The sequence below is a fragment of the Lacerta agilis genome, chromosome 5, assembly GCF_009819535.1.
Source record: "Lacerta agilis isolate rLacAgi1 chromosome 5, rLacAgi1.pri, whole genome shotgun sequence".
NCBI lineage: Eukaryota > Metazoa > Chordata > Lepidosauria > Squamata > Lacertidae > Lacerta > Lacerta agilis.
In genome coordinates, this window is record NC_046316.1 from 93,825,732 (window position 1) to 94,114,089 (window position 288,358).

General features: G+C 47.5%; 2 protein-coding genes across 7 annotated transcripts in view; one reads left to right on the plus strand and one right to left on the minus strand.

Moving 5' to 3' along the window:
* Window positions 1-16,432: 16,432 nt before the first annotated feature.
* Window positions 16,433-145,701, plus strand: TP63 (tumor protein p63). 6 transcript variants are annotated; one of them, XM_033150924.1, is made up of 13 exons: window positions 16,433-16,569; window positions 17,010-17,142; window positions 73,825-74,079; window positions 115,345-115,531; window positions 116,589-116,704; window positions 118,784-118,893; window positions 120,174-120,310; window positions 122,389-122,471; window positions 124,406-124,548; window positions 139,576-139,733; window positions 141,051-141,195; window positions 142,889-142,982; window positions 143,761-144,057. In XM_033150924.1, exons 1-13 carry the CDS (start codon window positions 16,442-16,444, stop codon window positions 144,055-144,057), a joined length of 1,986 nt encoding a protein of 661 aa, XP_033006815.1. In that variant the 5' UTR covers window positions 16,433-16,441. The 6 variants fall into 6 exon arrangements, with proteins under 6 accessions (XP_033006815.1, XP_033006816.1, XP_033006812.1 ...); XM_033150925.1 differs by having other exon boundaries at window positions 16,442-16,569; window positions 120,174-120,298; XM_033150921.1 differs by having other exon boundaries at window positions 16,447-16,569; window positions 120,117-120,298; window positions 143,761-145,701.
* A 26,230-nt stretch (window positions 145,702-171,931) lies between these two features.
* The window catches only part of P3H2 (prolyl 3-hydroxylase 2), a 119,156-nt gene continuing 2,729 nt past the window's right edge, over window positions 171,932-288,358 (minus strand). Inside the window, exons 2-15 of the mRNA XM_033150926.1 lie at window positions 222,061-222,207; window positions 219,394-219,583; window positions 208,370-208,501; window positions 198,713-198,855; window positions 197,584-197,673; window positions 195,877-195,917; window positions 192,994-193,088; window positions 183,498-183,625; window positions 182,742-182,837; window positions 180,392-180,542; window positions 178,721-178,838; window positions 177,230-177,305; window positions 174,607-174,747; window positions 171,932-172,049 (exon numbers count right to left, since the gene is read on the minus strand). Coding sequence (XP_033006817.1) covers window positions 171,957-172,049; window positions 174,607-174,747; window positions 177,230-177,305; window positions 178,721-178,838; window positions 180,392-180,542; window positions 182,742-182,837; window positions 183,498-183,625; window positions 192,994-193,088; window positions 195,877-195,917; window positions 197,584-197,673; window positions 198,713-198,855; window positions 208,370-208,501; window positions 219,394-219,583; window positions 222,061-222,207 — 1,641 coding nt within the window. The 3' untranslated portion in view covers window positions 171,932-171,956. The remainder of the gene's footprint in view (window positions 172,050-174,606; window positions 174,748-177,229; window positions 177,306-178,720; window positions 178,839-180,391; window positions 180,543-182,741; window positions 182,838-183,497; window positions 183,626-192,993; window positions 193,089-195,876; window positions 195,918-197,583; window positions 197,674-198,712; window positions 198,856-208,369; window positions 208,502-219,393; window positions 219,584-222,060; window positions 222,208-288,358) is intronic.

A 288,358-nucleotide genomic window follows, 5' to 3' on the forward strand; every position in this document is an offset into this window, starting at 1 on the left:
CCTTCCCCCACCCCGGGGAATGATGTCACCTCAGCCGGCCGTCACTCTTGCTACTCTCACCGCGCCTGAATTTGGGGAATGTCTGCCTTGACTGACCTGAGATAGCAACCCTTTGACACCTGCTCTCTCCGAAGCGCTGCAACCCTTAGTCCTCTCACCAGGCTGACCATCTCCAGGACCTCAAGATTTGGCGCAAGGGGCGGGGGGAAGGGGGGGGAGAAATAGAGACATGGGAGGTGGGCCTGCCAAATGTTTTGAGATCAGCCTGATGCCGGCGCTTTTCGGCGAGGTCCCGACTCCTGGGCTTGACCCCAGACAATTGAAAAGGTCCGATCTGTGACTCCTGTAAGAAGTGGTTATGCATTTGATCTTGGCGTTGCGCCACGCCTGCAGGGGGGGGGCACAGACCCATCTCTACATCTGGACACATGACAGGACATTAGGGTGGCCATATTTCAAAAAGTGAGAACCAGGACACAAAAGTGGCCGTTTCTGAGCTATTTTGGGCTATTTTTTTAAGGGAAATCGGCAATAACGACACTGCCTGCATTGTGTCCCGTGTGTCCGGATTCTCCTGGACATTTTGCCCATTTCTGCCCAGATTTATAGCAACCTTACATGATATATGTGATAAAGGTAAGGTAAAGAGACCCCTGACCATTAGGTCCAGTCGCGGACGACTCGGGGGTTGCAGCGCTCATCTCACTTTATTGGCCGAGGGAGCCAGCATACAGCTTCCAGGTCATGTGGCCAGCATGACTAAGCCGCTTCTGGCGAACCAGAGCAGAGCACGGAAACGCCGTTTACCTTCCCACCGGACCAGTACCTATTTATCTACTTGCACTTTGACCTGCTTTCGAACTGCTAGGTGGGCAGGAGCAGGGACAGAGCAACGGGAGCTCACCCCGTGGCAGGGATTCGAACCGCCAACTTTCCAATCGGCAAGCCCTAGGCTCTGTGGTTTAACCCACAGATATATGTGATATAAATAGGATAAAGGTCCTTAAAGGTCTTTTCTCTCGCATTCTTTTCTTTTCTCCTTTGCTTTTTTCTCTTTTGATTTTTAAAATATTCTTGTCCTGTAAACTAGTTTGATTCTTACTGTATTTTATGGCGAAAAGTATCAATAAAAATATTTAAAGGACCTGCAAGGAAGGTGTCTACAATCTGCTCTGATCCAGCAAAAGGAGAGGATATAAATGCACATGCAGAGATGCTTTTTTTCTGAACTGAAAATGGTATAGAGGGGTGGCTAGAGTCTTCCATGGTGGTAGCTTATCCATAGTCTCTGAGCCATATCCCCTCCAGGGTTTTTGTATTCCCCCCAGTCCCCCCCTGTGTGTGTGTGTGTGTGTGTGTGTGTGTGTGTGTGTATATATATATATATATATATATAAAAGTTTCCAATTTCTTTTTTGGTCATCGCCTCCTTGGTTCCATTATTATTCACCAAATTTAACAGGGAATGGTTTTCTTTTTAATGGTTTAAAATAGTCAAAATAAAATAATAAAAAATAAAAAATTCCTTCCAGTAGCACCTTAGAGACCAACTAAGTTAGTTCTTGGTATGAGCTTTCGTGTGCATGCACACTTCTTCAGATACACTGAAACAGAAGTCACCAGACCCTTTTATATAGTGAGAGAGTGAGGAGGGGTATTACTCAGAAGGGTTGTGGGAATGGGTGATCAGCTGATAGGTGTGGAAAACCTGTTGACGACTGTTAACGACTGCAATTGGTCTTACAGGAAAAAGCAAGGGGTGAGATGGCTAAAGATAGCTTTGTCATGTATAATGAGATAAGAATCCAATGTCTTTGTTCAGACCAGGTCTCTCCGTGGTTTTGAGTTTGGTAATGAGTTGCAATTCAGCAACTAATACCTGTAACTGGTTTATAATAGTTTACAGTAGATGATGGGAAAGACTTCGGAGAGGCAGCCTTGAAAACTGCATTTCTTACCATGCTCACTTTGCCGTTTTGAACATGCTTACTTTCGACACATGGCCCCCACCTGGCGAGGGTTGGCTGTAGGGGGGGGGGGGGGGGCTCAGCCGGAAAAGGCTTAACCACCCTCTTCTGCTGATGGATGGGAGTCTAGCATCAGGTTAAAGCCCACCGGCTCGCTCAGAATTTGGGGAGCACTGATCGGATGTCCCCAAAGTTTTGGAATTTGGGAAGCTGCTTCTGAACTCTTTCTCTGTGCCTGTTTCTATACTGTGCCCTAATTTTTGAAACTACGACTTTATTCATCACCTATATATTTGCCCCAGGATTTGTTGGGTTGAAAGCTGGCTTAGAAGCATGATGAGAAACAAATACTGGTCAGTTATGTTCCATGTCCCCTTTGCATAAGATGTCCTGCTAAATCAAATCCAAGGCCCATCTCAGCCTTTGGCATCTTGGCACCACCAGGTGCTGCTGAACTACAACTCCCACCAGTACCAGGCAGCGTGGGGTTTTTTGGAATCTCTCTTTTTTCACCATATCATTTTTATTAGTTTTATAACAATGCAATAACAAAATCCATCATGTTATCATTTCAACTCTTATCATTTTGGCTTTTTGAGGCCATGACTTCCTTCAAACCGTCCTTATGATATCCTAACATTCATCACTAATAACTTCACAAATTAATCACTGCTTTAAATGATCACACTTAAACTTATCACTAAAATTTCATATTGCAATGACCTTCCTTCTTTAATCTACAAAGCTTCTCGCAATCCTACCAACGCATTCAATTCAGTGCAATTGCCCTTCAAATAATCTGCAAATTTAGTCAAATCTTTAATGAACTTCTGGTCCCGCTGTTCTCAGATTCTTCCCGTCATTTTATCCAGTTCCACATACTCCGTTAATTTCACTATCCATTCTTCCTTTATCGGTGTGGTGTTTTTTTGTTTTGTTTTTTTGGAATCCCAGGCTATTGTCTCCATTACAGATCAGAGTCCAGGTATTTGAGATGCAGGATGCAAAGTGCAAATACGTGGTTCAGAATTTCACCCCGGCAAATGCGCTTCGCTTCTTGGGGTATGTTGCAAAGCACACCGGGGGGGGGGGGGAGAGAGAGAGAGAGAGAGAGAGAGAGAAAGAGAGAGAGAAAGAAAGAGAAAGAAAGAAAGAAAGAAAGAAAGAAAGAAAGAAAGAAAGAAAGAAAGAAAGAAAGAAAATTACAAACTACCAGACAGAAGAATGTAAAGTATTGCACAAGGATATTTTTGGGGACCATTTTGCAAGTTTGATATTTGAAGTTCGGACAGAATTCACGTTGTGGTGCCAAGACTCTACTGACAAATGGAGTTGTCTTAAACACAGCCAGAAAGAGAGATCCCCTCAAAGTGAAAGCCTGCCGCACACAAAATTCACTCGCCATTTAAAAGAAATATAGATTTTTTAAAAAATAAAAAAGGTTCACACTTCGAGGTGCAGATTCCCCATGCAAACCGCAGCAACTCTTCTCTCCCCCGCTAGACAAACACACAAATGCATTCAGAAACAGCCTCCAACACAACCTATTCTCCATTTACCAGGGACAGTCCCTGTTAAATCACACTCATGGTTTGTGGGTTTGGGGTATGCCCTGTTAAAATGTTTCCATTTCTCAAGTTTCAGCCTTTTCCCAGGGTCTTTAGAAGCTAAGGCTGTGCCTGCGCATCTGCACCCCTTTCCCTGGTAGTAAGTGCCACTGAGCTCAATGGGGCTTTCTTCCAAGTAGAACTATACAGGATTACACTGCAAATCTTCCCATGAATGTGATCTTGCCGCTCTCAAACGGCCCTGGGCAGAGTTCTCTTGGCCCCTGTATTCTGAGTTCTGGTAACTTCCAGATTAGATTACTGCAATGCGCTCCTCGTGGGGCTGCTCTCGAAGACGACTCGGAAATTTCAGTCGGTCCAAAACTGCAGCAGCTGGATCACTGGCTGGGGTTCAACTAAGACCTCGTGGAACCCTTTCTTGAAAAAAAGCAGGTTTAGATAATAAAAAGGCAGGCTAATAAAAAGAAGTCCCATCACCTCCTGGCAAATAGAAGGGGAAGAAATGGAGGCAGGGAGAGATTTTACTTTCTTGGGCTCCATGATCACTGCAGATGGTGACAGCAGTCACAAAATTAAAGGACGCTTGCTTCTTGGGAGGAAAGCAATGACAAACCTAGACAACATCTTAAAAAGCAGAGACATCACCTTGCCAACAAAGGTCTGTATAGTTAAAGTTATGGTTTTCCCAGTAGTGATGTACGGAAGTGAGAGCTGGACCATCAAGAAGGCTGATCGCTGAAGAATGGATGCTTTTGAATTATGGTGCTGGAGGAGACTCTTGAGAGCCCCATGGACTGCAAGAAGATAAAACTTATCCACCCTTAAAGAAATCAGCCCTGAGTGCTCACTGGAAGGACAGATCCTGAAGCTGAGGCTCCAATACTTTGGCCACCTCATGAGAAGAGAAGACTCCCTGGAAAAGACCCTGATGCTGGGAAAGATGGAGGGCACAAGGAGAAGGGGACGACAAAGGATGAGATGGTTGGACAGTGTTCTCGAAGCTACCAACATGAGTTTGGCCAAACTGTGAGAGGCAGTGAAGGATAGGCGTGCCTGGCGTGCTCTGGTCCATGGGGTCACGAAGAGTCGGACACAACTGAACAACAACAACAACAACAACAATAAAAAGAAGTAAAGAACAAACATCGGGAAAGGAGGGCTGGGAAGTCAAGAAGAAACTTTGAATGTTAAAAAAAAGGTATATGATGATGAATGCTGCGAAATATTGTTGGAGACTTAACAAAAGTGATATTGGGGGGGGAGAGAAAAAGGCTGCACTAGTTTGTTTTTGAGCCCAATTCAAGGTTCTCAAATCGATGTTTAAAGCAGTGTTTTTCAAGCTTTTTTGGGCAAAGGCACACTTGTTTTATGAAAAAAACCACGAGGTACACCACCATTAGAAAAGGTTAACTCTGTGCCTATATTGACTATATATAAAGTAATTCTCTTGAATAGGAATCAAATAAACACAATTTTTCCCACGGCACACCAGGCAACATCTCGTGGCACACTAGTGTGCCGCGGAACAGTGGTTGAAAAACACTGGTTTAAAGCACTCAGTGACAGGCCCCAAATATCTGACGGACCGCCTCCTTTCCTACAGACCCTCTCGGGCGCTGAGATCCACAGAGGAGACCCTCCAACCTCAGGGGCTTGGGGTGATGGTGACGCAGGGAAGTGGCGGAGGAAGGGGGTGTGGTGTGTGTGTGTGTGTGTGTGTGTGTGTGTGTGTGCGGTCCACCCCGGGTGTCATCACGGGGGGGGGGGGTGTGTGACAAAATGAGGGTTGCTTTTTTTTGAAGGGATCACGAAACTTTTTAGGAGTGATGTGGTGGCTTAGGCTCCTGGAGGGCAGCTGAGGGGGAGGCAGTGGAGAGGCTCCAAGCGGCAGAGAGGCTCGCCCCCACCCCATGGGCAGCTCGTCCTGCTCCTGGCTGCAGGATACGCCCCTGCACCAGGGACCCGAGTGGCTGCCTACGCAGGGGGCAGGGCCTGCTCTGTGGTGGCCCCCAAGCTGTGAGACTCCCTCTGCACAGATGTATGCCTGGCGCCTGCATTGTCCAGCTTTTGGAGGATGTTGAAGACGCAGCTCTCTTGACAACTGAAATGCATATTTTTCAGTCCCACCTCATCTCTGTGATTGGAAGCTGTTTAAAAGTGATTTTAATTATGTTATTTAAAAGTTGTAACCTGCCTTGGGGCCTTGGGGCCTGGATAAGTAGCAATAAACTTTATTCGTTGCATTTATATGCTACCTCTCTCTCCAAAGAGCTCAAGGTTTAATCCTCACAACAACAGCCCTGTGAGGTAGCTTAGGCTTAGAGGGAGTGACTGCCCCCCCCCCAGGTCACCCAGTGAGAGCTTCATGGCTGAGAGGGGAGATTCGAACCCTGGTCTCCCAGCTCCTGGTCCGACACACTGAGCAGCCCACCACTTCATGTCACCTGCCCCGAATCTTCAAATTTTGGCTTTTATTGGATTCCCAAGAGTTCAAATACAAGAGCGCTCTCTCCTCCTGGGGATTCCAGCAATGGAAAAGATTAAAACAGAAAACCTCCAAGCCCCTTGGAGCTCAACGTTTGTCGTTGGGAGAGCAGAATGCCAATACTAAATCAAATTAAAATCTGTTTCCTCCCAGCGCAAATATGGAAGGGTGGGCTCCAAGCCTGCTTTTAAAGTCCTAGACTCCTTTGTCCTGGATGGCGGTAGGATGGCGGAGTCAGGGGTATGTGGGGAATAAATGGGACCCTGCAGAATTAGGGGAATTCCAGATGACGGGATGCCTTGCTTGAAACTGGTTGGCCCATCCAGAAAAATCCTCTCCCTCCCTCCCTCCTTCTCCCCTCGCACAGCTGCGTGCTTCGTTTCATAGCCTGGCTGCTGTCTACAAATCACCCGCGTGTTAAAATGCGGCAGAGGGGAATTCCAGCACACTGGGCGCTGCCAAGACCCTCAAGCTCTGACGTGCCTTCACCCCCCCCCTTTTCCCACCTTCTGTCAAGGGCTAAAAATACAAGAACAGAGTCCAGTGTCCGGCTGGCAATCGTGGCCGAATGGACAAACACCGTCTCCCTGAGCAGCTTTCCTGACCCTGGTTCTGCCTGGAGCAGCAGTGGAACAAGAGGCCAGCTTCAAACTGGGAGCAGTGCCGTGCAGTGGTTAGATTAATAATAATAATAATAATAATAATAATAATAATATATTTATACCCTGCCCATCTGGCTGGGTTTCCCCAGCCACTCTGGGCGGCTTCCAACAGAATATTAAAAACACGATAATGTAGAATGTCGGGACTCGGACATGGGAGAGAGAAGCGGGTTCGAATCCCCACTCAACCTCGAAGCTCTCACTGAGTGAATGTGGAAGGTAGATAAATGCAATAAATAAAAATTACAACCATTTTGCTGCCATTTAACCATTTAACTGCAGTCCTGCCAACACAGAACTCTTTTGCAATCTTCTTCTTCTTTGGCGATCCCTCGTAGCCGAGTAAGATTGTCTTCCATAAACACTGTTTTAACAATGAGTCCGTAAGTGACTGTGGAGGCCAATTCTGGATCCACACGTCCTTCCACATTGGTTTCTGGGTGGGAGTTGATCCCGGTGTGGATCTGCCAAGCGTGCCTTGCTCTTGGCACGTTTCTCCCTTGCGTTCTGAGTTCGAGTGTCTTCAAAGCCCATATGACACCTTTGGTAAAGGCTGTTCTCCAACTGGAGCGCTCGCAGGCCAGTGTTTCCCATTTGTCAATGTTTATACTACATTTCTTTAGATCTGCCTTGATAGAGTCTTTCAACCTCTTTTGTTGACCACCAACATTACACTTTCCATTTAAAAAACAAAATAAACAATTCCTTCCAGTAGCACCTTAGAGAATAACTAAGTTTGTTCTTGGTATGAGCTTTCGTGTGCATGCACACTTCTTCAGATACACTGAAACGGAAGTCACCAGACCCTTATATATAGTGAGAGAGTGGGGAGGGGTATTACTCAGAAGGGTGGTGGGAATGGGTGATCAGCTGATAGGTGTGGTAAACATGTAGACGACTGTTAACGACTGCAATTGGTCTTACAGGGAAAGGCAAGGGGCATAGCTGTCAAGTTTCGGATTTGAAAATAAGGGATCAGCAGTCTCACCCATCCTGGGGACAGTCACATGTCAGTGGTGGGCGGAGCCAGAAGCAAAAGTGGGCGGAGCAACATTGAACGTGTTGGCAGCCAGGAAAAGCAAGCGGGCTCGGGCTCGGAGCGGAGCAAAGAGGAGGGCAGCCAGCAAAGAGGAGGGCAGCCATGTGCTCCGCGCGATGGAGCCCCATTGTCTTCTTGTCTGATCCCATCAAAACAGGACAGGAAGCATCAGCTGCTCAAAGGCAGCCAGGCTCCGCCCTCCAGCTAACCCTATTGGCCGGCTGATGGGCTCGGCGGCAACGGATAGGGGCTGATGCAGGGGGAGGAATACACCCCCCTGTAAGCACGGGAAACGGCTCCCACTTGCTTTGAGAGCTGAGGCTTTTCTCTCCAAGTAGGCAAGGTCTTCCCACCCAGTCCCTGGCCAGCAGGGGAGGAGCTGCTTCCATTAAAAACGGGAAATTTAAGGGAAATAAAAAATAAGGGAGAGCAGCAGGAAACTGCTTGAAATAAGGGAGAATCCCGGGGGAAACGGGATACTTGACAGCACTGGCAAGGGGTGAGATGGCTAAAGATAGCTTTGTCATGTATAATGAGATAAGAATCCAATGTCTTTGTTCAGACCAGGTCTCTCCATGGTTTTAAGTTTGATAATTAGTTGCAATTCAGCAATTTCTCTTTCCAGTCTATTTCTGAAATTCCTTTGTATTAAGACAGCTACTTTGAGATCTTGTATAGAATGTCCTGGGAGATTGAAGTGTTTTAAGTTGGGAATAGGGTAGTTGCTTTGGAAGATGATCATCAGGCATCCACACAACATGACCAGTCCAACGAAGTTGATGTTGAAGAATCATTGCTTCAACACTGGTGATCTTTGCTTCCTCCAATACACTGATATTAGTTCGCCTGTCTTCCCAAGTGATGTGTAATTTTTTTTGGAGACTCCGTTGATGGAATCTTTCAAGGAGTTGGAGATGGCGTTTATAAGTGGTCCATGTTTCAGAAGGATATAGTAAGGTTGGTAGTACAATAGCTTTGTAAACAAGCATTTTGGTTTCCCTGCGAATGTCCCGGTCCTCAAACACTCTGCACTTCAATTGGGAGAAAGCTGCATTCACACAGCTCAGGAGATGCTGGATTTTGGCATCAATGTCGGCCCTTGTGGAAAGATAACTGCCCAGGTAGGAGAAGTGATTGACAACTCCTAGGGGCCAAGGAATCTTTGCCCCCACCCCGAAATAAAATATTTGAGGGGGCCAGCCCCACCCCACCCAGTTGATGTAGCCAATGCCATTCAAACGGTGCACATGCACCGCGTCTGGTGACTAATTATGTGTGGAAGGAGCCAATTTTCCATGCTCTGACATCCCCCCACCCCCCGAGCGGAGCTTGGGCGAGGAAGCTAATGGGGAATTCTAAGCCAGCAAACAGTTTAAATGAATTCGGTATATGTAAATAAACTCCTGTGGAAGAGAAGTGAAGGCAGTATATCTATTGCCCCAACAAGCAAACAGGAAAGTTTAGTAAGTTTATTTCCATTATACATGTGGAAAAACTGAGGTCGGTTTATAAATGGTTACATCTGGGGGGGTTTGGGGTGGGGGGGTAGAAAAGGAAGCAAGGCATTTTACGTATTTTTAAGCAGCTGTTTAGACAAGGTTTGTTTGCTGTTTAATAATGATGATGATGATGATGATAATAATAATAATAATAATAATACCTGCAGTGCCTATTATTTGGAACACATTTGCAATCGCCTCCTACTGTCTTGTTGCATTGAGTAGGCCTTTGGCACACCTTTTCTATATAATGTTTTTAGTGTGTTTAGCTGTATGTTTTAGTAGTTCTCATATAGCCATAGATATAGTAGTTCATATATAGTTTAAATTCTAATTAAATAATTAGCGGGGGAAAGGGGTTTATTGGTTTGTGTCTTTTTTCTTGTTCTTGTTATCTATTTTGGGGTTGTTATTCTGCATTTTTATGTCCCGAGCCGCCCCGGGACAGATGAAGGGTGGTGTACAAATTTATTAATAAAAATAATAAATAATTTGAGTTTAATTGCTTTTTAGTGATTGTTCCCTGCTGTGGTTTAGCTACTTCAGCTTTATTTGTAAAGCCTCCTTGAGTCTCTGTCCGGAGAAAAAGTGGGTGGTGATAATAATAATAATAATAATAATAATAATAATAATAATAATAATAAATTAATAGTTCTTTGGATTTAGGAGTGGTCCCTAAATGCACCCTCCAGCAACGCAAGAATTTCAGCTAAAGCATCTCTAACAGATGGCCACCCAACCTCTGCATAAAAACCTCCAGGGAAGGAGATTCCACCACCTTTTGAGGTCATGCATTCCACTGCTGTTGCCCTCGGGGGGGGGGGAGGCTCTTCCCAATATTTAGCTGGAATCTCCTTTCCCGTAGCTAGGAGGTCCTGAAAACTTACAATCATAGAATCCTAGAGTTGGAAGAGACCCCAAGGGCCATCCAGTCCAACCCCCTGCCAAGCAGGAAACACCATCAAAGCATTCCTGACAGATGGCTGTCAAGTCTCCGCTTAAAGACCTCCAAAGAAGGAGACTCCACCACACTCCTTGGCAGCAAATTCCATTGCCGAACAGCTCTTACTGTCAGGAAGTTCTTCCTAATGTTTAGTTGGAATCTTCTTTCTTGTAGTTTGAATCCATTGCCCCGTGTCCGCTTCTCTGGAGCAGCAGAAAACAACCTTTCTCCCTCCTCTATATGACATCCTTTGATATATTTGAACATGGCTATCATGTCACCCCTTAACCTTCTCTTCTCCAGGCTAAACATACCCAGCTCCCTAAGCCGTTCCTCATAAGGCATCGTTTCCAGGCCTTGGACCATTTTGGTTGCCCTCCTCTGGACACGTTCCAGCTTGTCAGTATCCTTCTTGAACTGTGGTGCCCAGAACTGGACACAGTATTCCAGGTGAGGTCTGACCAGAGCGGAATACAGTGGTACTATTACTTCCCTTGATCTAGACGCTATACTCCTATTGATGCAGCCCAGAATTCCATTGGCTTTTTTAGCCAACTTCCTCCCTGCAAGAGGGAACTCTGAACAAGCTTCATGGTGCCTTCTTTGCAAGACTTCCCACGAACACATCTGCATTCCCCCATAGCTTAGGTCAGCATTCTCCAGCATGATAATAATAATAATAATAATAATAATAATAATAATAATAATAATTTAATTTTATTATTTATATGCCGTCCATCTGGCAAGGTTTCCCCAGCCACTCTGGGCAGCTTCCAACAAAATATTGAATATCTCCACCTCCCCTCCGTGGGTCCTTTGAATGTTTTAATCAACTGTATATTGTAGCTCATCCCAATTATAGTCACCCAAAATGTCCGATGTTATTCAAAGCCTGCCAAAGACTTCGTGTTTACAGTGTTCTTTCAAATGCAATCTGTATTTATCCCATTCTCTACTGAAGTTTTTAGTCCTCCTGATTCCTGATTTTCCCGGTCAGTCGAACCATCTCTAGTACAGTGGTGCCCCGCTAGACGAATGCCTCGCTAGACGAAAAACTCGCTAGACGAAGGCATTCATCTAGCGGAAGGCTGCCCCGCAAGACGAATTTGTCTATGGGGCTGCCTTGCAAGACGAAAATTTTTCGTTTTTTTTTTTGTCTAGCGAAAACGCGGCTTGCATTGCTGCTTCGCTAGACGGAAAACTCGCTAGACGAAAATTTTCGCAGGATGAATTATTTTCGTCTAGCGGGGCACCACTGTAGTTTCATCTGCAAATCCGCTTCCCCAGCCACTCTGGGCAGCTCCCAACAGATTAAAAGCACAATAAAACATTCAACATTGAAAACTTCCCTAAACAGGGCTGCCTTCAGATGTCTTCTAAAAGTCAGATAGTTGTTTCTTTCCTTGACATCTGGTGGGAGGGTGTTCCACAGGACGGGCGCCACCACCGAGAAGGCCCTCTGCCTGCTTCCCTGTAACCTCGCTTCTCGCAGGGAGGGAACCTCCAGAAGGATCTCAGGAGATGGACCCCGCTGTCCGGGCTGAATGATGGGGGTGGAGATGCTCCTTCAGGTTCTCCAACTACAGTTCCCAGGAATCTTTGGGGTGGGGAGGCATGGGGAGAGCTAAGATTGTGAGAGGGCAGCCAGGGCGCTTCAAACTTCTCGTAATGGATGTGGGTTGGTCTGGGAATCTGTCTGGGAAAAGATGGAGGAGGAAGGAAGACGCAGCCCCGAGGAAATAGAGTTTTTTAATTCCCATAAACTAATAAGGCCACATTCACATGCACTTTGTTGTTGTTGTTCAGTCGTTCAGTCGTGTCCGACTCTTCGTGACCCCATGGACCAGAGTACGCCAGGCACGCCTATCCTTCACTGCCTCTCGCAGTTTGGCCAAACTCATGTTAGTAGCTTCAAGAACACTGTTCAACCATCTCATCCTCTGTCGTCCCCTTCTCCTTGTGCCCTCCATCTTTCCCAACATCAGGGTCTTTTCCAGGGAGTCTTCTCTTCTCATGAGGTGGCCAAAGTACTGGAGCCTCGACTTCAGGATCTGTCCTTCTAGTGAGCACTCAGGGCTGATTTCTTTGAGAATGGATAGGTTTGATCTTCTTGCAGTCCATGGGACTCTCAAGAGTCTCCTCCAGCACCATAATTCAAAAGCATCAATTCTTCGGCGATCAGCCTTCTTTATGGTCCAGCTCTCACTTCCATACATTACTACTGGGAAAACCATAGCTTTAACTATACGGACCTTTGTCGGCAAGGTGATGTCTTTGCTTTTTAAGATGCTGTCTAGGTTTGTCATTGCTTTTCTCCCAAGAAGCAGGCGTCTTCTAATTTCGTGACTGCTGTCACCATCTGCAGTGATCATGGAACCCAAGAAAATGAAATCTCTCACTGCCTCCATTTCTTCCCCTTCTATTTGCCAGGAGGTGATGGGACCAGTGGCCATGATCTTAGTTTTTTTGATGTTGAGCTTCAGACCATATTTTGCGCTCTCTTCTTTCACCCTCATTAAAAGGTTCTTCAATTCTTCCTCACTTTCTGCCATCAAGGTAGTATCATCAGCATATCTGAGGTTGTTGATATTTTTTCCGGCAATCTTAATTCCGGTTGGGGATTCATCCAGTCCAGCCTTTCGCATGATGTATTCTGCATATAAGTTAAATAAGCAGGGAGACAATATACAGCCTTGTCGTACTCCTTTCCCAATTTTGAACCAATCAGTTGTTCCATATCCAGTTCTAACTGTAGCTTCTTGTCCCACATAGAGATTTCTCAGGAGGCAAATGAGGTGATCCGGCACTCCCATTTCTTTAAGAACTTGCCATAGTTTGCTGTGGTGCACTTAAAGCGCTATAATACCACTTTAAACAGCAATGTTTCCTTAAACTTTTCTGTTTTACATTTTAGAATATTCATTTAAACAACCTTACAATATCAACGACTTCCCTTCTTCTCTTTCCATGGTTCATTTTGCATATCGTAAATCCCCACATATTTTACATAAACTAAACCGTTCAGTATTCCGTCATTGCATCCATCAGAACTTATTTACAATGTTGAATTGATCTTTTTTATTATTCATCATTTTTATTGGTTTTACAAACATACAATATATTATACAATTTATTACTTATTATTCAGTCTAATATCTTGGCTCTTATAGCCATGGCTTCCCTCAATCCTTCCTTATGGTTTCGAAATTATTTCTCTTTTCATTTTTATACCTCTCAAGTCTATCATTGCTTTAATATTCATATTTAACATCATCATTACTTATTTCATTTTACAACAATATTTCTTCTTAAAAAACTACAACGCCTCTTGTAATCCTATTAACGTTTTTAATTATGTTGAATTGATCTTAATGCTGCCAATGTTTTCAAGTGTACACAATTCCGCCCCATATATTCAGTAAGCATTTTCCCCAATCTTCTTTAAACGTATGTTCTTCCTGTTCTCTTAGTCTATGAGTTAGGTCTGCAATCTGCGCTTATTCCATCAGTTTTAGTTGCCATTCTTCTTTGGTTGGGACCTCGCTTGTTTTCCATTTGGGGGCTAACAAAACACAGTAGTGGCATACATAATCTTTTTTTGACACCTGGGGATTTCCATCTGAATTATCGCCAACAAAAAGGACTCTGTTTTTTTTTTTTTTTATAAAAGAACTTTTAAACATTTCCCCCCGATTCATTATCAATTATTTCCAAATACTCTTTTACCCTTTTACAAGTCCACCACATATCATACGTGGAATAATGCCTTCTTACGAATTATCCTGGGAACTGTAGTTTGCTAAGGGTGCTGAGAGTTGTGCGGAACCCCCCCTATTCCCCCCTGAGAGATGCAGTTCCCACGGTGGTTTAACAATCAGTCCCTCTTTGCAGAGAATGAGAGTAGCTATTGTACTACCGACCTTACTGAATGCTTGTGAAACATGGACCACTTATAAAGGCCATCTCCAACTCCTCGAAAGATTCTCTCAATGGTATCTCTGAAAAAATTTGCACATGACCTGGGAAGACAGGCGAACTAATACCAGTGTGTACTGGAAGAAGCAAAGATCACCAGTGTTGAAGCAATGGTTCTCCAACGTCAACTTTGTTTCCCTGGTCATGTTGTGCGGATGCCTGATGATTGTCTTCCAAAGCAACTACTCTATTCCCAATTTAAAAATGGAAAGTGTAATGCTGGTGGTCAACAAAATAGATTTAAAGACTCCCTCAAGGCAATTTTTTTTAAAAAAATGTAGTATAAACACCGACAACTGGGAAACACTGGCCTGCGAGCGCTCCAGTTGGAGAAAAGCCTTCACCAAAGGTGTCAGGGCTTTAAAGACACTCGAACTCAGGATGCAAGGGAGAAACGTGCTAAGAGCAAGGCACGCTTGGCAAATCCACACCGTGATCAACTCCTGCATGGACACCAATGTGGAAGGATGTGTGGATCCAGAATTGGTCTCCACAGTCACTTACGGATTCACTTTTAAAACCGTGTTTATGGAAGACAATCTTACTCGGCTACGAGGGATCGCCAAAGAAGAAGATAAATGTAATCAATCCATCAATTTCATTCTCTCCCTGCCCCCCGCCCCCAGGAGAAGCCCACACAACTTAAGCAAATGTCATGCTGGGAGGTGCATTGAAATCCAATGACCTCTGGCAGGATTGGGGTGCTGGAGCCTGCAGGAAGAAGCTGACCTGTAGATGAACCGAAGAGAGGTTGCAAAGGGGCTGGCTTAAAATCGCACACGGCTCTCCTTATTTCTGCACATGCCCTCCTCTTACTCTGGGCCTGTGAGCCTCTTTGCAAAATTTTACAGGCACCTGCAAAACAGGATGCAGCTAAAGGCTGTCCGGGAACCGAGAGAAAAGAGCCGCACTTTATTGTTGGGGTGGGAGATGAAGGTCAGGTTTACGTGTAAGCTAAACAAGCTATAGTTTAGGGCCCCACACTCTTGGGAGGAAAAAAAACTGGATGTGTGCATTTCCAAAACATAAGACAAAAAACAAATAAAATAAAACCTACATCCAGCAACAGTGTTTTGTGTTGTGTAGGCTCCTGTGATGTAAGTCATTATTTGATGTAGTTCGTTTATCTGATGTAGTGTAATTATGACCCAATTATTTCTTTTACATAATGAATTGATGATGATAAATCTTGTTAGACTAAATTTTTAGAATATATTTTAGATTGTATTTCTGGTCGATTCTATGTTTTAATATGTGTGCGCTGGTCGTTGACCGGAATAAATTTGGTTTGATCTAGGAGGTCCTGCACTGATGAAGCAGTTGGGAGGACTGAAAGTCCCCATGCCCACTAGGACTCCTCCTCTCTGAGGTCTTTCCCATGCGGTCTTAGTGGCCAACGGAGCCGCTTGGCCGCCCGGAGAGGCAAACGCGGGGCACCCCGGGGGGGGGCTGGGGGGCGCGGTGCGTCCGTCCGTGCAGGCGCTGCTGCTCCCGCGGCAACCTTACCAGTCGCCGAGCGAGGCTTTTTTACCGGGCGGCGGGGCTCAGCTGCCGAGTGTCACCCCCCTCCAGGCTGGAACACAGGGCATACTGCCCCCCAACGCCCCCACCTTGTTCCACCCCTGCGCGATCTCAGGCTGTGTCTGTGCACAAGCAGCCTCTGCTCTGCCCATTTCATTTTTCTGCGTGTTCTGTGGAACCAGGAGGGAGGGGAGCTGGATGCAGCAGTAGGGGGAGATTCCCTAAACGGCCTCGGTCCAGTATACTTGAAGGAGCGTCTCCACCCCCATCGTTCTGCCCGGACACTGAGGTCCAACGCCAAGGGCCTTCTGGCGGTTCCCTCCCTGCGAGAAGCGAGGTTACAGGGAACCAGTCAGAGGGCCTTCTCGGTGGTGGCGCCCGCCCTGTGGAACGCCCTCCCAGCAGAGGTCAAAGAGATAAACAACTACCTAACATTTAGAAAATACCTGGAGGCAGCCCTGTTTAGGGAAGTATTTAACCTGTGATATTTTAATGTATTTTAATATCTGTTGGAGGCCGCCCAGAGTGGCTGGGGGGACACAGCCAGATGGGCGGGGTACAAATAATATTTATTATTATTATTATTATTATTATTATTATTATTATTATTATTATTATTATTATTATTATCATCATCATCCCTGGCTTCTTTGCCTCTTGGCCTGCCTGCCCTCCAGCCTCCGAGTCTGAATGGCTCTCTGCCACAGCCTCTTCCTGCTCACGAAACCCTGTTGTTAAATTGGAATATATATATATCTGATTTGTACCTTTTGTGTAGGTTTATGGACACCCCAGGCCATTTCTCCTGGACGGAGAGTTATTACCGCTCCACCATGCCTCAAGGCTCGCAGGCAAGAGAATATGGCCGTCCGGAAGTTTTCCAGCAAATCTGGGATATCCTCGATCATCAGTGAGTAGCAAGATGGATGAATTGGACGGGGGGGGGGGCGGTCTGGTGTGGGGTGTGTGTTGTGTTCTACTTGTTGAATTGGAAGGGCCTTGGAGTCCCACCCAGCAGTTGCTCAATATGCCGAATGTCAGAGGCAGCCAGTCTATTTCACCATTGAGCCTAATAGTGTCTGCTCTGACCGGCAGCACCTTAACTGAAGGTGCTTGGGTCGAATCTCAGTGGTGGAGCACACCTGCCTTGCATCTCCAAGTACCAGACCCTCCATGTGTCACTATTTTCTGGGGACAGTCCTGGATTTACTGAAGCTGTCTCAGTTTCTGGTTTGAGGACGCTGGGCGAGATGGGCCTTTGGCCTGATCCAGCAACCAGACTCTCCTTGTGTGCTCTTCCATCTTTGATGTCCAGTGAAACGCTTTTCAGACCCCTCCCCTATTCTGCAGGCCGATCTGCTCGGTTCAGCCCATCGACTTGAATTTCCTGGAGGAGCAAACGGAAAATGGCCCCGCGAACAAAATTGAGATCAGCATGGATTGCATTCGGATGCAGGATTCGGAGATCAGAGACCCAATGTGGGTGAGTAGCCAATGTCAGGATGCTGCGGTTAGGATGCTGGGCTAGGACCCGGGACGCTTGGGCCAATCACTGACGCTTATCTTAACCCGCCTCACGGGGTTGTTGTGAAAATGAGTGGTGTCTGTGTGTTAAGTGGGGGGGGGGGAGAGAACCACACACTCTGCTTTGAACTCTTGGGAGGAAAGGTGGGGTATAAATGAACAAGTAGCCCAGGGCATATGTGGAAAGAAAGCTTGGGGTTTTTTAAAGTACCAGTTTACCATAGAAGGTAAACTACGGTCAAAGTGGTAGTTAAAAGGTAAAGGTAAAGGGACCCCTGACCAGGGGCGGAGCAAGGGGGCGGGGGGGGCAGGCCGCTCCGCGTACCACCCTGGGGGGGTGACACTTGGGGCAGCGCCCCACCCCCGCGATCGGCGCCGCCGGTGCGCGGCAACTTTTAAGGCTGCAGCGTGCGAATAGCAGCACAGCGTATGTGCTGCTGTTTGCGTGCTGCAGCCTTCAAACATGCCACCGTGAGCGGCTGGCACCCCTTCCGTGCGGTGGCACGGCGTTTTAAGGCTGCAGCGCACAAACAGCAGCTTGCGCTGCAGCCTTAAAATTTGCTGCGCTGTCACACGGTCGGGAGGGGTGCCGACCACTCGCTCCCGCCATCTTGGGTGGTCTGCGCATGTCCGCACATGCACAGTCCACCTGGGATGCTGCATGCGCGCCGTGACATCAGGGCGTGCGCACGCTAGGGAGCAGTGCCCTGCCCCCAGGGGGGTGCCCCCACGTTTGCCGCCCCAGGCTCACTACGCCCCTGCCCCAACCGTTAGGTCCAGTCGCAGACGACTCTGGGGTTGCGGCGCTCATCTCGCTTTACTGGCCGAGGGAGCCGGCGTACAGCTTCCGGGTCATGCGGCCAGCATGACTAAGCCGCTTCTGGCGAACCAGAGCAGCACACGGAAACACCGTTTACCTTCCCACCGGAGCGGTACCTATTTATCTACTTGCACTTTGACATGTTTTTGAACTGCTAGGTGGGCAGGAGCAGGGACCGAGCAACGGGAGCTCACCCCGTCGCGGGGCTTCAAACCGCCGATCTACTGATCGGCAAGCCCTAGGCTCTGTGGTTTAGACCACAGCGCCACCCGCGTCCCACTAAAGTGGTGGTTGCATGAAAAATATTGTATGTGTGGATGTGCAGTGCTTGCTCCCTGCTCAAATGTTTTGGCAAGCTGTACTTGATCCTCCATTATTTTTTGGCTTTTAATTGTCTGCGGCCTCTTTGAATGGGAGGGGTCTTTTTATCGTGCCTCTCAAAAATAGGATTGCCCTTTGGATCTTCCTTCGTTTTCTTTTCTGCTGCTTTTAACACATGTGTTTCTTGGTTGTAAGTCACGGTGAGTTCCCTTAGTGAAAAAAGTGATTCTAAAACTTAATAAAGCGAGAACAGCCCCATGGCGGAGTTCTGTGCATCGCAGAAGCTTGCACGTGTCCTTTCGAACTCGGCTCCTAATCAAGAGGATCCCCACCGCCTTTTTAAATCTCAGCCTCAATGCCATTGCACTTGCTTTCCCCAAAGGAGAGCTGTCTTGTTGCCCCAAACCCAAAGTCCTTCTTAGGCTTGCAGGAGAGGACGACCTTTCCCCTTGATCCCCCTGCATTGCCGTGGGTTGGACTAGATGACCCTCGGGTCCCTTCCGACACCTTTCCTCTCCTTTTTCTGAGAGGAGCGTTTGCTCAGCGCCTGGGAGATGTGCTCTTCCCCCGGCTCTGTGCCCTGGGCGGGCTGCCGCCTGCTGCCGCCGCCGTCCTCCTCCTGGGAGCGTGGGGCCTTCTCCTTCCAGGCTGCTGCCTCCGAGGCACGCCGCTTTTGCGATTCAGAGCAACTCTGGCGTGTGGCTCTAATCTGCTGTTGACTCAAGGCCCGCCGCTAAGTGCTCTCTGCCCCCGTTTTCCCTGCAGAAATATGCTGCTCTCCCGGCCCGCTGGCTCACGCCCCCTGCACCCATCCATCCATTTCATTCAGTCGCTCATTCATTCATTCACAAAAGGCTTTTGGCGGCCACCGCGGTCTTGTTCCCCCTCCCGGGACTCTGTGCAAACAGTTTGTTCTGGAAACAGGGGAAAGTTTCTCTCTCTCTTTCTCTCTCTCTGCCCCCGCTCCCACTCCCCTCTTTTTTTATTTATTTATTTAATAAATTGTCAAACATCACTTGACAGGTGGCAGCCCAGCCTGGCGGAGGAGTCTGCTGTTTGCTTTGCAATTCCCCAGGAAGGCAGCGAGAGGAACCTGTCGCCCCAGGCGAGGTGTTTTGCTGTGTTTAATCAGAAATGCAGCCCTCGTCTCGGCCCTTTCTCCCCCTCCTGCTTTCCTTCTGCATCGCCCCAGGCCAGGCGGACGCCCAGCACCTGCCACCGGTCTCACCCTGCGCCGGTGCCGCTTCAGAAGAGGCAGCGGCCTCTCTCTCTCTCTGTGTGTGTGTAAAAAACTCTGCCAGGGCAAGGGAGGGTTGGGGAATGGGGGCAGGAAAAAAATATAAAGGAATGTGGAGGTGCAAAACCTTAAGGGACAGAGCTGGCGGTAAGAAGACAATGGGATAGCTCAGTCGGTGGGAGATTGAGACTCTTAATCTCGGCGTCATGGGTTCGAGCCCCGCATTGGGCAAAATGATTCCTGCATTGCAGGGGGTTGGTCTAGATGACCCTCGGGGTCCCTTCCAACTCTACAATTCTGTGATGACGATGATGAATTATTGTTTATACCCCGCCCATCTGGCCAGGTTTCCACAGCCACTCTGGGTGGTTTCCAACAGAATTGATGATGATGATGATGATGATGATGATGATAAAATGATCAGACATAAAAAACTTCCTTAAACAGTTACAGGTGGGTAGCCGTGTTGGTCTGCCGTAGTCGAAACAAAATAGAAAATTCTTTCCAGTAGCACCTTAGAGACCAACTGAGTTTGTTCTTGGTATGAGCTTTTGTGTGCATGCATGTATCTGAAGAAGTGTGCATGCACACGAAAGCTCATACCAAGAACAAACTCAGTTGGTCTCTAAGGTGCTACTGGAAAGAATTTTCTATTTTGTTCCTTAAACAGGGCTGCCTTCAGATGTCTTCTAAAACTCAGATAGTTCTTTATCTCCTTGACATGAGGGTGGGTGCCACTACCAAGAAGGCCCTCTGCCTGGTTCCCTGCAACTTCACTTCTCGCAGTGAGGGAACCAGCAGAAGACCCTCGGAGTTGGACCTCAGTGTCTGGGCTGAGCAATGGGGTTGGAGACACTTCTTCAGGTATACTATGCTATGATTCCACGGAGGGGAGGGCTGTCGAAGGCAACCAGCCACGATGGCTTTGCTCCCGTGCTGGAGAACCTAAGAAGAATTTGCTGGCTCAGGCCAATGGCCCATCCAGTCCAGCAACCTGTTATCACAATGGCCAAACAGTTGCCAGTGGGAAACCTGCAAGCAGGATTCGAACACAAGAGCAACTCTCCCCTCCTGTGGCTTCCAGCAGCTGGCATTCAGAAGCATCGCTGCCTCCAGCCATGGAGACAGAGGACCACCATCCTGGCTAAGTGCCAGCCACCAATAGCCCTCTCCTCCTCCAGGAATTTGTCCAATCCTCTTGGAAAGGCAATGTAGAGAGATCTACATTGGCTCCCAGTACGTTTCCGAGCACAATTCAAAGTGTTGGTGCTGAAAGCCCTAAGTGGTCTCATCCCAGTATACCCGAAGGAGCGTCTCCACCCCCATTATTCAGCCTGGACACTGAGATCCAGCGCTGAGGGCCTTCTGGCGGTTCCCTCCCTGCGAGAAGCAAAGCTACAGGGAACCAGGCAGAGGGCCTTCTCGGTAGTGGCGCCCGCCCTGTGGAACGCCCTCCCATCACAGGTCAAGGAGATAAACAACTACCTGTCATTCAGAAAATACCTGAAGGCAGCCCTTTTTAGGGAAGTTTTTAATGTGCGATATTTTTGTATTTGATTTCTGTTGGAAGCCGCCCAGAGTGGCTGGGGAAATCCAGCCAGATGGGCGGGGTACAAATAATAAATATTATTATTATTATTATTATTATTATTATTATTATTATTATTATTATTATTATCATCATCCAGGCAGCAATGCTTTTGCTCACCAGTTGCTTGCTGGCTTGTGCTTGCAGGCTTCCCACTGGGGCATCTGGACGTTGGCCGGATCCAGTAGGCAGTTCTGATGTTCTTGGATGTCCCAGGATGTTGGTGGTGGTGACTGAGACGTCAGAAGCTGCCTTCTGCTGACCAAGAACATTGGTTTGTAGGAATGTTCAGGGATGCAGGAGAGGGTATATTGTTTAAGATATCCTATTCCAAGTTGTGTTAACAAGTTCAACAATATCAGCGGAGTTTACACCCCCCCCCCTTTAAACACACACAGCGGATGCTTGCTCAGCTTCATGAAAACCTCTATAATAATACTGTCCTGGTATTTCCCCTCTTATTCCCCCTTAAAAGATAAGACACGACACAGTGTTCCTATAAAAGTATAAAATGAGTTTACTTACAGACATCTGTTCACAACAGGATCCCAGAAGGCAGACTTAGCTTAAGTGGGTTTTCCCTAATAGAGAGCAAGTCGCCTCCATTGCTGTGGGCGGAATAAAATGGATGGCCACAGCTCCGATTGGGCTTGGGGGTGTTGTTGGGGAGATTCTCATGTATCGAGTGGTGATGGACAGCCAGCAGCCTATATAAGGGTCAGCCTCGTGACTGACCGTCCTCTTGGCTGCATGCTGCGGATCACCCGCCCTCCCTCCCCATTTTCGTTTAGGCCTCTGTGTGGACCTTGCTATGCCTGTCATGCGGTCGTCTGCTTTGGGGCAGGGGCCTGGTAGGAATTTTGCCAGTTGGTCGATTGGCTGTTGCCATCTGGTTTTTGCCTACCAGTGTGGTGTAGTGGTTAAGGGCGGTGGACTCGTAATCTGGGGAACTGGGTTCGTGTCTCTGCTCCTCCACATGCAGCTGCTGGGTGACCTTAGGCTAGTCACACTTCTCTGAAGTCTCTCAGCCCCACTCACCTCACAGAGTGTTTGTTGTGGAGGAGGAAGGGAAAGGAGAATGTGAGCCGCTTGGAGACTCCTTCGGGTAGTGATAAAGCGGGGTATCAAATCCAAACTCTTCTACTGATTAGCAATTAGTCACAACTTGTAAGGTTGGTGGTTAGGCATTGGTCATCATCTGTGATTGGAGGGGCGGTAGTCCCCCCAAATGGTGATGGTGTGCTGGGAATTCCGTTAAAGGAAGCCAGGGGCTCATATGCTAGTCCGAAACCCCGGTAGGGGTCAGGGCCCACGTGAGAGCCCCTGGGACCCACTGGGGAAGGGGAGGGTTCTGCGTACCAACCCCCAGATCTCTCCCCAGATGGTATTTCCCACTGCTGACACGTGGTCAGCTCTGTCCCGTCGGGCAGCTAGTCTGGACCGATGCCAACGCAACCACTCACATTGATTTGTAATTTAATAAAGTGGTGGCCTAAATTCTGCCAAAAACCCAAACAAAAATTATGTCTCGTGTCTGAATTATTTGGTGGGTGGCGGCGTTGGGGACCTCCACACACAAGTAAAAGTTACATGCACTTGGATACTATCCCATAGGGGAGATAGTTCCTTTGTCCTCTCTTGGCTGGAGAGCATCTTAGCTAAGCAGATGTTGCTTGCTTGAAGATCGAAGTCAAAAGAGGAAGATGGCGTCTGGCCCCAGTGCTTTTGTTTTACCTGCACAGGTGAGGCCACGCCCACCTCCAGTCACATGCAGAGGAAGTCTGTCCTAGCCCAGGAGAAACAGGAAGATCTGACTGGCTGGACCAGACATCCCCTTCTATGTCCACTCTAGGGACGTTGTACTTGTGTGCATGCACACGAAAGCTCATACCAAGAACAAACTTAGTTGGTCTCTAAGGTGCTACTGGAAGGAATTTTTGATTTTATTTTGTTTTGACTATGGCAGACCAACACGGCTACCTACCTGTAACTTGACTGCTCCCGTGTTTCACATCCCATGTGGTTTGCTTAGCTCCCTATTGCCTGCACTGCTGCCCAGGGTGTTCCTGGTAGGAGGACTTTCCAGCCCTAACTGAAGGTGCCGGGAATTGAACCTGGAGCTCTCTGCATGCAAAGCAGGTATTTCCCCCTTGCTTCCGTCTTCCCTGGTGTTGCCTGATAGCAGTGGGTGTCTGAAGCCTCTCCCAGTCCTGTGACCTGAGATCATTTCCCTGGAGGCTCAGCTTATGCTCTCCCTGGGACACAGGAAGCTCCCATCACCCTGCCCAATGCCACCTTTGCAACAAGGGCTAAGAGCATGTGACTCCTAATCTCAGGGTTGTGGCTTCCAACAGAGCACCTCTGAGCATATGCAGAGGTGGTTTTTTTTTTTCCAGGTAAAAAGGAACATTGCCAGATGCTTCATACCAAGTCAGACCAGTTGGTGCTTGAAGGTGCTGGGGAGTTGAGCCTTCTGAATACCAAGCAGATACTCTGCTGCCACTGGCTGGTGGCTTTTCCCTTGCCCTCCTCCAGCCATAAACTGGGGAGTCCTGCATTCGAATCTCGCTTCCTCCTCAAAGTGACTTGAGGGAAGCCATGCACGCCCGGCCTCCATTCCCCTCTGAAATGCAAGGATAAAGTGCTCTTGTTGTTGTTCAATCAAGTGGCATTTAAATATTATGAGATATAAACAAATATGGATAATAATATGGAATAATAAAAATAAACACTTTAGTGTGTTGCAGCAGAGGAAGTGTCTTTTGACATGACAAATTGTGTGCTAAGCTTAAATGTGCACTGCAGCTACAAAGTCTGGCAAAATAGTTGACTCCTTTAAGGCAGGTAGGTAGCCATGTTGGTCTGCCATAGTCAAAACAAAATAATTTTTTTTAAAGAATCCTTCCAGTAGCACCTTAGAGACCAACTAAGTTTGTTCTTGGTATGAGCATGCACACGAAAGCTCATACCAAGAACAAACTTAGTTGGTCTCTTAAGGTGCTACTGGAAGGAATTTTTTTTTTTTTTTTCCTTCAAGGCAGTCTCCCCCAACTCGGCGCCCTCCAAAGTTTCAGATTACACTGAGAAGTGAAATGAAGGCCATCTTCTAAGATCTGAAGGGCTGCGCCCGTGGAGGATGGAACAAGCTGGCTTCCTGGACTGAACATTAGGAAAACCTTTCTGATGGGAAGAGCTGTTTTGATAGTGGAACGGATCCCCCCCCCCCAGGAGATGGCGGACTCTCTTCCGTTAGGGGCTTCCAAACAGAGGTTGGATGGCCACCTGTCGTGGATGCTTTAGCTGAGATTCCTGCATTGCAGGAAGTTGGACTGGATGACCCTTGGGGGTCCCTCCCAACTCTATGATTCTGCTGTTTTGGGGAGTGGAAGCTCTGCTTTGCCCTTTAACTCTGCAGCATATGGAAAAGCCCTTTCTTTCACCTCCCCTGGAACTTCCTAGATCCATATTCCCCAGAGTTTTCGCATTAGGATAGAGGAAGAAAAAACATCTGCACGCCCCAAAGTGAGGGGTTCATGACTGCATGCCTTTGAGCAGCCCTTGCTAAGCTAGCCTTGAACCCTGAGCTCCCAGGAAGCGGTTAGCCAAGCACTTCATTGTGAGGTCTCTGAGTTGGGAGCAAGAGGGAAGGAAACTCAATTCTGTCTCTCCCCCAGCCATCCTTTCACTAGGGATTTTTTTTTGGGGGTGGGGGGAGGCCTTTCTCTCCCTACCTGCTCATCTTCCCTGCTGCCCTGGGGCGGTCTAGCCTGGTTCAACCAGTTTGACAAAATGCCTTCTTGTGGTGGAAAAAAAAGAAAAAAAGAAAATCTGTCTCCTCCTCCTCCTCCAGATCCCTTCTGATGTAGCTTTGCTGTTTTGATCAAATATATGCATTTTGAAAGCTTTTCTCCTTAAAAGGAGATTGGGGGGTTTTCTTCCCCCCTCATTTTTTAAAGGCTCTTTGTCCTGTCATGGGGAGGAAGGCTGGATCCTGAGCGAAGGGGAACTTTCTGCCATTCTCACTCTTGCTTAACTCCACCCCCCCTCCCCTCACTCCCTTGCAAAGACTCCTGGGGTGCAATTCACGAGGAGACAGAGGAGGGACCCACTGAAGTGAATGGATATGGCACCATCCACCACCCTGAGCGAAACATAAGTGTAAAACCACGTTAAGAGCCAGCGTGGTGTAGTGGTTAAGAGCGGTAGACTCGTTATCTGGGGAACCGGGTTCGCATCTCCGCTCCTCCACATGCAGCTGCTGGGTGACTTTGGGCTAGTCACACTTCTCTGAAGTCTCTCAGCCCCACTCACCTCACAGAGTGTTTGTTGTGGGGAAGGAAGGGAAAGGAGAATGTTAGCCGCTTTGAGACTCCTTCGGGTAGTGAAAAGCGGGATATCAAATCCAAACTCTTCTTCTTCTTCTTCTTCTTCTGGGGCCTGTGATAAGCAGCTTCATTTTCTGAGAGAGTCATGGAATTGAAGAGTTGGAAGTGACCCCAAGTGTCATCTAATTCAGCCCCCCTCGCCATCTTTTGCTTCTCCTCCTCACAATTGCATGCAGCACAGTGTCCGAAGGGCGTTGAGAATGCCACGTTTCAGCATCAATGTTCCCTGTTGAGGTCCCCAAGCCACCCCCAAAAAAATTCACACTTCAGACGTAATTTTTGTTTGGGTTTTTGGCAATAATTCAGGCCACAACTTTATTAAAATACAAATTATGTGAGTGGTTGCGTAGGCATTGGTTCAGACTAGCTGTCCACCGGGACTTTCGGTCAGCGATGGGAGAATGCCAACTGGGGAGAGTTAAGGAGGCCGGAGGCAGAGCCCTCCCTCTCCCCAGAGGTCCCAGGGGCTCTTGCATGGCCCTGTCCCCCTACCGGGGTTTCAGACAAAAGCAGCGGGAAACTATATTGCTCCAGTTATGGGAATCAAGAAAAAAAGTATAAAATACTCAGCCGTGACTAATCCCTAAAACGAGGTAAAGGTATAATGAAGATATAACCCAAACTTGACTGAACACAACTCCAAAAAAATGGGGTGAGGGCCCCTAAACAACTAAGTGGAATTAGACAAATATATATATATATATATATATATATATATATATATATATATATATATATATATATATATATATACTACTCAAATGAAAACCCTCATAACTGAAACCCTAACGAGATGTCGGCTCTTCCTCGTTTCACTGGATAAGAAGTCAGTTTCCTCAGAGGGAAATCAGAAAGTTACTAAGATCAAGTTATGAGGGTTTTCATTTGAGTAGTGTATATATATATATATATATATATATATATATATATATATATATATATATATATATATATGTGTGTGTGTGTGTGTGTGTGTGTGTGTGTGTGTGTGTGTGTGTCTAATTCCACTTAGTTGTTTAGGGGCCCTCATCCCATTTTTTGGAGTTGTGTTCATATCTTTATTATACCTTTACCTCGTTTTAGGGATTAGTCACGGCTGAGTATTTTATACTTTTTTCCTTGGTTATTATACCCCGTGATTGTCTTTCTGTTTTTTCGCCAGTTATGGGAATGGCTGTCCCATGGAAGATGAAGGTGGGGGATCCGGTCTCCTCTCACTCTCCTCTTTTCCAGGCTAAATATACCCAACTGCCTCAACTGTTCCCCATAAGGCTTCTGGGTTTCCAAGATCCTTAATTGTCACTGTCACCCTCCTCTGCACACATAACAATCTCCTTCTTAAACTGGGGTGCCCAGAACCTATGGGAGAAAATGTCTGGTAGAAAATGCTGGCTTTGAGGCCAACTTCTTCCCTCCAGGGCAATTGGATGGGAAGGCGTTGGATAAAGGAGAAGCTATGATCCCTGAGAGCTGGACCATAAAGAAGGGTGATCGCCGAAGAATTGATGCTTTTGAATTCTGGTGCTGGAGGAGACTCTTGAGAGTCCCATGGACTGCAAGAAGATCAAACCTATCCTAGTCCAAACCTTCTAGTGCTCACTAGAAGGACAGATCCTGAAGCTGAGGCTCCAGTACTTTGGCCACCTCATGAGAAGAGAAGACTCCCTAGAAAAGACCCTGATGTTGGGAAAGATGGAGGGCACAAGGAGAAGGGGACGACAGAGGACGAGGTGGTTGGACAGCGTTCACGAAGCTACTAACATGAGTTTGGCCAAACTGCGAGAGGCAGTGAAGGATAGGTGTGCCTGGCGTGCTCTGGTCCATGGGGTCACGAAGAGTCGGACACGACTGAACAACTGAACAACTGAACAACAACAACAACAACATGATCCCTGAACAGCTGATGCATGTCTCTAAAAGAGGATCCGTTGGTGGGTGGTAGAGGAGATGCTTTGTGGACTCTCCTTCCTTGGAGGTTTTTAAGCAGAGGTTGGATGGCCATCTGTCACGGGTGCTTTTAGTTGAGTTTCCCGCATTGCAAGTTTCTGGACTAGGTCGTCCCTTCCAACTCTACAATTCTATGATTTTATATGATGCAATCTTTATATGATATAACCTTTAATTATATAAAAATCATATCATCTTTAGTTAATTACTTAATTAATTAATTTCTGTACTGCCCTTCTTCTGAAGATCAGAAGGCAGTCTGCAGTATAAAATCATAGAATTGTAGATCTGGAAGAGATGCCAAGGGCTTTTAAAGTACCAGTTTATCATAGAAGGTAAAGCAGGGTCATAGTGGTAGTTAAAAGGTAAAGGTAAAGGGACCCCTGACCGTTAGGTCCAGTCGGGGACAACTCTGGGGTTGCAGCGTTCATCTCGCTTTCCTGACCAAAGTGGTACCTCAAGTTACATACGCTTCAGGTTAAGAACTCCGCTAACCCAGAAATAATGCTTCAGGTTAAGAATCAAAGAATCCCAGAGTTGGAAGAGACCACAAGGGCCATCCAGTCCAACCCCATGCCAATCAAAGCATTCCTGACAGATGGCTGTCAAGCCTCCGCTTAAAGACCTCCAAAGAAGGAGACTCCACCACACTGTGATCAGTCGTGTGTTATCACGCTTGTCAGTAAGGGAGCTGCCTTATGCAGAATTGGACCACGTAGCTCAAAATCGTCCACACTAGCTAGCAGAGGGTCTCCTGCGTTTCGAGCAAGCGGTCTCTCCCAGCCCTTCCTGGAGATCTAGTACTCTAGTCCTTGTCTCTTTCCGACCAGCTTTCCCACAACGCAGAAACCCGTCCCTGCAGAATGAAAAGGGGCATGTGAATAGAGCTGCTTTCTCCTCACACTTCCTCTATCCGATCCTGGGATGTGAAGCAACCTTCCCCGCGATGCTACTTAGCACTTGGCTCCACATCTTCAAAGTGCTGCATAAACATTTAATTAAAAATGATCTTGATCTTAAAGCAACGCGCTCCGGGCGCTTTTGGCCTCAGGTGCTTGGAAGGAGAGCAAAGTCGGAGTTGCACAGCGGCCGCGCAGGAAGCCTCCGTTGCACCCCCGCAGAGTCCCGAGTGCTCGAAACAGTTTCTCTTCCACCGCTTAATTTCCTCTGAGGCCTCTCTGATGCTGAGCCTTGGCGAGGAAACGCCTCCAGCTCTGTGTGGCTGCCCCAATGGCTTTGGAGAGCTCCTAGGTGTAGGAGCCCAGAAGGAAAGGCTGCCTCTCCAATGCTGCAGTCATGGAACTGTAGAATTGTAGAATTGGATGGGGACCCCAAAGGCCATCTAGTCCAACCCCCCTGCAACGCTGAAGGATCCCTGACAGATGGCCACCCAAACTCTGCTTAGAAACCTCCAGTGAAGGGGAGCCCACCAACCCATCCTACACAGAGACAGCATGCGGATTAGGTGGCCCCGGGGGCAAAACTGGCGAGAGTTGTCCGCATGCCAGATCCGTCACATCCGCAGAACTCAGTTCTCAGGATTGATCCTGCTGCATTCAGTGCAATTTGCTGCATCTCATTCTTCTTTGGTGATCCCTCGTAGCTGAGTAAGAATGTTTTACATGATTATGGTTTTAAAATTCAGTCCACAAGTGACTGTGGAGGCCAATTCTGGATCCACACGTCCTTCCACAGTGGAGGCACAGGTTTCCGGGCAGGAGATGATCCTGGTGAGGGTTTGCCAAGTGTGCCTCCCTCTTAGCACCTTAGCGTCCTGAGTTCAAGCATCTTCAAAGTCCATGACATGTTTGGTAAAGGCTGTTCTCCAATTAGAGCGCTCACAGGCCAAGGTTTCCCAATTGTCGGTGTTTATACTACATTTAATTTTTAATTAAATGTTTATTGGACCATAAAGAAGCTGGACCATAAAGAAGGCTGATTGCCGAAGAATTGATGCTTTTGAATTATGGTGCTGGAGGAGACTCTTGAGAGTCCCATGGACTGCAAGAAGATCAAACCTATCCATCCTTCAAGAAATCAGGCCTGAGTGCTCACTGGAAGGACAGATCCTGAAGTTGAGGCTCCAGTACTTTGGCCACCTCATGAGAAGAGAAGACTCCCTGGAAAAGACCCTGATGTTGGGGAAGATGGAGGGCACAAGGAGAAGGGGACGACAGAGGATGAGATGGTTGGACAGTGTTCTCGAAGCGACTAACATGAGTTTGGCCAAACTGCGAGAGGCAGTGGAGGATAGGGGTGCCTGGCGTGCTCTGGTCCATGGGGTCATGAAAAGTCGGACACGACTGAACGACTGAACAACAACAACATACTACATTTTTAAATATTTGTCTTGAGAGAGTCTTTGAACCTCTTTTGTTGACCGCCAGCATTACGCTTTCCATTTTTAAGTTTGGAATAGAGTAGTTGCTTTGGAAGACGATCATCAGGCATCCGCACAACATGACCAGTCCAATTTGCCATATAAGCGAGAGAAGACCACTGCTAGGTTTCCAGGGTGTGGTCTGTAAGACTCATGAGACCTCCACCTTCCTCGGATTAGTATCTGGATGAGAGGCTGTCTGGCAACCACATACATATCTGTGGTTTTATGCCCTGGGTTTTATGTTGGAAGAAATCATAGAGCAAGTAGAGTTGGACGGAACCATGAGAGGAATCATTCGCCCAGCAAGGGACTCGAACCCAGGACCCTGAAATTAAGAGTCTCATGCTCTACTGACTGAGCTATGGTGGTGTTTAAATGTAAGAAGACGAATACAATGGGAGAGGAAAGCCCATGTGGGTTGAGGCCACAGGTTGGTGCACTTGGCTTGCATTCAGAAGGTCCCAAGTTCAAATCCTGGCACCTCCAGCGAAGAGGATTTAGATTGCACATGCTGGAAAGATCTTTGGGAAGCCACTGGCAACCAGTGGGCAGTATAAGGGCAGGCGAGATCAATGGCAGCTAACGTTTTTGGTGAAGGAGTCACAATTTCATCCAAAAGCGGTCAAGAGCCACTCTTTCCAGGGAGCCAAAATGTGACTTTGGCATTGAGTCCAAACACAAAAATTACTCTGAACCATTTTTTTCAAAAAATGAAAGTATTTTTTAGTTTCTAAAAATTCCAGGGCAGCACTGGGCACCCGCCATGAATCTATTATACATTTTGACACATCTTAAGAAATCATAAGCAAATTGTAATACGGAAAGATGGACTTGTTATTGCCTACTAGGGAAGAATGGCTGTTGGAATTTGGCTGAGATGGCAAAGTTGGCGTGCTTAATTAGAGAAAAAATCACTGTCAACATTTGTTAATGATTGGAAACCCCTTTTGGAATTTCTGCTCGATAAGGAAAGTGAACTTGTTTTTATAAAGCTTTGAAGACTGAAAACAAGTTTGGTTTGTAGAAAGTAGAAGAGTTGAATGTTATTAGCAAGTAAGAATTTTACACAATTTTTTAAAGTGGATAGACGGAGAATTGGAAGTTTTTATTCTTTCCTCTTCTTTAATTTTTATGTTAAAAACATGCTTGATATTTGAGTTACAGGTAGGTAGCCGTGTTGGTCTGCCATGTTGTTGTTGTTCAGTCGTTCAGTCGTGTCTGACTCTTCGTGACCCCACGGACCAGAGCACGCCAGGCACTCCTGTCTTTCACTGCCTCCTGCAGTTTGGCCAAATTCATGTTAGTAGCTTCGAGAACACTGTCCAACCATCTCATCCTCTGTCGTCCCCTTCTCCTTGTGCCCTCCATCTTTCCCAACATCAGGGTCTTTTCCAGAGAGTCTTCTCTTCTCATGAGGTGGCCAAAGTACTGGAGCCTCTGCTTCAGGATCTGCCCTTCCAGTGAGCACTCAGGGCTGATTTCTTTAAGGATGGATAGGTTTGTTCTTCTTGCAGTCCATGGGACTCTCAAGAGTCTCCTCCAGCACCAGAATTCAAAAGCATCAATTCTTCGGCAATCAGTCTTCTTTATGGTCCAGCTCTCACTTCCGTACATTACTACTGGGAAAACCATAGCTTTAACTATACAGACCTTTGTCGGCAAGGTGATGTCTCTGCTTTTTAAGATGCTGTCTAGGTTTGTCATTGCTTTCCTCCCAAGAAGCAGGCGTCTTCTAATTTCGTGACTGCTGTCACTATCTGCAGTGATCATGGAGCCCAAGAAAGTAAAATCTCTCCCTACCTCCATTTCTTCCCCTTCTATTTGCCAGGAGGTGATGGGACCAGTGGCCATGATCTTAGTTTTTTTGATGTTGAGCTTCAGACCATATTTTGCGCTCTCTTCTTTCACCCTCATTAAAAGGTTCTTTAATTCCTCCTCACTTTCTGCCATCAAGGTTGTGTCATCTGCATATCTGAGGTTGTTGATATTTCTTCCGGCGATCTTAATTCCGGCTTGGGATTCATCCAGTCCAGCCTTTCGCATGATGAATTCTGCATATAAGTTAAATAAGCAGGGAGACAATATACAGCCTTGTCGTACTCCTTTCTGTGGTCTGCCATAGTCGAAACAAAATTTTAAAAAATTCCTTCCAGTAGCACCTTAGAGACCAACTAAGTTTGTTATTGGTATGAGCTTTTGTGTGCATGCACACTTCTTCAGGTCTTTGATGTTTATTTCTGTATACTGCCTGTATACTGCTTTAATAAAGAAAAAAGAAAAAAAGAGGAGGAAAAATTAAATCATAAGCAAATTGTCCATAATGGTTCCTGAGATCAAGCAGCAGGGTTTGGTTTGGTTTTGGTCTCTGTTTGGATACTATGCTAATTTTCCCACTAATTTCAATTCTACATTGATATGGCTGGAATGGAGTTAGGATTGTGAAGGTTTGAGGCTGCTAGTGTGTTGATGTCTCTGTGCGTTATAGCCAGCAAGTTGCCATGTCTGGTTAATTTATGTTGCAGTTCCCTGCTGTGGAAGGTTAAAATCCCAACTTGCAATTTCTCCATTTCAGCCCCGTTCAGTTCATGCCCCGTGAGGTCTTGCAGGAATGAGAAAGAGCCCACATCTCCTTCAGTCGGCTCTTCCATAGCAAACACGGCAATATTATGTGGCATTTCTTGCATGTCATACAGGTGTGGAATTCAAGTATTTCCTGGAAGCGAAGGAAATTTTTGACGTGGGTGGTCTTGGGAGTTTGGCAGTAGGGGGAGCAAAAAGGAAAGTGCAGAGGGATTTTGTGAAATGGAAAAGGGGGGCGGGGAGCTGACATAAACCACCAGCAGCCTGGCAATTTGCAGGAAAGCAAGACTTCTAAAAAACAAGCCACCAGGAGCTGTTGAGAAAAGGAAGGGCAAAATTTAATATCTCCCCAAATTATTTGAGGGGCAGGTGTTTGCATGCCGGGGCAGAAGGGGTCACTTTGCCACAGCTCCACGATCTCAGATGTGGCACTTGCCAACCTGGTGCCCTCCAGATGTTTTGGACTACAGGCACCCAGCAGCCCCACCCAGACCGGCTGCAGAGGGACAGTGTGCTGCTCAAATGCAGTGGCAAAAGCAAGACTGACTGCAGCAGAGATCAAAACAAAGTGAAATAAAAAAAATCCTTCCAGTAGCACCTTGTTGTTGTTGTTCAGTCGTTCAGTCGTGTCCGACTCTTCGTGACCCCATGGACCAGAGCACGCCAGGCACGCCTATCCTTCACTGCCTCCCACAGTTTGGTCAGACTCATGTTGGTGGCTTCGAGAACACTGTCCAACCATCTCATGCTCTGTCGTCCCCTTCTCCTTGTGCCCTCCATCTTTCCCAACATCAGGGTCTTTTCTAGGGAGTCTTCTTTTCTCATGAGGTGGCCAAAGTACTGGAGTCTCAACTTCAGGATCTGTCCTTCCAGTGAGCACTCAGGGCTGATTTCCTTAAGAATGGATAGGTTTGTTCTTCTTGCAGTCCATGGGACTCTCAAGAGTCTCCTCCAGCACCATAATTCAAAAGCATCCATTCTTCGGCGATCAGCCTTCTTGATGGTCCAGCTCTCACTTCCGTACATCACTACTGGAAAAACCATAGCTTTAACTATACGGACCTTTGTCGGCAAAGTGATGTCTTTGCTTTTTAAGATGCTGTCTAGGTTTGTCATTGCTTTTCTCCCAAGAAGCAGGCGTCTTCTAATTTCGTGACTGCTGTCACCATCTGCAGTGATCATGGAGCCCAAGAAAGTGAAATCTCTCCCTGCCTCCATTTCTTCCCCTTCTATTTGCCAGGAGGTGATGGGACCAGTGGCCATGATCTTAGGTTTTTTTTATGTTGAGCTTCAGACCATATTTTGCGCTCTCCTCTTTCACCCTCATTAAAAGCACCTTAGAGACCAACTAAGTTTGTTCTTGGTATGAGCTTTCGTGTGCATGCACACTTCTTCAGATACACTGCAGCAGAGATGCTTGCTTTCAACACCAAATCAAAAGGAATTATTGGGAATACACAGGGCCCTCTTAAGCATATCCGGCGCTGTGTTTCAAAGATCCCTCTGGCGCCCACCCCACCCCACCCCCGGTTCCCAGAGTTGCTGACCTTTTTACAGCGCTGCCGGCAGCTTTGCGGGGCTGGAGGAGGCGGACAGTGGCTGGAGGGCGGCTCCTCCGGCGGGGAAGAGGTGGAGGCTCTGGGCACGGTGCTGTTTTGCCGCGGTGGGCGAGGGCAGTGAGCTGATGCTAGGAGGCGCCGCGTCCAGCCTCTGCCTCTTCCCAGGTGCCCTCCAGAACTCGGTGTGAACTTGGTGCCCTGGTGCCCCGCGCCACTTGCCTCTATGGGCAAGACGCCCCTGGGAACACACCAACAATTTGCCCTGGAAATCCTGCTCTGACCTGTGGTCTGAACTGACTGGCAGTGTGACGTAGTGGTTCCAGTGTCGTACTACGGCCTGGGAAACCTGGTTTCTAATCTCCACTCAGCTTTGAAGCTCACTGAGTGTGACCCTAGGCCAGTCACAGTCTCTTGGGACATTCTGCATGCCAAGCAAATGCCCTACTCCTGAGCGGTGGCCTGTCTTGTTTGCAGTTGGCATGCATTGGGTGCCTGTTATTTCTAGGGTCTGGTTTAGTGACGCATCAAGCTGTGTTTTCGTTTTGGCACCTACAAAATCTGCTATCAGGAGTGCCCCACGATTAACGGTGCCAAGGAAAGGCCATAGACTCGAGGAAGCTCATGTTAATTGCTTCTCCAGGGTACAAACCTGCCTTCTATAGACACCCAGTGATGTCTCACTGCACTTAAGAGCATTGCTCAACACATTCCAGCATAGCTGTGGCCTGGGATGAAATTCACCTCTTGCAGGACAAGAAATCAGACTTCCCATACCCCAACCCATACAGTGGTACCTTGGTTCTCAAACGTAATCCGTTCCGGAAGTCCGTTCCAAAACCAAAGCGTTCCAAAACCAAGGCGCGCTTTCCCATAGAAAGCAATGCAAAATGGATTAATCCATTCCAAACTTTTAAAAACAAACCCTAAAACAGCAACTTAACATGAGTTTTACTATCTAAGGAGACCATTGATCCATAAAAATGAAAGCAATAAACAATGTATTGCAGTCACACAATCCATCTATCAATCAGTAGCTGAACTGGGTTCCACACAGTCACAAAAACAAAACAAAAAGAGCCCCAAAAATGCAAAATAAACAGCCAAAACAGACAGACCTCAGCGTAACATTCAAAACGGAAGCATAACACTCAAAACGGAGCATGTTTGGCTTCTGAAAAACGTCCGCAAACTGGAACACTTACTTCTGGGTTTGCAGTGTTTGGGTTCCAGATTGTTTGAGTACCAAGGCGTTTGAGAACCAAGGTACCACTGTATAAATAAGAATCCAATAAGACTGGGTTCATCATGCGAAAGGCTGGACTGGATGAATCCCAAACCGGAAATAAGATTGCCGGAAAAAATATCAACAACCTCAGATATGCTGATGATACTACCTTGATGGCAGAAAGTGAGGAGGAATTAAAGAACCTTTTAATGAGGGTGAAAGAGGCCTAAGTGTCACCCCCCTCCCCTGGAACCCGGGGCGGCCCACCCCCTTCGCTCCGCCCCTGCCCCCCTGGTCACATGGACATGCCCACTGTCCCCGGATCCCTTTAACAGAATACCCCAGCGTTTGGAGGGGCAGGCGGGGGGGGGGAATACAACCTCCCCTCCGTCCAAAACAAGGGATTGCCCCAATGCCCAAGCAGTTGTGACAAATGGCTACAAGGTAGGCAAAACCACTGGGTCAGTGCCAATTAGCCCAGTGGGCAAATTCCTCCCCGGCCCCTTAAAGGACGGCGACCACCGTAGCCACGGCAAAGTCACTGACTATCAGCGTAAGCCATGGGTGGGTGGGATTGGGGGGGATCCCGGCGCAGGAACAAACAGGCTGGCTGATTAAATGGGCAAGGGGCGGATCCGATGGAAGCCCACCGCCGGCTCCCTTGGCTCCGCCCCCTGGCACAGCCCACGTCCCAGCCTGCATCCCCATTCGCCAAAGCCGGTTGCAGGCTAAGATCCTGCTCCTGATAGGTGGCAGGGACTGGTGCCAAGAGAGGTGACCAGACTTGACACACGAAGACTCGCACTTGCTTGGTCAAAGCACCAGATCCCACCTTAGAGCTTCCGGGGCTCACTCCGATAAGCGCCGCCTTTTCCGTTAACGGGGTTTGCCTGTATCTGCGCCCGCTGGGAAAGCCCCGGGTTCAGGGAGACCACGAGACTGGGGATCCCACGGCCAGACCTTTGATGTGTGCGATGCCGAAGTGGGTAGAAAATTCAGCTTCCAAGCCGAAGGAGATTAAAGTATCTCAGCCGTGGGTGGGGGACCAGAATTTGTGAAATTAACCTAATTAGGGGTGGGGAGCTTTCTTTACTTTTCTGTTTTTAGAAAAGCAGGGGAAAATAGGCGAGATGAGTTCTTAATTAAAACAGTTTGCTTACAGTAGTAACTTCAGATTTCTTGGGGGATTTTTTTTTGGGGGGGGGAGCATGGGAAGGACCAATTCCCTCGCCCGCCCCCCTCCACAGGGAAGTCGTTCGTCTGCCAAAAGTGTTAATTTTTTAATTTATTTGTTGCATTTCTGAACTCAAGGTTGTCCTCCTCAATGATTCCCCACTACAACAACCCTGCGAGGTTGGTAAAGGCTGAGAGAAGGCAGTGACTGGCCCCCAAGGTCACACCCTGGGAACTTCTTGGCTGAGTGTGGATGTGAACCCTGGGCTGGCCAGGTTCCTAGTCCAGCACTCTAACCGCTACACCACACAGCTGCCAAGGGTGAAAGGCTAGCTGGGTCTCTCTTTCAATGCCCGCTCCCATGGCCAACTCTACCCTCTCTGGCCATGTGCACCCGAGTAAGCCTTCCTCTTGGCCCCGTGCTGGCTTTTCATTAGCTCAGCAGCAGAGCACAAGGGAGGGCTGCCGATCACACCCTGCCTGAAACCTCGGAGAGTTGCTGCCAGTCAGTGCATGCAATATGGAGCTAGTTGAGCCAATAGTCTGACTTATTATATATTGACCAAGAAGGATGATAATGAGGGGCGGGATATAGAAACGGAATGTCCTTATTTAAATATTGGGAAGAACTTTCTGACCCTAAGAGCTGTTCGACTGTGGAATGGAATCCTTTGAAAGGTGATGGTTGTTGTTGTTCAGTCGTTCAGTCGTGTCCGACTCTTCGTGACCCCATGGACCAGAGCACGCCAGGCACGCCTATCCTTCACTGCCTCCCGCAGTTTGGCCAAACTCATGTTAGTAGCTTCGAGAACACTGTCCAACCATCTCATCCTCTGTCGTCCCCTTCTCCTTGTGCCCTCCATCTTTCCCAACATCAGGGTCTTTTCTAGGGAGTCTTCTCTTCTCATGAGGTGGCCAAAGTACTGGAGCCTCAACTTCAGGATCTGTCCTTCTAGTGAGCACTCAGGGCTGATTTCTTTGAGAATGGATAGGTTTGATCTTCTTGCAGTCCATGGGACTCTCAAGAGTCTCCTCCAGCACCATAATTCAAAAGCATCAATTCTTCGGCGATCAGCCTTCTTTATGGTCCAGCTCTCACTTCCGTACATTACTACTGGGAAAACCATAGCTTTAACTATACGGACCTTTGTCGGCAAGGTGATGTCTTTGCTTTTTAAGATGTTGTCTAGGTTTGTCATTGCTTTTCTCCCAAGAAGCAGGCGTCTTCTAATTTCGTGACTGCTGTCACCATCTGCAGTGATCATGGAACCCAAGAAAGTGAAATCTCTCACTGCCTCCATTTCTTCCCCTTCTATTTGCCAGGAGGTGATGGGACCAGTGGCCATGATCTTAGTTTTTTTGATGTTGAGCTTCAGACCATATTTAGCGCTCTCCTCTTTCACCCTCTGGTGATGGAGGTGATGGACTCTCATTTTATTCCCCCCCCCAATAAATTTTATTAGATTTTATACAAATATTGAAGATAAAGTGGAACCTCGGCTCCTGAATGCCTTGGGAGCCAAATGTTCCGGCTCCCGAATGAACAAAAAACGGAAGTAATTGTTCCGGTTTTCGAACGTTCTTTGGAAGCTGAACACCCGGCACAGCTTCCGCAGCTTCTGATTGGCTGCAGGAAACTGATGGAGCCAATCAGAATCCGCGCCTTGGTTCCCGAACTGTTTCAGGAATCGAACAGACTCCCGGAACGGATTAAGTTCGGGAGCCAAGGTTCCACTGTATCTCCTTTTGTTTGAAAAAGACGACAAGATTAATGAATTGAAAAACATTAATCTAAGTAAAATAAAAACTAATTTGGGAGCCGACTCTATCACATTATACCACTCATTTTTCTGATTTGCGGTGTTGCTTTTGGGGCCCGGTTAAGATCCCGCTGTGACCCAGTCATGAGTCCCAACGCCGCAAATTGAAGACCAGGGATGGGAAACCTGAGGACTTTCAGATGGTGCTAGATCCCCCCACAACCCCAGGCACCATGGCCAGTGGTCAGAGAGGATGGAACATGATGCCCAGCAACCTCTGAAGACCACAAGTTGGCTTTCCCTGGGGTAGACACTGCAAGAGTGCATTTGTTTTTATTCGTTGGTTGGTTGGTACCCATCTGTCTCAGGAGGCAATGGAAGAGTGTGCCTTCGGGGTTGAAGTCAAACCATTGGAGTGTTACAGCACCTGTTGTGGCCGTAGAGACCGATAGGGGAGAGACATGTTTTGTTGCAGCTGGGGCAGATCACACCCACAGCATGGAAGATGGCAGGAACACCGGGGATGTGCTCTATGGAGACCAGGCCCGTTGGCAGACCAACTCTGCATTACAAAGATGTCTGCAAACATGATGTGAAAGCTGGCAGCATTAACCCTGCCATGTGGGAATCTCTTGCAGGCGACCACATAGCCTGGAGACAGACAGCCAAGTCGTGTGTCCACAGCAGTGACCTGAGGGGGAGAAATACACATTTCTTTTCTCTTTACTCCTAGAACTCCATTCAAAAAACAACTGGCAGGCCTGCACATTTCTGTTTCTTTGCATTTCCCATTTGCCCAGTCTTATGTTCAGTTCCCCACCATTCCCGAAGCTTATATTTCGTTTTTAAAAGCCTCGTGAAAATTCAGCCTTTTAAGGCGAATTTCTCCTAATACGCACATTTCCGTGTGTAATCTTTCCTAACATGCACGTTGTCCCCAAGCGATTTCCCTCATATTTTTGTTTGTGTTCTTTTCAAGAATATATACTTTTAATATACATTTTTGTACGTGCTGCTTGACTGGAGAACTGCATTGCAAGATTCTGAGGAGTGCAGACTTCGAAGGGTAGCTGTGCTTTGCTTCGTATTACTGTTCCAGAAAGTGAAAATTAGGGAGGCTTGCCTTCAAATACAAACTGGATTAAAGTGCTCCTCTACCTGTTGAAAGCAGCACAAACATTGGGGTCACTCGTGTGATATATAACCCCCAGATCCACGCCCCTCCTAGAAGCCTGGCCAAAACGCTGTTGCTTTTTCAAAACGGGTTTCTTGAATGTTGCAGCTCTTAGTATGAGACACGTGATAAACAAGCATAAAGGAATTAAAGAGCAGAAGAAGTTGGCAGGGGAGAGATGAGAGGTGGGGCGGCTTCTTTCAGTAGCCGTTGTCTGCGGCTATCGGGCCAAGTTAAAGTTAAAAGTTGCTAATAACTCCTCTGATCTATCAGCTGTGCACTTCCTGTCTGTAATCTGTAATGCATGCAAGATAAGGGAAATTTGGCAAGAAAAAAAGAGCAGGTTTTGCATCTCTGCTTGGTTATGTAAGTTCAATTTCGGACTGCCATCTGTTGCTTTCCTTCTGTTCTTAAAGATGAATTTTTTAAAAATAGGCAAAACAAAATAAAAAATAAAAAAAATCCTTCCAGTAGCACCTTGTGTTGTTCAGTCGTTCAGTCGTTCAGTCGTGTCCGCCTCTTTGTGACCCCATGGACCAGAGCACGCCAGGCACGCCTATCCTTCACTGCCTCCCGCAGTTTGGTCAGACTCATGTTGGTAGCTTCAAGAACACTGTCCAAGCATCTCATCCTCTGTCGTCCCCTTCTCCTTGTGCCCTCCATCTTTCCCAACATCAGGGTCTTTCCCAGAGAGTCTTCTCTTCTCATGAGGTGGCCAAAGTACCATAGAGACCAACTAACTTAGTTATAGGTATGAGCTTTCGTGTGCATGCACACTTCTTCAGAGACACGGAAACAGAAGTCACCAGACCCTTATATAAAGTGAGAGAGTGGGGAGGGGTATTACTCAGAAGGGTGGTGGGAGATGGGGGATTGGCTGATAGGTGTGGAAAACCTGTTGTGGACTGTTAACGACTACAATTGGTCTTACAGGAAAAAGCATGCACATGAAAGCTCATACCAAGAACAGACTTACCGGTAGTTGGTCTCTAAGGTGCTACTGGAAGGATTTTTGTTGTTGTTGTTTTGACTATGGCAGACCAACACGGCTACCTACCTGTAACTTAAAAAAATAGGGTTTGGGAACCAAGCCTTGTGAGGAACAGGTCATAGAATCAAAGATTCATAGAATCTTAGAGTTGGAAGGGACCCAAGAATCATCTGGCCCAACCCCCTGCAATGCAGGAATCTCAGCACCCATGACAGATGGCCATGGAGTTGGGTGTGTTGAACCTGGAGAAAAAGGAGAAGGAGAAGGAGAAGAGGAGGAGGAGGAGGGGGAGGGGGAGGAGGAGGAGAAGGAGAAGGAGAAGGAGAAGGAGAAGAAGAAGAGTTTGGATTTAATATCCCACTTTATCACTACCCGAAGGAGTCTCCAAGCGGCTCACATTCTCCTTTCCCTTCCTCCTCCACAACAAACACTCTGTGAGGTGAGTGGGGCTGAGAGACTTCAGAGAAGTGTGACTAGCCCAAGGTCACCCAGCAGCTGCATGTGGAGGAGTGGGGACGCGAACCCGGTTCACCAGATTACTAGTCCACTGCTCTTAACCACTACACCACACCGGCTCTCAGAAGAGACTGAGAGGAGATATGACAGCCATTTCTGAAGTCCTGTCACATGGAGGACGGAGCAAGCTTGCTTTCTCCTGCTCCGAAGGGCAGGACCCGAAGCAATGGATTTCAATTATAGGAAAATTAGATTCCAACTAAACATCAGGAAGAACTTTCTGAGTTTAAGAGCTGTCCAGCAGTGGAAGGGACTTCCTTGGAAGGTGGTGGACTCTCCTTCCTTGGCGGTATTTAAGCAGAGGTTGGATGGCCATCTTCCTAGTGAATCTTTAGCTGTGAGTCCTGCATTGCAGGGGGCTGGACTAGATGACCCTTAGGGTCCCTTCCAACTTTACAATTCTATGATTCAGTGTTTCTTTGATTGGGTATTGTCTAGTTGTTTTTTTTGGGGGGGCAGGCTCTGTACTGGTGGTGATGCCATTTTCAGCTTGCTCTCCCCCTTTACTTGACCCCCACTGCTGCCCTCTAGGTTTTTATTATTCACAGCCCCTATTTTTAGGGTCAAACTCTCAGAAGGTGGCTTGCAAAATTAGAAGTGAGCTTAAAAGCAATTACATTACAAGAAAACATTGCAGCGCAAAAAAGCAGCGTTGAAAGCTCCACAAAACCGCCTTCGGTTTAAAATGGAGGAAGCCATCTGGCAGATGTGTGCTCCTTGGGATCCTAGATCAGAAAGAGATTTAATCTCTTTAACCACACACCCTGATAGTGGTCAGGCAGACGCGTGGGAAAGCTTCAAGCAGGATGCAAAGGCAGCGGTGCTCTTCCGCATTGACTCTCCAGTATTCACAGGTAGACTGCTTCTGGACATGGAGTCCCCATGTCCACGTAAATAGCCACTGATAAACCTATTCAGTGTCAATTTTTATGCAGTCCCCCTTATAAAGCCGACAGAGCCATGTCCTGTACCAACGAATTGCATCATTTTCAGGTGTATGACATGCCCAGGGGTATTTTTCCTTGTCTGTCTCCTGTAAAGGTTTTGCAGTCTCCTGCTGGAGGAAGGCGCAGGTTTCAGACTTGCCTTTGCGTTCCTGATCTGGACTCCTGGGTTCAGCGTGTGCTCTGGTGCTGCTCAGAGAGGCAAGGAAACCTGCCGATCCCTAAATTGCTAATGCTGCAATTATTAACGCTGTAATTATATTCCGGAGCGTGCAGTCCCAGATGTGGACAACATGAAATCGCTGCATTAAAAAAAAGGAAACGAAAAGCCTCCATCGCTTTATGCTCCAGCATAGGTGGACAAGTGGCGCTCCCTCCCCATGACTGTTTCTGGTTTCCCCAACTTCTGAAAGAGAGAAAGGGGGTTATCCAATTGTGCGGTCACAATGAGAATGGATGCTGCCCATAGCTGCTCTTCCTGATGAAAAAAATCTTTTCTTTGTTGTTTTGAAAAACTTCTGCAATCCCTAGCAGAAGCTCCTTCCTGTAAGCTTCCTTGTGCCGTTTGGCTTTATGGTATCCTGACCTACCCCAAGGGCTCAGGGTGAGTGATTTCTCTGCAGACATGAAAGGAGGCAGATCTTCTTGCGCCTGGGGGTTATTAAACCTTGCAGCCAAAGCTTGCTTTTTATGTTTTATGGATTTTTAAAACAAGTCAACAAAATAGTCCAAAATTTATTTTGTTGTTCAGTTGTTCAGTCGTGTCCGACTCTTCATGACCCCATGGACCAGAGCACGCCAGGCACGCCTATCCTTCACTGCCTCCCGCAGTTTGGTCAGACTCATGTTGGTAGCTTCGAGAACACCGTCCAACCATCTCATCCTCTGTCGTCCCCTTCTCCTTGTGCCCTCCATCTTTCCCAACATCAGGGTCTTTTCCAGGGAGTCTTCTCTTCTCATGAGGTGGCCAAAGTACTGGAGCCTCAGCTTCAGGATCTGCCCTTCCAGTGAGTACTCAGGGCTGATTTCTTTAAGGATGGATAAGTTTGATCTTTTTGCAGTCTCAAGAGTCTCCTCCAGCACCATAATTCAAAAGCATCAATTCTTCGGCAATTAGTCTTCTTCAAAATCGATTTCTTCAAAATCGATACATATTGCCAAAAAAGGGGAAAAATGAATTCAAACATAACTAATTCAAATATGACTTCCAATCATCCCATTGTGATTCCTAAGTTACATTTACGACTGTGAACTTTCCTTTATCTCTCCTAAGTTGTTTCAGTTGTATTAATTTTGTAAAATTCTCTTATTTCATACAGAAATCAATCTAGGCCTGCCAAAGAATTTAGATTTTTACAATGTTCTTTTAGGTATACTCTGTGATTGTCCCACTCTCTATTAAATATTTGATCTGTGTCATCTTGGAATCTTGCAGCCAAAGCTTGCTGTTCAGTTCTGGGGCTAAACCTTCGGCTGTTCAGACAAGGAACACCAGGTTCTGCTCATCTTCTGCTTGCTTTCTTCCCACAGAGGACTCTGGCTGGCCACCGTGAGAGCTGGACTGGGCGGGCCCAGCGGCTGGGATCTTAGCAGGGGCGGAGCAAGGGGGCAGGGGGGCGGTCCGCCCTGGGTACCGCCCTTGGGAGGGTGACACTCTGGGGGCAGGCCCCACCCCCACGATCGACACCGTCGGCGCGGCAACTTTTAAAAGCGTCTGTGCTGCTGTTCACTCGCTGCAGCCTTAAAGGTTGCTGCACCGCACAGAAGGGGTGCCGGCCGATCGCACCCGCCATCTTGGGTGGACTGTGCGCATGTCCACCCAAGATGGCGGGCGTGATCGGCTGGCACCCCTTCCAACCGGCACCGGGCCGCGCCGCATTTTAAGGCTGCAGCGGCGCCGGTTGAAAAGGGCGTCGGCCGATCGTGCCCGCCATCTTGGGTGGACTGTGCACCCAGGAGGCTGCACACGCGTCGTGATGTCAGGGCGCGCGCACTGGGGAGCAGTGCACTGCCCCCCGGGGAGGGGTGCCTGGAAGTTTGCCGCCCCTGGCGGCAGAGCGGCTCGCTATGCCCCTGGATCTTAGGGTGTGTCTTAGAGCATGTGCAGAGCGCCTTTCCTGCACTGGGAAGCCAGCATTGCCAATCTATTTGAGATTAGAGAGAGAGAGAGAGAGAGAGAGAGAGGGGGGGGGGTTTGCTGTTGCCTTTTTGGGGTCCTGGAAATGTATCCCTCTGGGTTTGCTTCAGCCCTGGGGTGAATTTCAGCCTTGCTTGTGATCCTGAAGTTAGGGGTGCGGAGAGTTATTCTGGGTGGGATTTCTTGTTTTAAATATAGAGATACCCTGATGGTTTTCAGACATTTGGTGTGCATGGTCTGTGTGAGAGAAATCCTTCCCCCCTTTCCTTTCCTTTTTTTATAAAAAAAGAAAGGCTATTAAAAAAGAAAGAAAGAAAGAAAGAAAGGCTATATATGACTTGCAAATCTGAAGTTTATGTAGACAAGTGTGTCTCCCTTCTCATCTCTGTTTCTGGATTCCCCAACTTCCGAAAGAGAGAAAGCGGGGTTATCCAATTGCGCGCGCACACACACACCCGGCACCCTTCACTGCCGTGGGCTCCCTGCAGTGAGGAGGGTGCACACTTTAATTGATCTTCCCTGAAGAAGGAGCAGATCCAAGATCTCTTGCTTAGAGTCAAAGATGGTAGAGTTGGAAGAGACCCCCCCCCCCAGGGTCCAACCTCTTGTACAGAATCTCTGACAGGTGCCCGTCTCAACTTCAGCTTAGTAAACTCCAACGAAGGAGAGTTTACCTGGCTGCTCTGAATTCGAGTTACGGTGCAGGGGCTCCTGGCTTCTAATCCTAGGGGTGTCCAGGGAGGCGGCAACCACCATAGCATTTAACCCCAACAACAACCCTCTGGGGTAGGTTAGGCCGAGAGGACCTGACAGGCCCAGGGTTACCCAGTGAGCTTCATGGCCGAACGAGGATTCGAACTCTAGTCTCCCAGGCCCCAGTCCAAAATTCTAACCACTGCAACACACTGGCTCTCAGAGCATGTTTGTTACAGCAGTTTCTGAGTGATGTTCCAGACAGGGGGGGAAATATTGCTGTAATCTATACAAGAGCCCGATAAAGTCTGCCAGTATTTTCCTCCATGTTGCAGCTGAGAGGTGACTTTGCTCAGGCCATGTGCAGAGTTCACGTCAGAGGTGAGATCCTGGGGAATTCCTGGCCTGTTGCTCATCGTCTTAATGAGTCGGCTGCAGCAACTCGTTACTAATGCTCATAGTTGATGAAATGCATTTAATGAAATGCATATCTGCGCATATTATTATTATTACGTCTGATGTGTCAGTGTAATAATCTAGGGATACGAGAGATGTCTCTTGTCAAGGACACTGGTCTCCTTGCAGACTTGTAATAATGGGAGTCAGTTTCGTATTAACACAGATCTCTTCACCGGGAGAGAAAGGAAGTGTGGGGAAATTCCAATATATATTTAAATGGCCGTTATTTTTATGCTTATTAGCTGTAAGGGTTGTAGGGCTCTGCCCCAAAGAGCCAGCTTTTCTGTTTCGCTTGGTGAGGAATCGTGTGTCACCTGGAAGCTTGTGTGTGTGGTGCCCATCCCAGTCCTTCCTAGTGCTTAAGAGCAGTGGACTCGTAATCTGGTGAACCGGGTTCGCTTCCCCGCTCCTCCGCATGCAGCTGCTGGGTGACCTTGGGCTAGTCACATTTCTCTGAAGTCTCTCAGCCCCACTCACCTCACAGAGTGTTTGTTGTGGGGGAGGAAGGGAAAGGAGAATGTTAGCCGCTTTGAGACTCCTTCAGGTAGTGATAAAGCGGGATATCAAATCCAATCCAAACTCTCTGTTCCAAACTGAACTGTGCTGTGCAGCACCCATTCCTCTTCCCCTTCCCAGGAAAGCCCTCCCTCCCTAGTCTCCCACCTTCCAAACCCCGAGGACCAATTATGAGTTATACTGTACTTCGGTCAGAGAAACGAGGGTTGAAGTTGGTCTCTCCTCTGTTTGTCGGCCATAACATAGAGATCCTTGCTTGGCGTCCGCTGTTTCCAACAGGACGCTACATTTGACTGGACCCCCAGCTGAAGGCCACAGCGGCCAGAGACCACAGAGAAAGCAACACCTGCCCCTCAGTACTTGTGGCCCCACCTCCCAGGAACTGGTGCCAAAGGTATACTGCTCCTGACACTGGAGGTTCTTTTAGCTGCCACGACAAATAACTATTGGTACATAACTTTTGAACAAGGCTTTTTTTCTCTGACTCTTGGTTTCTTATCCCCGTCTCCATTTTCCCTGGGAAAGCGCTGAATCGGAGCAAGCAGCAATCGGGGGTTCCTGCGGATTGCCACTTGTCCCGATTTACCACTAAAGAGCAGTTTTCTGGGGGAAAGCAGGGCGAGGGCAAAACCACTGCAGCCCACTTTTTCTAAGCACGGGGCAAGCAAAAGTCTCCGTTGCTGGAAGGGAGAACGTTGCTCTTGTGCTTGAATTCCGCTTGCTGCTTTACCATCATGGGCATCCGGTTGGTCCCTGTGAGAACAGGATGCTGGACTAGATGGGCCGCCGGCCTGATCCTGCAGGCTCTTTTTTATGTTCTTACGGTCTTACCAGGAAAATGGGAACGGCGGATGCTAGATTTGCAACCCAGTCTTGCCTGAAATGAGTTGTGTGGCTTGGTTGGAGCATTTTGCAAAAATAAATAAGGACCATTAGGTGCATTTTGCTTTGCATGAAGTTTAACAAAGTTGCCAGGATGCTGTGGCTTCTCTTCCTGAGCTTTTGTCCTCCAGATATTGCAAGAAGCCTCTCCGTCCCTTTTTAAGTTCCGCCCTCCGTCTGGCGTGCTCCCTCTTTCTTTCTTTCTCTCCCTCCCTCCCTCCCTTTCCCTCTGTCCCTTCTTCTTCTCCTCCTCCTCCTTTCCTTTTTAGAGATTGGTGATAAGGATTCCTTCGCCACTTAATGAGCTGGGAGAGGCCTCCCTCCATTGGAGTAGAGCAGCCCAGGTGTGCAAGACTTTGACAGGTACAACCAAGCAGGCCCGCCCCACACCCACACACCCCCCTCCTTGCCCGGAGAGGTATATAAGGCAACCTTAAATTATGTAGAGGAGCACACACTCTTGTCCTGACAGCTTGCAAGCGGGTTCGCCCACGTTACCCCAGAGGGTCTTATTGGGGGTGGGGGGTAACTGGTGAAAAGGAAGAGCACCCTGGAGCCCGAGGAGAGGACAGCAGCGCTGCTTAACCTCACTGCTAACATGTTGTACCTTGAGAATAATGCCCAGTCCCAGTATAGTGAGGTAAGGAGACATTGCAGGTCTTTGCTAACATTTTTCTCTCTCTCCCTTCCTTCCAGGGAGGAAGTCCGCAACGTTTTAAAAAGCTTTCTTTTTGCCTCCCCCCTCCCATTTTATTAACTGGGGGGGCAGGGGTGGTTAATATTTGGGTCTTGGACAGCGCTGCAGCATTTTGAGAATTGCAATAATGATGATAAATAGATACCCAACCCTATCAGTTTGTAGAAATCGGTTGCTTTGGTCTCTGTTGTTGACTGTAAGCCGTTGTAACTGTCTTTCTGTTGCCACAATAGATGCTTGGGTGCGAAGAAGCACATTGCGGAGGACTTGACTAGGTTTTAAAAGCAACGCAGAGAGAGGTTCTTTTGGAGACCAGATTGCTTGCAGATAGCGAGTTAATGGAGCTAGTTTTCCGTAAGGCGGCTAATTATCCCGTCCAGGAGGAGAAAAGCCCTTTCTGAATCTCTGTCAACAAGCCATGCATATAATGCGGCTGTAATGTGTGCGCCGAACATCACCTGGATCCCTTGTTTGCAGAGCCATTATTTCTGTCTGGGTGCGAGAGGGAGTCTGTGTGCGCAGAGCGTGCGCTCGAAATGTTGGGCTGATCTGAGTCTCAGGACGCTTGTTCGTGTGTGTGTGTGTGTGTGTGTGTGTGTTTGTGTTTGTGTTTATGGGGAAAGCTGCACACAGAGGAAGTTAGCCCTTACGTTCCAGGTTGACAACAATATTAGCTTACATTCCAGAGGAGAGGGCAGCTGTGTCGACGCGCCACCTGAAAAGGGGAGGCAGCGGAACCCTGTGATTTGAGAAAGCCTCCCGGAGGAGGAAGATCTCCCTGCAGCTTGCCCAGATAGTTTTTTAAAAATAATAATAATAATCATAATCAGTGGGCCCATTTGAGAACTGAACTTGATTTATTTCTTAAATTTATTATCCTGCCCTTCCTCCGGTAGCCGGGATAGCAGTTGTCCTAGAGTGTGTCGGTGGAAAGGAGAAATGGCTCAAGAAAGCAGTTCTGTCTTGGCAAATTTCTTTTTGTGCAAACGGCACCAAACAGTTGGGCGAGCATTTGCTGGGCACGGCTGGACTGGAGAAGCTTGGAAGAGGCTTAAGTAGGAAGACTATCACAAGGGGATGGCCCTTCCCCATCCAGCCTTGCTTTCTCTCCAGATGTGGCAGAGATGCCTCTTGGTTCAGCTGTGGTTTTTTTCTGGTTACGTTGCTCCACGCCTCAAGTTGCCCATCTGTAAAATGGAAAGATCGCCCAATGTAGCCAAGAAGAGAACCCGTCTTCTGACCCTGATTCTCTGGGGCTAACTCCATCCTGGACTGGTCTTGGCAAAATTTACCCAAGAACCAAGCACAGCACGGACGCTCTGTGTCGATGGCCTCTTGTGTTGTGTTTTTGGAATAATCCTGCTTCTCTCCTGCACCTCCGCTGCCTGCGTTGAGTGAATCTATCTGTGGCTGTTTCTTGCTCCCCATTGTTCTTGTGTCTCTCCCACACCGGCCAGGTCCGATCCATGTCCGTTACCTCTTTGCAGGAGAGGAGGGGACTCCACCACATCTGATCCTTCCAGGCTTTCCTCCCCTTGTCCTCCTGACGGTTCCCAATGGCCCTTCATTCCCCGGGTTCAAATGTTTCATGCATTGCACAGTTAGCGGCGTCCCTTTGTTGAGAAGGGTAAACTTCGGCTCTGTTTCACATTTGATACCGTGCAGGCCTCGCAAAAATACTTTTGGTCTTTTGACGCTGCTCTTCTGGTGTGGGAACTTGGGGAGGGTGGGGGGCTGGGTCGAAGCAAACAGTGTCCATTTCTGCTTCTGAACCACCATATCCATAATTAAGAAGAGAGGGGGGAGGGAAGCCGCTTTGCAGTTTGAGAAAATTACATGGCGGGGGAAATCACAGCGCTATTTTTTGCAACAGTTTGGCTCTGGCACCGTTTTCTTTGCAATTCCGGTGGGACGTGAAAATCATGTAATTCCAAATGGTTGACATTGCTCCCGAGTCCTCGAAGCGGGTGACAGAAACCGAAGCGAAAATGCTGATTTCTTTAAAACAAAGTTTTAGGAATGCTGCCTCAACCACCCATTACCACCACCGCCCAAGTGTGAAAATATCCAGACTCGGGGGGCGAGAGTTGCACAACCCATCTCTGGTTTGGGCCTGAGGACTCCCTTTCAAAGACATCTTCTGCATGTTGAGTGTCCCCAATTTCAGGACCACCTTTCGGGAGCAACCTAGACCTGGCCTGAGAGGGATTTTGCCATCTTTTAGATTTGGAAGAGCAAGAAGAGGAAGGGTGGAGCCGAAGGGCTGGAGGGAAGGAAGCTGGAGAACTTTTGGAGGTGGGAGACAGTGGAGAGAAGCCCTGCCCAGGTGAACAAGGCTCTCGATGGCAGCTGGCCAGGATGGCTCCACTCTGCTCTCCAAAGTCACAACACAGGGGGAGAGGGCTCTTGGGCTTGGATCCTGCTTGCAGGTTTCCCGCAGGCACCTGGTTGGGCACGGTGACTGGGAGGCCCTTCTTACGCTGTTTTTATGCTAGTTACAGGTAGGAAGCCATGTTGGTCTGTCGTAGTCAAAACAAAATAAAATAAAGAATTCCTTCCAGTAGCACCTTAGAGACCAACTGAGTTTTTTCTTGGTATGAGCTTTCGTGTGCATGCACGAAAGCATGTATCTGAAGAAGTGTGCATGCACACGAAAGCTCATACCAAGAACAAACTTAGTTGGGCTCTAAGGTGCTACTGGAAGGGGACACACACACACACACACACACACACACACACACACACTTATGGAGCTATAAGAGGGCAAGGAATAGGTTTGAAGGAAAGCTAAGCCATCTGGCCTAGTGAGGATCAGTGACTGTGGCTCTTTTCCAAGTCACAAGGCCTACAGAAAGTTGGAAGAATGGGCATCGACTTCTTAGTTATTGCTGGGGGTTGGACTAGATGACCCTTAGGGTATCCTTTCCAGCTCCACAATTTTCTGATTCCATGATTCAGTTTTTGCAACTCCTACCCTTCTGGCTCCCACTGCCTCTTCTTCCTTGTGACTCATCCCTCTCCGCCCCAGACGACGTCTCTGGCCAGGGGTTTCCTGTGAGTGAGTTGCACCCGAGAGCCTGCGAGGCAGAACTGTTGTGCAAGTCCTAATGAAGGGCCTGCGGAGAACAGAGCCCTCCCAGGTTTCTCTGCAGAGGAAAGGCCTTTGCAGTCCCTTGTGCTCCTTGGCCACGCTCCATTTGCCGGTGAAGTCCAAATCCTGAGCAATCACCTGGGCTGGGGGTTGCCCGCTGAATACGCCCCCCCCTGCTGTGTTGCACCCAAAGAGCTTAGACAACAGCAACCAAGTCCCCTCATGGAGGAGAAAGCTATGAATGGCCACTAGCCACAATGGCTGTGTTCTGCTTCTTCTCAATACCAGTTCTTGGAAAAATCCTGCTTTTATGTTTCCCATCGAGGAAACCATTGCTGGCAAGTTTCCCATCTGGTTGGCCTTCGCGAGAACCAGATGGGCCATTGGCCTGCGTCAGGGCTATTCTGATGCTCAGATGGAACCTCCAGCCCCAGAGGCAGTCTATCGAGATTCCGGTGTTGCTCGGGGCATTTGGCCCCTGTGAGAACAGGATGCTGGGCTAGGTGGACCAATGGGCTGACGCAGCATGCTCTTATTATGTTCTTCTGCGAAGCCCATGGAGTCCAACGCTCAAAAGTGTGCCTCCGTTCATGTGCCAGAGCTCAGGGGCTGCTGATGTCATAGAGGAAGAAGCGAGGCAAGATGCAGGCGGGTCTTGCCTGTGCCAGACAGACACCCGGCTCCTCCTCGGCCCTGACTCACCCAGAGCAGGGTGCCGGCGACCTCGTTGCAGCCATTGGCCAAGTGGAAAGGGGGGGTGCTTGAAGGCCACTGGGTGTGAGGCGTTGAACTCCCTAACCCCGCCGAGGATTTGGGGTGGTTAGGCAACTGGCAAGACATCTACCACACTTAGGTTTTTTGTGTGTTTTTTTAATGCCGGAAGGGGGGATAGCGAGGGAGGAGACCTGCAGGCTGCACACGGTGTGAAGGGAAGGCTCCGCCCTCCTCTGCCTGCGTCTTCTGGAGGTTGTTGAACCCGCGACACCTGACACGCAATCCTCTGCGGCGCCATTTTCCCAGGGCTGTTGCGTACAGCAGTTTCCGAGAATGTTTGTATGCTCCGGTGCCTTGGGTAGCTCACAACACGGAGCGCACCTTTGCAGTCCTGCGAATGCTGCTCCTTAATTCCCCGTCTGCCAGAGAACAGGGAATAGATGATAGATAGATAGATAGATAGATAGATAGATAGATAGATAGATAGATAGATAGATAGATTATAAACCATGGGTCGGCAAACTAAGGCCCTGGGGCTGGATCCGGCCCAATTGCCTGATAAATCCAGCCCACGGACGGTCTGGGAATCAGCGTGTTTTTACATGAGTAGAATGTGCCCTTTTATTTAAAATGCATCTCTGGGTTATTTGTGGGGCATAGGAATTTGTTCGCCCCCAAAATATATATATATAGTGTGGCCCCCACAAGGTCTGAGGGACAGTGGACCAGCCCCCTGCTGAAAAGGTTTGCTGATCCCTGGTATAAACACTCAGCATTGTAATATCAAAAGAGTTGCTTGTGCTAGGCTCGAAAGGCAAGGCACCTATCGGAATCCTCTCCTATAAACCCGGATAATAATAATAATAATAATAATAATAATAATAATAATAATAATAATAATATCCATGTGCAAGGAGCTAAAGGAGAACCTCCATGGTCAGGGGCAGTGAAGACCTCTGAGTGCCAGGGGACACACAATGCCTTCTGCCTCTGGTTCCTACTCATTGACTTTCTGGAGTGGGGCCATCTGGTTGCCCAGCATTGGAAGTCGTTGTCCAAACTATAGTTGGATCCTCTTGGTTTCATTCCACAACAGACAAAAAAACCACACAGAGAGACATTTGGCTGATCGTCGGGCGATATTCCTGCATGGGTCAAACGCCATTCTCAGACGACCAACTTGAGAGGCAGTGTGGTGTAGTGGTTAGAACAGGGCCTTTCCCCCTTTTCAGGTCCCTAGATGTTGCTGGACTACAACTCCCATCATTCCTAATCACCGTCACTGCCTCTCAGCTGCACCTACCTCACAGGGTTGTTGTTGGATGAAATGCGGCAGTGGCAGGGGGGGACTATGTGTGCCACGGTGAGCTCCCTCGAGGGGAAAAGTGGGGCGGGGGGGGTTAAAATGCAATAATACAATGCAATTGCAATACTTAAAAGTAGTGTTTTAGCTTTAAACTCAAGGGCTGCTTTCAAATACTGTATTTGGGAGAGAGAAAAAAGTATGGCGAAGAAATCTACCTGTAGCCAGGTTGCAGACAGCTCTCTCCACCCCTCCCCTCCTCTTCTCCCCCCCCCTCTACCCCCCACAGCCCATGTTCTCTGGCCCCTTTCCAAGGGGGAAGGCAGTTCTGTCTTCAAAGGAAGAGACTTAACCAATCATTCAGTGGAAAGCGCTCCACCACCATGAAGGTGCTGACAAGGAAATTATTGCGTCTGTACAAACACTGATGCTACTTTCCTCCTCTTTCTCTGCTCTCATCCCCTCCCCTCCCCCCCCCTCCGCCCGGCTGCTTGAAATGGACAAAGGAAGTTGAGTGTTCAAAATCTGGGAACGACCCACTCTGACCTTAAATCGGGTACCTTTTCCTTTTACGATCTTGAGCTGCATTAATTGCCCTGTTGTTTAATTTTTGCTCTGAAATATCTCACCCATTCCATAGCATTTTTTAGTTTCTTAGCTGATTTTTTTTTGGGGGGGGGGATGGGAGGGGGAAGGAAGCCATTTGCCATTGAAACACAATTTGAACTCTGCTCCGCTTGTCTTTGGCTCATCCAGACTTTGCGCCTTTCTCGGAGAAAGCATTGCGCTCAGAATCCTCCCTAGTCGCAAGTGCTCCTTCTGAAAGAGGGTTGCCATGTTGGTCAAGCTGCACGGATAGAGGCTGGTTCTCGCCGGGCAGTCAAAATCTGGCAGAAGCACTCTTTCCTGGCCAAGCGCATACCTCGGGACCTGTGTGTGGATCTGGGTGTTGCGTTGCGTTTTGTACTTTGCATTTTGCACACCGTCATATGCCAAAGGTAGAACTGCACCATGTTCTGCAGATGGCATCAGTTGCGCAACTGCATCAGCGCCTGTCTCTGCGGCTCAAAAACAAGCATTGGGATGGGAGAATCTGACGATTGCTCCTCATTTTCCCAAACTTCGTGTCCAGTTCTCCACAGTTCCACACCCGTTGCTTCTTCTTTTTTTAAGTCCTTACAGAAAATGATCAGCCTTTTAGTGCCAATTTTTCCCGAATATACAGGTGAAACTCGAAAAATTAGAATAACGTGGAAAGGTTCGTTTCTTTCAGTAATTCAACTTAAAAGGTGAAACTAATATATGAAATAGACTCATGACTTGCAAAGCGAGCCTTTATTTGTTATAATTGTGATGATTATGGCGTCCGGCTGATGAGAACCCCAAATTAACAATTTCAACTTTGGGGTTTTCATCAGCTGTGCACCATAATCATACAACAAACAAAGGCTTGACATATCTCGCTTTGCATGTCACGAGTCTATCTCATATATTAAACTCCAGCAGCTAATGAAAACAATTGCTTACATAAATGGACTTTTCCACGATATTCTAATTTTTCGAGTTTCACCTGTATACAGGTACAGATGTTCGCATGCAATTTTGCCTAATGGGCTCATTTTTTCCAAAGTTGTTTCCCCTAATATGACGGATTCTTCTAGGCTTTCTTCCCACATATATATGCATCCACACACACAAACCTCTTACCCTTGTGCTTGTGCGTGAATTACTTGAACGGAGAATTGCATTGCAAAATTTGGATAAGTGTGAATTTCGAGGGGTGGTTGCATTTCGGTTCACTCATCGCTCTGGAAACTGCAGATGAGGTCGAGTTGCCTTTAAGTGCAAGTGGGGTTGAATTTATCCCCATATCTAAATTCAAAACCTTGGGATATATGGAAACCTTCCTTAAACGCCGACGTTTCTCTGTCTCATCAAAGCTATCCTTCTGCTTTGTTCGAAATGTAATTTCTTCAGCAAATCTCTCACCAGATTCACCTTTGAAACATTGCTTTATCTTCACCAATCTAGACTGTTGCTACTTATGTGGGAAAATGGCCTCCAGATCCTTTGTCTTTAAAATTACCTGTCTTCAAAATCCCCAAGGATGTCCAACCCCAGCCTCTTTTGAAGCCAACCTGCAGCTTCTGCTTCAATTAGTTACATGGGTGGGTTTTGTCTCACTGTTGAAAACAAATCTGTTCCTCTCCCTCTTTTTACACACTTCCACCCCCCCCCCAAATCCCTTCCTGCTATTGCTTTAGGTCTCCCCTAGTTTTGTCTTCCTTGCCACGAAGGGATTTCTGAGAAACGTTCACACCTTGTTGTGACGCCCTGGGTTTGTGTACATCGATGTTAATGCGCCTTTGAGCACTAAGCAAGTGATCGACGGCAGGGATTACGGGGCCGGCTTCAGAAAAGAGGCGAGCGCTTCATGGGAACCTCACAAAACAATAGTTTTGGGGCACTTCCGGGTGGAGGGTGGTGGTTGTTTTATATACAGCACTGAGTCACGAATGCAGGTTCGGCAAGGCCATTGCGGCTGCCCTGTTCCCCATGGCTCTCAGTTCAAATTGCAAATCAGGATAGTGCAGGATCAAGGTGGATGGGAGGGTGCAAGGCAATAGTTTTTGTGATGAATCATCATAGCAGTTTTCCCCAACCTTAGCCCCTCCAGATGTTTTGGAGGCTAACTCTCACCAGCCACTGCCAATGGGTGTTGAGCTGCAGAACATCTGGAGAGAACCAGGTTGGAGAACTTCCAGGGAGGCCCCTAAAGCCCTTAGAGACCCAGGGTGAGGCATTGTGGGGAAGGCCAAATTCTGTGCTAGCGATCATTAGGAAAGGAATCAGGCTGCTGCAGACATCAGAACCCCGTTCTACAAGTCTATGGTGCGACCACATTTTGAATGCCGTGCACAGTTCTGGTTGCCTCACTTCAAAAAGAAGACCGCAGAGTTGGAAAAGGACCACCAAAATGATTGTGGGGATGGAGCAACTTACGAAGAATGATCGCAGCATTTGGGACTTTTTAATTTAGAGAAAAGGAGAGTAAGAGGCACAATGATAGAAGCTTATAAAGGAGGAAGTAGGTAGAGGAAAGTTTTTCTCCCTCTCTCAAAACACAAAAACTCGTGGGCATCCAATGAAGCTGAACGTTGGAAAATTTGGGACACATTTCTTTATGCAGCACCTTGTTAAACCGTGGAACTCCCTCCCACAGGAAGCAGTTATGGTTACCAGCTTGTGTGGCTTTAAAAGAGGATTGGACAGATTCATGGAGGAAGGGAAGGCTATTGATGAGCCAGTGTGGTTTAGTGGTTAAGAGTGGTAGACTTGTAATCTGGTGAACCGGGTTCGCGTCTCCGCTCCTCCACATGCAGCTGCTGGGTGACCTTGGGCTAGTCACACTTCTCTGAAGTCTCTCAGCCCCACTCACCTGACAGGGTGTTTGTTGTGGGGGAGGAAGGGAAAGGAGAATGTGAGCCGCTTTGAGACTCCTTCGGGTAGTGATAAAGTGGGGTATCAAATCCAAACTCTTCTCTTCTACTGGCCGTGATGGCTTTGCTCTGCCTTTGCAACTGGATGCAGTAATGCCCCCTGAATGCCAGCTGCTAGAAATCGTACAAGGGGAGAGAGTTTGAATACTGAATATTGTAGCTTCCTGTCGGGGCATCTGGTTGGTCCCTTTGAGAAGAGGAGGCTGGACCAGCTGTGCCAAGAGCCTGTTCCAGCAGGAAGCTCTTTTTACTGATAAGGCTAGATAAATTTCTCTCTCTCTCTCTCTCTCTCTCTCTCTCTCTCTCTCTCTCCACACCCTAAATACCTTTTCACTCTGTCTCCCAGGGCCGACCCCATAACGTTCCCCAGTAGCAGTCAATCCACAAGGATTTGCAGCAGACTCCCTTGCAGTGTCATTGAGGTGCAGCTCTCAGAGTTGTGCTTTGCCGTCCTAGCTTCGCCTGCTGCATCCCTGACTTCCACTCAAGATATTTCCTCCGTTCATGTTCCTCTCCCCCATCTGCTTTAATGCTCTCGGGGCACAGGATCATAGAATTGTATAGTTGGAAGGGTCTCTGAGGGTCATCTAGTCCAACTGCCTGCAATGCAGGAATCTCAAGTGAAGCATCCAGGATGGAGCTGTTCTCTTGGTCTAGTGCACAACTATCATTTCCTGATCCCTTAACTATCTGGTGGGGGTTCCCTCCCTCTCCTTCCTCCACTTAGCCACAGTATAGTGTTGTGTCTGTGGAGTGTAGGTGGGTTCCCATGAGGCAAGACCAGTGGCGTAGGAAGGGCAGGGCGTGGGGGACGGGGTGCCCCGTGTTGGCGGCCCCTCCCCAAAACGAGCCCCGGCACCCGGCACCCATTCGTGCTGCTTTATGGATGGCCGGGGCAGCCCCACAATCCGTTGCTCGCTCGGTGGCTCGCCAAGTCGCTGCAGGAGCCGCAGTGCCAGCCCAGATGGACTGCGCATGCCCGGATGCCTGGAAATTCCGGGCATGCGCAGTGCATCTGACGTGCGTTGTGACATCATGATGGCCTCGCCCCCAGGGACGTGCCTCCACGCTGCCACCCTGGGAGGCCAAGAGGCTTCCTCCGCACCTGGGCAAGACACAGCGATAACAGTAAAACCTTTATTGAGCTACATAACTGGGCAACAGGGGCAAAGCAACTGCTTATATACATTCCTGAAAGCCTGGGCCACTCCCACTCTCAAGGTGATTGGCTGTCTGAACTTCCAAGAAGCGAATCACGACTCAGAGTTCAAGGGCCAATGGCAGAGGCCCAAATCCTGAAGTGTTCTGTGATTGGACAACATGTATCAAATCAGAACACAGGAGCTCAGAATCCTTAGTCCAGACTCAAGCTCAAGCAAACAGAGACCAATGAATACATAACAGTCTGCACCGGGATAATGCTAAATGTGGTTAACTTTTAACCAAGGCTTCCCAACCAGCTTCAAACCCTGGTTTCAGACTCATTCGCTAACAGGCAATGTGCAGTTGCCGCACCATAGTTGGTGCTGAAAAGAGATGGGAGTGGGGAATTTGTGGGGGAAGGACGTGGGACATGGGCGCATGTGTATGTATTTGAAAAACCCACAGGTAGCTCCCAGAGCCTTCACAGGAGCTATAAAGTCTGTGTTTGAGTTGGGTAGTTTATTGGTTTGTTTTTTGTTCTTGTTTTATCATTTATTTTGTGTTCTCAGTTTGTATTTTTATGTTGCGAACTATAGATGACAGGCAGTATACAAATTTAATAAATAATAATAATGTAGCAGTGCTTAAGAGGTCAGAAGACGATTCCTTCTGCACCACTATGGCCAGGAATGATGAAGGAGACTCATGTTTTGGAGTTAATGCAAGGTAAAAAGCTAAAGGGACCCCTGACCATTAGGTCCAGTCGTGTCCGACTCTGGGGTAGCGGCGCTCATCTCTCTTTACTGGCCGAGGGAGCTTCCAGGTCATGTGGCCAGCATGACTAAGCCGCTTCTGGTGAACCAGAGCAGCGCATGGAAACGCCATTTACCTTCCTGCCGGAGCAGTACCTATTTATCTACTTGCACTTTGACGTGCTTTTGAACTGCTAAGTTGGCAGGAGCTGGGACCGAGCAATGGGAGCTCACCCCGTCATGGGGATTCGAACCATCGACCTTCTGATAAGCAAGCCCTAGGCTCTGTGGTACTAGCACTTTAAATTGTGCCATGCATTCTGGTGCATTGCAGACCCTTCAAAGTTTTCATGCACACCTAAAAAAAAGAATGGGAAAAGCTCTGAGAATCTTTGCGGTGGAAAAGGCAAAAGGGTGAGGATTCTGACCTGAAGGTCCAGGCGTTTTTTTTAATGGTTGTGTGAATGCGCAAGAGGAGTTGATGGGAATTAGGGAGGTTTTGCCTCCCTTGGCAACCTCTTCTTTGAAAAAGATGGACTTTTCCATGAGGAATGTGTGCCTGCCTTTTGCAAGTTGACATCTTGTCCTGTCAGCAGATCTGCAGGATCTCTGCATGAAACTCTATCCGCTTCTGGAGGGCTCCCTGGCAGTTAAATGACAACACATGACGCTAAAGCTGCCGATTGAGGCGAGAGAACCATCTTGGGGACCTGGGCAGACAAAACAAGCAGCCACGATGATTTGTTTTAAAGGGCTCTCCTGCAACAATGCTCTCCTGGGCACTCTGGCAGAAATCTTTGGTTTCTTTTGGCGTTGGCCACAGGCAGAGAATCTCAGTTCCCAGGCTCAATCCCCACTGGAATCTCTGGGTAGGACTGGGAGAGGCTGCTGCCCGAAATCCTGGTGAACTATTGCTGCCAGCCAGTGTAGGCAATACTGAGCCAGATGCACCAGTGGCCTGAGATAGTATAGGGCAGCTTCCTGGGTTCCTCTAGTTGCAGGTGGTGAGGGTGGGAACTGAGGCCTGCTCTTCCTCTGGGCTGGGTGAGATGGCCTGCACAAACACACTGACTCCTCAAAATAAAATAAAATAAAATAAAATAAAATAAAATCCTTCCAGTAGCACCTTAGAGACCAACTAAGTTTGTTCTTGGTATGAGCTTTCGTGTGCATGCACGAAAGCATGTATCTGAAGAAGGTCTTTTCCAGGGAGTCTTCACTTCTCATGAGGTGGCCAAAGTACTGGAGCCTCAACTTCAGGATCTGTCCTTCCAGTGAGCACTCAGGGCTGATTTCTTTAAGGGTGGATAGGTTTGATCTTTTTGCAGTCCATGGGACTCTCAAGAGTCTCCTCCAGCACTTTAGAGACTAACTAAGCTTGTTGTTATTAGTATGAGCTTTCGTGCGCATACACATTTCTTCATATATGATGCATGCACATGAAATCTCATACCAATAATAAACTTAGTTGGTCTCTAAGGTGCTACTGGAAGGAAATTTTTTATTTTGTTTCAACTATGGCAGACCAACACGGCTACCTACCTGTGACTAGAACACTGTCTCCTGGCAGCTATAAATATCTGGAGAGATGTGTTGTTCCTGAGGTGTGTACCCCCACCCTCAGTCGACCACGACACAGGAGGCTTGTCCTGGGCTCGAGTCTTCCCATCCTGTCGCCCTCCAGCCACGCTTCACCTGAGGTCACAACATCTGCTCACCTTTCCTCTGCGGGTGACGCAGGCCGGCCTCCTGTCAGCCCTGAGTGATGATGTGCCTTTGCCCACTGCAATAAAATGTGAGATGGCTGCTGATAATCGTTACAGTTGACAAAAGATGGAATGAAAGGAGAATGGAGAATAAAACCTTGGCACTGCCGCTTTCCTTCTTCGCCCTTTCCGCGAACCCTTTCCAACTTTCCTTCAGCTCTGATCTCCCGATACAGCTTTTCCTTCTCTTTATTAAAAAAAGAGTTGCCTTCGGTCATCCAAAGGCAATTTTGCTCTTGTCTCGGAGATTGCCACCCAAGGTTGTTTGTTTCCCCAGCGCCGAAGCTTCGGTGAGATTGCGGCATCTTTGCCAGGGCTGATTTGGGCAGACAGTTGCTTTTCTGCATCCAGGAGAAGAAGAAAAAAATTGTGTGCCAAGTGCTGCTTTAGGTTCAGAAAGCTCGTCTCCAGCCCTCCCATCATTTATACCTCATTATCCTTTTGTTCTCGAAGCTACTAACATGAGTTTGGCCAAACTGCGAGAGGCAGTGAAGGATAGGCGTGCCTGGCGTGCTCTGGTCCATGGGGTCACGAAGAGTCGGACACGACTGAACGACTGAACAACAACAACATCCTTTTGTACTGATAATTGATGATGATAAGAATGATTTCTTAAACTCTGCCTGGTTGCTCATCTGGGCAGATATATATATATATATAAATGGGAGGATAGGGAAGCAGAATTCACGGGTGGTGCTGTGGGTTAAACCACAGAGCCTAGGGCTTGCTGATCAGAAGGTTGGCGGTTCGAATCCCCGCAATGACGGGGTGAGCTCCCGTTGCTCGGTCCCTGCTCCTGCCAACCTAGCAGTTCGAAAGCACGTCAAAGTGCAAGTAGATAAATAGGTACCGCTCCGGCGGGAAGGTAAACGGCATTTCCGTGTGCTGCTCTGGTTTGCCAGAAGCGGCTTAGTCATGCTGGCCACATGACCCAGAAGCTGTACACCGGCTCCCTCGGCCAGTAACGCGAGATGAGCGCCGCAACCCCAGAGTCGTCCGCGACTGGACCTAATAGTCAGGAGTCCCTTTACCTTTACCTTTACCATGGAGCCTACATGTTGTAGGCAGGATCCTGCCCCCCCCCCCAATGTTTATTTATACCTGGAAATGTAGAAATGACAGGTAATTTGAGGACTGTATGTTTCCGATGCTAGGACTTCACATCCGTGCCATGAATAAACATGCCATACTTCACAATGAAGCGAGGCTTTGTAAAATATATATTTGCTTATATTCATATTCATAAACAGGACAGATTATTTTTACTTCTCGATATGCGAATGATAGTCCCAGTTTTTTTTTAAGGGGTTGTACTTTATTTTCTAATTTTTTTTTTCTTTGTGTGTGTTTGGTCGTCGTTTGTAAGCTCCAAACACAAAGGGATCTTTCTTGGAATTTCCTAACCCAGACATATCTGTTGCTTGTGAGTCCACATTTAAATGAGATTATTTGCGTTTTGGGTCCTGCTCTGTGCTTTACCCCAATAGGAACGAATGCTTGCAACAAACTTTGGTAGGGAATAATATACACACATCCTAGAAATAGTTCTATAAACAGTTGTTTTTAAGATCACAGAGATCACCGCTATGTAGGGAGAGCTGACTTGCACTTTGGGGTGAAAAAGGACTTGTGTAACAGGGAAAATGAGTCCAAACGCACAACATAGTAAGGGCTGGTGTTTGTCTCTTTATTTGCAGGGAAAGAGAGGCGAATAAGTGTGTTAATTAGTGTCATAAAAGAGTGGGTTCATTGCAGGGCAATGAGGAAATCCATACCCTTTCACTACAATGCCTGCGCTTCTAAAAACCCAGGGAACTTCGAGCTCCTGGGTTTCAAAAGCGAAGTTTGACATCTTTCCTAAATATTTCCTTGCCGTACACTGATGCGGAGTCCTCATATATTAAAAAATAAATAAAAATCAAACCATTTTGCCATGTGGGACAAGAGCTCATCTTGTTTTGCGCTGACCTGCTGTCATGGGCTGGCTGTTTTGCTTTTAAAAGAAAAAAAAAATGTTTCCTGTTACAACTGAAAAAGGAGTAAAGTGCGAGAGGGAAAACCCCACAGATTTTCGGCTAAAGTTGTTTGTCCTCCTTTGCCTGCTCTTGACGATTCCCCACTGGGGAGTGTGTGTGTGTGTGTGTTCTGTTCTCTGATCATCCTGGCCTGAAACAAATTGTACCTTTTTATTATTGTGAACCAGAGGCAGGTGGTAGGAGAGCAAAAAAATGGCAAGTATTTTGCCCTGGGGTGCTGTTTATTTGGACGGTGCTCGCTCTGCCTCTGCTGACAGGGTCTCCTGCGAGGAAGGGGGGGGGAGTTCAATTGATCTTATGTTGCAGAACCCGGGTTGAGTTAAGAGTAGGTAATTCATGTCTCAGACAGTGTCGGGCAGAGGCTTAGATCATTTTGGAAAATCTGTCTGGAGTTTTTCAGAGAAGCCTTCGTAATTTTAAAGACCCCCGTCAAAGCCGTTGTTCCCTTCTGTGCCTGCTTGTTTTTAAAAAAATATTTTATCCTTCACCTTATCCCCCATACTCAGATTGGACACAAACGACTTGACCAGAAATATTCCATATATTCCTGTTGCCGAAGGGTGAAAACAGAGAGATTGGCCTTCATTGGCACATCTAACTTCGCACCTCCCCAATTTCAGGAATGGGCAGCGAGCATTAAAAACAGAAAGTAATAAAGCACTGGAATTGTGGGGGATATTGGGAAGGAGGTGGTTAAAATAGCAGTAGCCTTGAGGTTTTAAGGAGGGGAGGAAAGAAGGTGTCTACGAAGTCTTAACAGCCCGGAAGAAAGGTGCGTTGAGCTCAATGGGGTGCAGAAAATTGCAGCTAAATTCCGTCTCCATATGCAGCCTGAGCCTCTACCTTCTTGTATTTAACCTTGCATCTGAGTAACATCACATTCCTAGTTACAGGTAGGTAGCCGTGTTGGTCTGCAATAGTCGAAACAAAATTTAAAAAATCCTTCCAGTAGCACCTTAGAGACCAACTAAGTTTGTTCTTGGTATGAGCTTTCGTGTGCATGCACACTTCTTCAGATACACAGAAGCGTGTGTGCATACGAAAGCTCATACCTGAAGAATATGTGTATCTGAAGAAGTGTGCATGCACACGAAAGCTCATACCAAGAACAAACTTAGTTGGTCTCTAAGGTGCTACTGGAAGGAATTTTTTTTTTTTATCACATTCCTAGGCAGGTTTACTTCGTAGTCAATCCCACTGAGTTCAATGGGGCTTACTTCCAAGTAAGTTTGCACGTGATAAAGCTGGCACGCTGCTTAGTTGAGCCAGGTATTTCGTAACATCTGAAGAACTGGGCTGCTTTGGCCTCCTTGGCTCAACCATCTTTTAAAAACTGCCTCTGTGTTTTTTAATAGTTGTGGCCACGTTTTGCTTTTTATTTGTTTTATTTTAAAAAAAATACAGAAAGGTGAACTGACCTTGTTATTCCAGGGTAGAAGTCAGAGAGGAGAACTCTTCTGTGAACCATGCAACAGAAACAAAAACCTAAAGTTACAATTAAGTTACATATTTTGGGAGTTATTTATTGTTAAAAAAAATAACTTTCGCCATATGACTTAACTGATTTGTTTTTGTAATTAGTAAAAGTATCGTACCTGTTGATGATTCAGCTCCTCACACACACATCAGCATTGACCAGTATTAACCAATATTTGATGGGTCAAAGGACCAAAACTCTTTTGACCAAATACCCAAATCCTCAACTCAAAGGCTGCAGCCTTCTCCTAGGACAACCGCTGATGTGTATTGGTGTAAAGGTAAAGGTAAAGGGACCCCTGACCATTAGGTCCAGTTGCGGACGACTCTGGGGTTGCGGTGCTCATCTCACTTTATTGGCTGAGGGAGCCGGCGTACAGCTTCCGGGTCATGTGGCCAGCATGACTAAGCCACTTCTGGCGAACCAGAGCAGCGCACAGAAACGCCGTTTACCTTCCCGCCAGAGCGGTACCTATTTATCTATTTGCTCTTTGACGTGCTTTCGAACTGCTAGTTTGGCCAGAGCAGGGACCGAGCAACGGGAGCTCACCCCGTCGCAGGGATTTGAACTCCCAACCTTCTGATCAGCAAGCCCTAGGCTCTGTGGTTTAACCCACAGCGCCACCCGCATCCTGTGTATTGGTGTACTGAGTACCAACTGCATGTTTGAAAAGTCAGAAATGTTAGTTGCATCAGAAGGATGTGTGTGAGAGATCATTTGTGACATCGGGTTTTCCTTTTGCAAATGACTGTTAACTGTCTGTATCATTTTCATGCTTTAGATAGCAGACATTTGACACAGCAGCAAGAGGATAGCATCCACGGAATGACATTTGACACACACCAAATCCACTCAGTGTTGGCTGAACCAGGAGGAAGTCAGCTTGGCATCCCTCCTATGGCAGTTTCTCTGAATTGTCCCCCTAAGCCATGGCTGGGGGATGTGTGGCCCTTCGGATCCTGTTGGACTCTGTTGGTCTGCGACAATGGGAACCATCTCAAGTTGACTTCCTTCTTCTCCTTCAGGCAAGGCTGGGCGTTGATTTGGTGCATAAAAAAGCTTTTTTGCTGTATCTTTCTCCCAATGCATTGGACAGACTTCTCAGCAATTCAAAGGTTAATTCAGCCATCAGCCTTCCTCTCCCTTTCACATTTCAGGCAGAATGACTACTTTATTTCCCCATGTTTTGCTTGATTGCCAACTTAGGGAACTTGCAAAAGCACTCTGGAGGGAGGGAGATGTGGGAAGGAGTTCGTGACAACTCGGGTGGCAGCCAATCGGTACTGTGTGCAGCCAGATTCTGCTGCATACAGGCAGAACTAGTACTTCTAAGCTTGATCCTGGCAAGGAAGGTGCAGGCAGCTCATATAATGTACATTGTGCACAGTCTTAAATATCAGCTACTTATCCTGGCTTATGTAGTTACGATTAGGAGTTCCTCTTTCTCTCTCTCCTCTTCTCCACTTCTTAAATGCTTGAAAACTTACCTACACATGCTTCTTGGTTAAACTTCTCTTTGTCATGCTGCACACATTCTGCCTTTCCATAACAAACTTATACACTGGTCCCGTTTTTAGTTTTTTTAAAAATAATAATCGACTGTGCCCAGTTTTGAATTGCAGTGCGAGGAATTGTTAGTGCTCAGCTGTGGTGGATCTGGAATATGCACTTGTCTGTGTGATCTCTGTGCCCCTTTCCTCTCCATGCTGTTTGCCATGCCGCTTTCCCTGAAGTAGGAAAGTCTTTCAGACCTTTACCCAGTGAATTTCAGCCATTGAAACATCTGTATCCATTCTGTTAGAGAGTTTATTCCACCCTTTGCCAACCCGGTGCCCTTTGAAACTGTTGGATCACAGCTCCAGTCACCCAAAACACCATGGGACTGTGCTGGCTGCGGCTGTTTAAAAATATCTGGAGGGCACCTGATTGGCGAGGGCTGCCTCCTCCATTTTACACAGGTTTAAAACCTCGAGTTTCTGTGATGCTCTGACAGTTCTGCCTCCCATTCCCCCCACGCCCATATCTTGGAGACTCCAAAGGACCTAATCGCAAATAATTTGCAAAGCCATCGTTTCTCTGCTTGACACTTGGTTTGGACCTCTGCACATGTACGGTTTGCTGCTGTTTCGCTTGCACATTTTATTTATTTACTATTTATCAAACTGATATCCCTCCCCTCCTTTGCCAAGCTACCACCGCACACTGATTGCAGCTCCGTTTTTAATTAAACGCCACAGCTATGCGGGATGCAATTTACAAATGAAGTATCGAGGAAATAAATTGGACTAACCTGGAATACAGGCAGGTAGCAGTGTTGGTTTGCCATAGTCAAAACAAAATAAATAAAAAAATTCCTTCCAGTAGCACCTTAGAGACCAACTAAGCTGTGATACAATTTTGCATATGTACAGGTACAAAGTAATTAACTATCATTGAAGGGAATCTGAGTGGTCTTTTGCATTTCTAGTTGGAATAAAGATATATAACCTGTGCTTTCTTCTGGGAGGGGACGCAGGGGGGCGCATACCCCTAAACATTTTGTGAATCTTCGTACTTTTGTCCGTTTACTGTATTTATTTTTCCTGATTTGAACTATAAAATAGTGATTTTCTTGAGTCAAAATGAGAGTACCCCTAAACTTTTTTTTTAAGAAAAAAAGCACTGTATATAACAGTTAAATTTGGGATTCGATATAGCGTTTGTCTGAGGTGAGATCTTACTTATAGCAGAGGAATCGTGATGCAGCAATACAAATGCACTGGAATCCATTTCTGATCTGTGATTTAATCTGTGTGCACATCCCCCAGGGTTCTTTGAGGGATCACTTGCTGTCTGGTATTGCAATCCCGTGTGCTTACCTGCTTGTGTGCATCGTAAACTGTATGGCAAAACAAGGCATGGAAGCTGGCAAATTGCAGGTGTGTCCATTTAATAATAAGTTTCAGAGATTCTTCAAATCTGATGGGACAGAAAGTGAAGGAGAGCAGCCAACCCATTGAACAATCACAAAATGGAACAGGAAATCGCCTGCTCATCCTTCACCCCCCCCTTTCTTTGTAGCTCCGCACATCAATGGTATTGAGACAGGTATCTGTGCAAATCCAGAATTTACTTGGCAAAGGGCTGTGCTGAGCTTTCAGTTTCTGGAGGTGTGTGTGCTAGAGAAGAAAGCCCCAGTTTCAGTCTCCGTCAGTGCCAGGTTCGACTGGTAGAAACCCCCGAGGCTGAAACTCCAGAGATCTGCTGCCAGTCAGAGCAGTCAGCACTGACCTGGATGGGCCAGTTACGAAGCTTCAGTTGTTGATACAACCTGAAGTACCTTGGTCAGGGTTTTACTATCCCAGACTGCAGGTGGGAGGTGGTTGTATTTTTGCTAATGTTCACCTACACCGCCCCACACGACTTTTTAAATGTAGAAGACTAGTTGAAAGCACTAAGCTAAAATGTTTCTCCCCCTGCTGGGCTAGCTTTCTGCATGCGGGGATGCCATGCTTTCAAAATGAAGGCACACATTCAGACGTGCAATTCCTACCCCCAGTCTGAAGTGAAACAGTCCCAGAGGAGTATGTATCACGTGATTATTCTGATTGGCCCTTAACTGTGCATCCAGCATTTTAACCAAATGGAGCTCGCAGGTCCCTCGACATTACTGAATAGTTTGGAAAGGCAAAGTTTGCTCCTTCTGCCGCTGCTGCCTGTGTTTGCACAAGAGACAGATGGATATCTCTTCGTGCTGCTTCAGTGAGAGAATTCTTCTAAGGTTACCAGATTGCTTCCTAATAGGGTGGGTATTGCTGTACTTAGCTCTGGAGTGCAAGCAAAAAAATATCTCTCTTCATTTATCAAGCTGTGTGCAATTGTCATCATGCGATAAATCTACAGGTAACAGATGAATGGCAAGAGCTATGTGAAAACCACACACAAACACCCCTGCGATATGTTTTTTTGCCTTTAACCCTTCTGCGATGGGCGGTGTACCTTCCTGAAGATATCTGCAGTCAGACAGGGGAGGGTGAAGGAATCTAGCTTGATGCAGCTTTATGAAACATAGCTAAAGGAAACTTTAAATCTCTGGATCAGCAGCTGTCATTATTTTGATTTATTGAATTTGTATGCTGGCCGTCATCCGTAGATCTCAGGGCGATTCACAATGCGAAATAATAATAATAATAATAATAATAATAATAATAATAATAATAATAATAAAATTTGTATTTATACCCCGCCCTTCCCCGCCAAACCGGGCTCAGGGCGGCTAACACCAATAAAATCACAACAAAAACCTAAAACAGTTCATTAAAATACAGATTAAAATACAATTTAAAACTAAATCTAAACTTCAGCCTCATTTTTAAGTAGCCCACCAATCACCCCAAAAGAACGAAACATCAGGGTTAAACTGAAACCAACCCAAAGGCCAGGTGGAACAGCTCCGTCTTGCAGGCCCTGCGGAAAGATGCCAAATCCCGCAGGGCCCTGGTCTCTGGTCTCTTACAACATAAAAGCACAAAATACACAATAAAAACAAGAAGAAAACTTCCATACTTCTGCTTGTCATGTGCCTAGACAGCACGGATCCGAGTGGTTTTCTGCTTACACCAACACTTTCCCCTGGAAAAGCCGCTTTTTAGCACTGAATCGGAGCAAACCTCAATCCACAGAAAACCCCGTTGACAATTGCTCCAATTCAGTGGTAAAAACTCAGCGGGTTTTCCCTGGGGAAAGTAGCAGGACAAGCAGAAGCCTGAATGAGGCTGTAGACCAGTGGCATAGCGTGGTTTTCTGGTGCCCGGGCGGGCGGGCGCTGGGGTGGCAGGACGCAGAGGTTGAATGGAACTTGCCACGCCAGCCCAGCATGTGCCGTCGACGTCACCAGACTGATGCCAGCCCTGAGCCACTTTGCAAGGCTCGCAAAGCAGCTCAGGGTGGCACGGCGGCATGCACAGCGCCCCCAGAAAAATGTTCCCGGGGCCATCATCCCAGCACCCCCCCATGCTACGCCCCTGCCATAGATCTGCTTAGAATTCTTGGTACTCCTAACTGAACAGCTTTGTTTCCTGGAATAGTTGGTGTTATTTGACTGTAATCAGAGAGGAGAGTCAGTTGGCAGTCTTGGAACGGCCAAAAAACTAGCTTCCCAAACCTGCTCTTGGTTCACAAGCCTTGGTGCACTGTTTTGCAGGATCTCTTCTTTACACAGGCCTTTCCTGATGCTAATCTTGACTTAGGCGGCATGATTGCCACCATCCCATAATTCCTTCCTCCCAACTCCCTGTTAACAGGTCTTCTGCTGCACACGTGGTTTGTGTTCATGAATAGCACACTGGCGGTATCCAGAATGTCACCCGTTATGGCATGAACTTGCCTCACCCTCTTTCAAAGGCATCCGTTGGTGGCCATCACTTTCTCCTGGGAGAACGAGTTAAACTATTGTTGTTGTTCAGTCGTTCAGTCGTGTCCGACTCTTCGTGACCCCATGGACCAGAGCACGCCAGGCACGCCTATCCTTCACTGCCTCTCGCAGTTTGGCCAAACTCATGTTAGTAGCTTCGAGAACACTGTCCAACCATCTCATCCTCTGTCGTCCCCTTCTCCTTGTGCCCTCCATCTTTCCCAACATCAGGGTCTTTTCCAGGGAGTCTTCTCTTCTCATGAGGTGGCCAAAGTACTGGAGCCTCAACTTCAGGATCTGTCCTTCTAGTGAGCACTCAGGGCTGATTTCTTTGAGAATGGATAGGTTTGATCTTCTTGCAGTCCATGGGACTCTCAAGAGTCTCCTCCAGCACCATAATTCAAAAGCATCAATTCTTCGGCGATCAGCCTTCTTGATGGTCCAGCTCTCACTTCCATACATTACTACTGGGAAAACCATAGCTTTAACTATACGGACCTTTGTCGGCAAGGTGATGTCTTTGCTTTTTAAGATGCTGTCTAGGTTTGTCATTGCTTTTCTCCCAAGAAGCAGGCGTCTTCTAATTTCGTGACTGCTGTCACCATCTGCAATGATCATGGAACCCAAAAAAGTGAAATCTCTCACTGCCTCCATTTCTTCCCCTTCTATTTGCCAGGAGGTGATGGAACCAGTGGCCATGATCTTAGTTTTTTTGATGTTGAGCTTCAGACCATATTTTGAGTTAAACTATACACTGCATTAAAAAGTCCTTTATTTTATCTGTACTTTTCCTCAAGTACAGTTTTATAAAGACACCTCAGTTAAGTGCGAAGAGGAAAAAACGTCCCCCCTTCGTTTCGTGCAAAAGCAGAGAGGTGGAGTTTTGCAAAAAGTCTTGCTGAAACATGGTGGCTGTGGATCAGGGGTCTGCAACCTTTTCCAGCCATGGGCTGGACCACCGTCCCTCAGACCATGTGGTGGGGCGGACTATATTTTGAAGAAAAATATGAATGAATTCCTATGCCCCACAAATAACCCAGAGATGCATTTTAAATAAAAGGACACATTCTACTCATGTAAAAACATGCTGGTTCCTGGACCGTCCGTGGGCTGGATTGAGAAGGCGATTGGGCTGCATCCAGTCCCCGGGCCTTAGGTTGCCTACCCCCGCTGTGGATCATGGTGGAGCCCTGTGTTCGGATGGCCTTATTCAGAGGGGGAACTGAGCAGGTGCCATTGGTCCCAGTTCTACACACACACACACACACACACACACACACACACACACACACACACACGTGAATTTGCCCCAGTGAAGCGCCTAAGGTCGGATTCAGGGGAGGCGGGGAGCAGCTCAAGCCTCTGTTGCATCACCAACACAGACCACCTGAATTTGCAAACAAGCAAACAACTTTCCCTGTTTTCTCCTTCAAATCTTTTGATGGTGTGGCCAGTCAAGCAAGAACCCGAAGCCTTTTTTGGGTTGTTGTTCTCAGAAGTGACGCCGTGGCCTTTGGAGAGGAAGGAGAGTGAGAGAGCGGGCAAGGGGTGTTTTCATCGGAAGCCAAATTCCGAGTCAAATTCCATGGCGCCTTTGTGCCCCTGGCTCGGCTGCCCCCTTCTAATTGTTCCCTTGTCAGGAGGCGTACGCCTCCGAGAGAGTTATCTGATGGCTGCCCCAGGGCTCGCGAGCGACTCAGACGCTGACCTCTGGGTGCAAACCGCTCCTCCGAGCCTCTCTGGCCTGGGGGCTCGGCTGCCCAGACCCAGCGTTGCCCCTGTGTGTCTTAACTTCCCTCCTCTCACCTGGACATTTTGATGCACCTGTCTGGGGCAGGGGTGGAGTGGGCCAAAGGGTTAGAGGATCACAGGAGCAGCAGGGAGAGAGAAGCAGCCTCCCAGCTGCTCATGTCAAGGCGAGGATTAATCACTATTTAAATAGCAAGCTGGGAGGGGGTGCTGGGCTGTGGAATGTGGCTGGATCAATGCGGAGGAATGGCTCTTCCCCTCTTCGCCATTCAGACAGATGTCTCCTGGCTTGCTTGGAATGACAAGGCTGCCGTATTCACAATTTGCTTTCCTCTTTATTGCGATTAGGATTTCTAATCTGATCTGCCCAATGCCTGTTGGAAACGGGAAGGGCGAACGCTTGTGCAACAGCCATTTTAAGAGGCTAGATACCTATTAAACACTTGGGGGGGGGGAAATACGGCTAAAACCGACTCATTCCTGACAACCAAATCAAGGACATGCCAACCCCCCCCCCCTTGAGAGAGTTTGGCAGGTTGGCAAATTTTGGTGCTTCCTCAGATGGTTTTGCCTGAAGGAACTCCCAGAGATTGCAAATTGGGATTTTGCAGTAAGTGGGATGTTGGTGGGACTTGGCACCATTTAATAATAAAATAAAATAAAATACAAATCTGTGGTTCTTGAAGGGAAAGGTGTGCTTCGAAATGCATATGTCCATTTAAACCAGCGACAAAAATGCATTGCATATGTGGCAATGGCTTGTGAAAACGCAAATACTAGCAGAAATTAGCACCAGGACGCTAGCCAGCTTTCAGGAGGACTTTTAGACAAAAATGAATCACAAACCGATGTGGAAATGTGGCTAAATCGAGGCTGGGAAAATGAGAGCCTGAAATTGACTGGGTGGCCCATCCCTTGCAGGAGCAAGCCAGACAGGCTTGTAATGGTGCTGTGGCAATGGAGCAAATCTCGGTGGCCAAGAGAACGGCCTGCTTTTTCTCAGGGCAGAGTTGGCTGCCTGCTGGGCAAAGGGCTGCGTTGCTTGAGCAAGGGGGCCCCTCAAGGCGGGGGTGGCTTTCTTTAGGGATTAAGGTGCCTCTAGCTGGCAGGCAAAAGGGCTGGCTGCTTCTCTTGGCATCGGTGCCAGGGGTGCGTGCTGAGCGACATTGCCAAACTTGCTGCTTTCGTCTCTGAGCGAATTGGTTCCTCTACCGTCCTTGCTCTTCCAGCGTAAACACGTTTCGGTGGCTAAGTTCAGGCAACCGCATCTCAGCTTAATAAACCAAAATGTGAGCGAGCGGCTTGCACTTTCTCACCCACTAAAGCTCTGCTCACTTGTTGCTATTTATTAATCGCCTTCCACAGATGTCCCCGGGGGGGTTGGATGAACTATCATCAAAACAGCTACAGAAATAACTGAAGAGCAATGCTAAACGGACACCTATGGCCGAGATCTTTTCATCTTCATTGTGCTACTTGGCGAGCAGATCTTGAAGTCTCATGGCTCCCTGTTCCATCCAAACCAGGAAACCTTGGTCCCTAGCATTGGAACGAGCCAGGATCCTAAACCGTGGTTTGAAGTGGACTTGGGATCTTGCCTCATTCTCCTGCTGCTAACCAGAGTTTCTCCGGTTCAGATGCAATGAGAAGCTGTGGTCAGTTACAGTCTTGCTGGTTTCGTTGTGAAAGTTTTGTATGCGTGTTCAAAAGACTGGCATGTCTTGGTTTATCAATCCAAGATGTGGTTGTCCAAACTGGGTCAGTGCTGAGATCCTTCTTACATCTGGTAGTCTTCAAATATATATATAATCTGATCGATGTGCTTTATGAGTTGTTGTTGTTGTTCAGTCGTTCAGTCGTGTCCGACTCTTCGTGACCCCATGGACCAGAGCACGCCAGGCACGCCTATCCTTCACTGCCTCTCGCAGTTTGGCCAAACTCATGTTAGTAGCTTCGAGAACACTGTCCAACCATCTTGTCCTCTGTCGTCCCCTTCTCCTTGTGCCCTCCATCTTTCCCAACATCAGGGTCTTTTCTAGGGATTCTTCTCTTCTCATGAGGTGGCCAAAGTACTGGAGCCTCAACTTCAGGATCTGTCCTTCTAGTGAGTACTCAGGGCTGATTTCTTTGAGAATGGATAGGTTTGATCTTCTTGCAGTCCATGGGACTCTCAAGAGTCTTCTCCAGCACCATAATTCAAAAGCATCAATTCTACGGCGATCAGCCTTCTTTATGGTCCAGCTCTCACTTCCGTACATTACTACTGGGAAAACCATAGCTTTAACTATACGGACCTTTGTCGGCAAGGTGATGTCTTTGCTTTTTAAGATGCTGTCTAGGTTTGTCATTGCTTTTCTCCCAAGAAGCAGGCGTCTTCTAATTTCGTGACTGCTGTCACCATCTGCAGTGATCATGGAACCCAAGAAAGTGAAATCTATCACTGCCTCCATTTCTTCCCCTTCTATTTGCCAGGAGGTGATGGGACCAGTGGCCATGATCTTAGTTTTTTTGATGTTGAGCTTCAGACCATCAACATCAAAAAAACTAAGATCATGGCCACTGGTCCCACTGGCTTTATGAGTAGAATACAATTAAATATTTCAGCCAAGGACAATTAAAAGTATTTCTTATCCCTCCCTGTTGTAAAATAGTGTGAGGTGAAGGATTAAGATGTCACTGGCGAGGAGAGGGCAGGAAAAGAAGAGCAATTGGAAGGTTCTTTGAGCTTGAATGAAATGTATTGCTGAAGGTGGCGGCACCATAACTCCCTGGCTATTTCCATGGAGCAGTGGAAATCCAGGGAATAACCTTCTTGGAACAGACAGCCTCAGAAGGTGGAGATCTCTCCTTCCTCAGAGGTCTTTAATCAAAGGTTGGATGGACATCGGCCAGGGATCCTTTACCTGTGATTCCTACTAGATGACCCTTGGGGACACCTTCCAACTCTACAATTATGTGATTCTGTGATTCTCAAGATTGTGTCAAACTTAAAGGTGCTTAAAGGTGCTAAAGGCCCGACAGAGACTCCATTTCCTCAGGGTCTTGTGAAAGAACAATGTTAAACAACAATTGATGACCTCCTTCTACTGGTCCACAATAGAAAGTGTCCTCTCATATTGTATCACAGTGTGGTACGTTGGCTTGACAGCTACGGACAGAAAGTCTTTACAGAGGGTGGTGAAAACGGCACATGATATCATGGGTTGTCCCCTGAGCCTGCTAGATGACATCGCAAGGGATCGGTGCCTTAGGAGAGCGAGGAAAATTCCCAGGGACGATTCACACCCCAGCCAGCACCTCTTTAATCTTCTACCCTCGGGCAGGAGATATAGAAGTAGAATCAGTCGTACCAACAGGCTAAAAAAACAGTTTCTATCCGTGGGCTCTTAGGCTGCTGAACGGAAAATGACATAGCACAACTGACTTGCGAGGTGGTGTGTTGTGCGACAAGCACACAGAGTGCAATGAGAATGAGTGTTTGGGGTGGGGTGGGGAGGCTCGGTTAATGTCATTGTACACAGGTTGTACATTAACAATAAAGGTATTATTATTATATTATAAAGGTGTGTGTGTGTGTGTGTAGATAGATAGATAGATAGATAGATAGATAGATAGATAGATAGATAGATAGCCAAGCACTGATAGCTGAACTGGAATTATTTCCAGAGGAATGGAGACAGGGTTCTTTCACTTACTGAAACAAATCTATGTATTCTCTCTCTCCTTTTCAGCCACAGTATACAAACCTGGGGCTCCTCAACAGCATGGACCAGCAGATCCAAAATGGCTCCTCGTCCACAAGCCCGTACAACACGGACCACGCTCAGAACAGCGTGACGGCACCCTCCCCCTACGCCCAGCCCAGCTCAACCTTTGACGCCCTCTCGCCCTCGCCGGCCATCCCCTCCAACACAGACTACCCAGGACCTCACAGCTTTGACGTCTCATTTCAACAATCCAGCACTGCCAAGTCGGCCACATGGACGGTAAGAGTCTTCCGGCAGGCAGGTCGGGTCTGGCTTGGGGGGCACTGGAAAGCCGCTGCATGAAATATGGCGGCAGTTGGGAAGTTGCAGTCAAATGTTCTCCCTGTTAGGAAGGAACCGAGTTCCAACGGTAGGGCATGGGTCATTCCTGGTCATGTTTTCCCACCGACTGGATGGAACAACTTCTGAGTTGGAGGAAGTTGGGAATGTGAGCGGTAGAACGAGGGTGGTGAGTCACTAGATTGCAGTAATTCACAGTTGCTCAAGAGGCATGGTAGTTTTCCAAAGTCCATTGGTAGCCAGAGTTAATTTAAATGCCCTGTGCAAAATGCAATTCCATTGGGCACAGTTCAAGGGTTAAAGCTTCATGTTTTCCTAAAGTCAAAGCCAGCCAAAGAGCCCGTTCAAAAGGCAGCATGCTATCTCTCTGCATGGGCAACAGCTTCCAGCTTCTCCAGGATTCAGGCTGTGAACGGTGCAATTTGGTTGAGCCCAAACTACAATCATGCCAGCTGCTGGTTGGTCTGGTTTAGAATGGAGTGTGGTTGAATCCAGACCATGCATCCGATTGTTGAGTCCGCGGTGGAATCCAAGCGGGAAAATGGGGGCTACAATGTACATTTCATGTGGTTGTGTGAACTGATGAAGGGCAAGGATTCCATTGCCCTCGCCTGTGCGTTTGTCATGTCACCAGGTCACTCGTAAACACTTCCCAAGGGTGGTTTAGACACAATTTAGACCATTGGGTAGGGTTCGTTTTGCAACTTCTGATATGCTCCCGTTGGTCTTTGATTGTGATGAGGTTTGTAGGGTCTGGGAGCAGTATCTTGTCTCCTTTGGGTACTAACTCTGCACCTACACTATGGAAAAGAAAGAAAGATCATTCTCTCCCCCTTCTGTCTCCCCTTCCCCCCCTCCCGTCCTCACAATGCCTACGACAACAATGTCTCACACCGAATGTAGCTGACGTGTCAAAAGGACTCTTTGAATTGAAAACAGGAGCGTTTACATGTCCCTCTGCTATTCATGAAAATCTTTCAATAAAATAAATAAATAAAAGAAACACTTCCCAAATGTGAGCCAAAGCTAGCCATGTTCTCGTTGGATCTGGATCCTTTGACCTGCTGAGAACCAGAGATGGTGCGGCTACCTCCTCTTGGTATCCTCGGCTCTGTCTGGGGCTCCTGTGTTGCTGGGGGCCATCTTAGCCCCCCCTGGCTCTTCTTGAGGTTGTCTTGTTGTTATTTAGTCGTTCAGTTGTGTCCTACTCTTCGTGACCCCATGGACCAGAGCACGCCAGGCCCTCCTGTCTTCCACTGCCTCCCGCAGTTTGGTCAGACTCATGTTGGTAGCTTCGAGAACACCGTCCAACCATCTCATCCTCTGTCGTCCCCTTCTCCTTGTGCCCTCCATCTTCCCCAACATCAGGGACTTTTCCAGGGAGTCTTCTCTTCTCATGAGGTGGCCAAAGTACTGGAGCCTCAACTTCAGGATCTGTCCTTCTAATGAGCACTCAGGGCTGATTTCTTTGAGAATGGAGAGGTTGGATCTTCTTGCAGTCCATGGGACTCTCAAAGAGTCTCCTCCAGCACCCCAATCAGAAGGAATTAAGATCTCATCTTTTGCCTTCGCCTCTTGATGTGACTCCAGGGCTCTCTGATGAATACCTGTCACCTCCCTGTCTCCCTGATGACAGTTTAGCAACCAACCCAACTGGAAGGATTTCTTCGGTTACAGTGACCTATTAAAATTGTGATTTGCATGATGCCCCACCCTTGCAAAGAGTAACACAATTTGAAAGTGTTCTTTCAGCTTTCACTGGCTGTTACCAAAGGGCGTTGGCAGGGGGGAATAAGGCGTTCACCTTGCAGGATCTCCTCCTTTTACCCCCTGGTAACTATTCCCTCGAGGACTGTTTGGCCTTGCTGAGAACAGGAGAGGCCCTTGCCTAATAGATCATCTTGTTCTCGGAAAGCACTGTACAGCCATAGGAGAGCCATCTCAGGAAGCCACTCAGCCAAGATGTGCTTAGTTCCCAAGGCTATAATGGCAGGGCCAAGAATTGCTGGCTCTTTCCAAGAGAGAGAGACCGAGAGAGGTTGCAAACTTCAGCTGCAATTGGATTTTACTGTTCTGGTGCACAGTCCCAAAACTTAAAAGGGTGTGGCTGCAGATTTACTACCAAGTGACCTTGTTTAGTTAACTTTTTATACCGCTTCATGTTTGAACAAAATATCTCAGCAGTTTACATATCGCAACAGCAATGATATAAAATGCAATGCAGTGGTACTTGGGTTCTCAAACTTAATCCATTCTAGAAGTCCGTTCCAAAACCAAAGCGTTCCAAAACCAAGGTGTGCTTCCCCATAGAAAGTAATGCAAAATGGATTAATCCATTCCAGACTTTTAAAAACAACCCCTAAAATAGCAATTGAACATGAATTTTACTATCTAACGAGGCCATTGATCCATAAAATGACAGCAATAATCAATGTGCTGTACTATAAAATAATAATAATAATAATAATAATAATAATAATAATAATAATAATAATAATACAAAAATAACAACAATCATCATAATAAAAACAATAATTCTTTTTCTTACCTGCACTGATGATAGTCATTGTTTGGGGGGGGCTTTTATCCATTTCCACAGTCATACAATCAATCAATCAATCAATCAATCAGTCAATCAGTAGCTGAACTGGGTTCCACACAGTCACAAAAACAAATTAACTGAAAAAGCCACAAAAACTCAAAATAAATAGCAAAACCAAACGTGCCAAACTTAATCCATTCCGGAAGTCCGTTTGACTTCCAAAATGTTTGAAAACCATTGGTGCAGGTGCCCCGGAAACAATAGGATGTTTGGCTTCCAAAAATCATTTGAAACCGGAACACTTACTTCTGGGTTTTTGGTTTTTGGGAACTGAGGCATTTGAGAACCAAGGTACCACTGTATAACAACATCACAAAACAACAATATAAAAATGCAAAGCAGATTCTGTACTCAGAACTAAACAATGCTAACAATACTAGTAGCAATTCCACTATTTTAAGTTTCATCGTTAAGCAGCAATATGCATGCATTAGGAAAAACCTTCTGTCAGTGACAGCCATTCGGCCGTGGAACAGGCTCCCTCGGAGGGTGGTTGGAATCTCCTTCCCTGGAGGTTTTTAAGCAGAGGTTGGATGGCCATCTGTGAGAAATGCTTTAGCTGTGATTCCTGCACTGCAGGGAATTGGACTAGATGACTCTTGGGGGTCCCTTCCAACTCTGCAATTCTATGATATTGTGTACATTAAGTTGCACACCACCCTGATAGCTTATAAGATCACAGAAGATCATAGTGACTCAAGTCGCCATCATTTTTCATTCCACCCTGCATTGGGCCCCTGCAGCGCTCTTTCCGTTCTGCTGCAGTTCGATTCCACCCAAAGCTGTGCTATTCGTCTTCCTGTTCGCGGCGGCAAAATGATAAAATCACATAACTTACATCATTGATTTTGTAATTTGCGTTGCCGTTATGTTATTCCACCCTGTTCATGACAATGCAAAGGAAACACAATGCAAAGGGGAGGGAAAGGTAATCAGTTATGCACAATTTGCAGACTGAAAGCAATGGCAAATACTGATTGTATTCCACTGGATTGATTTCCACTGAACACCAGCACTTTTTGCTCCTGTTTCAGTGGTTGCCAGAATGCTCTTGACGTCTCTACTATTGAGTGTGATTTCTGACATGTTGTGGCCAGTTTATCCCAACTCTTTCCAAGGCTGATTCTCACCAATTTATGGTCCGTCATCGAGAGAGAGAGAGAGAGAGAGAGAGAGAGAGAGAGAGAGAGAGAGAAATGGGGCCGAATAGACATCACAACATGACTTAGAAGTTGTGTTTGTGAAAACAAACCTTGTGCTCTGCCTTTCACTCCTCCCTCCTCTCTCTCTCTCTCTCTCTCTCTCTCTCTCTCTCTCTTACATCTGCTTTTGTGGAAAGCACAGTTTGAACCAGCAAAAAATATCCCTTCAAAGCAGGTTCTGAACAAGCTGGCATTCTGGATCTGGAGGACTTTATTATTTGTTTAATTCACAACATTTATACACCTCTGAATTGAAAAATAATAATCCTCAAAGTGGTTTACAAAAACAAATAAATAGGTAAACGAATAACATTAGGTCCAGCCTCTGATGACTCTGGGGTTGTGGTGCTCATCTTGCTTTACTGGCCAAGGGAGCCAGCATTTGTCCGCAGACAGCTTCCGGGTCAAGTGGCCAGCATGACTAAGCCGCTTCTGGCAAACCAGAGCAGCGCACGGAAATGCCATTTACCTTCCCACCAGAGCAGTACCTATTTATCTACTTGCACTTTGACGTGCTTTTGAACTGCTAGGTTGGCAGGAGCAGGGACCGAGCAACGGGAGCTCACCCCGTCGCGGGGATTCGAACCGGCGACCTTCCGATCGGCAAGCCCTAGGCTCTGTGGTTTAACCCACAGTGCCACCCGCGTCCCCTAACAGTATCAGTACTAAGAAGAATTAACAATGATGATTTGAGGCTTTCAAAAAGTTAAAATAACTATAAACTAAAAGCAGGTTAAAACAAGTCGCAGCTCTCTAAATATCTGGGTAGGCTTGACTGGTTTTTTGCAAGCTCATGTGAAGGTGCTTTGCTGTTTCAGACGTAACGGCAAACTGCACTTTCTTCCCGAGTGGATGTAACTGATCGAAACGGAGCAGTTGATGGGGGAGAGGGACGAGGTTCATTCGTGTAAAATGTCCAAGTAGGGTTTCTTTGGCCTGTGAATCAAAGTGGCACGCCTCTCCACAAAGGAAGGGAAAGAAATGTTGGAAAAATTGCAGGAAAACGGGAAAGGACAGAGGTGAGGGCACCTGACGGTTGAAGGCCACTCTTCTCACATGAGGTGAAAATGGTCTGAAAATCCTAATTCCCACCACCCTTCTGAGCAATACCCTTCCCCACTCTCTCACTATATATAAGGGTCTGGTGACTTCTGTTTCAGTGTATCTGAAGAAGTGTGCATGCACACGAAAGCTCATGCCAAGAACAAACTTAGTTGGTCTCTAAGGTGCTACTGGAAGGATTTTTATTTTATTTTATTTTATTTTATTGAAAACCCAGGTGAGAGAGAGGGGGGATTCAGCTGTGCTCTTTGAGTCATGAGCAGATAAAGGTGTGTTTACTGTGATGCTTTTGCGTGAGGTCTCTTGCAATTGGAAGCAAAGCTGTAATCAGCTTTAAATGGTGTGTCGGCATTTTATTGTGGGATCTGAGAACTTGCTGGATTCCCATATATCAGGAGGTGGCAGGAGTGCCCTCCTCCTCCTCCTCCTTTCTGCTTCTTCCTGGTGCTTTTTTCCTCCCCCATGTGGAAGAAAACAAGGCATTTCGAAACAGCTGTTTTTGTTCTTCCCACAAGAGGAGAGACTTCTTCCTTCTCCCACCACCTCCACCCATTCCAACAGGGAAAGCTGCTGCAGCAACTGAGGTTTGGCAATGGCCTCTCGCCGGCAGAACCCATGGCAGGATTTGAATTCAGATGGGTTGGTCCCTTAGATCCAAAGATTTCCTTCCTCAGAGGCAGGAAGGCGATCCTTTGGGATTGAGCCCATCTTTTCCCCCTTCCCTTTCGTGGGATGCCCTTTCCATTTTCCCCATCCACCCTTGGAGTGAGCATTCGTAGGCAAGTGAAAATGTGATATTCTGAGCCTGATTCCCGCAGACTGATTAGAAGTGTAGGCTATCTGGAGATGACTAAACTCATGTTCTTCGCTCTGCCGCTGTTTTTCTTTGTGTTCCCGTTGCCAGGCGAGGTGCGTATTTGCATCTGGTTGGGCTGCTTTTTCTAAAACAACAACAGCCTGTGATTAAAACGCCAGACAATAGGAATTAAGGTTTTTCTGCCACTTTGAATGTTATTTGCAGGAGAGGATCCAGCCTGCTAAGTCTGAGCAAAAGTCTATTAAATATGGGTGTGGGAGAAAGCAGAAGGTGGACTCTTACCAGCCAGATGGGCGGGGTATAAATAATTAATAATAATAATAATAATAATAATAATAATAATAATAATAATAAGCTACCGAGGCTCACAAAAACAGCATACCTGTGCACAGGGTGGATTTGATTTAAATCAAACCGATTTAAATCACGATTTAAATCACCAGTCAGTAAGACTTGATTTAAATCACTACTCACTAAGACTTGATTTAAATCTTTCCCTTCTTTTCTTCTTCTTTTTTTTACGGAAAGACTCATTCTTGCTGGTATAATCTTAATATTTACAACCAGGTGAAGGTTTCGTTTTTGGAATAATAAACTTTCAGAGTAGTTTTTACAGTTATATCAAAAAAATAATGATTTGGTTATACTATTAGAAATACATAGACAGATAATTATGAAATTATTGTGAGGCTTAATAAGTTATCAATTTGGACAACTTTTCTGCTGTACTTTTTTGGAAGGAGAAAAATAATCATTTCCTTAATAGCAATTTAAACAATTCATTTAACGAAAGCAGTAACATTATAGCATATGTATTCACGTTTGTTAACTGATGTGGTATGTTACATACATACATACATACATACATATGTGTGTGTGTGTGTGTGTGTGTGTGTGTGTGTGTGTGTGTATAGATAGATAGATAGATGATAGATAGATAGATATACCGTGTGTGTGTGTGTGTTTGTGTTTGTGTGTGTGTGTGTATACAGTGGTACCTCGCAAGACGAAATTAATTTGTTCCACGAGTCGTTTCGTATTGAGAAAATTTTGCCTTGCGAAGTGCGGTTTCCCATAGGAATGCATTGTGCGGGGAAAAAATCACAAAACGTTTTCGTCTCGCGAAGCACGACCATAGAAAAATTCGTCTTGCGATGATTGTGTTGATTGTGGCGTACAGCTGATGAAAACCCCAACGTTGAGATTGTTAATTTGGTGTTCTCATCAGCTGTACGCCATAATCATCACAATTATAACAAATAAAGGCTTGACATTTCTCGCCTTGCATGTCATGAGTCTATCTCATATATTAGTTTCACCTTCTAAGTTGAATTACTGAAAGAAATGAACCTTTCCACGATATTCTAATTTTTCGAGTTTCACCTGTATACACCAGCTTTCCTTCCAAGGGTCTCAGGGGGTACCTGGTTCTCCTCCTCCCCATTTCATCCTCACAACAGCCCTGTGAGGCAGGCTAGGCGAAGAGTTGCTGACTGGCCCAAAGGTCACCCAGTGAGCTTCATGGCTGATTGGGAATTCGAGCTCTGCTCTCCCAAGTCATAGTTCGACACTCTAACCATCGCTTGGATGTTGAGTAAATGTATTATTTGTTGTTACTGTTTGGAATTTTATTGGGTTGTGGTCTTCCTGAGTGGGCTGTGCAAACCACCGTTCTGAAGAATCCTTTTTATAGGGAAAGGGGCACCGGGGATGAGTCTGTGGAACCGAGGGGTCCCTGAAGGTTTCGGAACCACCAATATAGATCAATAAAGTAATTAACAGCACAGAAGACAGAACCAACACTCACAGACAATGCAATTCTGGGCTGCATCAATAGGAGTATAGCGTCTAGATCAAGGGAAGTAATAGTACCACTGTATTCCGCTCTGGTCAGACGTCACCTGGAATATTGTGTCCAGTTCTGGGCACCACAGTTCAAGAAGGATACTGACAAGCTGGAACGTGTCCAGAGGAGGGCAACCAAAATGGTCCAAGGCCTGGAAACAATGCCTTATAAGGAACGGCTTAGGGAGCTGGGTATGTTTAGCCTGGAGAAGAGAAGGTTAAGGGGTGATATGATAGCCATGTTCAAATATATCAAAGGATGTCATATAGAGGAGGGAGAAAGGTTGTTTTCTGCTGCTCCAGAGAAGCGGACACGGAGCAATGGATTCAAACTACAAGAAAGAAGATTCCACCTAAACATTAGGAAGAACTTCCTGACAGTGAGAGCTGTTCGGCAGTGGAATTTGCTACCAAGGAGTGTGGTGGAGTCTCCTTCTTTGGAGGTCTTTGGAGCCATCTGTCAGGAATGCTTTGGTGGTGTTTCCTGCTTGGCAGGGGGTTGGACTGGATGGCCCTTGGGGTCTCTTCCAACTCTAGGATTCTAGGATTTTAATAAGAAGCCATGCATGCAAGCCAGCACCAAGCCAATCTAGAGAAGCTTCTACTTTTTTAAGACAGGAATAATACATTTTTTAATGTATCGCATGCACCCCAAATGTGTTGCTGCTGGCTTTTGGATGTTGTTGGTTAAGAAGCACAAGTGATGTGGTCAACTGGTAGCCGAAGGCACAGCTAAGTGTAGAGGGCTCTAGTTTTGACATTGTGGATGGAAGAGGATGCCAAAAGGATACCAACGTAGGTGAGGGACATGGTAGAAGGTCATGGAGGTGGATCTGGGCAACATGCGAGGACCTTCTAAGCCATGGGTAGGCAAACTAAGGCCCAGGGGCCGGATCTGGCCCAATCGCCTTCTAAATCCGGTCTGCGGACAGTCCGGGAATCAGCGTGTTTTTACATGAGTAGAAAGTGTGCTTTTATTTAAAATGCATCTCTGGGTTATTTGTGGGGCATAGGAATTAGTTCATTTATTTTTTATTTTTTTCAAAATATAGTCCGGCCCCCCACAAGGCCTGAGGGATGGTGGACTGGCCCCCTGCTGAAAAAGTTTGCTGACCCCTGTAAGCTGTGGGAACTGGGGGTTCACTGCACTAAAAATACCCCGCCATGCTCAAAGCCTCATTGCACCAGCATTGCACCCAAGACTTTTGGTAAATTTAGACATGGATGAATTTTGCAGGCAGCTTTATCCCCTGCTACTCTGGAACATGATGACTACCTGGAAAGACCTGAAATCTGACTTGTCGTCTGGTTGTTGTTGTTTTTTAAATATATATATGAAAAGAAGTTCTTTCTCTCTCCCTCTTTGAGGAAACTCTTAAATTTAGGTCAGGCTAGTCCGGTGAGAACCAGTTCAGGAGGGGACCAGTTATATTTTGTTTCGGTTCTTTAGGTTATGTTAAATTGGGTTGTTCTGAGCAAGAATACATATATATATAGAGAGAGAGAGGAAGAGAGCAAATTTGTCTTCCCTACCCACATCCCCGAGGCCCTGTGGAAGATCCCTGGTCTGGTGGAACAGCTCAAGCTCTGCAGGCAAGGGAGTCCCTGGTTCGAATTTAGGGGGAGCCCCTGGGGAAGAGTGCAAATCAGGAACACCTGAGCCAATCAGCATGTTTGGGCCCCTAAGAGCATAAGAAGAAGAGCCTGCAGGATCAGGCCAATAAATCCAGCATCCTGGTCACACAGGGGCCAACCAGATGTCCACAAGCAGGATCCAGTCCTCTGTTAAATCCATCAGTGTTGGTGGCCATCTCTGCCTCCTGCCTTAGGGAGTTCCACTGTTTACACGCTGCCTGGAGAAGGACTTTCTTTCATCCTCCCTGAGTCCTTACGTTCTGGATTCCCAAGGAGCAGCACCCGCCCCTCCTGTGCCCCCTGGAAGGTGTTCGTCCTCACAGCCCGGGGAGGCAATAGAGCTGGTACTGCTTTTTCCTGAGGCTGCCTGGGCCCTGGGACAAAGCAATCTCCATCTGCTACTCTGTAGCCGCAGCCACACATATTGGGGAAGTGATCGGAGAGTGTCTGGGAAGGAGGAGATCCTGAAAGGGGGGGAAAGGCAGGTGTGTGGGGCTCCAAGCAGGGCTCCTGTGCCAGCTTCATGGCTCGGAAGACCTTCACCTGTTGCCTAACTGCCTTGTTGTGGAGTTTGCAAGGTCACAGGTGCCCACCGGGTGCAAGTCAGCCCACAACCTCACAGGTACAGCGAAGAGCATCCTCCTCACCCCTTCTGAATGTGGGGTGGGCCTCCTCTGGCACCTGCACAGGGCTTGAGGCGGAGTCTGTACCTGTTGGAGGGCGGCCTGCAGAGACCCAACCGGAGAGTCAGGAGCCAGAGGCGGCAGGCGGGGCCGCCGATCCGTAGGATGAACCAGTTTTGACAAGGAAGAGCGTGGAAGGGGGTGTTGGTGGGAAAAGGTCAAAGCGACTCTTTCCGTCAAAGGGGAAGATCAAGCAAAACTTGGCACCCGGCTGTCAAAACTGACTCATTCAGTGCACCGTAACCTCCTGGAAGGATCCGAATTCGGGAGCGGACGCAGTTCAGGAAGCATTAGGTTCAATAGTGCAAGTGTGCGCGTGCACACACACACTCATGTTTTCCTCCCTTAACCCACACACACACACACACACAAAAAAGACCCGCAATCGCTCAAACTCAACCGCAATTATGGCAACCTAAATCCTTTGGCAAGACCTCCTGAGATTGTTGCTGTTTCTCATCTTTTCTGGTGCTCAGGAGTGGCTGGGGAAACCCAGCCAGATGAACAGGGTCTAAATAAATTATTATTATTATTATTATTATTATTATTATTATTATTATTATTATTATTAGTGGACTGACGTATTTGGGGTCAGAGGCATCTGTCTTGCCCCTTCGAGATGCAAAATTACCATTTGCTTGGCAATCCATCCAAAGTGAGGCAGATGATACACAGCCCATCGTGGAAGGTTTCTTATCCCCTGGCAGTTTGTCCCACTCCTTAGGTTGCTCCAAGACTCTCACTATTTTGCAGGAATGAATCAATGATATACCAGCCAAAGTTAGGTTGCACGATTAAAGCAGATGTAGGGCTTATCTGCACATCTGTTTGCCCAGCCGCTTTCCCCTGGAGAAACCCAATCTTTAGTGCGGAATTGGAACAAACAGCAATTGAGCTTTCGGCGGGTTGTCATTTGCTCCGATTTAGCAGTAAAGAGTGGATTTTCCAGAGGAAAGCAGCAAGGCATAGGCAAAACCACTTGGATCTGTGCCTAGAAAGCAAGAGTGGGAAACCGCTTGGACCTGGGTTTTCTAGGCACCGGAGAAGCAGGAGTTTGGTGGCGCTGCATCACAAATCTGAACCCCACCCCATCCAACAACGCCATTTGCAGTGGAGAGGGTGGGATGGCAGCAATGTCTGGTGATGCCACATAACCTGTCAAAACAAAAACCAGCACGAATGCTTTGTAAGCCCTCCCAAAGGGCCCCTAGTTTATTCCTTTGGCAATTTGACCCCGTGTGGAGCGGGCGTGGAAAGGGGAATTTCCCTGCTAGGGATCATTGGGAAAGGAATCGAAAGTACAACTGCCAGTATCATAATGCCATTATAGAAATCTGTGGTGCGGCCACCTTTGGAATATACTGTGTGCCGTTCTGGTCGCCTCACCTCAAAAGGGAGTTGGAAAAAGTTTCCGCAAAGGGCCACCGAAATTATCAAGGGGGTGGAGAGAAAGGGTGCCGAGTTTGGGACTTTTTAGTTTAAAGGAAAGGAGAGGAAGAGGTGACAGGATAGAAGTTTATAAAATCAGGCATGGCATTGAGAATGCGGATAGGGGGAAATTATCCCCCCTCTCTCCTAACAAGACAACTTGTGGACATCCAATGAAGCAGAATCATGGAAGGTTTAGGACAGATGAAAGGAAGTCTTCCTTCTGGGCACCACAGAGTTAAACTATGGAACTCACTCCACCAACTTGGATGGTTTTAAAAGAGGATTTGACAAATTCATGGAGGAGGAGAGGGCTACCAGTGGATGGCTCTGCTCTGAGTCTACAGTCAGAGGCAGCAATGCTTCTGAATGCCAGTTGCTGGGAACCACAGGAGGGGAGAGCTGTCTTGTGTTCGAATCCTGCTACCGGGTTTCCCTTTGGGGCACTTGGTTGTCCCCTGTGAAAACAGGATACCCCACCAAATTGCATAGTTCATTATTTTCCTTTCAAATTCAGGGGGGAGGGAATGTTTTTCTCCCTCTCTTGTAACATTGATGCGTCACCCTGAAATTCTATATTCCCTCCACCCACACCACCCGCCAAACTAATGCCAAAGTTTAGTGCTAGTTTTGCGCTGCCCCCCCAAAAAACCTAAGTAGTTGACACCGCAAATCGGGGTCACGAGTTAATCCCCCAAAAAAACCCCAAGCTTGTCCGATTGCCTCCAAACAGGCACAGGAATTTTTGGGCATGCAATAAAGTTGAACGTTGCAAGATTTGAGACAGGCAAAAGAAAACACTTCAAAGTTTGGCTCCATCTCCTTCTCTTTCTCCCCTGCCATTTCCTCTTAAGTTAAAGCTTGGCTTATCTTGGCAGAAAGGATCTGATGCAGTAAAAGGGGGGGGGGGTTGTCTCTGTGTGTGTTTGTACTTTGTGAAGTCCTGTACAAACATTTGTCAACTAAGAAGAAGAAGAAGAAGAGTTTGGATTTGATATCCCGCTTTATCACTACCCGAAGGAGTCTCAAAGCGGCTAACATTCTCCTTTCCCTTCCTCCCCCACAACAAACCCTCTGTGAGGTGAGTGGGGCTGAGAGACTTCAGACAAGTGTGACTAGCCCAAGGTCACCCAGCAGCTGCATGTGGAGGAGAGGAGATGCGAACCCGGTTCCCCAGATTACGAGTCTGCCGCTCCTAACCACTACACCAAACTGGCTCTCGCAACACTTCGGGAGGCCTGATAGTCACACCCGTAAGCTGTGTTCTCTTCTCCCTTCTGTTTTTGAGATGGTGGGTGCCGTTTCAGAGCTGGGTCCTCTTGCTGAGGAAGGAAGGAAAGACTTCCTTTAGAGCTTGAGGTGTCTGCAACCGGCCCCCCAAATATATCAGCCATAAAATTTACGGCGTAATGAGTTGCCCAAGAGGCTGGGAGATTGTGCTGGCTTTGTGGCTTCTTCCTCTGATGGTGGAGAACCATCACTCCGGACATCCCCACCCCTCATTAGCTTCTTGAAGATGGTGCCCTGGAGCTCTCCAGCTTTGTTTAGATTGCTGGATGTGACCTGGGTAAAGGAACCGTATTTCCTAAGGTCCTCAGTAGGGTTTTATGTGTGTCCAGGAGTGTAAAATTTCAAGACATCTTGACGCAGTGGAGACCCGTTCCTGGGAAGTTTCCAAATCTGCCACCCAAATTGTGTAGCTGTTTCTTCCTTCTCCGGACTAATGACCCGGTTGTGGGTGTGCTGAGCCCAGTTCAATGATTGCCCCCCCCCCATCTACACACACACACACACACATTTTGATTTTCTACAGTATATTTAGTTGATTCTTTCCTGCAAATTTATCAAAGAAAGGGGAGGAAAAGGCAAAAGAGGACATACAAAAAGGGAATACAAACAAACAAACTAAACCATCACCCCATGTTCGCAATAAGCATCAACGTGGTTTGTTTTAATGGATATTTTAATGCTGGATATTTTATTGCCTTGAATCGATTGCTTCATGGTGGTTTTTTTTATTGTGTAAAACCACTTGGAGGTACTTTCTGCAATCAGTGTATAAATTTCTTGAAATAAATCAGTGAAGTGATCTGCATGGACTTTGTGATTCACTCGATACCTGGAAAACCTCTTAGAAGCCATTTTGACATCTAAACAGTATATAAACGATATCAACGCGCAGGCTTTTAACATGAAGGAATTTCACTCTGCCAGGTTTATACAATAAAACAAGCCAGTTTGAAAAGCAGTTGTTGTTGTTGTTAAACCTGATTAGATGAGATCTTTCTGGAGGTGGGCTGGTGGTGGCAGCAGCCTTCTCAGTGCTGGTCCCAGCCCACAGAAATAGTTTCCTGACTCCTCGGAGTCGCCCCGAAAGCAGCAGTCCCAAGGGAATCCAACAGAACAGATGATGCATTGATCCATATTCAGGGATGTCTTAAGCATATGCAACTCCGTAGTGCAAAGATCCGCCCGGCAAACCCCCCCCCCCAGTTGCCCAGTCCCAGGCGCACAGAAAGGCTATCTCGCTTGCCCCCGAACTCATGGCGCAGAGCCGCCCGCAGCAGAAGGCGCTCCAACCGACGGGCGGACTCTTCCCCGGACTCAACTCTCGGGCCCCGGACTCTCGGCCTGGCGCCCCTGAGATGCCCTGCACCCCTAGCGCCTATGGGTAAGACGGCCCTGTCTATATTCCAGGGGAGCAGTCATGCAGCCAAAATCTCACCGCATGTTTGAGGACTAGCAACTTAAACTAGCGGAGGTGCGTATTTGCAATAAAATGGCTGTGTTAGGCAGGCTGCAGTCCGGGACATATTGAGGGCTCCAGGTTGGAGGAGGCTGACCTCAGGAGTCCCGTAGCGGCGTTTTGTAACCGTTCCATGTTCACACGCTGCTTCTCCGGTGAGTCACAGTTTGGGTGCTGTTAATTGCAGGGTGAAATGTACTCAAAACAAGACCGGGAGATGGGGCAGCGATTGCCTCTTTGTCTTCCGTCACCAACCCAGGGGAAACATTGGTGCTTCTGTTGAGGCTGCCAGCTGCGGCGTAAGGTTTCTCGCCCCAGGCTCCGGCGCTGCGACTCTTCTCCTTCGTTGACCATCCTGTGGGAGCTTTCCTCCGGAGGTGATGCAAAGAGCCGGTTGCAACGCGATGCACCAACCTGCTTTGCATCTTGTTTCCGCTTAGGAGGAGGAGGAGGAGGAGGGAGGATAGGGAAAGGGGAATTCAGACATATTTAAAGAATTGTGCCTTTGCTGTGGTACCTCCCAGGTTATAGCAACACACTCCACAGGGGACTCGATAGCTGGTCCAAAAGGCATCAACATACCGTATTGGCCTGAATATAAGCCGTACCAGCAAATTAGCCAGACTTTTAAAATTTGGCGGCTCAGGGGAGGTTTGGGAGTGCTGGGTGGGCTGGGCGCGTTGCCCCACACTCCTGGGCTGCTTCCTGGGGGGGGGCGGGGAGCCACGCCACTTTGAGGGTGGCGTAAGTTCATGAATATAAGCCGCACTTTAACTTTTCATGATCGGAATTTAGGGGGGAAAGTGTGGCTTATATTCGGGTGAATACGATATTGGTGTTGAAGCCCTAGACAGCTCAAGCCCCGAATAGCTGAAAGGCCTTCTCCTTCCCTACAGACACTCTCAGGTGCCAAGATTGGCAAGGCGCCCTCTCCCCTTACGTGAAATTGTCCAGTCTTCTTTTAAAGCCATCTAGGTCGGTGTTCATCACTGCCTCATGTGGCAGGGAGTTCCATAGTTCAACTCTGCATCACATGAAGAAGTCCTTTTCTCTCTCCTGAACCTTCCAGCGTTCAGCTTCACTGAGTTCTAGTGTTCGGGGGGGGGGGAGAGGGAGAAAAGCTTTTCTCGTCCCACTTTCTCCGTGCTATGCAAAATTTTATAAGCTTCTATCGCAGCGGTTCTCAAAGGGTGCGGTGCTCCACCCTGGTGTGGCAGGAGAGGAAGGCAAGTGTTGCAGGAATATTTAAGGACAATCAAATAAACATTTAAACATTTTAGTGTTGTGTGGTATAGGATCTATGTTCTGTTTATCACCTCCATTTGCTTTTTTAAAAACCTTCATGGCAAAAACGAAACGAAAGCCAAGGTGATTTTTTCCCCCATGGTTCACCATAAAGTGCTGAAGTAATCTTCACAGGTGGGTGACAACAGCATAGCAGTGTCACTTCTCGTAGGCTTGGGAACACGGCTATGATATCTTGGGTATTGTTTTGCCTGGAAGTGATGTGAAAGAGGACTCTCTTCCACCTGGCTACTGACTCACCTGTCCCTTTTATGAGCTAATGTCTGTCTACTGCGTCCTACCTTAAATGAGTAAAAAAAGGAAAAAAATGATTGGGAAATCTCTCCCCTTAAACCATGCAGACTGTATGCCTGCATATTCTACACCACAGAGCAGATCTTCTTCCACTCTCTGATGTGTGATATTGACAGGGATTGTCAAATCGGTCAATTTCAGGTTCTCTCTGTTTCTCTTTTACCCCCCCCCCCAGTTTTCCAGATTGCTCACATCAGTTTGCAACATTATCTGCAAACAAATGTCACTCCTTCTAACATATACATTTCTGCTAATATATGCATCTTAGTACTTATCTTTGGGATGCGGGTGGCGCTGTGGTCTAAACCACTGAGCCTAGGGCTTGCGGATCGGAAGGTCGGCGGTTCGAATCCCCGTGAAGGGGCGAGCTCCCGTTGCTCAGTCCCAGCTCCTGCCAACCTAGCAGTTCGAAAGCACGTCAATGTGCAAGTAGATAAATAGGTACCACTGCAGCAGGAAGGTAAACGGCGTTTCCGTGCGCTGCTCTGGTTTCGCCAGAAGCGGCTTAGTCATGCTTGCCACGTGACCCAGAAAAACTGTCTGTGGACAAGCGTCAGCTCCCTTGGCCAGTAAAGTGAGATGAGTGCCGCAACCCCAGAGTCGTTCGCGACTGGACTTAACTGTCAGGGTTACCTTTACTTATCTTTTGGGATGAAGAATTCAATCGCAAAATTCAGGGGAGTGCAAATTTCATGGAAGACCTGTGCTTTGGTTGGTGTGTTGTTTTGAGAAGTGTGGATTAGGTATTTCTGCATTACAGTTACAGGTGGGTAGCCGTGTTGGTCTGCCATAGTCAAAACAAAATAGAAAATTCTTTCCAGTAGCACCTTAGAGACCAACTGAGTTTGTTCTTGGTATGAGCTTTCGTGTGCATGCACACGAAAGCTCATACCAAGAACAAACTCAGTTGGTCTCTAAGGTGCTACTGGAAAGAATTTTCTATTTTGTTCTGCATTACAGTGAGAGACCAGGCAGAATTTCTCCTCCATCCCTGGCCCTTGGAGCCATCACCACTCGAGAAGCTGGCCCACCTGACGCAGATTGTATTTCCTTACGATGGAAAATGGTCACGATTTGAGAGTGGGGTGGCAGCCACCATTAGGAGCACCAGAGAAATCTCTAAGTCAAGGGTAAAGCATAAAAGGAAGGAGAGCAGGAAAATATGTAGACACTTCAGCTGATGAATTGGTGGGGCCAGTTTGAGCGGATAACAGTTTGGAAATTGTGGACCTGGAGGATAGAGCACACTTGTTTTCTCCTGTTCTGGAAGCTAGGACCTGAACCAATGGATTCAAATTGCAAGAAAGGAGATTCCAGCTAAACACCAGAAATAACTTTTTGATAGTAAGAGCTGTTTGACCGTGGACTCGGGAGGTTGTGGACTCTCCTTCTGTTTAAGCAGATGTTGGATGGCCACCTGCCGTGGATGCTTTAGCTGAGATTCCTGCATTGCAGGGGGTTGGACTAGATGGCCCTTGGGGTCCCTCCCAGCTCAAAAATTCTATGATTCTATGACATGCGTGTCTTTACCAGTTGCTGGAAACCACAGGAGGGGAGAGTTGCTCTTGTGCTCAAATTCTGATTGCAGATTTCCCATCTGGGCATCTGGTTGGCCTCTGTGAGAATGGGATGCTGGACTAGATGGGCTCCTGGCCTGATCTGGCCGGTTCTTTTTACCTTCTTATGGCTATACAGTGGTGCCTTGGTTTGCGAACTTATTCTGTTCCAGAAGTCCGTTCTTAAACCAAAGCGTTCTTAAACCCAAAAGTTCTTAAACCAAGGCGTGCTTCCCCCATAGCAGAGGGGGGACTCAATTTACAAATGGGACACACTCAACAGGAAGCGGAACATGTTCTGCTTCCAAGGCAAAGTTCACAAACCAAAACACCCACTTCCGGGTTTGCAGCGTTCTTAATCCAAGTTGTTCATAAACTAAGCTGCTCTTAAACCAAGGTACCACTGGTAATGCTTTTGTGGGTTTCATTCATTAATGAGATTTATAGCACATTTTTGTAACAGGGAAAGAAGAGTCAAAACTATTACAGGTGGCCTTCCTTTGAATAACAGACCCCAACACTTGGTTCTTATCCATGGGAGCCAGAGCTAACCACCAGCGTAGGTGATTTTAAAAGAGGCTTAGACAAATTCATGGAGGACATGTCTACTAGTCATGAAGGCTTTGCCTTGTGCTCAGATCCTGCTTGCAGATTTCCAATTGGGGCATTTGGTTGGCCACTGCGAGAACAGGATGCTGGGCTAGATGGGCCATTGGCCTGATCCAGCAGACTCTTCTTATTTGGTGATGATAACAAGCACAGCTTATCTCCCCTGTGCCCTCCCCTTCCTTCAAGAAGTTCAGGTTGGTGCATGGAGTTTCTCCCCACTCAACTCATGCCAATTCATCTTCTCCCCAACAACCCTGCGAGGCAGGCTAGGCTGAAGGAGAGAGTGGCAAGCCCAAGGCCAGGAACTTGAGCTCCTTGGCACACTCTCTGCACTCTCTCTCGCCCTCCCCATGAGTAAGAATTGCTCTTGCCGCCCCGCCTTGAGTAAGCAGGTGCATTTTCTTTTCCCCTCTTGCTCACGCACTTTTTGGGTTCATCAAGAGTTAAAGAAGAAGAAGAAGAAGAAGAAGAAGAAGAAGAAGAAGAAGAAGAAGAAGAAGAAGAAGAAGCAGTGATTTATTTTTATTTTTTCCTAATCCTGTGAGTTTGGGCTGCGGGCGATGTAGGTGAAACGGTGTGTTTTGGAGATGAATGTTCTTGCAGAAGACAAGACAGAGCTTGCCGGGGGAACATCTGCAACCAATCCGTTCTGTATGGGACGTGTTTGTGTCCTGCGGCTTGCTCAAACTTGTTGTGCGGTGCGGCAGCGGCAGTGGAAGGAGGAAAAAAAAGAAAAGAAAGAAAGAAAGAAAGAAGCACAGACGAGAAAGAGGGTTGGCTGGAGAGCAGAGACTTTTTACCTTCCAAAATTCCAGGGAAGGGATCCTGTGCTTTCACCTCTTTTGCAAAAGTGCTTGGAATATGGGGCATAGGAGCGAAAGGATCCCCAATGTTCTGCGTGGCTGGTTGTTTTGTGTACGCGCAAGGACCCACACAGGTGGGTTTGCCATAAAAATAAGTGGGGGTAAAAAATGAGGGCAGTGGGATTGTGCCAACGGATGAGTGGGCAAGAGGAAGGGACCCCCTTTTTCGGGCGGGCCTGGTGGCCCATAGCACTACCCATATTCTCTCAGCAATTGTGAGAAACTGAAAGCCTGGGTACCCAGAGTGGCTTCATCTCATGGCAAGGGTTGTTGTTGTTCCTTGGATACAGTGGCTGAGGCTTGGCACACGCTGTTCTCTCGTATGTGGAGCAGCCCTGCCCAAGGTAGCTGCTGGCGCTGTAGCTGGGGAGTGGTCAGAAGTTATCCCGGTGCTGCTCTGAACCTCTCGAGCGTCTCCTGTGTGGTTTTCAGCATCACACTGTTCCCACATCCCTTGAACCAGCGCACCATGCCTGCTGGCCCTTGGGTGGCTCTCATGTCCCTCCTTCCCCGTCCCTCAAAATTAAGAATGATGCAGCAAGGGTGTCCAAAATGGTGCCCACTATATGCTTTGGGTTGCAACATTCAGCATCCCTGAGCGTTGTCCCCGCCGAGTGGGGCTGGTGGGAAGGGGCGTCCTCCAGGTGTTTGGAACCCCATGTTGGCTGCCCCGCCAAGCCCAAAGGCTCCCTTTTTAAACAGTTCAGCCGTCATGTCATGATAACAACCGTTTTGACTGTTTTCTCATTATGAACTCCCCGTTTTATTTATCTGGCAAGTTGTGTAATGCGTGGAACGTTGGGTAATTTTGGCTCTTTTGCCTCCTAATTCGATCTGCGCATGTGTTAGCCGCTGGAGAGATTCTCCCAGAACACAACCGACAGTGTCCGGCTAGGTTTGAGCAAGGTCTGGGGTCAACGTTTCCATTACGTTTCCCCCAAAGAGCAAGGAATGTCCAATTACTACACAGCTTACCCTAGTGGTGGCCATTGGTTATGGTGCCTTTGAAAGGAAATCAGAAAATGGAAGAGGAAGGGAAGGAGAAGGGGAGGGCATTTCCTTTGCTTTAAGAGTTGATGGCTCCTTAGAACTTCCATGTTCAGGAGCAGTCTATCTCTGAAGGCCAGACGCAGGGGTCTTCCCAGAGACTTGTGATTGGCCCCGTTGTTGTACAGCAGGCTTCACTTGGGACTTACCCTATAGAGCTACTCCTGTGTTCTCCTGCCTTTCAGAACTCAGGACCATTTTACTGATATGGATGGCGACTAGCCAGGATGGTTCAGCTCTGCCTCCACAACTGGGAAACCACAGGAGGGGAGAGTGTTGCTCTTGTGTTCGAATCCTGCATGCGGGTTTCCCATTCTTAGGTTCTTACGATGCTGTGGACTGCGGAGAACAGAGACATTTGCATGGGTAGACACAGGAGTTTTAAGTCAAGCCCAGGGGGCCTTGGGGCAGGTTTAGCAGAGCCACCTACCTAGCAGAGCCACAATAATCTCGCTCTCTGCAGGACAGCTTGACATTCTCAGCTTCTGCACCAGTTCCCCCCAGCCTGGCACATTCAATGTTCTTTTGGACAGCCAGACTCTCGTCTACTCTACAATGAGCTGATGAGAATTGTAGTCCAAAACATCTTGAGGGCGCCGAGGTGTGAAATGCCACCCCAAAGCAAGCTTCGCAAGCTTCTGCTTAAACCATGAGGATTTTCCTTTGCCTTAAAAAAAGAGAAAGAAAAGAAATTGTTACACAATTCTTCTCCACCCCCTCTTTTGGCGAAAGGGGTGGGAGATATGGCCCTACCTCATCTAGGACTGTGTTTTGATGCTGCTGCCTTGAGCAATCTCGCTTCCTATCTCACAAGAAATCTTTCGTCAGCTGGGGTTCTAAAAATCTACAGGGTTTTCTTTCTCTTCCTTGTTGGGAGAATCTTTTTTCTTTATTTTTATTTTTTTTCATTTTTAAGTGGTGATGGATGTCTTGAGCAAGAAAGCCTCTGCTGAGTTTGCTAAAATTATAGGGTTTATTTTTTCTCTCTTAAAAAAAAAAAGTAAATCCCCTTTATGCTTTCTTCTTCTCCTCCTCCAAGTGCCCATCCCTGATGTCTCCACCCTCTTGGAATTTGCTTACCAAACCTCCCCGTTCCATATGAGATCCAGCTTCCCTTACAGACAAGAGTCTTAGAAAAGAACCTCACTTTATCAAATCTGCTTTTAGATGACCGTAAGAATGGATTGTCTAAGAAGCCACTAGCCTTTTTCATGTCTGCAGCTACAAATATATAATAGCAGAGTGTTGGAAAACAGCTGCTAACTCAAGGCATGTTGGAATAGACAATGGGATATTGCACATGTGGAGGAACTCCACAAAACATCTTGGATGTTCAGGAATGCAATAATAGAATCGTAAAACTGCAAAGTTGGAAGGGACCCCAAGAGTCATCTAGTCCAACCCCCTGCAGTGCCAAATGACCAAAGGCAATTTTGAAATTGCAGGGCTCATTCTTACTCTGGGAAGTACAGTGTTGCCCCTCAACACCAGCTACCCAGGGCTCACTCTGGGATAACCTGTTAGGATGGAGAACAGCCTAATGTTGACTGTGTTATCGACACTGTATATGCATGGAATGTTTCTTGCAGGGAGCGGAGGTATATGGGGGTTGCTTGTTACATGTATTGTTGGAAACCGAAAAAATAAAGTTAAGAAGAATATTTTAGAAACCACAAGAGCCTTAGAATTAAACACACACACACACACACACACCCTCCAACCCCACTCCCATTCTCTGCAGATTTGTGGACTTGGGCAAGGAGATCCTTAGTGCTGAACATGACCTGAAATTAGGAATGTTCTGGGCTTTGTTTTTTTCTACATTTCTCCATCCTCGCTCCAAGAAGCTCAAGATGTAGAGATCCGGCAACCCACCTGCATTTGCAGCACGGGTTTAATCGGCTATTTTATTGGAATCCGGCAAACGGCCTTTGGCATTCTTTTTTCGGCACGTGTTTAAAACATTTTTGTTTGGGCAACTCTATGCAGACACGTAGATGTTGATGTAGAATCATAGAATCCTAGAGTTGGAAGAGACCACAAGGGCCATCCAGTCCAACCCCCTGCCAAGCAGGAAACACCATCAAAGCATTCCTGACAGATGGCTGTCAAGCCTCCGCTTAAAGACCTCCAAAGAAGGAGACTCCACCACACTCCTTGGTACCAAATTCCACTGTCCAACAGCTCTCACTGTCAGGAAGTTCTTCCTAATGTTTAGGTGGAATCTTCTTTCTTGTAGTTTGAATCCATTGCCCCGTGTCCGCTTCTCTGGAGCAGCAGAAAACAACCTTTCTCCCTCCTCCATATGACATCCTGTTATATATTTGAACATGGCTATTATATCACCCCTTAACCCTTCCTTCCTTCCTTCCTTCCTTCCTTCCTTCCTTCCTTCCTTCCTTCCTTCCTTCCTCCCTCCCTCCCTCCCTCCCTCCCTCCCTCCCTCCTTTCTTTCTTTCTTTCTTTCTTTCTTTCTTTCTTTCTTTCTTTCTTTCCCCTGTAAACCACTTGGAGGTTATGCTACAATCAAACTGCATATATTTTTTGTATCATCATCATCATCATCCCTTCGCCAATGGTTCCCAGGCCAGCTTGCAACAATTAAAAAATGGTTTCTCTCAGGTTCTCATTTCCTCAATCATTTTCTGCATTTCCACTCTCTCCCAGCCGAACCTACCTCACAGGGGTGTTGGGAGGATAAAATGTTTTGTGTTGTGTTGTGTAGGTTCCTATGATGTAAATAATGGGCCCCGCCTGCTAGCCTGCTCCCTGAAATATCACTATCACTATTAATATAAAAACAAAACAAAATAAAAAATTCTTTCCAGTAGCACCTTAGAGACCAACTAAGTTTGTTCTTGGTATGAGCTTCCGTGTGCATGCACACTTCTTCAGATACACTATTAATATACTTCTTCTTAATTGTATTTCACTATTAATTGTATTTCAGTTCAACAATGACTTTGAAAAAAAAATTGTGCAAATGGCTTTAGATACCTATTATGTCCATCAATTTCCATATAGCATATATTCAACAAACAAAAAAACAGCGACCATTTGTTGTTGACAAAGAACAGCTGGAGATAGAATGGGCCCCATTACCTTCAGTAGCTTAGGGCCTCATCAAACCTATACGAAGTGGCTGTAGGGTGTCGGGTTCAAGCTCTGCAAGAGTGTTTGCATTGGCACTGAGTCTTCCCACAAGCGCCTCAGGCAGGAGACGTCCCCTGCATTGTGCGCAAGGCAATGTGGGCGAAGGAGCCTCCCACGACATGGCAGCGTTTTTGCGTCTTGCTCTCTGCAGGTGCGTGTTGTCAGATGATTCCCTGTACCTTGCAGTCAAAAAGATGTTAACTATCCGGTGGGTTGGGGGAGAGAGAGAGAGAGAGAGAGAGAGAGAGAGAGAGAGAGAGAGAGAGAGAGGAAGAACCAACATCAATGGAGATTGAAGAGCCAGAGGGCTATGATAACCATCCCTAATGATGGTGCATAATTTGGGAGGTGCCTAATTGGAAGATCAGATCAGATTGTGTATTCCTGAGGGAGTGGCTGGCCTGCCCTCGTAGTTGTTGTTCAGTGGAAGGGTTTGGGTTTTGGAAAAGAAAAACAAACAAACGTGGAACATCATTGATTTTCAGATTGTGACTTGTACTCCTAACCACCAGGTCTTGCGAATAATTTCCCTGCTTCACAGGGACTCTCCGATTTGCACAGGGAATTGTGGCAGAGAGTCTGGAGTCTGTAGGCCAGTCCACCGTCCCTCAGACTATATGGTTGGCCAGACTATATTCGGGGGTGTGCGTGTGAACCAATTCCTGTGCCCCACAAATAACAGATGCATTTTAAATAAAAGGATACATTGTACTCAAGTAAAAACGCACTGATTCCCGGACTGTCCGCAGGCCGGATTTAGAAGTCGATTGGTCTGCATCTGGCCCACGGGCCTTAGATTGCCTACCCCTGAGTTAGAAGATGCAAAGCTGACGTCAGTCATAGATTTGGAGAGTCGGAAGGGACCCAAAGGGGTCCTCTAGTTCAACCCTCTGCCATGAAATGTTCCTTCAGGTGCCCTGTAGTCTACGACATGCCTGGCTACCTGCAAAGAAGCAGAGATGGCCACCAACGTGGATGCCTTCAAAATAAGATTGGAAGAAGGGAAGCCTTTTTTTTTAATCACTTAAAGAAATGTTCTAATATGATGAGGAGGATTTGAACTATGAGCCAGATAATAAATTAGAAAGCATAGCGGTGTCGTTATGATATGAAAGATAGAAGACAGCGTACGGCAAAGGGGGAGAAATAAAAATACCATGGAAAACGGGGTGGGAAGTCGGGAAAACGGAAGAAGAAATGACTGTGTATTGAAATGCATATGTTAAACTTTGGAAACTTAAAAACAAATACAATAAGGAAATAAAATAGGATTGGACAGATTCATGGAGGCTGTTGATGGTTGCTAACTGTGATGGCTCTGCCCTGCCATGACGGATGGAGGCAGCAATCCTTCTGGGAAACGCAGATGGGAAGGGTGCTGCTGCGCTTGGATCCTGCTTGCAGGAGAAGTCCCATCTTGTTGCCCACTGTGAGCAGGTTTGGCGGAGAGGTTGCAGTCGGCTCAAGGTGACTGATGTTGATGTGTATGTGATGTTCTATGTGCGGGACAAGATCAAACACAGGAGAATATTCTTCCTGGTGTAGGATAGGATGTCCCTATTTTCATCGGGGAAATGTTGGAGGGGATGGAAGTCTAGGAGGTAAGGGAGGACCGAAGACTGAGAAGAGAAGTGGGTTGAGAACGAAGGACCTGGAGCCAAGGATGTGGAAAAGGAAACGGCGTACCCAGTCTACAGTTGGGTCAATTTTTCAGGAAATAAATGAGATGGAGGCAGAGCTCAAAGCTAAGCGGGGAGGTGTCAATCAGGAATTTCATATATTTGAAATGAGAAGCAAACCTTCTATGGTGCTGGAGGAGACTCTTGAGAGTCCCATGGACTGCAAGGAGATCAAACCTATCCATCCTGAAGGAAATCAGCCCTGAGTGCTCACTGGGAGGACAGATCCTGAAGCTGAGGCTCCAAGACTTTGGCCACCTCATGAGAAGAGAAGACTCCCTGGAAAAGACCCTGATGTTGGGAAAGATGGAGGGCCCAAGGAGAAGGGGACGACAGAGGATGAGATGGTTGGACAGTGTTCTCGAGGCTACCAACGTGAGTCTGACCAAACTGCGGGAGGCAGTGGAAGACAGGAGTGCCTGGCGTGCTCTGGTCCAGGGGGTCACGAAAATAGGACACGACTAAATGACTAAACAACAACAGACTTATATGATTCTATACCCAGCTGACCTGTGGTGACACTGATGGCCTAAATAGCAAAACAAGCCATTCACGCATGTCTACGTTTCTCGGTCTTCTGGAGGCCTTTCTTCCTCCCCATCAGCAGCCAGAGTCTTTAAGATGTTGCAAACTAGGTAAGCAATCTATGAAGCCCTCTGCATCAGACATGCTGACAGTATTGGTACTGCCAGCAGAGGTGCTTGTTTTGCCTGCTCTTTTGAGAGAGAGAGAGAGAGAGAGAGAGAGAGAGAGAGAGAGAGAGAGAGAGATCGTTTTTGTTTTGTTTCCTAATCCCGTAGAGAGGTGTGGCCATGTTGGTTTGTTTGTAAAGAATTACAGGCCTTTGTCTTTGTCCTCATCTGAAAACTTAATTATTTCACAGTCATGGGTGTGTGAACCAGCAAATCACAGAGCAAAAACAGTCCGGGGACCCAAGGCTTTCCCAACTCTTTCCATGCAGACATTGCATTGTGCATCCTTGAGATGTTGGAGCATGGATGCCGTTTTGAGGAGATGGGATATACCCATGGCAGACTTCTTGGCCTGTCCTGGAAAGTGTAATTCTCAACAGGGAACGTGCAGGAACATCCTGAATCCGCTTCCCTAAAGGTTCAGAAGGATTGCAAGATTCAGGCCATGTGCCAGTTCTCCTGCAAGTTGTCAGTCTACTCTTTGATGTGATCTGACCAACCTCGTGGAGAAGCTGATTCAGAAGTTCCCATGACCACGTGACGCTCCAGCTCCCAACCATGCAAAACAGAGTTGGAACAGCGACTGCGTTGCTGCAGAGGATGTATGAGTCAAGCTTGGATCTATAGACTTCTGGGAAGAACCGTAGCTCCATTGTAGAGCACCTGCTTCCATGCATTAGGTCCCAAGTCCAATCTGTGGTCTCTCCAGGTAGAGTTGGACAAAGATGTCCTTTCTGAAACCTTGAAGAGCCACTGCCAGTCACTGTAGATGGACGGTGTTGAGCTTTAGACAACTGCATTGGACAAATCCATGGAGGAGAGGGCTCTCAATGGCTACTGGAATCCACAGGAGGGGAGAGGGCTCTTGTGCTTGGATCCTGTTGGGGGTTTCCTTTTGGAGCATCTTGTTGGGCTCCTGTGAGAACAGGATTGAGGACTAGATGGGCCTCCTTTGGCCTGATCCAGAAGACTCTTCTCATGTTCTTAGATGGTTTGAAGGCACCTAAGACCATCCCCTGGCTGAATCTAAGCAGGTATGCACCTGGTCAAAGAGGTGGCTGTCTGGGACTCACGTTCATGCCGTTTTGGGTTCCACGAGGAAAGAAAGGCAGGATAGAAACGGAAGAAAGCTGAATAAAAAAGCAAGGAGATAAATATCTGACCTTCAGAATTTTCTTTTCTGAGCTTCCCACACACTATGGGAGACTTTCCCATGTACTTTGAGAACTTTTATTCAATTGGCTAGCTCAGTTGGCCTTCTTGGTAGTGGCACCCGCCCTGTGGAACACCCTCCCACCAGATGTCAAAGAGAAAAACAACGACCAGATTTTTAGAAGACATCTGAAGGCAGCCCTGTTTAGCGAGGCTTTTAATGTTTAATAGATTATTGCATTTTAATGTTCTGTTGGAAGCCGCCCAGAGTGGCTGGGGAAACCCAGCCAGATGGGCGAGATATTAATAATAACAACAACAACAACAACAACAACAACAACAATATATTATTATTATTATTATTATTATTATTATTATTATTATTATTATTCCAAGGCTGCACGTTCGATCCCTGTGTGGGGCAGCTATGTATTAGACTAGATGATCCTCAGGTCCTGTCCAACTCTATAATTCTACAATTCATCCGCAGACCTATAGTGTATAGCACAATAGTTAAGAAGTCTGAAGACTTCCTGTCTATTGTGCTACACGCACTGCGAAGCTGTGAATTTTCGTGGGGAATGCTCAAGGACAAACAACAACAACAAACACTCTGACGCAGAGCTTTAAAGTGTGGATCATGCCTGGAAAGTGCAGAGGTAACAGATGTGTGGAATTGGGTTCCTACCACCAGGTGGCTTTTTGTCCAAACTCACTCGGAGCCCACTGTGAAGCTTGGATCTGAACCTAGATCCAGCCGCCTCAGTTGAGTTCATGGCAGTGACGTTTGGTCAGTGGACTAAGGAGACTAGGCTGGTCCCCTAAATGTTCCCTTGGCGCCTCCTTCCCAAACCCTGGGAAGCTTCTGCCCGGCTTAGGGAAGGAGACATGATTCTCATGCGCGAGTCGTCACAACATCCCCAATGCCCTCGCAAGCGTGCGCCTCTGGCCCTAACTGTTCCCCTATGAAAATCTTCACAGCACGCCACTGGTTCGTAGACCCGAAGCGCAGATGCTCTCCAGCAGGGCAAAGGACCAGCTTCCCTGAAGTCAGACCCCTTGCATCTGTCCCTGCCTGCCCCCTTCCACCGGAGCTCTTGTTTTACCAACATCTGGCTAAGTGGAAAAGGAACATCTGGAGCAGCTGTGAGCGAATGGGGATACTTATATTTTTTTTAGATGAAATTCAGGAAACAGGGCATGACCCAACTAGAGAGTGTCTGCCTTATCGAGGAGGTGGCTTGCTGCGGCCTGTCTCTGGATCTGGTTATAGCATGCCGAGAACCAGCCGCAGAAGGAGGACCCTTGGCCAATGGTCCCTGGGTATGGTCCCCGATCCCTGATGTGAATTAAGACAGCTTCGGACACTGAACCAAGAACAAAGTGGGGGAACAGCACTGTCGCCTCTGCAGCTCACAGGTCTCCGTCTTCCCATCCGCCCCAGCTCGGGTTTATTTTTGTGAAATCAAAGCAGCGTTCCACGGCGTCTGGCGTGCATGCACAGCGCATGAAATGGGCCGGAGGAAGAGAGGCGTGATGCTACTTGCAAACTATGCGCGGAGACAAGACCAGAGGCGCCGAGTGCTTGAAAGCTGGTGTGTGCTGGGTTGGGACTTGCCTCTCCACCGTAGCCTGCAGGGTTTCTGAGGAAATGGGGGGGGGGACGGGACTGCTTGCTGCTGCTGCTCACTCCAAACCCAAACCTGACAGGACCTGCCCTGCGTCTTAGCTGGGGGTGGAAAGCAGAGATGCAAGGGAGGGGGGGAGAGCGAGAGAGAGAAGGAGAGGGGGAAGGAAGGGTTAACGCGTTTGAAGTCGACAGGAAATTTACTGGCTGAGTGGTGCAATTTGCAGGCATCCATTCCAAGCCGAGGGGTCTGCAGCCAGGAGCTGAAGGACTCCTGGACAGAACAGCCTTTCCAGTTCCTTTGGGAGTTTTACCTTATTGTTCCAAGTGGCCTTTGTGCGCACTGCGCTTCTTTGAGATGTGCATCAAAGCAGCCTTGCCCAAACTGCCCTGCTCGCACAAGGCTGATGAGAATAGTAGCACCACAGTATTCTAGAGCTGCAAGGGACCCCCAAAGGTCCTCTAGTCCAACCCCCTGCAATGCAAGAATCTCAGCTAAAGCATCCATGGCAGGTGGCCATCCAACCTCTGCTTAAAGACCTCCAAAGAAGGAGAGTCCACCACCTTCCGAGCGAGTCTGTCTCATTGTCAAGCAGCTCTTACTGTCAGAAAGTAATATTATTATTATTCTCGTTATTTGGATCAGTTGGTTTGGGTCTTGCCCCCTCGAGCAGCAGGAAGTCAGCTTGCTCTATCTTCAGACAGACGTCCCTTCAGATTGCTATCCTATCACCTTTGGGGAGTCACTTTGGTATTCCAAAACATCTGGAAAGATCCAGATGTGGGGGAAGCTGCCTTAAGGCCTAGTTCTCAAGACACAGAAGTGGTCAACGAGTTCCTCCACCCTGCAGCGTTTCAGGCTTTCCATGCTGTAGTTTCACCAATACCAAATGAAATAAAAGCCCTGCACTCGGAAAGCAAGCGTGTCAGGGAGAAAGGTCCTTTGCACTTAATCTTTCCCCCCTGGCATGCCAGTCTTTCTGTGCGTCAGGAAGCTTTTTTGGGGGGAAGGGGGTTGAGTGTTTTCTCAGGTGAGACTTGTCTCTGAAGTGGTGCAGTGGGGAAGACGGGTGTACCCCTTCACCTGCTGTCCGTGAGAACGGAGCCCCAAAGTGTTTTTAGGCGCTTGGCAATGTGCACTGCTGCTCCGGGGGCAGGGAGATCCTCAGCCGAAGGACAGCAAAAACAACACGTTGCCTGCCCTCGCCAACTACCCTTCAGACAACGTCGGGAAACGGGAACCCTGAGTGGGTAGGCAAACATATTATGAAGAGATAGTTTTCTATCTCCTGCAGTTCGCGGTTTTTATGCAACTATCAACCATTTTGCAACTGGCTTGGTAGCTGGAAAATGCGATATAAAAGAGGGTTGTATGAAACCATGTCCCTTATAGCATCGTAGAATCATAGAGTTGGAAGGGTCCCCCAAGGGCCATCTAGCTGGACCCCCTGCAATGCAGGGAACACAACTAAAGACTCCCAGACAAATGGCCACCCGACCTCTGCTTAAATGTGATGTGCTGGTTTCTTACACGTGAGGAAGGTTTTTTAATTAAATTTTGCAAGAAGGAGGATTTGAAAAATAATAATAATACTTTGTTCCGCTGCCTTAAAGAAGCCCGTGCAACATGGAGGAGGAATCTCCTTTGTCATTGCTGCGTGCAGGGAACAGCTTTGCTCTTGCACTTGGTACAGAAAGGCAAAACTCGCAAATTCCCGCTCTGCAGTTTTTGCTCTGATGATCGCAGTTTGGTTTATATAAATGTGTGTGTGTGTCCAGTGGGTTGCATCTGTCTGCTGCTACTGCTGCTGCAGATTATTCATTCAGGTTTTTCTCCCACCCTTCCTCCCACGGGAGCCCAGGGCAGCCATACATCATCAACATCCATAAAACATCTTAATTAAAAACCTCAAAACAGATAAAACACCTCTCAGAATGTATATACAGGGCTGCCGTTTCGAGTGCTAAATGCCTGAGTGAACACAGACGTCTTCACATTGCGTCTGAATTCTCGTATGTTTTAAATCACAGCTGTATAAAAAAAAATTCCAGTGAATTTTTTTAAAATTTATCTTTCTTGCAAACCGCTTTGAGGTTTTCTTCGGCAATGAAGCAGTAGGCCGGTTTCATGAAGCAAATGTAATAAAATAACTATGACAACTTATGGGTTGGGTGCAGTTCGCCAGCGAAGGGTCTCCACAAACAGGGAGCCACCACAGAGAAGTCCCTGCTAATGCACAGACCAGGGGAACTCCCTGCCACAGGAGGCAATGATGGCCACCAAGTTGGGTGAGACAAATTCATGGAAGAGATGGCATTGTTGGCTACTAGTCTCTCCCTTCACAGTCAGAGGCATCAATGCTTCTGAATCCCAGTTGCTGGAAACCACAGAAAGCGATAGTGGCTCTTGTGTTCGAATCCTACTTGCTAGTTTCCCACAGGTATGTGGTTGGCCATTGTGAGAACAGGATGCTGGACTAGATTGAACAGTGGCCTGATCCCGTAGTAGTAGTGGTAATAATAATAATAATAATAATAATAATAATAATAATAATAATATCTATTATTTATACCCCGCCCATCTGGGTAGATTTCCCCAGCCACTCTGGGCGGCTTCCAAGAGAACACTAAAATGCAACAATCTATTAAACATTAAATATTAAATATAAAAAATACATTAAAACACCAGACATAAAAATTTTCCCTAAACAGTGCTGCCTTCAGATGTCTTCTAAAAGTCTGGTAGTTGTTTTTCTCTTTGACATCTGGTGGGAGGGTGTTCCACAGGGTGGGTGCCACCACCAAGAAGGCCCTCTGCCTGGTTCCCTGTAACTTGGCATCTCGCAGCGAGGGAACCACCAGAAGACCCTTGGTGCTGGATCTCAGTGTCCGGGCCGAACGATGGGGGTGCAGATGCTCCTTCAGGTATACTGGACTGAGGCTGTTTAGGGCTTTCAAGGTCAGCACCAACACTTTGAATTGTGCTCGGAAACGTACTGGGAGCCAACGTAGGTCTTTCAGGACCGGTGTTATGTGGTCTTGGCGGCCGCTCCCAGTCACCAGTCCAGCTGCCACATTCTGGATTAGTTGTAGTTTCTGGGTCACCTTCAAATGTAGCCCTACATAGAGCGCATTGCAGTAGTCCAAGCGGGAGATAACCAGAGCATGCACCACTCTGGTGAGACAGCAGGGCTCTTAGTATGTGCTAATGGAAGGAATTTTCCAGGGAAATGGTGGAGGGGGGCATTTTTTTTTCTATTTCCCCAATGCCTTCTATGCCTCCTTGAAATCTTCAAAGAGTTGGGGTGGATTGGATGGGGCCTGCAGGGTTGGTTGGTTGGTTTTTTGCCCAATATTTCACCCCCACTCCTCCTGTCTCCCACCAGATTCATCAGCAGACAGATACCACCCATAGTGTGTCAATTCTCTCCTTAAAGAGGTTGATTGTTCTACAGTGTTCTAAATACACTGAGACCCACCTTGTTTTTTTTCCGTTTTAAAAAGTTTTTTTTTGTTTTGTTTCCAGGGCAGTAAGAAGAAAGAAAGAAAGAAATTAAAAACACATCAACATAAAAACACAAAAAACAAACAGAAAAATCATCCATAAAAGCCCTGTGAAATAATAATAATAATAATAATAATAATAATAATAATAATAATTCCCAGAGCTTGCTTAAAAACGGGGGAGAATGGGTTCAGATTCCCATGGTATTCACAATTGTGAGGCTAACCCAAAAAAAGAACCTGCCTTGTGTCTTCTCCCAACCCATATTTTTTCTACATCCGTGTGTGTGTGTGTGTGTGTGTGTGTTTGTTGAGTTATTATTTTTCCTTTTGCACAAAGCAGCTTCAGAGTCTGCAATCTGCAGCAGGAGAAACTGCATGGGAGCGCTGGTACATTTTGATGTTCACCACATTTCTACACCAACCTGCGAAAATTCGCCAGCCTTTGAATGCCCACCCTTCCTGATTTGCACACTTTTGCGAGGGATTTTCACTATCATAATCCATTCCTGACAAAGCTGTGTATCTATTGGGGGAAGTAAAGAACAGCTTTGGATCATAATCCATTCTTGAATGCTGCCACCAATATGTACACCCTCCTCTAATGCACACATTTTTGATCATGTTATTTGGCTGGGGAAGGGCATCTCAGAAGTTGGAGGGGTGTGGATTTCGAAGGATATTTCCACTTCAGACCATGTATTGTTTCCGGGATGTGCAAATGATATAGGCTTACATAAAATTCCTCTCCTTCCTGCCCCGAGTCTCTACTATTGAGTGTGATTTCTGACATGTTAGGGCCAATTTATCCCAACTCTTTCCAAGTCTGATTCTTACCAATTTACGGTATGTTGCCAGTTGCTGGAAACTGTGGAAGGGGAAACCCCCCTCCTTGCGGGTTTCCCATTTTAATTACTCCAGCAGCTGTAATAGGGCTGCCATACACCCGGAATTTCCCAGACACATCTGGGAAGCTCAACAACCTTGCCCCCCCACCCAAAAAAAGCTCAACACCTTTTGCATTCACTTTTTCAAAATATGGCAACCCTTTGTTGTTGTTGTTCAGTCATTCAGTCGTGTCTGACTCTTCGTGACCCCATGGACCAGAGCACGCCAGGCACTCCTGTCTTCCACTGCCTCCCGCAGTTTGGCCAAACTCATGCCAGTCGCTTCGAGAACACTGTCCAACCATCTCGTCCTCTGTTGTCCCCTTCTCCTTGTGCCCTCCATCTTTCCCAACATCAGGGTTTTTTCTAGGGAGTCTTCTCTTCTCATGAGGTGGCCAAAGTCTTGGAGCCTCAGCTTCAGGATCTGTCCTTCCAGTGAGCACTCAGGGCTGATTTCCTTGAGAATGGAGAGGTTTGATCTTCTTGCAGTCCGAGGGACTCTCAAGAGTCTCCTCCAGCACCAGAATTCAAAAGCATCAATTCTTCAGCGATCAGTCTTCTTTATGGCAATCCTAGCTGTAACCTAAGAATGGAAGACGCAAAGATCACCCGTGTCAAAGCAATGATTCTTCAGCCCCAACTTCATTGGACTGGTCATGTTGATTATCGTCTTCCAAAGCAACTACTCTATTTCAAACTTAAAAATTGAAAGTGTAATGCTGGTGGTCAACAAAAGAGGTTCAAAGACTGTCTCAAGGCAAATCTAAAGAAATGTAGTATAAACGCTAGCGCTCCAACTGGAGAACAGCCTTGACCAAAGGTGTCGTGGGCTTTGAAGACACTCGAACTCAGGACACAAGGGAGAAACATGCTAAGAGGAAGGCACACTTGGCAAACCCTCACCGTGATCAACTCCCGCCCGGAAACCAATGTCCCCACTGTTGAAGGACGTGTGGATCCAGAATTGGCCTCCACAGTCACTTACGGACTCGCTGCTAAAATAAGGTTACCAGATTTTTTTTCATGAATCTGGGGGCACTTTTCAAGTGGATTTTGTATGGGGAATGATTTGTAAATCCAGGGACTTCCCCGGGAAATGGGTACGTCTGGTATCCTTATGCTAAAACCCTGTTTTGCAAAACAAAATAAAAAATAAAACATTCCTTCCAGTAGCACCTTAGAGACCAGCTAAGTTTGTTCTTAGTATGAGCTTTCGTGTGCATGCACACTTTTTCAGATTTTGTTTTGCAAGACAATCTTACTCGGCTATGAGGGATCTCCAAAGAAGAAGAAGAACCTATGAATGTGCTGCAAAGTATGCTCCGGTGAGGGTGGAAGTTGGAGGAGGTGGTACAGAAAGATCCAGCCTTCTCTCTTCTCCCGAATTCATGCCTGGAGGCTACGTTCCTTCATCCTGCCTGGCTGCTTCCCTCGCCACCCCTCCCTGGCCCGTTTACCAAAGCAGCCCAGCTTTTCATGTTCGGGGAGTGCCCCCCTCCCGGAAGGCCACAGCCAGCTGCCTCCTGAGTCCAGCCTGGCATTGTGCGTATCCCCCCCCCTTACCCAGAGGGAACAAAGGGAACCAGTGTGACAATTCCTTGCCTCTGCCCCTTGTGGTTTTTGCAGTGTCAACGCTCTCCCTTCCCAAACTTCCACCACGGAGATCTTTCTGTCCCCGCTGTGCCTCCCCTTTCTGCGGTTCATACCGGCTCAGGTACCCGGGGGGGGGGCACATGCCTGGTGTCAACATCTCCTGTGGGCGCGGCAGGGGGAGGAATGTGCCGCTCCCAGCTCTCGCTCCGGCAATTAATCCCAGCAACTGACAGGTGGCAACAGGCGGCCTTTGGCTGGGTGCTCCGTCGCGGCCAGAAAGAAAGGGTGCTCGGAGCTCGTGATCTCCGGGGGGTTCCTTGGAAGAAGGAGCCCTCTGGAAAGGGAGAAGGGGGCGAGAGGAAGCGGGCTGTGGATTATGCAGAGCATTGTGGAACTGCGGGACTCACCTGTGCAGGAGGCAGCGATGGCCAGCATCCTAGAGGGCTTTAAAACCGGATTAGGATTGTGGAGGGTGAGGCTATCAATGGGTTCTAGGCATCTGGTCCAGCTATTGGTCGCCTTACCCCAAAAAAGGACATTGCAGAGTTTGAAAAACTTCAGAAAAGGGCAGCTAACATGATCCAAGGGATGGAGTGAGTCCCTTATGAAGAAAGGTTGAAACATTTGGGAATTTTACTTTAGAAAAAAAAAGGCAAGGTGACATGATAGAGGTTTATAAAATTATTTATGGCAGGGTGAAACTGGATATTGGAAAGTCCCTTCCGCTCACATCTTTCTCCTAACACTAGAAGTGATGAACGAAGCAGAATGCTAGGAGATTTCAGGCAGGTAAAAGAACGTCCTTCTTCAAGCAGCACATAGCTGAGCGATGGAACAGATAAATAAAAGAATTATGATAATGAAGATTAAGCGCAGTTCACCAGCGAAGGGTCTCCATAAACAGGGAGCCACCACAGAGGAGTCCCTGCACAGATCAGTGGAACTCCCTCCCACAGGAGGCAATGATGTGCCACCAACCTAGGTGGCTATAAAAGGGTATTGGGTGGCCACTAGCCAGGGTGGCTATTGCTCTGCTTCTGCAGCAATGCTTCTGAAGCCCAGTTGCTGGAAGCTGCAGGAGGGGAGAGAGTTGCTCTTGTGTTCGAATCCTGCTTGCTGGTTTCCCCTTGGGGCCCCTGGTTAACAGGATGCTGGACTAGATGGGCCCCTGGCCTGATCTTACATTCTGGTGCGGTTCGGCTTCCTAAGCAAACTTCCGTAATCCAAAAGCATCTGTTGTGTCTTTGCATAGAGAACCTTCCATGGTTGGTCTGCCCTGGAAGGGTCTTCAGCCTGGAAATGGCCCCAGTGGCCCCATGGCCTTTTCACAGCAAGGTGGCAGTTAATTGCAGCTCAGTTAGACATGTATCACCAGACCGGGGGCCCCTTTCTGCGATAAGGGCTCTCTCATCTCGTTCACCAATGTTTCCACTATTCTTTTTTTTTTTTTAAATAACTCTTTATTGGGTTTTATAAACAAGAATAATGTTATACAAATAGGTGTACCAAGTTTTCTAATGTCGTTTGTATATCACAGGAAATAGCATAATAAATGCAGAGTAATATCCACAACGTATGATTCATTATTAGTGGTCAGAATGCAAGTTCTTGGCTCAAGAATTGGTTTAAACAATTCTAAGTTAAGCCTGACTTCAATCTGCTTTATTATGTATGGTTCTATTTTTGTGTGCAGGGACGCGGGTGGTGCTGTGGGTTAACAAACAGAGCCTAGGGCTTGCCGATCAAAAGGTCAGTGGTTCGAATCCCCACGACGGGGTGAGCTCCCGTTGCTCGGTCCCAGCTCCTGCCAACCTAGCAGTTCGAAAGCATGTCAAAGTGCAAGTAGATAAATAGGTACTGCTCCGGCGGGAAGGTAAACGGCGTTTCCGTGCGCTGCTCTGGTTCGCCAGAAGTGGCTTTGTCATGCTGGCCACATGACTCGGAAGCTGTACACCGGCTCCCTCGGCCAGTAAAGCAAGATGAGCGCCTTAACCCCAGAGTCGTCCGCGACTGGACCTAATGGTCAGGGGTCCCTTTACCTTTACCTATTTTTGTGTGCACCACTGAGAAACTTGATCTAGGGACCCCGCTTTTCAAAGTCTGATAGTCACTTGCACCTCTTGCGTGCCCCCCTTGCCTCTTAGTGCCCCCCAAGGAATTCCAGGCCCCCACCCCCCTCTCTAGACCTCTGGATTGCCTGCGCTGGGAAAGTGGGGTCAGACTAGAAGCTCTACAAACCCCTCCATGATTCTGGCCAATGAGATCTGAAGACACTGCTGTGAAAATATGCAAAATGAATCCTACAATTCTAGAATGGTAGAGCTGGATGGGACCCCCAAGGGTCATCTAGTCCAACCCCCTGCAATTCAGGAATCTCAACTAAAGCATCCATGGCAGATGGCCATCCAACCTCTGCTTAAACATCTCCAGGGAAGGAGAGTAAATGGTCCTTAAGTTTCTTCGTGGAATCTGAAAGATTCAAGGAGGCAGTGTGAGTGTGTGTGTGTGTGTGTGTGTGTGTGTTTTCCCTCTGCTCCAAAAGCTCCCCCTGCGAGGTGAGCTCAGGTGGTTCCCATTGCAAAACCAAGACCCCCTTTCCTTCCCGGTGCCCCCTTTTTGCTCTCTTTGAGCACAGGAAAGTGTTCCGCTGGCAGGCTTCTCCTTTGTTAGAGTGAAATAGACACTCCCAAATAATGGCTGTACGTGTGGGTCTTTGAAAACCTTTGTCAACACTCCTTCAGGAGAAGGGTGGGTGGAAGGAACGGGGGGGGGACATCATGCTGAGAAACCAGACAGGTGTTGGCCGATGGTGGCTGGCATGGGGCGTGCGCAGAGAGAAGGCTGGATTACCCACCTGGGTGCCAGCAGTATGTAACACAGCCTGCTTCCATGGGCAGGTGGCAAGGACAGGGAGGCAGGCATTGAAATACTCTCCCCCCTCCTGTGCTCCTTGCAAGTCTTGGGTAAATGGCCCAGTGTGCTGATATCCTCAGAAATCCTCTGTGTGCAGCACATTTGGGCACGAGGGACAGCAAAAGGGCTGAGATTTATATTTCATTTTGAAGCATTCTCCTTCCCCAAAGGATATCTAGCCCGTGCTGGGTCTTCTTGGTGCCATTGGTTCCCTGTGGCAACATCTCTTTGCAGCCTCGTCCCTGCCCATTTTGGTGAGGCCTCGTCCCCCGGCCTAAGACATTGAAGCCTCAAGTTGCCAGAAACCCCAGATCCTTTGCATGCCAAGCTCTTTTGGGCTCTTCCTGAGGACAATCCATACCACCGTGGGAGGCCACAAATGGTGGACAGAAGCTCTGTAAAATGTCGCTTGTGGAGTAAAATGGCAGGCTGCTCAAGTAAGCGAGCCAAGCTGTAATCTCAAGGGAGAGAAACAATCTCCAGGGAGAGGAATAGCTGCCCTGTCTTGGAGCACAGTGCCTTCCTGCTCTCTGTTGCTTAAAAACATACAGAAATCAACCATTAAAAAACCAATTAAACCTTGATAGAGTTAAAACTACTGTATATACATATGCAAAATCCGTTTAAAACATACCGATGATTAAAATAAAAGCAGCAGAGCACCAGCTGTTTAACTAAATGCCGTCAATTCTTCTTGGAACAAGAAAGTCTTCACCTGCCGGTTATGTTAAGATTCTGCAAGCTAGCCCAGTGGCCTGGGAGAATGAATTGCAAAAAAACAAATAAAAAATTAAGATCTTGGCCTGTTGCACAGAACAAGGATAAACTTCTTCGTTATGCTGTTCGGTTTGCCTGTCTCTGGTTGACTTCCTGTGCTCCTGCGACATCTCCATATAAAAGGATCTCAAGATAGCTGGGTCTGGCTGGGAGATATCTCAGACCCTAGAGAGCCGCTGCCAGTCAGAGTAAACAGAGCAAGGATAAATGGAGAAACACTCTGGCCCAGTCCAAAGCACCCACCTGGCCACCACAATGGACAGGGAGGGTGATGGAGCCCCTTGATCTCGTTCTATTTAGCTTCCTTTCTGTTCTCATCATGGGTACAACTAACAGAGATGTGGGGGAATCTGTGCTTACCATATCCCATGAATATATATATATGTGTGTGTGTGTGTGTGTGTGTGTGTGTGTGTGTCAATAGGGAAACAGATAGGATTGCTAGGGGAGCCATGTGGGAAGGGGGGGGGTAGTCCTGTTTCTCAACACCACTTTTTTCTTGATGTTAAATTTCTCACTCTCCAGCTTCTGAGGGAAGCAGAAAGGGACCACGCAGACACCTGAAAGTGGGGCCATTTCTGAAAATGGCCAGGAGGAAAGGCTTCAAACCCAATGCAGTTCCTCCCCTCCACTTTCAGTTTCTCCTTTCTTAAACTCGCCAAAGATCCTAATCTTGAATATATTTTATCGAGTAGCACCTTAGAGACCAACTAAGTTTGTTCTTGGTATGAGCTTTCGTGTGCATGCACACTTTTTCAGATACTTCAAGTGTGCGTGCACAGGAAAGCTCTTACCAAGAACAAACTTAGTTGGTCTCTAAGGTGCTACTGGAAAGAATTTTTTATTTTATTTTGTTTTGACTATGGCAGACCAACACGGCTACCTACCTGTAACTGGAATCTTTTATCGAGTCCAGGTTGGCATGATGAGTTTAGCAGAGAGAGAGAGAGAGAGAAAACCCGTCTGCTTTCTGCTTTCGCTCTGCCCAGTTCCTTAAAACGTCAATCTTGCGCCTTATTAACAGTGTTCATTTTAATTAAGAGAGCTTTCCAATGAGAGATTTCTGGGAATCCTTTTTATTTTATTTTACAAGAACCCCCCCCCTCGCCCTCCAACAACTTGCTTTGAGTGTTGCAATAATCTGGTTTTCTTTCCTCTCCTTCTTCTTCTTTTTCAAACAATATATCGCCTCGTTTGGCACGCTCCCGTTTCCGCAGGCTGTGTAAATCCTTTGTGTGCGTAATCCTTCGCCTGCGGGCACCAGAAAGAGAAGCGATTGCACAATCCGACATTGTCGCGTTCGAAAGAGGGCTTGAAACCTTGAACGAGGTATTCGCAGTTCCTTTCGCTGCGACGATGACCTAAATCCTTTGGGCAGCGATGTGAGAAGGGGTGGGGTGGGGCTGAGTGGGGAGCAGAGAGTTAGAGCCGGAGTTCATGCTTGAAAATAATTGGCCAGTTCTTCTAATTTCCCCCCGATTCATGTTTTCTCACCTGAGCAACCTGTAACAGAATAAAATCCCACCACCCACCCGCCTCCTTGAATATCCATCGCTAATCCCCTCCATTGCCACACTGCCACCCACCTGCCTAACCAACCACCCTTGCCAGGAACCTATTATCCGGACAGGATGCAAAGGGCGAGCTTTGCTCCAGTTTAACGTGTGCGTTCCTGTCGGCCCCTTTTGTTTGCGCAGTTTGGATCGTGCCTGGGAGCACGCACCCTTTCACGGGCCGCTCTGAAAGCAAACAGACAGCTTGCTGCACACTCTTTCCCGCCAGCCCCGTTGAAAGGCATGAATAGCCGGGAAGGGAGGAAATGCCAGCAGTTTTCTGTGGTTGGCGCAGCCAGGGGGTTTCCATGCCCTGTGCAAACAACAGACTAGCTCCTGCAGCCTTCCAGGCGCTTGACATCTTTTGCACACTGGGGTGGAATCACAGAATCCTAGAATCCTAGAGTTGGAAGAGACCCCAAGGGCCATCCAGTCCAACCCCCTGCCAAGCAGGAAACACCATCCAAGCATTCCTGACAGGTGGCTGTCAAGCCTCTGCTTAAAGACCTCCACAGAAGGAGACTCCACCACACTCCTTGGCAGCAAATTCCACTGTCCAACAGCTCTTACTGTCAGGAAGTTCTTCCTAATGTTTAGGTGGAATCTTCTTTCTTGTAGTTTGAATCCATTGCCCCGTGTCCGCTTCTCTGGAGCAGCAGAAAACAGCCTTTCTCCCTCCTCTAGATGACATCCTTTTATATATTTGAACATGGCTATCCTATCACCCCTTAACCTTCTCTTCTCCAGGCTAAACATACCCAGCTCCCTAAGCCGTTCCTCATAAGGCATCATTTCCAGGCCTTGGACCACCGTGAAGCTGGAAGGGACCCCAAGGGTCATCCAGTCCAACCCCCTGCAATGCAGGAATCGCAGCTGAAGAGTCCATGGCAGATGGCCATCTCAACCTCTGCTTAAGAACCTCCAAGGCAGGAGAGTCCATCACCTTCTAAGGGAAACCCTTCCACTGCCAAACAGCTCTTACTGCCAGAAAGTTCTTCCTGATGTTTAGTTGGAATCTCCTGTCTTGTAACATGGATCAATTGGTTCTGGTCCTACCCTCCAGAGCAGGAGAAAGCAAGCTGGCTCCCTCTTCCATGTGACAGCCCTTGAGATATCTGGACACCCCCTGTCAGTCTCCATGTTTTATATTAAGTGTGTGCTGATTGCCTTTGTGTTCTTGGTGGATGCAGACAGGCCCATGTATTGCGAAGAGACCTCAGCAGGATTTGTGCAGCCTAGAGGGAAGGATAAGGGGCTGTGGCTCGTGACTTCGCTTTTATTTAATTTCATAAAATGTATACACTTCTTGATTGTAGAAAACAAACAAACCAACTCAAGCCTCAAAGTGGTTTGCAAAAAATAAATAAATTAAAATAACAGTATCAATAAAAGAAAATAACAACAATAATTTAAAACTTTTGAAAAGCTAAAAGAACAATAAGAATTGGATTAAAACTCAAGCCAATTTTCTAGACATCTGGCCATGACTGTTTTGTCGTTGTTTTTCATTTCTATACCACTCTATGTTTTCTTAAGAAAAAAAACTCTCAGAGAGGTTTACAACATATTAAGACATCAAATAAAACATTGCTGAAGAAAGTCAAATATAAAGCATGCGTTCAAAGCAACATAATTAACAGGAATCTAAAATGTTATCTTAAAGATTTAAAAATAAAATATTACAAAGGAAGTCAACTACAGAATGCACACATAACACAGCATTTTTAACAAAATAAAAAAATTCCTTCCAGTAGCACCTTAGAGACCAACTAAGTTTGTTCTTGGTATGAGCTGTCGTGTGCATGCAGACTTCTTTTAGCAGGTGCTGAAAGGCTGCAGGGAAGGCTCCTGCCCGATGTCAATAGGTAGGGAGTTCCAGAGTTTCGTTGCTGACAAAAGATCGAGTTCTTACCAATGCAAAATGGGTCTTCCTCGGCTGCTCTCCTGACTTTGCCTTCCTTCCCTTTTGTCCTCCCATCAGTACTCCACCGAACTGAAGAAGTTGTACTGCCAGATCGCCAAGACGTGTCCCATTCAGATCAAGGTGATGACCCCCCCTCCCCAGGGTGCCGTCATCCGTGCCATGCCCGTTTACAAGAAAGCGGAGCACGTCACCGAGGTGGTGAAGCGCTGCCCCAACCACGAGCTCAGCCGGGAATTCAACGAAGGTGAGTTGGGCACCTCCAGATCATTGGGGACAGCTCTCGTATCTCCTCTTAGTCTCCTCTCCTCCAAGCCAAGCACCCCAAATTCCATGCACCGATCCTCATAAGTCTTGGTTTCCATGTCTCGGCCGCCCTCCTCTGCACACCTTCCGGCTTGTCAATATACTTATCATATTGTATAGATTTGGGGACGACCCACTCCCAAACCCTAGAAATTAATAAATGGTAGGATTTTGATTATTTGGAGCATTGAAGAGAAGATTGGGGGGTCAGTGGAAAAGTAGAGGCTAAGATTCCTTTCCAAGCCAGGGCCTCACCTGGGATAGAGGCATTTATAAGACAAAAGGGATTGATGTCCCATCTGAGAGTCTGGGCAGACAGAGGTTGCCATGGTGATGGGGTGTGGGTTTGAAGTGAGAAGAAAAGAGAGTTTTTAGCAGGGTGTTCTGGGAAGAAGAAGAAGAGGAGGAGGAGGAGGAGGAGGAGGAGGAGGAGGAGGAGGAGGAGGAGGAGGAGGAGGAGAGGAAAGACTGGGATCCATCTTGGGCAGGCTGGCTGAAGGCTGGCTAGGAGAGATGCCTTTGGACTCTCAGGCTGCACTGCTGTGGGGGACAAGCCCCCTTGAAATGGCAATGCTGGACTCCCTCCATGAAGACTGAAAGTGTAAATAAGCTAATAAACCATATTCCCTAAAGCTACGGCAGCCTCCACCATGCCTCCATTTTCCAGAGGAACCACAGACCCTGGGTGAGTGCCTGGAACCCTGTGGAGTCTTGCCACCGCTTGGCAGAGAGAGGGGCAGGCACCCCACTTATGTGACAATATGACGCATAGCTATAGAGTGGCCAGTTTGCAGCAGCGACCACAACACAGGTCCATTTCAGTCACTGTCACTAGGGAAGCTCTCCAAGGTGGAGTTGAGGTATGCCAATAGGTGCAGGGGTTTCACAGCAAGAAATGCGCCCTGAGCTGTGGAGGTTTGCTTGTTTTCCTCGGGTTACCTCTCTCCGAAATGCTGATTCTTTTGCTGACCTCGTTCCTTTCCCGTACGCTTTTGCAGGTCAAATAGCTCCTCCCAGCCACCTGATTAGAGTGGAAGGAAACAGCCACGCTCAGTATGTGGAGGACCCCATCACTGGCAGGCAGAGTGTTCTGGTCCCCTACGAGCCACCGCAGGTGAGTTGTGCGGGAATGTCCAGGGAGGCAGGAGAGGGTATATTGTTTATTGCTATCCTTCCTAACTTGCGCTAACAAGTTCTATAACTTAGCAGAGTTTTACATTCCCCCTTTAAACGCACAGCAGTTAGCTGGTTGCAGGCCTGTGTAAGCCTCTCAATATCAGATTCCTGGTAAGTCCCCTTTATATCCCTCCTAAAAGAATAAACACGCCACAATTTTGTTTAGAGTATATAAAAGTAGTTTAGTCACATTCTGTTCACAGTTGGATCCCAGAAGGTAGACTTAGTTATAAATATGTACATATGGATCTACCCCATATGGTGGGTTAATCCCAGTGACTGCAGACTGGCAGTCACTGCAGTTCACATGACGAAAGGAAGATGGGAAAGAAGAGTGCCTTGTGCTTTTGTTACCTGCACAGGTAAGGTCATGCCCACCTCTAGTCACATGCAAGAGGAAGTATGTCCCACTCCAGGAGGAAACAGGAAGTTTGTGACTGGCTGGACCAAACATCCCCTTGCATGTCCTCTCTAGGAAAACAAGGAATGTTGTATTTGACTGCTACTTGTGTATCACATGCCACAAGTTGGGAGTCTGGGGTCTTCTAAACAGGACTGTCATTTTGTCCCTTCAGATGCAACAGAATAAGCCCATTCACACATCACACTAAACCATTGTTCATGTTTCACTGCTGCCCATTGCTCTTTCCTTTCAGCAAGCGGAAACAACCGACCTATGCGCACGCTAGCAAGTGCTATGGCATTTATCTGTTTCATAAAATCTATTCATAAAAAGGGACGCAGGTGGCGCTGTGGGTTAAAGCACAGAGCCTAGGGCTTGCCGATCAGAAGGTCGGCGGTTCAAATCCCTGCGACGGGGTGAGCTCCCGTTGCTCGGTCCCTGCTCCTGCCCACATAGCAGTTTGAAAGCACATCAAAGTGCAAGTAGATAAATAGGTACTGCTCCAGCAGGAAGGTACCTGCTCTGGTTCGCCAGAAGCTGCTTAGTCATGCAGGCCACATGACCCAGAAGCTGTACACCAGCTCCCTCAGCCAGTAACGCGAGATGAGCGCCGCAACCCCAGAATCGGACATGACTGGATCTAATGGTCAGGGGTCCCTTTACCTTTACCTTTAAAATCTATTCACTGCTTGAAAACGAACCTCAAAACTGAGAAAACAATGCAATAATCAATGAGAAAAAAGACCCTTGGAAAGTTAAAATGCTTAGTTGAGATTCCTGCATTGCAGGGGGCTGGACTGATGAGCCTTGTGGGTCCCTATACAATTCTAGGGACACAGGTGGCACTGTGGTCTTGCTGATTGGAAGGTCGGTGGTTCGAATCCCCGCAACAGAATGAGCTTCCTTTGCTCTGTCCCAGCTCCTGCCAACCTAGCAGTTCGAAAGCTCACCAGTGCTGGTCGATAAATAGGTACCGCTGCAGCAGGAAGGTAAACGGCGTTTCCATGCACTCTGGATTCCATCACGGTGCTCCTTTGTGCTGGAAGTTGTTTAGTCAAGCTGGCCACATGACCCACAAAGCTGTCTGTGGACAAATACCGGCTCCCTTGGCCTGAAAGTGAAATGAGCGCCTCAACCCCATATTTGCCTTTGGTTGGACTTAACCGTCCAGGGGACCTTTACCTTTTCCCTTACCTATACAATTCTATGATCAATAAACTAAAGACCAATTAAAACTTGTGGCAACTTTTGATGCATCTGAGTGCTGAAAGGGTACAAGGGAAGGCTCCTGCCCGATTTCAATAGGCAGGGAGTTCCAAAGTGTAGCTGCTGCCACACTTAAAAGACCTGGAAATCTGCTTTCAGTCGAAAAAGACAGTATTGGACTCGGGGAGACCTGCAGCCCAACTTGGTACAAAACAGGTTCCTATGTCTGAATTAAAGTTACATCTGAAGCAGACAAGTTTCTCTCGGTGACTTTGGAGAGGGGAAAGGAAGGGTGTGTGTGTGTGTGTGTGTGTGTGTGTGTCTTGCACCAGCCTTCAGCAACCTGATCACTTCCTGCGTGACTCAAGAGTCGACTCGGAATAACTCCCCCTTTTTTCTTCTGTCCAGGTCGGCACAGAATTCACCACCGTCTTGTACAATTTCATGTGCAACAGCAGTTGCGTCGGGGGCATGAACAGGCGCCCGATCCTTATCATCGTGACGCTTGAAACCAGAGAGTAAGTAGCATTAGCAGGAGATCGGAGTGGCAAGCAGTGGCTTGGAAGCCTCTGAAACTTGATGGGAGATCAAAAAATGAGTCCAAAGCAAAAATAAAAACCTTGATCCAGAAGCAGAAGGGGCTTTTGTTTTCATTGCCTTCCCCCCCCCCCCAATACCACACTCACAAACATAGCAATTCCCAATTCACAAACAGGGGCGCGTAGTCATACAGTCATAGGATAGTAGAGAATCGTGCCCGGAGGTCCTGCCCCATAACTGCAGCCAAATATTGCAGGATCCACCAGTGCAGGGTTGATTTCTACACCACTTATTATATTAGCAATTTCACTAAGTGGTACTCAAAAAATGATATTAAACTAGATATTACAAAAATACAGTTACATATAAAAATATTGCATGAATACAAAGGTACTAACGAATGGTGGGGGGAGGGGTCCAAGGCTGGGATCGCTCTGTTGGTAGAGCATGAGACTCTTAATCTTAGGGTTGTGGGTTCGAGTCCTGTGTCGGGCATTGCAGCAGGGTTGGGCTGGATGGCCCTGGTGATTCCTTCCAACTCTACAATTCCATGATTCTATGATAATATATGGGACGCGAGTGGCGCTGTGGGTTAAACCACAGAGCCTAGGGCTTGCTGACCGGCAGGTTGGTGTTTCGAATCCCCGCGACGGGGTGAGCTCCCGTTGCTCGGTCCCTGCTCCTGCCAACCTAGCAGTTCTTAAGCACGAAGTGCAAGTAGATAAATAGGTACCACTCCAGTGGGAAGGTAAATGGCGTTTCCGTGCGCTGGTCTGGTTCGCCAGAATCGGCTTTGTCATGAGGCCACATGACCCGGAAGCTGTACGCCTGCTTCCTCGGCCAATAAAGCGAGATGAGCGCTGCAACCCCAGAGTTGTCCGCGACTGGACCTAATGGTCAGGGGTCCCTTTACCTTTTATGATAATATATATAAATCAGTTTCAGTTAGTAAGACTCAAGGATGTGGACTAAGCCCTTGGATCGGTCCAAGCACACAGGCTGGAATCTTAAAGACGAGCCACGCACACAGATTCATTCATGTGCTGGTGTTTGGGGGCAGACTCCAACTGTAGGCAAGGCTTAAGGCACACGGAGGGCATAGGTCGGGTCCAGTGGTTTCCAGCTTGGCTCCCAGATATGTGGGTTCATCACGGGTTGCCGTTTCCGTGCATAAAATGCTTGCCCGCTGTGTTTATTTTAGTGCCAGCCCTCCCCGTGGCTGTGAGCTAACAGACCCCCCATTTTCTCCATCCTCCAGCGGGCAAGTCCTGGGGCGCCGGTGCTTCGAGGCTCGGATCTGCGCTTGCCCGGGCAGGGACCGCAAAGCCGACGAGGACAGCATTCGGAAGCAGCAGGTCTCCGACAGCACAAAGAACGGTGATGGTACGAAGAGGCGTAAGTAGGCCAGCAGGGGGCGCTCGAGGCTGTGGCTGGGTGGGTGGGGGCACGGCTGCGTGGCTCAGAGAACCAGCAGAGTGGGAGGGGCTTTGTGGAGGCGGTGCTTTAGAAATGTGCAAGCTTTGCGGTTCACACAGAACCCTTCGGCACGGATTGAACATAAGAGCCTGCTGGGCCAGGCCAGTGGGTAGCCAAACTAAGGCCTGGGGGCCGGATCCAGCCCAATCGCCTTCTAAATCCCACCCACAGATGGTCCAGGAATCAGCGTGTTTTCACATGAGTAGAATGTGCCCTTTTATTTAAAATGCATCTCTGGGTTACTTGTGGGGCATAGGGATCCGTTCATTATTATTTTCAAAATATAGTCCGGCCCCCCACAAGGTTTGAGGGACAGTGGAGCGGCCCCCAGCTGAAAAAGGTTGCTGACCCCTGATACAGCCCATCCCCTTGTTCTTTCAGTGGCCAACCAGATGCCCCTGGCTTGCGTGAAAGTAAAGGAAGCACTGAGTCTTCCCTGACACCTGGTCTGTCAGCACTGAACCCCAGATTTAAAGTGGGGTGTATGCTTAGCTTGGCCGTGCAGAAGGCTCCAGGTTTAATCTCCAGGGATATTCCCAGTGGTTCTCAAAGTTTTTTCTCTGGGCCACATTTTCAGAATAATAATAATAATAATAATAATAATCCTTTATTGTCACTACACCACCTGTGTGCAGTGAAATTAAACGAGCCCCCCTCCCCCACACATACCGTACACTCCGTCTTGTTTGCACTCTGTGTGCTTGTTGGAAGTCAATTCTACCACTATTTTTTCCCATTCAGAAGCCCAACAACCCATGGAAAAAACTGTTCTTTAACCTGTTGGTGTGGCTGACTATACAATATATACAATACAATACAATACAATACAATACAATACAATAACAATTTTCTCCTGCCATATCAAGTTTTCTATTGATAAGAAATACATTGGGAAACAAATCCCAGTGGCGCCTGATTCATAACATAGAACACAACTGCAATCCAGAAAGTGCAAAGCAATGCAGCTACAAAGGAGCAGGAATCGTTCCCAAATTGTAATTATAAACTCTTACGTGTGCATCTCAAGTATGCATTACAATGACAAGGAGAGGCGTGAGCTTGCTTTTGTTGGGTAATCTCATTTAGATGAGGTCTCATTTGAGACAAACCAACTCTCCTCTCCTCAACAACACAAAGAAACCTCCTTGTTCACGACAATATTGTCTTCAGCATCACTCTATGCTCTTTTTTAAAATATATATTTATTCATTCATTAAATTTATATACCCCAAGATCTCAGGGCGGCTCAGTGCTCTTGCTCTCCTTTTGAAAATATATCTGTCCATATTCTGCAATAATAATAATAATAATAATAATAATAATAATAATAATAATACTTTGATGCTCTACTACTGTACTATACTACACTGAAACGCTTAAATGTGTCTTAGATTGCTCTTGAGTGTTCCTGCCACATTTGCCATCCTGTCCTGCCACACCCTTTGAGAACCAGTGGCCTGGAAAACTCTTAAATAGCCACTCTGAGAAGCCAGTACCTTGGATCCCGAACGCCTGGCGAGTCGAACGCTTTGGCTCCCGAACGCCGCAAACCCGGAAACGACTGTTCCAGTTTGCGAACGTTCTTTGGAACCCAAACATCCAACGCGGGTTCCGATTGGCTGCAGGAGCTTCCTTCAGCCAATCAGACGCCGCGCCTCGGTTTCTAAGCATTTTGGAAGTCGAACGGATTTCCGGAACGGATTCCGTTCGACTTCCGAGGTGCCACTGTAGTGGGCAAAATAGACCAATGGTCTTGAGACAGTTTGAGGCAGTCTTTATTAGATTATTTTGTGATGTGAAACACCCTTCCCACAAAAATAAGAGCATGGGGCGAGCGCACCACGCAGCATGTGCACTGCAGAACAGAACGGAGAGGAAACATGTTCCTTGTGGCTGTGAGCCACCTGATTATTATTTTTTAAAATATATGAGCCACCTGATAGGTTGTTGGACTTAACTTGACAACTGCCATTCCCTCCCTCCCCCCCCTTTGGCAGCCTTCCGGCAGAATACACACGGCATCCAGATGACTTCGGTCAAAAAACGGCGCACTCCCGATGATGAGCTGCTATACCTACCAGTAAGTGTGGCATGCCTGCCCCCCCCCCCGTCCTTGAATAAACCTTTTGCCTCACTTGTGCCGAACCATTTCCTAGCGGGCAGGGGCAGAGAAAGGGGGGGTGCGGTGGGGGCAGTCCGTCCCAGGTGTCACCACTGAGAGGGGTGACAAAATGCCGAGCGGCACTCACCGCGGGGCCTGCAGCACGCCCCTCATCTGCAGGGCGGCTGAGTGGGAGGAGGCAGGAAGACTCCCTGGAGGCCCCACGGAGTGTCCTGCCCCAGCTGGCCCCATGTGGTTGCCCCCCGACGTGGCTGACTCCACCCCCATGCATGGCTGGCCCCGCCCCTGGTTGCATGGAATGCATGCCACCCCAGGCACCCGATCGGGTTGCGCCGCCGCTGCTGATGGGGGGAATTTGGGTTCCTCCACATTTCTGCTTGTCGTGTGCCCAGGAAACACAGTTCCAAGCAGTTTTCTGTTTGTCTCCTGCTTCCAAGGCTCCTGGGTCTGGGCAGTTTTCTGCTTCTCCACCCCCCCCCCCAAAAAAAACCCCTCACTCTTTGGTGCTGAATTAAAACAAACGACAATCCATAGAAACCCCAGCTGCCTTTTGTTCTAATTCAGAGCCAAAACAAAACAACAGGTTTTCCCAGGGAAAAGCAGTGGGGCAAATGGAGATATGGCTTAGCCCTCACTCTGTTTATGCTGATTTGGGAGAGAAAGATCCCGACCCTTTTTAATGTCTTCCCATTCGTTGTGCCAGGAGCAGGGTGGATTTCTCATCTTCTGCCACAGTTGGCATGAAGCGAGGGCGGCTCAGTTTGTGCCAGGCCTTGGGAAGGCCAAAGGGAATGGAAATCTCTCTCACTCTTTGAGTTTTGGCAGAATCTGGCAACAGAACACCAAGCAATTCTCTCCTCATTCCAGGGTCCTTGAGCCATTGGTAGCGCAATGCTTAGAGTGTTGGACTTGGACCTGGGAGACCAGGGTTTGAATCCTCACTCAGTAGTTACGAAGCTCACCGAGAGACCTTGGGGCCCAGTAACTGCCTTCTCTCAGCCGAACCTACCTCACAGGGTGGTTGAGGGGGTTGAATGAGGAGTGGGAGAGTCATGCACACCAGTGGGAGAAATTGAGCTCCTTGGGGGGTGAGGAAAGTGGGATAGAAATGCAATCAAAAATAAGGATAAATAAGGAAAGGTTGACAGCAACTACAGAGAGGAGTGGATGAATCTGCCAATTTTGCTTTCTCTCAGTTTCTTATCTTTTCAATCTTCAGTCCTCCTCATTTCCACATTTATGTGATATTTATTTCAAGCGAGAGAGAGTGGGGGAGGGAGGGAGGGAGGGAGGGAGGGAGGGAGGGAGGAAGAGAGATCAACATGAAATTTTGTGTGCACATTCATCTGTATCCTGTGCACATTTCTCATTGGGTGCATTTTTATCTGCAATTTTGCCTCATTATACTGCATTTCTCCACATTATTCTCACAAATGTCTGTGCACTCTTTTTTTTTTTTTTAACGGGGGAGCCACATCACAAGATTAAAGGAAGGGCGAATCCTCTTGCTCCCAGGGCCATTTAGAATCTGTGCACCCCTTTTGAATGCGCCCTGTTTGCGAATTTCCAGGGTCATCTCTCCCCCCAAAGTTAGGGACAGAAAATCGGACCGGAAGGACCACAATCTGATCTAGTGCAGGCCATTCCTGAGTAGTACTGACAACAATACCATGTGAACATCAGAAGAGCCCTGCTGGACGGATCAAGTCCATCATCCGGTTCTCACAGTGGCCAAACGGATGCCTGCAGGAGGCCTGCAAGCATGCGGTCTTCCCCTAGGCACACCTGGCTGGCTTTTATGAGAACGGGATGCTGGACGAGATGGGCAACAGGTCTGGCCCAGCAGCCCTGAGCATCTGTTAAGTCTCTTGGTCCCTCTCGTCTGTGCTCAGGTGCGAGGCCGGGAGACTTATGAGATGCTGCTGAAGATCAAGGAGTCTCTGGAGCTGATGCAGTACCTCCCCCAACACACCATTGAGACGTACCGGCAGCAGCAGCAGCAACAACAACAACACCAGCACCTGTTGCAGAAACAGTGAGTATTCGGAAGCCAACTTGCAGATTGCCCCAAAAGCACCTGGGCCGGGGTGCTTGAGAGCAATAGAGGGGGGTGGGAGAGTGGACAGGATGTTTTCCACGTACATGAAGAGCATCGCTCTTGCTATGCTGCCTGCCACTAGTGCATCCCTGACCCAGTACAGTGTCTCTTTGGCTTTATTAACACGGTCGATCGATGAACACGGCTGCTCGGATTTGCTTGTTTTATGTGTGCAGTTGTTTTGTTTTGGGTTTTGGGTGGGTGGGTGGGATTCTGGGGGTAACCAGATTCCTGGGCGCAAGAGTCCTCTCTCCTTCTGTGCTTCCCAGCAGCTGTATTCAGAAGCATTGCTATCTTTGATTGTGGCTAGCAGAGAGAGGTGGTCTAACAAGCGGATGTCTTGAAGCGGAGGCTTGACAGCCATCTGTCAGAAATGCTTTGAAGGTGTTTCCTGCTTGGCAGGGGGTTGGACTGGATGGCCCTTGGGGTCTCTTCCAACTCTAGGATTCTAGGATTCTATGATTCTAACAACAACAACAACAACAACATCGGACATTAAAAACTTCCTTAAACAGGGCTGCCTTCAGATGTCTTCTAAAAGTCAGACGTTTATTTCCTTGACATCTGATGGGAGGGCATTCCACAGGACAGGTGACACTACTGAGGGAATCTCACAGTGAGGGAACTGCCAGAAGGCCCTCGGAGCTGGACCTCAGTGTCCAGGTTGGACGATGGGGGTGGAGATGCTCCTTCAGGTCTAGCGAGCCAAGGCCGTCATCACCAACACTTTGAATTGTGCTCCGAAACTTACTGAGAGCCAATGTAGGTCTTTCAGGACCACTCCCAGTCACCAGTCTAGCTGCCGCATTCTGGATTAGTTGTCGTTTCCGGGTTACCTTCAAAGGTAGCCCTACAGAGAGCACATGGGAGTAGTCCAAGCAGGAGATAACCAGAGCATGCACCACTCTGGCGAGACAGTCTGCGGGCAAGGAAGGTCTCAGCCTGCGTACCAGATGGAGCTGGTAGACAGCTGTCCTGGACGCAGAATTAACCTGCGCCTCCATGGACAGCTGTGAGTCCAAAATGACTCCCAGGCTGCGCACCTGGTCCTTCAGGGGCACAGTTACCCCATTCAGGACCAGGGAGTCCCCCACACCTGTTTGCCCCCTGTCCCTCAAGAATAGTACTTCTGTCTTGTCGTGAGTCAACCTCAATCTGTTAGCTGCCATCCATCCTTCAACCACCACCAGACACTCCAGACACTTCTTTCTGCTGGAATTCATTAAGGGAATATTTGTATTTGGGAAACTGTGAACCACTCAGGGTGTTTTATCTTTCTCAGTCCTGGGAGAGACTTTCCAGAAGCCAGCCCTCTCTTGGTACCTTCTGAGCAAGAGTTCTGCAAGATTGTTCAGGGCCTCCGTATGTCTGTTTCCAGGTGGTTTGGAAGGCTCCCCTTGAAGCACAGGGGTTTTCCAACAGGGGAGGGAGAAGTCTCCTCGTAAGCAGAGCTGCATTGAAATAAATGAACCTTTCCCTCCTGCTGCTGACAAAATTGCTTTGTGATAATTACTGTTTTTGGCTCTTCGGGTAGGCAAAGCTAGCATTTTTAAGGCTGTTTGCTTTAAAAGCAAGCAAGGAAACAAACCACCAGTAACCCATCCACTTAATTAACAAACCGCCCCTCTTCCCCCAAAAATATCGTGGCAGGCATCCAGTTGCAGTAGGCACACAACAAAACTAGACTAGTTGTGCAGTTAGGTAATTCTTGGCTCTGGACTCGGTGGTCTCACCGGGTTCTCTTCTACAGATGATAATGTGTGTTGCTTCTTTGCTTGCAAGCCCCCTCTATATTTGGGGCTCCACTGATGGCACCACTAGGCTTCTGCAGGCAGTGGAGTAGGGAGGGGGCGAAGGGGGCGGGGAGCCCCGAGTACCACCCTGGAGAGGGTGACACTCGGGGTGCCCCTCCCTGGCTCGCCTCCGCCTGGACGGGCTTGCTCGGGGCTCACCCACCGGCAGCGCGCTGCTACAGAGCACAGTACGGCGCTGCCGGGCCGCGAGCAAGCCGTGGAGTGAGGCTGCCCCGCCTGGGGCTCGCCCGTTGGCAGCGCGGTGCTCCCAGCATGCATGTGCAGCGTGCATCCGACGCATGCATAGTACACACGCTGCACATGCGTGCTGGGAGCGAAACCACGCCCCCCCAGTGGTTTCACATTTCAGAAATGTGAAGCTGCGAATCCTCTCTCTTTGAAACTCTAACGCAGAGACCAAGACTCTTGTAGAAAGCTAGGATGAATGCAATGGAGAGCTGTGTGTGAACACAAACCCACACCCGTGCACTCAGTATTTACACTTTCCCGAAGTTCTTTCCAAGTACTTCCCCTAATTTCCTTTTTTAAAAAAAAAACCACACCAATACTAGTGTTTTCTGGATGCAAAAGCCTTCAAGGTTCTTCCAAGGTCTCTTATTAGGACAAAAAAAAAAAATCTTTCCAGTAGCACCTTACAGACCAACTAAGTTTGTTCTTGGTATGAGCTTTCGTGTGCATGCACACTTCTTCAGATACCTTATCAGGACATAAGAGGAGCCTGCTGGATCAGGCCAATGGCCCATCTAGTCCAGCATCCTGTTGCCTGTGGGAAGCCTGCAAGCAGGACATCAGCACAAGAGCAGCTCTCCTTCCCTGCAATCCCCATCAAGGGAGTTCGGATTATATGTATTCATTTTTGCAACTCACATTGCACAGGGAATGTTATGGCTTATCCACACTTCCAGCTGCCCCACTGCTTTCCTCCAGGGAAACCTAATCTCCAGTGCTGAATCGGAACAAACAGCAATTGGGTTCTCTGTGGATGTTTGTTCCAATTTAGCGCTAAAGAGTGGGTTTTCTGGGGCAAAGGGAAAAAAACCACTTGAGCCCGTGCTTGGGACAAATGGGAGTGTGGCCAAGCCCTTAGTCCTGCCCAGGGGACTTTGCCTCAGGGTGTCAGTGTGGCTGCCTGCTCTGTGTAAATGCCACTGCTTGTCAGCAGGGTTAGAAACTGAGATAGAGAAGCTAGGAGCCAAATGTCACCTTAAGCCTTGGTTTTGGGCGCAACAACGGAATGTCTAGGCGCACTCTTTTTATAACAAGAATACAAATAGACTGCAGCTAAAATATTATGTTCATTTTTCACGTGGTCAAGTCTTTCCCCTGCCCACCCCCCTAATATTCTTAAGAGGGTCTCTTCTCCAATCTTCAGAGAGTAGCCGGAAGTGGGGAGACAGAAAAAAAGGTCTTCCTTTCCTTCCACTCTGCAGTTTTCATCTCAAATCTTAGGCGCCGTACTGCGCCCAAAGCTCAGGAACTGCTCGCACTAATTAAATTCCCTGTCTCAAAATGCGCCTAGAACAATGGGAGTTTCGAACGCTGCTGGTCAGGTTTCAAAATTTTGGGAAGTGAGTGTTGCACCTGTGTCTTGCCCGGTAGAGTGGATTTTGCCTGTTTTTTCTTTTGCCTGCCTTTCCTTCTGTGCATGGTTTTCTCTGCGTCAAATACCTTCATGATCTCAGTGACTCTTTGAACCGGACGATTTTCCTCATCCGAATGCACCAGGCTGCAGCTCCTGCAACACAGGGGAGGGCAAGGAGGACGGACTCGTGCGCTACTTCCATCCCGATGCCTTAAGTTAAAGATTGGTGGCTTCCCATCAAACCCCGAAAGCTTTTTCAGACGCTGCCCTTTGAAGCCAGCTGAACGAAGTTGCAAAGGATTCTCTCTGGAATTCCGCCATTGCCCTGCAGGTGCTCGCCGAGGGGAGACTTACACCTCCTTTTAAAACAGTCCACCAACAACACTGGGCTTCCTTTAATATGCAGCCAATTTTCTCTCTCTCCCCCCCCCCCCACTTTGCTCGCTTTCAATCCATTAGGGATGGCCTCAGCTGGTGCAATAGAAAAAGGAGCCTTGAAGCAACCGCACAGGCCTTGCAGGCTTACATTGCAAACCCAGATGTCTGCAAGAGTCCCCGGTCTGCACTCTGCTTGTGCCACTGAGCTGCTTTCAAAGCCTTCTGAACTGCCAAAGAGGCCAGAATGCCCCACTGGGCCTTCGCCATTCAGAGCCGCCTGCCACCCCAAACCGTTTAGTTTGGCATTGCAGCCTTCCTGGTGCTTTGACCCCCACTATGACCCCACCCAGGGGCGTAGCAAGGTAAATTGGTACCCGGGGGCAAAAAAAAATTGTCACCCCCCCAGGCATGGGAAGGTCAGGTGGTACCCAGTGCGGAAAATTTCTTGTCAAACCCCCCCCCACTAATCCCCCCCGCAAAAATGGTTTTACGTTATTTCATATTTTCTTACAAAGCAATAATAAGGAATAATAATAATAAAAATTTTATATATCCCACCCTCCCCGGCCAAAGTCGGGCTCAGGGTGGCTAACATCAGATACATAACATTGGTATAAAATCAAACAATAATTAAATTACCTCCTAAAAACATCTCAACATCAAATTAAAGTCTAATTAGATGGCTTTCCACAGGGTTAGGGTTGGGAACAGTAAGTGCTCCACTGAACTGAAATTTCAGCCTTCATGACATAGGAAAACAGCCAAGTGAACAGCTATTTTGGTGGAGGAGGGTCAAGATATTAAACGATATGCATGAAATTTCATATATAGCTATATAATCCCTAGTATAGTAAGATAAGACCTTCGGAGCAGGCATTAAAAAAAAATCAATTTTTTTTCCAAAAAAAATTGTTCCTTGATCATTTATCACCCCCTCCATTATGGAACACGGGGCGACCCGCCCCCCCTTGCTACGCCCCTGACCCCACCCGCCATTTTGCAAGTCCCGGGCAGGCAGCAAAACTGGGCTGGGCTAGTGTCTTGGTAGACACTGCCTTTACGAGAGTCTTTAAGTCTTAAAACCACACCACCCCTTCCTTGGAAAATAACACCATCAACAAGGAACTGCGCATCCCTTGTTAAATACTGCAGGGCGCGAGGGACATCGCCAAATAAATACTGCCAAGCTGTGCCAGACCTGCTTGATAGTGGCTTTGGACATAGATTTGCTGTATCGAGGTGAGCTTACAAACCAGATTTCTGCCAGCATCTCCCACAGCTGGGATAACGCCTCTATTCTAGAATTTCCCCACCCCAAGTCTCAGGATGTTCTGTTTTGATTTATCCGATACTTGATCCATGCTTCACATGCGGGTTGCATGTGGACAGGAATGTGTGCATAAGTTAATCAGCTATATCCCCTGATATCCACAGAACAAAAGGGGTTTCTGGCTACCACCGCAACTTGGCCTTTTCTCTGCAGGAATCCTTTCAGAAACATCCCCCTGTAGTTTCAGACTGGAGAGATAGAGCTTCTGCATTGAATGCAGAATGTCCCAGGTTCAATCTCTAATGGCCCCGCCTGGTGGGTCTGGGAATTGTCCCCCCCCCCCATCTGAAATCCCAGAGAGCCGCTCCCAGTCAAAGTCAGGGCCAGATTTAGATTTGATGAGGCCCTCAGCTCCTGAAGGTAATGGGGCCCTTTATATGTCCAGCTGTCCTTTGACCACAACAAATTGTCGCTGTTTCTTGTGTTGAATATATGTTCTATGGTAATTTATGGACCTAATAGCCATTTGCACATAGAAAAATATGTATTTTATCAAAATAATTGTTGAAAAGTCCATGCATAATGCAACCAGTCCATGCAGAATGTAGGCACCCTATATATAGAAAGGAGCAAACCAGGGATATTTGAGGGAGCAGGCTAGTAGGCGGGGCCCATGACTTACATCATAGGAGCCTACACAACACAAAACACTGTTGCTGGATGTAGGTTTTATTTTATTAGTTTTTTATCTTATATTTTGGAAATGTACATCCACTTTTTTCCCTTTATATTTTTTGGGGGGCCCAAAAGAGAGGGGCCCTAAGCTAGAGCTTGTTTAGCTTATACAGTGGTACTTCAGGTTACATACGCTTCAGGTTACATACACTTTAGGTTATAGACTCCGCTAACCCAGAAATAACGCTTCAGGTTAAGAACTTTGCTTCAGGATAACAACAGAAATTGTGCGACAGCGGGAGGCCCCATTAGCTAAAGTGGTGCTTCAGGTTAAGAACAGTTTCAGGTTAAGAACGGACCTCCAGAACGAATTAAGTTCTTAACCAGAGGTACCACTGTACGTAAATCTGGCACTGGTCAGAGTAACCAGTACTGACCAATGATCTGACTTGGAATAAGACAGATTCCTATGCTCCTAAGATCTGCTGTTTCTCTCTGACCCCATGTTCTGCCGCAGTCTTTTCTTTCCCTCCTCCCATTCCTCCGGGTTCTGATCATGAAGGTATTTCTCTTTGTGGCTGCTCTCACTTGGTGATGGGTCCTTTATCTCCTCTCCTCTCTCTGGTTCTTTCCCCGCAGCCTCCTCTCGGCGTGCTTCAGGAGCGAACTTTCGGAAACGAGGAGGGAGCCGCCCCCCAAAAGAAACGACGCCATTCTCAGACATTCCAGCCCCACAAACCCTTCTTCCGTCTACTCATAGACCCAAGCGGGGAGGGTGTTTCTGTGCATGTGCAGAGGTTTTTTTTTTCCAGCTCCCTTGTTGCAAGGGGGGGATGGGAGGAAAAGGGGGCTTTGACTGAGCAAAAGGGCTTGATTGAAACTGGGCAGGCAGCAAACCGCTGCAAAGGGATCAAGCTTTTGCAGGAGCAGCAGCTACCGTAGCTGTGGACGTAGCCATTTCCAGGTCTGGAACCATCTTGTCTTCTTCCTGCATTGTAAAACGTGGTGCTTCTGTTTCCACCCCTCAAGCCTTCAAATGATTTCTTTTGAGCAGGTCTCAGTCTACAAGCATATCTTTAAAAAGATGTGTGTTTACTTGCTAAGACAGAAGTGCCGCTTACGGCCTCGAGAACTTACTTCCGATTGTAAATCTGTGAAGTGCTTTGAATGCTGGTCAGAGACTAGTAATGTGTATAGGTTTGAGATGCCCTGTCCCTGCTGGGCAGACGGACGACACGAGCACATTGTGGATCAGATATGAAACTGTTTATTTCCTACAGAGCTGGTATTATTGCATTTGTACGCTGCTGCCGCTCACAACATTTCTACCTTTGTTTGCAAAAGAGATCACACAGGAACCTCTTAAGCGAGTGGGGAAATTGTTTGGCTTTTGCTGCTGTAAACCAGGCCCTCAGCTCCAAAGTTCCTGTTTCGTTCCCGTTTTGTGTTCACTGCAAGGAAGTGCCTCAAGTTTGTAGCAAATGATTGGCAAGCCCAGAAATCAAGAGGGGCAAACGCGTTTCATTGTTTAACCCAGTGTTTTTCAACCTTTTTTGGGCAAAGGCACACTTGTTTCATGAAAAAAAATCACAAGGCACGCCACCATTAGAAAATGTTGAAAAAATTAACTCTGTGCCTATATTGACTATATATAAAGTAATTCTCTTGAATTTTTCAATTTTTCCCACGGCACACCAGGCAACATCTCGCGGCACACTAGTGTGCCACGGAACAGTGGTTGAAAAACACTGGTTTAACCTTTTGTGGAGGGAAGGTGCATTTGGGTACTGAGACATCCCTTGGGGATCTGCTGTTCCATATTTTTTTTTAAAAAAGACTATGCAGCCTCATTGAGATTCTTCTTTTTTTGCTCTGTGATTTAATCAATGCCCGTTTGAACTGTCTGGAGTTATAACAAAGCAAAACAGAGGAGTGAACCCTTAGCAGATTGGTGCCGCTCATGAAACAAACAAGTTCAGGCATTTTTAGGATCCCAAAATCTGGATGGCAAGGATTTTGCTAAGTGAACCCTTAGCAGATTGGTGCCACTCATGAAACAAACAAGTTCAGGCATTTTTAGGATCCCAAAATCTGGATGGCAAGGATTTTGCTAAGTGAACCCTTAGCAGATTGGTGCCACTCATGAAACAAACAAGTTCAGGCATTTTTAGGATCCCAAAATCTGGATGGCAAGGATTTTGCTAAGTGAACCCTTAGCAGATTGGTGCCACTCATGAAACAAACAAGTTCAGGCATTTTTAGGATCCCAAAATCTGGATGGCAAGGATTTTGCTAAGTGAACCCTTAGCAGATTGGTGCCACTCATGAAACAAACAAGTTCAGGCATTTTTAGGATCCCAAAATCTGGATGGCAAGGATTTTGTCAGCATCCAGGCAGAGATGCAAACGTTACTGAGTATTGAGATTGGCTATCAGTACTCCCTGGTCGATGTCCAACTAATTCGCAGAGTAGACCCGCTGAAACCAATAGTCTTAAGGTACTACCCATTCTCTTCAGGGACCAGAACCCCGTAGTAGAAATTGTGGTTATTTTCTCCACTAGATCTCAGAGGAAATAACAAAAAATATCTCCTGGTGCAAATTGGATGTTGACTTGCGATTTTGGCTTACTGCAATCAATAATAATAATAATAATAATAATAATAATAATAATAATAATCAAGGGAGTCATTTCTGAGTTTTGCACAGTTACACAAATACATAACATGAACTTGAGTTCCAGGTGTTCCATCAGCCCCAGCCAGCATAGTCCAAAACATCTGGTGGGCACCAGGTTGGCAAAGGCCAGCTATAGGTTCACCTGCGATTCAGACCATGTGCTTCAATAGCCAGTGCAGTACATGAGCCATGCTGGTGGGCGCAATTGCCTATGTGCTTCATGCATGCATTAGATTTTTGCAGAAACACAAGCGACACCTCATGTTTTCTCCGTAATCGATCAGTCCAAACTATACTCAAAACTCAGTGTGTTGTGGTTTCTTCCAGGTGTGTGTGTGTGTGTCAGTTATGCTGATTCAATGCGGGTACACCTTGACAAGTCTTGCAGGGATTGTGGTGATTCCCATACTGACCCTGCTGGTGTATTGGGAGTGCGGGCAGGTAGCACAGCTGCAGCTAAGGAGTGCCATGCCTGCTTTGTGAGGAAGAGCAGGAAAATCTCATAAAACTGAAGCGGAAGGGGCCCAGAGTGAAGGGTTGGGTGGGGATGGATGAGCAAGCTGCAGAAGGTCTTGGTGCCTCCTCCTTTTTTCTGGTTCGTGCTTCCTGCACTTCTGGTTTGCACCTAAATCTTGTGACAACAGAGTGTGGGAAAATGCCACGCGGGCACAGACTGGCATGCAACCCAGAAAGTAGGTCACTCGGCTTCTGCCTCTGTTTACAAGAAATGTCTCTGTGCTTGCACTAAGTCGGCCTGTTCCGTGGAGATGAGGAGAGTGTCCTTCTGAGTGCTTCATATCCTGGAGTGGGAGGCTTGCTCTTCCTGCCCACCTCTCCTCGTGCCCCTGGCATTGCCCACCTCATCCTGGAGCCACCTCCCAGGCACCCCCCACCCCACAGACCCTCCTGCCTCTTCCAGCCAGCAATTCCAAGAGGCAAGACATGTGCACTTGGTTAATTGACCTCATTAAGCCCTAGGAATGGAAAAGCGCAATGAGTTGGCCCGGCGTTCAAAGCAATTCCAAGGCGTAATCTTCCTTGGGATTCATTAAGCATCATTTGATGTGGTTTGGGCTGCTCTGCGTTCCAAATGATGTTTTGGGAAGGGAACTCTGGGAAGAACTTTCTTTCAGTAAGAGCTGTTCGACAATGGAACAGGCTCTCTCGCGAGGTGGTGGACTCTCCTTCCTTGGAGGTTTGAAAGCAGAGGTTGGGTGGTCATCTTCCCTAGATGCTTTAGCCACGATTCCTGCATTGCAGGGGTTGGACTGGATGACCCCTGGGGGTCCCTCCCAACTACAGTTCTATGAGATGAACCCCATTCACTGGGAATCCACACACATCCTCTGGTCAGCCATGAAAAAGGTTTCACACTGAGCAATATTCCTTTCACTCTTATCATCTTACTCTTCTTACGTAATTTGTGGTTCTGGTTTTCAATAAACTTTTGCATCTTGATTTTAACTGGAGTGGCCTCCTGTCCCTTTCTCTCTCCTTTTCTTTTCCTTCTACTCTCACAACAAATGAATGTGCTGTCCTTACTGCTCTCATCACTCACTCTCCTCTCCTTCAAACACACCCTCATCTGACTTCACCAGCTCCCAAAAGCACCTTTTGTCTCTTGACAAGTTTAAAGTTTTAGTCCAGGTTTGTACAAACAATTCCATATCGGTTCGCTTTCTCTCTCATTATGGGCAGCGTGAAGATGGAGAAGGACTTAGTTGGGGGGGAAATAGGGATTGGGGAGGTTCAATTAAATTACCATTTACAGGTGATCTTACCTAGCTTGCATTTTCTGAAACAATCTGCAAACCGAATGACCATTACCCTTCAAAACGTACATTTCTCTGAATTTTGCAGTGCGTTAAAAGGCTGGCGAATTTTCATGATGGCGTTTAAAATAACAGTAATACACAAAAGTGATATGAGCCTGAATTTAAGATTGCAAAAAGAGAGAGAGAATCAGGAATGGACAGATCCACCCAGCCCTGCTCACTAGTCACAAACAAACACACCCTAGCTCCTCACCCCAGAAGGGGGGGGGGGTCAAGCCTCTGCAAACAGGCTCAAGCAAAGGTTTTGCATGCATTCAGTGTGCACCTTGACTTAAAGACCCAGAAACCTACCTGGACCCTAGATGCCAGTGGAACTTCTCTTGGAAAGGGACTGCCAAAGCCTTAATCTGTGGTGGGAGATGGTTACTGCACTCACCATTTCCAAGGAGTCTTCCAGGGAGGGTTTCAAAGGCCTCTCTCACACCACTGGTTTGGAGAGAGGCAGCACCAGTTTGCTACTAATGAATCTGCCTTCCTTCTCTAGTCCCGGTTCCTGTTAGGGAAAATGCACCCCGGTGGGAGCGGGGGGGGGGGGGCCTTCTGTCTCTTCCTCCTTCCCAAATGCCTGGGACCTTGGGAAAGGTGGGGTGGTGGGGGAGTCGTGTCAGCTCACAGGTTTCAGGATAAATGGACACAAATCTGACATCAGGAATCACAAGACAGAGAAACCAATAGGAGAACACTTCAGTGTCCCAGGACATTCTATACAAGATCTCAAAGAATTTCAGAAATAGACTGGAAAGAGAAGTTGTTGAATTGCAACTTATTACCAAACACGGGTGGCGCTGTGGGTTAAACCACAGAGCCTAGGACTTGCCGATCAGAAGGTCAGCAGTTCGAATCCCCATGATGGGGTGAGCTCCCGTTGCTCGGTCCCTGCTCCTCCCAACCTAGCAGTTTGAAAGCATGTCAAAGTGCAAGTAGATAAATAGGTACCGCTCTGGCGGGAAGGTAAATGGCGTTTCCGTGCACTGCTCTGGTTCGCCAGAAGCGGCTTAGTCATGCTGGACACATGACCCAGAAGCTGTACGCCGGCTCCCTGGGCCATTAACGTGAGATGAGCGCCGCAACTCCAGAGTCATCCGCGACTGGACCTAATGGTCAGGGGTCCCTTTACCTTTACCTTTTTACCAAACTTAAAATCATGGAGAGACCTGGTCTGAATAGAGACATTGGATTCTTATCTCATTACACATGATAAAGCTATTTTTAGCCTTCTCACCCCTTTCTTTTTCCTGCAAGGCCAATTGCAATCATTAACAATCATCATCAGGTTTTCCACACCTATCAGCCAAACCCCTATTCCCACCACCCTTCTGAGTAATACCCCTCCCCACCCTCTCACTATATACAAGGGTCTGGTGACTTCTGTTTCAGTTACAGGTTGGTCTCTAAGGTGCTACTGGAAGGAATTTTTTAATTTTTCATTTTGTTTTGACTATGGCAGACCAACACGGCTACATATTAGTTGGTCTCTAAGGTGCTACTAGAAGGATTTTGTTGTTGTTGTTGTTGTTCTGTTTCACTGTATCTGAAGAAGTGTGCATGCACACGAAAGCTCATACCAAGAACAAACTTAGTTGGTCTCTAAGGTGCTACTGGAAGGATTTTTTTTGTTTGTTTCAACTAAGGCAGACCAACACAGCTACCTACCTGTAACTTAGTTTCTTCCACACACCCTTAGGGCAGGTGGAGGACTCTCATGGCCAGAAAGGGGCATTGGGCAAAATACGCCAGATGACCGTTCTGCCGTCCAGCCTTCTGAATGATCTTAGAGGAGAGGATTCTGGGAAGCCCTTCTGTAGATCCCAGGGTGGGGATGGAGCAAGGAATGTAATCTTGTGAGCAATCTGACTGCTCCTCTCCGCTGTGAATGTTTTGAGACCGGAATGTTGGGTTCTGCTGTTCTTCTAAGGCGAATACACAGAGGAAAGTGCCTCCGTAGTCTCTGTGAATTGCAGCCTTAAGAGCATGAGGAGAAGAGCCTGCTGGATGAGGCCAGTGGTCCATCTAGTCCAGCATCATGTTCTCCCCATGGCCCAGCAGATGCCCCAAAGGGAAACCCACAAATAGGTTTCAAGGACAAAAGCCCTCTCCCCTCCTGCAGTTTCCAGCAACTGGGATTCAGAAGCATTGCTGCCTCAGACTGGGGAAGCAGAGCAGAGCCGGGCTGGCTAGTAGAAATCCATTGCCTCCATGAATTTGCCCAATCTTCTTTCAAAGTCATCTAGGTTGGTGGCCATCACTGCCTCCTGTGGAGGGGAGTTCCATAGCTCAATTCTGTGCTGTGTGAATAAGTCCTTTCTTTCATCCGTCCTGAAGATCCCAACCACAGTTGCCACGTGGAACAACTGAGAAGGTTTCACAGCTCTGTGCTTCTTCAAATACAGAAGCAACCATAGTCACTTCTTGACATCTCCAATTGAATGGTCTCAGTTAGCAGAGCTAGGAAAGACCCCAAGGGAGCTCTTGCTCATTCAAACAGTCCTCTGTGGTTGTTTCATAGGTAGGACTCTGTCTTGCCTTCAGCCTTTCTGTGGGTCTCTGTGCATCTACAGCCAGATGTGCAGCGTGGGTGCTGGTGTGCCTGTCTGTCTGTGTGCATGCACACATGGGGGGTGGTGACAGGAGAATGCAGGGTGCGTTGGGGGAAATGGGCACAGAGGGATCCCCACAACAAGGGCCAAAGCACTTCTGAGCCCAAAGCAAGCAAATCACCTTTGGTTCACTCTCTGAGGCTATAGCAACGACGCCTAGGGGTCACGGGAGAACATAGTTGCCCTCCCACCAAGTAGGAAAATGGGCTGAGCGGTAGGCCTGTCCTCTGCAGTGCAATTCACGGGACATCGAATGAAAAAGGATATAGGAAGAGTCTGGACAGATAAAACAAAGTCCTTCTTCTAGCAACACATTGTTAAACTACAGGAGGCAGTGCTAGTCACCAACATAAAATTCATGGAGGAGGAGAGGGCTAATGATGGCTTCTAGCCGCCACGGCTATGCTCTGCCTCCACAATCAGGGGCAGGAAATGTCATTGAAATTCTATTCAATATTGATCTAGAGCAGATTCCAACATATAGTTGTTGTTCAGTCGTTCAGTCGTGTCCGACTCTTCGTGACCCCATGGACCAGAGCACGCCAGGCACGTCTATCCTCCACTGCCTCCGGCAGTTTGGTCAAACTCATGCCAGTCGCTTCGAGAACACTGTCCAACCATCTCATCCTCTGTCATCCCCTTCTCCTTGTGCCCTCCATCTTTCCCAACATCAGGGTCTTTTCCAGGGAGTCTTCTCTTCTCATGAGGTGGCCAAACTATTGCAGCCTCAACTTCAGGATCTGTCCTTCCAGTGAGCACTCAGGGATGATTTCCTTCAGGATGGATAGGTTTGATCTTTTTGCAGTCCATGGGACTCTCAAGAGTCTCCTCCAGCATATAGTTAGCAGAGTAAAAAAACAGGTTGCAGGATTCCCCCCAAAATAGACCAGAGGCCATTGTATTTCATCCAACAGAGCTTTACTGCTACTGAAGGCAAATGAGCATTATTTATTTATTTATTTATACCCCGCCCATCTGGCTGGGTTTCCCCAGCCACTCTGGGCGGCTTCCAACACAATACTAAAATACAATAATTCATCAGACATTAAAAGCTTCCCTAAACAGGGCTGCCTTCAGATGTCTTCTAAAAGTCTGGTAGTTGTTGTTCTCTTTGACATCTGGTGGGAGGGCGTTCCACAGGGAGGGTGCCACTACCGAGAAGTCCCTCTGCTTGGTTCCCTGTAACTTGGCTTCTCGTAATGAGGGAACTGCCAGAAGGCCCTCGGCGCTGGACCTCAGTGTCCGGGTAGATCGATGGGGGTGGAGATCCTCCTTCAGGTATACAAATCCAAAACTTTCAGGATTGGTACTGTCCATAAGAAATCCAGATGCAGCAGACTTACCTTAAACTTACAAAATCAAAAATTCTTTCCAGTAGCACCTTAGAGACCAACTGAGTTTGTTCTTGGTATGAGCTTTCGTGTGCATGCACACTTCTTCAGATACGAAACTTACAATAACTTATAATAAGACGAAACTTTAACACTATGTACAGAACAGCACACCCGAAGGAAGAGATAGAAAGAAAGATAGAAAGAGAGACCCAGGCTCCTTCTGGCCTCTTATTATAGTCAGCCTGACCTTGACAGAAGAGATAACAGGACCAGGTTAAGCCAGCTGTACTCAGCTTCTCTAAAGGAATAACCCAAACATCACGAACCTTCTGCTTGTTGCTTTTATGCAGAGAAGCTTCCAGAACCCTCTTGAATTAATTAGAACAGGAAAGATCTCTACACATCAGATCAATACTTTCTGCACTAAGAAATGCAAATTGACAGTAAATGCTTGTGAACATCAGCTGCTGGGAATGCCAGGAGGGAAGAGGGCTCATGTGCTCCAGTCCTGCTTGTGGCTTTCAAATGATGGGAATCTGTTTGTCCACTGTAAGAACAGGAGGCTGGACTAGAAGGACCACTGGTCTGATCCTGCACTCCTCCTCTTCTTCCGTTCCGATGTCCTTCTTACATTTTAATGGATGCATGTTTTCTGCTTGGAATATTGTCACTTCGTGTCGCTGTGGCCCCCCAAAAAAACCCTAGTAAATTTAATTAAAAACGCTAAGGAGGTAAGGTTTGCCCTTTCCCTCTCCGCGTGGGCCTGACTTCTCCACCCTTGTTTTCCAACCTTCTCTCAGGAATTCCATCCAGTCCCAGTCTTCCTATGGCTCCACCTCTCCTCCGCTCGGAAAGATGAACAGCATGAACAAGCTGCCCTCTGTCAGCCAGCTCATCAACCCACAGCAGCGGAATGCCCTGACGCCCACCTCGATGCCCGACAGCATGGGAGCCAACAGTAAGAGGCTTCTCCCCCCTGTGACCCTCCTGGAAGATTTGGAGCCAGTGTGGTGTCGTGGTCAAGAGCGGTGGACTCGTAATCTGGTGAACCGGGTTCGCGTCTCCGCTCCTCCACATGCAGCTGCTGGGTGACCTTGGGCTAGTCACACTTCTCTGAAGTCTCTCAGTCCCACTCACCTCACAGAGGGTTTGTTGTGGGGGGAAGAAGGAAAGGAGAATGTTAGCTGCTTTGAGACTCCTTCGGGTAGTGATAAAGCAGGATATCAAATCCAAACTCCTCCTCTTCTACTAGTGGCCAGAGCAGAACCTACCAAACTCTTTTCAGCCTCTTCCTCCTTGGTTCAAAAAACTCATTTCCAATGCCTGCTACCCTACCCTGCAGAAATCCTTATCTAGAATATCTTCAAAGCACAGCTAGACACCCCCCTTTTTTTTCTTGTGCAACCGGGACTTTTATAAGTCGATGGGTGCAGAGGGGCGGTGCGTAAAAGAAAGGGCGGGACAGGAAGAGGAAAAAGAAGGAAGGAAGGAAGGAAGGAAGGAAGGAAGGAGCAGAGGAGATGGAGAGGGAGGAGGGGAGGAGGAGGAGGAGGAAAAGCGAGGGCACAGCTAGAACTATTTAATTTAATCAATTTCAGAAGCATTGGAAGAGGGGCTCGTGAGTTGACAGAATAGGCCTCCCTACCTGAAATTTTGTGAAGGTTTTTTTTCACAAAATGCAAGGTGCCTGGAAGATTCTGAGATAGAGTGGCTAGCTGGGGAGGAGGGAAATCAAGTTGCTTCTCATTTGAAGGCGAACCTACCTGATTTGTGGCTTCCGAAATGCTACAAAAACCGAAACAGCCCCCCTGCAAAACCTGCACTTCCTTGAATTTTGCAATCCAATTCTTCGAAAGCGGATCTGGTGCATAAAGAGCTTTTAACTCCTCTGCCTTGCTTGGGGGGCAAGGCCCACTCAGCGCATGGGCTCTGGACGCTTGCGGGGGGTCTCAGGTGGCCCCGCAAAATCTCGTGAGAGCACCCCAGAGCTGGCGCACCAAACAAGCAAGACGGAGAGCTTAAAAGCTATTTCCATGCCAGTGCGCATGCCATGAGCTTTTAAGTTCTCTGCCTTGCTCAGATTTAACCTGTGCACTTTCAACCAGCCAGACCTCAACCGCGTTTGGTTGAAACCACCTTAGTCACTTAAATGAGAGCAAGGTGCGATCGGGCTGTATCAGAAAGGAGATGGAGCTATAGCTCAGGGGTGTGGAGGACAGGTTCCAGGTATTTGTGCCTCCGTTTTTGTAACTCTGGGCTCTCTTTCCTCTCCCAGTTCCAATGATGGGGGCCCACATGGCAATGGCCGGCGACATGAACGGGCTCAGCCCAACCCAGACGTTGCCCCCTACCCTCTCCATGCCATCGACATCCCACTGCACCCCACCACCTCCCTACCCAACAGACTGCAGCATTGTCAGGTGAGTGAGCTGTAGCTGCGCAGGCTTTCCATTCCCCTCCCCCCAATCCCTCAGATCACGGGTGACAGCAGCATGCTTCTCTGTTCTGTGGGGTCCTTCGTTTTGGGGCTGCTCTGTTCAAGAAGCAGTTTGCAGGTCGTGTTAGACCTGCCGAGCTCCTTCAGCTGGCTTGCTGTGCTGCCTTTGCCTCCCCTTGCCGTTGCCCCCAGACCTTTTCCTACCACGCACACGAGAAGGAAATGAGGCGGAGGGGATTCCGGTGGAGAATCCCAGGGTTGCATGCGATGGAATCGGATAGGGTGGCGATCTCTCCATCTGGCCTGGCTTGGCATGCCCCTGGAGATCGCTGGAATAGTAGCCAAGGGTAACTCACATCCACTGCATTTGTTGCCCTGGTTTCAGAAGAAAAGAATTATGGAGTTGTAGAGTTGGAAGGGAATCCCAAGGGTCATCTGGTCCAACCCCCTGTCAATGCGGAAATTACAGCTGAAGAATCCCTGGAAGAGGACCAACCTCTGCCTAAAAACCTCCCGTGAAGGGAGATGATAGAATTATAGAAGGGAGCCCAAGGGCATCTCCTCCACCTTCCTGCAACTCAGGAATCACAGCTAAAGCATCCCTGACAGATGACCATCCTAGCTCTGCTTAAAAACCTCCAAGCAAGGAGAGTCCACCACCTTCCGAGGTCACAGAATGATAGAATTGTAGAGTTGGAAGGGACCCCAAGGGCAACGTAGGAATCCCTAGCAGATGGCCCCCCGACCTTGGCTTTACAACCTCCCACAAAGGAGGCTCCACCACCTCCCAAGATACACTGCAGCATTGAACCCTACTATTTTTATCTCCAGGGCTGGCTGCTGTGACTCTCTAAATGCACAGCTGCCTTTGAAGACGCATCAGAAGCTGCATCTACGGCAGGCTGTTGCTGCTTAGCTCCTGGTGAACATCAGGAGAACCACACTAAGCATTCAAGCAGCACCTGCGCTAGCTGCATCTTCACCTCCAGGTCCCTTCCAAGGGGCCCTTTTGGCCAAAGTTGATGCCACAGTATGTGCTGCCCCTCTCCCCATGGCATAGCCTAAGAACGTAAGGAGATCAGGCCAGTGGCCCATCTAGTTCAGCATCCAGTTCTCACAGTTGCCAGCCACGCTTGCTGTGGGAAACCAGCACGCAGGATTCGAGCACAGGACCCCTCTCCGCTCCTGTGTTTTTCCAGCATCAGAAGCATAACATAGGAAGCGTCTGCTGGATCCGCTCCTGTGTTTTTCCAGCATCAGTCTTGCCCAGAATCCTGTGGAGGCAGAGCATAGCCACCGATAGCCCTCTCCTCCTCTCTACGAATTTCTCCAACATCTTTTAAAGCCCTCCATTTTCGTAGCCATCACTGCCTCCTACGGCAGAAAGTTCCACAGTTTAACTACGTGCCACGTGGAGAGGGAGCTGTTGCCTCTTCCTGCCATGAGGCTTGGGATAACTGACTTCTGCGTCCCACTCAGGGGATATCACCTTTTTTCCTCCCGGTGACGAGTTTGGGGTGGGTGGCGAAGGGAGTTCCTTCCTGCTCCCACAAATCAAGGCTTTTGCGTAGCAGAGCGCCTGGTGTGGGTGACCTTCTTATCTCAACCTCTTTCTTTCTCTCTCTTCCTCTTTCCTCCTTTCCTCTTTCCTCCTCCTCCTCCTCCTCCTCCTGCAGTTTCTTAGCAAGGCTGGGCTGTTCCTCCTGCGTGGATTATTTCACGGCGCAAGGGCTGACCACCATCTATCAGATTGAACACTACTCCATGGATGTAAGTAACTGCCTCGCCCTATCGCTGCACGGTGGGGGAAAGGGGCCTTTCTTCTTGAACTCGGCACTCTGCGCTGGAGGGGAGAGTGAAAAGCTACGCTTTGGATTCAGGGGGGCGAGCTACATGCTACACTGCAGCTCGCCGGCCTGGGACCCAACCTGGGCAGACCCTTCGCCATTGCAATCTTGCCCTCCGGAGAGAGGGGAGCTGCAGTTGGCGAAGGGGGCGTCAGAGAATGGAGTGCTCGACCCTTCCCCCTGCCAACTCTTTTCCTGCTGAACTTTCTCCCTTTCAACCACCCTCCCCCATCTTCTTTTAGGCCTCTCGCTGTTCCGGACCACATAAATGGGTCCGGAACAGTGGTGTGGCAGTGAAAGTGGAGCTTTTTGCATGAAGGGGAGGTGGGCAGGGCCAGCTGGAAGAGCCTTGTACTGTTTGTGAGCCACAGGCCTGCAGCAGACATGGTTGTCCTGAAGTTTGCTGCGGTTCCTTCTGCACCTCCTCCCTCCTGCCTGAAGCCTTCTTGCTTTGCTGGGGTTTTGGCGTGGCTTGCTTGGGGCTTGCCCTGTTGGGGACGCCGCCATCCTATCGGGCTGAGGGTCTCTCCATCTCCTTGCTGAATCTTCGCTTCTGAAGCTAAGCGCCGCCAAGCAAAACCTGAAGAACCGTTGAGATAGTCACCACAAACCCCACTCACCCCCCCCATTGAAAAACCGTGTAGCTTCTTTTGGCGGGTGTGGCTGATCCTCTCCTCTCCTCTCCTCTCCTCGCCTTCCAGGATCTGGTGAGCCTCAAAATCCCGGAGCAATTCCGCCATGCCATTTGGAAAGGCATCATGGATCACCGGCAGATCCACGACTTCTCCTCCGCCCCCCACCTCCTGCGCAACCCTGGGGCCGCCTCCGCGGTCAGCGTGGGCCCCAGCGAGACCCGCGGGGAGCGTGTCATCGACGCCGTGCGCTTCACCCTCCGCCAGACCATCTCCTTCCCTCCCCGCGACGAGTGGAGCGACTTCAACTTTGACCTGGATGCCCGCCGCAACAAGCAGCAGCGCATCAAGGAGGAAGGGGAGTGAGGAACCAGCCTGCTGTGGCTCTCCCTCCCTGCCTCCCCCTGCCCCACACCGATGGACCTCTGGGCTGCTCCTGCCTCTCCCTGCTACTCTGAGGTGGTGCGAGGGGCTTGGAGAGGGCAGGGGGGTGGCATGTGCTCTTCAGCGCTAGCTTGCAGCCTCCATGCTTTGCCGGAAGCGCAGCTGTTTTGTATTTTCTCGCAAGCCATAGCTTTCGTTTGTTGGGGAGGGGGAGGGGTGTCTGGAGAAATGCGGATTCCCCCAGTTGTGGCACTTGACCCTTCCCGCTTCCGCCGAACTGGACCAGCTGCAGTGTGCCCCCACGTGTGACCAGACCAAATATCCCGTGCAAACTTCTGTATGGATCCCTTTCTGTGTGGATCCCTTTCTCAGGTGCCTTTCCAGGTGCTTGTTTTAAGGGTTTTAAGGGTTCAATGCTTTTGGGGAGGCCTCTCATCTGTGACAGCATTGCCTAGTGGTTGGAGTTTGATATTTCCAAGTTTGAATAATGACATCTTAACAACACTGAGGTTCAGGGTGCGATGCACATTGGACTCCATGGCCAATCTGGCCATCACATGCTCTGCATAGTGGGTTTCCTGCTGTCCAACCTTTCATTTTAAGTTTTGCTTTTGGGGGTTAGAGATGGTTTTTTGGTTGGGGTAGTCCACTTCATTCCTTCACCCCCGCCAATTCTTCCTTCAGCAGCAAATGCAAAGAAACTCTTGACCAGGAATTCCTTAGCAGATTCCCTTTGAGATCACCAAATATGCCTGCCCGCCCCCCCATTATATTTGGGCTTGCGAAATCTCCCCTTGAAGCAAACGTGTAAATACGAGGAGAGTTGCCTCTGCGTCAGATTTCACTTACCATTTCAATGAGTGGGTTATTTGAGCAAGATCTCGGATTTTCCTTAACTTCTGATCAGGGTTTCATGAATCGCCTTGCCACATAAATGCAGTCGGGGGCTGGCTTCTGTGGTTGGATCTGTATTTTCCCTTCTTTCCTTCCTTTCTCACCACCTGCCTTTCAGGAAAACTAGTTCCTGAGATATCTGCTGTAGACTGACTGCACTAGACAAGACATGCTAGAGACCATGAATTCCCAATGGGGCAGATCTTCCTGGTGTTTTCGTGCCTGTTTACTGTCCTGTCATCTCGTTCTACCATGCAAGAGTCTTTCCCTGAACCCCTTTCCCTCTCCTCAACACATCCCCAGGCTGCAAATTTCTACTGACAAACCCACTACTGCCAAATAGGCTCTGACTTCTTGCAGATACGTTCCTCTCGCGCCTAGAATGGAGTCAATGAACTTTTCTTTTTTCCATGTAAACATTGTAAGTACAGTTTTGTTTTGTTCTATGTATAATTTTGTCATGTACTTGGTCAATCATTTATTGAGGGGTGGGGTTTTTTTTGATAAAAAAATGTATTTCTCTTTGGGGATTTGGGGCTTTTCAGAACCACATTTTGTTTGCATTTTTTTATTTTTTTTATTTTTTAAAGAAACAAACAAACCACACGATTTTATGGGAAAGGCTTATATCTGCGTAATGACTTTCAAAGTGTTTGTGATATTGACCTTAATGAAACACGATTACAAAGAGAGGAGGGGAGTGATTGCAAAAAAAACCCCTCTCTCGGGGGGAGGCGGGGTGGGTGGGAAGGGGAGACGCCAAGGGTTGACTTCAAGAGTCCTAGATTTCAAAATAAGTTCCTTTGCTCAGCTTGAGTGGCACACATCCACAAGTTCTCCGTGACTTGCAACAAGTATTAATTGGATGAAAAGCACTCTGTTGTCAATATCATTGTAAATAAAAACAGATTACAAAAGCAACGTTGACGGTTTCTGGCATTCGAAGCGGCTGCAGGAGTCTTTCATTGTGGGTCACAAGAGCAAAGCCATGTGCGTTGGCCAAGTCAGTTCAGAGGAAGGACATGGCTGCCCTGCATGGCTGAGAACTTGGGGGGGGGGGCTTCTTGCACTCCCACCCAAGAATTTGCAAGGCATCGTGAGGACAAATGCCCCATCAGTGCAATGATTTTTCCTTGCAAAGAGGAACATGCTGCCCCCCATCTCCTCCTCTCGCACCCTCTCCCTAAATATTTCCCCAGTCCTGCAGGCCAGATTTGCGGAAATCATGAAGTACATGCAGAGAGAGGGAAGCAGAGGGAGTCCTGTTGATAGCACAGAACTTGGTGCTTCCCAATTTGTGTGCAGGAGTGCAGCCCTGTGAGCGTTTGAAGGGCACCTGGACGAATGAAGCTGCCATGCTCATTGTTATGTATCCTATTCAACTCAGTACATAACACTCATGAACATAGTGTTTCATGCAACATACTGGGTCAAAGTGTACCGATTGTGTCTGAGAAAGTTTTATCATGTCTATATGAAAGAATACACATAACAAATTATAGTAAATAATATAGCAATTCATGTAGCACACAGAGGCAGCTTACCTATCGTTTCTTAGTTTTATGGTCAAAGTGTACCGAGTGTGTCTGGCTAGCTAGCTCTGTTTGCACCTTATAACACTTTGATCATAAAACTAAGAAACGATAGCTGATGAAGAGTAAACGAAACAGGGCCTTGTCCTGGAGTTAACAGTCGTTGTAACTGGAATTTGTTTTATTCTTTCAACAACAAAAATAGAGAAAACCATTGTTTATTGCCATCCTGGCCTGAGTCCTTGCAACCTTTCTACTTTATCACCTATAATAAAGTGCAAGTGTCTCTGTGTCCAGTCCCTGTGTCCGTGGGATATCGCTACTGCACACGTGCCCCACGGACAGCCATTGGGACTTGGAGCGCAGAGACGCTCTGTGCGTGTTCCTGATGTTGCTAGTGCAACAGGGACGCTATGCGCAGAGCTGGCTACGTCATGCGGCTCTCGCATTGTTAGAAGAAAAAACGAGATAAGCGAGAGCCGCTCAGTCAGCTCTGCGCATGTCCCCGACGTTGCTAGGGCAACAGTTTGACCACATATGTTCTAGCACCCATTAAATTAACGGGTTAATGTACTAGTTTCCAATAAATACACATACACAAGTATTTAGGTTAATGGGCTAAAACAGGCCACAACTTTATTGGTTACAGATGTGAGCGGTTTGGCTTAGGCATTGGGTGAAGACAGACTATATCTTGACTCCCGTCCATCTGCAGGGAGTCCAACTAAGGGAGAAACAATCAGTAGGGGGAGCCCTATGACTTACACCAAATAGGGGCATCCTGAGGGGTCCCCTTTGGGTCATGGCCATGTCCGGGCTTCAGATAGGATCCACACCCCTGGATCCCTTTAACAGGATACCCTTATTGAGGAGGGGCAGGTGGCGGCTACAACCTCCCCTCCATTAAACAAAGGCTCACCCAATGCCTTATCCCATGACGGCTAATCTGATTCAGAAGGATTACTTATATTGAGTGAGCTGTTAATCCATCCAGAACACACACACACACACACACACACACACACACACACACACACATATATATATATATATATATATATATATATATATATATATATATATATATATATACACACTGTATGTATGGAAAGGCAAAGGGACCCCTGACCATTAGGTCCAGTCGTGTCCAACACTGGGGTTGTGGCACTCATCTCGCTTTATTGACCAAGGGAGCCGGCGTACAGCTTCCGGGTCATGTGGCCAGCAGGACTAAGCCACTTCTGGCGAACTAGAGAAGCGCATGGAAATGCCATTTATCTTCCCGCTGGAGCGGTACCTATTTATCTACTTGCACTGGCTTGCTTTCGAACTGCTAGGTTGGCAGGAGCTGGAATCGAGCAATGGGAGCTCACCCCATCGCAGGGATTCAAACCACTGACCTTCTGATTGGCAAGCCTTAGGCTCTGTGGTTTAACCCACAGTGCCACCCATGTCCCTATATATATATATATATATATATATATATATATATATATATCTGTGTCGAACTCTCAAAAGCTTGAGGAACACAATGGATGCTCCTGCCGAACACTTCCCAATCTTCTGAAGACTTGCTTTGTCAAAATACCTTTCCAGCTCGCTTCTCCTTATCAGCAGGCAACATCTTCTGTTGGACCATCTTTCATTCCCCATCATGCTTTGCCCTTCCGTGACCAACCTGCCAAGCTGGCACTCCTTTCTCCCACGAGCGTTGCCCATGCTGGCTTCCCTGAGAGGAAGAACAGGTACATCAGAACTTTCTTGTCCCAGAGCCAAACCCCACACAAAGTTCCTTCTTAAGTTCCTCGGGCCTGAACTTCTTGGGAACCAACCAGCACTTCCATGAAGCAAGAGATGCTCTTGAGAAACGGGGGTAAGTGGTGGAAATGCTGCAAAGCTTTAGGGACTCATTCATGCCCCAGGTGTGATGTTCTTGTAGCCAACGCTCCAAGAAAGGCTATGTTGGGAGGGCAACACCCTGGGTGTGGTTGGCAGACTTAGCTCCATCACCAGCTTCAGCTTTCAGCACATCTTCCAGAAGAGCTGAAAGGATCCAACTGCCAAAATTTTGTAAATCACCAACCCTTAGTATATTTTTAATGTACGGTATATATTTGATTCTTCAACATCAACTTCGTTGGACTGGTCATGTTGTGCGGATGCCTGATGATCGTCTTCCAAAGCAACTACTCTATTCCGAACTTAAAAATGGAAAGCGTAATGCTGGTGGTCAACAAAAGAGGTTCAAAGACTGTCTCAAGGCAAATTTTTAAAAATGTAGTATAAACACCAACAATTGGGAAACACTGTCCTGCGAGCGCTCCAATTGGAGAACAGCATTTACCAAAGGTTTCGTGGGCTTTGAAGACACTCGAACTCAGGACACAAGGGAGACATGTGCTAAGAGGAAGGCACGCTTGGCATATCCAAACTGTGATCAACTCCCGCCCAGGAACCAATGTCGCCACTGTGGAAGGACATGTGGATCCAGAATTGGCCTCCACCGTCACTTCTGGACTCATTGTTAAAACCGTGTTTATGGAAGACAATCTTACTCGGCTACAAGTGAGAAGAAGAAGAAGAAGAAGAAGAAGAAGAAGAATCCCACTCAGTAGGATTCTGGTGATGCATCTCTTTGTCCCTTGTTACTACACACGAATCAGTGAAGGATGCAATTTATTGGAAGAGTTGCCTAAAGGTGATTAGGCAAATTCATGGAAGTGGATCCTGGCCATTGTGGCTGTGCTCTGCTTCCACGGCTGGAGGTTGCAATGCTTTCCTTTCCTGGAAAACACAGGAGGAGTGGGTTGCTCTTGAGTTCAGATCCTGCTTCTGGGTTTCCCTTTGCAGCATCTGCATGGCCATTGTGAGAACAGGAAGCTGGACCAGATGGGTCATGGTCCTGATCCTGCAGGGGTCTTCTTATGTTGGTACACTGGGTGGATAGCTCAGTCGGCACAGCATGAGACTCTTAATCCCAGGGTTGTGGGTTCGAGCCCCATGTTTGGTGAAAGATTACTGCATTGCAGGGGGTTAGACTTAATAATAATAATAATAATAATAATAATAATAATAATAATACCCCAGCCACTCTGGGCGGCTTCCAGCAGAATATTAAAATGCAATGATTCATCAAATATTAAAAGCTTCCCTAAACAGGGCTGCCTTCAGATGTCTTCTAAAAGTCAGATAGTTGTTTATTTCCTTGACATCTGATGGGAGGGCGTTCCACAGGGCGGGTGCCACTACCGAGAAGGTCCTCTGCCTGGTTCCCTGTAACCTCGCTTCTCGCAGTGAGGAAACTGCCAGAAGGCCCTCGGCGCTGGACCTCAGTGTCCAGGCTGAACGATGCGGGTGGAGACACTCCTTCAGGGATACTGGGCCAAGGCCATTTAGGACTTTAAAGTTGAGCACCAACATTTTGAATTGTTCTCAGAAACATACTGGGAGCCAATGAAAATCCCTTAGGACTGATGTTATGTGGTCTTGGCAGCCACTCCCAGTCACCAGTCTAGCTGCTGCATTCTGGATTAGTTGTAGTTTCTGGGTCACCTTCAACGGTAGCCCCACATACAGCGCATGGCAGTAGTCCAAGTGGGAGATAACCAGAGCATGCACCACTCTGGCGAGACAGTCTGCGGGCAGGTAGGGTCTCAACCTGCGTACCAGATGGAGCTGGTAGACAGCTGCCCTGGACACAGAATTGACCTGCGCCTCCATGGACAGCTGTGAGTTCAAAATGACTCCCAGGTTGTGCACCTGGTCCTTCAGGGGCACAGTTACCCCATTCAGGACCAGGGAGTCCTCCACAGCAGCCCGCCCCCTTCCCCCCCCAACAATACTTCTGTCTTGTCAGGATTCAACCTCAATCTGTTAGCCGCCATCCATCCTCCAACCGCCTCCAGGCACTCACCCAGGACCTTCACCACCTTCACTGGTTCTGATTTGAAAGAGAAGTAGAGCTGGGTATCATCCGAATACTGATGAACACCCAGCCCAAACCCCCTGATGATCATTCTCAGCAGCTGCATATAGATGTTGAAAAGCATGGGGGAGAGGATGGAGCCCTGAAGTAGATGACCCTTGTGGACCCTTCTAAATTTGTGATTCTATGAATGTATGATTCTTAAGTCTATGTAATAAAACTGTCTGGGTTGTGGTGTCTGTGGATCAGTCTCTGACTGTGGAAGCAGATCGTAGGCTGCTCCATCCTGGCTAGTGAACATTGACAACTGTCTTGTTCCACAAAGCTGGAGTCCAACGACATCCGGCAGCTCAGAAGTCCCTTATTCCTGATCTTCAGTTTACTTCTGCAAGAAACTTATAGACAGGAGTATGATCAAACCAACAGCTCTGCAACAATACTATCTATCCCTCAATAAAGGTAAATGTAAAGGGACCCCTGACCATTAGGTCCAGTCGCGGACGACTCTGGGGTTAAGGCGCTCATCTTGCTTTACTGGCCGAGGGAGCCAGCGTACAGCTTCCGGGTCATGTGTCCAGCATGACAAAGCCGCTTCTGGCGAACCAGAGCAGCTTACGGAAATGCCGTTTGCCTTCCCACTGGAGCAGTACCTATTTATCTACTTGCACTTTGACGTGCTTTCGAACTGCTAGGTGGGCAGGACCTGGGACCGAGCAACGGGAGCTCACTCTGTCGCAGGGATTCGAACCACCAACCTTCTGATCGGCAAGCCCTAGGCTCTGTGGTTTAGACCACAGCGCCACCCGCGTCCCTCAGTTGCGAGAAGCAAAAGCAGGACACCATCAAAATACATATTTTATTTGGAAATGAATAAATGCATGAGCAAAAACAGTGCCTTTCCGATGCTCTTCAAAAATTGGGGTAGACTTTCCCTCAGGGAGGGAGAAAAATAAGTTAATTAAAACAGGCACTCAAAGGGCGAAAGATGTTAAAGCACACACACGTGTCTGTGCATGCCTGGGAGTGCATCTAATGGATCTATTTTTATAAATATGCTGGAGATATTTGCCAGCTCTCCTGCACTTACCTGGGCGTTAAGTGCCTTGGAATGGAAGTGCTGAGGGCACCAGGTTGCCAATGTTTGCTGAGTAGGATGGCACATTGTGTTTGGTCTCAAGTGACCTTAGCATTCATTCCCAATTTTATCCGCAAACGCTCCAGATGACTTGCAACAAAGAAAACAGGAATCAAAATCAAACAATACCATACTGGCGCAATAAGACAACAAAGCGATGGCAAACATAACAACACACAAAAAAGAAATAATTCAGTCCCATAAATATAACAAGATTGCATTCATAATATCCAACACCCAATAGCAAAAATAACAAGGGACCTTGACGGTTTCCGCTTGGTCCTAGAAACCCCCACTTCCACGATGTTGATCAAAGTCCTTCTGCTGCAGCTACTTGCAAGCCTTCCAAAGGCAAAAGGAGGGGGGGAGGTAGAAACACCTCTATCATATTGTGCAGCTTACCCTTGGAAGGTGGGTGCTTGGGTAGACCAGTGGTCATGATCCCTGGGTGATTGTCAGTGCCCGGCTCCTATTCATATGAAAGGGGCTCATGCAGCAAAACATCCCATTGCACTGGTTCTGGGCCATCATATTTGTCATAGAATCCTAGAATCCTAGAGCTGGAAGAGACCCCAAGGGCCATCCAGTCCAACCCCCTGCCAAGCAGGAAACACCATCAAAGCATTCCTGACAGATGGCTGTCAAGCCTCCGCTTCAAGACCTCCAAAGAAGGAGACTCCACCACACTCCTTGGTAGCAAATTCCACTGCCGAACAGCTCTCACTGTCAGGAAGTTCTTCCTAATGTTTAGGTGGAATCTTCTTTCTTGTAGTTTGAATCCATTGCCCCGTGTCCGCTTCTCTGGAGCAGCAGAAAACAACCTTTCTCCCTCTTCTATAGGACATCCTTTTATATATTTGAACATAGCTATCATATCACCCCTTAACCTTCTCTTCTCCAGGCTAAACATACCCAGCTCCCTAAGCTGCTTCTCATAAGGCATTGTTTCCAGGCCTTTGACCATTTTGGTTGCCCTCCTCTGGACACGTTCCAGCTTGTCAGTATCCTTCTTGAACTGTGGTGCCCAGAACTGGACACAGTATTCCAGGTGAGGTCTGACCAGAGCAGAATATAGTGGTACTACCGTGTTTCTCCTAAAATAAGACACCGTCTTATATATTTTTTCGCTCAACAAAACACAGTATGGCTTATTTTCAGGGGATGTCTTATTTTAACTGTGTCGCATCGGTACGCTGCATAGCCACGCCTCTCCAGGCTGTTTTAATGGGAGGTACCACGTCACTATGGCTTATTTTCGGGGTATGGCTTATTTTTGGGGAACGGCTTATATTTCGCAAATGCATAGAAATCCTGCTATGGCTTATTTTATGGCTATGTCTTATTTTAGGAGAAACAGGGTATTACTTCCCTTGATCTAGACGCTATACTCCTATTGATGCAGCCCAGAATTGCATTGGCTTTTTTAGCTGCTGCATCACACTGTTGATTCATGTCAAGTTTATGGTCTACCAAGACTCCTAGATCCTTTTCACATGTACTGCTCTCAAGCCAGGTGTCACCCATCCTGTATTTGTGCCTTTCATTTTTTTTTTTGCCCAAGTGTAGTACTTTACATTTCTCCCTGTTAAAATTCATCTTGTTTGCTTTGGCCCAGTTCTCTAATCTGTTAAGGTCATTTTGAAGTGTGATCCTGTCCTCTGGGGTATTAGCCACCCCTCCCAATTTGGTGTCATCTGTAAACTTGATCAGGTTACCCTCAAGCCCATCATCCAAGTCATTGATGAAGATGTTGAATAAGACTGGGCCCAAGACAGAACCCTGTGGCACCCCACTAGTCACTTCTCTCCAGGATGAAGAGGAGCCGTTAATGTCATCCGAGGAGTATCCAAATATCCCCAAAGCAAATTTGTGGTCGTTCTGGCAATGTCTTCCCAACCCAATCAACAAGTGGTCTTTCATAGAATCAAAACTGTATAGTTGAAAAGTACCCCTCCCAACCCGGGTCATCGACTCCAACCCCATGCAATGCAGGAATCTTGGCTAAAATTTGTCTGACAGATGACCAACCAGTATCTGTTGAAGAAGCTCCAATGAAGGAGAGTTCACCATCTCCTGAAGGCGTCTGTTCCACTGTCGATCAGCTCTTGCTGTCAGAAACTTCTTCCTTATGTTTAGTCAGACTCTCTTTTCTCATAACTTGAAGCCATTGGTTCGAATCCTACCCTCCGGAACAGGAGAAAACAAGCTTGCTCCCTCTTCCACGTGACAGTCCTTGAGATATTTGCAGATGGCTATCATATCTCCTCTCCTTCTCCTCTTTTCCAGGCTAAGCATGCCCAGCTCCTTCAACCATTCCTCATAAGGCTTAGTTTCCAGACCCTTGGTCACTGGCTCCCAGTGGAGTACCGGGTCAGGTTCAAGGTGCTGGTTTTGACCTTTAAAGCCCTATGCAGCCTAGGACTCTCTTACCTACAGGACCGCCTCTCCTGGTATGTCCCACAGAGGCCCCTAAGGTCCATGAATAATAATACCTTAAGGGTCCCGGGCCCTAAAGAAGCCAGATTATCCTCCACCAGGGCCAGGGCTTTTTCAGTGATGGCTCCAACCTGGTGGAATGCTCTGTCCCACGAGACTAGGGCCCTGCAGGACTTGATCTCCTTCCGCAGGGCCTGTAAGACAGAGCTATTCCACCTAGCCTTCAATTTGAATTAGCCTGATCCTCCATCCCCTTTTCCCTTCCCTTTTCCTATGAAGGAACCCTTTCTGGGACCCCACATTTAAACTCTTCCCTGGTCTCCTTGCTGGCCCTAGCAGGACCAACTTGGCCAGTTAGCCCTGGCGGTCACTTGATGTTTACTGAACTGGGTCCCCCCCCCAAAAAAAAATGACCCCGAATTTTTTGAATTTTATTGACATGGATGCTACATTTGTGTTGTATTTTATGCTGTTTTTAAGCTGTTTTTTAAAGTTGTTTTTAATCAATGTTTCATATTTGTTGTTAGCCGCCCTGAGCCCAGTTTTTAAATCGAAAAGGGTGGGGTATAAATAAATTATTATTATTATTATTATTATTATTATTATTATTATTATTATTATTATTTATCATCTTGATTGCCTTCCTCTGCACAAGATCCAGCTTGTCAATATCCTTCTTAAATGAGGCACCCTGAACTGGACACAGGTCTCCAGGTGTGGTCTGACCAAGGCAGAAGAGAGCGGGACTGTTACTTCCCTTGATTGGGATGCTAGACTTCCATTGATGCAGCTTAGAAGACCATGACTTGTCATTGTTGCTTTTGGCTGATGTGTCACACCATTCAGCTGCATTGACTCTGAATCTCCTGCATCACACTATTGGCTCATGCTAAGGTTGTTTCCTGTGGGACGCGGGTGGTGCTGTGGGTTAAACCACAGAGCCTAGGGCTTGCTGATCGGAAGGTTGGCGGTTTGAATCCCTGCGATGGGGTGAGCTCCCGTTGCTCGGTCCCTGCTCCTGCCCACCCAGCAGTTTGAAAGCACATCAAAAGTGCAAGTAGATAAATAGGTACCACTCCAGCGGGAAGGTAAACGGCATTTCAGTGCACTGCTCTGGTTCGCCAGAACCGGCTTAGTCATGCTGGCCACATGACCAGGAAGCTGTACGCCGGCTTCCTCGGCCAGTAAAGCAAGATGAGCACCGCAACCCCAGAGTCGTCCGCGACTGGACCTAATGGTCAGGGGTCCCTTTACCTAAGGTTGTGTCCTACCAAGACCCTTGGCCCCTTTCAGCACATACTTCTGCCAAAGCCAGGTGTCTCCCATCCTAAATTTGTGCATCTGGTTATTCTATCCACCATCTGAAGGAATTCTGTGTTCCTGTGTTACTGACACCACTAACCACGCCTGCACAGAAGTCAAAATGGCAGCCAGCAGTGGTGCCAAGAACTACCATACCCTTCGGCAACTGTGACTCATAACCAAAAGATTGTGCTGAACTACAGAACATTGGGGAGGGGGGCAGAATAGACACCCTCCCCCCTCCCCAAAGGGGGTAATATTGCTTCATAAGGGCCTTGCACCACAAACCGATTTGACCCCACCACAATCAGCTGCTGGAGGACGCTGATTAAGCCGAAACAGTTTTGCCAGAGGGGAAAGCTGGCTAATTAAAAAAGAAACACGTTGACATCCCCTTTGATTCTTTGGCCTCTGCCAGTAAAGCAATTTGCATCTTGCGGACTCAAATAACCTTTCCCGCAAGAACCTTTCTCCAAGAACAGGGAGTCGTCGTGACGCACAAGGTCCCGGGAGCGTGAAGTCAAAGGTTGTGGGTGACTTGAAAAATACAGTAATAAAACCCTTCTCAGACAAAGGAGCTTGAACTCAGTGCTCCCTAAATTTCCAGGTGGACCTAAGCATTTCTCTCCTCATAGTGATTATGCAAGCTTCCAGGTGTCACAGAGCTTCCTCCCTACTCTGAGAAGATCTGCCATGTTTGGGTGTTGTCTTGCTCTCTCAAGCTGGAGGTGGTTTGGGAAAGTTCTCACCTTGGTTAGTTATACCCATGAATAAAAGTGCCATTATATAGGAGATTATGCCACCTAGTCGTGTCCTGGATACGCTGAATTAATTTTGCCGGGTGTAAGATCTTAGGTGGGAGAAGAGCTTAAGTAGTTGCAACCAGACACCAGGGTAAAAAGAGGGACTTGGATTTCCTAACCACCCCTTTGCAGTCCTGGGGAATTAGTTCACCAACCAAAGGACCGCGTGAGCTGTGATGCTTGGTTCCCTCACTTCCCGGGGGACAGGAGCCCCACACAGCACCAGTGACCCGGATCAGTGTGCTTCTGAATAATACCATTTGCTGGAAACCATGCGAGGGGAGAGTGTTCTTGCACCCAGGTCCTGCTTGCAGACTTCCCACTGGGACAACCAGTTGACCACGGTGCATCTGCAGCAGCACAACTGCAGACCTTCATCTGCCCCAGCTGCAACAAAACATGTCTCTCCTCCATCGGTGCTGTTTGACTTCACCCCCAATGGTACGTTCCCTATTGTCTCCCGAGACATACAGATGCCAACCAATCATCCAGGATGTTGATTTTTTTATTTCAAGGTAATTGGATCTCCTTTGTATTTTTGATGCTGCTTCAACTAAGGAGTTTGGGGGCAGTGGCTTCACCTGGAAGGAGAATTCAAGCCAGCACAGGAGGGAGGGCCCATAGGTCAGTGGCAGAGACCCCACGTTGTAGGCAGGCAGTTCCAACTTCAATTCCTGACAGCATCTCCAGGCAGCGCTTGGAAAACCCCTTCCACGAAGCCCTGGAGATCTGCTGCCGGCGAAGGTTGGCAATGCCAAGCAAGGTGGACCAACGACGATCCGACTCGGCGCAAGGCAACTCCTTGCTCTGCTTCCCACCAAACCAGTCCCAGCCATCTTGTTCAATCCCTCTTCTGCCTTTGGCATGGGGCAAGAGGGATGGGAGTGGAGACCTGGCAAACGTCTGCCTAGCGCATGCCAACTCCTGGGTTTGTTTGGCTTGATTCATAGCTTGAACTGGGTGGAGGCTGATCTTTCCCATTCTGTTCTTGGTGTCCTGGCCTTTGTTTATGTTCTTAGAAAAAAAGAAAAGGGGGGGGGAGGAAGAAAACCTGGGCGTGAAGAAGGGACGGGACCTGCCAGTTGCTTCATCCAGGTCTCCTGTGAGAAGCTCATGCGCCTAGAAGGGGTGCCAATCACCATGGAAGACTCGTAGGTGGAGCATTTGGGAACCCCACTCACAAAAGCCTTTTAAACACACAAGCAGACGCACACACACACACAAACAAACACACAGGCAGCCGACAGTGATAGCTACGAAAACATACTCCCTCTGCCTTCAAATGCTCTCTGCTTTTCAGAATGTAAGAACAGCCTACAGGATCAGGCCATCTTGTCCAGTATCCTCTTCTCACAGGGACTGACCAGATGCCCCCAGGGGAAAGCCTCCAATCAGGATCCGAGCACAAGAGCAACACTCTTGCTTCCTGTGGCTTCCAGCCATTGGCACTCAGAAGCCTAAAACCCCTTAACAATGGAATACCAGTGAAAATCCACATAAACCCCAATCTCTCCCTTAATGAACTTCTAATTCCTTGGGATGAAAAAAAACACAACTTTTTTTCCTGGCAGATTCCAGCTTGGGTGGTTGCCCATGGTGGCTATTTCCCAAAGGGGAAATGTAGATTCTGATCCTCCGAAATGCTCCAGTACAGAAACCACCAAGGTATCCAATAAGGCATGGAATTAGAACCGATTTTTATCTCTTTCACCACCCCGTTTTGCACTGCTTGGAAACAATGGGGTTAAGCAAAATATTGATTGTTGAAATAACATGCATAAATAGGAAAAACAAAATCGAAAATTCTTTCTAGTAGCACCTTAGAGACCAACTGAGTTTGTTCCTGGTATGAGCTTTCGTGTGCATGCACACTTCTTCAGATACACTGAAACAGAAGTCACCAGATCCTTAAATATAGTGGGGGAGTGGGGAGGGGTATTACTCAGAAGGGTGGTGGGAATGGGTGATAGGCTGATAAGTGTGGAAAACCTGTTGACGACTCAAAAGTGTTTTCCACACTTATCAGCCTATCACCCATTCCCACCACCCTTCTGAGTAATACCCCTCCCCACTCCCCCACTATATTTAAGGATCTGGTGACTTCTGTTTCAGTGTATCTGAAGAAGTGTGCATGCACACGAAAGCTCATACCAGGAACAAACTCAGTTGGTCTCTAAGGTGCTACTAGAAAGAATTTTCGATTTTGTTTTGACTATGGCAGACCAACACGGCTACCCACCTGTAACCATAAATAGGAAAGTAATCATTACATATAGAAACATACAGAAACAAACTAGCAGTTTGCAGACTGTGAAAGAGGAACGGCTTAGGGAGCTGGGTATGTTTAGCCTGGAGAAGAGAAGGTTAAGGGGTGATATGATAGCCATGTTCAAATATATAAAAGGATGACCTGAAACCCCAAAAAGGGGGTAGATCAATGCCAGTTTTTAACTCTGTAAGTAGATCACAGTCTCTTGGGAGTTGGCCACCCCTGATACCATCGCACCTAGGTGGGCACACACACACACACAGGCGGTTGGCTGCATCCTTCTGGGTCTCACTTGCATCAGGAATGCCATCACCTTTCCCACAGCTGTGCCAGGCCTAAACAGCAGCTGATCTCCTCCTCGGAGGTAAAAAGGCCACTTCAAAGACAGGCAAAGGTTTCCCATCAGCTGTGGGAGGTGAGGAGGACCACCAGGGGGTTGATGCTTAGAAAACAAATTTAGTTGTTTGCCTCCAAATTAGCATATATATATTTTTGGCAAAGCCAAAGAACCTGCTGAAAACTTACTGAGCCTGTTTGCAGAGTGTGAAAGCCCTTTTGGCATCCTTTGGTTCCTGGGGCTGAGTTCTCAGTTGCTCAATTCCTCCACCCATTTTCACCATGCAAGAAGAGCCGCTGGATAAGGCCAAAGAAGGGATGTTCTGGGCCATCGTCCTGTTCTTGCCAGAAGCGTAGCAAGCCCAGAGGGTACCGGGGGCAATAATTATTTTTGTCACCCCCCAGGACCCGGGGCGGCGCCTGTACGGCACCCGGTACAGAGTGCGCATGTGCGGAATTCTGCGCATGCGCACTCCATACGGGGTCGGAGTGCACATGCATGGATGCCACACATGCGCACTCCATACGGGACGGCTGTGCAAGCGGCAGACCGTAGGCCGTGATGCGCGAGCAGCAGCCTGTACAGACTTGCATGGCAGCCTATGGGCTGCCACTTGCATGGCGGCCCCGTGTGGAGTGTGCATTTGTGGCATCCCGTGCATGCACACTCTGACCCTGTACAGAGTGTGCATGAGCAGAATTTCGCACATGCGCACTCCGTACTCGGTGTCTCTCGCGGGCCCGCCCCTCACTTCTGCAGCCACTGCCATGCCGAGCGAGGCTTGCAGTGGGGTGAGGCTTGGGCATCGCAGGGCGAGGGGTGCGCCGAGTGTTGCCCCCTCTAGGGTGGAACCCAGGGTGCTCCGCCCCTACGCCACTGGTTCTTGCAGCAGCCAATCAGATTCCTGTTACATAAGAAGCCCACAAGCAGGACCAGGCAACAACAACCACAGCCCCACACCTTTTCTTCTTTGCCCTTGTTCTCATTTGTCCTCAAGCTTACTCCATCTTCCATGGGACATCCTTTCAGATACTTGAAGATGGCTCTCCTATCTCCTCTCAGTCTCCTCTTTTCCAGCCTAAACATACCCAGCTCCCTCAACCGTTCATCATAAGGCTTAGTTTCCTGACCCTTGATCATCTTGGATGCCCTCCTTTGCACACCTTCCAGCTTGTCAACATCCTCCTTTAATTGTGGCACCCAGAACTGGACCCAAAACTCTAGGTGTGGCCTGACCAAGGCAGAATCGAGTGGTACTATTTCTTCCCTTGTTCTGATGTAGCCTAGAATAGCATTACTGGTTTTTGCTGCTGCATCACACTGTTGACTGGGGTTAACCTTACAGTGTTGTGTCTTATGTGTCTAGTTTGTTATTAGGTAATTTTTGCTAACTTGAAAAATCTCCAAAAAATAAATATAAAACCTATAAAAGAATATGCACTGCATGAAAGGCTTTCTTTTGCGTGGACAGGTGGAGTCCCCCAACCCCCAGGCGACCCCTGAGCGGAATAATGACACAAGACAACGTGCTATGGGATTAAAATTGGCCACAACTTTATTAAGATTCAGATGTAGGGAGACCTTGGCTCAGGCATTGGGCATTTATCCTTCCCAGCCCCCAGCCGGGGATCGGGGAAACTGCAGGGTTATCCAGAATATTTGGGGATTGGGCTGGCTCTGGAGAACATATGTTCAAGCAGAGAACCCCCCCCCCTCATCGTTCACCGCCACTGGTGGGGGAGAGCAATGACAACCTCTGGGCGTATGGCCAATGCTTCCCCCCAAGACCCCTTTAACAGGAACCCTGATATCACCACCGCTCTGGGGGCATGGGGTCACCGCCCCACGCCCCCCCATTTAGGAAGATGACTAAAGGATTCCTCCCAAGGCCTGAAACCACCAAAGTTGTGACGTATTGCTACGGGAAAGGTGAAACCTGCCAATGCAGGGAAATTCCTTTCCGGCCCTTCAACAGCGGCCGCGACATAGCAGCGCCTGTGTACCTGTGGAGAAGAGGTTAACCTGCAAAATTAAGAGTTAATTGAGGGAGTGGAGAGTGGGAGAAGCTCTGGAGTCCGACTGCCGCTTCCCAGGTAAGCTAAACCTATTGTGTGGGCTGGGTAATCCCTCCCCTTACCTGGCCAATCCCCTGGCAACGCCCCCCCCCCCAGTGGGATTGGGCGCTGGCTGAGGTAGGCGGAGAACACAGGTATCCAACCTGGGTAAGGCGAAGCCAGCCCTGAACTAACAGGAGCCCCCTATTCTCTGCCCTGAACCTTCCAGTGTTGAGCTTCATAGGATGCCCACAAATTGTAGTGCTATGAGAGAGGGAGGAAAAGTTCCCCCCCCCCCTGTCAACTTTCTCCCAACCATGTATGGAGTTCTCAGGATGCTCCTCACTTCCTGAGAAGCGGGTGTGGCTTGAGGGACCCAGGCTAGAAATTAATGGTGTCCACTGAGAAACTGAATGAGTGGGGTGGGAGAAAATCTCACACATCGTTGCAGAGAAAGGGAGAGTCTGAGGGTGATAGGGCTCAGCAGACTTGGAGTGGGCGTGCAGAGGGCAATTTTGGAAGCTGCATCATGATGGTTGGGTGCTGATAAGATGGCCAAGAACACCTCATTTGAGACACTGCCCTGTTCCTCACCCCTAAACTATTAAGTGAGTGAGCGAGCAATCTGCTTCTCAACCACCCACATCCATCTCATCAGCAGATTCCACCCCCCCCATCCGTTCCTTCTCTGGTGTGCTAATCTGGAAAAAAGATGGGATTTCTGCAATGCGTCACCCATTGTTAGGATCCTCTGCCTTGCCCCCAGGGGACCTTACAGGTTACCAAATCTTGAGCTTCTTGGCAAAACCCTCCAGGGATATCGTATGTCTCTGTCATAGCAGAGCCAAAGCAGCGGAACATCTTTGTGCTAAGTTGTGGGTGTTGTAACAGGAGATGGAGAGAGATGCTGGAGGGGTAAATGGCAAATTTGGGGCATCACGCGGCAGAGCAGCGTCTCAAACAAAGTTTGTGCTCTCCCACTCCTGTCTCAGCGATGTCGACACTGGTTTGGTCACGTCCACAGAATGGAAGAGGGCAGGATCCCCAAGGATGTGCTTTACGGGGAACTGGTTTCCGGCACCAGGCCTCTTGGCAGACCAAATCTGCACTACAAAGATCATGAAGGCATACCTGCCAATTGCCCCAGAAAAAAAGGTGCCGTGATCTCTTGGACTGTGCTCTCGCTCCCTGAAAAGCGGGTTGTTGTTTTTTTCCAGGGTGAGATCATGGCACAGGTCACGTGACTCACCCAGGAGCACATCCCAGAAGATGCGTGTCCCAGTTTTCTATCTGAAAAAGTTGGACGGTATGTGAATGCCAGCAACATCCACCCCGCCATATGGGAATTCCCTTGCAGTGCCAGTCAGGTTGTGCATCTGTAATCTGCAGCAGCCCAACTGGACGCCTGCCTCTGCCCCAGCTGCAACAAAACATGTCTCTCCTGTATGGATCTCTACAGCCAAAGCAGGTGCTGTAACTTCTCCAACGGTTTGACTTAAGCCCCAAAGGTGCAGTGCTTGGTTGTCTCCTGAGACGGAGAGATGGCAACATTTCAACGGCTATCAGACTTTGGAAAGCTAGGATCGCTGGTTCAAGTTAATCACATTTCTTGACTTAAATAGTTTTAACTGGCTTTTGAATAAATGTACGATTAACTGATCTGAAGTTTATTTTGTTATCACTTAGTGGGTAGTGCAGACCACTGTTCCGACTCTTTATAGGACATGGGGAACAGGAGACGAGTTTATGGAACCAAGGGCTGGTGGTGGTCCAAAACTGTTTGGGAACCACTGACTTAAACTGGTCCAGTATAGATGGAGTTAGAGCCCAATAATACACAGTGCACCATTTTGACTATTCCTAAGATCACATGGTGACAGCATGAAATTAAAAGATGCCTGCTTCTTGGGAGAAAAGCAATTACAAACCTAGTCAGCCTCTTAAAAAGCAGAGACATCACTTTGCCAACAAAGGTCCGTATAGTTAAATCTATAGTTTTCCCAGTAGTGATGTATGGAAGTGAGAGCTGGACCATAAAGAAGACTGATCACCGAAGAATTGATGCTTTTGGATTGTGGTGCTGGAGAAGACTCTTGAGAGTCCCATGGACTGCGAGAAGATCAAACCTATCCATTCTAAGGAAATCAGCCCTGAGTGCTCACTGGAAGGACAGATCCTGAAGCTGAGGCTCCAGTACTTTGGCCACCTCAGGAGAAGAGAAGACTCCCTGGAAAAGACCCTGATGTTGGGAAAGATGGAGGGCACAAGGAGAAGGGGACGACAGAGGATGAGATGGTTGGACAGTGTTCTCGAAGCGACTGGCATGAGTTTGGCCAAGCTGTGGGAGGCAGTGGAAGACAGGAGTGCCTGGCGTGCTCTGGTCCATGGGGTCATGAAGAGTTGGACACGACCAAACGACTAAACAACAACAAAATCACACACTTTGAAGCTCCACCATGCTTTCGAGGATTACTCCCTGAATCTATTCCAGCTCATTTATCTGGCAGGAGCATGAAAGCTTTGCTTAGTCCTGTAACTAAGGGCAGCTGCTGGTTTTCATCTCTTTGATACTGGCACCACATAAGACCCAAGTTGTCAGGTGTTCAGCTGGTTTTTCCCTGCTTCCAAGACTTCCTGCTTCCCCCTCCCTCCTCCCCTCTCCTCCCTTGTTCCTTCCTCCACTTTTTCTCAGGAGCGCAGGAGTGCAGAATGTCGGAGGGCCTGCAGAGATGGGCGGACATAAAAATGCCAGCGAGGCAGAATTCCTTGGTCATGACAGGATCTCGCATCATGGACCTCCTGGTTGGCCACCACCCCTCTGAAGAGACAGCAGCCGGGGGGCCGCCTGCGATGTAGACCCCCTGCTGTGAGGCATCGCTACACTCCCCTTTTCAGCAGATGCAATCCCTGATCGTTTGTAATGAACTCCCATGCCTCTTCAAAGTGCAATGGAAGGTGGGAGGGTCATAGGTCACATGCCTTGCGTTGTCTTTCTTTTTATTTATTATTATGTTATTTGCACTTAAATCCCGTCGTTTTTTCTCCAAGGAGCTCAAGGGCGGTGTACATGGTTCTCCCCCTTCTCAGTTAACCCCCCACAACAACCCTGCGAGGTAGGCTAGGCTGAGAGGCTGTGACCAGCCAAGGGTCACACCTAGTGAGCTTCATGGCTGAACAGAGACTTGGACGCTGTTCTTCCGGGTCCTGGTCCAACACTCTAACCACTACACCAACCCCTTGGTCTCTTCCTGCACACCCCTCCGGCAGGATCCTGATTTGCAAAGCCCATTCTGCAGAGTGAAGAACAGCAACAAGAGCAAGTGGCATGTGGAAAACACGTGAAAAACGGGTTAAATAAAAAAAGAAGTTGTAATGAAAGTAGCTTGAAAAATCACAAGATGCCACCACATGTGGTGGCATTGTAACGAAATCAAAGTGTTTTGGGAAATGGTATACAAAGAACTAAAGAAAATGGTCAAATATCCATTTAAGAAAAAAGTGGAGACATTCCTCTTAGGTATGATGGGCAGGGATATCCAAGCAAAAGATAGGCTTATAATTATGTACGTGACCGTTTCAGCAAGGTTATTAATAGCTAAAAATTGGAAATCACAAAGGGTACCAGATAAAGAGGATTGGCATTTAAAAATGTTGATATATTACAATTTGGCATCTAAATATGAGGAGATAAAAGGGATAAGTGAGATAGAGAGAGAGGAAAATTGGAAGTTATTTAAAAAGTATATGAAATTGTATGTTGAGAAGGCCGATCTCTTGGCAGAATGTTAAAGACCCAAATAATTGGCATAAAGGAAAATAATGGACATAAGGGATAAAAGAGCATGCAGATAGAGTAACAATTGATATTAATGCCGTAATGGGGAGGCTGAGAAGCAATAGGGGGGGGAATTAGTGAGGGTGGGGAAAGGGTAGGGTCAGGTGCAGCGCTCATCTCGCTTTCAGGCCGAGGGAGCCGGCGTTTGTCCACAGACAGCTTTCCGCGTCATGTGGCCAGCAGGACTAAACCGCTTCTGGAGCAACAGGACACTGTGATGGAAGCAAGAGCGCACGTAAATGCCGTTTACCTTCCCGCCACAGCGGTACCTATTTATCTACTTGCGCTGGAGTGCTTTCAAACTGCTAGGTTGGCAGAAGCTGGGACAGAGCAAGGGGAGCTCAACCCGTTGCAGGGATTCGAACCACCAACCTTCTGATCAGCAAGCCCAAGGGACTCAGTGGTTTAGACCACAGTGCCACTGCTCCCTATAGAACAGCAATAAGAGCTAGTGGCATGTGAAAAACCACAGTGCAAGAAAAGCAAACTTAGTAAAAAAGAAGTCATCATGAAAGTAGCCTGAAAATCACAAGATAAAGGGGCAGGAACAGATGTATTGCTACTACATCATGCAAAGTTGCAATACTGGGGGTGGGGGGAGGGTTTGAGCATCTCCTCTGCATGCAGAAGGTCCCAATTTCATTTCCCAGAGGCACCTCCAGCTGGGTCTGGTGACCTATTGCTGCCAGTCAGTGTAGGCATCACTGAGCTTGATGAACCAACGGTTGATTCAGTACGGCACATTTTATACTTAAGGTGGTAGGCACATCTTCAACGGAGGCTTTTAAGCAGAGGTCAGGTGGCCGACTCTCAGGGATGCTTGAGCTGAGATTCCTGCACTACAGCGGGTCAGACTAGATGACCCTCGGGGTCCCTTCCCATTCTACAAGTCTGTGATTCTGTGATTCTTCAATTGTCCCCTGTCCTTAGGACCACTGGCGGAGGAAGGCAAGTGCGAGGGGTGTGGTGCGCACCAGGTGTCAGCTGTGAGGGCGAGTGAGATCACTGCATGCCCCTCCTGATGCTTGCTATGTGGGCAGGTGACTAGGGACGCTCGCTGTGTGGGCGGGTAGCCCCGCCCCATGACGCTCCAGGTGCCAGGGCAGGTAGCTCCGCCCCTGCTTAGGACTGAGATACCTCCTTGCTTGCTCCCATGTCACCCAGCCACAGAATCCCTTGGGGCAGGGCAGAGGAGCGATGAATCGCTCTGCGCTTCAAGATGGCAGTACCGGTGGAATCCAGCCTGGTGCCACCACCAAGGAGGCTCCGTTTCCCACCCTTCGCTTGTCAAGGGGCTGGACAGGAGAGGGCGGGTTTCAGATGCAAGCTTTTGAATAGCTCAATGGTTCTGGCTTTTCACATTGCGTGAGGATTTGGCCCAACTCTCAAGGCTACTGGGGGCGAGGAAGCTGGAGATGGTGGAGGGTGATTTCACAGGAGATAGTTCCTGGTCAGGCTGGAAATACAAGCAGGCAGATGCTCTTCTCTTGAGGAAGTGAGCAAACCCGTTTCCCTTGGCTGTGTCTGCTGCTCATCTCCTCCCACCTCCATATATATACGGGGTGACCTCACCATTCAAGGTCCCACCACAGAAACAGCTTCTGTCATCGTGAATTTTCAAGCAAAGGACCAGGTCTACTAACTTTTTTTTTTTTTTGGAAGAGCCCAGAGATGCGAAGCTGCGTAAAGTTGCAGCTGCTCGCATGGCCAAGATTGGAGCCATTTGGTAGCTCAGGTTTGACAAAGCCAATCGTAGTTTTTAGCAAAGCTACCGTTTTGTGTTCTCGGGTCCTGCCAGATTTCGCTTAATTAGCTGGCGGAAGAGCAAAGCTATCTTGCAAAATGTTTCACTGGCCATAGGAAAATTATTGTTGTTGTTATTATTAATCATCATTATTTGGCTAATGTAGGTTTTAGAAGGTGCAACTGAAGGAAAACCAGGAGATAAGTTGGCAAAGCGGGAGGGAGGACAAAGATCTTGAAAAAGCATTAGAAAAGCCCTGCTGGATCAGGCCCGTGGCCAATCTAGTCCAGCCCCCTGTTCTCACAGTGGCTGGCAAATCAGGTCCTTCTTCAAAGAGGGTGTGTTGTGGGTGGGACTGTTTGAATAGCCGCAACACCCTATTGGTTAGGTCCCTCGATGCTGGGTGCAATCTGGCCAATGGGACGCAAGGAAAGGGCATTGAGGGACCTATTTAAGCCCATGCAAATGTCCCTGAGCTTCCTCTTTGAGCCAGTGCATCGGAACACCCGCCCACCTCTCCCTATATTTAGGGCTTGTGCTTGACCTTGCTATGCCGTCGTGTGTCACCTGTCCTGGGACAGGGGCACGGCAGGAATTTTCCCCACTTGGCTGATTGTCTGTTGCCACTTGGGTTTCGCCTCTGGTTCAAGTGATACGGATGGGGGGACGCTCTCGACATCCCTATGCGAAGGGTATTCCAGTAAAGGAATCCAGGGATTCAATGGTTTGGTCAACCCTGAGAAGGGTTGTGCCCATGCCCGAGTCCGGGGGACATCAGGGTGGCTGACTGGCGCTCCGGCTTTCCGCTGTCCCTGGTGTTCACCCTTGGCTGACCTACGATTGCACTCTGGGTCAGCGATGCCTGCAAGGGTGCAAGGAGCTAGTCGAACCAGAGCCCATGCAACCACTCACTTGACAGTAATCAATAAAGCTGTGGCCTAAATTCTGCCAAAAACCAAATATCTGAGTCATGTGTGAATTTATTTCTAGGGAATGGTTAATAGAAACCCACAAGTAAGACCAGAGCTCAAGAGCCCTCTCCCTTCTTGTGGCTTCGAGAATCTGGTATTAAGTAGCTTTGAAAACAACATCCTGGTCAAAATGGGGCAGGGAATGTGGCCCCCCAGCCTCACAGAATGGCAGAATCTTCTGTCTTGGTCACATCAGTGATTTCCCCAGATCCAAATTCAATAGTCAAGCGGCAACGGGTTGCCCTCTCACCTGTAAACTCAGCCATTTTGTTCCCAAACTCCCAAAAACATTTTGGTGTGTCCCCCCCCTCCCAACCATCCACACAGTAGCTGTGCAACAAACTTACCAAACCAGTCCGGGTCCCGCCCTGCCCCGCTCAGCCCAGGGTGGAGCTGCGTTTGGGATCAGCTAGATTCCTGCAGCGCTCCGTGGCTTACCTCCCAGGGACAGATTTAATAATCCGTTGACTTCAGACTCAATGCGCTGTGTTGTAAATAAATCTTTCATCCTCTCGAGGTGTGGCAGACGGTTCGGCAGAGTTCCCAACCTCACAGCGAAGCCTCCTTTCCTCACCCCGAAGCTTTGTGGGCTGGGAGGGCGTTTTCCATCCTTCGGGCTCGATTAAGGAGAGCGCGTACCTGCACAACCGCTCACGGTCCTCCGGGGCACACACACACACCCCACCGCCGCCACAACACACAAGAGCCACACCATTCCTCCTATCCGCAGTATTCCTTGCAGATGCACTGTGTGCAGTAACAGCGCCACCTGCTGACTGTGGACGGAATAGCGAAACAATGCACTTCAATACAGTTCGCGGTTGCTCACTCCACTCAAGGCGAGGAAAGATGGCCGTGCCCCCAAGACGGGCTCACCTGCCTCTCTCTCCTTGCCTAGAACTAAGAAGAGACAATAAAAACAGAGGGGACACGTAGGTCTGTTTTCTGAATTTTGTTTATTCCTCCTGGGCTCAGACACAACTCTGGGGATTGACATCAAACGCCCCTCAGCATCTCTGCAGGACTCTGGCTACCTCTGTGGCATGGAGCGGTCAGAGGGCTGGGTGGGTGCAAATGGGGTGCCGGGTTGTGTGCATGTTTTAAGGCAAGGGGGATGAGGAATGAGGGCTTGCGGGCTGTTTACACCAGCGACGCCAAGACCCTCCAGCCGAGAAAATGACAAGGAACTGAAGGGTGAAAAGACCATCGCAGGCACATCATGAGGAAGCTATCTCAGTCGATGGATGCAAGGGTGCAAATATGGCCAGCAGAGGGGGACACAAAGAGACAGCTTGGGAAGCACAATTCTACTCAATCCTGTCCTCTTGCAGAACAAGCCTCCGATCGGAGTCAGGTCATTCATCCAGCTAGCTCAGTATTGGCTACCCTGACTGGGAAAGACTCTTCCGTGTTTCAGGAAGGAATCGTTCCCAGCCCTTCCTGGACATCACCAGTAATGGACCTTCTGCATGCAAGGCAGAGGCTCTCGCCACTGAACTGTGGGCTTTCCGAAGAACAGTAGAAACGACCTGCTGGATCAGGCCAATGGCCCACCTACGCTGGCATCCTGTTCTCACAGTGGCAGACCAGATGCCCAATGGGAAACCCTAAAACAGGACTCATGCTTTTGAATTCTGGTGCTGGAGGAGACTCTTGAGAGTCCCATGGACTGCAAGAAGATCAAACTTATCCATTCTCAAAGAAATCAGCCCTGACTGCTCACTAGAAGGACAGATCCTGAAGTTGAGGCTCCAGTACTTTGGCCACCTCATGAGAAGAGAAGACTCCCTGGAAAAGACCCTGATGTTGGGAAAGATGGAGGGCACAAGGAGAAGGGGGCGACAGAGGACGAGATGGTTGGACAGTGTTCTCGAAGCTACCAACATGAGTCTGGCCAAACTGCGGGAGGCAGTGAAGGATAGGCGTGCCTGGCGTGCTCTGGTCCATGGGGTCACGAAGAGTCGGACATGAGTGAACGACTGAACAACAAAACAGGACTCAGCCTCCTCCTCATCCCTGAGTTTGTCCCATCCTCTTCTAAACCCATCCAGGTTGGTGGACACCCGTGCCTCCTCATGGAGGCGAGGGCCATCAGTAGCTGCTAACTTCTGAATCCCAGTTGCAGGAAACCACAGGAGGGGAGAGGGCTGCTCTTGTGCTAGGGTCCTGTTTGCAGATGTCCCATTGGGGAATCTGGTTGGCCACAGTGAGAGCAGGAAGCCACTGGCAGGCAGTTCTTATGTTCTTTGTGAGTTCCATAGTTTAACTCCGTGCTGCAGGGAGAAACACTTTCTTCTCTCTGCCCCGAATCTTCCAATGTTCAGCTTCATGGGGTGTCCAAGAGCTCTCATTCATTTTATTCAGCTCACCTTAAAAAGGAAAAAAATAAAATAAAAAATTCTTTCCAGTAGCACCTTAGAGACCAACTAAGTTTGTTCTTGGTATGAGCTTTTGTGTGCATGCACACTTCTTCAGATACATTCACACAAAAGCTCATACCAAGAACAAACTCAGTTGGTCTCTAAGGTGCTACTGGAAATAATTTTTTATTTTGTTTTGACTATGGCAGACCAACACAGCTACCCACCTGTAACTTAAAAAGGAAATTGTTGGAGCTGGAAAACGTTCAGTCAGAAAAGGGCTGGCGAAACGATCGAGGGGGTGGAGGGACTCCCCCAGGTTGTGGCATTTGGGACTAATACGCTTAGAGAAAAGGTGAGCAAGGGGTGAAATGATAGAGGTTTATGAAATGATGGAGAACGTGGATTAAGAAAAGTGTCACTCCCTCTCTCTTACGTTCAGTGGAGCTTGTGCAGAAGAGTTTTGGGCGTGTTTGTGACTCCAGATCTAAGGACAGTGGGGGGGGGGGGCTAACACAAATCCACAGGTAGGAGGTTTCACTTTGAAAAGTCTTGTGAATAGCAATGCCATCGACAGGCTCAGTGCATTTTACGTAAGGATTCCAGTGTTACGTTTCCTCCCACCCGCGTAAGGAAAACCTTCAGCCGCGTGACAGCATCAGACGCTCCCAAACTGTTGGTTGGGATTAATTCCTCATCCACTAAGAGAGGTAAAACAGATTAGGTCCCCGCCCGAAACTCTTCCCTTTTACAAACGGGAGAGTTCATATTAATTTGTAGGTTATCCATCCCGTGAGATTCTGGCATAACCATCAGAAGAAACGCAAGAGGGAGATTCTTCATTCAGCTCACGGTTAACTTACGGAACTCACTGCTGCAGGATACCATGGGCTTTACAAAAGGATTGGATGATTCCACGGGCTCTGCAGATCTCACAGTACATGACTATGTACAAAGATCCATTTGTAGGTAGGTAGCCGTGTTGGTCTGCCGTAGTCGAAACAAAACAAAAAAAAAATGGAAAAAAAAATCCTTCCAGTGGCACCTTAGGGACCAACTAAGTTTGTTCTTGGTATGAGCTTTCGTGTGCATGCACACTTCTTCAGATACTGGAAGGATTTTTTATTTTTATTTTTTTTATGTACAAAGAGGCAGTCTGTCAAAGTGCCAAAATTGGAGAAACAAAAACAAAAGGGAAGATTCTCTCTAAATTTGTAGGCAATTGCCTTAAACCAAGTCAGACTATTTAGCCCACCTTCAAAGTGCCAGCTGGTTCCATAAGGATTTAAGAAGAGCCTGCCGGATCCGATCATTGGCCCATCTAGTCCAGTATCCTGTTCTCACAGCGGCCAACCAGATGCCTCAATGCATTGCCCCTGCAGCTAGTGGTCCTTGGCAAGCTCTCTCTTTCTCCATGGATTTGTCCAATCCTCCAATAGACTGCGATCTACTCACACTATAAATTTCTTTTGGCAGTGATCTACCTATTGGATTGACCAAAGTTCTTGAGCTTTCTTTAGGAGAGGGTTGACCACCGTTGCTGATCTTTCTTTTCCCCTTTCCCCTTTTTCTTTTGGGTCGACCGATCTGGATCAACCATGGGCGCCCCTCAATCGACCGGTAGATCGCAATCGACCTGTTGGACATGCCTGCTCTAGTGTAGCCACATGGGCTGGTGGCCATCTCTGCCTCCTGTGGGAGGGAGTTCCACTGTTTAACTCTGCGCTGTGTGAAGAAGTCCTTTCTGGCCTCTGCCCTGAATCCCCCAACCTCCATCTTCATGGGACGTCCAGAGGGCCAAAGCAAGGAGTGCATTTGGGCTTTTGGGAGAGCAGTCGTTCCTTGCCAGTGACGACACACATAACCGAGCCCTGCGGAAATCTGGGATTACGAGGAAGGCGTCCGAGAGAAAGGAGGCAGCTTGGAGGCCTAGAGGCTCTTTCTTCTTGATGCCACTCAAAGGCGAGAGCTGGCGATGGTCTGGGACGCTGAAGGTGGACCCTGGCTGAGAGTTTGGGTTCCCGAAAAGTGCAGGGGGTCCCGAGCAGAGACTTCCGGGGATTGCCAGGAGAAACGTGGCTCCGGGAGCTGAGGGCTGTGCCCAGCGCAGGAGGAGGAGGAGGGGGAGAGAGAGCTTGGGAACCCCTCCAACGTCCCCTGTGAAACCTGTCCGTTAATTTATACCGAAGATTTGTACAAAAATAAAGGGTTCTGCTGATAAGATTTGGAACAAATATTAAATAAATATATATATATATATTTAATGGCGTGTCCGTGGCCTAGTTCATAGCTCGTCCCTGGGGTTGATGCCGGCTTCGCTGGGTCCGAGGTGTTCCTGGTTCAAGGCCGCAATGACTTCGTCTGCTTTGATCCGCTCCTGGAGGGAAGGAGGGAGAGAAGAGGGAGTCAGGACCAGGGCCAGGGAGTGTGGAGGCTGGATTATGAAGGAGAGACCACCACGTTCCAAGGGATTCCGTGGCTGGGTGATGTGGTGGTGAACAAGGGGGTCTCTCAGTCCTAAGGATGGGGGGCGGCAATCAGAGAATCACAGAATCATAGAACAGCAGTGTGTTTGAAGGGACCCTGAGGCTCATCTAGTCCAACCTTCTGCAATGCAGGAATTGCATGATAATAATAATGCTATAGCAGGGATAGTGCAAAGTTCGGGGAGGTCTGCTTAAATTAAAAGCGCTTAAATTTGGCTGCATTGCAGCTTTTGCAATAAGTCTGCTGTTCATGTAGCGTTGCCATTTTCAACCACAGACTAAGCTCAGAACTCTTCTGCTCAGCTTGCTGAGGAGCTCTGTGTGACTCAAAAGCTGGAATGTGATGAAGGGGAACCATACACACAGCCCAACAAAACAACGACAAAAATCTACCAACAGCATACAAATCAAAATGGCTAACCTTATCCAAAACAGTTACAGGTAGGTAGCCGTGTTGGTCTGCCATAGTAAAAAAAAAATAAAAAAAAAATCCTTCCAGTAGCACCTTAGAAACCAACTAAGTTTGTTCTTGGTATGAGCTTTCGTGTGCATGCACAGATCTGAAGAAGTGTGCATGCACACAAAAGCACATACCAAGAACAAACTTAGTTGGTCTCTAAGGTGCTACTGGAAGGAATTTTTTATTTTATTTTGTTCTGATCCAAAACACCCACCCACCCCACACACACAGTAACCAAAGATCATCGCAGACAACCACAAATGAACAATCACACCCTACGCCAACCCCGACCTCTCTCACCGTCAAAGAAGCACAAGCGAACAACAGAGAACCTACACAAACAACGCTGACACCAAACCCTACATATATTAAGGAAAATAGAAACATCGTCACCCCACCTCACCCATCCCCCCCAACCCACCCACCTCTTTTCCCCTTTTCTTCCCAATGTCTCAACAAACGAAACTGATTTGTAAAAATGTTACATGGGGGGAAAAAATACGAGAGAGACATTGCACACACTTTTGTAAATCCAGAAAATCTTCAATTAAAAAAAAGCAAGCTGGAATGTGCTTTCATCAATTTGTGTGTTGCTCCATAACTCCCTATTGCATTCTCTTTCAAAAGAAAGCTACGGCCATACCTCTGGATACGATAGCTGCGGGTTGCATTCGGCATGGGTTACGAACGGGCCGAACTCAGAAGTACCGGAACGCTTCACGCATGCGCAGAAGTGCTGAATCATGCCGCGCGTGTGAGCAGATTCGGCGCTTCATGTTGCGTTCTGCTCATGTTGCGAACAGGGCTCTGGAATGGATCCTGTTCGCAACCAGAGGTACCACTGTATAATGAAGTACATTTCGGGAGATTTGTCCCGGGTTAATTCTACAAACAGACCACCAGGTGTCAGCAGTACCCTAATCTAAGTGAACTTCCTTTCCCTGGTCATGTTGTCTTCCAAAGCAACTACTCTATTCCGAACTTAAAAATGGAAAGCGTAATGCTGGTGGTCAACAAAAGAGGTTTAAAGACTCTCTCAAGGCAAATCTTTAAAAATGTAGTATAAACACTGACAACTGGGAAAGCCTTGCCTGCGAGCGCTCCAACTGGAGAACAGCCTCTACCAAATGTGTCATGGACTTTGAAGACACTCGAACTCAGGACGCAAGGGTGAAATGTGTTAAGAGGAAGGCACGGTTGGCAAATCCACACCGTGATCAACTCCCGCCCGGGAACCAATGTCCCCACTGTGGAAAGATGTGTGGATCCTTTCAGACTCATTGTTTAGGGAAGTTTTTAATGTGTGACATTTTAATGTGTTTTTAATCTTTGTTAGAAGCCGCCCAGAGTGGCTGGGGAAACCCAGCGAGATGTGTGGGGTACAAATTAATTAATTAATCAATCAATCAATTAATAATTAGCCTGTTTATGGAAGACCATCTTACTCGGCTCCGAGGGATCACCAAAGAAGAAGAATCTAAGTGATGCCCTATCAAATACTAGCAGGGCTTTACCGTGGCAATAAACTTGGTTTCTGTTATGTCATGGTTCAGTTTTGAAAAGAAGGTAGACAGATCAAAACTGGCAGCTGAATATTGCTTGTGCAACATTTATTCATTTATTTCATAAAAGAGACACACATATTGATTGTAAGGAGGAAAGGATAAAGATTTTAAAAAAGAAACTCAAGAAAAAAATTGGCTTGGGATATGAACTAGCCAAAGTTTAGACCTTTCTGCTAATCCCTTTGGCTATAACAGGAGAGGCATTGTAACTAATATATTTGCAACATATTTGTGCCTATTAGAAAAATGAGGGTGGGGGGGGGGAGAGATAGTAAAATAAATTACTGGCATAATTACTGGCATCAGCGTGGGTCTGAAAGCTCTCTCCTTTCCACCCGGATTCATTGTATGGCCCTTCTCACCGAGTGAGAGAGCCCCTGCAGGCTCTCTTCTCCCGTGTAAATGTGATAACGAGAAACTCACCAGTTCCCGGTAGAGAGGGTTGAGGGTGAACCACAAGGCCACCGCACACCGCTGGCCTTTGGTCACCGCCTTCACTCCATGTGGATTCTCCCCGCCAGACGAAAAGCTGATCATGCGCCCACATTTGGGTTTGATAGAGGCCTGGGAAGCAGAGAAAGGGCAGGAAATGTTAGAGGACATTCCTCTTTCTCTTCCCAAGGCTTTGGAATCAGGAGAAGAAGAAGAGAAGAGTTTGGATTTGATATCCCGCTTTTCACTACCCGAAGGAGTCTCAAAGCGGCTCACATTCTCCTTTCCCTTCCTCCCCCACAACAAACACTCTGTGAGGTGAGTGGGGCTGAGAGACTTCAGAGAAGTGTGACTAGCCCAAGGTCACCCAGCAGCTGCATGTGGAGGAGCGGAGACGCAAACCCGGTTCACCAGATTACGAGTCCACCGCTCTTAACCACTACACCACACTGGAGTCGGCATATGGCTGTCCTGACTAGTAGTCACCATTGGCCTTATTCTCTGGGGACTAATCCCATCCAAATAGGTGGCCACCCACCCGACATCTTGCAGCAGGGCATTCCGCAGTTTAACACTGCAAATAAGAACTTCCTTTCGTCTGTCTTGAATCCCCCACCTTTCAGGTTCGTTGGAGGAGCCCCACTGGGTTCGAGTTTTACGAGAGAGGGAGGAAGACCTCCTCTCTCTGTAACCCCCCCTCTACACCAGAGCTTGCCAAACTGTGTGCCAAGACACGTCAGCTTCTCAGCTGCGGGTTTGTCGCACGAACGTTCCCTGCGCTCCTCCCTGGAAAGGGGTTAGTCCAGCCTCCGGTTTGCTAGTAAAACTGAATTACTGTGTTGCAAAAGGATGCGTGTCTAAAAAGCGTGTCCGCAACGTGAGAAGTTTGGAAAGGTCTGCTCTGCTCCATGCACCATCTTAGGTGCCTCTGCAGCCTTGCAAGGTTTTCCCTAAAACCCCAAAGCCCCAAATGTTGTTGCCTTTTGTTGTAGCATCCGATTAGCATCCGGCACAGCTGCTCATCCACAATGCTCCCCTGGCAACCTCCCCCTGAGCTCGTTCAGAGGCCTCTGCTTTGCACAACGCAGCAAAATGCATTTCGTGAGAAGCAAAAAAAAAAGCCTCTAGGAGAGGAGAGGGAGGAGAGAAGAAGCGATTCACTCCCCCACCTGCCTTTGCACATGACTGACGTTTCTTGAGCTTGGATTTTCTACCTCTAATGCAGACAACTGGGAACCTCTCCACCACTGCAAAAATCAATGAATCCGTGAGATCTCATACAAAGCTCTTTCCAGAAACGACCAGCAGGTGGCAGTAAACCGTCTTCTCTGCTCAAGTCCCATAACTTAAAAAAGTAATTTTTAATTGAGACTTGCTTCGGTTTTGATGATTTCCCAAAACCCTGCACTGCTGTCCCACTTGAAATTAGTGAGCTGAACCACTGAGGCTGGGTTGGATTTTTAATCTTTTTCTTTTATTTATATCCTGCCTTGTTCCCAAGTTGAGATTCAAGGAGACATACATCATTTTGAAAACACCCCTATTACATAAAAGGTAAAGGTAAAGGGACCCCTGACCATCAGGTCCAGTCGTGTCCGACTCTGGGGTTGCGACGCTCATCTTGCTCTATAGGCCGAGGGAGCTGGCGTTTGTCCGCAGACAGCTTCCGGGTCATGTGGCCAGCATGACAAAGCCGCTTCTGGCGAACCAGAGCAGCGCACGGAAACGCCGTTTACCTTCCCACCGGAGCGGTACCTATTTATCTACTTGCACTTTGACATGCTTTCGAACTGCTAGGTGGGCAGGAGCTGGGACCGAGCAACGGGAGCTCACCCCGTCGCAGGGTTTCGAACTGCCGACCTTCTGATCAGCAAGCCCTAGGCTCTGTGGTTTAACACGTTTGTTTTTCCTACCCCTATTACATACCAAGTAGTAAAAACAAACATGTTAAAAGCAGTCACTGAAGTACATCTAATCGCATTCAGAACCAGCAATGAAAATCCGGTTTGCCCTGGTTGCAGCCCAGCAATAATCTGGACCTAAGTTTTCCAAGCACAGGAAGGCCTTAGCCTGACAGAATCATATAGTTATAGAATCGTAGAGTTGGAAGGGACCCGAGGGTCATCTAGTCCAACCCCCTGCAATGCAGGAATCACAGCTGAAGAATCCCTGGCACGTGGCCCCCACAACCTCTGCTTAAAAACCGACAAAGAGTCGGACACGACTGGACGACTGAACAACAACATCTTGGCTGTGAGCCCTGGAAGACCTGAACTCTGCCTTGCTGGCCCTTTCCCATCTGGCCTGGGAGAGTGGAGTGCGGACTGACTCCAGCTACAAAAGTTGAGGCTCGGTCTGGCCTGGGAGAGTGGCGTGTGGATTGACTCCAGCTACAAAAGCTGAGGCTCAGGCTGGAGTATTGTTTACTGGGGGTTGAGAGAGCTGTTGCTGTTACTGATATAATTGTTGTATCGTTAGTTTTAGATCTTATGATTTACGTGGAAATTGTTTCCATTTGGCTGTGTATGTTTTGGTGTGTTTTATTGATTGTTTATGACTTCTGTTATGTTTGTAATTATGTGAATCTTGCCATGTTGATGGTGGTGATGCTCACCGTCACAGTCTTGGCATCCATCTCGGTGAAGATAAATTCGCCGCCTTCGAAATCGCTGTTCATGTACAGGAGGGCGCTAGCAGGAGAGAAAGCGGGAACGTTAGACTCAGCGGAGGGAGCCTGGTCCCACACTGACCGGCTCTGAAGAAAGTCCCTCTCATAGCGCCGGACGTGGAATTTGTGTTTGTCTCATTATCAGGTTGGCCCCCCCATCATGTATGGAAAAGTGTGGTCTAACCACAAAACTGGTAAGAAACGCTCTAGGACAGGGGTAGGCAACCTAAGGCCCGTGGGTCGGATCCGGCCCAATCGCCTTCTCAATCCGGCCCACTGATGGTCTGAGAATCAGCGTGTTTTTACATGAGTAGAATGTGTCCTTTTATTTAAAATGCATCTCTGGGTTATTTGTGGGGCATAGGAATTCGTTCATTCCCCCCCCCCCCCAAAAAAAATAGTCCGGCCCACCACATGGTCTGAGGGACAGTGGACCGGCCCATGACTGAAAAAGGTTGCTGACCCCTGGATTAGGAGGAACACTGACTGTTAAAGTAAAAAACATCTCCAGAGAAGGCACAAAGAGGGTTCTGCATGTACAGGAAAAATCTGCTGACTAAAGCAACATTTCAAGGACTTGGTTGGATTAAGATACAGTGGAACCCCGGGTTACGCACGCGATCCGTTCCGGGTTGCCGAGCGTAACGCGGGCGTGCGAAACTCGAATGCACGTAACCCCCCCCCGAAAACCTGGATGTCGCGCGTTTTGAGCGCTTCTGCACATGCGCAAAGTGCGCAGAAGTGTTCTACGCATCTGGCGGTTGTGCACACTCCCACGTGCTCCGGAAAACACTCCTGGGGGTGGGAGTGCGTATCCCAAACGTACGCAACACGGAGCGTACACAACATGAGGTATGACTGGATTGGTGTTGGTGCTGACCTTGAAAGCCCTAAACGGCCTCAGCCCAGTAGACCTGAAGGAGCGTCTCCACCCCCATCGTTCAGCCCAGACACTGAGGTCCAGCTCCGAGGGCCGTCTGGCGGTTCCCTCCCTGCAAGAAGCCAAGTTACAGGGAACCAGGCAGAGGGCCTTCTTGGTTGTGGCACCCGCCCTGTGGAACGCCCTCCCATCAGAGGTCAAGGAAATAAACAACTACCAGACTTTTAGAAGACATTTGAAGGCAGACCTGTTTAGGGAAGCTTTTAATGTTTAATAGACTATTGTATTTTAATATTTTGTTGGAAGCCGCCCAGAGTGGCTGGGGAAACCCAGCCAGATGAGCGGGGTAGAAATACCGGTAATAAATTATTATTATTATTATTATTATTATTATTATTATTATTATTATTATTATCATCATCATCATCATCATCATCATCATTGAGCAATGGGGTGGCAGAAGGTGGTTGGGGAGTGCATGAACGGCTTAAACGGTGTATATATATATTTTCCAATACAGAGAATTTCCAATGGAAATTACAGGGGCCCAACCCTACCTGTAATCTCGGAAGGTGTAAGCGGGGGGCTCTTTCCAGCACTCATTGGCTTCCGGGTCCAGGAGGCAATTGTCAGCGTGGATGGGGTGGCTGAGGTCGTTCCTCCGCTCCTGATGGCCTGCAGAGGGCAGAGAAAAGGGACGTTCAGCCTTGCTGGCAACCTCTCATGTCATCCCGGGTCTCACTAAATAAACGGCAACCGATTATTTCATTGTTGCTGTGCAAACTACTCAGTCATGACTGGCGATATTTTCAGCAATGTATGCACACATTCCCTTAATACGCACAGTTCTGTTCACCTTATTTACCTAGAGAATTGTATCACATTCTTCTGGAGAATTCCAGAGGACAGCTGCGTTTTGCTTTACATGTTGCTTCACAAAGCAGATTCCCTCCAAGTTCATTTATTTCATTTGCTTAGTGAATGCTCACAGCTAGAGATGTAAAATTTCCAGAAATTTTGAAGCTTGGAAAAAACCCCGTTTTTTCCCAGTTTTTTTTCCAGGGGGAAACGGAAATTTTCGGAAAAATTGAAAAAAAAAAATGCTACATTAGCACTTCTTTTTTCTTTTCCAGATTGAAAGTCATTCTGTTACTTTAGAAACATAAAATATAACTATGGACAATTTTAATGGGCATAAAATTATCACAACTAGCATATTAAAAATATAGTGTATCCAAACAATTATTACAAAAAGAATTTACTTTTAAAATAATATTTATTTGTATTTGTAACAAATGGAGCAACAATCTCCTGAACTGTTTACTAGTTCATGTGGAACAAAAAAAACAACAACTCCACAAAACAAATTTTAAAAATCCAGAAGGAACAATTTTTCATATTTCATCTCCACGGTATTTAAAAAAAAACAACATTCTCATAAAAAGAACTGAAGAAGAAAGTGGGACTAAGTTTCAATGAATGGGCATGAAATTTAATCAGAATCATTTTCTGAGCTGTAATTAAGTATATAATTTCAGGCCCTTTTTGTTGCTCTATATTTTCTTCCAGTGCTTTGAGGCCTAGTGAAGAGGAACAGAACCAATGCATACCACACGCATGCAAAAACAAAACTGAAACCTTTTTCTTTTCTGGTGACAACAGCACCTCCTAAAGGAAGAAACGTATCTTGTTCTTGCATTGGAGAGTTCAGTTTGTAACCTAGGACTTGCTTGTCCTCACAGAAATTAGAATAATCTGATATACCATGCATATGAAATGATTTATAAAATATTTGAACCCCTTATCTTAAAATATTTTATTCATCATGTTAAAATAAAACATTCCATAATCAATTTTTTATTTTTTCAATTTTTCCAATTTTTCGGGGAAAAACAAAAAAGGCTTCAGGGGGGGGGGGAAGGAAAAAACCCGTTTCCCCCCGAATTTTTCCGTTTTTTTTCCAGGCCTTCACATCACTCATCACAGTGTAGCAAGAAATCTCCAAATGGCTTACAAATCCCAGCAAACAAGAACCAACAAATTCTTGGGGGGAATCCACATAAACCTATAGTGAGGAGGCGGCCGCATTCGAGCCCGAACATTGCCACTACGACTGATAATCAGAACGGCAGTTCTGCGTTTAAAGTAACGCAATTCAATTGACATCTCTGAACAGCAGGCAGAAGTGAGGTTTGGCAGACTGGAAAGCTTTTTGATTCAGGCCTTACCTGACAGAGCCGTCCGGCACACCAGGTGCGTGTAGGAGAAATAGAGGGTGGAATTGAGTCTGAAGTAGGACTCCACAATCTTGCGGGCTTTCTCGCTGACATCGTAGAAGAGGCGGGCGCTCCCCAGGGGAACTCTCCCCTCGTAGCCGAACTGCGGGAAAACCAGAGTGCAATTGTTCCCTCCGTTCCAAATTCAGCCCACCTTCAACCAAGGATGTGGAGAGCTTCTCCTACATCAGAACCAGGGCCGTCTTATCCATAGGGGCTACTGGTGTGGCGCGCCAGGGTGCCGGCCCCCCAGGGGCGCCCCCGCGAGCCCGCTGGTATACCGTGTGCCCCCTCCCCAACCTGCCCCCGCCCCCACAGGTGGACGGGTGCTCGCACGCCACCGGCGCAGCCACTGCCGCCCATGCCACTCCCGGGCGGGCTGCGAGCCGGCCGCCCTCGCCCCCCATCCCGTGCGAGGAGCCCTAGCTGGAGCGCTGGAAGGGCGCGCAGAGTCCCACGCCGCTCCAGCGCCACGCCCCTCACCCCCCGCTCGCCCACCGCCCCTCCCGAGGGGTGGCCAGTGCGGGAGGGAGGTGGCCCCAGAGGCGGAGAGGCGGCACGTCGGGGGTTCCGGGGGTGCCATGGCAGCCGATCTGCCTAGAATCCTAGAATCCTAGAGTTGGAAGAGACCACAAGGGCCATCCAGTCCAACCCCCTGCCAAGCAGGAAACACCATCAAAGCCTAAGACGGCCCTGATCAGAACACAAGGAGAGCCTTGCAGGATAAGGCCAAGGGCCTACCTCACCCAGCATCCTGTTCCCAACCAGTTGCCCACAAGAAACCCAAGGGAAGTTTGGAACACAAAAGCACTTTCTTCACCCCTTGTGGTTGCCGACAACTGGGATTCAGAAGCATCGCTGCCCCCCAATTGTGGAGGCAGAGCAGAGCCACCCTGGCTGGGAGCCACTGTCAGCCCTCTTGTCAGGTGTGGAGAGCCCTCCCCTCCCTTTAGTAACTCCACAGAGAAGAATTAACAAGCAGTTGGCATATTTATAGTCCTTTTGTGACAGCATCATGTTGCAAGCACAAATATGCAGCTCTCCGCAAGGAGGGCAGTTGTCAACTCTAAACCCTACTTCTGAATTCTTGCTGCATTTTAGGCGCCAACGGGAAGTTCCTCCCCTCCCCTCTGCCTCCTTTGCTCTCTTGATACGTCCGGACCCCCGAATCCGTGGTGGTGGTGGGGGGTCTCCCACACTCTCGATTGATGTCTCTTCTAGCTGTCCCCTTCCTTCTGGCTCCCTTGTCATTATCTCGTAACTAGATAACTCCTCCCTAAAGAAGTGTGCATGCACACGAAAGCTCATACCAAGAACAAACTTAGTTGGTCTCTAAGGTGCTACTGGAAGGAATTTTTTATTTTATTTTGTCCTCCCTAAGCTGTTCAGCTTCTGGCAGTTTCCTCCCTGCGAGAAGCGAGGTTATGGGGAACCAGGCAGAGGGCCTTCTTGGTAGTGGCACCTGCCCTATGGAACGCCCTCCCATCAGATGTCAAGGAAATAAACAACTACCAGACTTTTAGAAGACATCTGAAGGTACAGGAAGCTTTTAATGTTCGATGTTTTATAGTGTTTTTAGTATGTTTTTAATATGGGATGTGCGTAGCACTGTGGGTTAAACCACAGAGCCTAGGGCTTGCTGATCAGAAGGTCGGTGGTTCGAATCCCGCGACGAGGTGAGCTCCCGTTGCTCGGTCCCTGCTCCTGCCAACCTAGCAGTTTGAAAGCACGTCAAAAGTGCAAGTAGATAAATAGGTACCGCTCTGGCAGGAAGGTAAACGGCATTTCCGTGCATTGCTCAGGTTCACCAGAAGCGGCTTTGTCATGCTGGCCACATGACCCGAAAGCTGTATGCTGGCTCCCTTGGCCAGTAACGCGAGATGAGCGCCACAACCCCAGAGTCGGACACGACTGGACCTAATGGTCAGGGGTCCCTTCACCTTTACTAGTGTTTTGAATATTCTGTTGGGAGCTGCCCAGAGTGGCTGGGGAGGCCCGGCCAGATGGGCAGGGTTAAAGTAATAAATTATTATTATATTATAACTTTATTGTTATTTCTTCACTCCATTCCCTCGGCCACTTCGGCTGCCCTTCTCCGAACCTTTTCCAACTCTGCCATATCCTTTTCAAGGCGAGGCAACCAGAACTGCGCACAGCACTCTGAATGGGGTTGCGCCATAGAGCTCTGCTTCTCTGCTCCTGCCCTAAACCATATGCCACCGAGCTTGGATCAGGAGCTAAAGGAAGAATCCTGAGATCCCAGGGATCCAGTAGACTGCAAGTTGAGCAGCAACCCTCGTACCTTGAGAGCTTTGAGGACAGTGGCCCCTTCAAACTTCTCGTTGGGCGTGTGGGGTGACGTCTTCCCCCGGTACCCATCTCCAGCCAGCAGAATTCCCTGAAACAGAAGAAGGATGTCAGGATTATTCCAACATGTTGGTGCGACATTGGACTTTCCAGCTTCCAAGTTTAAAGCATGACACCAAGGGATTCCATCCACTTGGAAGGTCACTGCAAACCCCAGAGAGATGAATGGGGGATTCTGTAGGGAGCAACCAGCCTTTCCAATGGGGTGCAAACCGCAGAATGTCTAGGGCAGGGGTTCCTAGAATGGGAAGTGCTGCCCCCTAGGGGCTGGAGGTATTACTGTGAATTGCATTGCATTTATACAACTTGTTTTTTATTTATTTAAAGGATATTGTGCTATGTATGGAAGTTCTTTTATTTTATTCCTTTATTCCTACACAGCTCTGTGGTCTTTTGACACTGGGCAGTACGTCAATTTCTTCAGCAAATATTCAGAAAGCTGCTGCCCCACCGTTTGGCAAAGGTAGGTGCGTACCAAAACACCTGCAGACCATTAGGTTAGGACAGGCTGGCTTTTCTGCAATAATCTGCAAGCCTTAAAGCCGCACAGGACTTTTAGTCATCAGTCGCAGCCAAGGCAACAAACATGCTCACCCCATGCTCCTGTTGTGGACATCAACATAACAGAAATAATTTGCATTCCCGTGCATGCCCCCAACTTCTCTTGCACCCGGAGTCACCGGTTACTCACATTGGCGACCCGGTGCAATTCCTGACACTCCTCCTCTGTGATCACGTTGTCCAGCAGCACCCTCTGGGTCCCGTTCAGCTGCTCTGAGTTGTACACAAATTTTACACCGCTGAAGAGGAGGGGACCACCTGGGAACAGACAGAGCGAGAGAGAGAGATGGAAAATCACTTTGCAAGAGGAGTCCGCTTTTGCTTCTCTCAACCATCAGACACTTAGCTGGGAGCGGCTTACGCAGAGGAGCGAGACAAAGGCCATGGGCCATTCATCTGACTTGGATGCCTTTGTTGGGATTCCTGCACTGCAGGGGGTTGGACTAGATGACCCTCGGGGTCCCTTCCAACTCTAACATTCTATGATTCATACAGGGCTCTCAGCCATCACTGAGCCAAGCAATTTTCCTCCTCTGCAAACAATGCCGGAACACCTGTAGTAGTCAGTAACAGACCAAGATCTGAATCACACACTTCAGAACTTGTTGATGATGATGAAGACGATGATAGGCTTTCACACGGTGAGGATCAGGCCACAATTGCATCAGTGATGTAATTGCTCATCTTCCAACATTGTGTATGCCATCAAATGCCAACAGTGCCCTTCAGCTCTCTAAATTGGACAAACAGGCCAAACCCTACGCCAAGGGATAAATGGGCATAAATCTGATATCAGGAATCACAAGACAGAGAAACCAGTAGGAGAACACTTCAGTCTCCCAGGACAAAATCTCAAAGTAGCTGTCCTATTACAAAAGAATTTCAGAAATAGACTGGAAAGAGAAGTGGCTGAATTGCAACTCATTACCAAACTTAAAACCATGGAGAGACCTGGTCTGAACAAAGACATTGGATTCTTATCTCATTATACATGACAAAGCTATCTTTAGCCATCTCACCCCTTGTTTTTTTCCTGTAAGACCAATTGCAGTCGTTAACAGTCGTCAACAGGTTTTCCACACCTATCAGCCTATCTTGACCTGTCCATAGCTTCCCTGAGTAATTCAAGCCCCTTCGCCACGACAAGGCAGTGATCCATGAAGGATCAAAAGCAAAGACATCACCTTGCCAACAAAGGTCCGTATAGTTAAAGCTATGGTTTTCCCAGTAGTGATGTACGGAAGTGAGAGCTGGACCATCAAGAAGGCTGATCGCCGAAGAATTGATGCTTTTGAATTATGGTGCTGGAGGAGACTCTTGAGAGTCCCATGGACTGCAAGAAGATCAAACCTATCCATCCTTAAAGAAATCAGGCCTGAGCGCTCACTGGAAGGCCAGATCCTGAAGTTGAGGCTCCAGTACTTTGGCCACCTCATGAGAAGAGAAGACTCCCTGGAAAAGACCCTGATGATGGGAAAGATGGAGGGCACAAGGAGAAGGGGACGACAGAGGATGAGATGGTTGGACAGTGTTCTCGAAGCTACTAACATGAGTTTGGCCAAACTGCGAGAGGCAGTGAAGGATAAACGTGCCTGGCATGCTCTGGTCCATGGGGTCACGAAGAGTCGGACATGACTGAACGACTGAACAACAACAACAACAATCAGCCTATCACCCATTCCCACCACACTTCTGAGTAATACCCCTCCCCTCCCTCTCACCATATATAAGGGTTTGGTGACTTCTGTTTCAGTGTCTCTGAAGAAGTGTGCATGCACACGAAAGATCTTACGAAGAACAAACTTAGTTGGTCTCTAAGGTGCTACTGGAAGGATTTTTTTTAAATTTTTATTTTGTTCCCCCCCCCCCAACAAGCACTCTGTGAGGTGAGTGGGGCTGAGAGACTTCAAAGAAGTGTGACTAGCCCAAGGTCACCCAGCAGCTGCATGTGGAGGAGTTGGGAATCGAACCCAGTTCACCAGATTACAAGTCTACCGCTCTTAACCACTACACCATGCTTTCTGAGAGTAAGAGCTGTTTGACAGTGGAATAGACTCCCTCAGGCAGTGGTGGACACTCCTTCCTTGGAGGTCTGTAAACAGAGGTTGTATAAGCACCTGCCATGGATGCTTTAGCTGAGATTCCTGCATCGCAGGGGGTTGGACCGGATGACCCTCAGGGTCTACAGGATCTACAATCCTATGATTCTGCCGTCCAACTCTATGATTCTATGTCCAGGAAAACTGGGCAGAGAGAGAGGAAGGATACTTACAAAACAGAGCCTTCCCAAAAGAATTAAAAAGAAAACAACGGCAATTAGAACAGCAGCCAGCTGGCTTTTGTGCATTTATTTACAAGGCTGCTAAGTCAGCAAATTGGAGGAGAGGCTTTTTTCCCCGGGGAAAAAAAAAATCACTTTATGCCAAAATTGTTGAGTAGAGGACCTGGAATTGCAGCCAAGATCAGAGGCAGCAACAGCAGGATGGGAATCTCGGGGAAGAGGTTCGGGGCTTTCTGTTTCCCCCTCTGACTTTTCAGAAAACAGATGGGTCCACATTGCCTGAAATGCTCAGTCTGGAATCCTTCAGGAGGGAGAGAACATGAACAGACAGACACAGAGATGAACACACACACACACACACACACACACACACACACAGCTAATGGACTTTTTGTACCCTGGCCAGTATAAACCATCTTCCGTTTTAGCTGAACTGTGTTGCCTTTTGCGCAGGGGTTGCAGATTTGGACAAAGAGCCCAGCGTGGCCTGAAATACTCATCAGTGTCGCTGTGGGTCTCTGGAACTTTCCATGAGGTCATGTGGGGTCTTGGGCAAAACTCTCACATGGGTGGGTGGGTGGGAAGAGGCAGGGCCGGATTTAGGTTTGGTGAGGCCCTCAGCTCCTGAAGGTAATGGGGCCCTTTATAAGTCCAGCTGTCCTTTGTCAACAACAAATTGTCACTGTTTTGTGTGTGGAATATATGCTGTATGGTAATTTATGGACCTAAAGCCCTTTGCACATGTTGCAATTCAACCAGTTCCTGCAGAACATAGGCACCCTATATATAGAAAGGAGCAAACCAGTGATATTTGAGGGAGCAGGCTAGCAGGTGGGGCCCATGACTTATATCACAGGAACCTACACAACGCAAAACACGGTTACTGTATGTAGGTTTTATTTTATTCGTTTTTTATCTTATATTTTGGAAATGTACATCCAGTGTGTTTTTTTGGGGGGCAAGAGAGTGGGGCACTAGGCTATAGCTTCTTTAGCTTATACGTAAATCTGGCACTGGGAAGCGGGCTGGTTTTACTCCTGTGCCGTCTTATGGGGCTTTGCTATGGTTCAGGAGATCAACAAAGCAGCATGGATTAGGATGCAATCTGCAAAATGCACACACAACACACACGGGATTCTTTGCAATGCTCTTTCCCACATTCCAGAGATGCCCGTCCTTGTAAAGCCCACAGATGCAAGAGGAAAATGAAAGAGGCCTTTGTACGGAGGGGGGGGGGGTCTGAGACAGTGGACGCTTCTCAGCGGCCAGCTCCCATGAACTTGAGAGAAGCCTCCTGGCGGTGGACGTGTAAGACAACTAAGCATTCTGGGAAATGATATGTAACGAATTGAAGAAAATGTTTAAAATAACATTTGTGGAAAAAACAGAGGCTTTTTTTGTTAGGCATTTTAGGTACAGGGTTTCCGAAAGAGCAGAAAATACTATTTATGTATACGAAGACAGCAGCAAGAATCTTTCTGGCTCAAAGATGGAAAGAGGATGAAGTTCCAACCAGAGGAGAATGGCTGATGAAGATGGTGGTCTATGCCGAAATGGCAAAATTGACCGGGAGAATCAGAGACCATGATGAGAAGAAATTGAAGAAAGAAGGGGGGGGATATATTATTTAGTTAAGAGAACACTGTAAACAACTAAAAACCTTGGCAGGATTAGAGTAATACTTGCATTGTGCATGATACAATAGGAAAAGTTAACAATATTGTTAGCAAATTAGATAAAAAACGGAAAAGCTGAAAGAAAAAGGGATTTGTTACAGGTAGGTAGCTGTGTTCGTCTGCCATAGTCAAAACAAAATATAAAATCAAAAATCAAAAAATCCTTCCAGTAGCACCTAAGGTGCTACTGGAAGGATTTTTTTGATTTTTGATTTTATATTTTGTTTTGAAAAAGCGATTGACACTGGAAACGAGAGAAGGGTGGTGGGAAGTCTAGGGATTCTGAGAATCCTAAATGTGAAGGCGAATGATATGTTTGAATTGAAATATGTTATGCGTAACTCAATAAAAAATATTTGTATAGAAAAAAGAGACAGGCTTCCTCACGAGTAAAGCCCTGCTCAGGCACACAGTGTGTTGCTTCCCAGACCAGTGGTTTGCAAAGTGGACTGCAGACAGTGCCCCCTGGGGGGACAGTGGGGTTCCCTAGCATGGTGCAAAGAGGCAAGGAGGCAGCAGGGGGCGCTGGTGGTGCCAATGACGACCAGACTTGGAAATGCTGGTGGTCTATAGGGGTGGGGGAGGTCCCTCAGGTATTGGGGGCCTGATCCTAACCCTTAAGAACCTGGACCCTGTTTACCTATGATATCGCCTTCCCCCAGATGAGCCCACTCAACCACTTCAGTCTGTGAACCAGGCACTGCTACAATTGTCACCCATTCCACATTTGAAAGGACTCGGTCCTTTAGTGTGGCAGCACCAAAACTTTGGAACTCCCTGCCAATTGACATCAAGCAGGCACCTTCGCTGCACCCTTTTCGGCACCTGCTGAAAACATTCACGTTCAGACAAGCCTGTCCAGAGGCTAAGGAAGTTGTGTGGGTTTTAATTTAACTTTCCCCGTGTTTCAAAGTACCGCCTTTCTTGATTTTATTCGTTTATCTTTCCGTAAACCACTCTGAGTGTTGTTGTTGCTTTTACAAACAAACGGTGCATAAATTTCGTGAAATAAATGAATGCACCAAGGATGGAAACGCAACGAAATTAGAAACAGCAGCAATACATTGTTCATTTATTCAAGATCCAATAAAAAACTATATAGTTTAATTAATTCAACAAAACTGGTGAACTTGCTCCAGTGATACCAGATTTTCAAAGTCTGAGAGCCATTTAACCCTGAAAATATTGGAGGTCCCCTAGGTAATCCCCCACCAGGGGGCAGTACACCGCTTCCAGAACTACTGTTATAGGTAAATAACAGAAGTTTATGAAATTATAAAACTATGTCTGCCTGGGAGAAAGTGGACAGAGCAAAGTTTTTCTCTCTTTGCTAACATGAGAACTCAAAGGCATCCATTGAAGCTGAATGGTTGAAAGATCCTGGATGAGCAAACACCCTTCTTCATGCAGAGCAAGGTTGATCTGTGGGACTCCCTCCCACAGGATGGAGTGATGGCCACCAAGCTAAGATAATTTTTGGGCGGCTTAAAAAGAAGACAATATATACTCATGGAGGAGGATACATACTCATGGGCTCTGCTCTGCCATCTGAATCCCAGTCGCTGGAAACCTCAGGAGGGGAGAAGATGTGCTTGTCTCAGATCCTGGTTGCTGATTTCCAACAAGCATCTGGTTGGCCACTGTGAGAACAGGATGCTGGACCAGATGGGCCACTGGCCTGATCCAGCAAGAATTCTTTTGAACCTTGTCTAGTTCTGCGCACAATTTAAGGAGGATGTTGACAAGCTGGAAAGTGTGCAACCAAGGAGGGCGACTGACATGATCAAAGGTGTGCAAACCAAGACTAGCAAGGAACGGTAGAGGGAGTTGGGGATGTTCAGCCTGGAAAAGGGGAGACTGAGAGGAGCTATCAGAGCCATTTTCAAATATCTAAAAGGCTGTCCCATGGCCAGTGTGGTGTAGTGGTTAAGAGCAGTAGACTTGTAATCTGGTGAACCGGGTTCGCATCTCCACTCTTCCACATGCAGCTGCTGGGTGACCTTGGGCTAGTCACACTTCTTTGAAGTCTCTCAGCCTCACTCACGTCACAGAGTGTTTGTTGTGGGGGAGGAAGGGAAAGGAGAATCAGGGCCGTCTTAAGTAAATCCGGCGCCCTGGCGCGAAGATCCCTCCGGCGCCCCTCATGCTCCGTTGGGCAGGGCCAGGCACGGCGGGCAGCCGGAGGGCACAGAGGGGTGGGTGGGGACGCTGCCAGCTGTGCTCCACCTCCACCTCCACCTGCTCAGCCGAAGCGGCAGAGCGGCGCTGCAGTCCAGAGAGCCCTGGCTGCAGCGCCAGTGGGAGGCTCGCCGATGGCCTCCCCACGTCTGCAGCCCGAGAAGTGGGCGAGAGTGCCAGTGTCGGCGGGGCTGGAGGGCGCAGGTGCCCTCCTCAGGCCGTGGCGCCTTGTGCCAGTAGCCTCAATGGCTAAGACGTCCCTGAGGAGAATGTTAACCACTTTGAGACTCCTTAGGGTAGTGATAAAGCGGGATATCAAATCCAAACGCCTCTTCTTCTCCTCCTGTTCTGGAGAGTAGGACTCGAACCAAGAAAAGAGATTCTGACTAAACATCAGGAAGAATTTTCTGACGGTAAAGGAGTTTGACAGTGGAACTGTTATGTACTGAGTTGAATAGGATCCAAAATGCAGCAGTCTGATTGGTCCTAGAACAATAGGATCCAGAATGCAGCAGTCTGATTGGTCCGCAGGAGCCACCCAATCCAGCTCCAGGTGGAAATGAATCCGCAACCCGATTGGCATAAGGAGTATCCCGGAATTAGCCAGTCACGTGGGGCCCACTGTGTAAAAAGTGTATATAACACAGACGTTTTGGGGGAAATGCATTCCTCAGTACTATGAGCTGAATAAAGAGCATGAAATTCACACTTGACTCCGAGTATATTTCACTGGCGGCGAGGTGAGCTGACCGCCACACACAGCACCGCAGCACCGCCACCTGCCGCACTGCTGCCTCGCACTGTGTATCCAGGCTTCAGCTCTGGGTCCCAAGGAACTCAAGATGGCAACTGACCGCAGCTTCTCGCCGTTCAACCCAGCATCAGGAGACTGGGAAGGGTACGCCACCCGTTTCGCCTCCTTCTAGAAGCTAAAGGGGTCACCAGTGTGGTGTAGTGGTTAAGAGCGGTAGACTCGTTATCTGGGGAACCGGGTTCGTGTCTCCACTCCTCCACATGCAGCTGCTGGGTGACCTTGGGCTAGTCACACTTCTCTGAAGTCTCTCAGCCCCACTCACCCCACAGAGTGTTTGTTGTGGGGGAGGAAGGGAAAGGAGAATGTTAGCCGCTTTGAGACTCCTTCGGGTAGTGAAAAGCGGGATATCAAATCCAAACTCTTCTTCTTCTTCTTCTTCACCAACGACGCCAAGAAGAGGGCGATATTCTTCAGCGTCTGCGGAGAGGGACTCTCCATCCTTGGAGGTCTTTAAGCAGAGGTTGGATGGCCATCTGTCACGGATGCTTTAGTTGAGATTCCTGCATTGCAGGGGGTTGGACTAGATGACCCCCGGGGTCCCTTCCAACTCTACGATTCCATGATTCTTCCTCTGTTCTTAAGCAGGACAGCTCCACTTGGCTGGTTTTGCCACGGCATTCAGGGCTCCTGCAAAGAGCTCCTGAAAATCGATTCATAGAATCCTAGAGTTGGAAAAGACCAAAAGGGCCATCCAGTCCAACCCCCTGCCAAGCAGGAAACACCATCCAAGCATTCCTGACAGATGGCTGTCAAGCCTCTGCTTCAAGACCTCCAAAGAAGGAGACTCCACCACACTCCTTGGCAGAAAATCCCACTGTCCAACAGCTCTTACTGTCAGGACGTTCTTCCTAATGTTTAGGTGGAATCTTCTTTCTTGTAGTTTGAATCCATTGCCCCGTGTCTGCTTCTCTGGAGCAGCAGAAAACAACCTTTCTTCCTCCTCTAGATGACATCCTTTTATATATTTGAACGTGGCTATCATATCACCCCTTAACCTTCTCTTCTCCAGGCTAAACATACCCAGCTCCCTAAGCCGTTCCTCATAAGGCATCGTTTCCAGGCCTTGGACCATTTTGGTTGCCCTCCTCTGGACACGTTCCAGCTTGTCAGTATCCTTCTTGAACTGTGGTGCCCAGAACTGGACACAGTATTCCAGGTGAGGTCTGACCAGAGCGGAATACAGTGGTACTATTACTTCCCTTGATCTAGACGCTATACTCCTATTGATGCAGCCCAGAATTGCATTGGCTTTTTTAGCTGCTGCTGATTCAAGCTGAGCAAAACATCCTCATCCATACAGCGCAGCGTTTCAATATGAAGGGGAGGCATTCCGTTACACTCCAAGCCACTGGAAGGAAAGCAGGCAGCTCTGCTAGTAGTAGAAAGAACTCGTAAGGGAGGTCAGCCGTGAGCCAAGATGGGCTTCAGCACAGCTGGTTAACCTCCAATCATTGTCCATAATAACAGGTCTGCGTCTGGAAAGGAACCAGCCCTGTGTTTTCCTGACCGCATGCGGAATCCACGGCTGGTTATTGGGTGTTTTCCGCAGCTTGGGTGGGGTCTCCGAGTGCAATCTGGCGAATCAGCCACGCGCCACGGGAAACTCTGCGGGAGGGAAATGCGCCGGTTGTCAGAGAGAGGGGCCTTTGCCCTTTTCTCAGGCACACAAAGGGGAGCGGCTGCCTTGTCCCACCGGAAAGGTTTGATAGCAACCAAATGAAACAGAATAAAATCAATCCGCGAGAGGAGAAGAAGAAAGCCAGGCGTTTGGACATGCCGGAACGAGAAAGCGAACCAGATGGGAGGAAGATGGGACTGCCCTAAATCGTGCTCAATTTGTCTAGGCTTGCAAAATTGCAAGGAGGGGGGGGGAATAAAGAGGAGGATATCAGGGCAAACAGCAACACTGCGGAACGTTTCTATCAAAACTGGCTTTGCTGTCGCAGCAGAATTTCTCTCAGAAGATAGCAAGATAAGAGCAATCGTTGGGCTACCGGCTCCCCTGGACTTTGTCTACAAAGTAAGAGACGGGCTCTATCCAGTCACCACGATAAAGGGAGATCACAAACATCTTATTCACACATTACACTAATCCAAACCTGTAAGAAACTGATCTTTTGATGTGGTGGCCAGTGTGCTAACTTGAATAAAATATTGGGGAGGGGGGTGTAGGTAAGCCCCACCCCACACAATTGATCACATGACACAGTACACACATCCTATTTGAATGACAACACCCATCAACTTGCGGGGGGCAGGGCAGCCCCCTCAAATATTTTATTGGGGGGCTGAAGACCCCTCTGCCCCTAGTTGTCGTCTCCTATGGTGACAGCACCTTTGGAACTCCCTGCCTATTGACGTCAGGCAGGTGCACTTTTCAGAGCCTGGACAAGCAGACCCAGATATCTGGAAAGCTGGTGTGTTTTTAGTCTATTGCAGGTTTTAAGTCTTTTGGAACATTTTAACTGTTTTTTTATCAACAATTTTACAGCTTTATTCCTTTCATAACCTGCTTTGAGGTTTTTCAACGATCGAGCGACATATACATTTTATGAAACAATAAAATGCACCATGGCATAGCACCAGCAGTGTGAGTTCCTCGGGAGCAGATTGCGGCTGCTTTGCTCCAGCCAAAGTTCCTCCTGAGGTCGGCAGCTGGCGGTGGGCCAAATCTTACCTTCCCTAAGCTCACAGTCCAGTTTGGGCACAGTCTTCTTTGCTACGGCCTTCCCAGAGCCGTCTGCGTTGTCACTCAGGACCCCCGAAGGAATCCTGTGGAGCAGAAATCACAAGGAATTATGGGTGTGCAGTAACGGCGCAGTAACGGCGGGAGACAATTTCCCGTGGCGCATTCGTTGAACACTGACATGCAGGGGTGGCACATCCTGGTGGTGAAATGAGAAGGAGCTGCTCCCCAGCACAGCACCCCCTTCGTAAAGGCACCCTTCCCCATAGCGTTGATAATGGCAGGTTCCATCAAGATCTCATGGAGCCTACAAGATTTTGCAAGATCCTGCTGGAAGCAGCCGCTGCAGCTTCCGCACCAGTGGCAGAGGCGAGGAAGGGTGCGTGCAGCCGCGCCCCCTCTTGGTGTTCAGCCACCTGAGCTGCCTGCCTGAGCCCAGCCTCATGGGTGAACCTGTCAGTTTGCATTTCTTAGTACAGAAAGTATCGATCTGACGTGTAGGGATCTTTCCTATTCTACTTAATACAAGAGGATACTAGAAGCTTCTCTGTGTGGGAGAAGCAGGCAGAAGGGTCGAGATTGTTTGGGTTATATCTTCTGGGAAGCTGGTTTGAATTATCTTTTCCAATTAAGATCATGCTGACTACAGTGGGACCTTGCTTCTCAAATGCCTTGGTTCTCAAACACTTTGCTTCTCAAACTCCGAAAGCCCGGAAGTAAGTGTTCCGGTTTTCAAATATTTTTGGAAGCTAAACATCTGATGTGGCCGTCGGCTATTGTTTCTGAGGCGCCTGCACCAATCAGAAGCTGTGCCTTGGTTTTCAAACATTTCGGAAGTCAAACGGACTTCTGGAATGGATTAAGTTTGGTGCTTTTGTTTTTGAGGCTTTATCGGTTAATTTGTTTTTGTGACTGTGTGGAACCCAGTTCAGCTACTGATTGATTGATTGATTGATTGATTGTGTGACACCGGAAATGCATAAAAGCCCCCCATGCAAACAATGACTTTCATCAGTGCAGGGAAGAAGAAAAAATAAATTTTCATTTTTATCATCTAGCAGTTCAAAAGCACTTCAAAGTGCAAGTAGATAAGTAGGTACCACTCAGGCGGGAAGGTAAATGGCATTTCCGTGCGCTGCTCTGGTTCGCCAGAAGCGGCTTAGTCATGCTGGCCACATGACCCGGAAGGTGTACGCCGGCTCCCTCGGCCAGTAATGCGAGATGAGCGCCGCAACCCAAGAGTTGGACACGACTGGACCTAATGGTCAGGGGTCCCTTTACCTTTACTTTATATTGATTATTGCTTAAATTTTATGGATCAATGGTCTCGTTAGAGAGTAAAATTCATGTTAAATTTCTGTTTCAGGGGTTGTTTTTAAAAGTCTGGAACGGATTAATCCGTTTTGCATTACTTTCTATGGGAAAGCGCGCCTTGGTTTTGGAACACTTTGGTTTTGGAATGGACTTCTGGAACGGAGTAAGTTTGAGAACCAAGGTACCACTGTATAAATATAGGCCAGAAGGAGCCTGAGTTTTGCTTTCTTCCCTCTATCTCTCTTCCTTCTGCTGTGGTGTTCTGTTTCTGTATGCTATAGTGCTAAGGTTTAGCATTACTATGAGTTAAGTTTATATGTACTGCAACTGGATTTTGTATGGGCTGAGCCAATCCTGATTGTATTGGATTTAATAACCATTACGCTACGTTTGCCTTCAGCACAAGTGAAAGCTCTGCTGGATGAAATATCGCCTTTGTCTATTTTGGGGAACTCTGCTGAACTCTGCAACGTGTTTAAGTTTTTCCTCCATACGTAGGACAGAACAGCCCTATTTACGTGTGGCGGTGGGACCTGTGTGAGAGAGGAATGGCGCCAACCAGCACTACAACTTCCAGCCATGCCACAAAAAATGGCAGCTGCACACAGTCATCTGTGCCGGTGAAGGGAATCACCATTTGCCCTTTTCTTCCAGGCCTTGAAATACCCAACCATCTCCCAGGCAAAGGGAATCCCAAGCCCCAGGCCAGCCTCCCTCCTCTCTGAACTCTCCAAAAAGGCAACTCTTTACTGCACCACAGAACTCTTCACTTCTTCCAAAGGCTGCATTTTTATTTCATCGAATCAGAGAATTGTAGAGGTGGAAACCACCTCATCAAACCCCCTGCAACACAGGGTACAACAACTTCCGTGTGAAAAGGGGATTTAAGATTTCCTGCTCCCTGAAGATTGACAAGAAATTCTCCAGGTCCCCTGTGTGTGTGTGTCTGTGGCTTGAATAAAAATAGGTGGCCCATTTGCAGGGCTGGTGCGTCCATTTAGGCGAACTAGGCAATTGCCTAGGGCGCCAAAATGGAGGGGGCGCTGGCCAGCTTCTCCACTGTAGTGGAGAGGTGCTGCTTGCCCCCCACACCACCATCCCGGCTCCCGCTAAAGCAGGCTTTGGCGGGGGGCAGGGGGGCGGGACGGGCGAGCAGCAGCTCTCCGCTACAGTGGAGAAACTGCTGCTTGCCTCTCCACCACCTCCACCTCCCGCTAAAGCAGGCTTTGGCAGGGGGCGCCAGAAAGTGGTTCGCCTAGGGCACAAGAAGCCCTTGCACTGGTCCTGCCCATTTGTACAGAGTATTCCGCATGTATCCGTACCCATCTCCTGAGAAGAGAAGACTCCCTGGAAAAGACCCTGGGCACAAGGAGAAGGGGACAACAGAGGATGAGATGGTTGGACAGTGTTCTTGAAGCTACCAATATGAGTCTGACCAAACTGTGGGAGGCAGTGGAAGACAGGAGGGCCTGGCGTCCTCTGGTGCATGGGGTCACGAAGAGGCGGATACGACTAAATGACTAAACAACAACAATCCGTGTCTCAAATGTGGCCGCCTACCTGTGCTCATCTTGCCGAGCCCCAGAGGTGCTCCAGTACGTCTGAAACGAGACGGAGATTTGTTTTATTAAGGGGAGGGGAGTTCTCCCCTTAATTCTCTCATTGGACAAGCTGATTTATATCCATTCTGAACACAATGCCAGACAGCTCACAGAATGCTTCCAGACTAGCAGGTTAGCCTGAAATCCCCTTCCTTCATTTACCTGTTTAGCCAGAACTGAGGCAATGATGTCAGGTTGACGGTTTCCAGCATTTTCTGTGTTGACCTCCAATATTTTCCTGGCCATATTTTTGTCATTTGGTTTTTTATTTTTATTTTTTTCCAAAGCTACAACTGCAGTGCAAGCCTGCTTGGTATGAGCAGCTAAGATGCAATTGAGTCCTTAATGTGTTACTGTGTCTTTATTGAACTGAGGGCAACCCTGTATCGGGAAATTTCTTATGTCTAATGTTTTACAATTTTTAATGTGCTGTAAGCTGCTCAGAGTTTCTGAGGAAAGCCAGCCAGATGGGTGGGGTATAAATAATAAAATTATTATTATTATTATTATTATTATTATTATTATTATTATTATTATTCAGAAGCTTCCTCCTTGCAGCTTATGCCTGGCATTACTGATAAATATTAAGTACTCCTTAGCTCCTGTTTCATTACTGCCCCCGGTCATACTTTTCATTTGAAATAACAGAATAAACAAATGAGACTGCTCCCCCATCCTGTAAAACAGCACACTCAGGAAATAGGAACTGAGTAGAATCATAGAATCATAGAATCCTAGAGTTGGAAGAGACCCCAAGGGCCATCCAGTCCAACCCCCTGCCAATCAGGAAACACCATCAAAGCATTCCTGACAGATGGCTGTCAAGCCTCCGAGTAATTTGGGAGTAACTAAGAAGCTATTAATAATTAATAATAATACTACCTCTAGACTTTCAGTCAGCTTTAATCTGGTGATTTCTATTATCTCCTTCAACACCCACAAATATATATATTAATGATGATGATGTTGGTGCCAGGAAGCAGTAATTATGGGCAGACTCCACAAAAGGGAAGCATCTAATCAAAGTTGCAGGGGACCCTTTTCTGGCTGGGACTTGTGAGTTAAACTTACAGAAGGACCTTGGAAGGTTGCTGCTAGATATGATAGCACTGTGTTGAGTCCTGGGCGGACACTTAATTCTGCTTCCCGCCGACCTTGGGGTAGCATTACTCCAATGGTGGTAAATCGATCCAGTTTGAAAGCAACCATAGTAAACAGGTTTCCAAAGAGGGATTGTGCAAATTCCTGGAACCCCAGCGAACCGCCAGCTCTTCCTGTTAAATGAAACCTACATGTTCGGAGGCAATATAAACTTTGAGATGGTGGGGGAACTTAAGAAGGGAGTGGCTGTCTTCAGAATGCCAAGCTTATGAGTTTGGGGAGGTGTTTGGCTGGGTATTCTCTGAAAGCAAATACTTTATCTGAAAGGCCCTGGGACGGATCCAGCAATGTTCTTTGCACAGGTGACCTGGCAAACATTGCCAGTTGATCATTCCTTTCAGTGTGCAAAATGCCCCTGCAAGTCTAGATTTATCTCCTCCAGAACCTGGCACGGCATGCAAAGGGACTTGATCAAGGCATTTCAGGAAGCGCCATGGCTTGGTACGAATCTAAATCTTAACCTCTTGCGTCTGAAAGTTCATGCCTCACACTCGCTTGATCTTACCGGCTCCGTGTACAAGAAACCCAGGCCAGCTGCTCCTGTCTGCAGCAGGTACGATTCCAGCTTATGTCGCCTCAAAAATGTCACAGCTTCCTGAAATAAACAGGAGAAGGACATAAGAGCTCTCATAATTGACAATTAATAAGAGCATTGCTTTCAAATAAATCCACGAAGAAGCTCTATTTATTTATTTATTTATTTGTTTGTTTGTTTGTTTGTTTATTTATTTTGCTTCCAAGGTAAAAGGAAGACCTTCCCTTGAAAACAAATTCAGCAACTGCGCTGATCTCAGGCACTCAGTAGCCAGCCTGTCTTCCCGCCAATCAATTGAAGCCCAGGGGAAGATGAGTCGAGGGTAACTCCTCTCACTGGACTTTTTCAGGTCAGTAGGTGTGAGGGTTGAAGCCTCTGAAGAAATAGATCGCCCTTCCAAATGACTCAACAGCCTTTACAGAGTACAAAAGAACAGGCGGGGCGTTGGAAGTGGGGCAGTGGGGGCGGTGTGACCCGGGTGTCATCACTAACGGGGGTGACATTCAGCGCACCATGCACCCACGACTCCCAAGCCTACTCTGAGCTGTCAGGGGAGGGGCGGAGCTCCACTGCCTTGTCGACAGCCTTCCCCCTTCATTTTGACAGCTCTGGGGAGGCATGGGAGTAATGGGCAGCCAGCACCCAGTTGCCCCCCACTCCCGGGCTGCTTCTGGGGGGGAGCCTCCCCCGAGCTGTAAAAAGGAAGGGGGAAGTGAGGGAGGCTGCTGGCAAAGTGCCGCGGCTCCCTCCCCCCCGAACCACCCCGCCAAGGGTGGCTCGTTCCCCCCTCCCATGGGTGCCTCACCCCCTGGGAAGCTCACTGCGGGCGGTGCCCCCCTGGGACACTCGTCCCGCCCTGTGGCTCCACCTCCAGGTGCACAGCATGTGCGCCGCTCCGGATGCCCCCAAGGAGTTTGCAATATACAGTTCAAGACACAGGAAACAGTGGAATTGAGGCAGCAGGGCTAGAAAGAATATGCACAGCCAGTTACATAAGGAGGGCTGATGCCCTGAAGAAGCATCGATGTTGGCTTGTTTAGTATACCTGCAAAGGAGATTTCTGACAGCCAGTGGCCGACTCCACGCATCGGCTTCTTACCTCTCTAGGCTTGATGCTCCCCAAGTCCACAGACCCTTCCAAATTGACTTCATAGTAGCTTTCGTTGTCCAAGACGTCTTCGTCGTCCGGATGGAACAGGAGGTAAGACCTGGTGCACTCCAGGGCTTTGACGTAATCGCCCACTGAAAGAGTGAAGGAGAACCCTTTAGACTGGCAGGAAAATTCACTTCGACTTTCCTGCATCCTCCTCTGAGGAGAGCTTTGGGCAAGGAAATTTGCTGCTGCAACGGCAGAAGATTTGAGGGATTTAAGCAAAAGCAAAAAACCATCAACCCCACTCTCTTTTATTTTTCCTGCATGTCTTGAACTGCAAAAATGTCCGTGATGGGAGACAACCAGGTCTGCCGCGTTGTCATGAATTGTACAGGTATGAGCTACAGGCTGGAAGTTCAGGAGTCCAAGAAGCCCCCACGCCAAATTAAGGCGATGGCATGTTCCTCCCCATCCTATTTCCAGCAGTGGTACAGTGGTTAGAGAGCTGGACTAGGACCTCAAAGTCTTCTGGTTTCACTTTAGAACAAGCCACGGTTTAGTGTTGGATACAAACTCAGTGAACCATGGTCTGTTCTAAATAAAATTAATTAAGACAAGTCAAGATCAAATAATCATTTCCAACTAGAGTTACAAGAGAACAGTTCTCTCCCAAGTTTGTACGTAACAAGGAACCGTGGCTTGTTCTAAAGTGAAATCAGAAACATTCACGCGCCTCTCCTCTCATGTACAACTTGTCAAATTCCATTGACAATTAAGTACATCTATGTTGTTTCTGAATGAGAATTTAGCTGGAGGTCTTTCTAATCTCCATGTGGGCGAAAAGCGAAAAAAATGACCAGTTGTTGGAAATTTCTATGGGTTTGGGGTTTTTTCATAATGCATATAAAACACAGAGAACAGTGATACGTAACAACAGATGAAAATCAAAAGATGAAAGGGGAAACTATAAAACAGACACATAGAATGTGTAGAGTTGCACATGGGGTAAGAGAACAAAATCCAAAAAGGGACTTCCGGAACGGCGCGCTTGGAGTCGGGTGGAGATCCGCGCTCCTGCTGTCTCGAGGCGGATTGGTGTTGTTTGAGGCGAAAAAACGGGCGACGAAGCGTGAGTCAACCGACCCCAGGGGGGGATCCTGGGGGCTGAAGCCCACGGCAGCACGATATGGGGTCTCCCATGCAATGGGGAAAACTCTGAAGTGATTAAAAACCCAATTCAGGGAGGACCTCCGTGCAAACGGGCGCAAACCCCTCTTCAACACAAACGCTCCAATTCTCGACAAAGCAGCGCCGAACTACCCCATTAAAAACTCAACTGTAATCGGACAAACTCCTCCAATAACAGGAGAAAATACAGTACTATCTCTCACTTCCCTGGAGTACAGGGGGTGGCAAAGGAGGAGGGAGAAAAGAAATTAAGTTTTTTTTACGGACAGAAACGGACAGAAATATCGCGGGGGCTGTGGCACAACGCAGAATACCTGTCAAATTAAAAGCTGAATGCGGTGGAAGTAGCTTTAATTCCCCCGAGGAGTGCTAAAACGTTTCGAAATTAGAGGCGTACTTAGAAAAGCACGAACAAAATAATAAAGAGGAGAAACCGCTAAAGGGGAAGCGGGCGGGAAGAACGTGCACACAGATAGACCTCGACCTTTTCTCTCCCAAGAAAAAAGAAAGAGAGAAGTAAAATCAACCCTACCAGCTCGTGAGAAGGGCCGGTGGTAAAGTGCTGAGTCAGGGCCGCCATTGGGAGCGGTGGGTGAGAGGAGAGAAGGCGGAAGTGGAAAACAAAGAAGGAGCTGGAAAGCAGACCATAAAAAGGAAAGAGAGAAGGCTAAGAGAGAGAAAGATAAGAGAGAAACAGCACGACCTCGTGTGGCCACATGCAGTACTACAGAAAATAGCGAGAAAAAGAGGGAACGCGTTTTCTGTCACCCAGTGGAAGACTTGAGAACTACAGGAGAAATACAAAGACATTTTTAAAAGGTTGTATGGGGGAAATGGACTGTTGCTAAATAATAACCCCTAGGGGAACTCCCAGTAAAAAGAAAGACGTGGTGAGGGACAGTAAAGCAAGGGAAAAAGTTACAAATACACAATTTGAAGGGAAACTCTGATGGGATCCAAAAAATTTACAACCTCCAGCAGCCACGCAGCAGCTTTAAACCATCAACGTAGGACCTCAATAATCGAAACTGATACCAATATGGATTTGAAAGAGTTAATGGCGGCAATGGAGAGAATGGAAAAGAATATAGGCGATAAGATAACAACGCTGGATGGAAATATTAAGATTTTGGATGGAAAGATGGAGACAATGGGGAACAGGATGGAGACAATGGGGAATAAAATTGAGAAAAACTCAAGTTTAATAATGGAATTGTCAAGTCAAGTAAATCAAATGACTGCAAAACAGACAGAACTAGATACAACAACACAAGAGGTAAAAGAAAAGTTGCAGAAACAAGAGGAGAGTATTAAAAAGACGCAGCAAGAACAAAAAGAAATGAAAAGATATCAGGAAAAAGACAAGATGGAATTAGAAGAACTAAAGAGGATTCAAGAGGACACCTTTGATGCTCTTGCTGTTCTAGAGATGAGGCAGAAGGAGATGATTCTCCGTTTGAGGGGGATCAAAGAAAATCGAGATGAGGATATCTCAGAAATTATTACGAAATCCTTGGCGGACTGGCTGAAAGTGTCAGCGGAGGAGTTGGGACTGGATATAGAAAAGATATTTAGAATAAGAGTAAATAAGAATAAGACCAGAAAAGGCCCAGGAGACTGCCTTATATTCCTCAATTCAAGGCTGCTGAGAGATAAACTCTTGCTAAAGGGGAGAGTGGAACCGCTCCAAATTGATGGAAATGTAATAGAAATAATGAAAGAAATCCCGACCCGTCTGCTTAAAAAGAGGGAGAATTATAAATTTTTGACGTCGGCATTGAGGAAAAATAAAATTTTGTTCAAGTGGGAGTTTCCCGAAGGGCTCTCGTTTACCTTTAAGGACAGGAGAAGACTTTTTAAATCAGTTGAGGATACTGAAATTTTTTGGAGAAAGTACTGGGAAGAGCTGGGAGGCGAAAAACGTCCCGAAAGAAGTATCCAAAGTGACTGAGATAAACGAGTGCCGTGGCTGAACAATAGAGAAACAACAGAGAACCAAACTTTTTTAGGCTCTCTGTTGGTATCTATTTCCATCTTTTGGCTCGGCAGACGATAAACCGAATCAAGGGAAAGACATTTTTAAAATAAGAAACCGGCGGTGGATCTCATTTCTTTATTTTTTGGTTTTATTTTTGCTTTTGTCCTTTGTTTTTTGTTTCTTTTCTCAGTTTTTTTTTTCTGAGTTTTCTACTTCTTACTTGGTAACCCTACAAAGGGAAATAAAGGTAGCTACACAGTGATGAATCTGAAATGTATATCATGGAATATAAACGGTTTGAACAGTAAGTTGAAGAGGAACAGGGTAGAATGTATCTTGAAAAAAAGGAAATGGGACATCATCTGTTTGCAAGAAACTCATATATCTAAAATTCATATAAGAGTTCTGAAGAATGTAAGATTGGGGAAAGAATTTATATCAGCGGGAGGGGAGAAAAAAAGGGGTGTAGTGATGTATATCAATCCTATGCTAAAACCACGACTACTATTCGAAGATGAGGAAGGGAGAATATTAGTGGTGGAGATTCAAACAGAAGGGGGTAAAATTGTTCTGGTAGGTTTCTATGCTCCTAATAACAGAAAGGATGAATTTTATAGAAACTTAGAGGACAGACTGTGGGAGTATATAGGGGAAGAGATGATCTTTATGGGAGATCAAAATGGGGTGGTCTCTATTGACTTGGATAGAACAGACAGGGGGAAAGAGTCTAAATCTGGTAAACTCCCTTTATCCTTTTTCAATCTGGTCACAAACTTAAATTTATATGGCATTTGGAGGACCAAAAACCCAAATACGAAAGATATCACCCACTACTCTGAAGTGCACAAATCCGGAGGAAGGATTGATGCTATATGGGCCTCAAAAAAATTAATGTTGAGTGTAGATAAAACAGAAATACAAAACAAATCCATCTCTGACCATAACCCTGTGACAGTACATATGAAATTTAAGAAATGTACAAGAGGAAGATGGAGGATGAATGAAGATCTATGGAAGGAGGAGGAAAGAGTAAATAAAGCAAAAGAGGCACTTAATGAATTTTTCGTATTAAACGAAAATCAAGCAATGGACAATATGGTGATTTGGGACACCAGCAAAGCTTATATGAGGGGGTATGGCATCCAACAAATGAAGGAAATTAGGAAAAAAATAATAACAATTTCATGGAAATGAGCAAACAAATAAGAGATAAGGAAACGGAGTTGGTCAAAAACCCAAAAAATGAAGAATTAAGATCAAGTATAAAAAATTTACAATCTCACCTATCAAATATGATAAACAAAGAAGTAGAAAAGGAGATCTTATGGACTAAACAGAGGTATTTTGAGCAGGCAAATAAGCCAGGCAGAATGCTGGCATGGCTGACTAAAGAAAGACAAGTAGACAGAGTGATAAATAAAATAGTGGAAGGGGAAACGGAATTAACAGACTCTGAACAAATTAAAATGAGCTTTTGGAGATACTACAAAAACTTATATGAGGATAAAGGAGAGAAGGAAAGTGAAATACATGACTACTTAAATGGGAAAAAATTGCCAGAGATTAGAGAGGAAGAGCATAATATGTTAAATGCAAAAATTAGGACAGAAGAGCTTGAGGAGGTAATAAATAATTTAAAAACTGGAAAATCCCCAGGCCCGGACGGGATACCGGTAATATATTACAAAAAATTCAAGGAGATAGTGATACCCAAATTAAAGGTCATCCTTGACGAGATCTTGGAAAAAGGAAAAACTCCCAAATCGTGGCAGGAGGCTTTGATAACATTACTCCCCAAGCAAGGTGCAGATTTGAACTTAACAAAGAACTATAGACCAATATCGCTTTTAAATATTGATTATAAAATATTTACAGGAATATTGGCTAACAGGTTAAAGAGAGTACTAATGAGAGTTATAGGGCAAGACCAGGCGGGCTTTCTTCCTGAAAGACAAATTAAAGATAATACAAGAGCAATAATTGACATATGGGAATATGCCGAACTAAACCCCAGCAAAAAAGTTGCAATGCTACTGGTGGATGCAGAGAAAGCCTTCGACAGTGTTTCCTGGAAATTTATGCTGAGAAATCTGGAAAAGTGGGAAATAGGAGAAAAAATTATGAATGGAATTAAAGCTATATATAATAAACAGAGTACAAGATTGATCATAAATAATGACCTCACGGAAGGTTTTGACATCAAAAGAGGAGTCAGGCAAGGTTGTCCTTTATCTCCATTGTTATTTATTATAACTTTGGAAATCCTTCTAGTTACATTAAGAGAAAACAGAGAAATCAAAGGGATAACTATTGGGAACTATAATTATAAAGCGAAAGCCTTTGCGGATGATGTGATCATTACAGTAGAATCTCCATTAGAGAGCCTACAGAAAACACTGGAGGAAATTAATGAATATGGGAAGAGTTCAGGCTTTAAATTAAATAAAGAAAAATCTAAATTACTAACCAAAAATATGGGGGATAAGGAAAAAAAAAGATTGGAAGATATAACAGGATTAAAAATTGAATCCAAAGCAAAATATCTAGGATTGTGGATATCCAATAAGAACACCAATTTATTTAAAGATAACTATGTCAAATTATGGAAGGAAGTTAAAGAATTATTGAAAAAATGGGAGAAACTGAATCTATCCCTGCTTGGTCGAATATCTATGATAAAAATGGTGATACTCCCAAAAATTCTGTTTCTTTTTCAAACGGCACCTATAATTATCGGAACTAAATATTTAAAGAACTGTCAAAAAGATCTCGCAAACTTTATCTGGTTGGGGAGAAAAGCGAGGATAAAGCAAGAAATTATGATCAGTGATAAGGAAGTAGGCGGCTTCGGGGTTCCAGATTTGACAACATACTATGATGCAGCGGGCTGGATGTGGCTTAAGGACTGGATAACATTAGAAAATAAAAAATTGTTAGAGCTGGAAGGATGGGACAAGTTATATGGATGGCATGGGTACCTATTCTATGAAAAACTAAAGATGCATAAAAGGTTTAATAACCACTTGGTAAGGAAAGCTTTGTTGGAAATATGGGAAAGAACTAAAGGGAGAATGATGCAAAAAACCTCATGGTGGACATCACCGGTGGAAGCCACGTCAACATTTAAAAATATGACAAAAAGGAAATGGCCGACATACAAAGAATTAGTAGAAGAAATAAAAGAAATTCCAAAACTAAAAAAATATGAAGATTTAAGAACCATCGGGGTAAGTTGGCTAGAATATATTCAGTTAAGAGCAGTATTTGAAAAAGACCTAAAGAACAGAGGTTTTGGAAATAAGGAAACCAAATTGGATGAGGTTATAGCCTGTAAACAGAAAATGCTTTCCAAAGTATATAGATTATTAAGTACAGGACAAATGGAGTCAGAATGTAAAAACAGAAATATGATAAAGTGGGAACAAGATTTAGGCCATGAAATTGAGTATGGAAAGTGGAAACAATTTTGGACAAAAAATATTAAATTTACGGCCTCCTATCAAATTAAAGAAAATTTTATGAAAGTACACCACAGATGGTACCTGCCACCAGTAAGAATAGCTAAGATAAATAAATCTAGAAATAATAAATGTTGGAGATGTGAAGATCAAACTGGTACGCTATTCCATATGTGGTGGACCTGTCCTGAAATTAAAACTTTCTGGAATATGATCCATGAAGAAGTTAAAAAGCTGATTAAAATATCATTTAGTAAAAAAGCTGAACTATATTTATTAGGAATATTGAATAATGAAATTCCAAAAGATAGAATAAACATCCTGCTTTATGCGACAACAGCTGCAAGAACCCTTATAGCTAAATATTGGAAAGGAAATCAAATACCATCAAAGGGAGAGTGGCTGAGTAAAATGACTGAATATCTGGAACTAGCGAAGCTAACTGATATTATCAGAGGGAAATCAAGAGATATGGTAAAAAATCAATGGAAGTACTTCAATGACTATTTGAAGAAACAAGATGTAAGTGGTAGAATCTGGTTGTGTTTAGAATAACAGAATGAAATACGGTTTAACAAAATTGAGCCTTATTTGTATTTGTATTTAATTTGTACTTGTTTATAAAGTGGTAAATATGTAAAAAATGACAGATATAATAAGTATTATATAAGATGTAGGAATCGTTGTAAAAGCAGCGGAAGTATATGTAGAAAGTACTTGTGAAGGTTTTGTCTTTTGGATGACTTTATTTTGTCTTGATCTTCTTCTTTGAAGATCCCTTTCTTTTCCTTTCTGCTTTTCTTTCTTCCTCCCTTTCTCTTTCTTTCTCTTCTTTTCTTTGCCTTTTTTTTTCTCTTCCTTTTCTTTTTCTTTCTTTCTTTCTTTCTATTTTCTTTTCCTTTCGGCTTACCTTTAGTTAGCTAAGATATGAGAGATCTATTTCTTTATTCTTAGGTATAAGGGAGTATGCATTGTATATGCATATGTTTGTATGTAATTATATTTTAATTGAACAATAAAGGATTTTTAACCAAAAAAAAAAAAAAAAAAAGAGAACAAAATCCAAGTGAAGACCACCAACTTTGTCAGTTGAGTATGTAATGAAGGAATGCCAAATCATATGGAAGATATAAGATTTACCGCCTCATATTCAATCAAAGAAAACTTTGTTTAAATGTTCCATAGGTGGTACTTAACACCAGTTAAGCTGGCCAAGATTTACAAAATGAAATCCAAACTCTGCTGGAGATGCGGCGGAGAAATAAGGACAACAATACATATGTGGTGGAGGTATGAGGAGACTAAGAAATTTTGGATAGTAGTACCGTATTTTTCAATCCATAGGGCGCACCTCATTTTTAGAGGAGGAAACAAGAAAAAAAATTATTTTTCTGGTTTTCCTCCTCTAAAAGTCCTGTTTTGGGAGGGATAAGCTAAAAGTTTTGCAACTTTTTTGAAAAGGGAAAAGCCCTGGTTTTTTTGAGGATCAAGTAAAAGTTTAGCAGCTTTTTTGCAAAGGGAAAAACCCTGTTTTTATGAGGATCAGCTAAAAGTTTAGCAGCTTTTTTGCAAAGGGAAAAACCCTGTTTTTATGAGGATCAGCTAAAAGTTTAGCAGCTTTTTTTGCAAAGGGGAAAAAGCAAAGCTCCTTTTGCAAAGGGGGAAAAGCAAAGAAGAAAAGCCCCGTTTTTATGGTGTTCAACTCACATTTCTGCAGCTTCTAAAGGAAAGGGAGCCATTTCTACAGTTTCCAGACAGATAATCTAATCAGCCAGTCACATGTCTCTGGGGAAACAAACAACCTCCCTCTGCAGCACATTTAACAATGGAAGGCGGGGCTGAAAGGAAGGCAGGGCTGAAAGGGAGCCGGGACTCTTATCTCTCTCCCGATCTCTTGCTGCTCAGCTGCTGAGCGGGGTCCTTTCAACACCCCTTTTTCTCTTTGTAAAATAAAAAGCACTATCTGCTTTTGGCCCCATGGCAATTCGGCTCCTGGGACCACCATTCGCTCCATAAGACACACAGATATTTCCCCTTACTTTTTAGGAGGAAGAAAGTGCGTCTTGCGGAGTGAAAAATACGGTACATGAAGAAATGAAGATGTTGAAAATATCATTAACAAAGAAGCCAGAGGCATATCTCCTTGGACTGTTAGATGAAGTGATACCGCGGGGGGTGGGGTGGGGTGGGGGGGTGGGATAATTTTTCTATATGCAAGCACAGCCGCTAGAGTAGTGATAGCTACAAAATGGAAATCCCAGAATATACCTACAAAGGAGGAATGGATTTGTAAGCTAAATGAATATCTAATCTTGGCAAAATGAACTGCAATAATAAGAAATCAGTCGAACCAAAAATTAAGAAAAGAGTGGAAATGCTATGAGGACTATATGGCAAAAAAGATATATACTAATACTGTATGCCAAGACTAAAATGTGAAGTATGTGACAGAAGAGAATTCAGTAAAGATAAAGATTCAGAAGGGAGGGGGGGAGGAAAAATGGTGGTGGAATTGACAGATTTGTAATGTAATGTAATGTAATGTAATGTAATGTAATGTAATGTAATGTAATGTAATGTAATGTAATGTAATACAACAGAAAACTAATTAATAAATAAATAAAATACAAAAAAAATATTATATGATAAGAGACTGGAGCTTCTAGCCCTTGTTGAAATATCAATTTATGCCTGCTTTCCTCCATTATAGCTCTATTCCAGAGTGAGTGATACTCAGGTGCCCACTGTAAAATTTGAGGCTGTTTTTCATTGAGTTGAAATTACTATTCGAGATGCCAAGATCTTACATAAGGCTAATTCTTTTGAAAATATAGCTATATTGGTATCATCAGAAATATTCATTAATCTTCATATGGGGCAAGGAAAATTCTAGTTCTGATACCCAGCCACACGGGTATTTGCTTAACACAAGCAAGATAACTCCCTGGACCCATGATAGCTTTAGGTTTTTGGGTGGTCATCCCGTCACTCAGGGAAACATCGGAACTGAGTCAAGAAGTCCAGAAAGCCAAGCTGTACCTCTGTAATAGGCGAATTGCAAGAAGTCGTAATGGAGGGGAAGGAAGTTGTCGATGGGGGAGAGTCTCCCAGGCCGCGTCGCCAGCTCCCTCACGCACTCGTGTTGACACACCAGGACTTGCATGTAGTGATCTGTGAAGAAAGAGCAAGGCGGCAGATCTCAAACAGGAGGAAGGAAGCAAAAAACAAACAAACCTCAGCTTCCTATGATCTAATGAGGAATAAACTGCAACACAAGAAAAGCAACACGTTGTTTCATAGAATCATAGAATCCTAGAACGGTTGGAAGAGACCCCAAGGGCCATCCAGTCCAACCCCCTGCCAAGCAGGAAACACCATCCAAGCATTCCTGACAGGTGGCTGTCAAGCCTCCGCTTAAAGACCTCCAAAGAAGGAGACTCCACCACACTCCTTGGCAGCAAATCCCACTGCCAAACAGCTCTTACTGTCAGGAAGTTCTTCCTAATGTTTAGGTGGAATCTTCTTTCCTGTAGTTTGAATCCATTGCCCCATGTCTGCTTCTCTGGAGCAGCAGAAAACAACCTTTCTCCCTCCTCTAGATGACATCCTTTGATATATTTGAACATGGCTATCATATCACCCCTTAACCTTCTCTTCTCCAGGCTAAACATACCCAGCTCCCTAAGCCGTTCCTCCTAAGGCATTGTTTCCAAGCCTTTGACCATTTTGGTTGCCCTCCTCTGGACACGTTCCAGCTTGTCAGTATCCTTCTTGAACTGGGGTGCCCAGAACTGGACACAGTATCCCAGGTGAGGTCTGACCAGAGCGGAATACAGTGGTACTATTACTTCCCTTGATCTAGACGCTATACTCCTATTGATGCAGCTCAGAATTGCATTGGCTTTTTTAGCTGCTGCATCACACTGTTGACTCATGTCAAGTTGATGGTCTACCAAGACTCCTAGATCCTTTTCACATGTACTGCTCTCAAGCCAGGTGTCACCCACCCTGTATTTGTGCCTTTCATTTTTTTTGCCCAAGTGTAGTACTTTGCATTTCTCTCTGCTAAAATTCATCTTGTTTGCTTTGGCCCAGTTCTCTAATCTGTTAAGGTCATTTTGAAGTGTGATCCTGTCCTCTGGGGTATTGGCCACCCCCCCCCCCAATTTGGTGTCATCTGCAAACTTGATCAGGATGTTTAATAAGCAATAGTTTGTTAGTCAACTTCAAAACCTTCTGCACTGAAGGAAAAGGATTTAGGAGAAAGTTCAGTCATACCCTTTCTTGCAAACACTTCATGTTGTGTTTTTTTCAGGTTAAGAACGTGGCAAACCCTACGGTTCTCTCCTTCATTGGAGGTTTTTAAGCAAGGATTGAATGGCCATCTGTCAGGGATGCCTGAGTTGAGATTTCTGCATTGCCAGGGTTGGACTAGATGACCCTCAGGATCCCCCTCCAACCCTGTAATTCTATGATTCTATGTAATATGGGGTTTTACAGGTTTCTAGTGCAGTGCAGCCTTCCCAACCTGGTGTGGGTCACGATGGCTCTGCTCAGCCTCCTCAATCAGTGGCAGCAATGCTCCTGAATGCCTGTTGCTGGAAACTGCTCTCGCACTCAGGTCCTGCTTGTGGGTTTGCCCTTGTGGCTTCTGGCTGGCCCCTGTGAGCACAGGAGGGACCACTGGCCTGATCCTGCAGGCTCTGCTTACGTTCTCATATTTTGGATGTCCACTCGCATTTCATTCAACTGATGAAATGAAAACAAGGTTAAATATAAGTGTTAAAACTTGGGAAGGGGCGCAGGGGGGGGGGTCCCATATGCACACCCGACTTTGTATGGAAGGCATCACTCATCATCTGTTAGCCTGCCCCTTACAGAGAGGCCCAAGAGATCACTTTCTGAAACCTTTGTTCCCACAAGCAAACAGGTACTCCCTCCCCGGCAGAAACGGCCCGGTTTCTTTTAAGGGACAATGATATTTCCGTAACGCAGAGAGGGGCCCTCTCTCTGCACTGTCTGCAAAAGAAATCAGGGAAAGCAAGTTAGATAAAATCGCTATAAATTGTTGTGGCGATTCGGAGGTTTAATGTGAAATCAAGCTGGGTTTCAGCTTGTTGGTGTCTCTCTTAGATCGTGGATGCTGGCAAATTGGATTTTTCAGAAAGCAAAATAACATTAGAACTGGAACCGCCAGAGATGCAGAAGGGAAATCGTGCTTTAATGCTCAGGAACTTGTCAAAGTATTTTTTCTCTCTCCAATGATGGATATACAGTCAAACCTCAGTTGTCGAATGTAATCTGTTCCAGAAGCCCGTTCAGCTTCCGAAATGTTCGACAACTGAGGCACGGCTTCTGATTGGTTACAGAAGCTTCCTGCGCTCAAGCGGAAGCCGCATTGGATATTTGGCTTCTGAAAAACATTCAAAAACCACAGCATTTACTTCATGTTGTTGTTGTTGTTCAGTCGTGTCCGACTCTTCGTGACCCCATGGACCAGAGCACGCCAGGCACGCCTATCCTTCACTGCCTCTCGCAGTTTGGCCAAACTCATGTTAGTAGCTTCGAGAACACTGTCCAACCATCTCATCCTCTGTCGTCCCCTTCTCCTTGTGCCCTCCATCTTTCCCAACATCAGGGTCTTTTCTAGGGAGTCTTCTCTTCTCATGAGGTGGCCAAAGTACTGGAGCCTCAACTTCAGGATCTGTCCTTCTAGTGAGAATTCAGGGCTGATTTCTTTGAGAATGGATAGGTTTGATCTTCTTGCAGTCCATGGGACTCTCAAGAGTCTCCTCCAGCACCATAATTCAAAAGCATCAATTCTTCGGCGATCAGCCTTCATAGAATCATAGAATCATAGAGTTGGAAGAGACCACAAGGGCCATCCAGTCCAGCCCTCTGCCAAGCAGGAAACTTCCAGGTTTTCAGCTTTCAGGAGCCGGAACGTTCCAAAACGGAGGTGTTCGGGAGCTGAGGTTTGACTGTATGTTCAGAATTATTTCATTAATACTATTGCCTAATAGACAGGCAGATGGGGCTCAGCAGTCTGGGAAGGTAGCCCATCTAGGAGAAGGAAACCTCCACTGCCTTGTGAGATATGCTTGGAAGAATAAAAGTCTCGGGAGTAAACTCTGCACGAATCCTGAGCGTAGTCCCTAAAGTGGTTGGATGGGCGTCTTTGGGTAACTCCTGCAGCCAAGATGGTGCCAAACGTCTTACTCTGCTTTCCTCTCAGCGAGACCAAGAGGGGGGGGGTCTTGTCATCTGGGCACCCCTGGCCCTCCAGACACACTGCCTGCAGGGGTGTAGCAAGGGGGGGTAGGGGGCGATCCGCCCCAAGTTCCATAATGGAGGGGGTGACAAATTATCAAGGAACAATTACTGCCCTACTAGGGCGGTTCATGAAAAACTTTTTTTAATGCCTGCTCCGAAGGTCTTATCTTACTATACTAGGGATTATATAGCTATACAGTGGTACCCCGCAAGACGAATGCCTCGCACAACGAAAAACTCGCAAAACGAAAGGGTTTTGCGAGTTTTTAGTTGACTCGCGAGACGAATTCGTCTATGCCTGTTTTTCGCAAGACGAATTCGTCTGGCGAGGTACCACTGTAAGCCGGCTTACCTTTTTGCTCTGGTCGGGAGGGGTGTTGTCCGCGTCCGCCATTTTGGATCGACTGTGCATGTCTGCGCATGTCCAGACATGCGCAGTCGACCCAAAATGGCAGGCGCGGACAACATCCCTCCCGACCGCAGCGAAAAGGTAAGCCCTCCTGGAGCCGCGCGGCGACGCGTTGCCGGTCGGGAGGGGGCCGTGGGATCATGCCCGATGTCGGGCATGATCCCACGGCCCCCTCCCTCCCTCCCGGAGCCGCACCGCTGCATTTTAAGACTGCAACGATCGCTGCAGTCTTAAAACGCGGCGGCGCGGAGCTCCGATGCCGGTCGGGAGGGGCCGTGGGATCGTCCCCGATGTCGGGCATGATCCCACGGCCCCTTCCCTCCCTCCCGGAGCCGCAGCGCCGTGTTTTAAGACTGAAGCGAGCGAACAGCAGCGCAGCTGTTCGCTCACTGTAGTTTTAAAACGCGGCTTGGCTTGGCTCCGGTGCCGGTCGGGAGGGGCCCCCGGACGTTTTTCCCATAGGAACGCATTAATTAAATTTTAATGCGTTCCTATGGGAAAAGGTGCCTCGCAAGACGAAATTTCCGCAAGACGAAGAGTCTTGCGGAACGAATTAATTTCGTCTTGCGGGGTACCACTGTATATGAAATTTCACGCATATCGGTTAATATCTTGACCCTCCTCCACCAAAATAGCTGTTTACTTGGCTGTTTTCCTATGTCGTGAAGGCTGAAATTTCAGTTCTGTGGAGCACTTACTGTTCCCAACCCTAACCCTGTGGAAAGCCATCTAATTAGACTTGAATGTGATTTTGAGATGTTTTTAGGAGGTAATTTAATTATTGTTTGATTTTATACCAGTGTTATGTATCTGATGTTAGCCACCCTGAGCCCGACTTCGGCCGGGGAGGGCGGGATATAAATAAAAGTTTATTATTATTACTTGTTATTATTCCTTTATAAGAAAATATGAAATAACATAAAACCATTTTTGCAGGGGGGGAATCAATGGGGGGGGGTACGTGACAAGAAATTTCCCACACCGGGTACCACCTGACCTTCCTACACCTCGGGGGGGGGTTAACATTTTTTTTTGCCTGCCTAATACAAGTTAACATTTTTTTTTGCCTGCCTAATACAAGTTTCTTGTGGACTTTGGTTGGAAAAACAATAAACTTTTGACCTTATGGGTAGGGAGGGATGATGGGGCTAATGATGATCTATAATTGTTTTCTTTTCTTAAATTAAGTCCCTTCCCGTGGGTGCGGAAAGCAACTAATGATTTTTGTCCAAATGGCATTTTCTTCCAGCTGCAAAATGTTACGCAGAAGAGGTTGTGAGCCACCCGCCTCCTGCAGACCGTTGGTGACGGGAATCAGATGAAGTGTCGCAATCCCCTCGAGCCGAAGGTCAACAACCAGCCATAATTCAAAAGGAGCTAGATAAACAGAAGGCAATGTGCAGGGCTTAAGTCACTCTCATCAAATCTCATTGATTTGCACTCAAGTAAACAGGCATCGGTTGGGATGGGGAGTAACTTCCGTACTTAGTCTGTCCTCTCCTCCTCAATTCGGGTAGGAGGGACTTTCTGAACAGCCGTGGGGAGTCTGAGCTTAGTCCCCTCTGAAATATCAACGTGGAGAAATGATGCCCCCAGACACTTAAGGGTCTTGTGTTTTAGGTAGGAGAAGGGCAAAGGAAGACTTTGTCATGTGTCCAGGCTTCGGGGCCACTGTGACACCAATCACTTTCCCCTCCTCCCAAGTTTCTGCAGGATTCCAACTCCAGAATATGTAACGCTTGCTCTGAATTCCTTTCTACTGAACTGAAAGGCTGCCCCTCGGCCAACAGGCCCCCACAGATCATCCTCCTTGCAGAGAGGAGCTTGAAAATCACTGCAAGATGACACACAACCCTCTGTCTCTAACCTCTTCGACCCCCACCTGTTGGGAGTGATGTGCAGGCAACAAGAAGAAACGGCAAAACAAAATTCAAAGTGAAACAGGGAGATTAAGCCCTGCCTTTCCACCTTTCCCTTGCCATCTTTCACTGCCCTAGAGCCATGCCACCCTCGCGGCTCCTCACCGCACCCCATCTGAGCTGCCCCTGCCTTCTCCTGACTGACTGTGCCCTTGTCTCCCTCCACCCACCCCTGAAACACTTTTTATCCAGCTGGCACCAACAAATCATGCTGCTCCTGCCTGCCTGCCTTCTCAATGGATCGTGGCCAGCAGGAGTCTTCGGGCTTGCCCAGCAGGTCATCACCAATTTCCACCTGAGCACACAACCATGACTAGTGCACATTAGCAAACTTGATACGGTTATACGGTTTTATTATGTTTTGTGGCGTCCCTGAAATGCACAGCAAGGGGGAAAAACATGGCGATGATCTAGTGAAAGTGGAATTAGGGGGAGTGGGATGAGGAGCGGGGGAGTGAACCAGAGGGACAATAAAGGAACTGAGTGGAGGCAGACCCTCTCTTTCCTGATTCTCAGTAAGCTTTGCAATGTTTGGGGGAGCATGTGGAAAATCAGGCTTCGCACGCCCACAGACAGCTCTCCAAATCTCCCCTTGAAGAAACAGGGGAGTGGGTTGAATTTCTGCTTGAGCTGATGGCAAGGAACAGGCTGGAATGTCCTGCAATAGCCAAGCAGATGTGCTTGGCTTTTGCTTCAAGCCTGTGTTTGTGCCTTAAATGTTTCGGCAGATACAGGGAGGCAGCGAGGGAGATGGAGTCGCAAGTCCGTTAATCGGGAAGGCCACAGACGGCGATTGCTGACCTTGGCTCAAGGACGGGCAGGCTGACACACTCTGTCTGTACGCCTTCCTTTTCCATCAACTAAAAACACTCTTTCATCCTGGGTGTCTGCCGGGCTGTTAAGTTAACCTGGGGACCACGGCAAGAGAGCACAGCCACAGCTTTTCTACCTTCACCCTTTCATGCCACCCTTGAAGGAATTCAGCTAACAACAGCAGCAACAATGAACCAAAATGGTCCAAGGCCTGGAAACGATGCCCTATGAGGAACGGCTTAGGGAGCTGGGTATGTTTAGCCTGGAGAAGAGAAGGTGAAGGGGTGATATGATAGCCATGTTCAAATATATAAAAGGATGTCATCTAGAGGAGGGAGAAATGTTGTTTTCTGCTGCTCCAGAGAAGCGGACACGGGGCAATGGATTCAAACTACAAGAAAGAAGATTCCACCTAAACATTAGGAAGAACTTCCTGACAGTAAGAGCTGTTGGACAGTGGAATTTGCTGCCAAGGAGTGTGTTGGAGTCTCCTTCTTTGGAGGTCTTTAAGCGGAGGCTTGACAGCCATCTGTCAGGAATGCTTTGATGGTGTTTCCTGCTTGGCAGGGGGTTGGACTGGATGGCCCTGGTGGTCTCTTCCAACTCTAGGATTCTAGGATTCTTAACCTTTCGGTTGAGCAAGCTGTGCTAAGCAAATCCAGGCCCTTGTTCTTAGTTCTAGGAAGCTGGACTCTCTCTGCTGCCTGGTGGAATGGCCATCGCTGGAGGAGGAACAGGAAAAGGCTGGTGGAAAAGCTGGCCTTTGGTTACCATTTGGATACAAGACCAGGACAGCTGAAACTCCAAAAGAAGAAGAGAAGAAGAAGAAGAGTTTGGATTTGATATCCCGCTTTATCACTACCCGAAGCAGTCTCCAAGCGGCTGACAATCTCCTTTCCCTTCCTCCCCCACAACAAACACTCTGTGAGGTGAGTGGGGCCGAGAGACTTCAAGTCTCCAAGAGAAGGAAAAGGAAAGGCTGTAGTCCCCTTACAATTCTTTCTCTGCATGTTTTCAATTAGTATCTCTTAAAGGGCAAAGGCTTAAACCAAAGGAATGGAAATCTTCAACCTTCAGGGACAGAGACGCTTCCTTGTGTACCCACCATGGCACCCACAAGAGCAAATCTCTCCTCCTGTGGCTTCCAGCAACTGGCATTTCAGAAGCATCCCTCCCTCCAACTGCGGTGGCAGAGCAGAGCCAGTAAGGCTAGTAGCCATTGGTAGCCCTCTCCTCCTTCATGCTTTTGTCTATTTTAAAGTCATCCAGGCTGGTGGCTGTCCCTGCCTCCTGTTCCAAAATTCAGGACCACTGGACATCCACGAGTGAAATCCTGACATTACTTAAGATGTGGACTGACAACATGAAAACTTGCCACCCACCGTAATGAACTTTGGGCATGGATGTCTGCTGCAGCTAGGATTTCCATAGCTCAGCAACGGAAAACCTTTTTTAAAACCACCTACATTTGTCTTTGTCGTATAAGAACTTATGGACTTTGGCTATTGCGGGGAAAATAACACATAAACTGTCTGTTTCCAGGGCGACGAAGGATCCAGAATACTTTTATGTCATCGGGCGAGATTTTATTTCCTATTCTTCAGACATTCGCCATCCACACCAGCTCAGGAAATGTAGAAGATTTTTTTTTTTTAATGCTGTCTATTATTCTTGTCTCTGTTATGTGCAAGGAAGTTAGTTCAGTTGTGGTGCTGATCATGCCAAGGTTGTGGGTTCAATCCCCACAGGGGAACATTCCTGCATTGCAGGGAGTTTGACTAGATATATGTAGTCTTGGGGTCACCTACAATTCTATGATTTTTATAATAATGATGATCCATAAATTTATGTTCTTCATGTTGTACACCGCCCTGGGATCCTTGGATGAAAAAGCGGTATATAAATCAAATATCTCAAGGGCTGTCACAGGGAAGAGGGTGGATGCTTGTCTTTTCCTGCTCTGGATGGGTAGGACTCGAACCCATGGCTTCAAGTTTCAAGAAAGGAGATTCTGACTAAACATTCAGAAGAACTTTCTGACAGGAAGAGCTGTCTGACAGTGAAGCAGACTCCCTCCAGAGGTGGTGGACTCTCCTTCGCCAGAGGTTTTTAAGCAAAGGCTTCATGGTCGCCGGTCAGGGGTTCTCTGGCTGCAGTTCTGGCATTGAAAGGGGTCGAACCAGATGACCATTGGGGGTCCCTTCCAGTTCTACTATTCTATCGTAAGGTAAAGGGACCCCTGACCCTTAGGTTCAGTCGCAAACGACTCTGGGTTTGCGGCGCTCATCTCGCTTTACTGGAGGAAGGAGCCGGCCTACAGGTTCCGGGTCATGTGGGCAGCATGACTAAGCCGCTTCTGGAGAACCACAGTGGCGCACGGAAACGCCGTTTACCTTCCCGCCAGAACGGTACCTATTTATCTACTTGCACTTTGACGTGCTTTCAAACTGCTAGGTGGGCAGGAGCAGGGACCGAGCAACAGGAGCTCACCTCGTCGCGGGGATGCGAACCGCCAACCTTCCGATTGGCAAGCCCTAGGCTCTGTGGTTTAACCAACAGCGCCACCCGCATCCCTACTATTCTATTGCAGCCTGTGACTAAGAATGGAGAGGGCAGCTGAACCCCTTTGCCCAAGCTCTGAGCCCACCTCCACCTGTGACAGCTTAAAAGAACAGGGGGTGGCACAGTAATAATAATAATAATAATAATAATAATAATAATAATAATAATAATAATTTTTAAAAAAATATTTATAACCCGCCCTTCCCCGCCAAACCGGGCTCATGGCGGCTAACACCAATAAAATCACAACAAAAACATAAAACAATTCATTAAAATACAGATTAAAATACAATTTAAAATTTAATTTAGACTGCAGCCTCATTTTTAAGTAGCCCACCAACCACACCAAAAGAATGAAACATCAGGGTAAAACTGAAACCAACCCAAAGGCCCTGCGGAAGGATGGCAAATCCTGCAGGGCCCTGGTCTCTTGTGACAGACCGTTCCACCAAGTCGGGGCCAGTACTGAGAAGGCCCTGGCCCTAGTTGAAGCCAACCTAGCATCCTTGTGGCTCGGGACCTCCAAAAAGTTATTATTTGAGGACCTTAAGGTCCTACCTGGGACATACCAGGAGAGCCGGTCCCTTAGGTACGAGGGTCCTAGGCCGCATAGGGCTTTAAAGGTCAAAACCAGCACCTTAAACCTGACCCTGTACTCCACCAGGAGCCAGTGCAGCTGGTAGAGCACTGGATGAATGTGGTCCCGCGGCAAAGACCCCGTGAGGAGCCTCGCCGCGGCATTCTGCACCCGCCGGAGTTTCTGGATCAGCTTCAGGGGCAGCCCCGCGTAGAGCGAGTTACAATAATCAAGTCTGGAGGTGACCGTCGCATGGATCACTGTGGCCAGATCAGGGCGAGAGAGGTAGGGGTCAAGGAGGTCATCTGCAACTGAGATAAAGAGGATGTGGGGGGGGCAAGCTGGCCCCCACCTGGGAGGACGAGGAAGAGCCCCTGCCCTGTTACCCTCAGTCATCAGGCAGGAACCTGGACTGCTTCACGCCTGTGGTTTGCTCCTTTGAACGGCAGCTTTCATTTTCCATAGTAGCAGCAGTAGCCGGAGGAGAGAAAAATAAACCCCAGCCCTTCTCCTGGCCCAGCTAAATAAGCCTCCTCCAGCCAAGCGGGCCTTGAACCCTCGCCAGTGTTTTCCCCCAACGGCCAATCAAGCCATTTATGATGCTCTCCATCCTTAACCCTGCTGGGCTGGTGGCCAAGGAAGAAACTGTTTCGCTCGGCAGATTCGGGATCTTCCATCTTCGCACGCCAGTGGCGTCCGTGCACAGGACCCCGGAGCACTTGCCGGCGGCTCCCTAGGGTAGGAGAGGGCTAAGGAGGTGACCTTTGCAGGCAATGTCAGCCCTTGTGATTGGCAGGCAGCACGAGGCCCCCGGATTGGCTGGGTCTCTAGCCTGGAACCAGACCCACCACGGAAACCATGCAAGATAGGATCGAGGAAGAGATAGGAGAGGAAGATGAGATGGTGTTAGGGGCAGGCAGCTGTCCTTGAACCCAGGCCCAGTGTGTGCATTCTCCAACCTACTTCTAGATTACTGCAATGCACTCTGTGTGGGGCTTCCCTTGGAAGCTGCAGTTAGAACAGAATGCTGCAGCACGATTGCTGACAAGAGCGAAGCCTTGCCTCCTCCATATAACCCTTGTGCTCAGAGAACTCAATAGCTTGCTGATTTGCCACAGGGTCAAGTTCAAGGTTTAATCTGGCCCTTGTGGCAGTTTATTTCCTGGGGTAAAATCCTAAAAACAACAACACCTCAACAACTTCAATTCTAGAAAAAGCTCAACAACTCTGGGTAAAATCCCCCAAAAAGGGTCGACAACTTCAATCCTAAAAAAGGTCAACATCTTCTGTTGGTTAGCCCTCACGGCCCTTCACATCATCAAATCTGGCCCTCTTTGAAAAAAGTTTGGACACCACTGCCTTAAACCCTTCAGACCAGTTACCTCTCATGTGCCCCTCAACCGCTTGATCAGTCCACCTGGCCCTGTCAAACTCAGGGGGTCACGAAATACCCCTTGTATTCTGCATTTGTATTTTAGCATGGCTGCACCCACACTCTGGAACTCCATACCTGCGATCCCTTCGTACAGGGTGGCCTTATAGTCCAGGTATTCGTAGTCCTCAAATTTCTGCGATCCTTCGCACAAGACCCGGCACTCTGTGTCAGCCACGTGGTAGCCCCTCAGTGCCCTTTCCAGGAACTCAATGGCCGCGTGATACTCTTCTTTGTCATAATGCTTCACTCCCAGAAGATAGTCCTCCTGTAATACCAAAAGGACATTAAGGAGATGGGAAATAGGTTAACTGTGCGCTGTGTGAAGAAGGACTCCATTTGATCTGTCCTGAATCTCCCAATACTCAGCTTCCTTCAATGCTCATTGGAGTTCTAGTGTTAGAAGAGAGGGAGAAAAACTCTATCCATTTCCTCCATGCGACGCATGGTTTCATAAACCTCTATCGGGTCACCCCTTCCTCTTCTTTTCCCTAAACCAGTGGTTTTCAACCTGTGTGCCATGGCACCCTGGGGTGCCTTGAATGATGGTCAGGGGTGACGCGGGCAACACTGTCCCTGTTGGTTGCAGCAGCCCTGGCTGCAAGCTACCTGTGGGAATGTTCAGGGATGCAGGAGAGGATATATTGCTTGATTATATCCTATTCCAACCTGTGTGAACAAGTTCCACAATTTAACAGAGTAACATTCCCCTTTTAAACTTACACAGCGGGTGCGTTGCTCAGGCTCGCTAAAGCCTCTATAATAACTGTCCTGGTATTTCCCCCTTATTCCCTCCTAAAATATAAGACACAATACACAGTCTTCTATAAAAGTACAAAAAGAGTTTACTTACATTCTGTTCACAATAGGATCCCAGAAGGCAGACTTAGTTTAGAGAAATAAAATACATGAGGAGATTATCTCTTATAGAGACATTCCCTTTGTCCTCTCATGGCTGGAAGCATCTTTGGCTAAGCAGATGATGCTTCCTCGTCGAAACTTAGTCCAAAGAGAGAGAGATGGCGGCCAGTCCTATGCCTTTTGTTACCTGCACAGGTGAGGCCACACCCACTTCTAGTCACATGTAGAGGAAATCTGTCCCAGCTCAGGAGAAACAGGAAGTTCCAACTGGCTGGTCCAGACATCCCCTTCTATGTCCATTCTAGGGATGTTGTATTTGACTGCTCTTGTGTTTCACATCCCACACTCCTCGGGCGAATGGGGCCTCTGGGGCTGGCCAGGGGGTGCTGGTTGCCAGGAGCCGGGGTGGCCTCAGAGTAAGCAAGCAAGCAGGTGAGGGAGCCCAGTCTGCCAGTCTGCCAGCCCTTACTGTTGGGAATGGACAGACTGTGGGGCAGTGTGAGAAGGCACCTCTCTTTGGGGCAGCTCAGAGACCAAGGGTGGCAGCAGCAGCTGCCCGGAGGACTCCCAAGGAGAGGGGAGAGGAGGCCAAGTGAACACTCCACAAGGGAGGGTGTTTGAAAAGGGGTGAGGGGCTGCCAGCTCTGCAGGCAAGGGGTGACCAAACAGGGCTCCTGAGCCCCACAAGGGTGCCGCAGAAAGAAGAAAAAGAGTTTGGATTTGATATCCCGCTTTCCACTACCCGAAGTAGTCTCAAAGCGGCTCACATTCTCCTTCCCCTTCCTCCCCCCCAACAAACACTCTGTGAGGTGAGTGGGGCTGAAAGACTTCAGAGAAGTGTGACTAGCCCAAGGTCACCCAGCAGCTGCATGTGGAGGAGCGGAGACGCGAACCCGGTTCCCCAGATTACGAGTCCACCGCTCTTAACCACTACACCACACTGGCTCTCAGTTGAGTTGGACAAGGGAGTTGTGGACCCCAAAAAGTTGAAAACCTCTGGCCTGAACTAAATAGTCCCCGGTGCTGAAGCCTTTCTGCACAGGGAAGTCATTTCATCCCCCTGATCTGTTTGGTTTCCTTTTCCTGAACCTTTTTCCAACCGTACAATATCCTTATTGAGGTGAGGCGACCAGAACCATATGCAGTATTTCAAATGTGGTTGCACCATAGTTTTGTATAAAGGCGTTACGACACCGGCAGCTGCATGTTCAGTCTCTTTCCTAAAGATCCCTGCCATGAAAGAATAAGCCTTAGGAGCAAGATGTCACTGGCGGAGACCACCAAAGAGGGGGGACCCCCAAAATGCAAGTGAGACAGCACCAGAAGTAGAGAGAACCCACGGCTCAATGGCAGGCGACCTATTTTCTGAGCCAAAGACCCCACTCTGCATCCTCAGAGATACAAGGTAGGATCTCCTCAGGACCTGCTACTGGTCAGTATTGGTCACTAGCCTCTTAGATGCAGGGCAGATTCAGATTCATAAAAAGAAACCCATCCATTTCTCTTCACTCCCTAGACCAAGATGTCCTCCACATATTTTGGACCACAGCATGCATCCGCCTTGGCCAACACAGCTGATGGGGACATCTCAGGATGTGCTGGAGCCCCCAGAGAGCATTTGGTTCACCTTACTGAAACTCTTTGACCCTCCCATGTCAACCCACCAAGGTTTTGCCCAAGCAGGATCCCACCAGATTTGCTCTGCATGTCATTTCCGGTGACATTTCAGTGGTGGTTCTATTTCAGATCCGTAAAGAGGACCAATGCATAACTGTCAACTTTCCCCCTTTCTTGCGAGGAATCCTATTCGGAATAAGGGAATTTCCCTTAAAAAGGGGGGAAAGTTGACAGCTATGGCCCAATGCCACTCTTTGGCAACGTTACCATGTGCGGCCGGGCCTCTCGGTCGACCAGGTCCACCTTCCCCGCCGAGGTCCTGTAATTCTCCAGGTCCTGCTGGACCTCCATGTGCTCCGGGTTCGCCAGGAAGAAGGTGTGGGCGGCCTCAGCTGCCTTGTCCAATTGGTTCAGCTGCAAAGAAAAGGAAAAGAAAGAGGCTCTGAGGCTCCTTGCAAAGCGCTCTGAGGTTTTCTACAAACAAGTCGTACATAAATTTTATGACATAAAGTATAAATAAAGAAGGGGAGAGTGTGTCTGCTCCATGGCAAGATCCCAGAGGCTTCATTTATTTACACGAGGCCAAAATGAAGTACAACAATGAAAACACCACGGGTGGGAGTCAAGCATGTTTTACTCAAAGTAGACCCAATAGAATGAATGAACATGACTAAAGACCCTTATGCACAGTACTTTTATAGCAGTATTATACCATTTTAACCAGTCATCATTTATTATTACAGTTGTTGTTGTTGTTGTTGTTGTTGTTGTTGTTGTTGTTGTTAAATTTATATATTGCCCTTCCTCTGAACATCACAGGGTGGTTTACAGACACATGAGCCTCAAGTGACAACAGTGGAACTAGAATTACCCCCAAGCAGACGGCATGTTGTACACTGAAAGAAAATTATATGAAAATGAAATACCAGTGGTATTTGACTCCTAGTAAGTTGGCACAACCTGCTGATGACACACCCCTGATGGCAGAAAGTGAGGAGGAATTAAAGAACCTTTTAATGAGGGTGAAAGAGGAAAGCACAAAATATGGTCTGAAGCTCAACATCAAAAAAACTAAGATCATGTCCACTGGTCCCATCACCTCCTGGCAAATAGAAAGGGAGGAAATGGAGACAGGGAGAGATTTCATTTTTTAAAAAGACGCCTGCTTCTTGGGAGAAAAACAATGACAAACCTAGACAGCATCTTCAAAAGCAGAGACGTCACATTGCCAACAAAGGTCCGTATAGTTAAAGCTATGGTTTTCCCAGTAGTAATGTATGGAAGTGAGAGCTGGACCATAAAGAAGGCTGATAGCCGAAAAATTGATGCTTTTGAATTATGGTGCTGGAGGAGACTCTTGAGAGTCCCATGGACTGCAAGAAGATCAAACTTATCCATCCTTAAAGAAATCAGCCCTGAGTGCTCACTGGAAGGGCAGATCCTGAAGCTGAGGCTCCAGTACTTTGGCCACCTCATGAGAAGAGATGACTCCCTGGAAAAGACCCTGATGTTGGGAAAGATGGAGGGCACAAGGAGAAGGGGATGACAGAGGACGAGATGGTTGGACAGTATTCTAGAAGAAGAAGAAGAAGAAGAGTTTGGATTTGATATCCCGCTTTTCACTACCCGAAGGAGTCTCAAAGTGGCTAACAATCTCCTTTCCCTTCCTCCCCCACAACAAACACTCTGTGAGGTGAGTGGGGCTGAGAGACTTCAGAGAAGTGTGACTAGCCCAAGGTCACCCAGCAGCTGCATGTGGAGGAGCGGAGACACGAACCCGGTTCCCCAGATTACGAGTCTACCACTCTTAACCACTACACCACATTGGCTCTCGAAGCTACTAACATGAGTTTGGCCAAACTGTGGGAGGCAGTGAAGGATAGGCGTGCCTGGCATGCTCTGGTCCATGGGGTCACGAAGAGTCGGACAGGACTGAATGACTGAACAACAACAACAAAGTTGGCAAAAATGTATAGGACAAGTTCAAATACCTGCTGGAAATGTAAAGAAAAAGAAGGGACCTTTTATCTTATGTGGGACTTGTATGGTAATAAAAGCTTTCTGGGAGACGGTATATAATGAAATGAAAAAAAAAATGTTTAAAATAACTTTTGTTAAGGAACCAGAAGCCTTTTTATTAGGAGTTACAGGTACCAACATTCCAAAGGAGCAGAAAAGACTTTTCATGTATGGAACAACAGCCGCCCGGATGTTACTAGCCCAGATATAGAAAGAAGACCAGGTCCCTACCAGAGACAAATGGTAAATCAAGCTGTTAAACTACGCCGAAATGGCAAAACTGACTGGAAAACTCAGAAACCAAGAGGACAAAAACTTTATAAAAGAACGGGGGAAATTTATAAGTTATTTAGGAGACTACAGTAAGCAGATGGAAACACTGGCAGGATTTTGATTTCACTTGTAGGGTAAAAATTACCATGGAAGTTAGAAAGAGAAACCAGTAGAACACTTCAATCTCTCAGGACATTCTATACAAGATCTCAAAGTAGCTGTCATATTACAGAAGAATTTCAGAAATAAGACTGGAAAGAGAAGTTGCTGAATGGAGGTGTCCCTGCAAATGTGTTGCTTTTCAGAAACGGGAAGCAACTGCCAGAACTCATAAAACGGGCTGTTTGTTTAACTGGCAGCGAGAGGTGTCTTGCCTTGTACTGTACATGCAGTTCAGCAGAGCTCTGGAAAAACAGTGGATTAAAAAAACAGGAGTGCACTTCCCAACATGGGGCTCGAACCCACAACCTAAGATGAAGGGCCATGATTCTGTACCAGAGCATCTGCTTTGCATGCAAAAGGTCCTTCTGATTTCAATCCCCAGCATTTCCAGAGCCCCTGTCCCAAAACCTGGAAAGCTGCTGCCAGTCAGAGTGGACAGAACTGAACTAGATGGGCCAATGGGTCCAACTCCGTACAAGGCAGCTTCCTGTGTTCCGCAACCTCTTGAAGCTTGGAGAAAGCCGGAGGTTTTCTGCAGCAGCACTTAAGAAGGAATGTGGCCATCCCTGGCAGCCAGATCTGCTAAGAGCACCCTGGTGGTTATCAATTACGCACTTGCTTTCCTTCCCCGCTTGCAATACGAACTTCGTGTTCCGTGCCGAGCACGTCCAGGCAGGGCTCTGCGAGGCGAGGGGAAAAAACAACCACCCGGAGTTGAGCGCGGCTGCCCCACCTTGTACCTCCAGGGCGCAAACGTGCCATTTCTCCCTCCTGCCCGAAAACCTCAGCCCCTTTCCTTGACTCGCCTGAGCGCCTGGCATTTTTGGAGACCGCTTCAAACAACGCATCCTGGAACGCCTCCAAGGGGGAAGTACCTTGAAGCAGGGAGGGGAAAGTATGGGGAGGGGGCTTCGGGCCAGAGGTCATTGATTCCGAAAAGCCTGCGTGGAAGGAGCATCCTGCAGCACATTTCTGCAAAGGGCCCTGCTGGGTGGGATCTCTCTGCTCAGAATGCACTAAGCTGCTCCTTGCAGCCAGCTCTACCTGGTGCATGATTAAAATGAGGGAAAGTGCAAACTCTGGAAAAGGCGGTGGTGGCGGCGGTGCTGGGGGGGGGGGTTGGACCCCAGATTGTAGGATCATTGAATTGTACGGTTGGCAGGGATCCCCAAGGATCATCCAGTTCAACCAGCTGCAGTAGAGGAATCACAGCTTGAGAATCCCTGGCAGAGTGGGAGAAGGCTCGGAAAAGGGCAAAACAAACGATCCGGCGGATGCAGTGACACTGTGGGATGCAATCCATGAGAGGCAGTCAGATACAACATTCCTTGTTTTCCTAGAGTGGACATGCAAGGGGATGTTTGGTCCAGCCAGTCGAAAACTTCCTGTTCCTCCTGACTGGAGCATCCTTCCTTTTGCATGTGATAGAAGGTGGGTGTGACCTTACCTGTCCAGGTAACAAAAGGACGAGTCACACAGCACACCTCTCTCCTTTTGACTCCCTTCTTCATTGGACCAGCTTCTAGCTAGGACTGCTCTGCTAGCTCTCCACTAGCAGAAGCACTGGGATTATTGCCCCATATGTAACTAAGTCTGCCTTCAGGAATCCAACTGTGAACTGATGTAAGTAAACTTCTTTTATTGACTTTGAATTTGATTGTGGCGTCTTTATTCTTTTAAGAGGGATGCAAGGGAACTTACCAGGAATGTACAATTCAATCTGAGACTGAATTGTATAATAGTGAGAGGCTCACACGAGCCTGCAACCAGCTGTCTACTGTGCATATGAAAAGGTAGGAATGTAAACTCTGCTAAGTAAAGAAATTGGCTAGCGCAAGTTAGGAATGATATTAATAAACAATATATCCTCTCCTGCCACCCTGAACATTCCCACAGACACCACTATGAAGGAAGGTGGCAGCATTTGGGACTTTTTGGTTTAGAGGGAAGGCGAGTGAGAGGTGACATGATAAAGTTATCCACAGTGTGGAGAAAGTGGGGAGAAAAGCTTTCCCCCCTCTCTCGTAACACTAGAACTCTGTGAACTGCCCTGATATCTTGTGATGAAGGGTGGTATGCAAATTTAATCAAATAACCACTTGTGGGTGGCGGAATGGTGGAAAGATTCGCAACAGAGCAACGTTGACCTGTAGAACTCCCTGCCACAGTGATGGCCACCAGCTTGGATGGCTTTGAAAGAGGAAGAGACAAATTCATGGAGGAGGGCTATAGATTGCTACAAACCAGAATAGCTGGGCTCAGTCATAGGCAGGCAGTGATGCTTCTGAATGCCAGTTGCTGGAAACCACAGGAGGAGAGAAGAGGACTCTTGTTCTCAGATCCTGCTTGTGGGTTTCCCATAATAGGCATCTGGTTGGCCCCCTGTGAGAAGAGGATGCTGGAATAGATGGGGTCCTGGCCTGATCCTGCAGGGCCTTCCTTACATTGCAACGGTGCTTGTGCCCAGGTAACAAGATTGCTTGCAGATTGTCAAAAGGAGGAATATTAGGCAAGTTTAATCTCCTGCAATTTCCCGTTTCTTTCATCAGACAGCCTCCCAACAGAGATTTGGAGTAATAATGAGGAAGTGCACACGTGCTTTTTGAGATTTCTTTCCCCCTTACTCTAACATTTACATTTTGAAACAAAATAGAAAATTCTTTCCAGTAGCACCTTAGAGACCAACTGAGTTAGTTCTTGGTATGACCAACACGGCTACCCACCTGTAACTGGAACTATGGAACTATGGAAGGCATTTACATTTTGGTTACAGGTAGGTAGCCGTGTTGGTCTGCCGTAGTTGAAACCAAATAAAAAGAAATTCATTCCAGTAGCACCTTAGGTAAAGGTAAAGGGACCCCTGACCATTAGGTCCAGTAGTGTCTGACTCTGGGGTTGCGGTGCTCATCTTGCGTTAATGGCTGAAGGAGCCGGCGTACAGCTTTTGGGTCCTGTGGCCAGCATGACTAAGCTGCTTCTGGCAAACTAGAGCAGCGCATGGAAATGCCATTTACCTTCCCGCCGAAGCGGTACCTATTTATCTACTTGCACTTCGAACTGCTAGGTGGGCAGGAGCTGGGAAACCGAGCAATGGGAGCTCACCCCGTCGCAGGGATTTGAACCGCCGACCTTCCGATCAGCAAACCCTAGGCTCTGTGGTTTAACCCACAGCGCCACAGCGCATGCACGAAAGCTCATACCAAAAGCTCATACCAAGAACAAACTTAGTTGGTCTCTAAGGGGCTACTGGATTTACATTTTGCACACACATTCACACCCAAACACACCCAAACACACCCTTCGCCCAGGTGTGTGTGAGCCCACCAAGGGAAGACTGCATCCAATGAAGCGGTCTCTTGCCTACAACAGCTGAAGTCATAACAGCTTTGTCTGCCTTTCAAGAGCCAAACAATCCTTTCCTGGGTTTGCAGCAGCAGCCCAGCCGGGCTCCCTCTCTGGAAATCACATTCTCCCGTTTGTTTTATTACATTTGCTTTCGGTGCGTAATTGCTCGCTGCTGTGGGAGTCCTCTTGGAAGCAGAACGGAAACACGGAGAACATGAAAATGAAATTATCTCATCAGCCAGCTCCAACGTACACACAGCTGACAGCTCCCAAACTCAAGGCTCGGCTCGCCACAGCTCTTTGGAGAGCCTTGGGGGAAGAAGGTGCTCAGCAGGCATTCAGGCACGTTCGAGACTTAGGTGTGGGCCAGGGGTGTCGCTAGGGGGGGCGGTGGGGGCGGTATGACCCGAGTGACAGGGGAGGGTGGGGGTGACAAGCAGCGGCCCCTCCCGCCACTCCCACGCGCCGCCGCTCCCTCCGTCACCCCGGGAGCAGCAGCGCACGGTGTGCAATCTTTTCTTTCTTAATTATTTTCTTAATTATTTAGGGCAGTGCTTATTGGGGCTCCTCCAATATTTTATTTAAGTTGGGCCCCCTGTCCTGCAGAGGACTTCTCATGTTCTTATGTATATAGGCAAATAACTAGTTGGAGAAAAGTTAGCATGAAGTATGCAGTTTTCCCTTGGGAATGAATTTTCCTTACCTAAGGTGGAGTGGACACAGATACTGGTTGATGTAACAGGTCTCATAAACAAGGGCAAGGGGTTGGATTTGCTTTGTATTTCATGTCATTGCAGCATTAGACAGCAGGCAGGTTTGATTCCATCGACTGTTTGGGCCTCTTCAGGGAGGTCTCCTTTTGAGTAGTGACATTAATAGCCAGAAACCACGGGCTTTGCCACTTCCACAAATCACGCCACCGGCAGCAATGATGGGCAGGGGTTTCATCAATGTGAGCTCATCGTATAGAACATGGGTCAGCAAACTAAGGCCCGAGGGCCGGATCAGGCCCAATTGCCTTCTAGATCCGGCCCGCAGATGGTCCAGGAATCCAGGCAGCTGGCATAGCACATACACACGTGATGATTTTTGTGACTCAGCCAGGCTTAGGGGTCAAAAGTGACGCAGGCGGCTGCTGGAGACAAGCCCCTTCTCCGTCCATTGCGCGTGCGCACTGCAATTTTTTTCTTCCGGGGTGAGGAAGAGGGAAAAGGAGCCACAGTTTGGAATTCCACCATGGAGCTGCCGGCGACTGACCTCAGGAAGGGCAGTTGGGGTGACAGGGGGTCGGAGGCGCCTCAGGAGCAATGCCCACCGGTGTCTGTGGCGGCAGTGCCAGAGGAAGCGGGGAGCGCATGGGCGGCTGCACTCCAAAGCAGTTCTGCGCTCTGCTGGGGAGGCCTCTTGTTAGCTACATGGTGCAAGCCATGGAAAGTTAAATAGCCACCATCGCCTCGTCTTCCCTCACACGGGGAAAAGAACATTTTTATTTGAGTGGCGCTGGCCTGACTTAGCATGGCCAATGGCTTCTCCCTTCACCCACGCATGCGCACATGCTCTCCAGGGCTGACAGGAATGGCGCGCTTACCTCAGCCCCCCCCCCACGCCTTACGAGAGAAATAATAACTGTCAACACGTAAAACGCAAAGGAAGCAGTGTGGGTGTGTGAGGGAACACCCCCCCCCCCGCAAAAAAAATCACATTTGGACAACGTTGGGGTTGGTCCCAACAAGGGTTTTTGCCTAAAATGTGGGTCATTGCAACATATGGTCCAGCCCCCCCACAAGGTCTGAGGGACAGTGGACCGGCCCCCTGCTGAAAAAGTTTGCTGATCCCTGATATAGAACAACAGAACTGCAATAGAATTGGAAGGGGACCCTGAGGGTCATCCAGTCCAACCCCCTGCAATGCAGGAATCTTAGCTAAAGAATCCCCCGTCCGTCCGTCCCGGCCGCTTAAAAACCTCCAGTGAAGGAATCATAGAATCATAGAATCATAGAATCATAGAATCATAGAATCATAGAATCATAGAGTTGGAAGAGACCACAAGGGCCATCCAGTCCAACCCCCTGCCAAGCAGGAAACACCATCAAAGCATTCCTGACAGATGGCTGTCAAGCCTCCGCTTAAAGACCTCCAAAGGAGGAGACTCCACCACACTCCTTGGCAGCAAATCCCACTGTTGAACAGCTCTTACTGTCAGGAAGTTCTTCCTAATGTTTAGGTGGAATCTTCTTTCTTGTAGTTTGAATCCATTGCCCCGAGAGTCCACAAACTCCCAAGGAAGTCCATTCCACTGCTGAACAGCTCTTACCATCAGAAATTCTTCCTGATTTTTCATTGGAATCTCCTTTCCTGTCATTTGACTCCACTGGTTCAGGTCGACCCCTCTGGAGTTGCAGAAAACAAACCTGTCCCCACCACCCACGCTTTACTAGGAATTTTAAGTTTGAGTAACTGTGCTAGAGGTTTCTTACTTGAAAAGTTTGAGGGCAGGCACAGAATGTGACAGTTCCATCTGGAAAATGAAATTAATCTTGGGTCGGGGTAGACTTAATGAAACCCATAAATACCAAGGAAGAAAGGAAGGAGGCATTTTTTTCTCCAGCGCTCCCAAAAGAACCTCGAAATGTTGTCGGAATGTGGTCCCAGTGCCTGGGCTTTTATATCTTCAGAACTGTTTTAGCAGAAGCTGGGTCCTGTCTTACAGCAGCCACAGCTGCAGAGTGCCAGACATTTCAGAGGCCATCACAACAAGGAGCAGACCTCAAAGATGCTTGGCTGTTTAATTGAATCACCACCCCGTGATTTTGTTTCATAAGCAAGTTTTTTAGGGCCTTTGAGGGGGGACAAGGAGAGGGAGAGAGGGAGAGAAAGAGAGAGGGGGGAGGAGGGAGAGAGAGAGAGAGAGATGGAGGGAGGGAGAGAGAGAGAAGGAGAGGGAGAGAGAGAGGGAGAGAGAGAGATGGAGGGAGGGAGGGGGAGAGAGAGAGAGAGAGAGAGAGAGAAGGAATGGGAGAGGGAGAGAGAGAGATGGAGGGAGGGAGAGAGACAGGGGGAGAGAGAGAGGGAGAGAGAGAGATGGAGGGAGGGAGGGAGGGAGGGAGGGAGGGAGAGAGAGAGAAGGAGAGGGAGAGAGAGGGAGAGAGAGAGATGGAGGGAGGGAGGGAGAGAGGGGGGAGGGAGAGAGAGAGATGAAGGGAGGGAGGGAGAGAGAGAGAAGGAGAGGGAGAGGGGGGGAGAGATAAGAAAACTGTTTTAGTTGAGATTCCTGCATTGCAGGGGTTAGACTTGTTGTTGTTTACTCGTTTAGTCGTGTCCGCCTCTTCGTGACCTCGTAGACCAGAGCACGCCAGGCCCTCCTGTCTTCCATTGCCTCCCGCAGTTTGGTCAGACTCATGTTAGTAGCTTCGAGAACACTGTCCAACCATCTCGTCCTCTGTCGTCCCCTTCTCCTTGTGCCCTCCATCTTTCCCAACATCAGGGTCTTTTCCAGGGAGTCTTCTCTTCTCATGAGGTGGCCAAAGTACTGGAGCCTCAACTTCAGGATCTGTCCTTCCAGTGACCACTCAGGGCTGATTTCCTTCAGAATGGATAGGTTTGATCTTCTTGCAGTCCATGGGACTCTCAGGAGTCTCCTCCAGGACCAGAATTCAAAAGCATCAATTCTTCGGCGATCAGACTTCTTTATGCCATCTTTACTGGCTTGTAAATGCTTTCTTTCGATTTGAATTTCTATTAGCCGGTGCCTTGGGCGGCAGGACACCTGCTTTGAATGCCGAAGTTCTGGGTAGAGCTGTTACCAGTCAGTGTAGACAATACTGAGCAAGACGGACCAACGGGTCTGAGTCAGTAGAAGACACCTTCTTTTGTTTCTACGGAGGCTCTCAAAACTGCTGCAAGCTGTTCCTGCACAGGGATTTTGCAGACCATTCAGAAAAGAGAAATTCCTCATGCATCAGCTCTCCCTGGGACAGAAGGCCGAGGCATTTAGAATCCTAGCATCCAGGGAGGAATTTGGACGGGGAGATAATTTTGGAAGCATCCTTTCCAAGTCACAGGATAACTTGAGGCAGAAACCCACTTCCCTGGAAGCCCACCTTGCCACCTGGGGCTGCTAATCCATCGCAGGCATGGGTCCCATCCCGCCTCCAAGGGATGGAGTTGGACCTGGCAATTTGCCAGAGGCATCAGCAAGGATTTTGGCCAGGACACAAACTGCAGGGGCTGCTCCTGGAACCAAAACACTCATTCTCCTCCCCGCAGCCGTCGCTGGGTAATGATGACCAAATAGACTGCTTTCATTTCCTGAGAGCCTGGATTCAATTATGCCACTCAGCTTGCTGCGATAAATCAGAATCTGTTTGAGTGGGTGGGTGGGATGGAGACGGGAGATTTGGAGAAAACTCCAAGGCAAGGCATTTACTATTTCTGGACGGATGCGCAATCCGTGAGCCCAAAGCTGAATGACGCTGCCATCTGGACATCGCAAGCCCACTAAAATAAAACAATGAAATCTCAGGCCTTGTAAAACAATCAAGTAACACTATTTGCAATAAAATGAAAAAAACTTTGAAACAAACAAAACAAAGGCTCTCCTCCCGGAGAAGAGCCGGCTGATTAAAGGCCAGTTGATCAGCAATGCTATGACCAGACAAACACAAAGCAAATAGAAAAAGACCTGAGGCGGAATCCTGTACTTAAAAGTTTCAGGGGACCTTTCCTTGGCAGGACTTAATGTCCGAGTATTGTTAGAATTCTAAGGTCTCAAATATAGAATAAATATTCATAAATGCACACATATCTAAATATATAAACCACGCGTCTGAAATAGTACAGGAGAGAAATCCTGAAGCCATTTGGACTCTCCCATTGACCTCAAATATTCCTCTGCAGTAAGGCAGGAGAACGGGGAAACCCTTCCCATTGTCTTTTTGCTTACAAATCCTGTCTTAAGGGAGTATTTGTGTATGAATAAGGTGAGACTGTGTTTATGGTGCTGGAGGAGACTCTTGAGAGTCCCATGGACTGCAAAAAGATCAAACTTATCCATCCTTAAAGAAATCAGCCCTGAGTGCTCCCTGGAAGGACAGATCCTGAAGCTGAGGCTCCAAGACTTTGGCCACCTCATGAGAAGAGAAGACTCCCTGGAAAAGACCCTGATGCTGGGAAAGATGGAGGGCACAAGGAGAAGGGGACGACAGAGGATGAGATGGTTGGACAGTATTCTCAAAGCAACTAGCATGAGTTTGGCCACACTGCGAGAGGCAGTGAAGGATAGGCGTGCCTGGCGTGCTCTGGTCCATGGGGTCACGAAGAGTCGGACACGACTGAACGACTCAACAACAACAACAAAGGTGAGCCTGTGACCTGGATTCAGGAATGAAAGTATTAACCCTCACAGAGGAATGGCCAGGCTGCCCAGGTAATGTAATCAGTGACCATTATCAGGTATCCTGGCAGATGGGATTTCTGCAGTAGACAGCCTCTTATGATGTATGTATGATGATTTTGGGGTGGTCTTGGGCAATGTCAAAAGTCTTTAAAGGTTCCTGCACACTTTTATCTGAAGAAGTGGGCATGCACACAAAAGCTCATACCAATAACAAACTTAGTTGGTCTCTAAGCTGCTACTGGAAGGAATTTTTTAATTTTTTAAATTTTGTTTCGACTACGGCAGACGAACACAGCTACCTACCTGTAACTAGAAATGGGCTCGTGATTGCAACAATTTAATCTGTTATTATCCTTTCTATATTCCACTGTTGCAACCCACCCTTCTAGTGGCCAAGCAATCTCATACAGAAATAAATGATCAATCCTCCTTCCTGCGTGGAAAGCAAAGCAGCCAGAATCTGCACTTGCCCCACCTGGGAATCCCAGCAGCTGCCATTCAGAGGCATTTACTGCTTCTGACATGGGGAGGCAGAACGTAAAACCATCGGAGTCTGCAGCCACAGACAGCATTTTCCTCCATGAATTTGTTCAAACCCCAATTCAACGGATTGTAACCAGGGGAGAGTTGCAAATGCATCTTGGTCTGATCCTGGAAAGCAAATTATTTTTTTGCGCATCGCCTTCTAAACCATCTGCTTGATGTTTCTCCAAGGGGCAGCTGTCCTCCCTCCCACTTCCCACAAAGCAGCCCAGAAAGGGGGCCAAAATTAGCTCTGCAAACAGCCGGCTGGAGCCAGTGGGGGAAGACGGAGCTTGCTTAAGGTGCCTCGAAATGCCAGCACCCACCACCAGGTGGAATCTTCTTGTGCCCAGAACTGGAAGGATGCCCACTATCCAAAGCAGAACCAGCCTTTGCCTGCAATGCCATCTCATAGATTCTCCTTCCCCCTCCGCCAACCCCATGTCTCCTACACCCCAATAGGAGGCCTTATGCCGTCTCTCCCACCTCTGCCCTGGGGGGCTCAGCAGGTTCCGAATTAGGATTTCGGTTTCTTGCTCCTGACTCTCCGAGCGGATGCTGAAAGTTCACAGAAGATTACAAACTATGCACGGCCTGCAGAAAGCAGACAGAGAATGTTTTTCCCCCCCTCCCTCTCTCATAATACTAGAACCCGTGGGCAGCCAATAAAGCTGAACGCTGGAAGATTCAGGGCATATTTTAAAAAGGAATTTTAAAGGAAGGAAGAGATCCCAACAGTGGAAGAATGGCAGATGAAGTTAATGGACTATATGGAACTCGCTGAACTGACCGCTAGAATCCGAGACCAGAGGGAGGAGAAGGTGTCGCAGGATTGGAAGAAATTTAAGGACTATTTACTTAAATGTGTAAAATTGAATATTTGAATATTTGAGCAGAATCAACGAGAAGAATCGGCTTTAGCAGGTCAATATTAGAAAAATTGTTCAGAAGAAATTTATGTTGTGAATGATTTAATGGTGCAAGAACACTTTAAGATATTGACTATAAGTTATGACTTATATTGGATTAAGTAATTTTAAAGAGTATTAAGAGATTTGGTAAATGTTACTGGAAAAAGATATAAAGCTACCTAAAGAGTATATATGATTTTAAAGGCAGGGGAGGGAACAGGGGAAGTCCCCTAACAGAGAAGTTAGAAACAAGAAAAGTACAAAGATAGGTGTTTGTTAAGGTTTGTATATGTTTTTCTTGGTTTGTTGTTATTGTTATTATTTCTATTTTGTTTATTGTTCTTTATGTATTGTGTTTTTATTGTGTTCATGTTTATATAATGTCTTTTTCTTTGTTTGTTTTATTGTAAAATAATAAAAAATCTTTAAAAAAAATAAAATAAAAAGGAATTCTTATTGTGGATCACAGGTAAACGATGGAACTCGCTCCCAGAGAAGAGTGCTCTTGTGTTCAGAGGCTGCTTATGGGTTTCCAACCAGAGCATCTGGGCAGCCACTGAAAGAATGGGATGCTGGACTAGATTGGATGTTGGTCTGATCCAGCAGAATAATAATTTTATTATTTGTACCCAGCCCACCTGGACTGGGTTGTCCAGTGTAACGAATCGGATCTATGTTAAGGGATTTTCAGAAACCCACTGTGTTTTATGAGTTAATGGGCACCCCATTTTGAGTGGCAGGTATCTCATGGGAGGCGGGACATTCCGCTCTTTAAAGGGGGGGAGCAGCGGTTAGAGAGGGGGGTGGTGACTGGAAGAAGGAGGGCGTGGGGCCAGGATAGTGGTGGGTAGGTTAGGGTAGGTTAGGATAGGTTGAAGATGTGTATATGATGCTGAAAGAAAGAGTTCACACTGATATGAAACTAAGCTTATAAACCATTACTGAAACCGTTATGTTCTGAAAGGAATAAAGACTTGTTATTGTTGAGCTAAGAAAGTATCGTTGATTATTTGGTCCAGCGAGTTATGTATGCTCATGAGGAGGTGAACTCAGGGAAAGGACAAAACTGACCTGCAAGGTGATAGTTTGTGTCTTGGAGTTCCCTCAGGAGGGGCTAGTGGGCGGAAACCCTGGTATTGCCACAGAGTTGCTAAGAGGGCTTAGCTAACTGATATAGTGAGGGATCTAATGAAAGAGAGACCCCCAAAAGTAGGCAAAGAAGAGTTTAACCCCTGAAGCCCAGAGCGGAGGATATAACCGGCCACGGCCGCTGGACAGGAAAACTCCCGTTACTAAGAGATTCCCAGATTATAAATAAAAGGGGATGGACATAACAGACGGACCTCAGAGGAACAGGTGGGGTGGATTGAAATTTGACCCAGAACACCTGATTAGAAATTCACTTAGTAACAAGGGGAGAGTCTGAAGTGGAGGTTTGTCGCATCCAGCAACTCTGGGCGGCTTCCAGCATATACGGAAACATAATAAAATATTGAACATTAACAACTTCTCTATCAAGGAATGCCTTCTGATGCCTTCTAAAGATTGTTACTCATCTCATTCAGAATGCGGGTGGAACTGTGGTCTAAACCACTGAGCCTCTTGGACTTGCCGGTCACCGGTTTGAATCCCCGCAAGGGGGTTAGCTCCCGTTGCTCTGTCCCAGCTTCCGCCAATCTAGCAGTTCGAAAGCACACCAGCACAAGTTGATAGTTAGGTACCGCTGTGGCGGGAAGGTAAACGGCATTTCCGTGCGCTCTGGCTTCCATCATGGGGTCCCATTGTGCCAGCAGTGATTTAGTCCTGCTGGCCACATGACCCAGAAAGCTGTCTGTGGACAAATGCCGGCTCCCTTGGCCTGAAAGCAAGATGAGTGCTGCAACCCCAGTCACCTTTGACTGGACTTAACCATCCAGCATAGCTGTCAAGTCTCCATTTTGTGGGAAACTCCCTTATTCCAAGCCATTTCCCGCTGCTATCCCTTATTATTGATATCCCTTAAATTCCCCTTATTTCCGGGAAGGAGAGTTGGAGTCCGGGGACTCCTTGGGTCCCTGCCTTTCTCAGCCCTGCCTGCCTGCCTGCCTACCTCACAGGACTGTTGTGGGGATTAAATGAGGACTAGGACCAGGGAGCTCCTTGGAGAAAAAGGTGGAATATAAATACCTAATAACAAACAGGCAGACAGACAGATATATATATATATATATATAAAGAAGATAAAATAGACGAATGTTTCTCGGCAACAGGTGCTCAGATTAAGCATTGCTGCCCCTAACTGGAGGCAGAGCAGAGCCAACCTGGCCAGAAGCCATCAGTGGTCCTTCCCTCCTGCACGAATTTGCCTAATCCTTTTCTAAAGCCATCCAAGTTGGTGGCCATTGCTGCTCCCTGTGGCAGGGAGTTCCAGAGGTTAACCATGTGCTGCGTGAATAAGTGCTTTCTTTTCTCTGCCCTGATTTCTCTTTCCTGGTGTAAATTAATTTGTAGCCTGGGGGGATTACCGCGGCATGGACTGTCCCTGAGAACCGTAGACTGTCCCCGGGACGGGTGAGGGTGCTGATCCCTTATTTTCAAATCTGAAACTTGGCAGCTATGCCATCCAGGGGTCCCTTACCTTTACCTTTTACTCATCTCATTGACATGTGGCGGGAGGGCGTTCTTATGTTCTTATGCTCACAGGAGTTTATGAAATTAAGCATGGCACTGGGAAAAGTGGACAGTGAAGTTTTCCTCCTTCTCTCACAACACGAGAACTTGTGGATACCCAATGGAGCCGAAGATTCAGGACAGAAAACATTTCTTCACGCAGCACAGAGTTGAACGATGGAACTCCCTCCCACCGGAGGCAGCGATGCCCGCCGAGGATTAAGGCTAATTCGTGGTGGCTTCGGCAGTGCAGTTTCCAGGGCCTCCCCCCTCTCCGCTGACCTCGCCAGAATCCCTCCTCCATCCATCTCCTTTCCAAGGGCTCTGCCATCGCTCATACAGTATAAACGGTCCTTTGTTGCCCTGTCTGTCCACACCCGAGGCCTCCTTTGAAAGGCAAGCATTCCTCCTCCAGCAAAGAGCTGTTTGTGGAGATGCGGAAATGCTACATAAAGGGAAAAGTCGTGTAGGGTCATGTCTGGTGATGTCGTTGCCTCCCTCTGGATGCCGGCCAGCAGCCCTGGTTGCCGACATCTGCACTTCCTGCCTGACAAGGGCCTGACTTTGCTCGGGGTCCCAAGGGGGGCAGGAGGGCTGGCTTTTTCTCTGGCCCTAAACAGAGCTTCCTATAGAGAGAAAAGCTGTCATGGAAACGGCACAGATTGGGACGGAAGAGCTTTCCGACGGCGAGAACTGCTCACAAATTGGTGGAATCTCCTTGGTTGGGTGGCCACCTGTCGGGGATTTTCCAGGGATTCCTCCAAGGCTGGGGGCTGGAATAGAAGACCCTTGGGGATCCCTTCCAACTCCATGATTCCATGAGAGCCACTAGATTCCTCCATGAACGCATAGCCTTGCTCTAATGGGCAAGAGTTGCTTCTCTCAACACAGAGAAATTAGAATTTTTTTTGATGTTTCGGATCTTTTAATGCCTTTTTTCCCAAGCCTTGGGCAATTGGGTCCCAGTTAGGTGTCCCTGAGGACTGCTAACTTCCATACAGCAGATCGATTGCATGGATGTCACAAGCAGGGAAAACAAACCTGCCAATTTTGGTATCTCTCAGTTTCTTGCTTTGCCAGTGTTTGAATTTCATCCACACTTCAGTTTGTATTTTTTAAAAAGATTCTCAAGAAAGTTTGTCGGGTTTTCTTGCACATTTCTCCTACGATGCACATTTTATGTGCAGATTTGCCCAATGTACACATTTTCTGCAGGCAATTTCCCTATATATGCATTTCTGTATACACATTTTGGCTGGAGAATGGCACCCCAAAGTCTGGAGAAGTGCAGATTAAATTTCGGTTTGTGTATTGTTTTTGGGAAATGAGATCAGGGGTACATTTATATGAAGATATTATTATTATTATTATTATTATTATTATTATTATTATTATTATTATTATTATTATGTCTGTTGTCTTTGTCCATGGAGTCTGAAGCTCAACATCAAAAAACAAACAAACAAAGATCATGGCCACTGATCCCATCACCTCCTGGCAAATAGAAGGGGAAGAAATGGAGGCAGTGAGGGATTTTACTTTCTTGGGCTCCATGATCACTGCAGATGGTGACAGCAGTCACGAAATTAAAAGACTCCTGCTTCTTGGGAGGAAAGCAATGACAAACCTAGACAGCATCTTCAAAAGCAGAGACATCACCTTGCCAACAAAGGCCCGTATAGTTAAAGACATGGTTTTCCCAGGGAAGGACAGATCCTGAAGCTGAGGCTCCAGTCCTTTGGCCACCTCATGAGAAGAGAAGACTCCCTGGAAAAGACCCTGGTGTTGGGAAAGATGGAGGGCACAAGGAGAAGGGGACGACAGAGAACGAGATGGTTGGACAGTGTTCTCGAAGCTACTAACATGAGTCTGACCAAACTGCGGGAGGCAGTGGAAGACAGGAGTGCCTGGCGGGCCGTCTGCGGGCTGGATTTACAAGGTGATTGGGCCAGATCTGGCCCCCGGGCCTTAGTTTGCCTACCCATGGGATAGATCCACATGTATATACTTTGTAACTAAGTCTGCCTTCAGGGATCCAACTGTGAACTGATGGTGTGAGTAAACTTATTTTACTGACTTTAAATAAGATTGTGGCGTGTTTATTCTTTTAAGAGGGATATAAGGGAAATTACCAGAAACCTAATAATTAGAAGCTTACACAAGCCTGTAACCAGCTACCCGCTGTGTGTTTAAAAGGGGAATGTGAAACTCTGTTCAGCAAAGGAACTTGCTAGAGCAAGTTAGTAAGGATATTAATAAGCAATACATCCTCTCCTGCCTCCCTGAACATTCCCACAAAAAGGATGTTGTTGGGTTGGGAAAGGTTCAGAAAGAGGTAAAGAAAGTGATGGAGGGGATGGAACAACTTCATTGGAAAGAAAGGCATCAACATTTGGGTCTTTTCAGTTGAGAGAAAAGAAGGGGTAGAAGTGACATGATAGACGTTTAAAAAATTATGCTTGGCATTGAGAAAGGGGACAGGGGAAAGTTTTTCTGGGCACCACAGTTCAAGAAGGATACTGACAAGCTGGAAGGTGTCCAGAGGAGGGCAACCAAAATGGTCCAAGGCCTGGAAACGATGCCTTATGAGGAACGGCTTAGGGAGCTGGGTATGTTTAGCCTGGAGAAGAGAAGGTTAAGGGGTGATATGATAACCATGTGCAAATATATAAAAGGATTTCCTATAGAGGAAGGAGAAATATTGTTTTCTGCTGCTCCAGAGAAGCGGACACGGGGCAATGGATTCAAACTACAAGAAAGAAGATTCCACCTAAACATTAGGAAAAACTTCCTGACAGTGAGAGCTGTTCGACAGTGGAATTTGCTGCCAAGGAGTGTGGTGGAGTCTCCTTCTTTGGGGGTCTTTAAGCAGAGGCTTGACAGCCACCTGTCAGGAATGCTTTGATGGTGTTTCCTGCTTGGCAGGGAGTTGGACTGGATGGCCCTTGGGGTCTCTTCCAACTCTAGGATTCTATGATTCTTCTTATCACTAGAACTGGGGAACATCCAGTGAAGATTTATGCTGGAAGATTTAGGACCAAAGAACATGATCCCAACCACTCAGTGGGTGTGGATTCATTGCCTTACTGAATAGCTTTGGTCTGCATCCAAGTTTTGGCTCTTTCACCAACTAGTCTCGACTGTGCCTGATGCCCAGGCCCTCGAATGTGTGTCTCATGTCCCGAAGCCAGGAATGACGACACCAGGAAACCTTCCTTGGCTTTCCCCAGCTGTTCTGGTGGCTCAGGACAAAGAAGGGGCTAGCCAGCTTGGCCTGAGAGAGGCTAATGTGAGAAAGCTGGTCCTATAAATGTCCCATGACCTCATCCCATCAGAAGAAAAAGCAGGAGGGAACGCAGAGCTGGTAATTCTCAGCAGAGGGGGAAACAAATGCTGTCACACCAACGCTGGCACAAGACAAATCTAAAAATAAAAAAGTAGTATAAAACACTGATAACTGGGAAACACTGGCCTGCGAGCACTCCAATTGGAGAACAGCCTTTACAAAAGGTGTCACGGTCTTTGAAGGCACTCAAACTCAGGACACAAGGGAGAAACATGCTAAGAGGAAGGCACGCTTGGCAAATCCACACCGTGATCAACTCCCACCCGGAAACCAATGTCCCCACTGTGGAAGGACGTGTGGATCCAGAATTGGCCTCCACTGGCACTTAACAGACTCATTGTTAAAACTGTGTTTAAGGAAGATAATCTTACTTGGCTATGAGTGAGGAGGAGAAGAAGAAGAAGAAGAAGAAGAAGAAGAAGAAGAAGAAGAAGAAGAAGAAGAAGAAGAAGAAGGCTTCTGGTGCTGTGCCCATCCCCATGCTTAACTTGGAAATTATCTGAAAGCTGTGCCGGACCTCAAGCTCACAAGCAGGGGAGTGGACCACCAAGGCCTACGAACCAGGATGGCTCTGCCCTGCCTCCGCAGTTGGAGGCAGCAGTGCCTCTGAATCCCAGTTACTGGAAACCACAGAAGGGGAGAGTTACTCTTGCGCTCAGGTCTTGCTTGCGGGTTTCCCATTGGGGCACCTGGGTGGCCACTGAGAGAACAGGATGCTGGGCTAGATAGACCATTGGTCTGATCCAGTAGGCTCTTCTGATGTTCTTAACATAGCCATCATGGCTACTAGCTCTTTCCAGCCGACGTATCCTCCAGGAATTTGCCTAATCCTCTCTTAAAACCATGCAGGTTGGGGGCCTTGTGGGGAAGGCAAGCAGCCCTGCACCCCCAGGGAGACATCTCCCTTATATCCCTTGGTGCACTTGAGCCTAGAAGGTCCCAGGAGTTCTCACCCCACTTTGGCCAGGGGCTCCCTGAGTGGTCTAAGGCAGACTGATGCCTGTCATCCTCCCCTTTTCCTGCAACATGTGGGGTGGAAAATTCCAAATAGTAAGTTTCCCCGCAATTTTTTCTTTCCATTTCTTAAAAAAAATAATTATATGAAATGTTTCATAACATTTGTTAGCAACAGGATGAGGACTTTGGGTTTTGAATGGTATGCATCTGTGTGGGGAAATTAATTTGGGGACAAATTAACTCCAGATTCCTTTGGGATGACCTGCGTCTGAAATAGACGGATTGAGGAATGTATTTGGAGCAATTTGGACATGGAAAAAATTGCCTTGCCTGTGAAAGTGAAATCCATGCAATTCCTAAATTTGCAATATAAATGAGCACGTGCCATTTCCATGCAAATGTCTGTCCTCATTTTGGCTGTTGCATCTCCTGTTTCAAGGGGGCGCCTGTAGGGTCACCCTGAGATGAACTACCAAAAGTAGAGAACAAAAGTTCCAATGCATGCACAGACCAATAGCCTGAATGCTACCGGCTAGTACTCTCCCCACCCCATCGTCCAAGTACAGCGAGTGTCGTCATCGGTGTGGCACTTTGCTCCACAAAAGACCTATCAATTTCCACACTGGATCCGGCCCAGGTACTATGTGCACACAACTGGTCCCAAGTTTTTGAAGACCAAAGTTGGAATCTTTAACCAAAACACGCTCAAACCGACCTGACACAACGCCTTGATGAATTGCAGAAGAGGCAACTGTGAGGTCATCTCTCTAACCTGCTATTCATTATTTGACTTGGAGAGCATCCTGGCTTCCCTATCAGTTTGTGACGGTCCAAATATTGACACCATTGCGGTCAAGAGTCGATTCCTCCTAGGCGTCCGGCTTTACATTTCCAGGATTGTTCTGTGAAACAGACAAGAAACCAGCTGCTCGAAAGCAAACTGCAAGCACCTCCTGTGGTCTCTGGTCCCTGCTTGGCAATTTTGGTGCTTTACCTGCTGTTTTGGTGATGCCTTACAGACATATTTATGGCTCTCCAGGGAGAGCAGTTTCCACGGCAGAGGGCCAAGGCGATACATGACATCCACAGGGTCTTGGCAAAAGGGGAAATCCACAAATCCTAGCGAAACGCTGTGGGAGGATGAAGAAAAGAAGAGAATGTTGCAACGAGGCTGCCGTGCCTTGAGCAACGCCGACCTTTTCCAAGACTTTGAAATTTAAGCCTTTCCATGGGACAATGGGATGCCTGTAAGGCAAAAGACAGGCATGCTTTATGCTGTCCCCCCAAGGGAGCTCCCCCCACACTCAGCCAGCTCGTTGGCACCTGTCATGACAGCCGATCCCTGCAGCCAGAAGGAAGTGCTACCATGTCTCCTTTTCAGAGCCCCTGTTGCTCCGTGTCTGTAGATTCTTTCAAAACTCAGCTCCCGGCGACGCTCAGCATTGATAGCAGGGCCGTGCCTCGGCTCCGACTGAATCCTGCATTCTAAACCAAACTGGGGCAATTTGGGTTGGTTGGGGATTTGGCTAGAGCAGGTGGGGGCACTCCTGGATTGCCCCAAGTCAGATCAGATCCACAGAAGTTATCCAGGGCTTTTGAAAGAGGGGAGCGGTCTGGTGGTCAGGAGAAGGGGAGGAAGAGAATCAGGCCATTATCCTGTATGGGTTTGTTTATTCCCTACCCTTCTGACCACAAATTGGTTGAGGGCTGAGATCCTGGTTGAGTCTGCCTTGAGTCAACCCAGGTCAGTTTGGGTCACTCCAAAGTGCCATATCAGGCCCTGAATTGGATTTGGGGGGGGGGCAGGAACAGTCCTTTTTTAGACAGTAGTTTGAATATTCTAGAGTCAACTGCGTCCCGTCCCCCGTCCCCCCGTAATTCTCACAGGGCTCCTGTAAGAGGCTGGGGTGGTCTCTGTCTTCATCTCCAGAGGAGGCATGGGGCAGTAGCAGGATTCCTGCTGGCTGGGAGGTGGACACTAAACCACTTTCCACAATCCTTTTCTGCAGCACCTGGAGTACAACAGCCTGTCGAAGGAGCCACAAGGTTTGGCCCTCCAGCCCTGCCTGCAGTTAGCAAGAGCTTTGCCATAGCAGTCACTGTTTTCCAGGGGAAGCCTATATATTTTGTGGCCATGGGATTCCTGGACTATCTTCTCTACCAGTTCGCATTTCACCCACTCGCTAATAATGACCTTGGCTCCACTCAGCTAGTTCCCCCTTGTACATGTTACATGATCCTGGACTGTCTTCTGGGCTCCTGACCTCAGTTGTCTTCCATTTCCTGCTCTGTCTCCTTCCACTTTGCAGTTGCATTGGAGCAGGGAGCCTGTGCTGGCCCCAAGGGTTTGTCTGTGAAGCGAGGTCCAAGTCCAGTCCTGGGTCTAGGGGTCCAAAGGAGGTCAGTCCAGCAGGGAGCGAGGCAGGGAGCAGGTCAAGGTCCAAGGCAGGTTCAGGCACAAGTTTGCAGGTTGAGCACGCGCTTGCAACTAAGTTGCTCACGCAACTTGGGCTGGGTCTGGCTGGCTTTTATCTGGCCCTATGCTTAGGGCGGCCCCGATCCTCCGGAGACTCGCCTCTCCTCCGGGCCTGGAGGCGAGCACTCCTCCTGTAGGCACTTAGCTCCCTTCGCCTCTCTGCCCTGAGCCTCTGCAGCTCAGGAGAGGCTGGTGGGTTACTGGACCCAGGGGCTGCCTCAGCTTCCTCTGAAGAGGCTGGGAGTGGAGCACCTGCAGGCAATGGGTCCTCCCTCCCATCAGGAGCCAGAGCAGACTCCGCTGATGCCTGCACCTGGGGATCCAGCACAGGTGGGGATCCTTCAGGCTCAAGCCCTGGCCCCGGCTCAGCTGGTTCTGGAGGCGGGGAATCCTGTGCAGGCTGGGATCCCTCAGGTTCAGCATCAGAGTCTGACTCCCAGGCCATCACAGAGCCTAGAAAGACTCTCTGGGGCTTCTGCAAAACACACACACACACACACACACGAAATGCCTCAATCTTCAGGCCTGGTGAAAGAGGAGAGCGCAAAAAAATATGGTCTGAAGCTCAACATCAAAAAAACTAAGATCATGGCCACTGGTCCCATCACCTCCTGGCAAAGAGAAGGGGAAGAAATGGAGGCAGGGAGAGATTTTACTTTCTTGGGCTCCATGATCACTGCAGATGGGGACAGCAGCCCCGAAATTAAAAGACGCCTGCTTCTTGGGAGGAAAGCAATGACAAACCTAGACAGCATCTTAAAAAGCAAATACATCACCTTGCCGACAAAGCTCCGTATAGTTAAAGCGATGGTTTTCCCAGTAGTAATGTACGGAAGTGAGAGCTGGACCATAAAGAAGGCTGATTGCCAACGAATTGATGCTTTTGAATTATGGTGCTGGAGGAGACTCTTGAGAGTCCCATGGACTGCAAGAAGATCAAACCTATGCATTCTGAATGAAATCAGCCCTGGGTGCTCACTGGAAGGACAGATCCTGAAGCTGAGGCTCTAAGACTTTGGCCACCTCATGAGAAGAGAAGACTCCCTGGAAAAGACCCTAATGTTGGGAAAATGGAGGGCACAAGGAAAAGGGGACGACAGAGGACGAGATGGTTGGACAGTGTTCTCGAAGCTACCAACATGAGTCTGACCAAACTGCGGGAGGCAGGGGAAGACAGGAGTGCCTGGCATGCTCTGGTCCATGGTGTCACGAAGAGGCGGACACAACTAAATGACTAAACAACAACAACAAGATGAGCAAGATAAACTTTGTAAGAGTTGAAATCCTGTATTAAAGACAACCAAACCCTGGAGCTCTTGAATGAAAGCTTAACTCTTCCTCGTGTCGATGGTGAGCTTGGCAAGAACTGAGAAGGCCTAGCAAACACTTTTGAGTGAATGAATCACTTGCCTGTGCTGCTATGGCTTAGGACCCTCATACCTAAGGGACCGCCTCTCCTGGTATGCCCTGGGTAGGACCTTAAGGTCCTCAAATAATAATTTGTTGGAAGTCCCAAGCCACAAGGATGCCAGGTTGGCTTCAACTAGGGCCAGGGCCTTCTCAGTACTGGCCCCGACTTGGTGGAACAGTCTGGCACAAGAGACCAAGGCCCTGCGGGATTTGACATCTTTCCGCAGGGCCTGCAAGACGGAGCTGTTCCACCTGGCCTTTGGGTTGGTTTCAGTTTAACCCTGATGTTTCGTTCTTTTGGGGTGATTGGTGGGCTACTTAAAAATGAGGCTGAAATTTAGATTTAGTTTTAAATTGTATTTTAATCTGTATTTTAATGAATTGTTTTATTTTTTGTTGTGATTTTATTGGTGTTAGCCGCCCTGAGCCCGGTTTCGCGGGGAAGGGCGGGGTATAAATAAAATTTATTATTATTATTATTATTATTATTATTATTATTATTATTATTATTATTATTATTACCATCCATGCATTCCCTTTGATGCACCAGAATCCTCAACATGCTCTTCAAATAAATATCTGAAGATGGAGGAAGCTTGCTTTCTGCTGCTCTGGAGGGCAGGACCCAAATCAAAGGATTCAAATGAAAAGAAAGTCGATTCCAACTCAATATAGAGCCTTTCAACAGTGGAAAAGACTCTCTGGGACTCTCCTCCTTTGGAGATTTTAAATGAGAGCTTGGATGGCCATCTGTCAGGGATTCTTCAGCTGCGATTGCGGGGGTTGGACTCGATGATCCTTGGGGTCCCTTCCAGTTCTACCATTCTATGACCTCGGAAGGTGGTGAACACTCTTCACTGGAGGTTCTTAAACAGAGCTTGGGTGGCCACCTGTCGGGGGTGCCTTAGTTGAGATTCCTGCATTGCAGGGGGTTGGACCAGATGACCCTTGGAGGTCCTTTCCACCTCTATCATTCTATAAGTTGATGCCCCTTCCCCCCAGCTGCACCCACAAAGGTCAGCCACACCACGCCCTGCACCCTCGCAGATGTTGGGGTTCTCCTTGCTTGAGAACAGAAGCTCCCAAAAAGCTCAAGTGAGAGGAGGCCCAGTTTCTCTCTCCACCCTCCACCACGCTCCCCCATTTCTAATTTAAGCCTTCCTGTCCCTTCCTTGATCCAGCACTACTACTTTGGCAGAGACTAAGAATGAGTCATGCGGCTCAGGCTTGTGAACTCAACCCCCCCCGCCCCCGCCCCCGCTCCCGCTCCGCACTCCCTGTTCCCAGGAGCCTGGACTACCAGAGTCCTTTTCCAGAGTCACAAAGAGCTCTTAACAAGGCAGCCCCTTTGTCCTCCAGGCCTAGCTCTATCAGCTGTTTGTCAGGGCCAATTAAAAGGAGTCAGCCTGATGGACACAGATAATTTGCAGACTAATTGGATGCAAACTGCACAGGGGCACAGGAGCTGACTGGGTTTAAGCAGGATCCAGAGATCTCCGGACCTTTCCCTTTCTGCGCCCCAGAGAGGCTGCTTTGCAAGTCCGTTTCTGTACCGGGAGGGAGAGGATTTTTTTTATTTCGTAGGAAACAGTGCAGGGTTTGGAAAAAGATTCTGTCTCCTGACTTGCTACCCACCAGAGCAAGGGGGACTGTGCTGGATAGGGCCAATGGCCTGACTCAGAATAAGCTGTCTCCATTCAGAGGAGAGGACTATCAATGTCTACTAATGTTGCCAAAGAAAATGCCCCTTGCGTACTCGCCTTTTGCCCTCTCTATACATCTGCTGTGTGCTCTGCCACATGTCCCCAGGATGCACATGAAAAACGTGTCTCTTATGTCACCTCAAAGCACCCCTCTAAACATGCTGTGACCTTTCTTCAACATTTAAGACAGCTACTAGGAAAACCTGGATTTCTCTGTGTATAAGGTCTATGTATACGGCCGCTTGTAAATGTATGATTCTTGAGCCTATAGTGTGTGCACATGCTGTCTGGCATTGTGGGAATCTTGGGGTCTTCCATAATCCCTGAAGCCCAGGGTCACGTGGGCAACATGCCCATCAGGGAAGTGCCTGAAGGAGTTCCTCTCCCAGAATCTGCAAATGCTATTGTTTCAACAAAATAAAAAATAAAAAAATTCCTTCCAGTAGCACCTTAGAGACCAACTAAGTTTGTTCTTGGTATGAGCTTTCGTGTGCATGCACACTTCTTCAGATACACTGAAACAGAAGTCACCAGACATACATGCATGTACACGAAAGCTCATACCAAGAACAAACTTAGTTGGTCTCTAAGGTGCTACTGGAAGGAATTTTTTATTTTTTATTTTGTTTTGACTATGGCAGACCAACACAGCTACCTACCTATAACTGGAGGTATTGTTTTAATCGCCCTACAAGTTTGCCCTGTTTGCTCAAGTACATAAAATAAATCTCTGCATCCTGCTGAGCATCACTGTGATCATGTTGACTACCCCAAGAAACTCTATTTTCAATGTCCATACTTTGTGTAAACTCCGCCTGGAACTGTGTGAAATCATGCTCGTCTTCAGGAATGGGACACCCCAGTCTGCCTGACCCCGCCTAGTATTTGATGCAACCATGACACTTATACCAGGTGTCCTGGCAGAAAGGATGCCCTCCTCAGTGCCAAAATTCAAACTTTTAAGAGGAGCTGTGTTCCTTTGTTCTGGGTCCTTCACCTCCTGACAAAGGGGGGGGGGGTGTTGCAACAGATAATAAAAATCAGCCTTGCTTCCCCTGGATTTCTGCCTCAGTTGCCAGTTCTGCCTCCACAGTTTCTTTTATCTGTCCTGAATCTTCCAACCTTCAGCTTCCTGGGATGTCCACAAGTTCTAACATTAGGGGAGAAGGAGAAAACGTTCTCTCTATCCACTTGGGCAAGGCATACCGTACTTTTCACTCCATAGGGCGCACCTCGTTTTTAGAGGAGGAAACAAGAAAAATAATTTTTTTCTGGTTTTCCTCCTCTAAAAGCCCTGTTTTTTTGAGGATCAGCTAAAAGTTTTGCAGCTTTTTTTGCAAAGGGAAAAGCCCTGGTTTTTTTTAGGATCAACTAAAAGTTTTGGAGCATTTTTGCAAAGGGAAAAGCCCTGTTTTTTTGAGGATCAGCTAAAAGTTTTGCAACTTTTTTTGCAAAGGGAAAAGCCCTGTTTTTTTGAGGATCAGCTAAAAGTTTTGCAGCTTTTTTTGCAAAGGGGGAAAAGCAAAGCTCCTTTTGCAAAAGGGGAAAAGCAAAGAGGAAAAGCCCCACTTTTATGGGGTTCAACTCACATTTCTGTAGCTTCTAAAGGAAATGGAGCCTTTTCTACAGTTTCCAGACAGATAATCTAATCAGCCAGTCACATGTCGCTGGGGAAACAAACAACCTCCCTCTGCAGCACTTTCAACAATGGAGGGCGGGGCCGAAAGGGAGCCGGGACTCTTATCTCTCTCCCGATCTCTTGCTGATCAGCTGCTGAGCGGGGCCCTTTCAACAACCCCTTTTCTCTTTGTAAAATAAAAAGCATGATCCTCTTTTGGGTCATGGGCAATTCAGCTCCAGGGACCACCATTCGCTCCATAAGACGCACAGATATTTCCCCTCACTTTTTAGGAGGGAAAAAGTGTGTCTTATGGAGTGAAAAATAAGGTAATTTTTATAAACTCCCATCATGTTGCCTCTCAGTCGCCTTTTCTCTAAACTGAAAAGTCTTTCTGTGCTTCTGTTGGGGGGCATTGTTGAATGTTGACTATTTCTTCATGCATGATTACGTGAAAACAATAAAAAAAATTGGGGGTAGGGGGGAGTTTCTTCGCCCCCTCCAAAAGTACGCACTTCCTTGCCAGGAAGAAGTTGAAGAGAGCCGTCATCTACAGGGAACCTGGAGCCGTGAATCTGGCCCAGGAATTGGCTGCCCTGCAGCTGTGAGAGGAGGAGGAGACATTAATGCCATTAAATAGCTGCCAGCTGGAAAAATAGGCACAATTCTTGATCCCGAACCCCTGTGGTCAGCCACCCTTGCCTGGCCTCCGATCGCTCTTCTCCTTGAATAAAGCAAGGGCCTGAGAACACCAGCTGCCCTTTCCCCAATCTAAACCAGATTACTCTGACCTCAGCTATACTTCCAAGGCCCCCAGACACACTCTCCATGACTCAGTGTCCTGTAATGCCGGTTTTTCGAAACAAGCTCAACAGAGGGATTGTGTGAGTGGGCAATGTCCTGGAATAATTCGCGGGCAAAGTGGGAGGCAGTTTACCTACAAGATCGCCCTCCCCATCACAAATGAAATGATTGATTGGTTGATTGGTGCCCAATCAACCACTTCAATCGGCGGAGCTGGCATCGTTGGGCAGGACACATAAGACTCATTCTGCATTTGTAAGGAACTTAATCTTTCAGTGTGGTGGCACCTACACTTTGGAACTCCCTGCCTCTTGACATTAGTTGGGCGCCTTAACTGTGCTCTTTTCAACACCTGCTAAAAAGGTTTAATGTTTTACTGTGTTTTTATATATGCTAGAAACAGCCCAGAGTGGCTGAGGCAACCCAGCCAGATGGGCGGGGTACAAATAATAATAATAATAATAATAATAATAATAATAATAATAATAATAATAATAATAATTAGTTTGGATGAGCCTGCCCAGATTTTGAAAAAGTTCATGCAAGTTTTAATCTGTTTTTAGTCTTTTAACTTTTGTAAAGTCTTAATTCTTATGATTGGCAATTTTATTATCATTTTTGTTTTGTAAATTGCTTTGAGCCTTTTTTAGCAATCACACATTGTATGGATGTTATGAAATATAAAATAATAAATAAATATTAGGAGCTGCATTTCCGGATTAAACCAAGGGTGGCCCCATCTGCTGGCATCCTCCTTTCTCAGGAGAAAATGGAGGAGTGTGCCTTTAGGGGTAAAGTCAGACGGCTGGAAGGTTGCAGTGCCTGCTGTGGCTGTAGAGACCAATATAGGAGAGACATGTTCCGTTGCAGCTGGGGAAGAGGCAAGCGTCCACTTGTGCTGCTGCAGATACACCAAGGCCTTCTCTCTGCGCTCCTCCCAGCGGTCATTCTTCCTCTGGTCACTGCTATGGATGCATGACCAAACTGCCTGTCTCCAGACACTGCGGTCTTCCGCAAGGGATTCCCCACATGGGAGGGTTGATGTTGCCAGCCTTCACGTCATGTCCAACTTCGTTGAACTGGTCATGTTGTGCGGATGCCTGATTATCGTCTTCCAAAGCAACTGCTCTATTCCAAACTTAAAAATGGAAAGCGTAATGCTGGCGGTCAACAAAAGAGGTTTAAAGACTTTCTCAAGGCAAATTTTTTAAAATGTAGTATAAATACTAACAATTGGGAAACACTGGCCTGTGAATGTTCCAGTTGGAGAACAGCCTTGACCAAATGTGGCATGGGCTTTGAAGACACACGAACTCAGGACGAAAGGGAGAAACATGCTACGAGGAAGGCACACTTGGCAAACCTTCACCATGATCAACTCCTGCCCAGAAACAAATGTCCTCACTGTGGAAGGAGGTATGGATCCAGAATTGGCCTCCACAGTCACTTACGGACTCACTGTTAAGACCGTGTTCATAGAAGGCAATCTTATACGGAAGTGGTGGCCAACTTCCAAGAGACTACAATCTACTCACAGAGTTAAAAACTGGCAGTGATCTACCTCCTTTTGGGGGGTTCAGGTCAAAGTTGTTGAGCTTTTTTAGGGAAGAGGAAACTGACCTTGAGGAAGGAAAGCCCTGTTTTTGGCGGTTCAGGTCATTTTAGGGGTGCAGGGCAAAGATGTTGAGGTTTTTTAGGAGAGCCAAAGTATTTTAGCTTCTTTGGGGGGAGCCACTGATCTACCGGTGATCTACCACAGACGTCCAGTGATCTACTGGTACATCACGATCTACCTGTTGGACATGCCTGTTATACGGCTACAATAAGGTTACCAGATTCCCCCCCCCAATGAATCCGGGGACACTTTTCAACATCAATGGATTTTGTATGGGGGCTGATTTGTAAATCCGGGGACTGTCCCCGGGAAACGGGGATGTCTGGTAACCTTAGGCTAGGAGGGATCGCCAAAGAAGAAGACATCTTTGCAGACATCTTTGGTCTGCCAACTGAGCTGGTGCCTGAAGCCAGCTCCCCGTAGAGCACATCCTTGGGAAACCTGCCATCTTCCAGTCTGTGGACATGACCAAGCCAGTGTAGACATCACTGAGACAGGAGTTCAAACATGCTGGGAGTATGGGTTTGAGAGAGCATATCTAGCCTAGTATTCTGATACCAGCATTGCTCAGGAAGCTTCTCAGTAGGGCAGCCCCATAGTTCATTGGCCTCTGAGTTGCAGTTGCCCTTGGCCAGCTGGCCAGCCTATCTTTCACCAAAAGTCTAAGCCTGTCAAAAAACCTCTCTGCTCTGAGTCCAAGATTCCTCCTCACCCCGAGTTTAGCCCTGAACAATTATCAATATTTATTTATTATGTGCTCATTAGCAAAGCTCTTTAATGAGAAGTGGATTGAGGGCCAACCTGGACAGAAGATTCCACCCTGTTGCAGAATCCCAGATTATGCGTGGTTAGCATACAAAATTATAGAGGCAAAGGGGGACAATTCTTCAGGAGGGATTTTAAAGACCCCCGAGGGATCTGCATTCCAGGGACCCAGGAGGCCAGAAATATTGGAATTCCAAACCTGAGCAGCTGAAATTACTGGAACGGTTTGGGCCACCCCCATTCTGGTAAGAGAATCTCCTTGAGGACATTTAAAGCATTGATGTGCCAAAAGATGGGAGAGGGGAGGGCCTTCTGCATTTTGTTTTATCTTTGCTATTGTCAATCAGTTATTGACAATATACTACTTTTAAATGTACAATGGGGAGATAAAAAATCGTGAAATTTTCAGAGTTGGGGCGGGTATTTGCTCTTATTACTTTTAAAGAAATTCTGTGTGGAAATATGTATATTTTTCAAGGTAAAAGGAATGATATCCCCCCCAATTCCATGAGAATCCCAGTCTTGGTGGCTTCCCGTGATTCTTAAGAACCTTAAAAGAGCCTTCTGGATGAGGCCAGTGATCCAGCCATTCCAGCATCCTGTTCTCACAGTGGCCAACTAGATGCTATTCATTGGCTGCCCACAAGTTAGATAATCTGGATACTTTTAGCTTATGAGATATTTTTCCCGAGAAGGGCCGTTTGCCAAACCCTTGAATACTAGCCACCAAATAATTAAGACTAAAGGTCTCCCAAAGTTTGGCAATACAGTGCTCTCCTCCTCCACTGCACATGATGGGGCTTACTTTTGAGTAAATATGCACAGGGTCCATTTTGAATTCCAGCCATGTCCCTTGAATAGCAGTCATTCCACCCCATGCAAAACAGCCCCTCCGTCCCCATCTAGGGGAATCCCGAAACCTTCGAGTACTGAGCTGACCATGCAGCTCTTCAGCAACGGGGAAAAGGTGGGGGGGGAGAAGAAAAGGGGACTGGCCCCCAAAGTCCATTCAACAGGCAAAACAAACTATGTAATGAATTTTGTTGAAAAGGTCCCCTCACATCTGCTCAGCGTCACAAGGCGGACGGTCTTGGCTGAGGTTTCGCGACTTGGCAGGGCACCCCACATCGAAAAACCCAGAGATATAAACAAGGCATCCTGACATGTAAACAGCCTTGTAATTAATTACCACACGGCTTGAAATTAATTGCGGCGACCACGCCCCACTGGGGGGGGGGGTCTCCCCCTTCAACCTCTCGGGACCAAAGCGAGAGAAAGACCAATAACGGGGGGGGGGGTCACTCGGCTCCCGGCTCAGGGCCAAAAGGGAGACGCAGAGTGTTCCAGCTCAGATATTCAAAGGAACCCATCATTCCCAGGACATCTACCCAAATCCAGATGTATGGACTGCGACAGCGCTGGGCCTGTTCTTCATCAACCTAGGGCCTTGGAAGATTTACATAATGCAAATGATTTAGGTGAGGTATTAACAGGAAAGTGGCTCGAGTCCAGGAGAGAGACAATTCCAAGCCCCTTTCCAAGTTCCAGTAGAGACTAAAAGCAATGTTTAAGCAGCAAAGATTTTCTATGTGTTTACTTCAGGGAGCAACATATGGAATTCATGGCTAAAGATAAGAGCATATGAACAGCGCTCTGGATCAGGCCAATGGCCCATCCAGTCCAACATCCTGTTCTCACAGGGGCCAAGCAGATGCTTGTGGGGAAGGCACAAGTAGTATTTGAGGACAAGAGTAGAACTTTCTAATCCTGGGGCTTCCAGCAATGGGTGCTCAGAGGCATTGCTGCCCCCGACTGTGGGAGCCAAGCCGAGCCGAGCCATTGGAAGCCCTCTCCTCTATCAACTTGCCCAATCCACTCTTAATGCTATCTAGGTTGGTGGACATCGTTACTTCCTGTGAGACTTGAGTTCACGTGGGGCTACCTTTGAAGGTGACCCGGAAACTGCAACTAATTCAGAATGTGGCAGCTGGACTGGTGACTGGGAGCAGCCACTGAGACAACACAACACCGGTCTTGAAAGACCTACATTGGCTCCCAGTACGTTTCCGAACACAATTCAAAGTGTTGGTACTGACCTTGAAAGCCCTAAACGGCTTCAGTCCAGTATCCCTGAAGGAGCGTCTCCACCCCCATCGTCCAGTCCGGACACTGAGGTCCAGCATCAAGGGCCTTCTGGTGGTTCCCTCCCTGCGAGAAGCCAAGTCACAGGGAACCAGGCAGAGGGCCTTCTCGGTGGTGGCACCCACCCTGTGGAACGCTCTCCCACCAGATGTCAAGGAAATAAACAACTGTCTGACTTTTAGAAGACATCTGGAGGCATTTAGAAGGCAGCCTTGTTTAGGGAAGTTTTAAATGTTTGGTGTTTTATTGTGTTTTTAATATTCTGTTGGGAACTGCCCAGAGTGTCTGGGGAACCCCAGCCAGATGGGTGGGGGTATAAATAATAAATTATTTTTATTATAATTTTCATTTATCTGTCCTGAATTTTCCAATGAGTTCTAGTGCTATGAGTGGAGAAGAAAAGCTTTCCTCCATCCACTTTCTGCATGCCATGCATAATTCTATAAAATCCTATCATGTTGCCTTTTGCTCTCCTTTAGTCAAAATTAAAAAGTCCCAAACGCTGCAAGCTTTCCTCATAAGAGAGTCGCTCCACCCCCTTGATCCTTTGGGTTTTGTACCAAAGGCTGCTGGATTTTCTTCACAATGTTTGCAAATCAATGCTGAAAAGCAGCAAATGGAGGTTAAGGCTGGGGAAATGAGATATGGAGGGAATCCACAACCGTCAGATCCTCCCATCTCAATCCTGGCCCTGGAAGCTGTTGGGATGCTTGCATCTGGCCTGGTTTTGATTCTCTTCCAGGTTCCAGGACGGTCTCTGTCTCATTCTCCCCAGAGCATGGAACAGTCACATTTCTCTCCGCGCTCAATGAGGGCGCTGCTCGCACGCTCGCGATTTGCAGCACAGCTCAGGAGCACGTTCGTGCCTCTTCTCTGAGCCGAGAGCACGACAACACCAATTTCAACATAAACAGGCAGAGCTCAACTCTGTCCCTCCAATGCATCTTGAAGGAAGAGATGCTGCAACTGTAAAAAAAAAAAAATAATGAACTCAAAGAATTGTAGAGTTGGAAGGGACTCCAAAGGTCATCCAGTCCAACCCCCTGCAATGCAGGAATCACAGCTAAAAGATCCCTGCCAGGTGGCTGTTGTTGTTGAGTTGTTCAGTGGTGTCCACCTCTTCGTGACCCCATGGACCAGAGGACACCAGGCACTCCTGTCTTTCACTGCCTCCCACAGTTTGGCCAAACTCATGCCAGTCGCCTCGAGAACACTGTCCAACCATCTCATCCTCTGTCGTCCCCTTCTCCTTGTGCCCTCCATCTTTCCCAACATCAGGGTCTTTTCCAGGGAGTCTTCTCTTCTCATGAGGTGGCCAAAGTCTTGGAGCCTCAACTTCAGGATCTGTCCTTCCAGTGAGAACTCAGGGTTGATTTCTTTAAGGATGGATATGTTTGATCTTCTTGCAGTCCATGGGACTCTCAAGAGTCTCCTCCAGCACCATAATTCAAAAGCATCAATTCTTCAGCGATCAGTCTTCTTTATGGTCCAGCTCTCACTTCCATGCATTACTACTGGGAAAACCATAGCTTTAACTATATGGACCTTTGTCGGCAAGGTGATGTCTCTGCTTTTGAAGATGCTGTCTAGGTTTGTCATTGCTTTCCTCCCAAGAAGCAGGCGTCTTCTAATTTTGTGACTGCTGTCACCATCTGCAGTGATCATGGAGCCCAAGAAAGTGAAATCTCTCCCTGCCTCCATTTCTTCCCCTTCTATTTGCCAGGAGGTGATGGGACCAGTGGCCATGATCTTAGTTTTTTTGATGTTGAGCTTCAGACCATATTTTGCGCTCTCCTCTTTCACCCTCGTTAAAAGGTTCTTTAATTCCTCCTCACTTTCTGCCATCAAGGTTGTGTCATCAGCATATCATCCGTTGACAGACCTCCCATGAAGGAGAATCCACCACCTTCCCTCCTTTCCTTCTGGCCAGAGTCTTCCAACATTCAGCTACAATGGATGTCCTTGAGTTCCAGTGTGATAGGGGTGGGAGGAAGATATTGCCTCCATCACTAACATAGAACATAGCCATCGTAGCTATTAGCCATCGAGAGTGCAAGTCTCCTGCCTTTTGTCTTCCAAAAGGAAACCAGCCCCCAACTTGGGGGGAGGGCAGCAGGCCAGAACAACCGCTGCCCGCCAGGCATTTAAAGAGTAAGAAACTCCCAGTGCAGAGAAAATTGCTGTTATCAGCAAAATCTCTCCCAGGTACATGGGAAGGGGGAACGGTGCCGTGCGGCTGCCCAGCGAAGCTGTGTTTATGTTTGGAAGTGCCGAGTGAAAGTATGGAGACAGAAGGGCCAATTACCCCATCTGGAAGCTGGCAAGCAAGGAAACCAGGCTGTAGGGGGAACGGATCAAGTTCTGAAACACTCACACTTTTTCCCACTGACTTCATTGGGCTTTGGCAAAGGCCCAGCCATTCAAGAGCAGCCTCCGGCGCCGTCCTGGGATTTCCATTGAGTAAATAAAAGAAGTCGCATTTCCAAAGGATCGGAGCTCCCTCAAAAGAACAAGAGTTTCCTCGGGAACGATCTTTCCTCCCTATAAGCACTCTTGTATTAGACACCGCAGTGAACTTGGCTAGACCTGACACAGTCTCCCGTTTTCCACCACAGCTACCGTCAGTCTTTGGGAATTCTGGCCCCCTTGCCATCTAGCCAACCCAGGCTCGGTGATCTCACGCTGTCTAGATTAATCCACGGTCGGAAACTTTCTTTCTGCCCTGCTCTCCTCTGTGGTGTGGCTTCCATCTCACACCATCTGTGGGCCTGGGGATCTGGCAGAAGGAATCCACATTCTGGAATCTCCTTTCTCTCAGGGGCGTAGCAAGGGGGGCGGGCCACCCTGTGTTCCATAATGGAGGGGGTGACAAATTATGAAGGAACAATTTATTTATTTTTGAAAATGCCTGCTCCCAAGGTCTTATCTTACTATACTAGGGATTACATAGCTATATATGAAATTTCATGCATATCGGTTAATATCTTGACCCTCCTCCACCAAAATAGCTGTTCACTTGGCTGTTTTCCTATGTCATGAAGGCTGAAATTTCAGTTCAGAGAACACTTACTGTTCCCAACCCTAACCCTGTGGAAAGCCATCTAATTAGACTTTAATTTGATTTTGAGATGTTTTTAGGAGGTAATTTGATTATTGTTTGATTTTATACCAGTGTTATGTATCTGATGTTAGCCACCCTGAGCCCGACTTTGGCCGGGGAGGGCGGGATATAGATAAAAGTTATTATTCCTTTTTAAGAAAATATGAAATAACATAAAACAATTTTTGCAGGGGGGGAATCAATGGGGGGGGTTGACAAGAAATTTTCTGCACCGGGTACCACCTGACCTTCCCATGCCCCGGGGGGGGGGGGTGACAAACATTTTTTTTTGCCCCGGGTACCAATTTACCTTGCTACGCCCCTGCTATCAACCCCTCCCTGTTTTGCAGCTGCTGGAACCTGCCTCTGCCATTGCTCAGCAGCGGCAATTGTCTGCTACCAACTGGCACTCTGTGGCGACATGATCTGACGGTCAGGCTGTGCCCTTGCATTCAAGGGGTTTCCAATGGAATCCAAAGAATTGGGAACGAATGCCCCATCATCGATGTTGTGATAAAGCGATTCCATCTCTCAGAATCAGGAAACATGACAAGTTACTGAGGTTTATAGACTTTTGGGGAGCGTTCTGAGGTTGCCAAACTTTGAGATGGCGTCTTGCTATATGAAATCTCGTATCTTAAAACATGGTTTCTGTGCGTATCACACTTCTGCCTGCCTGTCCAAATGCGGCTCTTAGTATGCCAAGATGCCTATTCAGACTCCTCCTCGCCCTCACCCCATAACCAGAATGACAAATGTTCAGTGGGGAAAAGTTTCTCCAGCTCTGCGATGACAGGCTAGGCACTCTGCTGTAGATGAAGGTAATAATAATAATAATAATAATAATAATAATAATAATAATAATAATAATAATAATAATTTATTTATACCCCGCCCATCTGGCTGGGCCTCCCCAGCCACTCTGGGCGGCTTCCAACACAATATTAAAATACAATAATTCATCAGATATTAAAAGCTTCCCTAAACAGGGCTGCTTTAAGATGTCTTCTAAAAGACATCTGGCAATGCCAAATTCTGCCCAAAGCGAGACTCTGTTGGGGGGGTGGGGTGGTCACACACCTGAAGATTTGCCCTACTACTGACTTGTTTGCACTGTTTATGAGGACTTAAGAGCAGCCTTGTGCAAAGATATAAATTTCTCACCTGATTATCTTCTTCTTCTTCTTCTTCTTCTTCTTCTTCTTATTATTATTATTATTATTATTATTAGGGAACAGGGCGCATGTCATTTCTGCAAAAGTGGCCTGTTTTGTCTTTCGAGCAGCAATTTTAAGGAGAAAAGTTTGCGGGGAAGCGAAGTTAAATTCTTCAGTGCAGTAAATTCCTATTTGACAGCCTGCCTCGCTTTAACAATTCTTTCAGCTGTGCAACACGTTTTATTTGGGTTGCATATTGTATATTGCTTTGTAACGGCTTCGGGTATCCAAATAAATAAATCGCACCACCAGCGCCTCTGAATTAGGACTGGCTCCCTCTGTGGCTTGGCAACAAAGCGGCTCCTCCGAGCTCCTCCACAAGTGATCCGTCCTTGGCCATTCTCCCTGCTCTTTAAAGGACCCAATGAAGATCCGTGGAGCGAGGTGCGGGAGCCTTCCAAGCCTCTCGTCTGCCATTTGCAGGGCAGGTGGATGCATCTCCGGACGGAAGAGAGGCATTTCAGACTGAAAGAAGCAGGTTTCGGACCGAAAGAAGCAGGTTTCACATTCTCACTCCCTGAAAAAATATGCTGGAAGATTCACGACAGATTAAAGAAAGTCCTTCTAAATGCAGCACGCAGTTAAACTGTGGAACTCCTTGCCACAGGAGGCAGTGACAGCCACCAACCTGGATGGCTTGAAAAGAGGACAGGACAAATTCATGGAGGAGGAGAGGGCTATTGATGGCTCCTAGCCAGGATGGCTCTGCTCTGCCTCCATAGTGGGAGGCAGTAATGCTTCTGAATATGAGTTGCTGGAAACCACAGGAAGGGAGAGGGGGCTCTTGTGCTCGAATCCTGCTTGTGGGTTTTGCTTTGGGGTATCTTCTTGGCCACTGTGGGAATAGGATGCTGGGCCTGATCCTTGGCCTGATCCAGCAGGCTCTTGTTCTACAAACTAAAGCTCAGCTAGCCTTTGAAATCCAGGCTGTTCTGAATTTTGCCATGCATTCCTCCAGATAAACAATCAGTGTGAAAATGCATACATTAGGTCAAAACAAAATAAAATAAAACATTCCTTCCAGTAGCACCTTAGAGACCAACTAAGTTCCTACCTGTAACTGGAACATTAGGTTACAGTGCGCATAAACAAAGGCATACAGGTGAAACTCGAAAAATTAGAATATGGTGGAAAGGTTCATTTCTTCCAGTAATTCAACTTAAAAGGTGAAACTAATATATGAGATAGACTCATGACATGCAAAGCAAGATAGGTCAAGCCTTTATTTGTTATAATTGTGATGATTATGGCATACAGCTGATGAAAAACCCAAATTAACAATTTCAACTTTGGGGTTTTCATCAGCTGTATGCCATAATCATCACAATTGTAACAAATAAAGGCTTGGCTTGACATATCTCGCTTTGCATGTCACGAGTCTATCTCATATATTAAACTCCAGTAGCTAATGAAAACAATTGCTTACATAAATGGACTTTTCCACGATATTCTATTTTTTTGAGTTTCACCTGTATATCGGCACAAATAATGTATCAGATGTGTTGCGTTAAGGCACCTTGCATGGGAAAATGTCCATCTTGCCCTAAAAGGCTGATGAATTTTCACGAGGCCATTAAGAAATAAATCGTGAACCCTTGTAACTATCTTGAGAACAGGAGACTGGGAAAATGAGCAGAGGTGGGAGAGATACTCAGGGTAAGAACAGAGTCCCCAAAGTACCTGATTTTGAAGCACACAGGTAAGGCTGATTCCCTAGATAAATGACTTGGGAGCCATTTCTGCTGGATTCACTGAGACTCACATCCAGGCAAGCAGACTTTTCGGAGAGCGGTGCCAGCCGACACCAGTCTCCTGGCAGCCTCTGTACCTGAGTGGTCCAAGCATGATGCTCGAGCTCAGGCCAGTTTCCAAAAGCGGCAGCTCACCGATTTGCGAAAAGCAAGTCCCCTTTCCGACACATCTGGACTGCATTTGTGCAACGGCAGTTTAAAAGTGCATTAAAGAGATTCATCTGCTCTCTTACCACCAGGTTTTTTCCACTCGTGGGTTTTAAAGTTTTCCAACACTATACTAAAAGTGCTTTAAAAAACCCAAAAAAAACAGTGACCTTGGAAAACGAGTTCAACTCCCCCATTCAAAAATATATATATAAAAAGGAAATCCAATTTAAGATCTACTTAGGGAAGCACTGGTTTTGGACAGAGAGAAGGGTAATTTTAGTACATTTGCACACTTCCTCCCATGAGCTGAGAGTTAGCACCCCAGTTTTATTTTACAACAACCCTTTGAGGATGGCAAGGCACCTGAAGTTGAAAATTCCCAGTTAGTTCCAAGCAGGGCTATTTTTCTAGAAAAAGAGGTGTCAGAACTCACCATAAACATGTCACTTGTTCTCTTACAATAGCCCACCTGAGAGGGGCCGGAACTGAATTTTCTGGCTGAAAAAAAAGCCCTGGTTTCAAGGCAACCCTGAATTTTGCCAAATGGGCAGAGTATAAATAATAAAAAATATTATTAAAATTATCATCTGATATGCCAACAACTACATCTGCCTCTTGCTTGACCACTGTGTACCCCCCCCCCTGTTACGTACTGAGTTGAATAGGATCCAAACTGCAGCAGTCTGATTGGTCCTAGAACAATAGGATTGAGATTGCAGCAGTCTGATTGGTCCCAGAACAATAGGATTGAGATTGCAGCAGTCTGATTGGTCCGCAGGAGCCACCCAATCCAGCTCCAGGTGGAAGTGAATCCGCATTCTGATTGGCATACAGGAGTATCGCGGAATTAGCCAATCACGTGGGGCCCATTGTGTAAATAGTGTACATAAAGCAAATGTTTTGGGGAAACTGCATTCCTCACTACTATGAGCTGAATAAAGAGCATGAAATTCACACTGGACTCCGAGTATATTTCACCCCCCTATACCCTGAAAAGCAGAGCAGATAGAAGGAAGCCCTTCTTCACACAGTGCACAGTTAAACTATGGAACTCCCTCCCGCAGGAGGCAGTGATGGCAACCAATTTGGTTTACTTTAAAAGGGGATTAGACAAATTCATGGAGGAGGAGAGAGCTGTCAGGGCCACCTGTTCATACGACATCTCACACCTGACCGGCTCCCAGTGACCCATGCTTCTCCCACTGACCAAGAAAGTCCCAATTTGCAAGCCTTGCTGGTTGGACAGCAAGCTTTTTGGTCCCAGGAACATCGGTGTGTGTGTGTGTGTGTGTGTGTGTGTGTGTGTGTCTAACGTGGAGCTTTAAGAGTTGACTGGTGAGGTCAATGGGAATAGTGCCCAGTGTCTGTCAAAGCCAGGACACTTCATCAGAGGGCTTTTAAATGTGAGTGCAGGAGATTTCTGGCCAAGCAACGTGAACATTTTTTAAATGGCAAATAGGTGGTGATATCAGCGGAGGGGGGGCAGTGGAGGGAGAGGCTTGGATTTGACCAGGTCGGTAAGCTGACACATACCCAGATTGTATCTCAGCACATGGTGTCGCTGTGGATTGAAGCCAGGATCTATCCACTTCTTGTGCCCCTCTTTGTGCCCCGACTGGGCCAGGCTAGAAGACTGGAACACCTTCAGCTCAAACCGGATAACTGGACTCACAACTGATGTTATGAGCACCTGTACTAACTTCAGAGGTCTAATAAATGCTGTGGCTACATTACCTTGAAACAGTTCTTCTTTATTTCTACAAGCTACAATTATATATACAGATTATACAGCCTGTGTGGCTAAGTTCCTTCCACACATCTTATCTACAGCAGAGATAGAATAACACAGTCTGTCTGACCTGACTGACTGTCTGTCTGTCTGTCTGTCTGTCTGAACAAGACATAGCACAGAGAAGTTAAATAGGGAGATCAAATACTCAGTTCCCTCCCCCATCTCTCAGACCACAAGTCATACGATTCTCACAAAGGGAGGGGTGAAATGCCAACAGTCGCAGGCTTAGGAGGACCTTCCTAGCCAATCCTTGGGGGGCATCAATGCTCACTTTGATCCAGGTACGGACAGGCTGAGTACCAAGAAAGGCCTGGGTGCTCTTTGTGGTCCTGTGGTTAAGACTTTGTCTCCCAAGCACTGGAGGGCATTCAACATCAGGGTGGAACAGGTGAGCTTGTGCCGGAAATTTGCAAAGGTCAAATTCCTCAAGCCCAGCCACCTTCAGGGCCCCTCAAGACTAGTGTTGCTGTTGTCTTTTTGCAGGTGTGTTGTGCAATGTTTCATTGACACATTAAGAATGGATTTATTCCAGTTTATTGGTTGCTCTCTGGCAGTTCCTCAGACTTATCATATTACTGCATTACTGCTGTCAGGAGAAGCACTTTTGCAAGAAAGAATTACAGAATTGCAGAGTCGAAAGGGACCTCAGTGTATGTGGACTGTGTCAGTTTCTCATCTATTGATTCATATATCAATAGATGAGAAACTGACTTCAATGGTCCTCTGCTCCAACTCCCTACAGCGCAGAAAAAGAAGAAGAAGAAGAGTTTGGATTTGATATCCCGCTTTATCACTACCTGAAGGAGTCTCAAAGCGGCTCACATTCTCCTTTCCCTTCCTCCCCCACAACAAACACTCTGTGAGGTGAGTGGGGCTGAGAGACTTCAGAGAAGTGTGACTAGCCCAAGGTCACCCAGCAGCTGCATGTGGAGGAGCGGGGATGTGAACCCGGTTCACCAGATTACGAGTCTACCGCTCTTAACCACTACACCACACTGGCTCTCACAGCTAAGTCACATAAGGCAACAAAAGCAAGTCAAACCCTGTCCCCAGCAAAAATAAAACAAAAAATCGAGGTATGAAAAGTTGCAGGATTTCAGCAGGGAGCTATGGTGCATGCACTAATAGGGAGTTGAGGCAGCATGTCTACCCTAAAACATTTGCAGGTGCAAACGGCATGGAAAGCATGACATGTAACTTTCCCAATACCACCACGAGCAAAATAAAAAGAACATCTGGAGGGGCTTTCTGGCACCCTGACAGGCAGCGTCCTAAGTCGAAGGAAAGAGGCTACGTGCAGATACTACGCTTGCTAGGGCCACTGGGGTTTGCTGGCAAGTCTGCTTTGCAGGGCTGCTGGGAAGGTTGGACTCCATCAGCCACAAAGCTTCATCAACTCCTCAAGTCGTCCTTTAGGAGATTTGGTGCTAGCCAAGGTATGAGTCTCATTTCCAGGCTGGTTTCCAGGATGTCTATAACTGGAGAGAAGGGCGAACATTACATATGTTTGTCAAGACGCAGCAAGTTAAAATGGGCAGGCCACATTCTCTTCTTTGCAACCCTGCAGATCAACATCAAAATAATCGTGTGTGGGTGATCCTTTGTGCCTCCTATGCTTTCGTCTTGGTCCCTGTCACCAGAGGCTTTGAGGACGGGCAACTGCAGCTGTTCCTCAGCACGGAGGAGATGGTTAAATTCTGTCCTTTTCCTGCTGCAACAGGATGCAGCTGTCAGGCAATGTTGTTTAGGAAGGGGTTCCACTCAAGTACAGCTGATCACGGTTTCTTCCGCTTTCCTGAATTCTGCAAGTGAGCTTCTGAGATCCCATGAAATGATATCTTCTTGGGGACAGGATCCTCCTATTTCTGTATTTTCGAAAGTGGACTCTGGGGCAAGGGGGAATCTTCCACCTTTGCAAATCAAGGGCACCTGTTTTCTTTCCTTTCTTCTGCCCTGCACTTGGCCACGAGGTTCATAGAATTGTGGAGTTGGAAGGGACCCTCATGGGTCATCTAGTCCAGCCCCATTGGTTCGTTCACAGGGCTAGCGAATCCTGCTTGCTGCTCACCACCCTGGAACTGAGAAGGCTTGCGTGGCATGCCGGAGGGCGAGTTCTGCTCCTGGCAAACCAGTCATGCTTAAACTTGGTCATGTTGCACTTTCCTATGCTGTTTTGCATACATCTTTTGATGCTATCACTTCAGTTACTATCTCCAGGTTATCACTTCCATTATTATTTCCAATGAAGGCACAGGATGTCTTCACTCAACCCACCCCTAAACAAAAACTTCTCTGGTTCATATTTGAATCAGGGCCAAGAAAGAATTCAGTTTGATATACCTCTCTCATAAGAAAAGCTCTGCAGGATCAGGCCAGGGGCCCATCTAATCCAGCATCCAGCCAGATGCTCCCAAGGGAAACCAGCAAGCAGGATTCGAACACAAGAGCAACACTCTTCCCTCCTGTGGTTTCCAGCAACTCGTATTCAGAATCATTTCTGCTTCCAACTGTGGATGCAGAGGATAGCCATTCTGGCTAGTGTGAGATGTGAAACACTGGAGAAATCAAGTACAACAACCCTAGAGTGGACATAGAAAAGGGGATGTCTGTTTCTCCTGAGCTGGGACAGACTTCCTCTGCATGTGACAGGAGGTGGGTGTGGCATCACCTGTGCAGGTAAAGACAAAAGCACAGGCTAGCCACCATTTCTCTCTCTTTTCGACTCGCTTTCAACGGAGCAACATGTGCTTAGGCAAGATGCTCTCTTGGCCTCCACCCAAGAGAGGAGAAGGAGCTATTGCCCTTAAGGAATATCCTCCTAATGTATATTATATTTTCTGAGCTAAAAGTCTGCCTTCTGGGATCTGATTGTGAACAGATGATATATGTAAGTAAACTCTTTTTATGCTTTTATAGAAGAGTGTGCCGTGTCTTATTTTAGGAGGGAATTAGAAGGGGGAAATACCAGGACAGTATTATTATAGAGGTTCTAGCGAACCTGAGCAAGCTATCCGCTGTGTGGGTTTAAAAAGGGGGATGTAAAACTCTGCTAAGTCCTGGGACTTGTTAACACAAGTTGGAACAGGATATAATAAACAATATATCCTCTCCTGCATCCCTGAACATTCCCACAGCTAGTAGCCACCCATAACCCCTCTCCTCCTCCTCCTCCTCCATGAATTTGTCTCATCTCCTTTTAAAGCCATCCAAGTTGGCGGCCATCACTACCTCTTCTCGAAGCACAAATCCATCATTTGACTACGCCCTATGCAAAGAAGTGTTTTCTTTTGTCTGTCCCGAATCTTCCAACTTTCAGGTCCTTGGATGCTGACCACTTCTGGTGCTATGGGAGAGGGAGGGAGGAAGACAGTTCTGTCTGCAGTGGCTCCCCATCTCTGGAATGCTCTCCCCTGGAAAGGTCGCCTGGCGCCTTCATTATACACCTTTAGGGGATGCAGGTGGCGCTGTGGTCTAAACCACAGAGCCTAGGGCTTGCCGATCAGAAGGTTGGCGGTTCAAATCCCCGCGATGGGGTGAGCTCCCGTTGTTCAGTCCCAGCTCCTGCCAACCTAGCAGTTCGAAAGCACGTCAAAGTGCAAGTAGATAAATAGGTACTGCTCCGGCGGGAAGGTAAACGGCGTTTCCGTGCGCTGCTCCGGTTCGCCAGAAGCGGCTTAGTCATGCTGGCCACATGACCTGGAAAAACTGTCTGTGGACAAACGTCTGCTCCCTTGGCCAGTAAAGTGAGATGAGCGCCGCAACCGCAGAGTCGTCCATGACTGGACTTTTATACACCTTTAGGCGCCAGGTAAAAATGTTCCTCTTTAACCAGGCCAATGGTTGAATTGATTGACATCCTATACCCTTTTAAAATGTGCTTTTGGGGCCGGGGCGGGGGGTTATTGGGCTGTTTTTATTTTGATTATATATTTTGTGGTTTTATATTTTGATTTTGTTCTGTGAACCACCCTGAGACCTCTGGATATAGGGCAATATATAAATTTAATAATAATAATAATACACACTTTCTCCACTTCATGTATAGTTTTCTCGAAACCACCAGGTTCCGAAAGTGGGGGGATTCCCTAAGGGGGATGCTAGAGGTATAAATAACAGAACCACAATAGAACTGTAGAATTTGAAGGGACCCCAAGGGTCATCCATCCTAACCCCCTGCAACGCAGGCATCAAAGCATCTGAATCTGACGCAAGAGAAGAAGAAGAAGAAGAAGAAGAAGAAGAAGAAGAAGAAGAGGAGGAGGAGGAGGAGGAGGAGGAGTTTGGATTTGATATCCCGCTTTTCACTACCCGAAGGAGTCTCAAAGCGGCTCACATTCTCCTTTCCCTTCCTCCCTCTGTGAGGTGAGTGGGGCTGAGAGACTTCAGAGAAGTGTGACTAGCCCAAGGTCACCCAGCAGCTGCATGTGGAGGAGTGGAGACGCGAACCCGGTTCCCCAGATTATGAGTCCACCGCTCTTAACCACTACACCACACTGGCTCTGAGCCCTGAGCAGCGTTGGGGAGCTCAGAACTGGCCAGAAAGAGACCAATGGAAGACCCAGAGTTCCCGTGCACCTGAGACCCCTTTGCACCCCACAAACTTCGTAGGACACTTAAGGCATCCGTTAAGCAAATTCATGAATGCTATAAACAGACACAAGGCAAAACAGTGATTTCATACGATAGCTATACAGTGGAAGTCACCATGCTCTGAAGCGTGACTGTCATATTTTGAAGAGCTTTTGTTGCTGGATCAAGTCCGTCACTTTAGTTGCATGCATTGAACCAGTTTTAATTGGAGTTTGAATAAATGTGCAGCGAGTTGTGCTGTTCTCTTCCTTAGCGGGTCTTGCAAACCGCTATTCTGAACGATGCTATTTTTTAAATAGGGCAAGGGGCACTGTGGGGGTGAGTTGATGGAACTAAGAGAGCACTGGACCAAAAAGGTTTGGCAACCGCTGCGCTGAAGTAAAAAGCCCCAAATGTTGTAAGCTCTCCACATATGTTGGGGAGGGGGTCTGTTCCCTCCCCTGATGTTTCCGCTTGGAGACCAAAATGCATTTTCTGGGGTGGTGTCTGCTCCCAGGGTGTCCCAACCTGGGCTTATGAACTCAGCAAGAGACTTGCGTTTGGATGCAGGCAGCAATTCTCAGGAGCTGCGGCGCTTTTGCAAAACGCAGTGCAAGAAGCAGCCCTTTCCACCGACTTCTTCACTTTTCTCGAAAGAGAAAACAAAGCTTTAGACTTCAAGTAATTGTGATTATCTTGGTTCTAAGTTGGATTCCGACCGCAGGCAAGCTACTGCTTATACTCCACGGGTAATCTTGGATTCCGGTCCTGTGTTTAGACTACATGCATTTGGGCTCCGCATCCAGAGGGAGAAGGGAAGGCCAGGGGAAAGTTCCTGTTCTCTCCCAAGCTGCCTCTCTGCGGCTAATGAGGTAAGGAGAGAGAGAGCAGAGGAGAGAGCTCTCACAATGCCATAAAGCGGAAGGAATGCAAAGCATCTACTGAAGGCGACTCATTAAGGCAGCAGCTACAAGCAGCTCAAGGGCCTGCGGAATTGGCTAGCCCAGACCTGGCACAGACAACATTACGTGAGCAAACACAAAACTCCAAAGCCGCAATCCTGGCGGTTCAGTGGAATCGACCATTCATAAGTTCCTGGTACGATGCGCCAGAGGGAAAGGGGATAGTTGGGTTGGCAACGGTGAATACAAATCCGGGCTTTTCTCTGCCCAAGGAGTCAGACTGGATGCAAAACAGGAGCCCCAACATCCTCAGTACAATGAATCATAGAACTGGAGGGTATGGGAGGGGCACCCAAGGGCCATCCAGTCCAACCCTCTGCAATGCAGCAATAGCGGCTGAAGAATCCCTGACAGATGGCCATCCCACCTCTGCTTAAAAACCTCCGATGAAGGAGAGTCCAACACCTTCTCAGATCATGGAAACACAGAACTGTAGTGCTGCAAGGGGCCCCAAGGGTCATCTAGTCCAACCCCCTGCGATGCAGGAGTTGCAGCCAAGTGTGGCTGCGCAAGAGCCCGACACATCTGCGTTACTGGCCTCCCAAGCCCTTCCCTGCAGCTGTCAGAAGCAGCCGCCTTCCCTTTTTATGAGCAAAGCCGATAACAGCGTCCAGGACCTCCGTGCGGCAACCGAGGGCAAATGTAACACAAACACGAGCCTTAATAGAGCTTTGCTGATGAGAAAAACTGATTTCTCGCTAATGCACAACAGGCTGGCTGTAAGCGCTCTGGAAAGCTTGCCAGGAGGAAATTTTCCTGCATGAAAATAATATCTTGCGGGCTGCAAGCAATTAAGAGCCCGGCGTGCAGTTGGAGACCTTGAAGGCACGTTTCGGAAGACAGGAGATCCCATTTCATCTAGGTGGGGAAAACAGACAAGTGTCTGGTCCACCTTTACCTGCCACATACGTCTCTTGACACCAACATGTGTCATGCAAGAGCTGCCATCAGCCGGCTCTTGAAGCAGGTGGGATTGGAAAGGTCTCTCCTCCTCCTCCTCCTCCTCCTCTTCTTCTACTTCTTCTTCTTCTTCTATCACTCATAGCCGAGTTAAGATTATATTCCATAAACACGGTTTTAACAATGAGTCCGTAAGTGACTGTGAAGGCCAGTTCTGGATCCACACGTCCTTCCACAGTGGGGACGTTGGTTTCTGGGCTTGATCACAGTGTGGATTTGCCAAGCATGCCTTCCTCTTAGCACATTTCTCCCTTGCGTCCTGAGTTCGAGTGTCTTCAAAGACCATGACACGATCCTGCTGGATCAGGCCAATGCCCCATCCAGTCCAGCATCCTGTTCTCACAGCGACTGGGGCGTAGCACGGTGGGTGCGGTGGGTGCGGGGTGCCCCGGGTGTCCCCACTGAGGGGGGTGACAAAATGGTGGGCAGCACTCACCGCAGGGCCTGCAGCACACCCGTGCCACGCATCTCTCCTGGGAGTGACACAGCGGCTTGAGCGCCCGCAGGCTCCGCACTGCCCCAAACAGTCCACCCATTGCCTCCCCCTCAGCTGTAGGGCGGCTGAGTGGGTGGAGGCAGGCAGGCTCCTTGGAGGCCCCATGGTGCCCCCATGGGCAACTGGTCCCGGCCCCGTGGGCGGGTGGGTGGCCCTGCCCTGTGGGCAGACAGCCCTCCCCTGGGCACAGGGCACACGCACTACCCAAGGCGACCGATCGGCTTGCTCCTTAGCCCTCTCGATCTCCATGAATTTGTCTAATCCTCTTTTAAGGCAATCTTGGTCCGTGGCCATCGCTGCTTCCTGTGGGAACATACTCCACAGTTTTACTATGTGTTGCATGAAGAATTCATTTACTTTATCTGTCCCGAATCTTCCAGCCTTTAGCTTCATTGGATGGCCTTGAGTTACTGTGTTATGAGAGAGAGAAAAATTTTCTCCGCCCATTCTCACCATGCCATGCATTGTTTTATAAACCCCCTGTTTGTCTTTTCTCTTAACTAAAAAGTCCCAAATGCTGCAAACATTTCCTATAGGGGAGTCGCTCCACCCCTTTTGGTTCCCCTTACGGTATTCAAACTTTTCCCAACTCTACAATATCCTTTTTGAGTTGAGGCGACCAGAAACTGCACACAGTATTCCAAATACGCTTGCACTATAAATTTGTGTAACAAATATGAGCAGCTTTATTTCCAAATCCTTTCCTAATGATCCTTAGCATGGGATTCTCCTCTTTCATGGCCGCTGCACATTTGGTCACTATGGCGATTATCTTACTATATCACCAGAGCCTTGGAAAGTTTAGCAAGCACAGTTTTGTGTTTTTTTAAAAAAAGAAAGAAAGAGGAAGCAACACATCTCTTTGATGCCTTTAAAAAGAGGATTGGACATATAGATTAATGCCTTACTTCAGGGGTGGCCAACTCCCAAGAGACTGCAATCTACTCACAGAGTTAAAAACTGGCAGGGATCTACCCTCTTTGGGGGGCTTCGGGTCAAATTTGTTGAGTTTTTTCAGGGAGGAGGTAAAATGTTGAGCTTTTTTTAGGGGAGCCAATGATCTACCAGTAATCTACCGCAGACGTCCAGTGATCTACCGGTGGATCGCAATCTACCTGTTGGACATGCCTGCTAGTACTTGAACCTTCCCAATAGTAATGTATGGAAGTGAGAGCTGGACCATCAAGAAGGCTGATCGCCGAAGAATTGATGCTTTTGAATTATGGTGCTGGAAGAGACTCTGGAGAGTCCCATGGACAGCAAGAAGATCAAACTTATCCATCCTTAAAGAAATCAGCCCTGAGTGCTCACTGGAAGGACAGATCCTGAAGCTGAGGCTCCAATACTTTGGCCACCTCATGAGAAGAGAAGACTCCCTGGAAAAGACCCTGATGTTGGGAAAGATGGAGGGCACAAGGAGAAGGGGACGACAGAGGATGAGATGGTTGGACAGTGTTCTCGAAGTGACTAACATGAGTTTGGCCAAACTGCGGGAGGCAGTAAAAGATAGGGGTGCCTGGTATGCTCTGGTCCATGGGGTCACGAAGAGTCAGACATGACTGAACGACTGAACAACAACAACAACTTGAACCTTCGCGTTCAGAAGCAGACTTTCCTTCCTTGGAGATTTTAAAGCCCAGGTTGGATGGCCATCTGTCGTGGATGCTTTAATTGAGATTCCTGGAGTAGATGGCCCTTGGTTCCCTTCCAGCTCTACAATTCCACCATTCTCACTGCTCTGAGATTCGGGTGGCCAGAAATGCATTTTTGGAGAGCTAATTCATTGCATCTTTTCCTTGCTCTTTTTTTTAAAGAATCATCTCCCAGACTGATGTCCTCTAAGCACGAACTCTCCAGACATGCCCAGGGTTGTACAGTTAGTCATTTAGGAAACAAAGTGAAGATGAAACCAACCAGGCAGTGCCTGGAGATCAGATTTCAAAGTGGGAGAGACATCGGGCTTTACAACTGGGTGTTCCCCTCTCCAAGTGTGAGAGTTGGATGCTCTACAGCGGAGGAGTGGAGCTTGGAACTCACGAAAGGTCCAGGACTCTTAAACCAGATCGGTCCTGCGCTGGTTCTTGTCCCAGAGCAGAGCTCTCCTTCTGCTCCATGTAAGCTCCATCCCCTGTGGGGAAGGTCCACCATTAAACCACACAGCCTACACTCTCTTTGCTGCCTGGGTTGGTCTTGCATCTTCCCCCAGGGGCAGGATGGGTGGAGAACAGGACTATGGTGGGCAGCAGTGGCAGCTGGTAAACCCTGGACCTGATGGTCTGTGGCCAAGGAGGTTGTGTAGGTGGGGCCAAGGAATCCACATGGATGGGGCCAAGTTGTTGTGGTTTTCTTCCCACCAACTGGGATGGCTTAAAAAAACAACAACCCACCATTAGACAAAATCACGGAAGATGGGAGTACACTCTACCACTTTGATTGGCAGAATTGGCACAACTTACAGCTGCCACGTAGCACCCATTCCACATTGGTAAGAATCCAATCTTCAATTCCTTTGGAACTCCCTGCCTATTGAGATCTGACGGTAGCCTTCACTGTACTCTTTTCGGTGCCTGCTAGAAACATCCCTGTTCAGACAAGCCTACCCAGAAAGCTGGGCTATTTTAATCTGTTTTAGTATCGTGACTTCTGAATTCTTTAAAGTACGGTTTGCAATTATTATTTTTTCTTGAGTTTACTGTTTTAGCAAACCGCTTTGAGGGGTTTTTAACAACCAAGCGGTGTATGAATTTTTTGAAATAAGGAATAAACCAAACAATGGCTTTCAACTGTATGTTCTGCTGTCCTTTGAGGTTCTGGAAGCGGCAGGAGTGGAGATTGCTGCTAGTTTGCATTTGACCTCATAAACGCATCTTCGTAGGCAGTTTTGGCAAACAGGCACATCCTTGCAAGCCATTTCTCCTTAGTATAATGCTTTCTGAAGCATGCAAGCTGCACACACAGTCGTTGTTGTTGTTACTGTTACTGTTACTGTTACTGTCTCTCTCACCCACCTGGAGATTCAAGCTCCCAAACCTGGAGAGGGGCAGGCAAACCTGGAGACTTCAGACCTCCGACCTGGAAGTTTGGCAACCCTACTGGGGGTGGAGGTTGTGGGGAGCACAGATCACTGTGCCCCTTTTTCTCTAGCAAGGGCAGTTTACTCTCCAGGCCAAGCAGAGAGTCTCTTACAACCAGCCTCCCTTTTTTTTATAGGGTTGTTTACTCTTGTCCCGCAGGGCTGGAGGCCAGCTGAGTCACGCCAGGCTGCGTCACGATGATTCTGCTCCGACGGCCGTGGGATTCCTAAAAGTGTTTTCCACTTGGGAAGGCAGAAGCCGCAGCTTATCTCGCCTCTGCAATTCAAGTTCCAATTCCTGAGCCTTGGGAGGCCGACAGTAACTCCCCAGAAGTTCCTGGGGGAGAAGTGTTGCCTCCTTCCAATCTCTGACAACTCAGCTGTAGTGGAAGATCACAATGGTGTGCAATTACTCAGGAATGAGCATCATTTTGAAATGTGAACAGAGATACATTCCGCTATCCAGCTACGGGCTTATGCAACCATCCCCAATCTGATACTCTCCAGATGTCCTGGGCTGCAATTTCCATCAGCCGTGCTAACTGGGACTAACAAATTGTGGTCCAAAAGTTCTGTCAGTTGATTTATTCAATTTCATCAAATTTAGATACCACTCAATTGCAAAAAAACAACAACACCCAACAACCTCAAAGCTGTTTACAAAGAGAACGAAACAATAAAAATATATGTAAAAGCAACATTGAAATCAGTAGTAAACTAAGAGGAGAACATTCATGCACATTCAACATGTCTGGGCAGGCTTGTCTAAACCAGAATGTTTTTAGCAGGCGCAGAAAAGGGTACAGTGCCTGTCTGAGATCAATAGGCAGGGAGTTCCAAAGTGTTCATCCCGCCATGCTGAAAGATGGATGTCTTTCAAAGCAGAAAAAAATAAAAATAAAGGAGTGTATGAGTGCAATATAGATCCCCATTCCAGCCACGTATTTCATTTGCATGTAGAAAAACTACACCTCACCATCCAACTTTGGAAATTACTACCTTGAGATTAATATTTGATTTCCAGTCAAAAGGGGGGGGGGGAATGGAAAACCTCATGGAGTAGCCCTTCTCTTCCCTTTGAGCGGAGATGTCTTAAGGAGCTGCAGTGCTGTTGGCTAGAATCTAGCTGCTAGATGAAACCAACAGGAGCCAATTCTTATGCACATTCCAGTTGCAAGCTCACATGTCGATGAGCACGTCTCAAAGCCAGTGGTCATACAATGAAAACCCATCATTTAAATGCATTCCCAAGTCCTGTGGAATCTGCATCAATCCAGGGTTTGGTGTGGGGTTGCTTGGAGTGAGGCCTTGGCCCTGACATTTCTCTTGAGTCTCAGGGCTGCCCCAGGAGAAAACAGACAAATTGTCTGCATTTTCTGGGTGCCTTCTGTGGGAATGGTCAGGGTGGCAGTCTATTCCTGAATTTTATGTCTTAATGTATTATATATTTTGATGTTAGCCACCCTGAGCCTGGTTCTGGCCAGGGAGGGCAGGATATAAATAAAATTATTATTATTATTATTATTATTATTATTATTATTATTATTATTATTATTATTATTATTAGAGTTTGGATTTGATATCCCGCTTTTCACTACCCAAAGGAGTCTCAAAGCGGCTCACATTCTCCTTTCCCTTCCTCCCTCTGTGAGATGAGTGGGGCTGAGAGACTTCAGAGAAGTGTGACTAGCCCAAGGTCACCCAGCAGCTGCATGTGGAGGAGCGGGGATGCGAACCCGGTTCCCCAGATAACGAGTCTACCGCTCTTAACCACTACACCACACTGGCTCTCTAAGAAACGCAAAGTGATTAAAAAGCATCTGGATGCACATTTGGAAACGTTACTCTAATTCTAAATTTTCTCTCCTGCCTTGCCTTTGAATCATAGAATCCTAGAGTTGGAAGAGACCACAAGGGCCATCCAGTCCAACCCCCTGCCAAGCAGGAAACACCATCCAAGCATTCCTGACGGATGGCTGTCAAGCCTCCGCTTAAAGACCTCCAAAGAAGGAGACTCCACCACACTCCTTGGTAGCAAATTCCACTGTCCAACAGCTCTCACTGTCAGGAAGTTCTTCCTAATGTTTAGGTGGAATCTTCTTTCTTGTAGTTTGAATCCATTGCCCCGTGTCCGCTTCTCTGGAGCAGCAGAAAACAACCTTTCACCCTCCTCTATATGACATCGTTTGATATATTTGAACATGGCTATCATATCACCCCTTAACTTTCTCTTCTCTGGGCTAAACTTACCCAGCTCCCTAAGCCGTTCCTCATAAGGCATCGTTTCCAGGCCTTTGACCATTTTGGTTGCCCTCTTCTGGACACGTTCCAGCATGTCAGTATCCTTTGATGTAAACTTGCTGAGCTGACCCTGCGACACTGTTACTAGGCTAGAAATCAGCATCCTTCTATATTTGTATCTGGGTTGGCATTCCCCAGATGTGCAACGGTGGGCGATTCTATTTCACTCCCGAAGATACCAATTTGTATAATTATATATTCTTAAGAGTGACGAAATTCTAGCCCTCGCCGTTTCACCTTGCAGCGTCATCCGTTACTCAGCCAGGGCAAGGTTGTCGGTAGCAGCCAGCCACTCCCAAAGGACCACCTCAGCTGTAACCACCAAACTTTCCATGGGAGCCCTTTATAGAGACGTGCTTTTTATAGATGCTACGGTACTTAAAGGATCAGAAACCTGCTGGGTTAAGAGGGAGCCTAAGTTTATGCAGGATAGAGGATGATTGGTAGCTCTTGGAGGGATGCAAGCCAAAATGGGTTTGGGAACCGTTAATTCCTTATCTGAAAGCTCTCATTTCATTCTCCGCATACAGCTGCCATGTGTACAGTCTGCATTTCTTAGGAATGGACTAGGAGGAACAAATCTCTTAGGTTGCAAGGCTAGAAATTAGCCAAAGCGGTCTCTCGCTGCTGAGCTCTAATGCATTTTTCCTCCCAGGGCCATGAAAACTTCAAAGGGCTTTATGAAGCACATTTGTAAACTAGAAGAGTTCTGGAAATAACCCTGGAAAAAAGATGATCGCTTATTAAAATAGCAGAGATGCAATGTTTTCAAAACAAGCCCACGGATAACCCTGTGCTACAGGGCGAAGTTATTTCCCAGTGTATGTTTTGCAGAGCAACCGGAGCCTGTGAAGAAACGGGTCCCGAGAGGCGGGTCACTCATCGTCCAACTCCAGGGGAATTTGCGCCACAAAGATCTCATTCCCAGGCCCTGGACCGACATGGACCAGATCGATCTTTATCTACTTCTCTGTAGGCCTTTTGGCAAGCAGGCTCCTGTGTGGCTTGCAGGGGGGAATTGGATCATGTCTCATAATCCGAAGGAAAATATATTAGCCGGAGAAAGGAACAAAACCAGTATTCTAGCAACATAAACCCAGAGGCTGCGACTGCATTCGGAATAACGTATCCCGTTCTGGTCGCCTCTCCTAAAAATGGATATTGTAGAGTCGGAAAAGGTTCAGAAAAGGGCAACGCAAGAGATCGAGGGGGCGGAGCGGGTCCCCTATGAGGAAAGGGTGCTGCCTTTGGGAACTTTTTAAGTTCAGAGAAAAGGTGTGTAAGAGGAAACATGATAGAAGTTTATAAAGTGAATGTGAAATATTATATCATATAGGAGGGTGAGGGACGGTGGAGGGAAGTCACAAGGATGTTTTAATGTTTGTAATCTAGGTTGGTAGTGTAATATGAATTTTGTTTTGTGTCTATGTGTTTGTTTGTTTGTTTGTTTGTTTGTAAATAAAATTTTCTAAGAAAAAAAGAAAAGGTTTATAAAGTGATGCCCGGCATGGAGAAAACAGAGAGAGAAAAATTATTCCCATTCACTCATAACTCGTGGATTCAGGTCATGTAAACGAAATGACTTATTCACGCAGCACATTGTTAACCTATGGAACTTGCTTCCACAGGAGGCAGTGGTGGCCACAAACTTGTATGGTTTTAAGGAAGGATGATGGCTCGGCTCTGCCTCCATAGTTGGAAGCAGCAATACTTCTGAATCCCAGTTGCTGGAAATCACAGGAGGGGAGAGGGCTCTTATGGTCAAATTCTGCTTTCAGGGCATCTGGTTGGCTACTGTGAGAACAGGATGCTGGACTAGATGGGGCATTGGCCTGATTCTGCAGCCTCTTCTTACTTTCTTGTATTCTTAACTTCCTTGGCCCAGTACCTCTGTGCCTCTGCTTTTTAAAAAAATGCCTGACAAAATTGCAGGATTTTCTAAAGCAACTTGATTTTAAAAATATAAAGAAAAGGCCCATTGAGGCCATTGTCCTGTTATCGCAGTGGCCAACCAGATGCCCGTGGGGAACCAGCAAGCAGGATCCGAACACAAGAGCAATTCTCCCCTCTGGTGGTTTCCAGCAAGTGGCTTTCAGAGGCATTGCTACCTCCAACTGCAGAGGAAGAACACGACCACTGTGGCCAATAGTTGGCAACTCACAGGAGTGAAAAACAACAGAGAGAGCGGACAATGCACTTTTTTTATAAATATGTGTGTGCACAGCAAAACTCTCATTGTCCCTAAGCCGGCGGTTTGGTTAGCAATGGTTTTGTTTTAGCTTTTCAAAACCTCGAATTTATTCATCCCCTGCCAGGTCCCGGCTTGACCCTTTCTCCTCTAGCGAGCATCTCCCTCGCCTGTTTTGTTTCGCCCAGAGATGCTTTGGCAAGATCCGCCTCCGCTGTGGCTCCAATGTTTCCACCACACTCAGTCATGCGCAGCACCTAACAGCTGACATGTGCATTTCGCCTCCCCCTGTTTCTGCTCAGAGCTCATCGCCTCGCCCGAGACCCTCCAGACAAAGGAGGCGGGAGCCTTGTGCCAACTCCCCAGTGACTCTCTCTCCTTCCCTCCCTCCACACGGAGGGTTTTCACCTCACTAAAGATTAGAAACTCAAACACACCAAAGAACAAGCTTGCTTACCCCCCAAATGCTTGGCTGTGTTTGCACATTCCTCATGCCGAATTCCTACGATGAAGAGGTGCGGAATGGCTTTCTGGAAGGAGCCACCTGTCGAACCTCCAGGCCTGGACCCCAAGATCCCTTGCCACTTCCCTCATTGCCGTTTAACCATTTCAAAAACAACACCTTGCTCGCAGGTAGGGAATGGGCAAATGGGCTGAGGTCAGAAGAGGGGGGCCCCCTTGATAGTTCCTCTGCCCTCAGAGGCTGGGGGGGGGGTGCCAAGAAAGGGCCTTCTCTGTGGCTGCCCCTAAGCTGTGGGACTCCCTCCCCTGAGCGGTGCACCTGCCACCTTCACTGTACAGCTTCCAGAGGATTTTGAAGATGCACCTGTTCACCCTGGCATTTGAAACTTCAGGTGCACAATTTTAGGATCCACCTTATTTTTACAGTTTTTTAAAAATTGTGTGTGTGTGTGTGTGTGTGTGTGTGTGTATATATATATATATATTTGTTGTTGTTGTTGAGTCGTTCAGTCGTATCCGACTCTTCGTGACCCCATGGACCAGAGCACGCCAGGCACGCCTATCCTTCACTGCCTCCCGCAGTTTGGCCAAACTCATGTTAGTAGCTTCGACAACACTGTCCAACCATCTCATCCTCTGTCGTCCCCTTCTCCTTGTGCCCTCCATCTTTCCCAACATCAGGGTCTTTTCCAGGGAGTCTTCTCTTCTCATGAGGTGGCCAAAGTACTGGAGCCTCAGCTTCAGGATCTGTCCTTCCAGTGAGCACTCAGGGCTGATTTCTTTGAGAATGGATAGGTTTGATCTTCTTGCAGTCCATGGGACTCTCAAGAGTCTCCTCCAGCACCATAATTCAAAAGCATCAATTCTTCCGCGATCAGTCTTCTTTATGGTCCAGCTCTCACTTCCATACATTACTACTGGGAAAACCAGAGCTTTAACTATACGGACCTTTTAAGATGCTGTCTAAGTTTCTCATTGCTTTTCTCCCAAGAAGCAGGCGTCTTCTAATTTCGTGACTGCTGTCACCATCTGCAGTGATCATGGAGCCCAAGAAAGCGAAATCTCTCCCTGCCTCCATTTCTTCCCCTTCTATTTGCCAGGTGGTGATAGGACCAGTGACCATGATCTTAGTTTTTTTTATGTTGAGCTTCAGACCATATTTTGCACTCTCCTCTTTCACATCGTGCCCAGAGACCTTAGGGTGAAGGGTGGGTAATTAATTAAGGTTTGGTTTCTCATTTTTTCATTTCTCCACATTGTCACATTAGTTTGCAAAACACCAAAGGAGCTCAGGGAAATCCCTCAGCCCATCGGGGGAAAGGTGGTGTATAAATATAATAAGAATATATTTATATATTATAATTATATAAATATTATTGTTGTTGTTATATAAATATTATATAAATATTATTATTGTTATTAAATAAATGTTGTTGTTGTTGCAGCAGCAGCAACAACAATAATGTCAACTAGTATACACGTTTTTTTTCTGTGCGATCCTTGCCTAATATTAACATTATTGCAAAGCCATTCCCCAATATATAATGCATTTTGTATGTTACCTTTTGCTAATATGTACCCTGACACGAACACTTCAGTTGTGAGCACATTGCCTGTTTGGAGAAGCGCATTGCAAAATTTGGAAAAATGCAAACACCAAAGGATGCCTGCGTTCCAGTTCGTGTATAGTTTCGGGAACAGAATTCGAATTCTGCCCCATCCTTCCTTATGGGGTGCCTGGCCCCCCTGCAAATTCCTATTGCAAGGAGGCCTCAGACACCCACCCTGTGAACCTTCTGAGAGGCAAATCTGTGTCATGAGCCCGCACCTGAGGTCTGCCGCTGCCCCTACAATGTACCCCACCTCTATCACACACACAGAGAGAACCGTGGCTTTTAAATTAAAAGAAATTAAAGGGAGGAGAAGCTGGAGGGAGACATTTCTTCACCCGTCTTCGCCCTCCCACAGGCTGAGGCCACATTCGGCCACATTCGCCAGTCAAGGCGTGGGTTTTGCATCCCGCCCCAAGCAGAAAATAAAAGGCCATTTCATACTCTGGGCAGTCCAGGGAGGCCCTGCGGGGAGAGGCAGGCAGCTAGGCTATTTCGACCACTGTGATCATTTCGTGGCTGACCCCAAATCCTTTGATGCCAGCCTGCTGCACAGCTTGTTAATGATTTCCTTGACATGGGAAAAAAATAAATAGGAAAGTGGGGGGGGGGGGGTTGGTTCAGATAGGTGGCACAGCTAAGAAATGCCTCTCAGATGCTTTGCTCTGGCCAGTGCTGGATTTACATATAAGCTAAACAAGCCATAGCTTAGGGCCCCACTCTCTTGGCCCCCCCCCCCCAAAAAAAATTTAAATGGATGTAAATGGATGTACTTTTCCAAAATGTATGATAAAAAAGAAATAAAATAAAACCTACACACAGCAACATTGTTTTGTGTTGCATAGGCTCCTAGGATGTAAGGAATGGGCCCCGCCTGCTAGCCTGCTCCCTCAAATATCACTGCTTTGCTCCTTTCTATATATAGGGTCCGTATAGTTAAAGCTATGGTTTTCCCAGTAGTAATGTACGGAAGTGAGAGCTGGACCATCAAGAAGGCTGATCGCCGAAGAATTGATGCTTTTGAATTATGGTGCTGGAGGAGACTCTTGAGAGTCCCATGGACTGCAAAAAGATCAAACCTCTCCATTCTGAAGGAAATCAGCCCTGAGTGCTCACTAGAAGGACAGATCCTGAAGTTGAGGCTCCAGTACTTTGGCCACCTCATGAGAAGAGAAGACTCCCTAGAAAAGACCCTGATGTTGGGAAAGATGGAGGGCACAAGGAGAAGGGGACGACAGAGGATGAGATGGTTGGACAGTGTTCTCGAAGCTACTAACATGAGTTTGGCCAAACTGCGAGAGGCAGTGAAGGATAGGCGTGCCTGGCGTGCTCTGGTCCATGGGGTCACGAAGAGTCGGACACGACTGAACGACTGAACAACAACAACAACAACAACAACATATATAGGGTGCCTATATTCTGCATGGACTAGTGGCATGGCAACATGTGCAAAGGGCTTGAGGTACCTATGAGGTCCATCAATTACCATCTAGCATATATTCCACACAAAAACAGTGACCATTTGTTGTTGACAAAGGACAGCTGGACATATAAAGGGTCCCGTTACCTTTAGGAGCTTATAACAGTATCATCAAGCCTAAATCCAGCCCTGGCTCCTGCTCACAACAAACACCCCCCCCCCCCGGCAAAAAAGCAGTGTGGGTGGAATTTTGCAATTGCATTCAACTTACAAATACATTCTAACAAAACATTAGGAAGAGTGTTTTCTGACAGTAAGAGCTGTTGGACAGTGGGACAGCCTCCCTTTGGAAGGTGGCACACTTTCCTTCATTGGAGGTCTTTAAACAGAAGCTGGATTCTTTAGCTGCAATATCTGTGTTGCAGGGGGTAGACTAGATGGCCCCTGGGATCCCTTCCAACTCAACAATTCTGTGATTCTATTGTTACTTTTTGGAATCTCTCTCTCTCTCTCTTGGAATCATAGATCTGTAGAGTGGGAAGGGACCACAAAGCTCATCATCCAGTCCAACCTGCTACAATGCAGGAAACTTTTGCATTGACAAGCTGGTCAGATCTATTACCCCGAGGCTTTAGCATTTATTCAGCAACAATCTGTAGTTCAGTGCTTGCTAATTTCACTAATGTTTCCAGGTGGTTTGGGAGCAGAATGTGTTGAGAGATACAGGGAGGAACGGGCCAGAGGAAGGCTTTCAAAATTCCCGCGGAGAACTATGCAATATTCAGGAAATGGGCTAAGAACATAAGGAGAGCCTGCAGGATCAGGCCAATGGGAGCCACCTAGTCCAGCATCCTGTTCTCACAGTGGCAAACTGGATGCCCCAAAGGGAAACCCACAAGCAGGATTCGAACACAAGAGCCCTCTCTGTGGTGTCCAGCAACTGGTAATTCAAAGGCATGGCTGCCTCCGACTGTGAAGGGCTACCAATAGCCCTCTCTATCTCCTCTGCGAACTTTTGCCTGATCTTCTTTCGAAGCCATCTAAGTTGGTGGCCCTTCCTGCCTCATGTGGAAGTGAGTTCCGTAGTTTAACTATACCCCATAGTTTAAAAAAGATCCAGCATTTTCAAGAGGCAAGCCCCAGCACATGTAGTAATTTGCAAATGAAAGTTCCTTGAATGTCTGGCAAGTTTGCCTGCTAGATGGCAGCTGTCTGGCTGATTCAGAGTTTCTGATCTTTTTCCATATAGTTGGCCAACGTTCTCTGATGCTTCTAGCCAGACTGAAGCATCTTTAGTCCCTCGTGGGTTATTTTTGTCCCATATTAATTTTAACCATCCTGCGCAGGGTGATATTTATCCAGGGCTGAGTCCTCTGACTGACAGCTTTGCTCAGAGACTTTCCAGCAGGAACCGAGGCCAGCCAGAACTTCTCTCTGGCTGAACAGGATTACTCCAGAACTAAATGCCAGCGAATAGCACAGATTCCTTATTACGAAAGGAATTATCCCTTGGTTTGCTTCAACACTGTTTCAAGTGTTGTCTGAGACTTGGAACAATGGGCAACACAAAGAATGGAAAGCTCTGAAATTAGTCTAGCAATTACACAGAATTTTAAAAAAGCAGAGCAAAGTTTTCCAAGGGATGGTTGTCGCACTTCTGTCTGGCTTGACATCTAGTTGGGAGCACCCCAAAAAATGCTGAATTGTGGGAGAGTGGCTACTGCCAGGCTGCTCTCAGGGGGAGGAACTGTTTATGGAGACCATATGGATGCCTAGTTGAAATATGTCAAAGCACCTTTCCTGTTGCATGTGGCGCTCCCTGACTCAAGAAAGATTTCAAAACAAAACAAAATAAAAAAATCTTTCCAGTAGCACCTTAGAGACCAACTAAGTTTGTTCTTGGTATGAGCTTTCGCGTGCATGCACACTTCTTCAGATAAACTGTGTGCATGCACACGAAAGCTCATACCAAGAACAAACTTAGTTGGTCTCTAAGGTGCTACTGGAAGGAATTTTTTTATTTTATTTTGTTTTGACTATGGCAGACTAACAAGGCTACCCACCTGTATCAAGAAGATTTGTTTGGTCACCTCCGAGACATTGTTCCATCGCCACCACTTAAAACATGCTTTTGATTCTGCAACATTTTGACCTAATTTCGCTTGCCCTCTCCTTTTTAAACCCTTTATTACCTCACTCCCCCCCCCAAAGAGATTTGAATGCCGTTAGCAACTGACAATAAAAGAACATCCGGGTTTTAAAATATTTTGCTTTTATTTCTGTTCCGCTCATTTGGCGTTTTTAATTTCTTGTCTCGTTTTTAATTTCTTGCTATATTTTACTGGGCACTTTTAGTTTTGGAAACGTGGGATGAAAATGCGGCAAGAACGCAAATGAATAAATCTGCTGTGCCCCTTGGGCTTATATGAGGCTTTGACAAATTCATTGAGAGGACTCTTGATGACTTCTGGCTGTGATGGCTCAACTCTGCCACCACGGTTGGAGTTACAGGTACGTAGCCATGTTGGTCTGCCATAGTCAAAACAAAATAAAATAAAAAATTCCTTCCAGTAGCACCTTAGAGACCAACTAAGTTTGTTCTTGGTATGAGCTTTCGTGTGCATGCACACTTCTTCAGATACGAAAGCTCATACCAAGAACAAACTTAGTTGGTCTCTAAGGTGCTACTGGAAGGAATTTTTTATTTTTTATTTTGTTAAAACAATAGCGTTTGCAGATTCTGGGAGAGTATTTTGTTTTGACCACGGTTGGAGGCAGCCATGCTACAGAATCCCAGTTGCTGGAAGCCACAGGAGGGGAGAGTATTGATCTTGCATTCGAATCCTGCTTAAGAGTTTCCAACAGGCATCTGGCTGGCCACTGTGAGAACAGGATACTGGACTATGTGTTCTGAGCCAACGGGACTCGCCTTACATACTTATGATGGAGGGGACAATCCTATGGCAAGAGCTGCCAGGATGAGCATCTTAGGATGCAGCAGATCCACTTGATTCCAAGCTCAGCGTCAAGAGAGCCAGTGTGGCGTCGCGGTTGGTGTCAGAGTAGGACCTGGGAGACCAGGATTCCAGTTCCCACTCTGCCACGAAACTCTGTGGGCCAGTCACTCATTCTCAGCCTAGCCCACCTTGCAGGCTTGTTCTGGGGATTGAATGAGGACAGAGCGAACTTTGTACGGCACCTTGAGCTCCTTGGGGAGAAAAGGAGGGATTGATCTAGTCAATATAGGTAAATTATGTAAAAGACCCCTGGATGGTTAAGTCCAGTCAAAGGCGACCATGGGGTTGCGGCGCTCATCTTGCTTTTAGGCCAAGGGAGCCGGCATTTGTCCACAGACAGCTTTCCGGGTCATGTGGCCAGCAGGACTAAACCGCTTCTGGCACAATGGAACACCGTGATAGAAACCAGAGTGCACGGAAATGCTGTTTACCTTCCCGCCACAGTGGTGTCTATTTATCTCCTTGCACTGGTGTGCTTTCGAACTGCTAGGTGGGCAGGAGCTGGGACAGAGCGACAGGAGCTCACTCCGTCATGGGGATTTGAACCGCTGACCTTCCGATCGGCAAGCCCAAGAGGCTCAGTGGTTTAGACCACAGCGCCACCCGCGTCCTAACTAGCAACTAATCTCCAGGATGCCTTTCCCATAATTTGCTAGCGAATTCTTTTTTTAAAGTGAAGATGCCTGGGATTGAACCAGGACAGTCGGCGTTTGGAATATGTGCTTTCATCTTTGAGTTATTGTCAATAGCTCAAATAAATGCATTTCCAAGGACTGCCACCCTTCCTTTTCAGTGTGCCCCTCCCCCAATCTGTCATTGAAGCTTTAGCTGAGATTCCTGCATTGCAGGGGGTTGGACTAGATGACTCTTGGGGTCCCCTTTCAACTATGCCGTTCTTTGATTCTATGAAAAAGAACAGAAGCACATTTATCCTTTCCCTTAAGGCAGGCTTCCTCAAACTTGGCTCTCCAGATGTTTTTGGCCTACAACTCCCATGATCCCTAGCTAGCAGGACCAGTGGTCAGGGATGATGGGAATTGTAGTCTCAAAACATCTGGGGGGCCGAGTTTGAGGGAGCCTGCTCTAAGGAGCTCAAGGTTCTTCCTTCTCTTCATGCTGTCCTCACGGCAACCCTGCGAGGGAGGTTAGGCTGAGGGACTGTGAAAAAACAGAGTTTGTGGCTGAGTGGGGATTTGAACCTCGGTCTGCCACTCTGACCACGGCGCCACGTCTACCTGCATGCAGACTGGCAAGATTAAACAGAAACACCCAAATGAAACGGTGCCTGATCGTAATCCGGAGAGGAATGTAAGCAGCGTGTGATTTTTAAAAGCGTACGATCCGCAGATCTCTCCCGGAGAAGCAAAATGTCAAAAGGGTGTAGGCTGAGGTGTGCCGGCATGTATTTCTTTGAAGGAAAGAAAGTTTGAGCGAGTTTGCAAAGGAAGAGAAGAAATGTTTAATTGATAGACCTTTAAACATTGCCACAAAACTGGCTTGTTGCTTTTGGCCAAGCGTTCTGCTGAGTCACAGGAGGAGAGGGGAAAACCTGCAAGGGACCTTCTCCAAAATTTCCCCCTGACTCAGCCTCCTTCGCCATCTCCAAGGCTGTCTTCTCCCAGATGCGACATGGGGTGTCATGCCCTTAGCGCTTCACGCAAGCAGGCACAGGCCCATTGCAAAATCTGCAACGGTGCCAGTGTGGCATAGCAGTTATAGAGAGTCGAACTGGGACCTGGGAGACCAGGGTTCGAATCCCTCCCACTCGGCCGTGAAGCTTTCGCTGGGTGCCACCACGGCCTAACCAACCTCGCAGGGCTGTTCTGGGGATTAAATGAGGAGGGGGAGAACCGTTTCCCAGAATCACGGGGAAAAGTGGGATATGCATGCAATAAAGAACACGTTCTTCTGTTGCAAACTGCCCTGCGATCGTTGGACGAAGCGTGGTATACACATTTAATAAACAGCAATGACGATAATAATAATGTCCAGGCAGAGACCACCAGGCCACATACCGAGGCAGAATTGGGGGTCTGTTTGGGGTGCTCCCAGAGATGTATGTTTCAGATCTCTACGTTTCTCATTCATTCATTCATTCTTCCTGGCTGTCAATCATGCTGATTCCCCTCATTCCTCTGCTATCCTCCGTTCATTCTCCCCGCCCTCCAAATTGGTGGCAGGAACATGATGAGTATTGGGGGGGAGACTGTGAGGGCTTTGGGGGCAAGCTATAGGGGAGGGGAGATTTGGGGAGCTGTGAGGGGATGGGAAAGGGGGGGTTGAGCGAGCTGTGAGGGGAGGGGTGGGTGAGGTCTAAAGGGGGCATGCTGGCAACGGGGCAGGGTTGGCGGAGGTTTTTGAGGCAGGATAGCAGAGGCAGCATCCTCTAGTACGCAGCACATATCCCAGAAAGTCGTGGCGCATAAGGAGAAATAGACAGGGAGGGAGAAGGAAAAATGCAAGCTTAGGCACCGGTTCTTAAAAGTTCACAGTTCTTACTGGAACCAGCTGGAAATGGTTCATGTAGGCTAATGTTTTTCATTCTGAATTGTGAATCGTCACAACCTGCCCTGCCTGTGACCTGCTGATGAAGGGTACGTAATTAAATAATAATAATAATAATAATAATAATAATAATAATAATAATAATAATAATAATAATAATAATGCCCATTGCCCCTTCTCCCCAGGGATCCTCATAACTTTAGTTTAGGCCTAGAGCTCCCAGCAACCTTAACAAACTACAGTTCCCAGGATCCTTGGGGCAGGGTGCTTTAAACACAGCATTCCTGTCAGAGCTGTTGGACAGTGAAACATACTTGCTCAGGAGGTGGTGGATGAGATCACCGGATGAGACTGTTGCACTGCAGGGGGTTGGACTAGATGACCCTTGGGGGTCCCTTCCAATCGTACAATTCTATGGCCCCACCTAAGAAACTAAGCACAGGGTTGCAGAGCTTCAGAAATGCACAATATCTTAAACTGATGTTGAGGGGGAGCCTGGTTTATTATGAACGGTTCCCTCACCAAACAACCATTGTGAGTCAGGCTGCTCCTGGGAGCCAGCAGAGAAATGATGGGTAATCCTGGGTTTTGTGGAACACAAAGCACCTGCCCCCCTCTTTGAAACGCACCCCCTCTCCTCCGCCAGACAAAGGAAAGCGAAAGGGTGGAGATAACCAGCAGCCAGTCAGCCACCCAGACCCCCTCCGGGGGGGACAATTGTTCGGGATTCACAGCAGGAAGCCGAGCCTAACCTCATTTCCTCTACGGCTTTTGGGAACTTAACCCTCAGGTCGAGATGCAGTCCAAACCCACAGCAGGACGGCTGCAGGTCATTTATAGAGAAAATAACAGCCTAATCCCTTTCCCTGCCAAGGGATCATCTGTGAAAGGGGGGGAGAGATGTCAGAAACGCTAATAAAGGAAATAAGATGATCCTAAGGCAAAAGCGGACGCAGGTGGCGCTGTGGGTTAAACCACAGAGCCTAGGGCTTGCTGATCAGGAGGTTGGCGGTTCGAATCCCAGCGACGGGGTGAGCTCCCATTCCTCGGTCCCAGCTCCTGCCCACCTAGCATTTCGAAAGCACGTCAAAGTGCAAGTAGATAAACAGGTACCACTCCGGCGGGAAGGTAAACGACATTTCCGTGCGCTGCTCTGGTTCGCCAGAAGTGGCTTAGTCATGCTGGCCACATGACCCGGAAGCTGTACGCCGGCTCCCTCAGCCAGTAAAGCGAGATGAACACTGCAACCCCAGAGTCTTCCGCGACTGGACCTAATGGTCAGGGGTCCCTTTACCTTTACCTAGGGCAAAAGCACAGTGTGGATTTTGTGAGGGGTCCAGGCTGGGGCTGGCTGCGAGGCCTTGGTGGCCTTTTCCGCCCCAAGAGCAGTAATTATAATAATACTATAATAATTTTATTATTTATACTCCACCTATCTGGCTGGGTTTCCCCAGCAGCTCTGGCCAGCTCCCAACAGATTAAAAACAGAATAAAACATCAAGCATTAAAAACTTCCCTAAACAGGGCTGCCTTCAGATGTCTTCTAAAAGTCAGATAGTTGCTTCTTTCCTTGACATCTGATGGGTGGGCGTTCCACAGGGCGGGCGCCACCACCGAGAAGGCCCTCTTCCTGGTTCCCTGTAACCTCGCTTCTCGCAGGGAGGGAACCGCCAGAAGGCCCTCGGCACTGGACCTCAGTGTCTGGGCTGAACGATGGGGGTGGAGACGCTCCTTCAGGTATACAGGGCCAAGGCCATTTAGGGCTTTAAAGGTCAGCACCAACACTCTGAATTGTGCTCGGAAATGTACTGGGAGCCAATGTTTGGCCCCTGCTTCCGACAGTGCTTTAAAAGTAAGGATTAGGCCAACCTGATGCCGTTCCTGATGTTTTGGACTGCAACCCCAGCCAAGGAAGTAAGAGTCCCTCTCGAAGTGTCAGAATGATAAAATTGAAGATTTGGAAGGGTTCACAATGGTCATGCAGAATCACAGCTAAGGAATCCCTGACAGATGGCTTTCCAAACTCTGCTTACAAACCTCCATCGATGGAGACCCTACAACCTTCCCAGGTAGTCCAAGCTCCACTGTCCAACAGCTCTTCGCTCTTTCCGTCATTGCCTTGCAAACTGCTCTGGAGAAAGGATAGCAAGAAAGAAGGGGCTCCTTTCACCTGACACAAAAAGAGGGGACGGTGTCCTCAGAATGACTGAGGATATGAGCAGGGCTTTTTTTTCAGCCGGAATTCAGTTCCGGCACCTCTCAGGTATGAGACAAGGGAGGCGTTCAGGGTGAGTTCCAGCACCTCTTTTTCTAGAAAAACATCACTGGGTATGAGTATTAATGTGGTCACCTGATTTGGTGTTAGGGGTAGGAAAGGTGGGAATCCTAGAATCCTAGAATCCTAGAGTTGGAAGAGACCCCAAGGGCCATCAAGTCCAACCCCCTGCCAAGTAGGAAACACCATCCAAGCATTCCTGACAGATGGCTGTCAAGCCTCCGCTTAAAGACCTCCAAACAAGGAGACTCCACCACACTCCTTGGCAGCAAATTCCACTGCCGAACAGCTCTCACTGTCAGGTTCTTCCTAATGTTTAGGTGGAATCTTCTTTCTTGTAGTTTGAATCCATTGCCCCGTATCCGCTTCTCTGGAGCAGCAGGAAACAACCTTTCTCCCTCATCTACTATATGACATCCATTTATATATTCGAACATGGCTATCCTATCACCCCTTAAGCTTCTCTTCTCCAGGCTAAACATACCCAGCTCCCTGGGTATCCAGTATCCTGTATCTCCCTGTATCCTGGAGAATGCTCTCCAGGATACAGGTGGGAAGTCTCACCTGCAAGGAAGCCCACTGCAAAGAGCTCCTGGGGTTCAAGC

Excerpts from the sequence above, each read along its gene's own strand:
- TP63 (XM_033150920.1), top strand. The coding sequence starts at position 16,493 with ATGCCTCAAGGCTCGCAGGCAAGAGAATATGGCCGTCCGGAAGTTTTC. Across the intron at positions 116,705-118,783 it reads TCCCCTACGAGCCACCGCAG|GTCGGCACAGAATTCACCAC; the intron begins GTGAGTTGTGCG and ends TCTTCTGTCCAG. Across the intron at positions 122,472-124,405 it reads ATGAGCTGCTATACCTACCA|GTGCGAGGCCGGGAGACTTA; the intron begins GTAAGTGTGGCA and ends GTCTGTGCTCAG.